A 280,000-nucleotide genomic window follows, 5' to 3' on the forward strand; every position below is an offset into this window, starting at 1 on the left:
GTGGGGGAAAACGGAAAATCCGTACCGTGCGGACGGTACGGACGTCTGCACCGTAGCCAGACTATATATATATATATATATATCTAATCTCAATCAAAGAAGGGTGACGTGGAGAGTCATAAGTTTCTTCCCAGTTTCAACATACCTTTGATCCTCTTTTTATAAAGAAAAAAAAAATACCTTTATACGTACATGACTCCATCATTGAACAACCATGTGTACGGATATTAATTAAACTTGATTAGGTCAATGATAATACCAATTAAAATTTCACACGTACGCATGACCACCGATAAAACACCTCAATCACCAAAATACAGCTCGAAATTAAGGAGATACTATAATCGGATTCTGAGAAAGTATTCACACTTGGTCCTCTAGTCATTGCTATCTATCGATCTTTCTATGCCAATCGTTTCTTCTTTTTCTTTTTCTGATTGATACATATATATACATGGTCAAAGTCTCATATAGGGACGATATATACGCCGCACAGTGTCATTAAAATGAGCTCATTTGTCATTCTAGAAACCCTAGGTGACCTTATCAAAAAGCACCCATCTTTCCCTTTCAAAATTTCAGTGTGTCGAATTTATGTAATGGAAAATACCACCACGTTGCCATATTATCTCTCTGTTATATATATTGGAAATGGATGAATAGGATGAATATATACAGGTAGGAATTATGACTCCCTCGTCCCTCGTGAACCCAAAGGGCCATTTGACTGAGATCTAGCAGAATCTTTTCCAGATTCACTTTTTATCAGCAAATTGATCGAGATAGATGCTCGCAAACATGAACGTACAGTTTGTTACCTACGTGGCATGCTGACCTGTCACTTGGATGTCTGAGGTGGTTGGACCATATAGCACCCACGTTCCAGGGACGATGGTTTATGCACAGCCTTCACGCATTGCTCACACTCCGCACGCGGATATCTTGTGCCCTAATGAAGCTCAACAAGTTGCAACACATTTCCATCGATCTTCTCCCATATTCCCTCTCTATATATAGGGACATTACTCATCCCCCATTCATAGTACTGGTCCCCTTTTTCTTCTACTCCAAGTTAAGAAAACCCAATAAATCCAACTCTTAATTTGCTCTTCGATCACTTCTAGTTCTCCTACTCACCAAGTTATAAAATTAATGTGTTGTATTTCCAACACTAATGTTGCTTTGTGGTGCAACATTAAGCATGTGGATATTGGATGTTATGGCAAGGATGATCGTAATGAATATTATGATCGTTTTTCCCCAGCTATGGTCACTGAAGGGGACGACGATGACGACGATGATGGAGGTTACGATTTCGCTCCTGCTGCATAAGCAGCTTGACTAATACTACTTTGCTACTTGTTAATCAGTTCAATCCTCCATTTTCTTGTGGAACTTTGTTATCAGGGTCAACTTGGCTTACCTCATTTTCGTTTTCTTCACTAAGTTTCATTCAGTGTACGTTGCTAATTTTTGTATGTAGGTTGCTTTGCTTTTTATTTAAAGGGGTCTCGTTTAACCCCTCGTCCCTATTGTATTGACATTCTCTCTTTATAATATATGGACGTCTGCTCCCTTTAATAAAAAAAAATAAAAATAAAAAAATCAGTAGCTTAGTATCACATTGATATCCATTATCCATAAGTCACATATATTGTAATAACCTCATCTTCCACTTACTAGTTATTGAATTTTCTGGTTTTATCACAAATGTATAGTGGCAAATACTTTGTTTAAAAAAATTGAGGTGTGCTCTTTGTGTTTCAAGCATTAAGAGAGGTAGTGCGACACTAGTTGTATTTTACTCTACATGTTGATAGATGGTGGTGTACCAGCTCCAGAAGAAAAGAAAGAAAATCTCTCACTCTCTCCCTCTCTGCCGAAACCAGCAACCAAAACAGAGCATTCCTTCTCCAAGCTTGTTCTCGCTCCACAGGCCTTTGAATCGACCCAGACCACGTTCCACAGCTTCGCCTCTTCCTTTCGCAGCTGCCGGTAACAGCCTTTCGCCGTCTCGTGGGCCGTACACGGCGGTGGAGCACGAGGCCGGTTTACCCCCGTTTTGATTTCAAGCTTGATATCTCAAGTTACCATTCACCACTCCTCACCAAACTCCATCCACAAGCTCACCTCAACGTCCTGAAGCTCCCAGAAGTGGCCTTGCACGGCGGCGCTACTCGTGGTGGCGGCTGGAAGCCAGACCCGATCAAATCGAAAACCAAAGCTTCGATCGACATATCTCGCGCTACAGGATGTTGTTTTGAGTGTTTCTTGAACTGGTGAACTCAGAGTGAGGATCTGAACAACTTTCCAGAAGGTATCGAGGCCTGAAGTTGCAGTTTTTACGTCGAACTAGGAGCTCACCGGTTTCTGGGTTTTTCCGGCCAACCCGACTGGTTTGAGGTAATTTCTATCCCTTCCGGTCATCTTCAGCTTACATGCTAGTTAAGAAAATCATTAGGCATGATGAGACGAAGCGGAGCAGCCTGGCCCCGACACCATTGGCGGTGGTCGGCGGCGGCTCTGTCCCTAACTCCGGCGGCCCTTTCCGGCCACCTCCGGGGGTCAAAAATATGGTTTCTGTACATTTTCAGATTCTATATTTCAATACGATCATTTTGATATATTATACGCAATTTTTGGATATCATATGATTAAGTTATGAATTTTTACGTTTCGATCGATTTCGATCGTTTGATTCATGATATGTGAAGTTAGGACCGTCAGATGGACTTGTAGTTTTGATATGATGATCTTATGACTGTCCCAGCGGCTTTGTGTGGTCATGGGCGAAGATCCGACCGTTGGATCTTCGTATAAATGCAAAACAGTGATTAGGAAGGCGATCCGTGAGGATCCGACCGTTGGATCATCATTTAATTTCAATCCGACCGTTGGATTGTCGTTTGATTATGTTTTTGAGTTATTGGCTAAGTTAAGGTCATGTTTGATTAGGTGATCGACAGTTTGATTTGGTGGACGATTCGTGAAAGTGTATTTTGAGCTGTTAAGAAGACGCAGCGGGAATTTAGAGGTGAGTAAACCTCACGTGGTTCATATTACGAACCGAATAAATTTAATTACCTTATTTTGTCGTAATTGTGTGAAAATATTTATGGAATAAATATTTGTTTTAAAATCATATGGACTTGATCAATTACGGTCCATAGGTAAGTAAAATGATTTTAATTATACAAAATGAATTTCACGATTTTCTTGTGTGAACTATAGTTGGTATTAGTGATTATCCCTGAGCGGATAATTACGTATATATATATTTACGTGATTATATGTGAATGGCGTGACATTGAAGAGTGTGAAATTGAGATGATTAAATTATTATAAATTGACATGTGACTTACCATATTTATATGTGATGAACATGATTGATGAGTTCTTGTTAATATTCATGATTTACATTGGAGGATGTATAGAGTCAGAGAATGTAGGGTTCTGAGGATGAGGTGTCCGAAGTTCGACGGTTAAGGATAACCGGAGTGTTTGTGTACTGAGGACGGGGATGTCCAAGGTGCGACGGTTTATTATTAACCGAAGTTGTGTGCTGAGGACGGGGATGTCCAAAGCGCGACGGTTTATTATTAACCGAAGTATATGGTGCTGAGGACGGGGATGTCCAAAGCGCGACGGTTATAGTGTTAACCGAAGTATTTTTGCCGTTGCTTGACCCTAGGCCAAGGTGTCAGAGGTAACGAGGCAGTTAGAGCTCTAACGTGTTATGGGATGGGACCCAAGTGGTGATAGTGTTGTGAGATAGGACCAAAGTGGTGATATTGAATGGGTTTGACGTTTGCGTCGTGGATGTTGAGATTGTTGGTTGTGTTGTTGAGTTATAAGAATTGTAATTTAAAATCAACAGTTCTTTCTTGTTTACTCATACTGGCTGTAAAAAGCTTACCGGGTTTTGTGTTGTTGCAACTCCCGGTACACTATTCAAATTGTGTAGCGGGAAATCCTACAGGTCAGGAGAACCAGGACGGTGATCGGGCTGCTTAGAGTAGTGTTATGTGAATTACAGCATTATATTGTGAGGTTTGTTATGCTCATTTAGAGCTTTGCAATTTTACTTTGTAAGAGTGAATTGTAATAATTAACTCGAGGTTTTCGAGTTTTTGTGTTGAGTGGCGAGTGGTGTGTTTGTTTGTGAGAAAAAAATTCAGAACGTTATTTGTATTAATTGTTTATTCATGTTTCGGATTTGAATTGGTTATTCAAAATTCGGGGCGTGACAGTTTGGTATCAGAGCGTAAGGTGCATATTTGGTGATGTGTCAATACTTTCCGAGTGATGGCCCGTCTGCAGCGGATCCCCATCGTGTGCTCTTCGGTATTGGCTAAGTCATTGGGTATGTGTGAGTGTTAGGAGTCGTTTAGGCCGCTAAGTAGTCTTAGGAACGTGAATACTTTTCTTGTAGTATCGACTTGGTTAATATGGACTAGTATTGACTTATACTATGTTGAGTGTTATACATGTATTAACCAAACATACTATGCTTCCTAGGTAATGGAAATTCCGAGGGGTGGGCCTAGACGTCGTGGTGGGGGTGTAAGAGAAGGTAGAACTGGTGATAGGGACAGGTTCCGTCCCATAGAGGAGCTTTATGATGATGATGTAGAGTCTTCTATCGGTGTACAACCTACTCCGCCCATGGGTGAAATGGCTGACCCTGGTCGTCTGTTGAGATTGGCTAGAGACATTAATCATCTGGGAGCAGCCAAGTTTCATGGAAGCATGGATTACATGGTGGCTGATCAATGGGTCGAGGATATGGAGAATTATTTCGAGATGATGGACTGTAATGAGATCGAAAAGAGGAAGTTAGCCACTTTCATGCTAAAGGGTGAGGCTAGGGTGTGGTGGAATTGTATGCAAAAGACCATTGATGTGACCACCTTGACTTGGGATGGTTTTGTGAGACTATTCCGAGAGAAGTACTTTCCAGCTTCAGTGAGAGAAAAATTGGAACGGGAGTTCCTCTCACTAACACAAGGGAAGATGACGGTGACAGAGTATGAGGCAGAGTTCTCTAGGCTATATAGGTTTGTGAAATCAATGGATGCTGAGGATTTGGCCAAGAAGTTTCAGCGGGGGTTGAATGCTTCCATTGAGCGTGATGTGGCCATTTTGGAACTGAAGGTCATGAAGGAAATTCTAGCAAAGGCTCTGATCATTGAGCAACAGAACTTGATTCATAAGGAGAAGGAAACAGCTGAGAGGGATTTTCAGGGAAAGGGAAAGGCAGTGGCAGGTAACAGTGGATCCAGAGACTTTAGGGGTGGATACTGGAAGAGACAAAAGACTCAGTTCCACCATCAGGCCCCAGCTAGAGTAGCAGCAGCTCCTCTTCCTCCTATTCGGGCCGTACCTGTCAGACAAGTTGCAGCTGCAGCGCCTGTGAGATGTTATAACTGCGATGAGTTGGGTCATCTCTCTAGGGCTTGCACTAAACCCAGGGCTAAGGGATGCTTTCGTTGCGGACAGACTGGACACCTTGCCAAGGACTGTACTCGACCCCGTGTTGGAGGACAGGGTAATCAGCAAAGGCTCTTACCTCCAGTACCAGCTAGAGTCTTTGCAATCGGTCAGAGAGGCACTGGGGTGGAAGGTACTTTATCTGTTTATAACTATCTTGCTAGAGTATTGTTTGATACGGGAGCCTCCCACTCTTTCATATCTAGTTCAGTAGTGGATGTGTTGGGATTGATTGTCATGCCTCTTACTAGATCATTATGTGTTACATCACCTCTGGGTGTGTCTCTTGAGCTGGATATGTTTTGTGATGATTGCCCTATTGGGATAGGTGGTAGAGAGTTCTCTGCATCATTAATTGTGATTCCGGATCACACATATGATGTGATTTTGGGTATGGATTGGTTGAGCCCGAACCATGCATTGATTGATTGCTTTAGGATGATTGTATCCTTCCGTATTCCTGGACAACCGGTGTTTCATTACCGTTGTCTGAGGTCCGACGTTGCCATGAGGGCAGGGATTTTGGCTCATATTGAGTCAGGGAGTAGTATTTCTGAGATTACAGGGATTCCTGTAGTTTCAGAATATGCTGATGTGTTTAAGGAGATACCAGGGTTACCTCCAAAAAGGGTAATGGACTTCTCCATTGATGTGATACCAGGTACTGCCCCTGTATCGAAAGCACCCTATCGGATGGCTCCAGCTGAACTTCAGGAGTTGAAGGTTCAGATTGATGGATTACTGACTCAAGGGTTCATACAGGCTAGTGTATCTCCTTGGGGTGCACCAGTGTTGTTTGTGAAGAAGAAGGATAATTCACTTCGATTATGTGTGGATTATCGGCAGCTGAACAAGGTGACCATCAAGAACAGGTATCCTTTACCTAGGATTGATGACTTGTTCGATCAGCTTAGAGAGGCTACTGTGTTCTCAAAGATTGATTTGAGATCTGGATATCACCAGTTAAGGGTGAAGGATGAGGATATTCCAAAGACGGCGTTCAGAACTAGGTATGGACATTATGAGTTCCTTGTCATGCCTTTTGGTCTAACTAATGCACCAGCAGCATTCATGGACTTGATGAACCGCACGTTCAGTCCCTACTTGGACCAGTTTGTAGTAGTTTTCGTGGACGACATTTTGATTTATTCAAAGTCGTCTGGTGACCATGAGAAGCATTTGCGAATTGTACTACAGACATTAAGAGAAAAGAAATTGTTTGCCAAACTCGAGAAGTGCGATTTTTGGCAGAAGGAAGTCAAGTTCCTTGGTCACGTAGTTTCGAAGGATGGAGTTTCTGTGGACCCTTCGAAGGTTGAAGCGGTGATGAGTTGGAGTCGCCCCACTACTGTTACAGAGATCCGTAGCTTCCTCGGATTAGCAGGTTACTACAGGCGCTTCATTGAGGGGTTTTCTAGTATCGCTTCAGCTTTGACTAAGTTGACACGGAAGGACACTCAGTTTGTATGGACGGATGAGTGTGAGAAGGCTTTCAACGAGCTGAAAACCCGGTTGACTACGGCACCAGTGTTGACTATTCCTACTAGCAGAGGTGGTTTAGTTATCTACAGTGATGCATCTCATCAGGGTTTGGGGTGTGTGTTGATGCAGAATGGTTGTGTTGTTGCTTATGGCTCTAGACAACTGAAGGTTCATGAGCGGAATTACCCCACTCATGATCTAGAGCTAGCTGCAGTGGTGTTTGCCTTGAAAATTTGGAGACACTATCTGTATGGTGAGAAGTTTGAACTCTTTTCAGATCATAAGAGTCTGAAATATCTATTCTCCCAAAAGGAGTTGAACATGAGGCAGAGGAGATGGATGGAGCTCATCAAAGACTATGATTTCACTTTGGAGTATCATCCTGGAAAGGCCAATGTAGTGGCAGATGCTTTGAGTAGGAAGCCCCGAGTAATCATGGCATCGCTTATGGTACAGGAGTGGCTCATGTTGGAAGCTGCATCCGAATTTGATCTTATGCCCACAAGAGGTGGACATGAAATCTTTCTCGGTAGTATGACCTTACAGTCTACCTTGATTTCCAGGATCATTCAGGGGCAGACACTTGATGAGTTTGCCCAGGCGAGGATTGCAGAGATGACTGCTAATCCTGATGTGGAGGGCCCTTCTGAGTGGGCTACTAGAGCAGATGGGGGGTTGAGATTTCGAGGAAGATTGTATGTTCCAAGTGTTGATAACCTCAAGGAGGAGGTCATGCGGGAAGCTCATAGATCTCGATACACGATACATCCAGGTGGTACTAAAATGTATATGGACCTACGAAGACAATTTTGGTGGTATGGAATGAAGAGGGATGTGGCGGAACATGTGTCGAAGTGTCTTACATGTCAGCGAGTGAAGGCAGAACATCAGAGGCCTGCAGGGATGCTACAACCATTACCGATTCCGGTGTGGAAATGGGAAGATATCTCCATGGACTTTGTGACTGGATTGCCTAGGTCCAGGCAAGGTTATGACTCAATTTGGGTGATTGTGGACCGATTGACGAAGTCTGCACACTTCCTTCCTGTGGCAAAAACTTACTCAGGGGATGCGTTGTGTAAGTTGTACGTGAATGAGATAGTAAGGCTGCATGGTGTGCCTGTTACAATTGTTTCTGATCGGGATGCTCGTTTCACTTCAGAATTTTGGCGTAGATTCCATAAGGCATTGGGCACAGCTTTAGCTATGAGCACCGCATTTCATCCACAGACAGATGGGCAAACTGAGAGAGTGAATCAGGTGATGGAGGATATGCTTAGAGCTTGTGTGATGGACTTTAAGGGAAGTTGGGCGGATCACCTACCATTGATAGAGTTTGCCTACAACAACAGTTATCACGCCAGCATCGGCATGGCCCCGTATGAGGCTCTTTATGGTAGGCCATGTAGAACTCCTATCTGTTGGACAGAAGTAGGGGAGAAGGGACTCTTTGGTCCTGCACTTGTTCTGGAGACTACAGAGAAGATCACTACTATTCGGGATAGGATCCAAATAGCACAAAGTAGACAGAAGAGTTATGCAGACTTAAAGAGAAGACCAGTTGAGTTCAAGACGGGTGATTACGTGTTCTTGAAGGTCTCACCTATGAAAGGCGTAATGAGATTTGGCAAGAAGGGAAAACTCGCACCAAGGTATGTTGGACCCTTTGAGATTCTAGAAAGGGTTGGGAAAGTGGCATATCGTCTTGCCTTACCAGTTAGCATGTCTGGTGTACACAATGTCTTTCATGTGTCTATGCTCAGGAAGTACGTCCGAGATGAGTCCCATGTAATTGATCATGGTACGATTGAGGTAAACACGGATGTAACCTTTGTGGTTGAACCTGTTCGTATCTTAGATAGGTCTACGAAGAAGCTTCGTAGGAAGGAGGTTAATCTTGTGAAGGTGCTGTGGAGTCATCATGACGAGGGCGATGCATCATGGGAGTTAGAGTCTGACATGAGAGTGAAGTATCCACAGCTCTTTGGGGAGTTGAGTACTTGAATTTCGGGACGAAATTCCTTTAAGGGGGGTAGATTGTAATAACCTCATCTTCCACTTACTAGTTATTGAATTTTCTGGTTTTATCACAAATGTATAGTGGCAAATACTTTGTTTAAAAAAATTGAGGTGTGCTCTTTGTGTTTCAAGCATTAAGAGAGGTAGTGCGACACTAGTTGTATTTTACTCTACATGTTGATAGATGGTGGTGTACCAGCTCCAGAAGAAAAGAAAGAAAATCTCTCACTCTCTCCCTCTCTGCCGAAACCAGCAACCAAAACAGAGCATTCCTTCTCCAAGCTTGTTCTCGCTCCACAGGCCTTTGAATCGACCCAGACCACGTTCCACAGCTTCGCCTCTTCCTTTCGCAGCTGCCGGTAACAGCCTTTCGCCGTCTCGTGGGCCGTACACGGCGGTGGAGCACGAGGCCGGTTTACCCCCGTTTTGATTTCAAGCTTGATATCTCAAGTTACCATTCACCACTCCTCACCAAACTCCATCCACAAGCTCACCTCAACGTCCTGAAGCTCCCAGAAGTGGCCTTGCACGGCGGCGCTACTCGTGGTGGCGGCTGGAAGCCAGACCCGATCAAATCGAAAACCAAAGCTTCGATCGACATATCTCGCGCTACAGGATGTTGTTTTGAGTGTTTCTTGAACTGGTGAACTCAGAGTGAGGATCTGAACAACTTTCCAGAAGGTATCGAGGCCTGAAGTTGCAGTTTTTACGTCGAACTAGGAGCTCACCGGTTTCTGGGTTTTTCCGGCCAACCCGACTGGTTTGAGGTAATTTCTATCCCTTCCGGTCATCTTCAGCTTACATGCTAGTTAAGAAAATCATTAGGCATGATGAGACGAAGCGGAGCAGCCTGGCCCCGACACCATTGGCGGTGGTCGGCGGCGGCTCTGTCCCTAACTCCGGCGGCCCTTTCCGGCCACCTCCGGGGGTCAAAAATATGGTTTCTGTACATTTTCAGATTCTATATTTCAATACGATCATTTTGATATATTATACGCAATTTTTGGATATCATATGATTAAGTTATGAATTTTTACGTTTCGATCGATTTCGATCGTTTGATTCATGATATGTGAAGTTAGGACCGTCAGATGGACTTGTAGTTTTGATATGATGATCTTATGACTGTCCCAGCGGCTTTGTGTGGTCATGGGCGAAGATCCGACCGTTGGATCTTCGTATAAATGCAAAACAGTGATTAGGAAGGCGATCCGTGAGGATCCGACCGTTGGATCATCATTTAATTTCAATCCGACCGTTGGATTGTCGTTTGATTATGTTTTTGAGTTATTGGCTAAGTTAAGGTCATGTTTGATTAGGTGATCGACAGTTTGATTTGGTGGACGATTCGTGAAAGTGTATTTTGAGCTGTTAAGAAGACGCAGCGGGAATTTAGAGGTGAGTAAACCTCACGTGGTTCATATTACGAACCGAATAAATTTAATTACCTTATTTTGTCGTAATTGTGTGAAAATATTTATGGAATAAATATTTGTTTTAAAATCATATGGACTTGATCAATTACGGTCCATAGGTAAGTAAAATGATTTTAATTATACAAAATGAATTTCACGATTTTCTTGTGTGAACTATAGTTGGTATTAGTGATTATCCCTGAGCGGATAATTACGTATATATATATTTACGTGATTATATGTGAATGGCGTGACATTGAAGAGTGTGAAATTGAGATGATTAAATTATTATAAATTGACATGTGACTTACCATATTTATATGTGATGAACATGATTGATGAGTTCTTGTTAATATTCATGATTTACATTGGAGGATGTATAGAGTCAGAGAATGTAGGGTTCTGAGGATGAGGTGTCCGAAGTTCGACGGTTAAGGATAACCGGAGTGTTTGTGTACTGAGGACGGGGATGTCCAAGGTGCGACGGTTTATTATTAACCGAAGTTGTGTGCTGAGGACGGGGATGTCCAAAGCGCGACGGTTTATTATTAACCGAAGTATATGGTGCTGAGGACGGGGATGTCCAAAGCGCGACGGTTATAGTGTTAACCGAAGTATTTTTGCCGTTGCTTGACCCTAGGCCAAGGTGTCAGAGGTAACGAGGCAGTTAGAGCTCTAACGTGTTATGGGATGGGACCCAAGTGGTGATAGTGTTGTGAGATAGGACCAAAGTGGTGATATTGAATGGGTTTGACGTTTGCGTCGTGGATGTTGAGATTGTTGGTTGTGTTGTTGAGTTATAAGAATTGTAATTTAAAATCAACAGTTCTTTCTTGTTTACTCATACTGGCTGTAAAAAGCTTACCGGGTTTTGTGTTGTTGCAACTCCCGGTACACTATTCAAATTGTGTAGCGGGAAATCCTACAGGTCAGGAGAACCAGGACGGTGATCGGGCTGCTTAGAGTAGTGTTATGTGAATTACAGCATTATATTGTGAGGTTTGTTATGCTCATTTAGAGCTTTGCAATTTTACTTTGTAAGAGTGAATTGTAATAATTAACTCGAGGTTTTCGAGTTTTTGTGTTGAGTGGCGAGTGGTGTGTTTGTTTGTGAGAAAAAAATTCAGAACGTTATTTGTATTAATTGTTTATTCATGTTTCGGATTTGAATTGGTTATTCAAAATTCGGGGCGTGACATATATCGTACTAGCTATAGCTAGGTTACATATCATCATGCTGAATAAACTGATGGTACCAAGTTAATATTGTGGCTTAGTACGTACGTACCAAATTAGTAGCTCTAATGGCGTAGGCGTCTTTACGGACTGTGATGAGTGATAGAATTACGATGGAATTAATGGAATATTAGAACAATATCATATAACGAAGGAGAAGGCTAGGTCTAGTTTCTCCAAGGATATTGGGTAGTATTACTTATTTATGCATGGACGTCGATCATCTTCATCTACATGTTCATCATCCTGCTGCCAATATGTGTATGTCATCGATGTTAGGTAGCTATAGCTACATAAAATATGTATTGTGTAAGCAGCCAGAAAAATCCATTTATTGCTATAAAAGTCTCCTCCTCTTAATTATAAACTGCAAATCATTAGGTTTCCTTTGTTTTTGTGGGATATGGATCGGTTTTATCCTTGTTGAATGATTCCTCATTCCTATTCCTATTACATTGAGGATTAGTGATCTATAGCATTCGTCCATGTAGTCCGGAGAGACAAGGCATAGGTCACCACTATGTAATTAACCAAGAAATTAACAAACCAAAAGTGATGAACACCCAGTCAAGAATAACAAAGGAATAAGAGATTTGAGATTTTCTGATATGATATTTACCTTCTCCAAGAATGGAGTATTTATACAAGATACTCCAAGACCTATTAGGAAACTAATTACAACAGAAATAATCTTAATAATACACAATATTCACAATCCTAATTATATGGCATGACTCACGCCAACACTCCCCCTCAAGTTGGTGCATACAGATCACGGATGCCCAACTTGTCAAGTGAGTCATAGAAGGCTTTACTCGAGAGAGCCTTTGTAAGAATATCCGCCAACTGTTATTCAATAGGAACGAAGGGAAACATAATGATCTGTCCATCCAGCTTCTCTTTAATGAAGTGTCGATCTACCTCCACATGCTTCGTGCGATCATGCTGAACAGGATTGTGAGCAATTTCAATTGCAGCCTTATTATCACAATAAAGCGGCATAGCCTTTTTCTACTTGAATCTCAAATCCCTCAACAAATTTCTCAACCACAACATCTCACAAAGTCCTCGGGCCATCCCTCTATACTCTGCTTCTGCACTAGAACGAGCCACCACCTTCTGTTTCTTGCTCTTCCAAGTAACCAAGTTACCACCTACAAATGTGAAGTAGCCCGAAGTAGACCTGCGATCTGTAATATTACATGCCCAGTCCGCGTCTGTGTACCCGGAAACATCCAAGTGACTGTGTTTTGAAAAGAGTAATCCCTTCCCTGGAGCAGACTTTAAATACCGCAAAATACGAAATACAGCATCCATATGAGTCTTACTGGGATTATGCATAAACTGACTCACCACACTAACTGCATAGGCTAAATCTGGTCTAGTGTGAGATAAATAAATCAACCGGCCAACTAACCTCTGGTATCTTGCTTTATTCGTAGGTACTTGATCCAAGTACTCTGCTAACCGATGGTTTTGCTCAATAGGAGTATCAACAGGTTGACAGTCAAGCATACCTGATTCTGCCAGCAAGTCAAGAACATATTTCCTCTGACTCAACACAATACAATCCTTCCCACGAGCAACTTCAATTCCCAAGAAATATTTCAAATTACCCAAATCTTTCATCTCAAATTCTAAAGACAACTGACCTTGTAACCATTGAATCTCCTCAAAGTCATCACCTGTCATAACCATGTCATCAACATAAATAATCAAGGCAGTCACTTTACCACATCGATGTTTAAGGAACAAGGTGTGATCTGAATTGCTCTGTCGGTACCTAATTTTCTTCATGAACTTGGTGAACCTGCCAAACCAAGCTCTGGGAGACTGCTTCAAACCATAAAGAGATTTTTTCAATCTGCACACCACCTGCTCTCCAGTAGAAGTACCATATCCAGGAGGCAAATCCATATAAACCTCTTCATGCAGATCACCATGCAAGCATGCATTCTTAACATCAAACTGTTGTAAAGGCCAATCAAGATTAGCAGCTAACGAAAGAAGTACCCGAATTGTGTTAATTTTCGCCACTGGTGCAAATGTCTCATCATAATCCACTCCATACTTCTGAGTATAGCCTTTAGCCACTAGTCTTGCCTTGTACCTGTCCATCGATCCATCTGAATTGTGTTTCACGGTATACACCCACCGACAACCAACTGTCTTCTTCCCGGGTACGTGGTAATGATACTAGCTCCCACGTACAATTCTTCTCAAGAGCATCCATTTCGACTGTCATTGCTTGCATCCACTTCTCATCCCTCATTGCATCCTGCACTTTACTAGGGAGAGACACAGAAGATAATTGATTCACAAAGGCTACATACGGTTTAGACAGCCTATGGGTCGACACATAATTAGCAACGGGGTATTTAGCTTTTGCACTTAGAGTAGGTTCATAGTGCTTCGGGGTTGACCACGGGTGGAACGACTAGGCAGAGTTTTGGTGGGAACAATATCTGACACAGAAGAAGGAACACTAGCTGACACAGAAGGACTAGGCAGAGTTTTGGTGGGAACAATATCTGACACAGAAGATGGAACACTAGCTGACACAGAAGGAGTATTAGATAAAGAAGGATTAGAACATACCTCGGGTGACGACTGAGTAGGTGAGACCACTGAAGGAGAGGGAGAGACAGAAGAACTGTTCAAAACGGCATTGGAGACATCAGGAATTTCATCGGAAACAAAATCGGGAACTTCCTCTCCGGCCAACTGGTCAGATTGATCCGGCAGACTGGTCAGTAGCTGACTACCCAGATTCTCTTCTCCGTTCGGTGGGCTGCTGTCCTCTTTGTCAAGTTCCGTTCCCAAACACTCCAGCCTTGAGAACTCGGATGCCAGTCTCCCATCTTGCCCACAAAACAAATCTTCATAATAACAAGACTTCTCCCCCTGACGAGGAGTCACAGGAGGCAAAAAATAACATGCATCTTCACTGAACGTAACATCCATGGTGACATAAAACTTCTAGGATTGAGGATGATAACATTTGTAACCTTTCTGATGAGAACCATACCCCACAAACACACACTTAAGGGCTCTAGCATCCAACTTTGACCTCTGATTCTTATATAGATGAACATAAGCAATACAACCAAAGACACGAGCAGGAAGAATATTAGAAGATGGAATAGAAACATAGTTAGACAAAACCTCAAGTGGGACACGACCTTGAAGAGGGACAGACGGAAGACGATTGATTAGATGAGAAGCACACAATACGGCCTCTCCCCAAAGATACTTAGGCATGTTAGCACTAAGTAGAAGAGACCGAGCCATGTCCAGAAGATGACGATTTTTCCGTTCAGACACCCCATTTTGCTCAGGTGTTTGTGGGCATGAAGTTTGATGTATTATGCCATGGTGTTGGAAATATTCATGAAAAGAATGATTGACAAACTCACCCCCATTATCGGAACGAAAGACCTTAACATGAGCATCATATTGAGTACGAACAAGCTTATGGAATGCTGTAAAAGCAGAGAAAACAGAATCTTTGGACTTAAGTAAAACCACCCAAGATAATCGAGTAAAGTCATCAATGAATAACACAAAATATCGCATTCCAGAAAGGGTAGAATGTTTAGAAGGACCCCATACATCTGAATGAATTAACTCAAAAGGCATAGTACTAGAATGAAAACTCAAAGGATAACTAGACCTATGACTGTTAGCCAAAGCACAAGTTTCACAATGCAGGTTAGACTCACTAACTCCCAGAAACAATGAAGGCATGGACTTCTTCATAACTCCGAAAGACGGATGACCCAAACGCCTATGCCACAACCATAGCTCACTCAATCTGTCAGAATTCAATGTCAGGGCCAAAGGCTGTTCCGGTGCTTGTGTTGGCTCTACGTACATGCAATCCAAGTGAAACAGCCTCCCCCTCAGGTCTCCCTTACCCATGATCACCTTGGTGCACATATTTTGAAAAATAACATACATTGGATAAAATGTTACAGAGCATGTATTTTGTGACCCCAACTGGGATACAGACAAAAGATGATGAGACAATGAGGGTACATAAAGCACATTATGCAATACAATGGATGGTGTAACCTGAACAGACCCAATACCTAAGACTGGAAAAGATGCACCATTCGCATTAGAAACATGGGATATAGAAGGGGATGACATAGACATAAAGAAGGACTTATCATAGGTCATATGGTCAGACGCACCAGAATCAATTATCCATGTATCACTACCAGTAAAGTCAGAAACATGTAAAGCAACACCAATTTTACCTCGAGTTTCCTTAGTCAAGGAAACATTACCCTGTGAGGGATCTTGCCCTGCAATGCCGTAGAAGTCAGGTTCTGGCACCAATTGGACTGCCACTTTGCCTCTTTGACCACCACCACGTCCTCCACGTCCTCCAGTATTATTGCCTCCTCTCCAACCAGAGTTGGTGCCATCGAGCTTTACACCAAAACTTGAATTATCTGTCACATTCTGAACAATCACAACCTCACGGGCCACAGAGTTCACCCATCCATTCTGAGATCCTCCAGTATTCCCATCGGTAAGAGTCAAATCCACCATTTTTTTTTTCTCAGACCCTACAAATTGTAACAAAAAGAATACCAAAGAACCAGGAAGGATATGGACGGACACAAGAACAAAAAGGATGAACTGATGGACAAAGGATGAAATCAACTTGTAGAAGCAAAAGAACTAATTCACGACTTGCAGAAGCAAAAGAACCAATTCGACAAAAAGAACCAAGGCAAGAGAATCAATCAACTAAAAGAACCAATTCAACCAAATCAAAAAAGGACCGAATCAAAAGAACCCTATATTCGCAGCGGAAAGAACAAACCGAGTCCGAATGGATCTCGGCTCTGATACCAAGTCAAGAAGAACAAAGGAATAAGAGATTTGGGATTCTCTGATATGATATTTACTCCAAGACCTATTAGGAAACTAATTACAACAGAAATAATCTTAACAATACACAATATTCACAATCCTAATTACATGGCATGACTCACGCCAACACACCCGGCCTCAGATAGACGACGTTAGGAAACCACGTACAGTTCATGGGCGACGAGACTCAGCCGTGTAGAACAAAGTGATCGATCATGAGGCCGTAGCCCACACCAATTCCGAACATGCATCTCCACGCCATTAGAAATGCCTGCACATAAATTGTGCATGCAGCTAAGATGGCGTACGTAGCACCGCTCTATTCACCAGCACATGTCTTCTGCTCACTCATGTGCTAGTTTCATGTGACCATCACTTCCAGTCTATATATGAAGTGCCCCAGCTAGCTACCATATATACTAGCTGCGTGCCACACTTTTGTTTTAGACTCACTCAGATATGATACGATTTGTTTGAGATCCACAATTTCTAAGATTTGAGCCACCGGCGGTGGTTATTGCTGGCCCATGCACCCAACCAATTCGTGCTTGAGTGCCCAACTGAGCTCGTGTTCCCAATAGCGGGTGTTGATCTTTTCTTTATTGTTGGGGTTGTTCAGTTTGCAACTGTAACCCAGTAATGCTTCTAGGGTTTCTGCGTCCCCATTCACTACGCCGAGAAAGCCACCGTCATGGTTTTATGCATGGACTGGTGCATTGTACAGACTACAGATTGAGGTTCCATTCGCCGGTGGCGGTGGCGGTGGCGGTGGCGGTGGCGGTAGCGGTAGCGGTCCGCTACCGCCACAACAGCAGCCAATTGGGCCTTATTGTCTCTTTAGATATTTGTTTTAGCTTCTTAGTCGTGCATTTAGTTTCTCTGTTTAATTTATCGGAGTTTCATGATGGCCTCTCCTTTTGTTTTCTTCTGGTCTGAAGATGATGATCATGGCTTGGTTGTTAAGTTGATTGTAGGTTCGAGCTATTTGTCCATTAACCAATACCTTTTGTTTTCTTTTATTTGGAATTAAATTGAATGAAACTTAAATTCGTTAATTAGAACATGAGAACAACACAAGGTTGCTTAATTAACTTTCAAAACCATGTCAGATCAGTGTTCAACTTATAAACAGCACAAGCACTACAAGAAAAATAGTCTACGACAACATCATATCTACAACATGCTATAAATGCTCGTTGTCACTTCTAATCTTCTACAACATGCGCAGAAAGAGCATTGTATTAAATTATTTACCACTACATGCGTCATTTGCATGTTGTTAATTTAGTTATCGACAACTCACTTTGTACGTTGTTGTCTGCAAGTTGTCAATTAATGTATCAACAAGCAGGAGTGCACGTTGTTAAATATTTTTAAAACAACAACGTGCAGTGAACGTTGTCGAAACTTTGAGATAAAAGAAAAAAAATAGCAGACAATTGTGCATTTGTGCTCAACTGTCAAGGCCCTTAAAAAAAAAAAATTGACGAAAAACAAAAGGACCCGTTGACTGAAGTCAGTAAAAACACATCTCAATCTTTCTCGAAAAAAAAAAAAAAAAGGTGATGATCCATCAGAGACCCAAAACATATAAAATCCTGGGCTTGAAGAATTGAGCTCTGGAGCTCTCAACTCTCAAACCCTAAACCACCCGAAACGATCGCTTCCCTCTGTCGTCACTCTCAATTGCATCGACGACTTCTCTATGGAGCAAGACTGCTTATCCGGCGTCGCCACCGTCGAGCACGTCCCGCTCAGCCGACGGTAGGGTCGAGTTTGCCTTTGGTTGTGCTCCTCCAATCCCTCAGTACCTCCCACGCGCCGCCCAGCGTCGGCTACGTCCTTACCAGTTCATCCTCTGCCTCGGCTCCGTCGACCGCGCCACCGACTCCACTCTAGTTGCCGACCTCGGTTGTCAATCTTTGACGCATTTCGACGGCCAAATTTCCGGTGTTACGGCTACGAAGGTACTTCTTTCTTTCTTCATATTAGCTGTTCTACTGTTTCGCACCTTCAATTTCATCATCATATTGTTTAGATTGAAAATTGTTTGAAGAACTCAGGTTTTAGTCTCGCAGATGCAAAATACTGCTATTCATTTGCTTGTTCATGTTTGCTTGTTCTTCCTGATTTGGCATTTTGTCGAACACTTGGCGTGCATTGAAAATAAAGATGATTCATGCTAGATAGTGAATTTTATGTAAAAATTCGATTAAAGGATGTGAGTATGAGACATTGAAGACTTAAAATGGATGTTCATGTGGACAATTGATTCTTGTAATGCATGTATAGCTTAGCGTAGAATTTCGACTACATATGTGTGTGTTTGTATTTGCTGCTGTTGTCAATTAATCATTGAATTTCCACGTGTTGGTAACTTAATTCGGCTAGAGTAGGTTAGGTTTTGTGAGGTTTCGGGTTATTTAGTACTTTTTACTTCCAATGGTTACCAAGTAATTTAGCAATTTGCCATCTGTGCTGTATTGAACTATTGTGTTTGGTTTCTGAAGCTTGTAGTTTGTTCTTTGTTTTCTGATAGGTGGTTTTGGTACGAGAGGATTTCTTTGCGAGGACGTTGACATTGAACAGGCCTCGGCAACTGAATGCCCTTAACTTTGAAATGGTATTGCCCAGTGACACCCATTACTGTACTACTGTACTTTCTTGAACCAATCTCTGGGTTATGGAAATTACAGTTTTTTGTTGCTTTGGTTCTTTTTGTGTCCGTTTTTATAGTTTTTATATTGTGTTCTTTTATACTTGGCTTCACATTATAACTTTCTTGAACTGTATCTATTATCTTGTTCTTGAAGTCTCTGCGTCACCTCCCTAGATGGAGCTCGGAAACTGTATCCACTAATGTCAATTGGGTTGTTGTGGGTCATTCCAGAGTCGTGACTACAGATTTAAGCTACTTTGTGATATCATAAGGCACAACGTTTCAAGTCTCTGTACACAGTGGCAGTGCCAGAATGCCATTGACAATTGCACATAAAATTGCTAGCTTGGAGTCTCTACAAGAGATCCTTATGAGGCATTATACTCGCAACTTCGTCATGAGATGTTTAAGGTACATATTAGAACTTATCTGTTAGGCTTTCTTGAGTGAGTGAGTAAAACTTATCTGCTAGGCAACTTCTTCATGAGATGTACAGCATCTCACTCCAAATGTGTAATCAAATAAGTCATTGAGGTATGTAAATGGTATATCAGTTTGTGGATTAGTCTATTAGATGCAAATGTTTATTTAATTGTTTTCAATATATCGATTTCAAGGGACTCAGAGGTCTTCTTCAACCACCGATCAATGGAGTTGAGAATCATGGTCTTCCTGTTGTGCTCTAAGGTAATTTATTGCTGGGCTGCAGTAATAATAAACTAATTATCTTTGTTTCCTTTTAAATGTCACTCCACAGGTTAATCGATTTAATAACCTAAAACCCACAGATGATTGGTGTTAGTTTCCTGACTGTTGGACAATGCTTTCATGTTTTCAGTATCTATCGCGCAGGCGTAGCTTTAGATATTACAGGTTTCGTTGGCCAAACCAGCTGCTAGGATTCTTGAAGTTGCTGGAAAAACTGCACAGAGCATTAGAACCCGATAGGATCTATTGAACTTCCTCGTAATTTCTGATATTTGTAGTCATAACAATGCTTGTTTTGTCAATTACCAATGATCCACAAAGGATGCAGTACTTTGTCTTGCATTTTTTGTAAGGAATATATGTATGTCTTGCATTTTTTGTAAGGAATATATGTATTAGACAATATGGTACTCTTAATGAAATGTATATTTTTCTTTTACATGGTTAGTCTACTAATATTGGCATGGGAATGTGCTCAGTAATGGTGAATGTTTACAGAATTATCGAGAAAGGTAAAGGAAAGAACCCAGCAAATTGGGTGCAATAGTATATATTGAAACATTATAACAACGTATTCAGTAATATGACAACATACCATGTATGCTGTCGAAAACTAAAGACAACATGCTGAGAGTGTTGTTAAAACTTACAACATGTGCTTAAAACGTTGTCGAAAGTTTATGACAACGTGTAGAGCTCATTGTTGAATAATTACAACAACGTGCTTTGCCTCTTTTTGACAACGTGCAAAGCGCGATGTTAAGGACTTGTGGACTTTTAATGACTCTGGCATCTACAACATGCGCCAAACGTTGTCAAAAGTGATTGACAACGTGAATTGCAAGTTGTTAAACATGTTTTTTCTTGTAGTGAAGGTTGCTTAACTTTTACCAATGGTCAATGGCTTCATGACCATACCATGAACTATTCCTAGCAATCAAGTACATATATCAAACTCTGTTTTCCACAAAGTTTAATACAATCACAACACTTGCAACTATCTCCCTTTGGTTAAATTTTGTTCTGTGCTAAATTGCTAAAGCACATAAAAAAACTTAAAAAGAAGCATTTTACGATTGTCCTTCACACTCATCAATTTCATCCTCAAATCTAGCTCGATTTCTTCTGAGCTTTTCCCTTTTGTTGCCGGCAAGTAGAAGTAAAAGAAAACTGTAACCATCACCATATTCAGGCAAGCACGAAAAAGAAACATGTTTCTTATCTCCCTAAAATTGCTTCGAAATGTCATTGCCACCCCACTCAGTCACCCCCCTATTGCCAATTGCTCGAGCTTTGGGGCCTTATAATCTCATCGGGAAAATCTCCAAACAGTACAACCATGTAATGGGCCCAAGCCCAACAGAGATAAACGAAGCTGCCTCACAGTCTGCCACCACACACAGCACAATACGTCTTCTTCATCGATCTTTCTCTTTTCTGATTGATACACGTGTGTATCATAATACATGTGGTCAAGTTTAAAGTCTCATATACGACGATTCATACGCGGCACAATGTCTTCAATTAATTCTAAGCTAAAGCACGAGCTCATTTATCTTTCTAGCCAGGAACCCTAAATGGCCTCATCACAAAGCAGCACCCATCGATCACTTTCTGCAGTGTTTCCATTATGTAATGGAAAATACCACCACGTTGCCAAATTATTCTCTGATATATATTGAAAACTGACGGATATATACTGGGATAATGACTCCATCCTGCACCAAAGGGCCATTTAACTGAGTTCTAGATCTTTTTCAGATTCACTTTTTATCAGCAAATTGATTGTGATAGATGCTTGCAAACAGTATGCTCATGTTTGTCACCTACGTGGCATGCTGACCTGTCACTTGGATGTCTGATGCGGCTGGACCAAATAGCACCACCTGTGACGCACGATGCTTCATGCACAACCTTCATGCAGTCCTCACACTCCACATGAGGAATCCTTGTGCCCTCATCAAGTTCCACAGCTTTCAACACATTTCCATCGATCTTCTTCCACACTCCATCTCTATATATAAGGATATTACACATCCCTACTTACTCATCCCCCATTCATAGTACTGGTTACTCTTTTTTCTACTTCAGTTAAGACAACCCAAGTAACTAAATCCAACTCTTTTCTCTTCGATCAGTTTAGTTCTCGTAATCACCGAGTTATAAAATGTGTCCCATTTCCAGCACTAATGTTGCTTTGTGGGGCAACATTAAGCACGTGGATATTGAGTGTTATGGCAAGGACGACGGTCGTGATAAATATTATAATCGTTTTTCGCCGGCTGTGATCACTGAAGGGGACGGCGACGACGATGATGATGCAGATTACGATTTCGCTCCCGCTGCATAAGTAGATAGACTAATACTACTTTTCTACTTGTTAATCAGTAGCTTAGTATTGCATTGATATCCATTACGCGTAAGTCACATATAGCGTACTAGCTAGCTAGGTTAATATGATCATGCTGAATAAATTGATGGTACCAAGTTAATAATGCTTGTGGCCATGGCTTAGTACGTACTTACCACATTAGGAGCTCTTAGGATTATTAGCTTAAATACTGTGATGAGTGATGAGTGATATTATATATCGAAAGGAGTGGGTCTAGTTTCTCCAAGGATATTGGGTAGCTAGTGTACGTTTACTTATTTAGTTATTTTATGCATGGACGTCATCTTCATCTACATGTTCATCCTGCTACCAGTGACCTAATTAATATGTGTATGTCATCGAGGGTAGGTAGCTATAGTTTCATAAAATATGTATTGTGTAAGCAGCCAGCAAAATCCAACAATAAATGATATTAATTATTGTTATACATTCTGTTTGATGATGTTAGTTTCAAGTTTTTTGTTTTGCTGTTGATCCAAATTTCATTTGTGATATAAGAATATCAGAACATGTTGATTAATTCAACAGAAACTTACTAAACCTGAGATTTCTGTTTCTATTCCGTAATTCTCTTCTAAATCCACTAATGGCTTTATCAATCTATGCAACATAGAGTATATCTTTTCCGTTTCTGGGTGAGATGAATCACCAACAAGGAACTCATGGACAATGCCATTAATCTCAACCGAACTGCACCCAGGCATCTTTTTGACTCCGAGATCTCTCATTCTCCTCCTCACCTTTGTTACATCTTCCCATCTCTCAGCATCTGCGTAGATGTTGGCCAGAAGCGTGTGAGCACTCGAGCCGCTGGACTCAATATCCGATAGCCTTTTAGCCACTCTTTCACTTAGGCCTGGCAACGGGCGGGTATAGTGCGGGTACGGGTCGGGTTTTTAACGGGCCGGGTTTTTAACGGGCCGACCCGGTAAAAACCCGTTAAGTTAACGGGTTTCGCGGGCTTAACCCGACGGGTTTGCGGGTTTTCCGTTGGAACCCGTTAAGAACCCGTTAACAATTTTTTTTTTTTTAAATTAATTTTTTTTTTATTTAAAAAAAAATTAATTTTTTAAAAAAAAAAAATCCGTTAAGACTTATGTAATTTTTTATTCATTTTTTGATCAACTGTTAGAGAAATATATTCAGATCAATTAATATATACATATGTTGGTTGAGCTAAGCTAGTAAATATAATTAAATATTTCAATAGGTTCGAAATACATATTTAATGTACTAAATAAAATACATTTTTAATGTACTAAATAAAATACGTCTAAGTCATCTTAATTGCGGCTTTCTCCTTCTCCAGATCTATCTTGCAATGTCAAATCAAATACGTCTTCAGTAAGATCCTCCAATTCAGCGCGCTCTTTTTCTAAAGTATAAACAAACAAAAATGAAAAATATTAGAATAACATAAAGATTGATAAAGTGAGAATAGAACCAAGTTGTTTTGAGCTTACCTTTGTTACCAAAAATCCAATCTCGAGTACAAAGCAGAGCTTGAACTGTGTCAGGCAACAGTGAGCTGCGGTATTGATCTAAAACTCTCCCGCCAATGCTAAAGGCCGATTCAGATGCAACGGTAGAAATAGGAATTGTGAGCACATCACGAGCTAGATGAAAAAGAATTGGATATCGAATTTGCTCCATTTTCCACCAAGAAAGTACATCCAACTCTTGCTTTCTTTCTAGCCTTACTTCATCCAAATACTTGCTCAATTCTGTCTTCATACTTGAACTCGAACCAATTTTGTAAGCGTTATCAAAAGCCTGCCAATGACCAACTATCAACACATATATGGCAACAACATAGATATTACTAAAACTCAAATATCAACTTGAATCATTAAGATGGAAACTCAAGTTTTTTTTTAATTTTTTTTTTTACCTCAAGTAAGCTGTGATCGCCTTGTGCTTGAGAAGAACTCTCATCTATCGAGTAATTTGAATCAGCAGCACCAAAACTCTCAAACAATCCCACAGCGTTATAAACTGATACCAAATCGATCAATCATAATCTTACAGTCTAAACTCCCCACAACCAACTCATATTCTAAATCTTTTACAGGGTGAGAGTGAGATAAACTAAAAGTCAAAAAGCAGCCACCCCTACTTGCATTTATAGATCAAAACAAGTTTAAAGATTTTATTCCTAGCATGAGATACTGAGCATTGCATTACCTAGCTCAGTTCACTCATCAATCTAGTACATTGTACATATCATTGAAATTCAGTGGTGTGATGAGTGTTATATGTCAGAAAAAGATACAGAAAATTTTACAAAATCTTAAAGAAATTTTGTGAAAGTAACATTAACAATATCAATTAATATTCCTAATATATGTCTCTACAAACCCCTTTCGATTATCGTCTCTGTTTATGTCTCGATTAAGAAAGATATTGTCATACACTGTGTTAATTGAAAAGGCTAACTATGGCTATCTCGGAAATACCAAAGTTGATCAAGTGCTCACCAAACATATAAACACATCTTGTTGAGCATAACTACAAAATTTTTATACAAGTTCCTTTGTTTAACAGAAACTATAAAACATCAAGAGCGATTTGACAGATTGATCTCATTGGAAACTGCAGAAGAACCAATGCCAGAGAAGAATACCAAGAAAACCCCCACTAACAAGGAATAGCACAACCCAAAAGTTCTCCTCTGAGTTTCCATTATACCAAGGAACTGAAACAGAGAAATACTCCAATAAACACAAAAACCCATGAAAATAGAACAATCCTTAATCCCAAAACTAGACATTTGCATCAGAGCCAATCATAACATAGATGTAATTTCTGGGTTTTAAGGGTATTTGCAAAGTATGGAAGAAAAAAAAATGAACTTGCAGAAAATATATCTACTAATGTTTACAGATTACAACTAATGCTAACCTACTAACTACTGTTTACAAAGTTAGAGTCGTAGATGAAGCACCCTGAGAACCCAAAGACGGAAACTTTCTTTCATTACAGCAAAAACCCATAACCGAAATCACAGTATTGATCGAACCCAGTTGAGATTTGTATGAGAAAACCAAAACCCATGTTGCAAAATGTGCCAAAAGGGACATAAATAGGGTCTCAAAGATTCAGAAACGCGTAGAGAAAAGAAAAGGAAAAAAAAACGGACCTTTTGATTCTGTGCTAAAGGCTCTGCTTAACCAGAAAGCGTGCTCAGATTGGGTGACGGAAATGAATGGGAGGTTGCTGTGCTCAGATTGGGTTGAGTTCGAGAGAGAGAGAGTTGCGTTCTGGACTTCTGGTGAATGACGGAAAGGTCGAAGACTCGAAGTAGGTTTTGTAAACGGGTTCCATGGGTTCCAGTGGGTTTTGCACGCAAGGCCCGTTAATTTACGGGTTTTTTGCGTGCGGGCTTTTTTAGCACGAATTTAATAAATGGACGGGTTCGTGCGGGCTTTTACAGTGCGGGTTTCGGGCGGGTTTACGGGTCACGGGCTCAGATGCCAGGCCTACTTTCACTCATGTCAACATTGCCATGGATTCTGCAAGCACCGAGTAAAGAACTGTGAAGTGGAACTACAATCTTATTGTTTTCACTGGGAATTCTTTCTATCAGCTCCTCTGCCTGGTCTAGGAGTCCAGCCCGACCAAGAAGGTCAATCAGACACCCGTAATGTTCCAGCTTTGGCTCGATCCCATAGTCCTTTCTCATGGAGTTGAACAACTTTCGTCCTTCGTCAACCAATCCTCCATGACTACAAGCACTCAAGACACCAATGAAGGTGATATCATCAGGGTTGATCCTAACCTGCTTCATTTTGGAGAACAACTCGAGTGCTTTGCTTGTTTTGCCATTCATTGCAAGCGCGCAGACTATTGAAGTCCAAGTGGCTGCATCTTTTTCATTCAATGCATTGAAAATCTCCAGAGACTTGTCTATGCACCCACATTTTGCATACATTTCTATAAGAGCAGTACCAACAACTGCATCAATTTTGATTCCATTTTCGTCTATGTATCCGTGAATCCATTTCCCTTGCTCTAATGCTCCCAACTGAGCACAGCCTGTGAGGAGCGCAACAACTGTGAATTTATCCACTTGAACTCTTCTAAATTGCATCTCTTGGAATAGAGCCACTGCCTCATCAAATTGGTTATACTGTACATACCCATTCATCATAGCCGTCCATAGAACAACATCCTTAGTAGGACTCCTATCAAACAACTCTCTAGCCTCATCCAGCATACCACAATTCACATACCCACACACCATACTAGTCCAACACATGACATTTTTCAACGGAATTTCATCGAAAACTTTCCTTGCTTCACTCAAACAACCACACTTGGCATACATATCCAACACCGCATTTCCGATTATACTAGTGAACTTAAGCTCAGCTCTAACATAGTCATGAATTTCTCTACCAAGCTCCACATCTTGCAGTGCTGCGCAAGCCGAAAGCGTGCTCACAACTGTAGCTTCATCCGGCTTCTCATTGCTCTCTTTTCTCATCCGCCGGAACACACTCACTGCCTCCCTAAACCTCATACACCTAACACACCCTGAAATCGTAACATTCCAAGAAACAACATCTCTCTCAGGCATCTCATCAAACACCTGCTTCACATTATCAACTAGACCCAATTCCGCATACATGTCAATGAGTGAGTTACACACATACGAATCGAACTGAAATCCAGTCTTTACCGCAAACCCATGAACCTTCGCACCTTCCTGAGCCTCTCCCAAGCCTCCAATGGCTTTACAAGCAAATGGGTACGTGAAATTATCGGGCCACAAGCCCTCTTCCCTCAACCGCCGAAAGAGCTCAATGACGCTTTTGAATCTTCTCCTTTTGGCTAAAGCCTTGATCATTACATTGTAGATGAACAAACCAGGGGTTTGGATGTGATCGAAGATTTTCTCGGCGTAATGCAAGTCTCCAAGAGTTGGGTCTGTGCACAAGACCATGAGCTTGTTGTGGGTGGCTCTGCATTGGTGTAGTCCAAGAAGGAACATCTGGGTTTGGATCTGTTTGAGCTGCTTCATCTTCATGGATTTGCAGCTCTGGAGGAGTTGGATGCATGATGCTTTGTTTAGCATTGTGAGTGGGTTATATGATGATTGATGAGGGAGATTGGTTTACAAAGAAATTTGGAGGGAAATAAACCTCAAATTCTGAAAGCTTGTTCTTGGGTTGGTTCATATTGGGCCTTGGGCTTTATTAGTGTTGGAAACCAACATATGCAATGGATTGTTCTCTTGCATCTGAAGCCCTGAAGGAGTTTATGAACATTTCTCCAACTAGTTTTTTACATGTGATTTGAATCCTGTTGGTTTCCACATCTAATTGCAGATCATGCCCGTGTCCAGTAAATTGGGTCCGACTCACACATACCCATTAAGTCAAGCTCGAATAACAATTTGAATGAATAGTCCGCTCTAACATTACGTTACATATTTTTTTTCACCAGCTCAAAGAATAGCAAATAGTTGAATATGGCTTATCACAATATGCAATCTCCTCACCAATTTAGATATGATCTACAGTAACATACCACATGGATTTGTTTCATACCAAGTTGATCCATCCATGAACACATGGACATCTTAGACCAATGTCGCAAATTGAGAAGAAGTCCATGTGCTATGTTATGGGATCCCTACTCGCTTGGCTTTTTGGTCTTCCTCACCTTTCAAAGCCACAATATGAGAGGTAAGAAAAATCTATGTTTTGTTTTTCTTTACATTTTCTCATTTGACGGTGGAAGATCATCAAACATAATTTTGGGTCCAACAACAAATACTAGTCATTGATCATATAAATATAAATATAAATATCACACATTGACGCCCGCACGAGTACACGACGTAGTCCAAACCCAAAACGTCCTCAAAACGCTGCCGTCTCACTTCGCTGTTATATCTTCACCAAATCAACGCCAGAGGCAAAGACATTTCAATTCTTCTGCGCATTGCCAAGCCCTTCTCCATTTCGCTTCTCCAAGCTCTCTCTCGGATCTCAACCTCCTCCTCTGCTTCGATTTGGCTTCAAGATCCGAGCTTTTCAACGTGTCGGTGATGTACCATTTCTCTTCTCCAAGTTTTATATACTTAAAGATTCAATTTTTATGACTTAATTCGCTGCCCAATATACTAGATCGGCTTAATCTTCAATACCCACATCTCAGATTTCGCTATGAAGCTATACCCTTTTCATTTTGGTTCATTTACCTTTCTGGGTTTCAGTCCTTTTTCACTGTTTCTATAGCTCTCTGTAATTGTTGAAGATCTTAGTACCACATTTTGGTATTGGATTTTGAATTGGGGGTTGTAGTTAGTCACAATGTCTGCGATTAGGGTCGATGTTAAGCAGTACTACGCCACTAGTAGTCTTCTGATTGGCTATGCACTCTGTTCTAGCTTGTTAGCTGTGATAAACAAGTTTGCCATAACCAAATTCAACTACCCGGGTCTTTTGACCGCTCTGCAATACCTCACTTCTGCTTTGGGGGTTTGGGTTTTGGGAAAGTTGGGGTTTTTGCACCATGATGCATTCACATGGGAAACAGCTAAGAAGTTCTTGCCTGCTGCTTTTGTGTTTTATCTTGCCATTTTCACCAATACTAATCTGCTTCGCCATGCCAATGTGGATACATTTATAGTGTTTCGGTCGTGTACACCCATTTTGGTTGCGCTGGCTGATACGGTGTTTAGGAATCAGAAGTGCCCGTCGAAGCTTACGTTTCTGTCTTTGTTGGTGATTTTGGGGGGAGCTGTTGGGTATGTGGCCACTGATTATGGCTTTACTTTGACTGCTTATTCGTGGGCGTTTGCGTATTTGGTGACCATTACGACTGAGATGGTGTACATTAAGCATATGGTGACGAATCTCGGGTTGAACACTTGGGGTTTTGTGTTGTACAACAATTTGTTGTCATTGATGATGGCTCCGCCGTTCTGGATCATTACAGGAGAGTATGTTGAGGTGTTTGCTGCTTTGGGATCCAAGACTGAGAGTTTCTTTGCACCTGGTGCATTCTTTGCGGTGTCATTGTCGTGTGTGTTTGGCCTGCTCATCAGCTTCTTTGGGTTTGCAGCGAGGAAGGCAGTCTCTGCAACAGCCTTTACAGTGACTGGTGTTGTTAACAAGTTTCTTACGGTTGCTATCAATGTGATGATATGGGATAAGCATGCCAGCCCCTTTGGTTTGTTCTGCCTCCTAATGACAATCATTGGTGGTGTCTTTTATCAGCAATCCGTAACTGGACCTAGCAGTGCCCCATCAAAGAGTGAATCAGCAGTGCCTAAGCAGACTGACAGCGAGAATGATGGTGATGACTTTGACAATGAAAACCAAGGGAAGGCTGTTTCTGCTAAACTTGGGTCTATATGAGAATTCCTTTCTTTGCATGATCATTTTTTAGCTGCTGAAGAGGTATTGTATCTTTGGAGATTATCTTAAAGACTGTAATTTAGGAGATATTCAGTATTTATATGCACAAGTATTATGTTACAATTTGATATCTGAGAGAACTACAGCTACTTTGTCATTACTGATAAATGATAATGCTTTTTTCTTTTCATCTGGCAATTGTTTGGTGTCTTGTTAATTTCAGTTATAACATAGAAGTAATGGTTGCATTCTATCTTGCATAGTGTAAGAATCAACACAAAAACCAAGCACTTTGTATGCCAAAAAATTTCATGTTTTCTCTATCAATTATTTCATCCTGTTACCTTGTTTTTTCTTGAAAAGGTTTGGCATAGCGATCTAGGATAGGATTGATTAGAGGCTTTCCGCTTGGTATAGATTTATACCGAGTCTTTATGATTTGATAAGATAAAGGGTGTATGCTTCTGTTAAACCTCTTCTGTGGATTGCTGCAACTGCTTCAGTGTTGCTAGGAGTAATGGCAAACTCGATTGATGTGGCACCCCGAATTGATTGTCTTTCTATCTGTGTTGGATTTTTTTAATTTAGTGGAAGTGTGGAACTAACGATTCTGAGCACACTGCTTTGCTAGCATATGGCTTCCTTACAGATGCTGATCAATTTTCACTTTAAATAAAGACTTCCCGCAATCTCATTGTTAGAATCTAATATATTTTAGATTAGTTCAGATTCAGAACGTGCACACACAGACGCCCATGGAAGGTGGTATCTTGTCTACGCTTCCTTCCACTTTCTGAAGTTATGTCATCCCACGTAAAACTAACTCTTCTATTAATTTATTGAGTCCTTACATTTGGAGATGCTTTGCATAAACAATACCTCAAAGCTGTGTGAATTTTACTCTGATTGAACAAGAAACTTAAAAGTGTTTTATTAAGTTACTTGTTGTGTATCACCAGAAATCCTTACAAGAACAAGATCCATCCTTAAATTGATGGAAACGATTCCTGTCCCGAACTATTATCTCCCTGTTGTATACTTTGGATATGAGCTTGGTTGCAGTGTGGCAATCACTGCATACACGAAGGTTTTTCACTACTCGAATCGGCGTCCCAGGATTTGTACTTATGAGCCCAAATGCAATTGCTAGTTTTTCACTGTGGAGGCTAAGTGCAGTCTCCTTCTCTTCTTCATCCATATCAAACAACACCTCTGATTTCTGAGGGACATAACCGGCTTTCTTCAATCGACTGATCATGTCTTCCAGCATTTCATAGATGTTTGTGGATTGTGGATGAGATGAATCACCCTTCACAAATTCATGGACAATTCCATCGACCTCAATCAGACTACATCCAGGAGGTTTCTTTATACTCCTTTCTGCCATGAGTTTCCTAATTCTTATTGCTTCTTCCCATTTTTCCATAGAGCTGTATAAGTTTGATAGAAGCACATATGTTCCTTCATCATCCGGATTAAGTTCTAGGAGCTGTTTAGCTGCTCTTTCTGCAGCCTCAAGGTTGCCATGGATTCTGCAGGCACCAAGAAGCCCTCCCAAAACGAAACGATCCGGTTTCATTTGCATCTTTTGAATCAACTCCTCTGCTTCAGCTATGCGACCAGCTCTGCCTAACACATCAACCATACAGCCATAGTGTTCAATGCTAGGCTGAATCCCATACACTTCAGACATTGAGTTAAAATGTGAAAGTCCTTCATCCACTAACCCAGCATGGCTACAAGCAGCCAATACCCCAACAAAGGTTATTGCATCTGGTTTCACTCCACTCATCTGCATCTCATGGAAATGCTCCAAAGCCTTCTTCCCCTGGCCACACATTGCAAAACCAGAAATCAAGGCTGTCCAAGTCATCAAATCCTTCGCAGGCAGTGTCCGGAAAACATCTGATGCAATGTCTATGCTCCCGCACTTGGCGTACATGTCAACAAGAGCCGTCCCGAGGGCAACGTCCACCTCAATTTTCTGCTTTTCAATATAGGCGTGCAGCCACTTTCCAAGCTCTAGAGCTCCCAAATTGCTGCAAGCAAGCAATAAACTCACCATAGTCACCTCATCCCCCTTTTCTCCCTCAAGTTGCATTCTACGAAAGAGTAGGAACGCCTCATCGTAATTACTTTCCTCTACATGTCCATTGATCATGATGTTCCAACAGAACAAGTTCTTCTCAGGCATTCTGTCGAACAATTCTCGCGCAAGCGATACACATCCACATTTGCAATAAACATCCATCAGAGCCGTACTGAGCTTCAAATGCGACCCAAAACCGTACTCCTCAATGCACCGGTGCACCCTTTTCGCAGTTCCCAAATCCCTCGCCATCCCACAAGCAGTCAAAACATTAAGCAAAGTAACCTCATTAGGATCCACATTTTCCCTCTCCATCATATCAAACAGCTTCAAAGCTTCAGCGGATTGATCCCACCGCGCATAAGCGTCGATCATGGTCGCCCAAGACACCACACTCTTGTCACTCATTTTATCAAACACCTTCCTTGCAGAGACCAAACACCCGCAAGTCGAGTACATGTTCATCAGAGTGTTCTGAATGTACGAATCCGAAGCGAAGCCTAGCTTGGTAGATTGACAATGCAGCTGTTTCCCTACACCCAAATCCTTACATGACTTGAACAACGAAGGGAATGTGAACCGGTCAGGTATCCAACCCCGTGCAATCATTTCTCGGTAGAAAGAAATGGCCTCCCGGGCCAAACCCTTGTTCGTATAGCCTCGGATAACAGAATTACAAGTGAAACCATTGGGATTGGGGATTTGGGTGAGGACTGAACGGGAATAAGTGAGGTTTCCGGAGTCTTCTAAAGCCGAAAAGGCGACGATCTTGCTGACGGTGAATGCGTCGAAGAAGAGACCATTCCGGAGGAGCTGGGCGTGGATTTGCTTGAGCTCAGACATGCTGGAGCAGTTGTCTAGTAACGTAAGACATGGGTGTTGTTGAGCTTGGTTAGTTTTGGTAGCCGCCGCGGCCGTGGTAGTTGCGACCGTTATGGCGGTGGGTTTATTTAAGAGGGGATTGTCGGGAAGGAAATGTGGTCTCATGTGGTGGAGGGAAAGCGGAGCAGCCATTGCCGCTACCCTATCCAGTATGACTGGTTAGTTATTACAGTTAAAAATGCTTCTTCAGCAAGTAGTAGTTTTTTTTTTTTTTTTTTCTTTGATCGCGACGCTGAGGAGGCAGTTAATGCCGTTAATTTGGAGACCAACTATGATACCGACATTGGCTGAGAGAATCTGCAACCTTTTTGCCTGTGGGGTTGGTTCGAGATCCTTGCAACTATGTCAACCAAGTAAAACAGTAAAAATAAAAAAATCAACAGTCTAATGACTTAAAACCTATTAGGTGATCTTAGTTCTTGAACTCTGTGCTCTGAATTTCTTCTCTTTTCCTACAGCTTGTAACAATTGCAGAATTGCAATGAAATCTCATAATCCTATCCTTAACATCATGGTTACCCAATAATGGTTGAAGAACGGACCTTTTGCTTTGGTCCCTCCCAGAGTCCCAGCTGTGCCATCCACCATTGTTGTTCCTAAGGTGCTTGAGTACTACTTAGGGTTTGCTGAACAGTGATTGCGTGTGACGAGTACAGTGCGTAACGGTGGTTGTGCTGCTTAGCTGTGTAGATATGATTTGATCGATGCAGGTGAGGTAATCCAAGTAGTACTTTTGTACGAAATCTATGAGTGAAGGTTATGTCTGCCCCTTGATACTGATCACGTCACATGTATCTATTTGACCAATTTAGAAATGCCAACGCAGAGAGAGAGAGAGAGCTAGAGCTCGTGGAACAACAAACCCAGAACGTCAAAAGATAGCAACAGAACTAAGACATACACTAGTACATTTTTGCATCGTTTCTTATGATTAATTCATAAGGTTTAGTTTTTCTTATGCATATATACATGTTTGCTCCGTAAAAGAGTTAAAATTAGGGTTATAATAACGCTGAAGTAAATTATACTGTGCAACTAAATATAATAGTCGATCGTTAAAAGTGTAATTATGTTACGGCCGTGTTACACTCGCAACATGTATAAATAACACGCCGCAACATCGATCTATGGTACTCTATATAACTATTACATACAGCTACTATAATGTTAGAACGTAATAGAGAAGTGATCTATTTTTGTAAACCAAAGAGATTACTTTTTACGGTGCTTGGTTAACATGCCCCAGGACACCCAGATCGATCTAGTTTAATCATGAGGACAAAGATTGAATTCTCTCTCTCTATCACTCACGCACACATACCATCTCTGATATATATCTGCAGAATGATTAAAGATCTTTATTGTTCAGAGGTGAGTGGCTGATGATGAATATCATAACGTGATGGTGTCAGCAAAAACAACGGGAATTGGAGGGGACACAACCCTAGCCCTAGAGAGATGTCTGTCCCATACACAACATGCATGTTCGCTCTGGTCCCAACTCCCTCTCTCTCTTCTTCTTCCTCTCACAGATCACTCTCTCTCTCTCTCTCTCTCCCATCAGAATTAGCAGTAACAGCAACAGCAGTCACAGTCAGTTATCCCTACCACCATGCCACCACCACCTTCTTCACCTTCTGAAATGGCCAATGCCAGCGCAACCAAGCAGAAATAGTTTTCGTGACTCAGTCCCTACGTGTCCACAACCTATTACCTTCCCAATCAAACTTAAACTCTTGGTCCTCTCCTACTCATAGTCCCAGGCTAGTCATCCTCGAGCATTACAATTTAGCATCCCTTTTCACTTAAATTCATGCCCTCGTTTTGGGCTCTGTGAAAAATCAATATATCTATCACCTCTCTGATCTATAATAACAAATATATTGCTCGATCTCTCTGGTCCCATATTCCTTGCAATCTTGCATGCATGTTACCCACTGTACTGGACCACCTTATACGAATCACCAGCTCTTCCTTAATACATGTAACTCTTAATCATTATCCCTCCCTATTATTTAGCTCTAACTTTTTTCCAGTTGTTTTCTACTTCCCTAGTTTCCTTAAAAGAAATTTATCTTCTGTAGATTCCTACGGGTAGGAGATTGTGCTCCCCTTCAAACACAGCGAGCTGCCACTTCATATATGTTAAATTTATGCTCAACGTAGACAAACACCATATATATACATTCATTCACATCTTCGATGTATCGTAAAACTATTTTTTTTAAAAAAATTGATATTTTTATATGAAGATTAAAATTTTGTTTAAAAATGAGAATCTGTCGATCAAACTATCGAAGTCCATCAATCAAAATTTTGAGATTTTCAATCTATTTTTAATTTATTAAGTAAAAATATGTTAATTGACAATGTGGTGAATATGCTCGTTTACCCTATATAAGAATTATTTTTTTTCGCAATTCTTTCATGGTTTCTAGACTCCTAGTCACACATAGAATTATGAAAGAGAATATAATAACAATAATAGAATATGGTCTGTAAACCTTGGGTATAAAAACGCGCGCATTGCAGTGAGACATATACAAATACAGAGACCTTGGTGGCCACAAAGTTCACAGGTCCTAAGAATTGTGAAGAGGCATATCTAGAAAGAATTTGACTCGTTGAGCATTTCAAAGATGGCCTTAATTGGCATATATTCTTAATCTGATTCCCATCTCTGATTACTCGAATTGTAATATTGTACAGGCCGGAGCGTGCGCAGATCTCCAGTACTATTAACATTTTTGATTTATAGCTTAAAGCGCAGAGATCCTCCGATTAGGTAGAATAAAAGAAAATGAGAGAGAGTGTAACCAAAAAAAAAAAAGAAAATGAGAGAGAGGACCATCATTCCATTAATATCTAACAGCAATAACTTAAGCTGCAAATAGAGTATTGGAAATTAGCTAGCTAGGTTACCTTTAAAGTACTTCTTTAGTGGGCAATCCACGTTCTTGTAAAATACAATAATACATATTTGATGGAGTAATATTAGGAACGCTATTGTGGTAAAGGACTTGTACAACTTGACCAAGATTGTAAGTAGTACCAACTTATTCGTTTGTTATGGATTTAAACAAAACAGAACGGAAGTGAAAAGACCGTGACATTTAAGCATGTAGGTCACTTTCCAAGCATGATTAATACAATTATAAATAAAGCTGTTGTTCAAATTATAATATATAATAAGTTTTCCCTCCAAATATATGATATTCCTTTATAATTATCTGAAATTTTATTAGAAAAAGCATATTAATCAATTATGTGTCTGGATATTCTTATCTTTTGGATTTGGTTCAGTTCATGTAGCAAACTAGTAAAATTAAATAAAACAGAGTCTGTGGTTGGCTACTGGCTAGATTAGTACGTAGTAATTAACCAGTAAGTCGATGACATTTTAAATTACTATCCAACAGTGTACTGATTCAAATCCATTTGTTTGTGATTGAAAGCCAGGTGTTATAAAACTGAAGTACAGTCTTCCTTCCATCGATTTTCAATTAAACTATGTTTGTTCGATCGGCTGGTGACTTGGTTCATTAATAAAGTCCCTCCTAATTATAATTAATCTTACTCGTCCTTGTCTTCATAGTACGGTGATATGACATTCAAGTCTTAATTAAGAGCAAGTTGTGGATAACTAAATCAAATATGAATCTTTCTTTGTCTTAATTATGTAAGTAAAGAAAACCCCTTAATCTATTCCTTATCTAATCTGATTTGATTCACATTAACAATGACACCCACGGAGGAAAAAAGATGAACAAAATTAATTAACAATGACACCTAAATAGTGTCTTTACATGACACATGTCTCCTTGATGTGAATATTCGCGCAACGATGACCCTATCTTTTTTTTCTTTTCTTTTTTTATGAAAAGACTATTTCTTGGCACCTAAACAAGTTACTAGGTGCATTTAAACAAGAATGCCTGAAATCAAGAAAACAAGACAAATTTAGAGTTGTCATGAGACCTAGCGGTCTGCTAGGGTTGGGAGAGCGCCGTTCTTGGCCTCTCTGTACCTTACTCTATCAACGATGGAGCAAAATTCAGGCTTCATTCTCGGCACCGAGACCTTGGCGCACGGATCATACCATGTCGCCTGATAGATCGTGGCTCGCAATCTTGCCGGCGACAACTTCTTTTTCTCAGATGCTCTCTGCTCTTGGTTGTTCTTTTCTGAGGAGGAAAGTGGAGGCGGGGTATACCTGGACTGGGATGGCACCGAGCGTTCGTCGTCTTCGTCCAATCCGGGCTCGACTGAAATCGGAGGTAAGTGGTTCCGATCTGGCAGCGCTGACGCTGTGGCAGCAGTTGGTGGGTCGATTGTGGCCTGGGGTACTCTCTTCCCTTCGGATCCATTCTGATCGTGCTCAATGGGGAGAAGCAATGGCGCCGTTGCTTTTTCGGATCAGGATGGCCATGAGAATCGGGCGTCTTCTGTCGTCTCGGGCACGGTTCAAATCGACTGTGAAGGGCCGGATTTCGATCCAGATTCCCAGCGCGTTGGAACGGCGATCGGGGTGGAGCAGCGCCTGGGCTTTGGGCTGGACCTGCGCTACTTTTGGTGGAGGCTGGTGGAGTCACGTTGGTGGGAGCGGGGTGTGCCTGTTCCGACGACGGACGGTGGAGCAGCGGTCAAAGCAGCGATCCAGGTGGGTGCCCAGAGAGGCTTTAGGTGCCCAAAGTAGATCCTGGTGGGCCTGGGCTTCTATTCTGCTGGGTTGCCCAACTAGGGCTTTGGGCTGGGTCCTCCTTATTGGGGCTTGGCAAGTGGTGAATGAGCCCGAAGCTGTTAGGGTTCGCATTTGGGATCCGGGAGATTTCTTTTGGGCCCTACATTTATCTGCATGCTGGAATTACTTATTCAGTTACTTAGGTAGAAGATTGCTCTCTATTCAGCGCATTATTTTGCGTGGAGTAGGCAAGGTCGGTCATACTACCGGCGGTTCTCTTGATAGAAGGTTACCCTCTATTCGACGTATATCTTTGCGTGGAAGTATGGTTGACCATACTATTGGTCCCGTTTTACATAGCCCGGACTTTGTCTGGTGATTCATCAAATGCTTAATTGCATCCCTCCGTACCCTTATTAGGTTTTATTTCCGTTGCTTTGTTACATCTAGTATTTCTTTTGTTATTTTATATTTTGATGTAGTTTCTACATCTATCAGTTGTAATTTCTATTCTGTTTATTATTAATAAATTTGAGTTGACAGTTTCTCAAAAAAAAAAAAAAAAGTTACTAGGTGCATTTTATTTTATGTTTAGGTAAAATCAATGTGATCTCACAAGCTGCTTGATGAGGTGAGGTCCCTTCATTCAGTTCATTGGCATGAACATTTTTTAAAGCAATAGAACGACCATTACAAAGCGAAAATATTGATATATGTGATAATCTTGTCTGGTTTATATAGGTTAATCATTTTCTAGTTTATCAATTGCATATGAATATGCAATATAGATTAGTTTTTTTTTTTTTTTTTGACGAAAGGAGGTCAGCCCATTATATAGATTCAGCAAGCAGTACAAAAACGAAACACCCCTAAGGGGTCGACAGAAAGAATCGTTTCTCAGAGTACCCTGAGACTCCTATTCTAAAACAAGAACAGGAACCCACTATACCCCCAGTACACCCACCTTTTAGACAGTTCACGCACATTAATTCCAAACAAAAATCAGTAATCTCCGAAGCAAGATAAAAAACCCTCAGAGATTATGATATTTGCGATCTAACAAAATTAATTGACAAGTCGAGGTTGTCGTCCTGGATCCCAAATTTTTATAAGAAATCCACCGGGATCCCAAATTCGAATCCAGAATAGAAGAAACCCACACTCTGCAGCCTTAGGCAACCCATGAGGGCCCAAGCCCAAGTCAGAAAAGTAGAGCCAAGCCCAAACCCAATTAGGGTTTGCCATTGTAGTCAATGCAATAGGGACTCTGGTCTTGCCGCCATCGCCGCACCCACCTGCCACCAAGCCTCCGGTCGACTTGCCCCAATGATCCAGACAACTCCCGACTCCAACACCGCCAGATGACAAGTGTGAACCAGTCGATCTAAGCAAACCAACGCCAACACCTTGGAAATAGGACCACCCAAACAGCAGAGCAACGACTACCCCTCTGCATCTTTGCCGCCCGACAAACAGCAGACGCCGAAGAGCCAGGAGATAGCCATGTCTGAGTTGCAGCCAGTCGTAGATAGGAGGCTCAAATAGAATCTGACCCGACCCGAACGAAAACTCCAATCCCCTCCGCCATGATCGAATCAGAACACCCTGCGCTGCCGGTAACGTTCCTCGACCTTTGAGCCTCGCCCGCCGTGGTCTCCTTAAGCCACCACTAACATCAAGAGGCTGAAACTCCGATAGTACACATGTCACTGTGCCTACCAGCCACCATGGCGCAGAAGGAGTCGGCGACGGAGAAGAGACGGTGCAAGCCAATCTTGATTTAGGAACCCCCAGAGGAGACGCCGTAGGTGTACTCCATACAAGATGAAGAAAGGTACAGAGAGGCCAAACCCGAGGGCGGCGCTCTCCCAACCCTAGCAGAGAGTTGCTAGGTCGAAACATTCCAAAGCTCTTTTGAGATATGATATATAGATTAGTGATTTCATAACCTTATAACAACACCCTATAATTGCTCGGGTGACACGGTAATATTAAATTATAGTGTAAATCTAACGTGTTCATATTATATTTTTACTTTTTATACTTTATATAAGACTCATAATTTATCATGATATTAGTTATTAAAGATTAATTGCTAAAATAATATGTTATTAGACATTACAATAAATAAGTCAATCAAACGCGTTTCGAATTTTCAACTGTGAGTCAGGAATTAATCATTTTATCGACTTTGACATGAGAGTTATTTTTTCCTTAATGATATAGTATGAAAACTCTTTTTAATTTTCATTCATAAAAATTCAGATGACAGATAATTAATTGTTTGAAAATGGTACTTTCTTTCTCTCAGGATGGTATTCATGTGGTCCCTGTGATGGGTTTCTTGATGGAGCCAATCGTTAATATAATTATCTTTTTTTTTTTGACGATAATCGTTAATATAATTATCTGCATAACAGCATTACACCGGCGGGCCACTCTCCTTAATCAATAATTCTCTAACTGTACATACAAATATCCTTAAGCTCGAGCTGGTAGTAAATCATGTAACTAATCAAGGTAAAAAGCCATGCATAAAGCTTGTAGTTCAACTCCCAGATTTGGCCAGTCATGATCTTAGAGGATTAAGCAAATAGTAATTAATAAACTCTTAAGCACCCAGTTTAGTTCTTCTTTTACCCATTTTAAGTTAATTAGTAAACTGCAACTGCTTCTATACTTCAGCAGCAAGGTAATTATTAAGTACTGAATGATCAGCTCCAACTTATATTTATTTAAGTGCTTATTCTTACTGGATGCACCTGGCTGCAACAGATTGTTTAGTACTAATCAAGATCAGGGAATCTTGGTTCTTCAGGCTCAGTTATATATATATTCTCGATCCAGAACCAGATATATAATACTTGGATCTAAACCAACGCTGCTTCGAAAACTTCAATTCTGAATTCTGATCCGGTGAACATACCGGATAGAAAGTAAACACGTATACGATTAGGGTTCATCACAGTTAAAAGAGGAGTCGTTAGCATTTCCAATGATGATATAAGTAATAAAAGAAGCACTTAATTATCATCAGCTCTGGTGAACATTGACCGGTTAGTCTTTACCGGCAGATTTCCAGACACGGTAGACTCCAGCTGACGTGGATCACAGGGTTTCTGCCACTCACGGTGTTCCACAAAACCATGCACTAATACTGAACGTGATACCAACTTAATCATTATTTTAAATCAAATATCTTTAGTCCTACGCAGCTGCTACTACAAAATAACAAATAAATAAATAAAATAAACATAAAAGGAAATCACCTGGTGTAATAAAGTTGATTGAGTGGCCTAACATGTAATCTATGTGTCTAATGTTTGAGTCTCAACTTCCACTAATTCGTAATCAGCATGTTTGAGGGTCCTTCGGTGTCTAGAATTCAAGTTTCAACTCTCACCAATTTATGACCAGCATATCTGAGGGGCCAGTCTGATTTTGCTAAAATACTCTCCTGAATCTCAGTCTAAATAATTGAATGAGTGTGTTACTAAGTCAATAACATAAATGAGATGACTTGCTATCTGTATGTTTTTTTAGCCGAGACTTGCTATCTAAATTTTTAATTTTGATAAAAGAAAAAAAAGGAAACTATAGTATATACACTATAGATTAGGTGGGTAGTGGGCCAGTGGAACACATCAGCAATCAGCCCCTTTCTCTATCTATCTCTGTCCCACACTCTTTTTTCCTACTCGGTCTCTCATACCATATCAAAACCCCCCTCTCCCCTGCTCCTTCCCCTATCACTTCATCCATCTCCTTCCTTTCCTTTCCTTTCCTTTCCTCCCACCTTACCTATCTCTTTCCCACTCAAACCTCCTTCACCTTCACCTTCACACACTCAGACTCAATCTCCCTTTTTTTCTGACCATCATGAGATGAGGAGAATCTTCACCATCGGAACTCCCGCTTCTAACTAGTTAATCATCAAACCTAAACCAAACTCATCTCCCCCCTCTCATGGAGCCGTACGGCAATTCCGGTGGCGTCAGCAGCAGCGCCAGCTCCTCTTCCTCCTCCTCCATAACCAAGCCGCATGAGATAGACGGGTATTTGGCCGAGGCCGGGTACAAGGTCCGCTCCTCCGACCTACGACACGTCGCTCAGCGCCTCGAGCGCTTGGAAAACGTCATGGTCAACTCCCCCAACGACCTCGCCCACTTCGCCTCCGACGCCGTCATCTACAACCCCTCCGACCTCGCCTCCTGGGTCGACTCCCTCCTCTCCGCCTCCGACCTCTCCATCTCCGATCTCGACTTCCCTGGCGTCATCATCAACAATCATCCCACCGCCGACACGTGGACCGAAATTCCACCGATCTCCGCCGCCGCCTCCGCGCCGCCGCAGAACCACCACCAGGTAACCGCCGTGATGGAGGAAGACTCCGGGATAAGGCTGGTGCAGCTGCTCGTCACGTGCGCCGAGTCCGTCCAGCGCGGCGATCTCGCATTGGCCGGCTCGATTATCGAGACCATGCAGGCGCTGCTCACACGTGTCAACACGGGTTGCGGCATCGGAAAGGTCGCCGGCTACTTCATCGACGCCCTCAGCCGCCGCGTCTTCACCCCGCAGAGCGTCGGCTCCGACGGCGGCTCGGCTCACGAGAACGAGCTTCTCTACCACTACTTCTACGAAGCCTGCCCCTACCTCAAATTCGCGCATTTCACGGCGAACCAGGCGATCTTGGAGGCCTTCCACGGCCACGATTGCGTCCACGTCATCGACTTCAACCTAATGCACGGACTCCAATGGCCGGCGCTGATTCAGGCTCTGGCTTTACGGCCCGGTGGGCCCCCCTTGCTTCGGCTGACGGGCATTGGACCACCGTCACCTGACGGCCGTGACTCGCTAAGAGAAATCGGGCTCCGGCTCGCGGAGCTGGCTCGCTCCGTTAACGTCCGTTTCGCTTTCCGCGGGGTGGCGGCTTCACGGCTCGAGGACGTTAAGCCGTGGATGCTTCAGGTCAGTCCAAAGGAAGCCGTAGCTGTAAACTCGATCATGCAGCTCCATAGACTTCTCGGATCCGATTCGAACCGGAATTCTCCGATTGAAATGATGTTGGGATGGATCCGAAATCTTAACCCGAAGATTGTCACCGTCGTGGAGCAAGAAGCGGACCACAACAAGGCAGGGTTCTTGGAGCGGTTCACGGAGGCTCTTTACTACTACTCCAATATGTTCGACTCGCTCGAAGCTTGCGGCGCCATGCAGCCGGACAAGACCCTAGCGGAGATGTACATACAAAGAGAGATATGTAACGTGGTATGCTGCGAGGGACTGGCTCGCGTCGAGAGACACGAGCCACTCTCCAAGTGGAGAACCCGGCTAGAACTAGCCGGATTCAGCCCGCTCCACTTGGGGTCGAATGCGTTCAAGCAGGCGAGTATGCTGCTGACGCTGTTCTCGGCGGAAGGTTATCGTGTGGAAGAGAAGGAAGGGTGTCTTACACTCGGCTGGCATAGCCGACCTCTGATTGCGGCTTCGGCTTGGCAGGTTATGCCTTTGCCTGAAGCAACCGCAACAGCGACCAACCCACTTGGGATTGTTAATCATAGTGCCAATCATGTCTAAATTTTTACTCTCTTTTTGAAATTTTTACTACTACTACTCGAGCTTTATGTGGTAAAATCGTGTTGCACCAGATATGAATTAAGGAACTATCCATTAATAACCATGGCGGTTTAGGTTAATTAAAGTTGCAGAAAGAAAAAGGAAAGATTTCCATTTATGGTTCCCGTGCTAGTGAAGGTAATGGCCACTTGAGTTTTTGGTTCACCTTATAAAGGCAGGAAATGTTTGGTAAGTTGTTCACTTATCAAACAATATAAATTTAGTAGCAAGCTCGATCTAAGAGTTTATGAGAGAAAATTGACCTAAAATGTCTACTAGATTATGGTGAGAGAGGACAACAATCAAAAGAATCCAAGTTGGGTTGTTCAAATGTGTTACTTCAAAAGACGTACTAATAAACTAGTCAGAGTATTTCAGGTAATATAAAAGCTCTTCTGAGTTCTGCCTCTTCATGTTGCTTGATTCAACTCATTTAGTCACGCTATTAACTAGTTAAAACTTTCTATGTAGTGTTTCTCATTTTGGGATTAGTTTTGTGGAGAAACCCAGATTCCCAAAATTTCTGGATTGAGATTTGAAATGACAACCGAATCTGTTTGGTATTTGCCATTACGAAAAGAAGAGCGAGCATGGCCCCAGATTCCCAGAAGCAGTCAACCCACGAAGGAAAACAAGTAGTTGTAGGAGGCTGTCTAGCTCAGTCTGCCTCAGTGTCTCTTGGTGACCTCCAAAATTGATTTTGTTGTGAAAAAAATTTAAAGAAATCAAAGAACAGAAAATTGAAAGAGATAGCACACTGGTACTGGAACCTGATGTATTCCATATTGGGAAGAAGGAATCATTTTAAGCGTCCAATCTAGTGACACCCTTTGGGAACCCTATTTGTTCATTAGGGTACTCTAAAACTCTTAGACTGCTACCTTCGACCAAACACTACGCCCTTGGGTTGGTATGTGATGGAACTGGAATTGGAATCCAAATCTGCATTCTCTACCTAAACATTATTACTCTTTGATTTAGTGAATAAACTAATATCAGATATTTTCTTTATTTCTATGATTTATTAATTGAATGCATGCTTCTTTTCTATGTTATTGTGGTCGATCTAAAATAATTTTTCAAGTGTTCTTAGAGGAAAATCAGAAACGAAAATAACAATCCGACCAAGAAACAAAATCTAAAATAAGTTTGTTTATTTTGTAAAAACAACCGCAATTTGTAATTTAATAATCACATGCATAGATGTACATCAATTATTATGCTCGAAAATGGAGACTTCCACCAAATAAAAGAGGATCGACTGTGAAGTGGTGTCATTCATGTACGTACTGTAATTGCTAGGGCCAGAAACAATGGAATCATAATTGATGGAGTTGAGGATCGATCAATCTCGAATAGAAAAGAGGATTCAACTTTTGCAATGTACGAACAGAAATGCAGACACACCCACAGCTTTAGCCTTTAGCTAGCTTTCACCATTGCGTTGTTGGCCTGTATTTGATTCCATGACTGTGATTCTCACCAGTTTTACATGAAAAGAGATTCAATCCCAATTCGAATTCACCATCTCACTTTCACTTTCTTTCAGCAAGAGTGGTTGCCAGCGTAATTAATCATGCAGATAGGTGCATGTGGGTTGGCTAAGAATGGAAAAGAAAGAAGGGAGTACAAAGCTAGCTAACGGGACCCGTCGACGTAATTATGAACATGAATGTGGACTCGACACTGCTTTGCTTCACATGGAGGTAGGAGAGAGCTAGCACCGTCCTCGGGCCACCCTTTGTACCCATAGCTAAGACATATTGCATTTGGGGGGAAATGGATCTAAGCAGGGGCAGATTTCTTAAAGTTTTGTTGTTGCGACTTAGAAGCAACATGAAAAATCTTCTTTATTACCTGTCGATGATTTTGCTTGCTCGATTGTTCATGTCTTAGCTTATTCGAAAGAGTTTTTCTATTGGGACCTCCAGATTTGCTCATTTGACCTCACATGTTCTTTACATCTCCTACTTGCTTTTTAAAAAGTAAAATTTGCTATCTAAACCTGTTTCAGATACCTAACTTAACCTTCCGGTTCTGGAGTTGGGTCAGTAGTGGTGGTGAAAATGTCTGGCTGTGTCATACTAGCATAGACAATCATCATTGGCCTTCTAGTGGGTTGCTCCTTTCTGGTTTCGGTTCGGAGGTGATGGCGATTTGGAGCATTTTTGGATTGCCGGTGTTGACATTAAGGTGGCAATGGTGTTGGGTTTAGTTTAGTCTCAGGTCTGATGGTCCAGCATTTCTTTTGGTCGGGTTCGAAGTCACAACGAGTGTAGACTTGGTCGATCAAAGGCAGGTCAGGAGGACTCTCTGGGTGGCCAGTTAGTGTTGACAAAGTTGTGAGTCTGAGATTCACTGCTCCAGCGCATGTTGTCTTTGCCTTTTAGTTGTTGTGCAAGTTTTAAGTCTGTAGTTGAGTCGAGGTTTTTTCTGTCAGTCAGTCATTTTGGAGTTCTAGTGTGAAGTCCAGTGGCCATTTCTGTGTAAGAGATGTTGCCCAAAACTCATTGTAACCAGTTCATTATTAATGAAGTTTCTTCTTGATCAAAAAAAAAAAAACTTAACCTTACTTATAAATGGAATGTTCCGAGCATTAAAGATGAGTTTCAGTGCTCCCATAATTGTTTGTTTACCAAACAAGGTTATTGAAAAAAAAGTCATAGCTTGGTAACTAATTAAAAAAAATATTACCATAATTGTTTTCAAGCCTAATGTTTCATATTTTATGGTTGCTACCGTTTTGGCTAGGTTACAAAATTAAATTTGCTCATTCTATCGTTTTATTTAGCTTTATCTTATATGCCGCTTCACAGGCTTATTTGGTTTAGTTTACATGATGACTCTCTATCCCTCGTTTCTTGATCTTGTTATACTAATGAGAAAAACCTTTTTCTAATTTTGTTCCAATTGCATCATAGTTTTGTTCTTGTATAATTCACCAAGTAATTTTTAATGCATTTTCTTTTGAATTTTTTTTTTCTTCGAAAGCTTTCACGAACAAAGAAATGAGATTTGAAAATGGAAATGAATAATAAAAGTAACGTGAATTGTGTTTTTATTATTATAAAGCTTTGGAGAGAGAACAAAAATATATACTTTCTTAATATTTTGTTGCCTGTAACCGTCTTTTTATATAAGGACATATAAGTCATTTAATAATTAAAAAATGAGGGAGGTCTAATAAGTAGATTAGGAAGTCTCAATAGAAACTCTCTGTTCGAAATAACCTATCGTACTTTTTAAATAATATTGTTACCTACTTTTATTATTTAAATTGGACATTTGAACCGACATCTTATTCCCGTACAAAATAAAGATCGAATCAAATCACTTTGAAAACGAAAACAACTTAAACCATTAGGTGCATGTATACGTTTTTTCTTTTTAATTTTATAAAACTTCTTGACACTCGAAATAATCGTGTTACAATAAGATTTTTGATTCCAAATCACTTTGAAAACGAAAACAACGACTTAGACCATTAGGTGCAGACGCTTTTTTCGTTTTCATTTTGTGGAATTCCTCGATATTTGAAATAATCGTTTCAGAAGAAGACTTTCGGTTCCAAATTTTAAGGAGTTTAGTAAATCGTGTCACAAAAAGACTTTCGATACCAAATCTTAATGAGTTCATGGGAGTGGCAATCGATGGGATTGGATTGTTAACAATGAATCTCTTTATTGAATGATAATTTCATTCATCACTATTTTTAGTATAATACCACTAGTTCAAGAATTAGGTTTTGATAAGACTGGACAGATGGACGAAACATCGTTGAAACGGCCCGCGGGTCATACCGGAACCGTAAAGGCCCACCGTTTTGGCATTACTTTTTTTCCAAAATTTCACGTGATTTCGTTAAGAATCGTTTTCAGCAAGTTGAATATTTAAAAAAGGACCGCCTTAATAGCAGTTAGCCCAAGCCAGGGGCTGAGAAACTGGGAGAGCATACTCTCCCACGTGTTGAAAACGACATCGTAGTTTTCTATGAGGTCAATTTTATGGTGACGGGGACAACTCTTAAATTAAAGATCCACACAATAATAAGACTAAATATTATGAGCTCGCTATCAACAAGTTGGTCTCACAATGAATTGGCCCTGATGTGGACGCATGATTATTATCATATAATAACATGCAAGAATTTGCCAAATTAGTCTACCATTAAGGACTGCAATGATGATGATGATAATTTTTCAAGTTCGTATCAAATACAGTAATAGCCTAAGGAAAATTGAGTTTCATCATTTTGACCTAAGAGAGGAAAATGGGTTTTTTTTTTTCTTTTTCCTGAAGGTATAAAATTGTAAAAGATTTACAATATTATATTCAACTGAAATCGGAGTTAATCTTTTAATCAGTATTTATTGGTTCGATAGTTTTTTTTCTTCACATGAGTGAATCAGTGCCGAACTCTCATTGCTATTTGATCAAGACCTGTTTTGAAAAACTCGAGGTATTTCGAATTGTTTTGTTCGTTGACATGAACAAGAACGAGCATAGGTCAAAAGAACTTTAGGTAACTTAAAATGAAAAAATGAATTGGTCCAATATTGTATTTGACAAGCGAAACCAGACCTAGACCCAATACTCCAGCCGAAGTCCACTAGTATTGTGTTGCCTCTTTTCTTTTCTTATTTTCCTACTATATGGCCCTGATTTTGTTTAAGTACGAACTCACCGTTGCATTACAGAAGTGCAGCTCTTCCATGTCTTTTTAGTTTTCATTGTGAAAGTACGGTTGCTTCGGTGAAAGTACGGTTACATACATAACCCACCCGATTTTGAATTTAAGCTTTATTCATATTGTTGCCTTTCTTCTTGTACAATCTTTTGATGTTGTAGCTCTACTTCGTGCCTTCGTGGTAAGAACCAACATTTCTTTCTATAGGGTAAATTCTCAAAGTGTTTTTATAGTTTTCAAAGAAAAACAATACGAATTTAGTGCTTATCAATAATATACTGAGTTCCCCATTGGTTAAAATTGAATTCAATATAAAAAAAAAGTTATGATTTGTGAGTGATCGACTATTTTCATATATCGTTGTTGTTAACTTGTTATTTTTTCTAAATAAGTAGTGATATATCAACAAAATAATAACTAACACAATAAAAATAAATGAGTAGATGGACAGGGGCGGAACTACAATCAGGTCCGACTGTTGAAGAAACTAAAAACGATTACAAGTTATTCATTTTTTTTTTTTTTTTTAACAAGGTAGTAGAGATTTCATTTAATTCCAAAGCCAGAACGACACTTACAAATAATAACCATATTCTTGTACCCTATATTAGTGCTCAAGCAGGTAAGAGAAAAAGTGTACAATCCACTAGTTAATTCTCGCTCAAATATTCAAGAGCCTACACAATTACAAATCTCATCTTATGATTGTAGTACTCCAGGAGATTCATTAACTTAGTGTAAAAAAAATTCATAGCAGTGTAGACTTCTGCTCACTAAACTATCCAGCCTAAATTGGGCCGAAACCCACTAGCTTCCCCAAATTCAATGGAGTTATTGGAAGAGTAAAAAACATAATCATAAAAGCAACCTTAGAGCCCAAAAAGAAAGATCCAGCCCAAGATCCCTTGGGCCATCTCAGGCCCAGAATTAGTGCAGATGCACGCACAGCTGCAACACCACGACCACCACCCTTGCTCGCCTCATCAAGAGGGCCGAGCGAAGCTAGGCGTACCAGAAAACGAAATCTGGAGGAACCAAATCCATCCCAAACCACTGTGCCCGCGACCACCATAGTCTCAGAGCTGCGACCTAGAACCCGACGCCGACCCTCCACGGGAACCTCCAAGCCCGATGATCCCAGAGAACTCAATCTTGCAATAGCCATCGATCACCCGTCTGGCAGCAAAGCCCACACCATTAGCATGGCCGAAGGCCATCACCGACGTTGGGGTGCCGCCGAACGAGTGGTAGATTCCCCGGATCGGCTAACCCTTGTGTAAGTTGATTTGTTTTCACCCCTGATTCGTATGTCTGTTATTCATTTTTTCTAATTAATTTGGTCAATACACTAGAAATATAAAATTCACAAAAATGCAAATAATTAAGATCTCATTCACATCTTTACAGGTGAAAGCACCCCAAAACTATTTTAGACCATGGGCTGCACCGCTGCACTATTACATAGACGAGAAAGAATAACTTGAATTTGAGATCTATAATGCATCATATAAGCACTAAAGGAATTGAGAAATATTTGAGCTTATGTTGTCAAACACCTAATGTAAAGAAAAAGATGATCACATAATAAACAAAAGCAAATCACAATTTAACTACTTATCTTTACTTCTTCAAAAGCAATATATTGATTACTAAACGAAGTGCATACTCTACAAACAATAAGAACATACTGAAAGAAGTGTTGTGAAATAGGATTTAACGAACTAATAAATGAGAAACATTATTTTGTGTTTAGAATCCTAAAAAGAAGAGGAAAAAATACTGTCTAAATTTTGTTGTATGTACAGAGGCGATATTAGTAAAAAATAGTAAAAGGTTGGGAGATATAGTAAAAAGATGATCAAAATAAATTTGTTGCTAGATTAAATCAATTGCAGTATGGAAAGAACGACGACAGGCCGGTGATCAAGTGAGAAGCGAGGAAAGAACTCGTATTTGTTATAATTAGTACATGCAGTGGCAGACTCGTAATTAAGTATGTATGAAAGGCTATAAACTAACTCCCTACACGTCCCCGGGTAGGTTCACGTGTCAATCTAAGGGGAGAAGCTAGTAGTAGATGGACGTCATATTTATTTATTGCCAAAAACAGAAGAGAGATGGTTTCATAACCTTTATTAATTGCATTAATTCTTGTCCTTAGAGCAAGTTCACCCGTAGTCAAGAAATGTCAAGGTCGAAAAGTCAAGAATTCGACCAGTCAAGTTACTGTTCACTGCCACTGGACATGGGTTTCCACCCGTTTTTTTTCTTGACCGGTCAACACTGTTCATTTTCCATTGTTTATTTAGTTTTCACTGTTCATTTTTACTGTTCACTTTTTTTTTTTCCTTTTTTTTTTTTTTTGGGCTTTTAAATGGTTAGTGTTTAAGGATATCTCTATTTGTGTTTGGCCCAAACTCTAGGTTACTTGACCTAGTGGTAATAGGGTTAAATTAGAAGGATCTAGATTCCTATTCAATGTACGATTACTTTCCTTGTATGATGGAGATTCTATACATTGTAATCCTCTATATAAAGAGGCCCCTATTATCAATGAGAATACACAGCGATTTCCTCTCAAATATCGTTTCCCTAAAACACGTTATCGGCACGAAGCACTAACCCTGAAACCCTAATTTCGTAGCCCTCAAATTCCAACATCCACCGCCCCACATATTGAAGCCCTAGCCTCAAGGAACCCAGAACCGGCGGCGGAACCGGCCGGAAACCGCCTGAACCGGCAGCCGGAATAGGCTGAACCGCTCGGGTTAGCCTCGCTACCGGAAGAACCTGTGCCTGCCCTCCGCAGATCTACCGAGCCCCTGTCGAGATCTGCCGAGCCCTGCCGAGCATCTGCCGAAGCATCGGCAAGACCTGCCGAGAGCCCTGCGCGCACCTGCCGAGAGCCCTGCGCACCTGCCGAGAAGCTGCCGAGAGCCCTGCGCACCTGCCGACAGCCTTCCGCACACCTGCCGAGCAGCTGCCGAACCCCTGCCGAGAGCCCCTGCAGCAGCCCTCGCAAGCCACCGCAACTGCCCTGCACCGCCCTGCCTAGCTCTGGCCACTTTTCCGGTGACCTCCGACGACCTTTTTCCGGCCATCTTAAACAACTTTTCCGGTCAAGATTCCGGCTATTTTTCAAGGTAAACTTTACTAAAAGTTCCCGTTTTTGAAGTTTTTCATTCTTTTCTTATTTTCTCGGGGACTTGCAAACTCCTTTCTTTTACCCCCCTTTCTTTATCATAGGGGAGACCAAATTAAGCCGAACTGTGGGGGTTCGTGCTCACTCCAAGCTTGGAGCTTGTTGAGATCTCCAAACTTAGAGTTTGTAGAGAATTTATGATCGACCACTTATGTCATTGTTTCGATCTAATCCAATACCTCTTGGAATCGAATTTCTTGGAAGCGACTACGCTCGGAAATTCCTAATTTCTTGGAAGCGACTACGCTCATAAATTTTATATGTTTTCGTGGTAGCTTTTTCCACTCCGAAACTAACCCTTTTTCTTGTTCTCTTTCAGGATGAGTAACCTGAACAGACTGGACTTCGCTCCATTGGGAACAACTGGCTCTGGATATCACAGGTGGGTTCGTGATATCCGCCAGCATCTCAAGGCCGATGGAATCTTTAATATGATTCTCGAGCCTAGCCAGGACGTGCTAACTGTTGAGCAAGCTCAAGCTTTGGAAGCAAATAGAGCCGCCTTAGAGGCAAATAAGGCGAAAGCCATCATCCTAATGACTCGTCATATGGATGATTCGCTCCAGTACGAGTGTATGAATGAAGAAGACACCAGAAGGCTGTGGGTCTCACTCGAAGATAGATTTGGTAACGTCCATGACTCCCTGCTTCCTGACCTAGAAGTGAGATGGCATAGCCTCCACTTATGTGATTTCAAGTCAGTTCTTGACTACAACTCGGAAGCACTTCGCATTAAATCTTTAATGGAATTCTGTGGTAAAGAGATCACACATGCGATGTTGATTGAGAAGACTCTCTCTACTTTCCCCGTCTCTGCATTGATGGTTGCTAAAGAACTATCGAATCGATGTTAATGCAAGACGAATCACAAGGTTTCATGAGCTCATTGGAGCTATGAATGTCGCTGAAAAGCATGACAACACCCTTGTGAAGAACTATAATTCGAGATCCGTGGAAATAGAGCATATTCCGGAATCCAATTATAGTCGCGCCCCTAAGAGAAGGCGCCAAGAGCGAAACCCTAACCTTAGGGATACTTCTGGACGTTCTGGTCCATATAATCGCTCTACTTGGGAAGGTAACCGCCAATATAGGCGAACACGGAACCGAAAAGGTCAACGTGGAAAGAGAGAGGGAGGAAACGCCTCTGGCCATGTTGGTGGCGCCACCAACACTAAGAGCCATCTAAATGACGCTTTCAAAGCGCCTCAATCAATGGAGTTTGAGCAAAGAGATGTATGTTCTCGATGTGGAGTGTCTGATCATTGGGCACACATTTGTAGAGCTCGTGAAGAAATTGTCACCGCCTACAAAGCATATTGTGAAGCAAGAGAAGCTCATTATGTGGAACAAGAAGATCAAGAAGATGATCTAGAATGAAGGGTTGAAGACTACAAATCTGGCTGGGATCGATAGATCGCCAATTCTGTTTAAGTCTTTATTTTTCCAAGAGATGTAATAGGCAATTGCCATATACTTTGTAGTAAATGTCATTGGTTTAGTTTTTCTTCACATAGGCTCATCCAAAATGAGTGTGATGTCTAGGAAGGTTTTGAGATAAGTGGTACTTAAGCGAGCTTTGCTCCACCGACATCTCTCTACTCACCTGGTCATATTTATTTTGGAGTTACCGAAAGAAGTCAAACGACTACCTTTGTTTTGCATTAGCTAGCATTTGGATTAGATTCTCCTAATGGTTAAGAGACAATGATGTACTCCGTTGGCTTATGAATAAAATTCCGAGTTCTTTTCATTATGACTCAATTTTGATTCTGAGCATATTACTTTGTGACTACGATGGCTGGGCCATCAATATTAATTCAAGGACATGGAATAGCCCAAGTTCCCATTGCCAAATGGCACCTTGATTACTGTCACAGAAACTCTCTACGCTCTTTGGGCAAATTGCCCTATGAATAGCCAACAGATTCCATGCGAAAACGCATGTAGAGAACGGAAATGAGTTCCTTTGCAATACCTCTAATGATTGCGAACAAATGCGCATCTTAGAGAAGTTTATGTGTCTCTCTAGTGGACTCTATGTCACTATTCGATCTATAAATCCAATAAAGTTATGAGAGAAGATCTCTTGGATTTAGACACATATTGGCTTTGTCACGACAGGATAGGTCATCCTGGTCATGATATGATGATCCGTCTACTAAAGACTTCACACGGACATCCATCCTTTTGAGCAAAACGAAGCAAGAATCTGATGACGCCATAAAAGGCGCCAACCATGAGCATAACGCCATGGTTGTTCCTCCTAGTGGCCATGACGCCATACATGCTAATTTCCATGGCTCCAACGCCATGATGGGAGATGTAGTCACACATTTTGCTTCTAATAGCACTATAGACGCTCAGGCCCAACCAAAATCCTCATTGGTTGCTTCTAAGGCCTCTCGCTCATTTTGCAAAGCCAGTTCCTTCGGGAAATTAGGACTGAGACCGTCCTACGCAAAGGATATGAAAATACTCATTCTGTTCTTACATCAAATCCATGGGGATTCTATGGACTAATGCAACCAACTTGCGGATGTTTAAATATCTCATGATGTTGGTTGACACGCAAACACGCTGGTCACGTGTTGTGCCATTGTCCAATTGTAATGCTGCTTATGCTACACTCCTAGCACATATCATATGACAACGGGCTCACTCACCGAATCATCATATTCAGTCGATTGGATTTGACTATGCTGGAGAGTTTACATCGAAGACTTTCGATGGTTATTGCATTGGGACTGATGTTGGACATCATATTCCCATGTACACACCCAATTGGTCTCGCGGAAACGACTACGATGATAGTCCGAACATTGGTAATGCGCACCACTCTCCTTATATCCGCTTGAGGTGATGCAATATCGCATGCAGCTATGCTAATTCGTCTACGACCTACCGCCACTCAATGTACCTCGCGTTACAGCTAGTGACTGGGTACAAGTATTTTGTACTTACTGTTTGGCTCCAATTTTGCTGCAGCTGGTCAACAGTCTCTTTTCTTGCGCGGGCGTGCCAGCACCTTTCGGGTGCGGTCGTCGGGGGTGTCCCTTGACCTGACTTCTATCAAGCGATTGTAGACGAGGAGAGCACCAACCTCGTCGTGGGATTCTTTGTGCCTCGTGGTGAGGACTTTGCTGAAGTTTCTTCTTGTTCACAAGTCGATACTCAATATTGCAGATTGAGCAGAGCGAAATCATCGGGAAGTATTGAGATCTTGCTAAAGCGTGACTTTAGCTTGGCTGGGTTGCTAGGGCGTTACCCTTGCTTGGCTGGTTCTGTAACCGTTCTGGTAGCGGCACTACCACCGGCTCCCGAGGAGACTAGGACCGAAGCACGTTGACAGAGGGTTTGGTGGCACTGAAAGTCGGCTTCTGAGAAGACTAGGACTAGGAGTGTGATCACCGGTAAGAGAAAGAGAAGGAGAGGAGTTGCTCTTAGAGAGGTTGCTCTAGAGAGAACTTAGATCATCTTAGAGATGTTTTGATGTTGTGAATGTGTCTTGGTGTCGGTGTTTGGTCGTGGTACTACAATCGGCTCTCGAGGAGACTAGGACCGAAGTACGTTGACAGAGGGTTTAGTGGCACTGAAAGTCAGCTTCTGAGAATACTAGGACTAGGAGTGTGATTACCGGTAAGAGAAAGAGAAGGAGATGAGTTGCTCTTAGAGAGGTTGCTCTAGAGAGAACTTAGATCATCTTAGAGATGTTTTGATGTTGTGAATGTGTGTTGGTGTCGGTGTTTGGTCGTGGTACTACAATCGACTCTCGAGGAGACTAGGACCGAAGTACGTTGACAGAGGGTTTAGTGGCACTGAAAGTCGGCTTCTGAGAAGACTAGGACTAGGAGTGTGATCACCGGTAAGAGAAAGAGAAGGAGAGGAGTTGCTCTTAGAGAGGTTTGCTCTAGAGAGAACTTAGATCATCTTAGAGATGTTTTGATGTTGTGAATGTGAATGTGTGTTTTAGAATGAGAGGAGAAGGTGTTTATATAGGGAAGAAAAAGAAGAGTGAAATGATGAGTGGAAGAAAAATAATGAAAGTGGAGTATGAAAGTGATTTGTAAAATATGGAAAAGATAGAGAAATGATGAAATGAAAGCAAAGCATGAAGGTGTAGAAACATGGAAGTGATGATGATCTATTAAAGAGATTGTAGTAGAAAAATATATCCAAGGAAAAAAAGAAAAGCATCTAGCTTTCTTCATGTGGGTAGGAAACATGAACATGTGAATATTGAGCTGGTTTTAGGTCAGTTTCTGCCCCTTTATTCCTTCAATTATTTCTCCAACAAGACTTCAGAATGAGCCTTCGACTTCTTCATAAAAAATGTTCTACTATGAGTGTAGATAATCCTGACAAATTTTCAGAGCTTTATTCCATGCGGTTGGGCTGGAAATGCTGCTGGACCTCATACAGGTCCAGTTTTCTAGTTTTGCTTCTGCAAAAGATTGGACTGATTGTTTGAAGGCCTTCCACTCAAAAATATCTCTGGCACTCTGCATAAGAAATGATCCTTGGGATGTCTAGATTTAATCTGGACAGTTTTAGCTCATTTCGATTTCATTTGGTTAGTCTTCCGCCCCTCTTTCCTTGTTTAGCTCGGTTTCTCCTAGCCGAAGTAGGAAAATGTGCTAAAGTTGACTTTTCATGTTTCCATGCTTCCATGCTTCCTTAGTAGGCTTTATTTAGCCTCTAAATATATATTTCGAACTTTTCGACAATATATAGCTTGAGCCACTGACATTGGCTCAATTTCTCCAAGACGTGCCTTGTCAGGCCAAAATGCTCATTTTGGGTCCAAACACTTACGCACATTTGAGTGAGCCATTTATGTGCCCATTGCGCTGCCACAGCGCCCTATGATAGGTCATTACAGACGAATGGGCGACTCAGTTGGATTTGAGACTCCAACAATCGTCCGCCACTTAATGCCCTTGCGAGGCGATGTCCTTACCGCTAGGTTTGCGGATGTCACTTTGATGAAACAGTCTTCCCGTCGTTAGGGGGGAGATAAGAACACATATGTTCAACAGGAACGATAGGAATTGTCGTGGTCTGTCCCCACTATGTCTCATCTTGATCCCTATTAAAGTGACGAGATCACACAAATATGCTGCAAACATGCCTGCAAGGAAGAACGTCCCTATGAGAGGACGTAGCGCCACCTTACACGGAGGTAGGTATGGCGCCAACACCAAAGAGAGTGGCACTCTAGCGTTACAGGCCATGGCCCCAATTAGGATGCGTGGGAGGCCCGTGGGTTCGAAGGATACCTTGGCACAAACCAATCCTTGTATCATCGACACTCAAAATCCGTCTCATGAGTATCTTCCGGGTTATGGTTATCGTTGGGGGACGCCTCAACGTCAGAACCTATTCCTGAGAATATAGAGCTCTATGAAACTTACACTAGTGTACATGAGATGTGGGATAGAAACTCCATCATAATTGATGATGTAGTTGCGCATTTCGTTGCGCATGAGTTTGTTGAGTCTGATGATATCGAACCACGCTCCGTTGATGAATGAATGCCAACGTAGAGAAATTTGGCCTAAATGAAAAAGATGCGATCCAGGTTAAGATGGATTCTCTAACGAAGAGGAAGGTTTTCGAGCTAGTGATGCCAACACCTCCTAACATAAAACCTATTGACTAATGGGTCTTCGTTAGAAAGCGTGATGAGAAAAAAGAGATGGCAATCTCGCCTTATGGCGCAAGGCTTCTCACAAAACGCCCTGGAATCGACTACGATGAGACATATTCTCTCGTAATGGATGTCAATGCACTCCACTGCCTTGTCAGTTTGGTAGTTTCCGAATAACTGAACATGCAGCTTACAAATGTGGTCACTACGTATCTCTATGGGGATCTAGATACGGAATATACATGAAGGTTCATGGTGAACTTCATCTACCCAAGTCAAGTGGCTCTAGACCACGGAGCGCGTTTACAATAAGATTGAAACACTCACTAAAGTGACTACTTGATTGGGAAGGGATATGCCCACGCGTTTCCATAACAAGTTTCGGATTCTATCGCGGTTCATGTTGGACATGATCTTCATTAGAAGCCCTTAAAGAGTTAAGGGAAACCGCTGAACACTTGAAATCCGAGTTTGAGATGAAATATTTTTGGGAGAACACGATTATATCTCAGTTTCGAACTTGAGCATCGTGTTGATAGATGCTTAGGCATTTTGACAAGGTCAAGCCTTCAAGCACCCCCATGATCGTTCGTAGTCTTGATCCTGAAAAGGATCCTCTTCGTCTGAAGGATGATGGCGAAGATGTGCTAGAGGCGGAAGTGCCCTACATAAGTACAATAGGCGCATTGTTGTACTTAGCTAAATGCACAAGACCGGACATCTCGTTTACAATGAACTTGTTAGCTAGATATAGCTCTGCGCCAACGCGACGCCATTAGATTGGTGTAAAAGATATCTTTCGATACTTGAAATGTATGATTGATATGGGCTTGCTCTATCCCTACAAAAAGATGATGGATTCGGACCCATCACACACCAGGAATGCCGCCAACCACTATGCCAAAAAACGAATCAGACGACAGTTTTTCACTGTCGTCTGATAGGGTAAATTGCTGTTGTTAATACTCATGCCGTCTGATAGAAGAATTAGACAACAGCAAAAATGCGTCGTCTGATTTGCTTTTGTACGAGAGCAGGCATGTAAATGTCTGTTGTCTGAACACCAGAAAGAACAACAGAACTTGGTGTCATATATGTTGTCCTAAGCAAAGTCTGTCGACATGAGCCTAACGGAAAGCAACTTGTGAAGAGAAGTCAGACAACAAGCCTTGTGCAGAAACTGTTGTCTCTTTCAATCTTCTACATTAGGATTTAACTTAATTATGTTGAGTTTATTTAAGTAAGACAACAGAAAATTGAGAAAACCATTGTCTGTTTATATTTGATATAACAGAATAAGCTATTTTGTTGTTGTGTGTTTTCTAAGTGGGCAATTAAATATGTTTGAAAAGTATTGTAGTTAGGTGGTTTATACAACAGTTTTTGCATTACACTTTTTGATATTCAATTGTTAGACAATAGTTTTTAGTTGGATTTGTCTGAGAGAGAATCATAATACATCCAAAAACACATCCATTGAATCAAAAAAAATAAAAATTCATTCCATCAGCAATATGTTCATCCCAACATTATTAACACATCCTAACCCTCTACATATATACCTAATTGCCAAATACGTAAACTTGTCCATAAATGTGTCAAATGCACATTAACCATCCATGTCTATATATACCTAAAGGCCAAAAACATACTAAATTAAATACCAAAACAGATAAAGGAAAGAAGAGCTCCACAACACTTTGGTTCCCAATTGCATATGCACCTATATTGGCTTCAAACCCTTCTCTTTAGCACCTGCCTGTTCAAACAAACAAAAGAAAAAGTAAGGGTTGCAAGTCAAAAAATGAAGCAAATGAGATAGATTGATTGTTAATAAAGCTGTGTAAGAATGAAAGTAATGCAGCACTTGATCAATAGAATGAAATTGATAATTATCAATTAATAACCCTTTGCACTCACACACGTCTCATATGATATTATCCACATTGTTGAAATGCTGATCATGATTTTAAGAATTAAAACGTAGTTTCCAAAAGCAATAGCAGAGACAATGAAACAAGTAAACACAAAAACAACTACAAACCTTCTAGTTTACACACAACCTTGAGGACTATAGTCTGCACACAAAAGAAAAGAAATAAGTTAATTACCTATATCTTGGTAAATCGAACAACTAACATGTACCTAGTTCAGTGTATAAAAATTTATTCAAACATATTGGCAGTCTCATGATGATTACAAACTCTCAAATTAACCACAACTCTTTTTTATCTCAACACCTAAAGAGAAAACCAGAAGCAGAATTTGGGGTGAATTGATCACAATAAAATCCATTGCAAGTGTTGACCTGTAAAGAAAGCATGGTGAGAATGAATGCTATTTTACAAAACGCCAATGCAATATAAATGAAAAGTGAACAAGAAACTCTTACCACTAAAGGAGCATCTGTGAGAAATTGACAAAAATTGTAACAAGGGGTTTATATAGCAAACTTTCAGTGTCACAAGTTTTATATTATCTAGTACTTTGTCAAAGTTATATAACCATACAAATGAGTCATTAAACATTTACAACAACAAGGAGGCATGCAGAAGAGGCAGATAACCATGGACGTTATTCATCTGAAGAACTTCTTCGGTTGCTTCATCTAACTACAAGCATACAGAGAGTTGCATGTCAAAACAACTCACAAACAATTAACAAAAAATTCACATCGAACTGAATAAAACTCATTGGCTAAATTCCAAATCACTTGTCAACTCAACAAACCACACCCAAGTAAAGCCTATTTCTGCAATAATCGAAATAAGGCTTCCTCCTTGCATATCATAACCGCAAGCATATATTGTAACATTGGGCATATCTAGGGAAGGAAGTTCTCCATATGAGCATTGTTAATCAATTAGTGTCATTTTGATGCTGATAAGAATTATACTATATTGATTTTGTCCTGAAACAGAGGGGTTGGGGATGCATGCTACCATAGCCACAAGTCTAGACATATTAACTACTAAAGCAAGTAATTGGCTATATATACTACAACTTGCAGAGACGGTAGTACAGAAACTTAGGCTCATTGTTATATTTAACTAGCATTTCAATCTCAACATGTGAGGATGGGCAGAACTCAATTCTTCATTTGAAAAACATACTACAAAACAAAGCAGATCTTTCATGTGGAAAAGCCACGTACTGCTACTGAAAGAAATTGCAATTGATAGCATTTTCAACTTATAGATCAATTAAATGGATGAAAGTCAAGCATACCTCATCAATTAGAAAGTAGAGCACAAGTAAACCCTTCAGAAACAAGTTGATTGATTGCGTCTCTGAACTTGTAATAATCATCAACTTTGTTGTAGACTTGATGAGAAATTCGACAATACCCAATTACCGACTCAACCTCCCCATTCTTGGGATTGGGTTTTAGAGGGTGTGAGATTCGCAGAATTTGGGGCTGGAGATGAGAGAGCCAAAGCTTAGAGACGCATATGAAGCGGATGAGTGATCGAGCTGGTAAACGTAGGAGGACCTGTTTCAGGAGGTCTTCGTAGTTACCAACTGTTTCTGCTGCTGCTAAGCTACTCTGCATTTTTTCGTTTCCGTCTTCGAGTCCATCTCCGTCTTCGATATAAAATTCTAGGTCTCCCAATTGAAAACCCCCAAATTACAAAACCCACATCAGAAATCTAGGGTTTGGAGATTTGCTTACATCGGGAATAGAGATCTTCAACCAGTTCGGTGGGCTTCTGTATTGATGGGGCGGCGGCGAGAGAAAGCTAGGGTTTTGCAGAAGGGGGCGGAGAGAAAGAGTAAGAGAAATTTGGGTTTCGATTTCTCAATCATCGTCTATATGGCGCTATATGTTTGATCTTCCCACTTTCTCTTATTTTTGTAAAGGCGAAGGAGAAAGATGGGCGCTGTGAGAAGAGAGAGGTAGTTTTGTTGAGTGGAAGAGAGAGAAAGCTGACAGGGAGAGTGGGAGAGATAGATGGCTGCTCGGGGAGATGAAGAGTGATTTTGAGAGAGGGAAGCGCGAGCTTGGGTTTTGGTCGAATGGTGGGAAGTGAAAAATTGAAAATTTGGTCAAGTGTTAAAGTCAATTAAGAAGGGCGCCAGCATATATATATTGAATCCTAAAACTCAGACAACATCAATTCAAGTACATCGTCTGATGGAGAATGGAACAACAGACAACTAAAAACTGTTGTGTGAATTAACAATCAGACGACATCTATTTCAGCCATTGTCTGAATTAACAATCAGACGACATCTATTTCAACCATTGTGTTAATAGTAATTGCACAACAGAGAAGTAATAACTGTTGTCTGATTAAAACAATCAGACAACATCTTTTCTTAACCATTGTGTTAATCAATCTTGGACAATACCAATGTAATAACTGTTGTCTGAATTGATTGATTCAGTCAACATCAAAAAAATAACCATTGTCTGAATTACAATTGCACAACAGCAATGCAACAACTGTTGTCTGATTCAAAAACTCAGACGACATAATATTTCTTGCTGTCGTCTGATTAAATCAGACGACAGTTAAAATGTTTGCTGTCGTCTGATATGTGTTGTCTGATTCCGAAATTGGTGTAGTGAACGCTGGCCTGCATCCTCTATCCCCATCCCAAAACAATAAGTGTTTTGGAAGGTTTTGCTGATGTTGGGTATCTCTCTGACCTACACAAAGGTCATTCCCAAAATGGTTAAGTGTTCACCATGGGTAAAGACCGTGATATCTTGGAGGTCTACAGAATAGACCCTAGTCGCTATATCTTCGAACAATGCAGAGATCATTGCTCTTCACGAAGTGGTTCGTGAATGTATATGGATAGGATCCATAATTACGCATGTTCGAACAATTGTGGTTTGAAGTCTACCACAGATGAGCCTACGAGCATTTAGGATAATGCTGCTTGTTTTGAACAAATGAGGCAAGGCTACATCAAAAGCGATAACACCAAGCATAATCAGCAACAACAGACTCTCCTCGAGATCAAAGTGAACTAGCTAGGTTCAATCTGAGGACAGTGTGGCAGACTTACTCACTAAGTCATTGCCTAAATTCCACTTTCGAGAGACATGTTGGTAGCATCGTTTGCAGAAGTTACCCGAACTCCCATGACCGTAGTCATCAGGGGGAGATGTCTACACGTTCACCTCGAAACGTGAAGGGTGTGTTGTGCTCTTTTTCCCCTTCGACCGAGGTTATTTTTGTCCCACTGGGTTTTTGTTACTCGGCAAGGTTTTTAACGAGGCAACGAGAGAAGCACCGCGTTTGGACAACACAAGGGGGAGTGTTTAAGGATATCTCTATTTGTGTTTGGCCCAAACTCTAGGTTACTTGACCTAGTGGTAATAGGGTTAAATTAGAAGGATCTAGATTCCTATTCAATGTACGATTACTTTCCTTGTATGATTGAGATTCTATACATTGTAATCCTCTATATAAAGAGGCCCCTATTATCAATGAGAATACACAGCGATTTCCTCTCAAATATCGTTTCCCTAAAACAGTTAGGTATTTATATAGAATTTTTTATAATTTATTTTTGTTACCGTTTATTAACGTTATGTATATATATAGTACAAATATAATTGTTTGCCGTTGGATCCGGAAATTAATTGAAACCAAGGGCTGGGATTTCATGACCTTTGGGATCAGAATTCAAAGCCCTCCAATGGCTCTCTTCCACGTGCTCCTACTTCGGCCCATTCCATGTCGCTACGCGACAAGCGACTGAAGCAACGCGTGTGGGAGTTGCGGCGCCACGTGTCAAGTAGCTGTCCTTCACTTCCGTTGCTGGCGCGTCTCCTTCTCCCCTCATTTGCTGACGTCGCCCACTTTTCCGGGCTGGGCCTTGCTGGCTGATTTCTTGCCTGGGTCATGGATTTAGTCATGGCCATGACTAAATTCTTGGCTTCGGTCAAGAAAGCCAAGTTTTTGGCTGGTCAAAAACAAACCGCTGGAAACCAGATTTGCAGGTTCAAAGTCACCACCTCAGCAAGATCTAGCTCCTAACCGGTCAAAAACAAACCGGTGGACTTGCCTTTAATGTCCAAACTAGGTCATAGTTTTCATGGTTTTTATATTGTAATTGATTTTTTTTTATTAACAGGTGAGTTACTAATATGCACAAATTTCAAATTCCAGCCTCTAATAGCTTAATACAGTATTTATACATAAATTTCTAACTATAATGAGTAATAACTGCATCAATTTCCTGCACCTAATAAGCGTTCTTGAATAACATACCTTGATCTTGAATTTTCCAACTCTAATCTATCTGTTAATATACAATAGTTCGATACTTCAATATATATATTATATATACTAGCCTTCCTGCACGCGCATCGCGCGTGCGGAAGGGCCGCGCTCGCGCGTGCGTATTGTTCGTTCTCTCTTATGCGCGTGCAGTTTGTTATTTTTTCTTTTCTTTTTACTGTATCTTTTTTTTTTTTGGCCTTATTGCACGTGCGCAAGGGCCGCATGCATTTATGCAATATCTTTTTGTATTGTTTTTCTTTAAATTGACATTGTATAATAACCTGTGTGAATTTCTAAATCTTTTTCCTAGTTAGGAACATTCACATAGAAGAGTTGGTCAAAAAAAAGCATTATGGCGTCTGTTTAAACATACTTCTCTCTTCCTCGTCATCTTTCTTTACCAAATTCTACAAATTTACAACTTGAAACAGATGTATTCAACTCTCAAACTTGTAAATAAAAAAAATTTAAATGTGGCCACAAAAAAGCGGTCCTGTGGTTTTTTGATTTCATGCACTACCAAAATCATGTCCTTCATTTCACTACAATTCCCCATCAGCCTTCCTGCTATGGAATAATTGTAGCAACATGCATGCTATAGCTTGCCATTTATGTGAATACATGTTTCTTGAAGTCACTTCAAGGCTTCAAGCTTCCACCAAGATTATGATATCAACAGCCAGTCCTGCATCCAAAGGGAAGGGGGGGCAAAAAAAAAAAAAAAAGGAATAAGGAAACAGAAGATTTGAAACCAATTTACTGAAAAGAAGAAAAGAAAAAAACCAATCTCATTTGGCCTCCCTAGCTCTCTATTATTTACTGATTACAAAGATAACTATATGGTTGACTTAATTTCTTAAAAACTAAACAATATCAGCAAGCATGTAAGAAAAGAAAGCTTACAAAGTATCCCTGCAATCCAACACTGACTATCCATAATCTCTGAAAAGATATTTAAATCATAAACATGACTGATTGCAACTATAACTTGCAAAGTTTTGGATACTACTCATGGTTTGGATAAACTCATCCCAGGATAAATTTATCAGTTATGGCAACAGAACTAACAATCAAAAGGTGGAAATACAAAAACATCTACAACATATATCCAGCCAAATCTCTCCCTCTCCCTCTCCCTCTCCCTCTTCCCCAAGCAACTATTAGGTTACTTGAAAATTGATTAGCATACCTTGCAAGTTGCAACACACAATCTGCAACACACACCAACAAATTTTGATATGAGTATTCAATAGTTACGGGCTAGAGACAAAACAAAGTACCTTTCATAGCAAACCCAACCAATTTTGATGAAACAAACCAAGATGTTCAAAAGATAACTAAAAGTTATATCGATCATGAAGAAGAGAAATATCAAAGATGAGAAACTCACTTAGTCACTGCTGGCCATTGTACTTGTACCCAAACTCATTGTCTCTGCATCAATTCTGGCAACTTATCGAACAAACCAAATTAAACCAAAGATACAGGTCAGAGAAGACTCACTTGGTTTGAACCCCTTATATAAATTCCAAATCTTCCAGACCTAAAAATGAAAATTACTAAACCTTCAATTCAAGGACTCAAACTTTAATTGGCAATCTGCATAAGCATGCCTTACCTTTGTATTTCTCAAAGTCTTCCTCTTTCTGTTTCGGTCATGACAACTGCATCTGAATGGACCCCTGCAAATGCTGATGAACAAAATCATGAAATTAATCCATCATTTTCTCCATTCATAGCAAATCAGTTGCATACTAAACCAAAGTACTAAACAGTATAAAGTAAAAAACTCAACCAAAATGTCTTTACAGTTCATTTGCTCTGCTTATGTTCCATTTTATATCTGTTCATAACTTGATATTATTCAAAGTTACACCACTATTGCGATACAAATTGTCATTCTTAAAATAAAACCAACCCAACCCATTGCCTGCCAAAGAAAGAAAAACATAAAAGCTATTTTAACGACCTGTCCAGATCAATAGAATCTCAATCAAAATCAAAACCAATTTGCTACTTGTTGATAACCCAATAAACAAAACCAAAGAATCCAATTCTTCTGTACCTAACTCAGCAAAGCACATATGCCATTCCCCAGAAACAAAGTTCCCTACTTTCTGATACCCAACAACCTCAATTGCATGTATCTCTAAACTAAGCCCCATCTTTCACCCCTCTGGTAAATAATTATGCACGCCTTAAAATCAATCCCATTAAAAACAATTGACTGGGTAAACAAAATTTGGAAAAGACTAACAAAGTGAAAAGGAATTGAATACGTCTAACAACAATGAGGATTTGAAAACCAGACAAAAACCCAAAACACATTTAAATATGGAAAAGCAAAAGGGCAACAATTGATACAATAACAACATTAAGAGGACTAAAAGCATTATTCAATGCAAGTGCAGAAAGAGTTGTGGGTGAAATCAGTTAATACGCGACTGATAAGAAATATAAGGCACCTAGACTCACCCAGAACTGCAAAATCTTCAAAGAGAACAGGTTTTGATTTCCTCTTTTCCTCGTTTCTTTATTCCACGTTGGTTATCTGGCTTTCTCCGTTTGCTTAAATAAGTGAAAACTTGAAAATAACCCAATGCAGCAATTAACATATGAAACTTCAATCGAAAACGAAAACCCAAATACATGGAATTTGAAATTTGAAAATTACCCAATAACAATATCAAGTCTGACTTCAAGTGAATCTGCAACACTGTCAGCCGAGTTGATAATAATTTTCTCTTATTTGTTTCTTTCTCTTTCTCTTCCTTCTGGGTTTGATTCTGCTCTGCTCTTCTTTCTTTCTCTGTTTTCTATTTTCGTATGAACTGTAAATTGGAAGAAGGATGAGTCCTGATGCATCCATTTGTACACCGATTTTCTCCCACGTCGTCTTGAGCATCCGTCTGTGTTGAGATCGTGGCCCGGCAGTTCTTCTCTGGTCTGGAGATCGTGTGCGATTGCGCCTTTTTTTTTTTTTTTTCTCTCTCTCTCTCCGCCGAATTCTCGGGAAATTTTTTGTTTTTCTTCTGTTCTCTGCCTTCCCGTAATTTTTGTTTGGCTTTTATTGTCAAGATTACCATCATATCCTTTGGACGGTATTTATATATTTGTGGAGTTTTAATAAATCGTGGGCATTACAGGTGTTTGGCTCCAATTTTGTTGCAGCTGGTCAACAGTCTCTTTTCTTGCGCGGGCGTGCCAGCACCGTTCGGGTGCGGTCGTCGGGGATGTCCCTTGACCTGACTTCTTTTCAAGCAATTGTGGACGAGGAGAGCACCAACCTCGTCGTGGGATTCTTTGTGCCTCGTGGCGAGGACTTTTGCTGAGCTTCTTGAAAATCACAATCGATACTCGATGTTGTAGATCGAGCAGAGCGAGAACCACCGGGAAGTGAGGAGAACTTGCTAAAGCGTGACTTTAGCTTGGCTGGGTTGCTAGGGCGTTACCCTTGCTTGGCTGGTTCTGTAACCGTTGTGGTCGCGGCACTACCGTCGGCTCCCGAGGAGACTAGGATCGAAGCATGTTGACAGAGGGTTTGGTGGCACTGAAAGTCGGCTTCTGAGAAGACTAGGACTAGGAGTGTGATCACCGCTAAGAGAAAGAGAAAGAGAAGGAGAGGAGTTGCTCTTAGAGAGGTTTGCTCTAGAGAGAACTTAGATCATCTTAGAGATGTTTTGATGTTGTGTTGTGAATGTGTCATTTAGAATGAGAAGAGAAGGTGTTTATATAGGGAAGAAAAAGAAGAGTGAAATGATGAGTGGAAGAAAAATAATGAAAGTGGAATATGAAAGTGATTTGTAAAATATGGAAAAGATAGAGAAATGATGAAATGAAAGCAAGGCATGAAGGTGCAACAACATGGAAGTGATGATGATCTATTAAAGAGATTGTCTTGAAAAATATATCCAAGGAAAAGAAGAAAAGCATCTAGCTTTCTTCATGTGGGTAGGAAACATGAACATGTGAATATTGAGCTGGTTTTAGGTCAGTTTCTGCCCCTTTATTCCTTCAATTATTTCTCCAACAAGCATTCCGAATTTCACTATGACCTCTTCATAAAAAATGTTCCATTATGAGTGTAGATCACCCTGGCAAAATTTCAGAATTTTTGGTATAGTGGTTGGGCCGAAAACGCTGCTGGACCTCTTACAGGTCCAGTTTTCCAGTTTTGCTTCTGCAAAAGATTGGACTGATTGTTTGAAGGTCTTCCACTCAAAAACATCTCTGGCACTCTTCATAAGAAATGATCCTTGGGCTGTCTAGAATGGATCTGGAAAGTTTCAGCACATTTCGATTTCATTTGGTTAGTCTGCCACCCCTCCTTCCTTGTCTAGCTCGGTTTTTTCCTAGCCGAAGTAGGAAAATATGCTAAAGTTGACTTGTCATACTTCCATAGTAGGCTTTATTTAGCCTCTAAATATATATTTCGAGCTTGTCGACAATATATAGCTTGAGCCACTGACATTGGCTCAATTTCTCCAAGACACGCCTTGTCAGGCCAAAATGTTCATTTTGGGTCCAAACATTGCCCCCCAGACCTCGAAGTCAAAGGTCCTCGTCTTGACTAAAGAGGTCTTGAATCAGCACTCCTCTTATAATGTTGTTGCTCCAAAGCCACTTGTATTGGCTTGACTGTTTCCATATAGGACTCTAAATAGGCCATAAAGCTTGAATGCCACTATTGAATTGCCTTTGTCATGAACTGACGCTTCATTTGCCAACTTTATTGCCCCCCATGGATCTAGCGAAACTTGGGCAGGTTGTAGGCAATCAAAACTTTTGCGTGCCCCCCATGCGAAGGAGACTGCTTTTGATCGCGAATGAGGATCCTTCTCTTCCTTGGTGGTAGCTTCGCCATGTGTATAGCAACAAGTATCTACCTTGTTTGCTGGCGCTCTGTTGAGAATGCAACTGCTGCAAAAGAAGTCCAACTCGATGAACCTTTGGCTGCTTCTGAAGAAATGGGCCGCAACCTGGCCCGTGCCAGAGAATGGGCCACTCAGGCCGAAGCTGGTGCCATTGTGGCGGAACTCTGCGTGGAGGAACTTTGCTTGAGATTGAGATTCGCGGGCCAATCTCTGTAGGCCTCCTCGAAAACCGTTCGGTCTCCTCACATGCTGTTAATCCCTTCTTTTCCGAGATTTAAGGCATTAATCACTCGTTGAAAAACAACGGTCGTGAAAAAATAATCTCGTGAAAAGAACAGTTACTTCCTCGAAAACCGTTCGGTTTCCCCACATGCTATTATTCCTCTAATAATAGCTAACTCCTCAAAAATCGCTCCTCACATGCTGCTAGTTCCTTTTTTCCCGAGATTTGGAATCACTAATCTCGATTTACTGACATCGGTTTTGAAATTGAGCTTCATCCAAGGGTGGGGATTTGCCTGAAGTCCCTATAAATAGTTGTATTTCAGGAAGGGAATACTCACAACAACTTTTCTGAAATATTCGAGAAATGGCCTTTCAATCCTTGCTTCTTTTTCTCCTTCTTCACAAATCTTCCCCTCATGAAATGACCTTTAGCCTCTAAATTTTAGGCTTTATGGCGTAATCTTAAGCCTGGGTTAGGCCTCATGGCGTAATCTTAAGCAACCCCTTGTTTCGTCCTTCTGGAGTTCTGCAACAAAAATGCCAGGCTTCAGATTGGTTTAGAAACACGAGGGGGCTCCAAGTGTGGGATCTCCGGTCATGTAAGATCATTTTTTGAGAAAATCCCATACGCGGAGCGAAACGGGGAGAGGGAGGACGGCCACTCTGAGGTTCATCTTTCCTCCTCTGTTTCCTTTCTTCTGGACCTGGCCCGTGTTGTGCCCTCCAGATGGAAGGAGATTTGGTTCTCACCTCCTTCTCCCCCTTTCTCTTCTTGATAGAATCTTGGAGGGATGAGAAGGGATGGACTCTTTGAAGGAATGGGTTCAAGCTACAGAATGGTTGTTCATGTACTTCACGTCCAGCTAATGGTGGTTACCAAGGCTAGAGGGGGTGCAGAGACTCAAGCTGATATTTGGTTCCTTCACTCTCTGCCCCTCCTTGAGATAATGGCGCGGCTCAACCCGGCGTTGGATTCCATAGCTGCTTCCACTTGAGAAAAGATTTAGAAGATAATCCGAAGATTCATGTTTTGTATTCTAGCCACTTTTGGCTTTGTAATGAATGTACTGCTTTTGGCCGCAAAGCCACTTTATGAATACAATAATATTTTCTTATCCTGATATTCAAATATCCTTGAGAAGCTGTGTCAACGTGTCTCGCAAGGCCCCAAATATAGGCCCCCATAGTTGTATATTGAAAATAATACGAACTTTTAAATATGCTCCGCATCAAAAAGAGCCTCGCGGCGAGGGTTTTGAGAAAATATGTATCTTTTGGATCCACTTGCTGGCTCCCAACTCAAAACTCTTAGCGCCAATAACTCCTTCTTTTCCGAGATTTAAGGCACTAATCACTCGTTGAAAAACAACAGTCGTGAAAAATAATCTCGTGAAAAGAACAGTTACCTCCTTGAAAACCGTTCGGTTTCCCCACATGCTATTATTCCATTCTTTTCCGAGATTTAAGGCACTAATCACTCTTTACTGACATCGGTTTGACTCTTCTTTTCAACCGTCCATCCAAGGGTGGATATTTGCATGCCTATATCTTCCTCCACAATCTCCAATCCCAAAACCATTTCATCAACTCCAATATTACTTGTCACCACCATTCTTCAATTCTCGCATTCTCTCAATCCTTCACCAATGGAACCACAAACCCAGCAACCAACCGAGGATGGAGGAAGTAACAAAGCAGCCGAGAGTAGTGCTAACATGCTTTGTAGGCGGAACAGGTGGAATCCCACTACAGATCAGATAAGAATCCTTAAGGAGCTTTTCTACAATAAGGGAGTTAGGTCCCCAACTTTAGAGCAGATTCAGAGGATCTGTCTCCAGCTGAAATGGTACGGCCAGATCGAGTTCAAGAACGTTTATTTTTGGTTCGTGAACCAAAGGGCTCGGGAGAAGCGGAAGAAGAGGTCCACTTCGGATGTTCATGTGCCCATGCAAAGATCAGGGCTTGTTGGTGATGACAATGGTACCAATTGGAAACCTGAGGATCAGTATATTAACTTCGAATCTTCTGCATCTGCTTCTGCTTCTTCAGCTGGTGTGATTGCTTTTAACGGGCAGAAGGGGAACTATGGTGGTTATGGATCTATGAACATGGAGATTGAAACCCTTCCTCTGTTCCCAATGCATGGTGAGGACATCTTTGGTAACATGAAGACTACTTCCGATGGAGGTGGCGGTCACGGTGGTGGCTCTCACATTTCCCTTGAGCTCAGCCTTTCCTGCGAGGGCAAAGCTGGAAAAAGTTTCTGGAGCCGCTGACTCGGCTTAGTAGCTTTGCGAGTGTAGGAACACTTAGAATTGCCCCTTAAGAGTTGTATTAATGATTTTTTTTATTTATTTTTTTTTATTATTTTTATTTTTTATTTTTTATTTTTTTTATTTATTTATTTTTATTTTTATAAGTAGTTGAATTCAATAAGACAATGTGAATCAAGGTTTAGACATGCGGCCCAAGTATAGTCGCCTAGACACAAATTTTCTTTCAAATCCTTTGGGCAACCTTATTGAAATGGCCAGGTGGGGGAGGGCGAACAAAAGAGGCAGAATCCATTTTGGCATGAGCTACTCCCACATAGTGGTTTAGGCCCATTTGCACGCACTTCTGGATTCAAGAACCTGTCATGAACGTTGTCCCCTTTCTAGACACCATTTCACATAGGCTATACTTACTAAGATGAGAAAGGTCATAAGTGTGAAGACAGTTCAACAAGTGTTAATAAAAGCCGCCCTTAACCTTAAGGGACCTGAACTAGGCACCAATAAGGAGTTTAGGCTAATATTAACAAAAGAGACTTCACCTATTCCGTTATGATTCACAACCCCTTTACCAAATTCAACTTTTTTTTTTTTTTTTTTTTTTTTTTTAATGAAAAGAAAAATAAAAACGAAAAATTAACAAAAAATTAAAAGCAAAGAAAGAAAGAAGCTAGCAACACTATGTTTGGCTAACCTCTAGAAGACCACGGGGGAGGCCATCTATGCTTCATTCCAAGCTCCGATGTATCAAAATTTGTAGGGTAAAAATCCCTCCTATGAGAGCTTGTAGGAAAAGAAAAAAGATACTTCTCATCAAAAACTTGGGAAAAATTTGGCTCGTAGGAGGAGTAATCTTGCCCCCCAAGTATCTTTGTTGGTTGGCGAAACATGATCTTCAATTGCACCTTTGGCGATGAAGATGTTCCAAGATCGGCTTTGTTGCCAACTACCATGTCATAGAACATGGTGTCTTCAGGATTAGCCACAGATTGACCATTATAGACGACCACTTGCTGGTCTGAATTCTCCATATCAAGAGCTTCACTTGCTGGATAATTGTAAACAAGAGTTAACTTGTATTGATGATACTCAAATTTACAGTTGCGAAGGACAACTTGGCCACTAGAATAATTGTTCTGGCCATTCATGCAACGTGGGTTATAGATGTGCCCTCCACATATATCAAAGCCACCGCTTGGCCTTGAAGAATATATGAAGAACTTCAAGTTGAATTGATTAATAAAGCCACAGATTGGCTTCTGTAGGCCACAACTTAATTGATAATTAAGTTGGTCCTGATTTTGATCACCTTCCCCATGACGTCCAGTAGCAGAGTCACAATTAAAATGATCATGAACTTACTTCTTTTGATCAAAGGGATGATCATGGGCCATATCTTGCCCCCCATGCATCTGATCAGTAGCCACGTATTTGGCTTGATCAGTGGAGAAATCAGATATTTGTTCCGAGACAATTTTCTTGTCAGAAGAACAATCTTGTGGACCATCTTCTCCATAAGCAGCCTCTATGTAAGGCTGTGATTCAACAATGGGCAAGCTACTTTCTTCTTCTGCGACGGGCTGGTCGAGAGGAAGGTTTTTGCTTTTAAATTGATCGCCTCTTATAGGCAATTCAATTTTGGTAACACCATCTTCGCGCGTCGCTTCTTGACTTTTCAAGGAGCTCTCTTGCTTTGTGTTGATGGCGTCAACCTCCCCATGTTGCGAATCCACATGAGTTGCAGTCAGATTGGCGTCATTCTTGTGCATGGTCGCGGACTCCGATGAGGTCTGTTTGTGCTGGGTCGCGACGACATTTATCGACTGCTGGTGGTTTTCTTGGGCTGGTTTGGTCACGTCGGCCAGCTGCTCCTAAGTCTGCCACGAATCTTGTTGGGCTGATTGGAAAAGTTCATCCATCCTCTTCTGCTGCACCGCCAGGACCTTTTTCAAATTCGCATAATACGAAGCAGTGTTCTGTTGAAAGATAGCAAGTCGCTCCTCTATGCTCGCATTCTCCGGAATGGGAATGGGCACATAGCCTTCTATCGTCGCCATGACTTCAGGAATTTCTTTTGGTAAAGATTTTCCTCTGGCATCTCAATGATGGTGAACACAAAAAGACTCTGATATAGTCCCACTGGGCGTGCCAAAATGTTTGTTTTGAAGCCCGGTGGTTGAATGTGCTTCAAGAGAAAAGACTCTGATGTTGTCCCACTGGGCGTGCCAAAATGTTTGGCTCCAATTTTGTTGCAGCTGGTCAACAGTCTCTTTTCTTGAGCGGGCGTGCCAGCACCGTTCGGGTGCGGTCGTCGGGGATGTCCCTTGACCTGACTTCTTTTCAAGCAATTGTGGACGAGGAGAGCACCAACCTCGTCGTGGGATTCTTTGTGCCTCGTGGCGAGGACTTTTGCTGAGCTTCTTGAAAATCACAATCGATACTCGATGTTGTAGATCGAGCAGAGCGAGAACCACCGGGAAGTGAGGAGAACTTGCTAAAGCGTGACTTTAGCTTGGCTGGGTTGCTAGGGCGTTACCCTTGCTTGGCTGGTTCTGTAACCGTTGTGGTCGCGGCACTACCGTCGGCTCCCGAGGAGACTAGGATCGAAGCACGTTGACAGAGGGTTTGGTGGCACTGAAAGTCGGCTTCTGAGAAGACTAGGACTAGGAGTGTGATCACCGCTAAGAGAAAGAGAAAGAGAAAGAGAAGGAGAGGAATTGCTCTTAGAGAGGTTTGCTCTAGAGAGAACTTAGATCATCTTAGAGATGTTTTGATGTTGTGTTGTGAATGTGTCATTTAGAATGAGAAGAGAAGGTGTTTATATAGGGAAGAAAAAGAAGAGTGAAATGATGAGTGGAAGAAAAATAATGAAAGTGGAATATGAAAGTGATTTGTAAAATATGGAAAAGATAGAGAAATGATGAAATGAAAGCAAGGCATGAAGGTGCAACAACATGGAAGTGATGATGATCTATTAAAGAGATTGTCTTGAAAAATATATCCAAGGAAAAGAAGAAAAGCATCTAGCTTTCTTCATGTGGGTAGGAAACATGAACATGTGAATATTGAGCTGGTTTTAGGTCAGTTTCTGCCCCTTTATTCCTTCAATTATTTCTCCAACAAGCATTCCGAATTTCACTATGACCTCTTCATAAAAAATGTTCCATTATGAGTGTAGATCACCCTGGAAAAATTTCAGAATTTTTGGTATAGTGGTTGGGCCGAAAACGCTGCTGGACCTCTTACAGGTCCAGTTTTCCAGTTTTGCTTCTGCAAAAGATTGGACTGATTGTTTGAAGGCCTTCCACTCAAAAACATCTCTGGCACTCTTCATAAGAAATGATCCTTGGGCTGTCTAGAATGGATCTGGAAAGTTTCAGCACATTTTGATTTCATTTGGTTAGTCTGCCACCCCTCCTTCCTTGTCTAGCTCGGTTTTTTCCTAGCCGAAGTAGGAAAATATGCTAAAGTTGACTTGTCATACTTTCATAGTAGGCTTTATTTAGCCTCTAAATATATATTTCGAGCTTGTCGACAATATATAGCTTGAGCCACTGACATTGGCTCAATTTCTCCAAGACACGCCTTGTCAGGCCAAAATGTTCATTTTGGGTCCAAACAACAGGTACTTCAAAAATTTAATCATTCTGCATTAATTAATAAAGATATATAATCCTAATATTCCTGATTTGTTATCTCTAATAGATTAATATATATACTAAATTTCCTAACTCTAATAAGTTAATGTGCAAAATTCTTGATTTTCCTTACTAATGTAGGTCAATATTCTTGATTTTTCCTATCTCTAATAGGTTAATATACAGTTCTCACTTGTTGGGATTATGTATAAATAAGGGTAGAGATTGCAACTTCATAGTTCATACACGTAAAACAATACACGAAAAGAGAAGGACTACATCCACAGTATTTTGTAGGTCGACTACATTAAAGTCACCGAGTGGCAACGAATTAATCAGCCACCAACTGCTTGCCCAAAAGAAAGAAGGAAAAAGAGCTGCCTAGCTAGCTAACTCCATCTGCCTGTGAGAAAGGGAGAGACAACTTACAATCTTCAGTCTTCTTCTATCTTGGTTTTCTCAGCAAAAACAAAAATCTTCATTCATCTGATTTTCAAAACACTACAAATCAAGGAACCAGATCTGGGTATGCCGGAGACAGAGACACTCAAGAGGAGCTAGTTGTGGTCGACGTCGGCAGAAACTATAATAGTACTAGTTACAGCTCGAAGCCTCAATCTTCAAGCTTCTGCTTCTTCTTCTGCACTAGTACTTTCTCTGCAAAGTAAACAATAAAACAACATCAACCATTATGGATCGAGGTACGTTTTCTCGCAGAATCTATTTTTGTTTCCATATCATTATCTTTTTCATCTTATCATAACTTTTGGCAGTAGATACTACTACTTATATAATTGCTAGGATTAAGTTTGCTTAGTCTATCTCTCTGTTGTTTGTTTCTTTTTCCAATAATTTTAGTTATCTACATTTATTTGTCAAGATCAGATCGAGGTTCTTTTGTTGTCCATGTTACTAATTAAACATCATATATTTCATCTTTTCAGATTGGGCAAATTTGCCAAAGCATCTTTTGGATTCAGTTGTAGAGACATTAGTGTTACCAACACACTATGTGCGGTTTAGCCTTGTTTGTAAGTCATGGTATTCAGTAGCAAAGGATAACAAAAACAAACATGTTAGGATGACAGCTCCAATGTTGTTGATTTACAGCGGCAAAAAAGACTATTGGAATTTGTACAACATTGATAGTAATAAGGTCCTTGATTTGCAAGTAAGAGTGCCGAATAAGCGGCTTTGTGGGTCTTCAAAAGGGTGGTTAATATTTGTTGACAGGAATGATGTGGACAAGAATTTTGGAGTAACCCTTGTAAATCCATTCTTTAGGGTTAAAGGAAGGAGAGAGAAAGCAAACTCTTTCATTCGCCTAACTCCACTTATGCCTCCAGGTTGGGAAAAATGGTTTAAACGGTGTGAAGAATACGTGTTCAAGGCTACAATTTCAGCTGACCCAATATTAAATCCAGAAGATTGCATTGTTATGGTCATACATTTGGAAAGATTGCAGTTGGCTTTTATTAGACTAGGTAAAGACACAACATGGACGTATATGGATGAAAGGGATAATATTGTTCTAGGGTGCCAGATGATTGAAGAAGTTATCAAGATTGAAGATACATTTCATGCTGTGAGTTACTCGAATAAACTTTATACTTTTGACGTTAATTCTCAGTCATATTCAAACGTACAATTGGTTGTACCTGAAAATAAACCAATTAGGTTAATCAAGAGATATATATTTGAAGGGGAAGGGAAAAGTTTGTTGATGGTTCACAGATACATGGAATATGAAGGTGATGATTACAAACGGGTGACGAAGAAATTTAGAGTATTTGAATTGAATTCACATAAGGGTGAGTGGGTTGAGAAAAGCTCATTGGGTGATATTGCGCTTTTTGTAGGAGATAACTCTTCTATATCTGTGTTGCCTTCAAATATTTCAGGATGTCAATCGAATTGCATATATTTTAATCATGATTGTGATCATATATTCTGCCTTAACGCACCTCATGATTTTGGTATTTATAACGTTGTAGACCAAATCTTCCTAGAAACTTACCCTGCACATGTTAAGAAACTCATGAAGAGGAGCTGGGGGCTACTACCAATTTGGGTCATTCCTACTTTGTATCTTCAGCTGTAAAAGTTTGAACAATGAGTTTTTATATTTGCTTATTTGAAGATCGTTGTATTACAGTATTACTTGTTATTTATTTATTTTCCTTATCTGCGCTTTTAAAATAGTTATTTAGTGTTCACATTTAGGGTGTGTAGCAGACAAGCAGTTGATGAGCCAACCATTTAGAAAAGAGCTTCTTTTTATCTTTTTATTTTTATTTTTTAAGTGAGAGATGCCTTGAAAATGTGAGAGGGTTTGATAAAACCGTAGAGGCATTATTTGGAGAGATCCGTATGAGATTTGAGGTATTCAAAAGACTTGTAAGCTTAATTAATGATTGAATGCATTGAAGCTTAAAATTAAAGATCCACATAATAATAGAACTAAATATTATGAGCTAGAGATCAACAAGTAGGTCTCACAATGAATTGGCCCTGATGTGAATGCATGATTTTTCCACTGAATTATCCTATAATAACATGCAAGAGGAGCTAGTTGTGGTCTACGTCGGAAGAAACTATAATAGCACTAGTATACAGCTCGAAGCCTCAATCTTCAAGCTTCTTCTTCTTCTGCATTAATTTCTCTGCGAAGTAAGCAATTAAACAACATCAACCATTATGGATCGAGGTATATATGTTTTCTCACAGAATCTTTTTTTTTTTTCCATATCATTATCTTTTTCATCTTATCATAACTTTTGACAGTAGATACGTCTACTAATTATATAATTGCTACGGTTAAGTTTGCTTAGTTCACATCTCCGTTGTTTCTTTCTTTTACCTATAGTTTTAGTTTTCTACATTTATTTGTCAAGAAGATCGAGGTTCTTTTGTTGGTCATATTACTAATTAAACATCATATATTTCATCTTTTCAGATAGAATTCAGTTGTAGGGACATTAGTCTTACCATCACATTATGTGCGGTTTAGCCTTGTTTGCAAGTAGTCATGGTATTCAGTAGCAAAGGATAACAAAAACAAACATGTTAGGATGACAGCTCCAATGTTGTTGATTTACAGTGGCAAAAAAGACTTTTGGAATTTATACAACCTTGATAGCAATAAGGTCCTTGATTTGAAAGTAAGAGGCCGGATAAGCGGCTTTGTGGGTCTTCAAAAGGGTGGTTAATATTTGTGGACAGGAATGATGTGCACACAAATTTTGAAGTAACCCTTGTAAATCAAACTCTTTCATTTGCCTACCTGCACTTATGCCTCCAGGTTGGAAAAAATGGTTTGAAAGCTGAGGAATAGGTTGCCAAGGCTACAATTTCAGCTGATCCAATATATCAAATCCAAAAGATTGCATTGTTATGGTTATACATTTGGAAAGATTGCAGTTGGCATGGCTTTTATTAGACTAGGTAAAGACACACATGGACGTTTATGGATGAAAGGGATAATATTAATTGTTCTAGGGTGCCAGATGATTGAAGAAGTTATCAAGATGGAAGATACATTTTATGCTGTGAGTTACTTGAATAAACTTTATACTTTTGACGTTACTTCTCAGTCGTATTCAAACGTACAATTGGTTGTACCTGAAACTGAACCAATTGGGTCAATCAAGAGATATATATTTGAAGGGGAAGGGAAAAAGTTGTTGATGGTTCAAAGATACTTGGACTATGAAGATGGCTGTTACATTCGGGTCATAAAGAAATTTAGAGTATTCGAATTGAATTCACAGAAGGGTCAGTGGGTTGAGAAAAACTGATTGGATGATATTGCTCTTTTTGTAGGAGAGAACTCTTCAATATCTGTGTTGCCTTCAAATATTTCAAGGAGTCAACCGAATTGCATATACTTCATCATGTGTGCGTCATTCCGCACCTCATGATTTTGGTATTTATAACGTTGTAGACCAATGCTTTCTAACAACTTACCCTGCAGATTTTGAGAAACTCATGAAGAGAAGCTGGCGGCGCGCTACTGCCAATTTGGGTCATTCCAAGTTTGTATCTTCAGCTGTAAAAGCTTGCACAATGATCGAGTTCTTATTATTTGCTTATTTGAAGATCGCTGTATTACACTGTTACTTGTAATCTATTTTTTCCCCTTATCTGTGCTTGTAAAATTAGAGTTCAAATGTTCAATTTATGGTGTAGCAGACAAGCAGTTGATAATTAAACCTGCAACTGTTGGAATTTTAGTTGATATTTCAAAATACACTACTATATGGTGGAAGGTATTTGCCTTATTTTCTAAATGCGTCAACTTAACTTTTGAAGTTGTGAATTTTCATTTTGATTGATTTTAATTTTTGAGCGTTTATCGGTGATTATAAACTATTTATAGGCTCATGTTAATAAATATTGAGGAATATTAGCAACTTTTTCCTTCAATCTTTCATTTTCTACCTTCCCCATTCATTGCATGCCATGTATATTCCACTATCTAAAAAGTTCAAATAATTCATTTCAAAAAAAAAAAAAAGTTCAAATAATTAATAAATTGAGAAATATTTGAGCTTGTGCTGTCAGACACCTAATGTAAAGAAAAAGATGATCACATAATAAACAAAAACAAATCACAATCTTACTACTTATCTTTACTTCTTCAAAAGCAATATATTGATTACTAAACAAAGTGCTTTACATTGGATAAAACCCTAGCGAGATTTTCTCTCGACTCTAGCGACTCTCTTCACCCTCTTGTGCCCTAGGCGGCATCTTTGTCACCTCTCAGTGCTTCTCAACGTTCTTCCATCTTCCATGGCTTCCATCGACGCAGTGACTGCTAGCTTTGCTGCTTCTCTGGCACTTGCTGATGGAGGAAAAGCTCCAGATCTGGGAAGGATTGGAGGGGGGCCTGTTCGCAGGCCTTCTCAATCTTTTCTTCTTGGCAAGCCGCTCACCCGGAAACCAGTTGATCCCTCCGCCTTCAAGGCTCACTTTCTCCGGACGTGGCTGGTGGACAAGGAGTTTAGGGTTTAGGAACACGCGGACAGCTGCTTCTTATTCTCTTTTGGATCTGTTCGGGATCGGAACAAGGTTTTGAAGGGTGGTGTGTGGTGTTATGATCGTGCTCCGGTCTGCCTGGAGGAATATGATGGCGTTCTAGCCATTGTGGACGTCCCTCTGAAACATATCAGAATCTGGGTTAGGGTTTCTGGTATCCCTCCCCTCTATGAGGAGCCAGACAACTTCATCCTCGTAGGAAATCTGCTAGGAGACTACCTGGATTATGACAAGAAGGAATTTCGCAAAGGTATCGTCCGAATCCTTTTTTCTCACGATATCTCTAAACCTGTTCTCTTGGAGCGTCGAGTTTTCTTGGCCACAGGTGTTAAACCTACACTGAAATTCCAGTTCGAACACCTTAAGGGTCATTGCTCACAGTGTGGATTGGTTACACACTCTGGTGAAAAATGTGAGGAACCCAATGCCGTGGTTTCTACCCCTAGGGTTTTGCGTTTTGGTGGAGGTCCTCCTATCTCCGGTGAAGGCTTCTCCTTCTCGGCTCAGAATAACATTGATCTGCCTTTGCCTTCCTCTACTCTGCTGAAGAAGAAGAAGCCGGTCATTCGGCGACTGGAGCGATCGCCCTCTGGTCCTGCTACTAAGGAGGCTACCGTGCCCAACACGGCTGCGTTAGAAGGCATGCTTGAATCTGTGTTGCAGGATCAAACTATTGGGGGGGCTTCCGGCACTTCTTCCGAACCTAGTTCTGAGGACCTGATTGTTGCCCCCAAACAAGCTGTGGATAAGCCAACTTTGACCTGTAAGAAGAGAGTTCGTGAGGAAGCGAGTGTACCCTCGTCGAAGAAGTTCAAGACTATTCTTGGTGGCAAGTTACTAACACTACAGGCTGGTGCCCTCGGCCTAGTCGAAGCAGAGGATGATTTTACTCTTGTTCAACTGAAGAAGAAGCTGGGTCGACCACTTGGCAGTAAGAATAAAGGCCCTAGGTCTCAAAAGAAGGCTGGGATAACTCCTTTACGACTCACCTATCCTTCTGCTAAGCCAGTTCCAGAAGCTGGCCCTTCAGGTAAGGGCAAAGGAAAGCCCTAGGCTTTCCTTTCTTTGTGTCTAGCAATTGAGGTATAGTCTGGGGCTATGTAGGTTGACTTCCCTAGTTGTACACCAATTGAGGTCTCTAGGCGACTAGGGTGGTCATGGCAAGAACTTAGATAGTTTGGAGTTTGTTTCTTTGGCTAGGCACTTTATTAATTGTGCACATTTGTTTACAATGAGGGTCACCTGTCATATGTTTGGCGGCTTGTGCCATTCGAATGCTGTTGGTATGAGACAACCTATGATGTACGTGCCTTTTGGCCATGGATAAGTAATGAAATTATCTATTTCTCAAAAACAATAAGAACATACTGAAAGAAGTATTGCGAAATAAGATTTAACGAACTAATAAATGAGAAACAATATTTTGTGTTCAGAATCCTAAAAAGAAGATGGAAAAACACTGTCTAAATTTTATTGTATGTACATAGGCGATATTAGTAAAAAATAGTAAAAGGTTGGGAGATATAGTCAAATTGCAGTAACAATTAGATGATCAAAATAAATTTGCTGCTAGATTAAATCAATTGCAGTATGGCAAGAACGACGACAGAGCGGTGATCAAGTGAGAAGCGAGGAAAGAACTCGTATTTGTTATAATTAGTACATGCAGTGGCAGACTCGTAATTAAGTATGTATGAAAGGCTATAAACTAACTCCCTACACGTCCCCACTCCCCAGGTTGGTTCTGTTTGGCTCCAATTTTGTTGCAGCTGGTCAACAGTCTATTTCTGCGCGGGCGTGCCAGCACCGTTTGGGTGCGGTCGTTGGGGGTGTCCCTTGACCTGACTTCTTTTGAGCGACTGTAGACGAGGAGAGCACCAACCTCGTCGCAGGATTCTTTGTGCCTCGTGCTAGAGGACTTTGTCTTGTGTCACCAAGTCGATACTTAACGTTGTAGGTTAAGCAGAGCGAAATCACCGGGAAGTAGAGAGAAGTACTTGCTAAAGCGTGACTTTAGCTTGGCTGGGTTGCTAGGGCGTTACCCTTGCTTGGCTGGTTCCGTAACCGTTGTGGTCGCGGTACTACAGTCGGCTCCCGAGGAGACTAGGACCGAAGCATTTTGACAGAGGGTTTGGTGGCACTGATAGTCGGCTCCTGAGGAGACTAGGACTTAGAGTGTGATCACCTATAAGAGAAAGAGAAGGAAAGGAGTTGCTCTTAGAGAGGTTTGCTCTAGAGAGAACTTAGATCATCTTAGAGATGTTTTGATGTATGAATGAGTGAATTGTTCTATGTTGTAGCCTCTATTTATAGGCTACCAAGCAACACTATTTGGCATTTAAACAAATCATAATGGAGCACTTATGAGTTTATGGAGCACTTATGAGTTTATGGAATTGTTAGGTTCAAGCACTTAAACAGTAATGGAATGTTAGGTTTAAGTCATTTTCTGCTCCCTTATCCCTCAATTTTTATCTCCACTAAGAACTCAGATTCAACCTTCGATTTCTTCATATGAAATGATCCACCATGAATGTATATTATTGTCGTAAAATTTCAGAATTTATTTCCATGTGGTTGGGCCAGAAATGCTGCTGGACCTCTTACAGGTCCAGTTTCCAAGTTTTGCTTCTGCAGAAAATTGGACTGTTTGTTTGAAGGTTTTCCACTCCGAACGAGCTTTGGCACTCTTCATAAGAAATAATCAATGGGATGTCTAGAATTAATCTGGAAAGTTTCAACTCATTTGGAGTTCGGATGGTTAGTCCGCCATCCCTCATTTCTTGTCTAGCTCGCTTTCTCCTAGCCGAAGTAGGAAAATGTGCTAAAGTTGATTTTTCATTTCCATGTTTGGTAGGCCTTATTTAGCCTCTTAATAATATATTTTTGAACTTATCGAAAATATATATGTAAGCCACTGATATTGGCTCAATTTCTCCAAGACACGCTTTGTCAAACCAAAATGCTCATTTTGGGTCCAAACATTGCCCCCCAGACCTCGAAGTCAAAGGTCTTCGTCTTGACTGAAGAGGTCTTGAATCAGCACTGCTCTTATAACATCGTTGCTCCAAAGCCACTTGTATTGGCTTGACTGATAATACTTGACTGATTCCATATAGGCCTCTAAATAGGCCATAAAGCTTGAATGCCACAATCTGGATTGCCTTTGTTATGAACTGATGCTTCCTTTGCCAACTTTAGTGCCCCCCATGGATCTGGCGAAACTTGGGCAGGTTGTAGGAGATCAGAACTTTAGCGTGCCCCCCATGCGAAGGAGACTGCTTTTGATCGCGAATGAGTATCCTTCTCTTCCTTGGTGGTAGCTTCGCCATGTGTATAGCAACATGTATCTGCCTTGTTTGCGGGCTCTCTGTTGATTTTCTCAAATGTAGGTGTTGAAGCCACTTTCCTGGCTAGATCAAGGCCTATAGTACTTGGCGAAATAAGATGCAAAATAGCAAACTGTTTGCTGTCATTTAATCCTTCGCGAGTCTTATGTCGAAGAGGATGATTAGATCATGGCTATCGACATCATGACGTGTGACCAGGTGAAACCACCGTATCTGCTACAACTTTAGTATCTAAAACCGCATCGGTTTTAATCATGTTTTATTTAAGAGTTAATTACTGTTTACTCCCTATACTTATAGAGTTTCGTCGTTTCAGTCCCTGACCTTCGAATTTCACCTAAAAAGTCCCTGAACTCCCAATTTCCTCCCAATTAGTCCCTGCCGTCAAATTTCAGTCAAAGACCCCGTTATTTTGCTGACGTGTCATTAATTTCAAGCTAAAATGTCTATTATACCCTTATTTACTCTTTTTTAATTTTTTTTTTCTTTTCTCTTTTTTTTTTTTTTTCTTTTTCTTTTTCTTTTTACCTCTTCTTCTTCTAGCTCTCTCTTCTCTTCTTTTTTATCTCCGCCATCACCCAATCTGCCATGGCTAAGCCAGCCACCCAAGTCATCTCCATCTAACGAGCACACTTCGTGCTTGTCGCCGCCAAAAGAGAATCCAGTATGTGTGTCCGATCGGGGTCGATCAATTTGACCCGATCTTAATCCACCCAGATCCAAGATTCCTCTCCTCCACCACCATAGACCCAGAGCCCCCGTCATTGCTCTGATAAATAACAAATGGCGGCTTCCTCATTCGGCCTGCCATAGCCCCAGTTCCGGTCCGAGGTCAAGTCGGTCAGGCTCCGCCGCGACCGAATCGTAGTTGTTCCCAATTCCATGAAACTTCCCTCCTTCTTCTTCAAATTCCTTATCGAGATTTGAGAAATCCCAGTCGTATTGGTAATTCGTCACACCAAATTCTGGAGTCTGGAGTCTGGAACGCGCCTCACGCGCGGGAAAAAAAGAAAGAAAAACCCGGAGGATTGCTTTCTCTCCCGGCAGAGCACCGATGGCTTCTCTGTCGTTGCGTTCCGGTCCGGGAGGGGAGGCCTAGGTGCAGTTGAGGAGGCTTAAGGCAGCGGTGTGGCTCTGGGAGAGAGGATGGGTCTTCGTTTTCTGGTTTGGGCGGATCGATTTCGATCTGCATCTTCCGGATCGAGGGCGACGGCAGCGGAGGTGCAGCGACGGAACTCGGAGTTCCGGCGGTGGTCTCTAACATCACCGACTTTGTTTTTTTGGGCTGTGGCTATTCGGATCTGAATGTGGTGGTGCCGATCCCGGCAGGGATCTGTCTCGATCTCGGTTCTGGATCTGTTTGTGGTCGTCAGTTTGATGCAGGGGCCGTTTTGCGGCGTGACAGATCGGTGCAGCGGCCGGGCCTTTCTCTTGGCTCCTTTCCTCATTGTAAGGTTTGAATTTCGGACAGAGAGAGGCTATGGAGAATTTGGGGTTTGGTGAAGGTGTTTGTTTTGGTTTTGGCCAGTAACTCGACCCGTGGTATGATGCCATGCGGTGGCGCGGCGAGCTCGTGATCTGGGTTTTCAGTTGACGCCAAAGCTCTTGGTTCGATTCAGAGCTTTGGGATATTGTATTTCAATTTATAGATTTGAGATGATTGTTGCTTCATTTACTGGTTTGGTTGCGATTAAATTATAAACGTGAGTTTAGCTTGTTTTTACTTCTCTTGCAGATGGTGGAGGTGGTGGGTGGCGTTGGTGAAGGAGGAGAGGAGGAGATAATGGAGAGGAGGAAGAGGAAGTGGTGGTGTTGGCGTTGGTGAAGGAGGAGAGGAGGAGATAATGGAGAGGAGGAAGAGGAAGTGGTGGTGTTGGCGTTGGTGAAAGAGAGGAGGAAGAGGTGGTGTTTGGTGTTTGGGAGGTGAATGAGGTGGTGGTGGTGGTGTTGCCATTTCCGTTGGTGAAGGAGGAGAGAAGGAAGAGGTGGTGTTTGGGAGGTGAGAGAGGAGGAAGAGGTGGTGGTGGTGTTGGCGTTGGCGTTGTCGTTGGTGAAGGAGGAGAGGAGGAAGAGGTGGTGGTGGTGTTTGGGAGCTGAGAGAGTGCGAGAGAATGGAAGAGGAAGTAAACAAAAAAATAAAAATAAAACAGAAATTTTTTTAACTGAGGGTAAAATAGACATTTCGGCATAAAATGGCTGCCATGTCAGCAACTTAACAGAGAAATTGACGGAAAATTGACGGCAGGGACGAATTGGGAGGAAATTGAGAGTTTAGGGACTTTTTAGGTGAAATTCAAAGGTCGGGGACTGAAACGATGAAACCCTATAAGTATAGGGAGTAAGCAGTATTTAATCCTTTATTTAAAAACTTCAGGCCACTATGTTGGCCCTGCGGTGGTAGGAAAATGTGGAATATCTTCACTGTCGCCTTAGATGCGATTCTCAAGATGGAATAATGATTCATTAATTATTAACTAGGGCCACTCACTGGCCCAGCTAATAAATTAATCTCCAGAAAGATCTGAGCTATAAATCAAAGTGTAATTGAGAAGTATCTCCGCTGTCGCCTTAGATGCGATTCTCAAGATGGAATAATAACTCATTAATTATCAACTAGGGTCACTCACTGGCCCAGCTAATAAATTAATCTCCAGTAATATCTGAGCTATAAATCAAGGTGTAATGGAGAAGTGTTCCTCACAACCCAGAAATGGCATCCAAGAAACCATTCGTTATCGATCAGGCAGATGAAATCACTGAGAAAGCCGCATTCACCTGGCGGACTAACATGAGTGTTCGATGTAGAAGTCGACTGATGGGCTTTGGTGGCGGCGATAGTCAAGCGAGTCTAGGTCCCACACCTCGCGATCGTTTGCCAGATGATGCTATGGCCTATTATGCGCTTCCCATCCGCCGTCCCATAGCGGCTCTTCGGCAGGTGCCTGGTGATTTTAGCAGTTGGGGACCAAGGAGGAAAGTGGGCTTCTGGCCTACCGTCGCTCCCGAGGAAAAGGTTTGGTATCAGGAGGTCCGAGCGAGAGATTTGGCCCGATGGGATGCGGTGGGTATCACCCAAACCATCGATCTATGCTTCTGTCTTCCCCATAATACTAGCCCTGCACCACTAGCCGCCGCTCTTTGCTTCTGGAACACCTCCAGCAATACATTCGACTTCCAGTTTGGGCAGATGAGCATAACTCTGCTGGATGTTCTTACCATCACGGGGTTGCCCATTGACTTTGACCCCTATGTGCATGGTCAGTTTGATGACATTCAATTTTCTTTGAGAATGGATATGGCTGGTCGAGGGCATTACAGCAGATCCTACCCATTCTGGCGCGACTATTACTGTACCCAGCGTGACCATACAGGAGGTATCGCATTCCTGGAATTCTGGCTTTGCAAATTTATCTTTTGCACTTCTTCCAACAAACCTACTGGGCCCTGGAATTCTCTGGCCACTGCTCTCTATAATGGTATTTGCGTTGGCCTTGGGCAACCTGTATTAGGTGCGTTATATCGCTCCCTTTATAGAGCTGTAATGCGCCCCTTCGATACCGAAATTAGTGGTCCCTTCTGGATTCTTGCCTTTTGGCTGCAGATTTATTTCCCTCTCTTCCGTCGCGGTGATATTCCAAAGGAACCTCCAGTTGATTCCCTTTTGGGGAACTGGCTTTGCCGCAACGTAAAGGCTTTGCCGCAACGTAAGGTATCGAGCTCCTCCCTACTCCGAGTGTTTTATTTACTTGTACTTGCTGGGAGAGATGCCGGACCCCTTTAGTGACAAACCTGTTTTGTTTCCCATTCCAACAAATTTGTCACCCATTGGTATGGGTGACAAAATCATTTTGTCTCTAATTTCGTCTCCAATAGTGGGTGACAGATTCTTATTAGTGACAAAAGCTTTATTTTGTCACCCAAAAATAAAGGGGACAAAACATTTTTCGTCTCCTATACAATTATATTTTGTCACCTAAAACATTTCACAATTGACAGAAATTCTATAAATGGAGGGTAATTTAAATAAAATGGCGGGATTGGTGGGAATCGGTGACAAACTAGTTTGTCACCCATACTCTGATTATATTGAAATTAATTAAAAAAAAATTTCATATTTAATTAATTATATAATATTGGAGACAAAATGTCACCTTAACACCCATTCTTGGCAACATAATATTTAATTATCAATTTTATATAACAAATTTCAGCACTGAATGAAACTAAATAAAAATATATTTAATTGCATTAAATAAATGAAAGATAGTATAACTGAGAAAGTGAAGTTTTGCGTTTCTACACTTCTACATAGACAATAGCTAGCGAAAACAAGTTCCCTAGTTTAATAATATAAAACTAAAGTTCCATCGGAAAACATATTAAAGTCCTAATAGCTAGTCTGCACCCTCATCTTCATCCCGATAGATATTCACATCATCATCCCCATTATCATAATCATCTTCATCATTAGAATGATGAATAATATACCCTTTAACAGCAGCAAGTTGCTCTTCTATGTGATTGATATGCCTCAAAAGCTTTTCCACTGTGGCTGTCAGCTCAACCACCTTTTGTTCTGTCACGGAAGTATTTGTAGATTTATCACTCTCAGAATAAAGGACGGGTTCCTTCCGTGGACCATAGCCCAGACCGCGAATGCCTCTACCCTTTGCAACCCCAACGCCATTTGCCAAGATATCTAACTGCATAGAGACAGGAACTTCTATCTCATCAAGTAAGGCAGCCCCAAGGACTTCAGCTAACTTAAATCTTTGTTTGATTCAATTCTGCTAACATTTTATTCTGCTAACCCCTGTTTGTTCAGCTGCTTCGTTGATCCATTGACCATTATGATGTTGATGCATAACGCTCCAATTCTCAACAAAAGACACATTTTTACCTTTCTGTTTGTGCTCAAAATAAAAAGTTATATGATCAGTATGCATATAATACATGTTTGTTATAAATATTCAATTATAACTCAATACCTCCAAACATGCAAATTTATGCCAATAAAGACCATAAACACATGAGCAGACTAATAATTAAACAGACTGCAGGAGCAAGGGCACATGCAGATTTTAGGCTCAAGTAATATTACGACCAAGCAGAAAACCACTCAGAACAGTGAGAATATATCACTTCTTACTTCTTAGTGATTCGTAAAAGTAAATCACAATAAAACCTAACATGACTAAAGCGTACTAACAATTGATTTTCAAACCAAAACATCAAAACAAGGACCAAGGGCATGCCTTTTACTGATACTATGTTCATGTTACAATATATTTTCAATAGGCAGTAGTAACCTCCTTAGCTCTAACCATTTGGTTCAGTTGAAGTGCACCTTGCTGGATGCAATATATGAAACTAGCCTTTCCTAATTCTAGAGAAGTGACAACTTCAATGTTCAAGTTGGACCTTTAAGCTGTCTCATTTGAAACAAATAGAAGAATCAATGACTGTGGAACCTATAGAAAAAGCAATACTAATTATTTGATCAAACAGGATATAATACTTATGAACACATAACAGGTTCGCAGCCCAGTTTAAAACTCATAATTCTGCTTCTCAATATACAAGCAGTGATAAATGTACATAGATACTTAATTTCCAATAATTTTGAAAGAAAAACTGCACATTAACACTAAATTATAAGAATCGAGTCTGACATGAGGTGAAAGAAAAGGCAAATAAACAAAGAACAGGGGAAGAAGTTACTTAATTACCAATAAATTTGAAAGAAAAATTGCACAATCTGCAATCAATCAGTTCAGAATTCAGAGTTGCCTACATGTATGTGTTTATACTAGTTTCTATTATTCTCAAAGAATGAATCAACATCCACACACAAGGTTAAACCAAAAGCTGTACCATCAACAAGCAAGACACCGAACACCATGTCTAGTTACCAACATATTTATTCTAATAAAGACTATAAATAATTCATTACCTTAAGTGCAGCTTCCATATGTTTTTGGTAAGGCCGTGAACCTCCACAGTGATTATACTCTTTCTGATTTCGATTTGCAGCATTAACTTGACTTCGTTTCTGCAATAACAGGACATTAATATACAGTTAGTATAATAAAAGGACTTTAAACAATATCAATAAAGATGAATTCATATACCACATAGGTTTCATCTATGAATTCATATTAGCAAAATAATTCTTATTCAACTAACAAATATGAAAATTCATATACCACATAGGTTTCATCTATGAATTCATATTAGCAAAATAATTCTTATTCAACTAACAAATATGAAATTTAATGAACACTATATATATATATATATATATATATATATATATATATATATATATATATATCCAAAATCATATAATGTCTTTCCTTATTTTTCTATTATATATATCGTGTTTCAAGACTGGTTTTAGATCCCATAAACCATGAAAAAAAAAAAACAGAGGAAGATATTAATAGACTACGTGGAACTTTAGAGCATACCTGGACACGTTTTGTGTAATACTAAAGCTATTTTGGATTGAAGTGAGCTCAACAAAACCTAAAAACAAATCAAGACAATAGCAAAATAAAATTTCAGCTTCTCAAGGCCAAAAGATATGGTCAGTAGAAAATTATGGTCAGTAGAAAATTATTAAAGATAAGTGAGCTGTGATTAAAGGTTGTTAACGCTTTCTCACACAACAAAAATAGATCAGATGCCAAAAGAAATATGAACATAATATGTTCACTTGGGCCTAAGCAACAGCAAACCAATCATACACTTAAAATAGTTTAGAGGTATAAAAGAACTAACTTTGAACAATAAGATCAAAACAAAACAACCAAAAAAAAAAAATGATTAAGAGAACAACTTGTAATCTTAAAATCTTTGGCTACAAGTAAGTGATTATAAGTTCAGTCAAAGGGAATGAAGCACAAATATTAAATGAACCACTAGAGATATAGCGAATATTGATCAAACAGAGAGAAAAAAGAAAATGGAAAAAGAAGATGGAGCGAGTATCGATCAATATCTTGTGTTACGAAAAATAAAAAGAGGAAGATGTAATATACTATATGTGGAGCTTTACAGTATACCTGGACACCTTTATAATACTAGAGCAATTTCTGGGTTGAAGTCTTGCGATCAACAAAACCTGAAATTAAAATAGCCAAACAACTAGTTTAAAGGGTATCCAAATGAACCTGCAAACATTGTTATATTGCTACTGACCCTTCCAAAATAAAATTGAAGACAAAGTTAGAAGTAATCTGACAAAAGCTAGAACAAGAAAAAGTTGCAGATGTAGTAGAATAGACAACAACAAAAAAGGATTAAAGCCTTGTTTATTAGCTGTGGAAGAGATAAGAAGTATTTTGGATCAATGAATTGACAGTGTGATCTTATTTACAGCAATAATTAGTTAGTAAAAGCTGACCACAATTTGTAAGAACTAAAGGCTCTTTTGGCACCAAGCTGACCAAAATAAGACTGAGAAAAAGCACTTCCACAACCATATGCTTCCAACATCCCTCTTCGGTAATTATGCTTCATTGGTTTTCTAATCATGTTTGAATCACATTCTATATCACAAATGACTGTCATTACTCTACATTCTTTATTCTCTTCAATAGTTGATATGCTCAAGAATCTCATTATTCATTCACAACAATATCAAACTCCAAAGTACAAGAACAAAAAACTGACAAAATCACATACCACAAATTTTCATTAAACCTGAAACCGAGAAGCAAAGAAAGAAAAGCCACTGGACATGTCCCAAAGTGCCACATAGTCTTCAGTTCTTCCAATCATACTTCAACTCTTAAGGAATTCCACATTCTACATCTGCAAATGATCTGCGTGCAATAATCATATAAGAATATTTCAAGACAGTAGTTTCCCACATAGAACTTTGTAACTCTTTTCTATTTTCAGTCAAGCATATAATAGGCTTCAAGAACAGAAATTTAACAATTGCAAAAGAACCCAGATGGAAAAATATTAAATTCAAGGATACTGCATCAAAAAATTAACAAAATTAAAGTGCAAAAGAAAGTTTAGGGTTAGACGCTGGAAGCTGTGAGAATGCCAGGACAGCTACGACTGGAGGGTTAGACGGTGTAGGCTGGGTAATCACCGGCAGGAGGCTAGAGGGTGAAGGTTAGAGGCTGAGTAGTCATCGGCTGAAGGTCTCTCTCAAAAAACCAGGATTATCAAACAAAAATGCCTAATCATCACAAACAAGAATTGAAATTGAAATTGAAAAGTCTACCGCAAGCCCCCTTCCTATCTGAAACAATTTCTTACCAGTATAAAACCCATCATCCCAACTAAAATAGTATAATCAAAACACAATTATAATAAAAATCAAAGAAAATTGACAATACTCACTGAAATATCGAATCAAAATATCAAAAGAAAAGAAGCATAAACTAAAACTTACCTGATCAATCAAAAGACGAGAGGAAGGGGTTAGGCGCTGGTGATTCAGGATGATTTTGAGACAGGCTGCTGGGGTAGACAAGTGAAGAGAAGAGATTAGAGAGAACTTGGTTTGAGGAGATGCAGTTGTCGGTCAAATTGAAGGTGGAGTTGCTGGCAGTTTGAGGTTTGAAATCGTGTACGTTTGGGAAACCATGAATTTCGCTGTGGGGAGAATGAAAGAAAAAAAAATAAAGTATCTGTACCTTTATCCTATTTTTCTCAATACTGCGCCGTTTTGGAGATTTGAAGCCTCAATTGTTTTTCCTCCCAAAATTTTAAGATTTTCCCGCTGGCGGAGTGAAGGCAAAACTGCCTAAATGATAAAGTGAATAGGGGACAAAATTATATTTTGTCTCTAATAAAAAGTTGCGACAAAAGCATTTTGTCTCCTTTCTTTATTATTTTGTCACGTAAAAATTAATGCAAATCTAATTTAAGATGACAATTTTTAGGTGACAAACCAAAAAATTATGTCACCCATAATAGTTATTAGAGACGCATATGAGTTGTGTCTCCGATACTTTTGTCTCTAAAGGGGTTTTCTCTTGTAGTACGTCAATCTAAGGGGAGAAGCTAGTAGTAGATGGACGTCATATTTATTTATTGCCAAAAACAGAAGAGAGATGGTTTCATAACCTTTATTAATTGCATTAATTCTTGTCCTTAATGTCCAAACTAGGTCATAGTTTTCATGGTTTTTATATTGTAATTGATTGGAAATTATTCTATGCACCGACGGTGCAAGTGACCCAACCCTTATAAAATAATCTCAACCCTTGATATTTATTATCAACTTTATTTTTAATAAACAAAAAATGTATTTAATGCAATCTAACCATTCATTTATGTTGGTGCAAGTGCACGGCGGTGCTCTGAATAATCTCTCGTAATTGATTTTCTTTTGTTAACAGGTGAGTTACTAATATGCACAAATTTCAAATTCCAGCCTCTAATAGCTTAATACAGTATATATACATAAATTTCTAACTATAATGAGTAATAACTGCATCAATTTCCTGCACCTAATAAGTGTTCTTGAATTTATTCTCAAAAAAAAAAAAAATAAGCGTTCTTGAATAACTTACCTTGGTCTTGAATTTTCCAACTCTAATCTATCTGTTAATATACAATAGTTCTTAAATATATATATATATAATCCTAATATTCCTGATTTGTTATCTCTAATAGATTTAATATATATACTAAATTTCCTAACTCTAATAAGTTAATGTGCATAATTCTTGATTTTCCTGACTAATGTAGGTCAATATTCTTGATTTTTCCTATCTCTAATAGGTTAATATACAATTCTCACTTGTTGGGATTATGTATAAATAAGGGTAGAGATTGCAACTTCATAGTTCATACACGTAGAACAATACACGAAAAGAGAAGGACTACATCCACAGTATTTTGTAGGTCGACCACATTAAAGTCATCGAGTGGCAACGAATTAATCAGCCACCAACTGCTTGCCCAAAAGAAAGAAGGAAAAAGAGCTGCCTATCTAGCTAACTCCATCAGCTGCCTGTGAGAAAGGGAGAGACAACTTACAATCTTCAGTCTTCTTCTATCTTGGTTTTCTCAGCAAAAACAAAAATCTTCATTCATCTGGTTTTCAAAACACTACACATCAAGAAACCAGATCTGTGCATGCCGGAGACAGAGACACTCAAGAGGAGCTAGTTGTGGCCGGTCGACGTCGGCAGAAACTATAATAGTACTAGTTACAGCTCGAAGCCTCAATCTTCAAGCTTCTGCTTCTTCTTCTGCACTAGTACTTTCTCTGCAAAGTAAACAATAAAACAACATCAACCATTATGGATCGAGGTACGTTTTCTCGCAGAATCTATTTTTGTTTCCATATCATTATCTTTTTCATCTTATCATAACTTTTGCAGTAGATACTACTACTTATATAATTGCTAGGATTAAGTTTAATTGCTTAGTCTATCTCTCCGTTGTTTCTTTCTTTTTCCAATAATTTTAGTTTTCTACATTTATTTGTCAAGATCAGATCGAGGTTCTTTTGTTGTCCATGTTACTAATTAAACATCATATATTTCATCTTTTCAGATTGGGCAAATTTGCCAAAGCATCTTTTGGATTCAGTTGTAGAGACATTAGTGTTACCAACACACTATGTGCGGTTTAGCCTTGTTTGTAAGTCATGGTATTCAGTAGCAAAGGATAACAAAAACAAACATGTTAGGATGACAGCTCCAATGTTGTTGATTTACAGCGGCAAAAAAGACTATTGGAATTTGTACAACATTGATAGTAATAAGGTCCTTGATTTGCAAGTAAGAGTGCCGAATAAGCGGCTTTGTGGGTCTTCAAAAGGGTGGTTAATTTTTGTTGATAGGAATGATGTGGACAAGAATTTTGGAGTAACCCTTGTAAATCCATTCTTTAGGGTTAAAGGAAGGAGAGAGAAAGCAAACTCTTTCATTCGCCTACCTCCACTTATGCCTCCAGGTTGGGAAAAATGGTTTAAACGGTGTGAAGATTACGTGTTCAAGGCTACAATTTCAGCTGATCCAATATTAAATCCAGAAGATTGCATTGTTATGGTCATACATTTGGAAAGATTGCAGTTGGCTTTTATTAGACTAGGTAAAGACACAACATGGACATATATGAATGAAAAGGATAATATTGTTCTAGGGTGCCAGATGATTCAAGAAGTTATCAAGATTGAAGATACATTTTATGCTGTGAGTTACTCGAACAAACTTTATACTTTTGACGTTAATTCTCAGTCGTATTCAAACGTACAATTGGTTGTACCTGAAAATGAACCAATTGGGTTAATCAAGAGATACATATTTGAAGGGGAAGGGAAAAGTTTGTTGATGGTTCAGAGATACATGGAATATGAAGGTGATGATTACAAACGGGTGACGAAGAAATTTAGAGTATTTGAATTGAATTCACATAAGGGTGAGTGGGTTGAGAAAAGCTCATTGGGTGATATTGCGCTTTTTGTAGGAGATAACTCTTCTATATCTGTGTTGCCTTCAAATATTTCAGGATGTCAATCGAATTGCATATATTTTAATCATGATTGTGATCATATATTATTCCTTAACGCACCTCATGATTTTGGTATATATAACGTTGTAGACCAAATCTTCCTAGAAACTTACCCTGCACATTTTAAGAAACTCATGAAGAGGAGCTGGGAGCTACTACCAATTTGGGTCATTCCTACTTTGTATCTTCAGCTGTAAAAGTCTGAACAATGAGTTTTTATATTTGCTTATTTGAAGATCGTTGTATTACAATATTACTTGTTATTTATTTTTTTCCTTATCTGCGCTTGTAAAATAGTTATTTAGTGTTCACATTTAGGATGTGTAGCAGACAAGCAGTTGATGAGCCAACCATTTGGAAAAGAGCTTCTCTCTCTTTTTTTTTTTTTTAAGTGAGAGATGCCTTGAAAATGTGAGAGGGTTTGATAAAACCGTAGAGGCATTATTTGGAGAGATCCGTATGAGATTTGAGGTATTCAAAAGACTTGTAAGCTTAATTAATGATTGAATGCATTGAAGCTTAAAATTAAAGATCCACATAATAATAGAACTAAATATTATGAGCTAGAGATCAACAAGTAGGTCTCATAATGAATTGGCCCTGATGTGAATGCATGATTTTTCACAGTAAACAATACAGGAAAAGAGAAGGACTACATCCATTATGAGCTAGAAACCAACCAACTAAACAATACAGGTCTCATAATGAATTGGCCCTGATGTGAATGAATTGCAACTTCATAGTTCATTATGAGCTAGAAACCAACCAACTAAACAATACAGGAAAAGAGAAGGACTACATCCACAGTATTTTGTAGGTCGACCACATTAAAGTCATCGAGTGGCAACGAATTAATCAGCCACCAACTGCTTGCCCAAAAGAAAGAATGAAAAAGAGCTGCCTAGCTAGCTAGCTAACTCCATCTGCCTGTGAGAAAGGGAAAGACAACTTACAATCTTCAGTCTTCTTCTATCTTGGTTTTCTCAGCAAAAACAAAAATCTTCATTCATCTGATTTTCAAAACACTACAAATCAAGAAACCAGATCTGTGCATGCCGGAGACAGAGACACTCAAGAGGAGCTAGTTGTGGTCGACGTCTGCAGAAACTATAATAGTAGTAGTTACAGCTCGAAGCCTCAATCTTCAAGCTTCTGCTTCTTCTTCTGCACTAGTACTTTCTCTGCAAAGTAAACAATAAAACAACATCAACCATTATGGATCGAGGTACGTTTTCTCGCAGAATCTATTTTTGTTTCCATATCATTATCTTTTTCATCTTATCATAACTTTTGCAGTAGATACTACTACTTGTATAATTGCTAGGATTAAGTTTAATTGCTTAGTCTATCTCTCCGTTGTTTCTTTCTTTTTCCAATAATTTTAGTTTTCTACATTTATTTGTCAAGATCAGATCGAGGTTCTTTTGTTGTCCATGTTACTAATTAAACATCATATATTTCATCTTTTCAGATTGGGCAAATTTGCCAAAGCATCTTTTGGATTCAGTTGTAGAGACATTAGTGTTACCAACACACTATGTGCGGTTTAGCCTTGTTTGTAAGTCATGGTATTCAGTAGCAAAGGATAACAAAAACAAACATGTTAGGATGACAGCTCCAATGTTGTTGATTTACAGCGGCAAAAAAGACTATTGGAATTTGTACAACATTGATAGTAATAAGGTCCTTGATTTGCAAGTAAGAGTGCCGAATAAGCGGCTTTGTGGGTCTTCAAAAGGGTGGTTAATATTTGTTGACAGGAATGATGTGGACAAGAATTTTGGAGTAACCCTTGTAAATCCATTCTTTAGGGTTAAAGGAAGGAGAGAGAAAGCAAACTCTTTCATTCGCCTACCTCCACTTATGCCTCCAGGTTGGGAAAAATGGTTTAAACGGTGTGAAGAATACGTGTTCAAGGCTACAATTTCAGCTGATCCAATATTAAATCCAGAAGATTGCATTGTTATGGTCATACATTTGGAAAGATTGCAGTTGGCTTTTATTAGACTAGGTAAAGACACAACATGGACGTATATGGATGAAAGGGAGAGTATTGTTCTAGGGTGCCAGATGATTGAAGAAGTTATCAAGATTGAAGATACATTTCATGCTGTGAGTTACTCGAATAAACTTTATACTTTTGACGTTAATTCTCAGTCGTATTCAAACGTACAATTGGTTGTACCTGAAAATAAACCAATTAGGTTAATCAAGAGATATATATTTGAAGGGGAAGGGAAAAGTTTGTTGATGGTTCACAGATACATGGAATATGAAGGTGATGATTACAAACGGGTGACGAAGAAATTTAGAGTATTTGAATTGAATTCACATAAGGGTGAGTGGGTTGAGAAAAGCTCATTGGGTGATATTGCGCTTTTTGTAGGAGATAACTCTTCTATATCTGTGTTGCCTTCAAATATTTCAGGATGTCAATCGAATTGCATATATTTTAATCATGATTGTGATCATATATTATGCCTTAACGCACCTCATGATTTTGGTATTTATAACGTTGTAGACCAAATCTTCCTAGAAACTTACCCTGCACATGTTAAGAAACTCATGAAGAGGAGCTGGGGGCTACTACCAATTTGGGTCATTCCTACTTTGTATCTTCAGCTGTAAAAGTTTGAACAATGAGTTTTTATATTTGCTTATTTGAAGATCGTTGTATTACAGTATTACAAGGTTGATAAAACCGTAGGGAAAATTCTAGTTAATGTATGTCATACATTAGCTTTTTTGAATATTTTAGACCGTCAGATATAATTAAACTGATAATATATCTAACGGTTCAGAATATTCGATGATGGTAACCTGCTTACCCGTTAGCCTGTATCAACATTTTTTTTTTTTTTTGCAAAATTCTAAATTACATATCAACCGTAAAATTTGAAACTTTCTCATAAAACCCTAAATTGAAAGGGCAGGTAAGAAGTCGTTCAATTTCTTCTGGTACAAATTTTCTGTTTGCTCTGATAAAACCCTAAGTTTTTTTGAGAAAATGAGATAATTTCATTCATTTATCCATGGCTAGAAGGCACGTACATCGAATGTTGTCTTACACCAAAATCATACATGGTATAAGCTACCAGGCAAAGAATAGGTGAACCCTCACTGTTAACACATGCGCTCACTTATTGTGAGCCTACATACAGGAGATCAAATCCTCACTACAAAACCTCTCTTTTGAAAAGTAAACCTGGTCGCCTAGAGACCTCAATTGGTGTACAACTAGAGAGAACTAAGAAGCAAGTAGTAAAGACTCAAAATCAAGTACTAGGCAAGGAGACCCGGGAACCAAAAGCTTCCCATGCCCTTGTCTCGAGAATCCTCCATCGTAACTACTCAAGAGGATTTGCTAGAGGCACGAAAATGCGTAGTTCCCTAACAAAATTAGAGAGTAATACAAACCTAGGGTTCCCAAAGCAAGGAAATATAATAGTAACTAAAAAAATAAAATATAAAATAAAAGATCTTGAACCCCGAGTAAAACCCCAGGCCCAAGATACATCAGGCCCAGACCAGGCCCACCACCGGATTAGGGCCCAAGAGCTCCAGCCATTGAGCCCGGCCCACACAAGTGCTGCACAGACAGCCCAGCCACCACCATCATGCTTCCAAGCCCGTCAGGCCGCTGCTTGCAGATCTCAACCTCCGGCAAAGTCACGTCGTCGATCAGCACCGCAAACCGCCCTCCACTTCAGGCACCGAAGCCAGTCCATCCCTGCTCTTTGTCGTCCTCCGCTGTAAGCACTGAGATCGATCCAAACTCCAACGATTTTAGGGCAAGATCCGAATGGATCAAAACCATAGAAACCACCAGAACAGATACGAAGCCCAGCCACAAACCCAGCGAAAGCGGCGAGATCCGAAACGGATCCTATCAGGCTCCACCATCTGCCGCGAACCCTCTGCCTGTGTCGACACTGCCGCCAGCCAAAGCCATGGCATAAGGAGCCCATACAGCCCCAATCGCCGCTAGCTCACATTGTCAACCCATCTGGCCGCACTCGACGACCGCCGACGAGGCCAGAAGACATCGTCAACGTCGAAGCGCAGCCGGACAAGCACGGTCGGCAACTTTTCTCTCAAAGTTTTCTCTAGGTTACTCGAGGTTAGAGTTAATATGCTGGCCCCCTCCCCCCTCCTTTAAAACCTTGTTATCAAATATATACAAACCCAAACCTATTTGATAAAACCCTAAGTTGAAAAGGAGAAGACTGGAGGAATGAAGAAGTGCGTTAAGGAAGGATAGGTTTCCCAATACTCATAAGTTTTCTGGTACCATATTTGTTTTTACTTCCTGCAGCATGATTAGTTGTAATTCTACGGCCACATTCTCCAGTCCAATCTCCACCACAACGCCTCCTTAGCCTCCACTGTCATCTCTCTCTGCGCCTCTCTCTCTCTCCTCTTCCCCTCGCTACACCCACAATGTCTTCACCTCTTTCCCGAACCCAAATCTCTCTCTCTTCAACCATGCCATATATCAGAGCTTTGGCGAAGACCCCCTCGCTTTATTTCGAGGTCATGATTTCTTGATTATGATTCTTACAATGAGTTCTTGCAGGTTGGACCATCTTGGACTCTTGATTACTTCCAAAGGACTTTTCTTTTCAGGTGTCATCACATACTTTTGAAGTAAGATTCTTGCTTTTCTTGAATCTTGATTCTGTCAAATGCAATTACCTTTTATTGTTTCTTTCATGTCCATAGAATTAGTGTAGATACGGTGAACGGTGTGGCAAGAAAAGTAGAACTATTAAATCAATTTTATATTTAGAAGTTAGAGCGACATTAGTTGGCTAGGTGTCAAGGTTGAAAGTAATTTTAAAGATTGCATCTTAGCAATACTATCAATCTGGTTTAGTATTCCCTTAGTATTAGTTGCTGGAACTAGGTAGGTAGAAGAGCTGGACGTGAAGTGGTGAATGATTAATCATGGTCTTTGATATTTGGCATATAGGAAAAACTTGTTGTTTATATTGTAAATCAGGCGCGAGTCCTTAATTGTATATTAAAGTTTTCTATTTTGTAATTAATACTTTTCTTGTGTAAATCTCATCATCCATGAGATAATTACTCGTTTGACAATGCATTTTACTATAAATTACAACAATTGAGGTATATGTTTGGGCCCAAAATGAGCATTTTGGCCTGACAATGCACGTCTTGGAGAAATTGAGCCAATGTCAGTGGCTCAAGCTATATATTGTCGACAAGTTCGAAATATATATTTAGAGGCTAAATAAAGCCTACTATGGAAGCATGAAAAGTCAACTATAGCACATTTTCCTACTTCGGCTAGGAGAAACCGAGCTAAACAGAAGGAGCGGCCGCCTGACCAAATGAACTCTAAATGAGCTGAAACTCTGCAGATCCATTCTAGACAGCTCAAGGATCATTTCTTATGAAATGTGCCAGAGCTATTTTTGAGTGGAAGGCCTTCAAACAATCAATCCAATTTTCTGCAGAAGCAAAACTGGAAAACTGGACCTGTAAGAGGTCCAGCAGCATTTCCGGCCCAACCACATGAAAATAAATTCTTACCACAATAATCTACATTCATGGTGGATCATTTCATGAGAAGAAATCGAAGGTTGAATCTGAGTTCTTAGTGGAGATAAAAATTGAAGGATAAGGGAGCAGAAAATGACTTAACCCTAACAAATTCCATCAAGTGTTTAATTATTCAAACCTAACATTCCATTAATGTTTTAAGTGCTAAAACCTAACACATTATGAGTTGTTTAAGGCCAAATAGTGTTGCTTGGTAGCCTATATATAGAGGCTACAACAAGTATCACACAGACCAATTCATTCATCAAAACATCTCTAAGATGATCTAAGTTCTCTCTAGAGCAACCTCTCTAAGAGCAACTCCTCTCCTTCTCTTTCTCTTACCGGTGATCACATTCCTAGTCCCAGTCTTCTCAGAAGCCGACCGACTTTCAGTGCCACCAAACCCTCTGTCAACGTGCTTCAGTCCTAGTCTCCTCGGGAGCCGACTATAGTACCGCGACCACAACAGTTACTGAACCAGCCAAGCAAGGGTAACACCCTCGCAAACCAGCCAAGCTAAAGTCATGCTTTAGCAAGTTCTCTCTACTTCCCAGTGGTTCTAGCTCTGCTCGATCTACAACATCGAGTATCGATTGTGATTTTCAAGAAGCTCAACAAAAGTCCTCACCACGAGGCAGAAAGAATCCCACGACGAGGTTAGTGCTCTCCTCGTCCACAATCGCTTGATAGAAGTCAGGTCAAGGGACATCCCCGACGACCGCACCCGAACTGTGCTGGCACGCCCGTGCAAGAAAAGAGACTGTTGACCAGCTCAAGAAAAATTGGAGCCAAACAGTATAAAGTGGTAATTATGGTTGTTTTTATGATAATTACTTCAAATATGATTTCATTTACAAAAAAAAAGGATCACTTTACCAATGCTACAACAAATGTTTTGTTTATATGGTAAATAATCATATTAGACCTAAAACTTTTCAAGTCCTTATTCTTGTAATCCAGTTGTTCTTTTTGTAACTAGAGTCCTTTCTTTTGTAAATTATATCATCTATGAGACATTTTACAACAAACGGTCACATTGGACCTATTTAGTAATAATTATAGTTGTAATCAAAGTAATTACTATATTTATGATCTTCATTACAAGTTTTTGAACGATTTACGTATAAAACAATAAATGAGTACTTAGTATGGTAATTTTTTTTTTTTAAGTACACATGTCAAATTATAAGTGGATAACCTGTTGACCTGTACAACAGGTTTCACCAACTAATTTAATTTAATATATATTTATTAAAAAGTTGATGTATGACAAACATCAACATACCTTAGACTTCCCCAAACCGTAGAGGCATTATTTGGAGAGATCCGTATGAGATTTTAAGACTTGTAAGCTTAATTAATGATTGAATGCATTGAAGCTTAAAATTAAAGATCCACAGAATAATAGAACTAAATATTATGAGCTAGAGATCAACAAGTAGGTCTCACAATGAATTGGCCCTGATGTGAATGCATGATTTTTCCACTGAATTATCCTATAATAACATGCAAGAGGAGCTAGTTGTGGTCTACGTCGGAAGAAACTATAATAGCACTAGTATGCAGCTCGAAACCTCAATCTTCAAGCTTCTCTCTTCTGCATTAATTTCTCTGCAAAGTAAGCAATTAAACAACATCAACCATTATGGATCGAGGTATATATGTTTTCTCACAGAAAATCTTTTTTTTTTTTTTCCATATCATTATCTTTTTCATCTTATCATAACTTTTGACAGTAGATACGACTACTTATATAATTGCTACGGTTAAGTTTGCTTAGTCCACATCTCCGTTGTTTCTTTCTTTTTCCTATAGTTTTAGTTTTCTACATTTGTTTGTCAAGAAGATCGAGGTTCTTTTGTTGGTCATATTACTAATTAAACATCATATATATATTTCATCTTTTTCAGATTGGGCAAATTTGCCTAAGCATCTTTTAGAATTCAGTTGTAGGGACATTAGTGTTACCATCACATTATGTGCGGTTTAGCCTTGTTTGCAAGTAGTCATGGTATTCAGTAGCAAAGGATAACAAAAACAAACATGTTTGTTGTTGATTTACAGTGGCAAAAAAGACTTTTGGAATTTATACAACATTGATAGCAATAAGGTCCTTGATTTGCAAGTAAGAGGCCGAATAAGCGACTTTGTGGGTCTTCAAAAGGGTGGTTAATATTTGTGGACAGGAATGATGTGCACACAAATTTTGGAGTAACCCTTGTAAATCAAACTCTTTCATTTGCCTACCTGCACTTATGCCTCCAGGTTGGAAAAAATGGTTTGAAAGCTGAGGAATAGGTTGCCAAGGCTACAATTTCAGCTGCTCCAATATCAAATCCAAAAGATTGCATTGTTATGGTTATACATTTGGAAAGATTGCAGTTGGCTTTTGTTAGAGTAGGTAAAGACACACATGGACACACATGGACGTATATGGATGAAAGGGATAATATTGTTCTAGGGTGCCAGATGATTGAAGAAGTTATCATGATGGAAGATACATTTTATGCTGTGAGTTACTTGAATAAACTATATACTTTTGACGTTACTTCTCAGTCGTATTCAAACGTACAATTGGTTGTACCTGAAACTGAACCAATTGGGTCAATCAAGAGATATATATTTGAAGGGGAAGGGAAAAAGTTGTTGATTCATGGTTCAAAGATACTTGGACTATGAAGATGGCTGTTACATTCGGGTCATAAAGAAATTTAGAGTATTCGAATTGAATTCACAGAAGGGTCAGTGGGTTGAGAAAAACTGATTGGATGATATATATTGCTCTTTTTGTAGGAGAGAATTCTTCAATATCTGTGTTGCCTTCAAATCTTTCAAGGAGTCAACCGAATTGCATATACTTCAATTATGATTATGATCATGTGTGCGTCATTCCGCACCTCATGATTTTGGTATTTATAACGTTGTAGACCAATGCTTCCTAACAACTTACCCTGCAGATGTTGAGAAAACCATGAAGAGGAGCTGGCGGCTTCTGCCAATTTGGGTCATTCCAACTTTGTATCTTCCGCTGTAAGCCTGTAAAAGCTTGCACAATGATCGAGTTCTTATTCAACTTTGTATCTTCCGTTGTATTACAGTGTTACTTGTTATCTATTTTTTTTTTTTCCCTTATCTGCTTTTGTAAAATTAGAGTTCAATTTAGGGTGTAGCAGAGACAAGCAGTTGATAAAACTTGCAACTAATGATGCAATAATCCAGGATTCAAATTTGCTCACCACTACCTCTTGATTGGTGATACCACCACTAAATAAGAAGCTGCCATGTGTGATGAACCATAAACATGATTAACCATAGTTAATTTAATTATTAGAAATAAAGATTTAATAATAATAAAACTCCTATATTTTAATATTTAGTTATTTATTAATTCAACTAACCAAAAACCCTAATGCTGCCTACTGCCGCACTCCAAAACCAAAACCCTAGTCGCTTGCACATGGCGACTTCCTCCGCCCCATCCGGCACAAAAACCACCATTGATGATGTTACGGCTACGTTCGCTGCCTCCCTTGCTCTGGCTGGGGGAGATGTTGTGGACTTCTCCCACCTGGCGAATGGAACCACCAAGGGAGGGTCTCAAGCTTTCTTACTGGCTTGTCCATTGACGAGGAAACCATGCAGTAGCATGGATCTGCAGCGTCACTTTCAACGCATCTGGGTTCTAGATGGATCGTTCAAGGTTCAGGATCGGACTCCAAACCGATATGTCTTCTCTTTTGATCGTCGTAAGGATCGGAACAAGGTACTCAGAGGGGGGCCTTGGTATTTCAACAAAGCTCCAGTGGTCATCCAAGCCTATGATGGTTTTCTTGCTCCTCAATCGGTACCACTGGAAACCCTATTCTTCTGGGTGAGAATCAGTAATATTCCACCAGCACTGGAAGAATTACCAATGATTATGAATGTCGCCTCTATCGCTGGGACGTATCAGGGGATCGACCAAAAGCTGTTTGCCACTTCTGGCAAAATTAGGGTTCATGTTACACATGACATCTCCAAACCATTCTTTCAGAAAAAAACCCTAAAGCTTGCTCCTGGCGTGGTGGCTGAGATCGAGTTTTTCTTTGAAAACTTGATTGGTAAATGCAAAAGATGCAATCTCATATATCATGACAAAGGAGTTTGTCAGATGGTTTCACCGGACAAGGCTGCTGGGGAGAAGGAACAACACCGCCTCCCATTACCAAACCCTTTCCTGGGCTTTGCGAATAACAGGTTCGTTAATGGTGCTTTTAAATTTCAGGGTATACAAACCCCAATACTACCGCCTGTTGCGCGTAATCTGTTTGGATCTTTTGATGGCCTTAAGCCTCGCAAGCCAGTTGTTATTCGGCAAACAGGTTTGAAGATTCGAACTGCTGAGGCTTGTACTGAAGGTACTAGCAAAGAAGCCCTAGCGCTAGTTCCATTTGAAGGGATGCAATCAGAATTGAAACGCAGCAGGCCAGCTTCCCCTTTCTCTTCCCCTAAGAAGATTAAGTTTCTACTTGGTGAGGCATCAGAGAGCAAATCTATACTCCCCAAGAAGCTGAAAATCCTTGAGTTTCATACTAAATTCACTGCTAAATCACTTGGCTTGGTCGAAGCTCCAGGAGGCATCCTAATTTCTAAGGATAGTTCAACTCCACAAGTGAACACACCGCCAACCAAAAAGAAGCGGGGAAGGCCTTTGGGATCAAAGAACAAGATCCCCTCCAAGACCAAGAAGGTGACTGCTGAAGATGGGCTCAGTGTTCTGTGTCCTGGGAAACCTCCGAGCCCTAGTGTTAAGGGCAAGGAGACTATTTAGTTTTTATGTTTTTTGAACTAGCCTATTTACTTGTCATTGTTACATAGTTCATAGGCTTTCTTGAATAAGTGAGCATGGGTACCGTCAAATGATCGGATCTAATCTATGTATCAATGTGGTATACCACAAACTCTTTATCTACCCAATAATGGTAGAGGGAGGATATGTAATGGTCCTTTCTGGCCTGAGTTAATATATATCGACATGATATTCTTCAAAAAAAAAAAATTAATTCAACTAACCTAAACCTTTTCAGTTTCTAGCTAAATATAGTTTCCCAGATATCATCTCGATCAAATATCACTCGTCCTCATCATTATCTTCTTCTTCTTTTTTCCTCTGGTTCACCCGTTGACAACTTCCTCTGCTCTCTACAGGGGGGAGAGAGAGTTGCAATGGAGCTGAAAGCATAAATCTTTTTCTCAAAGTTTTCAAACCCCAAATACCCCAAGTCGTTAAATTCAATCTCGTTGAAGTCACAGTTATTGGGTTCGTCAATTCTCTGAGTTTGAATCTGGAAGATGGGTTTGTGGCTAATTGCGCAGTTGGTATATACTAATCACGGTAGAAAAGCAGTCGACAGTGTCGGAGATTGTGTCTCCTTCTTCTGCAGTTCTCTCTCCCCTTCTTTTTAATTGTCATCACTATCTCTCTCATGTTAAGACTAAATGATTGAAAAATCATGTGAAATCCATAGTTGTCAAAGTCTTTCCCAGCAGCAGGGCATTCTGTAGTAGAATTCATTCCATGACAGGAATTGATCCACCGACAGCCACTATCTGTTGCTCCAACTACAGTAAGCCAAGGGGGCAATGTCAATAAACAATCAAATAAATGCAGATAAGCTAATTATAATTCGAAACTGAGATTGATAAGGGCAGCATTGAAGAACGGTCTTGCAGATCCAAAGGGATGAATGTGTCAAGGGAAGAACATGAGTAATCTCTCCTAGGTCAGAACTCGATCAGAACCATGGATTATGCCAAGGTTTTCATTAGGCCTGGCAACGGGCGGGTATAGTGCGGGTACGGGTCGGGTTTTTAACGGGCCGGGTTTTTAACGGGCCGACCCGGTAAAAACCCGTTAAGTTAACGGGTTTCGCGGGCTTAACCCGACGGGTTTGCGGGTTTTCCGTTGGAACCCGTTAAGAACCCGTTAACAATTTTTTTTTTTTTAAATTAATTTTTTTTTTATTTAAAAAAAAATTAATTTTTTAAAAAAAAAAAATCCGTTAAGACTTATGTAATTTTTTATTCATTTTTTGATCAACTGTTAGAGAAATATATTCAGATCAATTAATATATACATATGTTGGTTGAGCTAAGCTAGTAAATATAATTAAATATTTCAATAGGTTCGAAATACATATTTAATGTACTAAATAAAATACATTTTTAATGTACTAAATAAAATACGTCTAAGTCATCTTAATTGCGGCTTTCTCCTTCTCCAGATCTATCTTGCAATGTCAAATCAAATACGTCTTCAGTAAGATCCTCCAATTCAGCGCGCTCTTTTTCTAAAGTATAAACAAACAAAAATGAAAAATATTAGAATAACATAAAGATTGATAAAGTGAGAATAGAACCAAGTTGTTTTGAGCTTACCTTTGTTACCAAAAATCCAATCTCGAGTACAAAGCAGAGCTTGAACTGTGTCAGGCAACAGTGAGCTGCGGTATTGATCTAAAACTCTCCCGCCAATGCTAAAGGCCGATTCAGATGCAACGGTAGAAATAGGAATTGTGAGCACATCACGAGCTAGATGAAAAAGAATTGGATATCGAATTTGCTCCATTTTCCACCAAGAAAGTACATCCAACTCTTGCTTTCTTTCTAGCCTTACTTCATCCAAATACTTGCTCAATTCTGTCTTCATACTTGAACTCGAACCAATTTTGTAAGCGTTATCAAAAGCCTGCCAATGACCAACTATCAACACATATATGGCAACAACATAGATATTACTAAAACTCAAATATCAACTTGAATCATTAAGATGGAAACTCAAGTTTTTTTTTAATTTTTTTTTTTACCTCAAGTAAGCTGTGATCGCCTTGTGCTTGAGAAGAACTCTCATCTATCGAGTAATTTGAATCAGCAGCACCAAAACTCTCAAACAATCCCACAGCGTTATAAACTGATACCAAATCGATCAATCATAATCTTACAGTCTAAACTCCCCACAACCAACTCATATTCTAAATCTTTTACAGGGTGAGAGTGAGATAAACTAAAAGTCAAAAAGCAGCCACCCCTACTTGCATTTATAGATCAAAACAAGTTTAAAGATTTTATTCCTAGCATGAGATACTGAGCATTGCATTACCTAGCTCAGTTCACTCATCAATCTAGTACATTGTACATATCATTGAAATTCAGTGGTGTGATGAGTGTTATATGTCAGAAAAAGATACAGAAAATTTTACAAAATCTTAAAGAAATTTTGTGAAAGTAACATTAACAATATCAATTAATATTCCTAATATATGTCTCTACAAACCCCTTTCGATTATCGTCTCTGTTTATGTCTCGATTAAGAAAGATATTGTCATACACTGTGTTAATTGAAAAGGCTAACTATGGCTATCTCGGAAATACCAAAGTTGATCAAGTGCTCACCAAACATATAAACACATCTTGTTGAGCATAACTACAAAATTTTTATACAAGTTCCTTTGTTTAACAGAAACTATAAAACATCAAGAGCGATTTGACAGATTGATCTCATTGGAAACTGCAGAAGAACCAATGCCAGAGAAGAATACCAAGAAAACCCCCACTAACAAGGAATAGCACAACCCAAAAGTTCTCCTCTGAGTTTCCATTATACCAAGGAACTGAAACAGAGAAATACTCCAATAAACACAAAAACCCATGAAAATAGAACAATCCTTAATCCCAAAACTAGACATTTGCATCAGAGCCAATCATAACATAGATGTAATTTCTGGGTTTTAAGGGTATTTGCAAAGTATGGAAGAAAAAAAAATGAACTTGCAGAAAATATATCTACTAATGTTTACAGATTACAACTAATGCTAACCTACTAACTACTGTTTACAAAGTTAGAGTCGTAGATGAAGCACCCTGAGAACCCAAAGACGGAAACTTTCTTTCATTACAGCAAAAACCCATAACCGAAATCACAGTATTGATCGAACCCAGTTGAGATTTGTATGAGAAAACCAAAACCCATGTTGCAAAATGTGCCAAAAGGGACATAAATAGGGTCTCAAAGATTCAGAAACGCGTAGAGAAAAGAAAAGGAAAAAAAAACGGACCTTTTGATTCTGTGCTAAAGGCTCTGCTTAACCAGAAAGCGTGCTCAGATTGGGTGACGGAAATGAATGGGAGGTTGCTGTGCTCAGATTGGGTTGAGTTCGAGAGAGAGAGAGTTGCGTTCTGGACTTCTGGTGAATGACGGAAAGGTCGAAGACTCGAAGTAGGTTTTGTAAACGGGTTCCATGGGTTCCAGTGGGTTTTGCACGCAAGGCCCGTTAATTTACGGGTTTTTTGCGTGCGGGCTTTTTTAGCACGAATTTAATAAATGGACGGGTTCGTGCGGGCTTTTACAGTGCGGGTTTCGGGCGGGTTTACGGGTCACGGGCTCAGATGCCAGGCCTAGTTTTCATATACTCACCCTAAACAAGTTTTCAAGATTGTTCTTTGATGCCAAGCATTCTTGTCGCATTGAGATTTCTGAAATAATGAAACAAATCAAATCCCAAAACCTGAGTTTTTTTATTTATTTCTCTCTCTATTAACCATTAATATTATTAATTTATTTACCTAATTCTAAAATTTAACCATAATTAGATTATAAGACACTTGGCAAATGCTTATGGAGTGGTGGTATCACCATCTAATCAAAGGTGGTGAGCAAATTTGATTCCAATAATCCATTAGGCGCTGGCATATAGTGATTAAACCTTCTGACAACAGAAACAGAAAAAATCAATCCTTGTTGGTTTGAGATGTCTTACTTGTCAAGCCATATCAGTCGTAGGTTCTTAAAATTTTGTGGGAAGCGTAGCTACTGAGATCAATGTAGTGTGTCTCTAAGATTATCCCTATTCTCCCTTGGAAGTAATAAGGTTTCATTGTCTCTTTAGAGAACATCGAATTCCTAATCTTCTTGGGTCTTGAATTAGTTATGAGCCAACTCTTTACAGTGTGTGTTTCTTTATTTTTCTAATAAGCGAGAGATGCCTTGAAAAGGTGAGAGGGTTTGATAAAATCGAGGAGACATAATTTGAAGAGAGCTATATGAGATTTGAGGTATTTAGTGGACTTTTAAGATATTGAATGCAATGAGAATTCTTTTTAAGAATAGGATTCCAAGGAGAGTGATCAATTTTGTATGAGAAAAATAAAAATGTTCTTCAAGTTGCATGTTATCTTCTCAACATTATCACCCAACGCCAAGAAAAATAAATTAGATCTTGCGCACAGAGACCTTTTAGATCTTGCGCAAGATCTAATTTATGACATTTTTCGTTGGGCTAACAACGCCAAGAATGAGTGCATAAAAGGGAAGCCTAATCACCGGATCATGCCATTGAAGAAACTAAAAACGACTACAAGTTATTCGCTTTTTCTTTAGGCATCGTAAACTCAAAATTAATGAGCATGCAAAAACCATTTTCTAATTAATTTTTTTTTTTGAATAAATGAATTAATTTATTCAATAAGCTAGAAATATGAAATTCACAAAAATGTAAACAATCAAGATCTCACTCACATTTTTACAAGTGAAAGCACCCCAAAACTATTTTAGACCATGGGCATGCTGCACTATTACATAGATGAGGGACAAAACGCCAACTGCAGAACTCGAAAGCATTACACTTAAAGCACAAATTTCATCCATTATGAGCCCCTCAACACCGAGATCTTCGTCTACTGATCTCAATGACAAGACCCAAGGCATCCACCTAGCATTTGACCTGCATCATTTCTCACCATGCCTCCCACCCCAAGCTTACCAATTTTCCTAGACATTGCTCCATCAAAGTTTAGTTTTACGTACAGGCCTTGAGCTGGTTTTCACTCTTGCTGCCTTGAACTCGAAATGGGCTAGCTTATGAGGCCTTGCAAAGGTTGTTCCAGGCTTCCAGCTGCTTCAAACTCCTATTGCCATCTGCCAACTAGTATTTACAGGTATTCTTAATCATGGGTTAGATAGGAATATTAAATATGGTAGATGATGAATTTACTACACAGTTAAAGCATGCACCCCTAAGTCTGCTATAAAAAGCTAGGTTTCTCTTGGTCTGTGTTTTGTGTTTGGTCATACGAGCTAGCTGGTTCTCTATCTAGCTCTCTCTCTAGGTCTCTTTCGGGTTTTGAGCATACTAGCTAGCTGGTTCCACCCCCTCTCTCTCCAGGTCTGTGTTTTTATTTGTTTTTGAATATATATACTAGGTGGTTCTCTCTCTCTCTCTCATGTTTGTCTGTGTTCTCATGATTTGCAGATGGAAAAAGGTGTAAAATGTTTCTTTTGTGAGTACGTGAACACTGGGGATCAGAAAGGAGATGTACAGCACTTGCAGAGCCTGCATGATAAGGTCCAGTGTTGTGTCTGCCATAGCTACTATGATTGGAACCACATGGCTCGGTTGGAGCAGCACTTCAAGGATAACCGTGATCACTGCCGCACTTTCATGTTCTGTCACAAGACAAATTGCCTCATTCGTATCTATCCAAAAGGTGCTCACAAGTGCATTAAGCCATTCCAACAGAAGCCAGTGGATGGTGAAGGAGCCAGCGGCACTTCCAACCCGACCAACTGATCAGACAAAACTTTGTTTCCCGGCCCAACTACGTAGGAGCTCCAGATTATCAAACTAGCTAGTTCTGAGTTTATCTAAATGCATTTATGCTTAATGCTAATGCCTCTTAATTATTACTTAAGTCCTTTGCATACATATGTACTGATCGGATCACAGTTTATCTCCTCTTAATTATTAATTAAATCCCAGATCAACATCGCTATCGCTATCAAGTGTTCTTGCTGCCAATAAATGGATGACTGCCCTAAATAGCTAGTTACTTGTAAAAAGCTATACGTTATAAATTTTAGCAGTTACAGATATAGCTAGCTAGCTAGTAATTGAGTACTACCTATATGCATGCTTCTTAATTAAGAGCAATTAAGCCAACCCCACATAAGCTATATATTGGAAGATTATAAAATATTGGCTTTGACCAATCAGGTTAAGAAGCCCATGATGAAGCCTAGGTTAATTAGGATATAACTAGCTAGGATACAAATATTCCTGCAGCAGCCAAACTTTTTGGTGTGAGAGAGTACTAACTAGGGTATTGGTTAATTGGGGTTTTGGGTCACTACTACAAAATGGACTATAGGACACCAATTTTGGGCACTATTCTAAATTGGTGTGTATGTTGAATAGTTTTGCACCGTTTAATTTGATCGGTGAGTTGTTGTGGAGATGCCACTGACATTCGGTGGCCCAATGCTCACATTTGATTAAATTATTCATAATTGGTATTGTTTGGTTACAAGTATTTACGAGTTTTACCCCCAAATTACATGTCTTGTTCAGCAAAAGCATGGGTCTTCGTTTTTGGGTCAGATCAAAAGAATGGGTGATGGCAGGAAAACCAAAATTTGTTCCAAAATTATACTTTGTTTATTGTATTTGAAATTGAAACCCACCCAATATCTACAACACTCGGTCTTAACAAACGATCACTTTACCAAAATTTATGTATGACCTAGCTCTCTCTCTCTCTCTCTCTCTCGAAACGAGATTGAAGGCTGAATCTTCTCAGAGACGTCGTCCATGTTTGGCCTCTGTAATCTCGCTTAGCTTGGATTGCTTCATCTTCTCCTCCATATCTATATGTAGCCTTTCAAGGAGGAGATCAAGGAATTCGATCAATCATCAGATGCTATTGGGGCTTCGATTCGGTTCATTCTCTGACTTCTTGTTGTTGGATTGCACAGGACGCGCCGCCTTAAACGAGCTCTCATCTCAAGACTATGTGAGAATTTCACCTTAATTTTTTTTTTTAATTCTTCTAGCTTCTTCGAATTTCTCCATAAATCTCATTTATCAATGCTCAAGTATGTGTGTCGATCCAGGAACGATTTATGCATGTTTGATTAATCTATGCTTCTGTATATTTCATGCTATCTACTTTACTCTGCTGACCCCATCTAATGAATATCACTAGCATCAGCATATGCATTATCTAAAGTGGGGAAGATAAGGGTTAAACATGAAATTAACTTTGTTTTCCCAGCTTGTCAATTATAAAATGTTTCTCTTTTGGATATTGGAGTTCAGTGGTTGTATTAATTTGTTTATGCTGAAACTAGTGCAGAAAACAATCAAAGAGAAGATAATAGTCGTCCCGCCATTTTGTTCTTTTGCAGAGAATCAAGGCTTTTTTAGTTGCTCAACTTGCAGTATTTTGTTCTTTCCTAGAGAGTCAAGGCTTTTTTAGCTGCACAGCTAGTGGTTAATGTCTATCATTTTATTGTTCTATAGTTTTTGCATTGCTAGTTATACTAATTATGACATTCATCTTCCTACCTTATGTTTTTGCAGGGGAGAATCAGATTTTCAAATTGGGTCATGTAATTGAAAGTGCTAAAGTGGTGGTAGCTGGAGTGTCATGGCAATTCACTGAAGGTACATTCACCATAAATAATCTAGTGCAAACATTTGGTTTATCTCTTGCTTTAAGTAGTGAAATTGACTACTTTCATTTTTCTTTTTTACTAGTAAGGGCTCTATTCTCCATTCTGGGAATTCAGATCAGTTTTCTCATGGAAAAGCATTTCAGTTTAAGCACATTACTTAATTAATATGTGCTTATGAATTATTTAGTTAAACTTGAATGATTTCAACTGCTGTGGTAGCTAGTCATTGCTTGGTTGGGGGGGGGGGTTGATTCTAAGTCGTGCTCTCATTGGACGATTACTCCTAATAAGTTTGATTTATTGGCTCATAACAAAGTCTATTCATACGTACTATCTACACACATAAGGTAATCTTTTGAAATGAAGAAGTCCTTGTTCCTTGACGTCTGTATACTTCAACCTCCCTGCCCAAACTTTGTTTTTTCTATGACAATTAAACTGAGTACAGAATAGTTTGCATGAAGAAAACGTTGTAGAATGCTATAACATGTTTTGTGGCTTGTTCATTTCAGGTAATGTCCAGTCGGCCTTGTTAGAAGGGAATCAATGGATTCTGTTTTGAAAAAGACTCTGACCAGGGAATGAACCTTCACCCAAAAGATTGGAATGAAGCAATCTCAAATTGAAATGTAGGAATGTTAGGCTTTTGATATCCATTTGAAGTGGCATGGAACCAACTGAAGTTTAATGACTTGCTGGGAAACTGAAAGAATTTAAGAGGCTGTACGAATTAACCTGCTGAAGACATTGAGACAATATCATGCAGTTTCCTTCTAGAGTTTATACCATTATATGAAACATCAACTTTGTGGTAGGTTTAAGCTTTGTAAGTTGCAACAAGTTTCTTTATTTCGGATAAGGTAGTGCAATAAGTTGTATTTACACAACTGTAATGATTTTAGATTTTGATCGAATGTGATGGTGTATATGGTTTTATTATTATTATTATTTTTTTTTTAATAATGTGGCATTTGAAGACACCGTTTTAACAGTTGGCTATTAACACTATAATTGGTGTATGGTAGCTGACATGACAGCTGACATGACAACATTCTTTTAAGTTGAAAACAAGGCACCGATTCAATTTTGGTGCTCTATGCTCCAAAGGAAACTGGGGCAATCACCACTGTCATGTTTTTGGTGGCTGCATAGTGGCTAATGAAGGCTTTGGTGGCCTTTGTGAACAATGAACACCCTTATAGGAGGGTGTCCTATAAGCAAAATTGTAGTAGTGGGTAGAAAGATTTTATTTTCAAGCTCTAATTGTATTGTCTCCCATTGATTATAGTGAAATTTCTCGCCGGCTTTGAAAGTGGACATAGCTTAATCACATTGATTGAGTGAACCACTTCAAATCTTTGTGTTCTTGTGTATGCTTTCTTTATTGCTATTTGGTTCCCCACAACAAATTAAAGATCACCAGACTTCCAACCCAGCCAACTAATCTTAACAGAACAACTCGAGCTCAGATTTCCATTGCTGCCAATTCTAAAACTAGCCAAGGTGTCTATAGCCGCAAGAGGAAATTATCTTTATTAGCCATGCATACATATGAGCGTACTTACATGTACTCAATTGATCAGCCGCACTAAATGAGCTCTTAGTACTTAAATCCTTGATCAACATCCATCACCATCACCATCAAGAATAACCTGCTCATAATAAATGAATCACTTCTCCAAATAGCTTGTAACTTGTAAAGCTACCTATATGCTTTAAATGTTGACAGTTTACTTATTTGTAAATCTTGCATTGATCATGTAATGAATTCTTGATCTGCTGCAATTGTGGCCCCTTTGAGCATCAATGAGTTCCATAAAGCTAGTACGTGAGATATCTCACCATATCTTGGTCCTTAAAACAACTGACTACGACTACGACTTAATGAAGTTGCTTGATATTTTAAGTGTAAAGGTTGTCCTAGCTAGATATTGCATACCTACATTTATGATTTATTGATCGAAATCAGACCCCACGTACATATGTGAACGTTAACATTACTAAACATTTCAATTATGACCTTTGATTCTTTCTCTAGAAAGCTTACGATATGTACATTAGTCACGAATCCTATCTTTTTTGAGCTAGACGTGAACCGAACTTCTCAATTCACAAATCGTAAGTTCGTAGTATGCACTACAACGTTCAATTTGGTAGTCATGTTACCAAACTTCTCAATTCACAAATAGTAAGTTCGCAATGATCTTTAATTCTTCCTCTAAAAAACTTATGATGTGTGTATGCGAGTCACGAAATCGTACCTATCTTGTGAGTTAGACATGTTACTGAATTTCTCAATTCACGGATCGTAAGTTCGCAACGTACACTGCAACGTTCCAATTTACTACATTTTTCCACATCGATCACGTCGGTAGTCAATCTCCAAATCTATCATCACATTCTTCACATATATTTCAAAGTGGGTAGAGCTAGAGCTCAGGTTCCAGCTCGGTGATGATCACCAAACGACTTGTCGTTCGCAACCATGAAAATAGATAAGTAAAAAATTAAAATAGACCAAGACCGAAAAAGAAAACAAGTAAAACAGAGCCGAGAGGCGGGAGAGGGAGCTAGTCTGAGATAGAGAGAGAGAGATGACGATCGACGACGAGAGCTCCGTCTACGTCGGCGGCCTTCCGTACGACGCCACGGAGGACAGTGTCCGCCGAGTCTTCGATCTGTACGGCGCCGTCGTCGCCGTTAAGGTCATCCAACTCTCTCGAACTGTTTTTCAATTTTGCTTAATTTTCAGCGTCATAGGGTTTTGAGCAGTTAGGGCTTTGTTTCCGATCAGAGCTTTTCGTTTTGGTTTGCAGATTGTGAATGATAATACGAGCAGAGGAAAATGCTACGGCTTCGTTACGTTTCGGAATCCACGGTCGGCGATCGACGCCATCAACGACATGGACGGCAGGGTGTGTGAGTTCGTTTTCATGAAATTGAATCTGGAATTGTGATTTTGTTTAGTTTTGCTATGAAATTGTTGACAGTTTTTGGATTTGGATTTGGATTTGGGTTTTGGAGCAGACTGTGGATGGGAGAGTTGTGAGAGTGAATGAGGTGAGGACTAGAGGGGGGAGATTAGGTTTTGGGAGAGGGAGAGAGAGGGAGAGTTTCCGACGGGATGTCGAGAGGGGGAGGAACTGGGGGAGGGGTAGGGAGCATGAGATGGAGTATGATGATGTTAGGGAGAGGTATAGGGAGAGGTCTATGGAGCGTGGGGATAGGTACATTGTTCGGTCAAGGGAGCGGCGGTCTGTTGAGTATGAGGGGGAAATAGATGGGGGATACGGTCGTGTACATGGTGATCAGGAGGTAATGAGTGAGCATTTCTCGGATAGAGAACGTGTGAGGGACAGGGATTTGGAAGATATTGAGCAAGGACACAGCAGGAGCCATGAGCGGGGTTGGGGGAGAAGAAATCGTACTGTGGAATCTGATAGAGAGAGGGAGATGGACAGAACGGAGCTTCCAAATGATATTGTTGAGAAGGATAGAGATCAACAGTCAAGGAGGTGGAACGGGTAAGATACGCCTTTCTTGTTATTTCTAATTGTTGCTTACAGTTAAATACCAGTCAGAGGCTAGGGTAGCAACTGGGCTTAATATTTAGATTGCGTAAACATGGTAAATATAAAGCCAAATTCGATAGCTTTGTTAGGCAAATTGTTGCAATTGTTGTCACATGAATATGTAGGTTTATTTATTTATTTTTATGAAATCATTAAGATATTGCATATGTAGCTTACATTTCCAAAATTTAAAGTAAGCACTTCAGCTTTGCTACTTAAATTGATGAGTGTAGTGATTAGCCTTTCATATAATAAAATTGAGAATCGATTGGGGTTTGAAATTGCCTGTTGGTGTTCACTTTTAGAAAAATGCTTCCTATCTTCATGACCAGATGGGAATACTTTTAGGAGTTATATATGTCTTCTGTATGAACAATGCAGCCATCTTCTCCTTATTGTATATTGTCATCAGTTGTGTAGTAATCCTGTTTTTTGAGATGACCAGGAGAAATAAAGATATGAGCAATCACATAAGTTTAGTACGTTGGCATTGGAGTAGAGATTTAATTTCATCATGTTCTGTTGTTTTTGCTGCAGTTCAAATTCTGTTGACCGAAATAGTAGGGAGCTTTTATCCCATTCAAGTGATGATTTCAGTGATCAGGCAAGTACAGCATTTTTAGCATTTCTTGCTGCGGGAGTGTCATGCTTTGCTTTTGTTTTTTGTTTTGTTTTTTCTTTTCTTTTTTTTCTGTCCTCTTAATTACAGTTTTGCTCTGTTTTCTTTTCTTTTTGTCCTGTTAAATATCTCAGGTAAAAGAACAGCTTGAAAGATCCACACTGAGGCTTGAAGAATTGAAAAAAGAGGTTTGTCTTCTCTTGAGAACACTAGTAGTTTAAGTAATGCCTATACCTTAATAGTATCCCTTTTTGATAAAGTCCTAAATTGTGCTATAGATAGGTTTTTTCATATCAATAAAAAAAGTCAGAACTTATGGTGGATGAGCATAAATTCATTCATTTGGCACCTCCAAATCCTAAATCTTGTCCTTAAACCTAATATTTTGTTACCTAGATTTTCTCAGTGGCAGGAGAAACTAAGAATAACAAAGGCCAAAACTGTGCATCCAATAAGGGTTAGCAATAGCAAAGTTTATGGAAGTTGAGAAAGTTATGCAAATGACCTTGAATTGTTCATCTGAAACTATGGCCAATATAAATGCATGAAGATGAAAACCTGCTCACATGCCACACACGTGCATGGACACAACCAAGAGAAACACTTGTGGCATGGAATCACCTTTGAAGTGAAGATAAAATTACAAATCTCCAAAGGTTATCTGTAACATGGCAGTAACTAAATTATATTTTGTTGTCAGACTTCTGAGATGGAAGAGAAGTTAGAAGATGAAGGAAAACTGGTTTTGGATTTACAGAATCAATCTAAGGTACTCCCAAGTTTTTGATTACTTAAAAGTCACTTTTAAGCTCATGCACTTTTTCGCTTTGTATGCTCAGTTTTACTCCAAGTCTTTATTTCACATGCTAAACTTGGTTCTGGTCTCACTGAGACAGAAGCTGGAGGATGCATTGGTAAATGCAAAGAAGAACACTTCACACCAGAAGATGCAGTTGACCAAGGTATTTTCAATCAGATTGTTAGTTATTAGACTCTGCAGAACATTGCCTAAAGTTAATGCATGTTGTTTTATTATCTGCAGCTACATGATTGCTTTATGCAAGTAAAAGATTACAGAGAAAGACTTAAAAGAAGTGAAGATGAACTTCAGGTTGGTGATTTTGTTCTCTTGAGCTTAATGTACAGGAAAAGATCAATTTGAGAGAAAAAACATAGGTACCATGTTAGAAAATGTAATGATGAAGAACAATATTATTTTGTCTATACGAACTGAAGTAAAAACTATTTAGATTTTTAGCCAACTTCTTTTGAACTGGTTTTGAATATGCATTCTGAGATAAAGAAGCAATCAAATACCCATTTGAGTTTGGTATATTAATGCTAATCTTTGGTTTCTTAAATCATGTTTTTCCCTCAATATCTCTTTTAAAAGAACTGTATTAAGTGCAAAATTTGATCTATATCCTAGATTTAATTACCAACCATTTTGCTTGTAGATGCTGGTTGAAGCAGCAACAGGGGAAGATGGCATTGATGATGTTGGCTTGAGGGATAAAATCCTGACTATTGGCAATGCCTGAAGTCACGTTGAGCTATGGAAGAAAACTGTATCTGCAACAAATACTGTAGTGTATTCTTTCTCCTTTATGGGTTGGGTGGTGAGGGTAGGGTGTCATCAGTCCTTTTGATAATGTATGAAGCTTTTGTAGATTTGTACCCCCAAAGTCAGTGAAGGATTAGCTTATTATATCCAAGATGTATATCATGTATCATGCTTTCTTATACGCCAGTGGTTTAGCATCCTTTTGCTATACAATACAACTCTTAAATGGATCAACTAAATATTTAGTTGCTTTAATAGAGGAATTGTTTTCGCCACTAGACTCATTACCTGCATAACTCTTTTGAATTAGAATGCGTGTTTGAAGACGTGAAGTTGTATACACGAGATTCATGTTTCGTTAGCTGGCTCCATGGAACTTGAAAGCATAGAGCTTTTTCAAGTATGGTGTGGGAATATGCAGACCACCTTCAACGCTAAAGATGAAACAGGCTGTGAATGCTTACCACACAAGTATCCTCTTTGCTCTGAGAATTGTTTAAACAGTAATAAGGCAGTATTAAAGCCCCCTTCCCGTGTCTCTGTGAGAACTAAGAGACTAGGGTGGAAAGGAACGGAGCTGAGCTAGGCACACTATCGGTGCCTCTTCTTCCTCCGCGATCAACCTAATCTTCAGATTTCAATTTCGATTTCGTGGAGATTCAAAGCCATCTGAGAATATCTCTAGGCAGCTAACAAGTTAATAGCTTGATTATGGGTTTGGCCTCAGAAAGGGAGGAACAAAATGTTATTTATTACATGGTAAAACACCACAATAATCAGAAACAGAGGTTGATTATTCGTTTAAATAGAATCTCAGTCTAAAGGAAAACAAAACAAACACTCACTTTCTCCTTTATGACCTTTTTACACTCACTAAGTTAACCCTCACTCTCCCAATATATTTCACATTAAATAATGATAAATTTGGAATTAAACATCTTAGTCCTCATTATGGAAGCATACAAAATGGTAACCCTAACCTTACTCCTAAACCCTAACCCTAATCTTAATCAGAACTTGAGTGTGATCTGACTTCCATTGCTTTCCTCACGGTCTTCCGATCTCCGGGCAGCCATGCCTTTCTCACCACTCTCAGTCCCAGCCTTCCAGCTCCCACTCTCAGACTTTCCATCTTCGATGCTCTCAGACCGGTCACCATTTCCTCTCAGGTCAGATTCCGGCGAGCTTTGCGTCCGGGAAGTAGTGCTGGCTCTGTACACGTGGAGCTGGTGGTGGAGCGTGTGGTGGTGCAGCTGGTGGTGACCTGACTGCGGCTGCTGCTGTGCCGTAGTGTAGAAGTCTTGTGGCATTGGGGTTGCACAGTAGTGTGTCGGAGCGTGGGAGGCTGGGCTGTATAGGGCCGTGGGCCCATTGTGACCTGCCGTGGCGTACTCCGGTGGAACCCAGATGCCACCTAGGACCACCAGCTGCGGCGTTGGGCCTCCCGTTGTCTGTGGGCTTGGGCTGGGCCGTCTAGTGTGGAGCCTGTACTTCTGTAAATAAACAAAAAACATATAGTTTAGTACTAGGGTTTGTGTCAGAGGTTCAAAATCATGAGGTTCATGCTAGCCTGCATTGTTTTGGATCAGAGCAGAAAAGACCGGACAGTCTGATCCTGATCAATATGGTCAATACCTGCAGATGACTTTTAACTTCATCATTGGTCAAACCGTCAACTTTCATGAGCTCCCTTATTTGTTTTGGTGTGGCCACTGTGAAAAAGCACAAAGAAACAAATCAGATATTTGACCATATAATAATGATTCTATAATGACTGTTAGGTTTTTCATTATATGATTACCTTGAGAACCACCAAGCATTTGGAGGGCGCTAACGAATCTCCTGTGCAAGTCCGGCGACCAGCACCGCCTGGCCTTCCTGTGACTACTGTTTTGAGTACTTGTGTTGGTGTTGGTGGTGGTGATAGTGCTTGTTTGGCCTTCTATTGCCTTGCCTTGTTGATCTTGAGTGGTACTAACCACACCGCAGTTGATACCATTCTCACCCAACTCGGAGCATTTGTTGTCCTGATCCATATTCTCGCCGGCTTTGTTCTCCGGAGAGCCGAGAGCCAACTCCGGAAGAGTTTGCAGGTTCGGGGATGGACCCGAGTTGCGAATATCTTTCGAAAATGGATGGAAGGCTCCTCCTCCGTAAGATCTTTGCTGCTTGGTGTCTAGGGCTAGCTTGGGGCTGACATTGAACCCCATATCACCTTGTTCTTTTGGTTTGGTTGCATCAGCTTGGCTCCATAGTTGGACAGAGGTCATCCAGTTTGCCTTATCAGAACTGTTTGTTGGTTTCTCTGAGCCTTCAGAATTTGAATGTTTAAGAGGTATGAATTCTTCAAGAACCGGCCTAATTGGTCCTTGATTATTTGCCGACGATGATCTGTAAGCTTGTAGCTGCTGCCTTGATGCCTCCACAGCTATATCAAAATCAATAATGTTATTATTTACAATGCATTGATCATGTATTTTATGTTCAAGTCTTTATCTTTATGTTTGTTTATCCTTCTTTTCCTGGCTTTAAGCACTCTTTGGAAAATATGTTGAGCAAGCTCTAACTTCTATAAATGAAAAAGAGATAAAAGAAAAAGGGTTTCCGAAACTGACTTCAAAGCTTAAAAAAAACAACAACAACATGAATATTCATTGGTGACTTCATGTTTCATAACATGAACATGAACTTTGAATTATAGGTACCCGTAGTGAGGAGCTGCATGGAGAGAGGAAGCTCGCGCTTGAAGGCATCGATCTTGAGACGCTCTTCTTCTAGACGAGAGAGTATCTCTTCGAGCTGCTTCAGGTCATGAGATGGCGTCGTCGTGGCGGCCTGGTGATGATGGTCGCCAAATGATTTAAGGAGCATGGAATAGCTGTGAGGCTTGCACTCAAGGCTTAGTTCAGAAGGTGATGCTGCGCCCATTTTTCAATTAGTTAGTGAAAGTTTTTCGATAGGAATAACAAGATCTCCCTTTGGGGTAAGCTATGAGAAAACAAAAACAGTGTTTTTAGAGGGTATTGTTGATCATGCTGAGCAACAACAACAGGGTATGTGGGAACAAACAAGAGCAAAAGAAGCTGTTTGGCTCTTTCTAAATTTCTAGCAAAAGCTAGAGAGGTTGGAGAGAAGATAAAGAGAGAGAAAGGTAGGGGCTGGTTGTTTCTGAACACAAGGAGGATCGAGGTAGGATCGTCTTCTTTTTAGGTGAGTTCAAGGGAATAAAGTGGCCATGGCTGAGAGAGATAGAGGATCAATTTTAGAGAGAGAGTGAGTGAATAAAAGAAAGCTAGAAAAAAGCAAAGGGATAAAGAAGGATGGTAACTTCTTGCAAAATGCAAAAGAACAAAGGCAGAAATAGGAGGAAAAGCTCAAAATGAGAGAGAAGGAATCAAGGTGTGTCTGACAGTAGAGGGTCATGTGCTTTGAGCGTTGCTTGTTTTATTAGAGATGCATAGACTTTAATGGCTTCTCCGTATCTCTTTGTTTCTGTGTACGAAGAATTCAAAATTCACCAATTTTAAAGATGATTCTTCTTCTCACTGTGTTGGTACTTTTATCCCCTAGCTTTATCTTTTTAATTATTTTCTTAAGCTTTTTTTAAGCCTTTCGAATCGTACTGAGCTACTATGAACCTATTATTCTCATGTATAATTTAGTTTTAAGTTTATACCCTACGAATTCTGGTCAGTACCATTAGTATACTCTACTTTCAATAGCATTAATTTTATTTTGTTAGTGTGGGAAATGGGATTCCTTAGGATATATGGTTAGAGAAATGTAACTGGCTATAATGGAATGATTAGAAGTAGCCAACACTGTATATCCGCATCAAATATAATATCAACAATACAAGTTAGAGAAAACCCTAGGCGGCCTCCTTTGTGCCGCACCAAAACCCAACGCAACAGTCGGCCTTCTTTGCCGGCGCTCTCTACCATTCTTGATTCCTTGCATCACTACATGCAGATCTCACAATGGCTAGTATTGATTCTGTCACCAAAAGCTTTGCTACCTCGCTAGCTATCGTTACCAATGAGGTTGTTGATATCTCCTCCATGGAGAATGGGGGGGGGGGGGGGAGGGGGGGCGTAGCGGAATGCACAGTCCTACCTCTTGGCAAGGCCTCTGACTTCCAAGCCAACAAATGCTTCTGATCTGCGGAGGCATTTTCGTCGAATATGGGTGCTAAACAAGGGTTTCAGTGTTCAGCCGAAAGCTCCGGATAGATTCCTCTTCTCCTTTGATCTCCGGGGAGATAGAAATAAAGTTTTGATGGGTGGTCCGTGGAGTTTCAATCGTGCTTTGGTTGTCATGCAGCCATATGATGGAGTAGCACCTCTGCACTCTGTGGAGATGGAGGACCTTTTCTTTTGGGTTCGCATCACTGACATGCCGCCCGCATATGAGCACAGGAACACTATTGCCAATGTTGCCTCCATTGCGGGTAAATTTCTTCATCTGGATCAAAAGTTATTTGATGCAACTCGGGAAATTATGGTTAGGGTTTCTCATGCAATTTCGAAACCCTTCTTCCTGCACAAAACCCTAAAATTTGGCAAAGGGGTAGAACAAGAGGTTCACTTCTTTTTTGAGAATCTTGTGGGCAAATGCACTATATGCCTTTGTGTGTATCATAAGGGGGCAGCGTGTCAGGCAGCAACTACTGCGCCGGTGGTCCAGGAAGCTCCCACACCGGCGGCACGAAAATTAAATCTCACTCGCCCCTTCTTAGGTTTTCACGAAAATCAGTTCAAGGATGGATTGTTTCGCTTCCATGGAATTTCCACCCCCATTCTCCCACCTGTGGGAAGGTCTCTTTTTGGAGGTGCTGGGACTAGTAAGGTACGCAAACCCATTGTTCTTCGTCATGCAGGAAAGACACATACTAATGACGACAATGAATTGGCTTTGGTACCTGTGGATACCGATCAGCCTACTAAGAGAAATCAGCCCTTTCCATCTCCAAAAAAATTGCAGTTTATGATGTCTGATTTGCTAGAGGGTAAAACAAGCCCTATTGCTCCCTCAAAGAAGGTAAAACTGCCTGAATTCCCTACAAAATTCAATGCAAAATCTCTGGGTTTGATGGAAACACCAGGAGGTATGCTTGTGCCTGCAGAGAGTATGATGCCCAAACCTTTACAACTTGAGCTTCCTAGTGGCAAAAAGAAGAGAGGTCGGCCTTTGGGAGCAAAGAACAGAAATCCACCAAAAGCAAAAAAGGTTCCTGCTGAAGATGTCCTGAGTTTTCTGTATTCAGGCAAGCCTCCAAGCCCTAGCTTCAAGGGCAAGGAGAAGATATAGGGTTTTTCTTTTGTTAAGCCTATAAACTATGTAAATGTCTGGCATAGTTATAGGCTCGCTTAAATAAGTGAGCGATAAGTTCGAATAGAGTAGGTCTATCCTATGTACCACTGTGGCTCCTCCACGAATTCTTGCCTGGCCATTGTTATGTGTCAGCGGATGGGTATGTAATGGCCTTCTTGGCATGAGATATTATAAATGGATTTCCATTATTCAAAAAAAAAAACAATACAAGTTAGAGTTTTCCCAAAAAAATTCAACATATTTTATTATGAGAATAAATCCTACTACTTTCGGTACAGGGGTTTCCACACTTGAAAAAAAAAAAATTGTGAGGCGTATTGCTTAAATCATTGGTCCAATACTGAATGTACCTTTTTCACCCGGCAAGATGCCTGATATTTACAACGCTCTGGTAGTTAAGGGTCGAGATCAACAGTTACTAGAACTTTCAATTTCTATTGTTTCTATTGTATTGCATGCCATATAACGTTTGAATTGTAAGACTCTTCCATAGCTTAGTAAAATTCAATTGAGATTAGTTGCACACGCACATTTCATGCTCAAATGAACCACCAAGACCTATTCATTCATACATTTTGTGATTAACATATTATTAAGGTATAAAAACTCTTAAAAAGCTTTAGTTCACGCGTATTCAACAGTGTAAAACATGTATAAGCATGCAGTGATTGCAGTCCACAGAAAAAGGGTATAAAGGAATAGTTGGATTCCATGGTTGTGATCTTGCGCATCACATCGAAAGTCCAACCCTAGCTCCAAAGTCGAAATTAAGCTTTAACAGCAGATTGTAGCTAGACCAAAAAAAAAAAAAAAAAAGCAGATTGTAGAGATTGGACACGTGTACGGCCAAGTGGTACTTTGGGTTGTCCTTAACAAGCATTCTATCATTCACACAATTATACGTATAAATGATTCTATGATGATTACATATTAAAATGAAAAAAGGGCCTTGGGAAGAGAAGAGCTACCTAAGCATATACTAAAAATCATCCCATGCTTATTAGTTTTTTACCACCAAATTGGAGAGACTTTATCTGTGAGCAAAAAAGAGGACATATTCAAAATGAGATTAGTATCTTTCTAATATATCGAAGCTAATATATGTTCCTCCATATGTATGTAGCATGCAACTTTCCTTTTGGTTTCAAAAGTTGCATAATTGCTGTGAAATTGAGTGCATTCAGAGAGAAGGTGAATAAAATTTTATAGATAGAGAATATCTAATAAAAAGACGAAACATTCATGTTATTTAAGAATAAATATATTAAGCCTCTAAGGGAAGGAATATCTTCCTTCCAATTCTACGACTCTAAATTAAGGGAACAAAACCCACGAAGCTTAAAGGGAATTTAAAGACCATTAGCAACCCCAAAAAAGAATTTAAAGAGAGGGGAATCTTCTTCTGCTACTCACCTTTAATGAAGTGGGTAGGAAGGTAAGAAGATTCTCTGAAAAAATTTGAAGGAATTTTTCTAGGGTTCCGAACCTCCATAACAATTTATCCGGATTCTCTATATTGTGTTTATGGTGTTTGAATTGAGTCCAAGGATTTTCGTAACTATACTTAACTGCTAGTAATGGGTTACAACTCTTGGAAAGTTGATTTAACTTTTAAGTACAAATGAAAAAAAAGAGAGATACGCACTTTGTTTTTCAAGATTAATGGTAGAAACATATAAATCATAAGATCCCCAATAATACGTACACTAGGGAAATAATGCACGACAGACCAACAGAACTTACTAATTTCTTAATCAAAAAGAAAAAATAACCAATAATTTTCATGCCAAGTAGCAAGTGCATGCAACTAATTTATACATTAGGAATTCATCACGTCATGCCTGCATGATATAATTAGTATCCTCCTTGTTTAGTAAACTTGAAGAGCTTAGAATATGATTGATAGAAATGAATAACTTGCGCACATACTACTTGGAAATCAAAGACATATACATCGGTCACAATCAATACATAACAAAAAAATTATAAAGGTTCAAAATCTTATAATTTTGTAATTATGGAAATATCAAATTTTTTGATGAGATACTCTACACTAGAGTCTAGACTCCAATCCTCCGATACTCCTATACCAAATATTATAAATAAACGCCTGGACTAGCACTCTAGCAGTATAGTTATAGTGTTCTACAACTGGTATGTGTGTGTGTGAGTGTGTATGTGTGTGAATATATATATATAGTGTGTGTGTGTATATATAGTCGTTCCCTTTCAATTTTTCATGAATTTTATGATGGGTGTCAGTTAGGTTTGCACCATTTGGAAAGTGATTTTTGCATAATGAAATTTGCCTAATTGGTCACCACATTTCAAGAGGTAACCTCTTGTGAAGTAAAATGACCAAAGTCATATGGTACAATTGAAGAGATACATTATCATTTGAAAGGGCACATGTACTACTATATAAAGGAGTTATTCTGCAAAAATGAAACAGAATCATAAGAGGTTAAGTTAAAACCTTGCCTCACAAAATTCTTCACTCTATTCTATAAAAGCCTCTAGGAACTAAAAGTCTGCAGAATTTTGATTGTAGTAACCTTGAGTCAACTTGTAAACCTTCTTAATTTTGGGTGTTTAGCTCGGTTGGTTTTCTTGAGTGCAAAACGAAGACTAACAACAACATTATATATGCTGGGCCTCATTGTATTCTAAAGGCATATTTGATCACTCCCCTTTGCACACTTGATAGTGGGGCAAATAATGTCATAAAGAAAGCATAGTTGTAGCATAGAACTATAAACTCTCTCATGATTCATACCCACAAATTTGTTCCAGCATTTTCCTTGTTTGTAACTTTGTATCATTGTATGTATATATGCTAGAACCTTCTTAACTAATCTAATGCATCGCTTGGGACATTGGGTTCATCCTGCATGATATCTATATGTGTGTGTGTTGAAGGGGGGGGGGGGGGGGGGGGGGCATGGAACTCATTATCAGCTATCGAGTTATTTTTGCAGCCAAATATATATCTTGAGGAGCTGTATGTATATACACACCCTTTTCTCGTGAAGACGATCACCATGTATATATGCATGGGAAGATTGTAGTTTGCATCGAATTCTCTCTATCCTTTTTCTGTTGCAAAGAGAAAGAGAGTGCTATATAATGATGGTTGGTCACTTTCTGAAACGAAACCAGTCTTCTGGTACAAGCTACCTTCCAACCCACACCTTTTCTCCAGATTCTCTCTATCTATCTATCTATCTCTCGCATAAATTTCTTTGTTTCTGTTTTTGCTGTTTCCAGAGGGAAAGCAAAGCAAAGCAAAGGGAAAGGGAAAGGGAAAGGGAAAGAGATTCTCCTGTGACACGTGTCGTGATATTCCCCCATATCTCGTTCATCTGAATATCCCTTTTGTCTGGCCGGGCACAAAAATAAAGGAATATTCCCACCATCCTCCTCCTTTAGCTTTCCCATTCCACGATGACCATATTCAATCTGTGTTCAAAACAGAAACCGAGGTGAAGAAGCCCTGAAAACTATGTAACACTACAGGACTTGGTGCTAGCTCAAAACCCTGTCTTTGGTTTTGTTGTCTATTCATATCATCGATCATTTATTGATCCTCGACTCAAATCTGCTTAGTTAGAAAGCTAGCTGCAGGGGACTCAACTTCTAGCGCACTTGCTTTCTGCCCTAGCCTGTTTTCGCCCTTCTTACTCGATCTAACAAGTTCTTTAACAACTTATTTATGCATCAAAGTTTCCAATTAGTTTCAGCTCACATGGCCAGAAAGTATGAATCTCCCAATAGCATATATATATATCGTATATTTCTTTTCACAAACCTATGGACAACTACTTTTATGTAAAGCCTTAGCCCATTTGATTAAGGACCACTATTCTTTCCACACAAAATTTCCCTCCAACGTTTAACTTTTCCAAATACAGACTCTCACATTAAAGTTCATAATCCCTTTTCTCCTTCCTCTCTTGTAAGAAGACAGGAAAATTAATACAGAACCTCATATAATTGTTAAGTAATGTATCTACTAATCAAAAAGTGTTCATGCAACCTTTTAAAGAGTAAAGATGGAATAATTGACAGCACATAAGTCTCCAGCCACAATTTTTTCTAATGATCCAAACAGTTTAAGTTTCAATAAAATCATGATCCTAAACAATCATCCAATTTCACTATTTACTCATCACCACGTTTTCTTGAAAAATTGTTATTATTATTTTTTTGTTAATTAGATTTTAATTTGATAGACATATGTGACTAATTTTGATTCGGCATAGTCTTTTTATTTTTTATTTTTTATGATCGAGGCCATTGTGTATTCCTTTCCATTTCACTTTTTAATGAGAGACTTTGAGTGTATTTTTTTAATATTTTTTATGGGAGATTATTTTGAAGAAATTATCTAATATTATATTTATATAACTATATAACTATATATATATATATATATATATATATATATATATATATAAAATCTTTTTATGCTAAGGACCTCCTTATATTTTAAAATCTAAGGATTTCCTTGAATAGACTCACTTTTCTATCGCATATCCACATCTTGACCGTTCAGTTTTTAGGTCTTAATGTATAGATCACTTATGCAAATTTTCAGCCAAATTGATGATCATTAAGGTATCGAACTAGATTAAATCAATGAAAGGACCGAATCTGTCCAACTTAAACCGTTCGTGTTCATAATTATAAATCGCAATCTTGAATGCCTTAATGATTATCAATTTGGCTGAAAATTTGTAGAGAGGATCTACTCATATATACCTAAAAGGCTAAAAACTAAACGGTTAAGATGTGGATATGTGATCGAAAAGTGAGTCTATTCAAGGAAATCATTGGATTTTAAAATCTAAGGAGGTCATATATATATATATATATATATATATATAACTGAAAACTAACATACTACTATATGACATTATTACCTACAAAAAACTACTATATAAAGTTAAACTAAATAAAAAATAAAAGTCTGCATTGCTTGGTATTTGAAAGAAATGTGACAAAGATCAATCAAGATCGAGTCTTTCAATCCTTGGTATGACCAATAACAAAGTTTTGAATAGGAATACGAAATAATATTAGATTCTATTCTACTCTATCGATCATCGAATTTATCTAAATCCACTTTCAGGAAGTGATTGTATATGAAAGTTCAAAGTTGCATCAAGTTGTTTCAAATTGGAGGTTATAATCAGAAGAAACGAATGAGCTTTAGGAAGCATTATATGAAATATTCTTGATCAACTTTGCGGAAAGCCCATGAAAGCTACATTTAGGGGCTGTAAGGTTTGTCAAATAGAATCACGATGAACTAAAAAAAAAATTGATGCATGAGAGAAACGGATTGTTCTGCTAAATTCTCTACTCACTAATTAGGATATATATATTCCTCACTTTGGCATCAGAATTTCATTATTTTATGGATCAATGACTGCAAGCTGTGCTGAGATCTATCATCTGAATTATTTGGATACTTCATACTTATCTTAACCAAAAGTTGTGCTGTGTTGAAAATTAGTTTCTTGAATATTGTACAATGAGAGGAGTACTTGGAGAATTTCTATTTTTTCCTTAAAAGACTGTGCTATGAAATTGGTATTTATATATATTCTCATGCATGATTCAAAATACTTTAGTTGAATGCCAACATCCTATAATAAATTTTTAAGTCTTGACCAAATATTTCAAGAATAAGTGCATGTGGCATCTGAAACAGGAGAGGGTGGAGTATGGAATTAGAATCACTTTGGTCGGCCTCTTAGGAAAAGATATCAACTACTAAGTTATTATCACAAATGAAAAGGCACATTTAAGATAGAGTGTCAATGAAGACACGAGCATGGTATAAGAAAGTCTCAAAGTGTTAAAACTCTGTAAATATCTGAGTCTATGAAGATCAAATTACTTGATCTCAACGTCGGAATCGATGTCTTACTACCGATCCCAAGTTTCACGTTTGATGTAGTACTCATACCGGAAATTATGATCAGGAATTGCTCTATCAACCGCCCTGAAGTATTCTACTTGTATACGAGTTCAACACCTTCCTGCAACTCAATGCATTAGGCAAGATCCTTTTGTTCATAATTACTAATTGCAAATGCACAAAATAAAAAAGAGCCAGTCAATCTTCAGAAACTTTCATCCTAAATGTGAAATACGAAAGCGTAATATCATTTCCAGATCAACACATTTCCAAGTCAGCAGTCCAAGTGGTGGTGGTGTTTCCAAATGGCATAATTGATAATTGTAATGGCTTGTGCCTCTTCTTAGAGATAGCTGTTCATATTTTCATTGTAATTGACTTTTCCTCTATGAGAATTTTCATACTCTCTAACAAACTCCATTTCCTCTCTAGCAAAAGCTTCGATTCCTGAAGATTCTTCTTCTATCTTTGTGATTCGTTTCTATATTTACTTAAGGTCTGAGTAATAACCATAGTCACTTAAGGAATGCCTTAGGAAAATACTGCTACAAATGAAAACCATGAGAAGATATAGAAAAGGCAGTGGTGTTCATCTAACTAAATAATAAACTATGCTCAAGCCTCAATCACCCTTGGATGTAATTTAAGGGTTAAAAACAAAACAACTCAAACTCTCTACCATTGAATATAAATCTAATGATAATTCAGCATAATTTCTTTGGTCAGTTACTTTGATAGAAAATATGTCAGGTAGCTCATAGATCATCTTTGGAAGTTAAAAAATAGCGGCATGTATATCGACCCAAGTTAAAAGCCCAATTGAATGTAGCCCAATACATTTGATTCTAGCCCAAGGCAATTCCCCAGAAAAACGGTTAGTTTGACGATAATGCCCTTCCCGCTTTTTATCTGGGATTAACGAACGAGCGAACGACCAACCAACCATTATCTTGGTCTAGCTTTGCTCTGTTTCTTTCTCTTCACTCATGGCTTCTTTACCTTACAGCACCATTCCAAACACACACCTCTCTTCATCCAAACACTCCATACCCATAGAAAACCAAAAACCATCACAAGCCCATTTCCCAAAGCTTCAAGAAAATGCAACCCAGAATCAAACTCTGTCCAAATCTTACTTCAATCAGATCTCCAAACAGAGCCAAATTCAAGAAGCCGTAGACTTGCTCATCCATATGGACCTCAAGAGCCTCCACATTGGGCCCGAAATCTACGGCGAGCTGCTTCAGGCGTGTGTCTACGAGCGAGCTCTTCAAACCGGAAAGCAAATCCACGCCCGGATTATCAAGAAAGGTGAGCTGTTTTCAACAAATGAGTACATTGAAACTAAACTAGTGATCTTTTACGCAAAATGCGATGATGGGAAAGCTTCGAATCGTTTGTTTAGAAGGGTGAGATTGAAAAATGTGTTTTCTTGGGCTGCAGTTGTTGGATTGAATTGTAGATTGGGTTTTTACAAAGAGGCTTTGCTAGGGTTTATGGAAATGCATGAAGATGGGTTGTTTCCGGATAATTTTGTGGTTCCGAATGTGTTGAAGGCTTGCGGGGCGATGGAGTGGATTGGAGTTGGGAAAGCAGTTCATGGATATGTGGTCAAGATGGGTTGTAATGGGTGTGTGTTTGTTGCTAGTAGTCTTGTAGATATGTATGGAAAATGTGGGGTTGTGGATGATGCGAGGAAGGTGTTTGATGAAATGGTTGGGAGAAATGTGATCACATGGAATTCGATGCTTGTGAGTTATGTGCAAAATGGATTGAATGAGGATGCTATTAGGGTGTTTTGTGATATGAGGGAGGAAGGCGTTGAACCTACTCATGTGACTGTGTCTAGCTTTCTGTCGGCTTCGGCTAATTTAGGTGCGCTAGAAGAAGGTAAGCAAGGGCATGCATTAGCAGTTGTGAGTGGACTTGAACTGAATACCATTTTGGGGAGTTCTATTATAAACTTTTATTCCAAGGTTGGTTTGATTGAGGATGCTGAAATAGTTTTTAGTAGGATGAATGAGAAAGATGTGGTTACATGGAATTTGCTCATATCTGGGTATTTGCAAATTGGGGATGTTGATAAAGGTCTTGATATGTGCCGCATAATGAGACTCGAAAACTTGAGGTTTGACTCGGTGACTCTTGCATCCCTTATGTCTGCTTTTGCAGATACACGAAATTTGAAATTTGGCAAGGAGGCGCACTGTTATTGTATAAGGAACAACCTTGAGGGTGATGTGGTTGTTGCAAGTAGTATAGTAGACCTGTATGCCAAATGTGAGAAAATTGATTATGCAAGACGAGCTTTCGAATCTGCAACAACTGGAGATCTTGTACTGTGGAACACACTTCTGGCTGCTTATGCAGGATTGGGACATAGTGGTGAGGCATTGAAATTGTTCTATCAGATGCAACTGGAAAGTGTGCCTCCAAATGTGATGACTTGGAACTCTCTGATATTTGGTTTTTTGAAAAATGGTCAGGTCAATGAGGCTCAAGATATGTTCTTGCAGATGCAGTCCCTTGGTGTCGAGCCAAACCTGGTCACTTGGACTACTATGATCTCTGGTCTGGCGGAGAATGGGTTTGGCCATGAAGCAATTCAGGCCTTCCATCAGATGCAAGAAGCGGGAATCAAACCCAATGTTGTGAGTATCATTTGTGTACTTAAGGCTTGCATAGAAATGGCATCATTACAGAATGGAAGAGTTATACATGGGTATTTGATTAGGCATTCCCTCTACCTTTCAATCCCAATTGCAACATCTTTAGTGGATATGTATGCTAAATGTGGTAACATAGAAGAAGCAAAGAGAGTGTTTGATATGGTGTCAGACAAGGAGTTACCTATCTATAATGCAATGATCTCCAGTTACGCATTACATGGTCAAGCTGTGGAAGCTCTTGCGCTATACCGGCGTTTAAAGGAAGAAGGCTTACAACCCGACAGTGTAACCTTTACTAATGCCTTATATGCATGTAGCCATGCCAGTCTAGTGAGTGAAGGTTTGGAGCTTTTGGATGACTTGTTATCCAATCAAACTATAAATCCAAGTATTGAGCACTATGGTTGTGTGGTTAATCTTCTTTCTCGGTGTGGCAATGTGGATGAAGCTTTTAGGCTTATTGTCGCAATGCCTTATGAGACTGATGCACAGATATTAGGATCATTACTTGCAGTTTGTAGAGAACAGAATAACATAGAACTAGAGGAGTATCTGTCCGATCAATTACTGAAATTAGAGCCAGAGAATTCTGGAAACTATGTAGCGATTTCAAATGCATATGCAGTTGCAGGAAGATGGGATGAGGTAAAGAAAGTGAGGCAGTTAATGAAAGAAAAGGGCCTGAGAAAGATTCCTGGATGCAGCTGGATTCAAATTGGAGAAGAAATCCATGCGTTTGTTGCTGGTGACAAATCACACCCAGAAACTGAGCAAATCTATATGACATTGGAATTGTTGGAATAGAAATGGGTTTTACTGGATGCTTTCCTTCATTATACTCATAGCTCTCGATGATTTCTGTTCATGAATTATAATTAATAAATGGGCCGTGATCACTTATCCAAATATGGCCCAACATTTCTCCAAATACTCCACCTACTTTTGTTTGTGCCCACTCACCCAAACCATTAGTGACACGACGCATATAGTCTCTGAAAATACCACGAATTACAAAACTGCCACTAACCACTAAATACACGACTCAAATCGTGCCAGTTTTCTCTCTCTCACAAGTCAAATTGGTTTGAAACACTCCGTCCCTCCATATTCTACACTTTCTTTCTCTTTCTCTCTCTCTAACCCCGGGTAAACGACCACGATACTCACCGAAGGCGGTCGAGTAATTTTCTCGGTCCGGTAACGCTTCTTGTTTCTCCGGCTTTGGAATTATAGAAAGAGGTAAAAATTCGATTTCTGACTTGAACCGCTTCACCCTAGGCCTCCCGGGTGGTCTCTTTGCAAGGGGAGGTAGTATAAGGTCAGTAACACATTCAGAAGAAGACATATCAACATTGGTTATTGGCCAGATAGGGAAAATGTAACTCTTCTTGAACATATCAACATGAAAGTACTTATCAATATAATCATAGACATTTTCAGAAGCAGCTTGTATTGCAGCAAGGTCGTGAGGACAAGGAAAACAATTGATCTGCCATTTCACACAAGAACATGAATGCTCGGAAATGTTAACTACGTACGAAAAGTCAGATCGAACCTCATAAACACCAGGGCTAGAGTAATGGATACTAAAACGACGAGATTTATCCATCTGCACCTTCAACTTTTCCTCCATTTTGGGAGTTAGTTCTGTCGTCCAACGTTGTGCCTCATCCCTCCTCTCACCCATCAGCTCCATCTACTTAATTCTGGTCTGATCCAACATACAATATACCGGCATCAAATGCTCAAGTGAAATCCAAGAGTTAAATGATTCTGCAATCCCATTGGCCATTATTCCATATCGGTGGCCTGTATAAAATGCACGGCACCAATGTTCAACTGGAATTTCAGCAAGAAAAGGGTCAATAATCTCGGCACCTCCAACTTCTCTAAGTTTATGCAAATTGAAACGGTATTCCTTCTCGGTAGAGGAATATGCAACCTTAAAAAACTTCTGCTTAACATCTTCTATCAAGACAGAATTACCTTTACCCCTATATTTACCGGCAATGTTAGCCACCAAATGCTTGTAACAAAATAGGTGAGGATGTCCAGCAAATACCTTATCGAAAGCACTCAACAGTCCGGTACCCCGATCACTAATAAATGTGATGACTCTTCGTTGAGGTTCAAGTAAACTCTTCAGATGCTTGAGAAAGAATGTCCAATTTGATTCTGTCTCAGAATCACAAAAACATATGGCTAGAAGGTAGAATCCTGCACAAACCAGAACACAAAAACGTTAGTCTATTAGTACCCAATAAACAAATTATTGGGGGGCAATAAACAATGAAGTTACCTTGATTTCCATTCCTTCCAGTTGCAGAAAGAATCTGACCTTTGTAAATGCTTTTACCAAACGTTCCATCAACATACAACACCGGCAAACAGAATTGGAAGCCTTCAATACAACCTCCATAAGCTACGAAAAGCCTATGAAAAAGATTAGTGGATGGGTCAACTTCCAACACAAAAGAAGAGCCCGGATTACTCTAGCTCCAAAACGGCTTTCTTATACCAAGACAACTTGCTGAATGAATCTGCATCGGAACCATAAATCGCTTCCTTAGCCTTTTGCTTCGCTTTCAAGGCAACCTTGTAGGAAATATCAAAACCATATGATGACTTGAATTTAATCATAATTTCCCTTGGCTTCAATGCAAGATTATAGCTAACATCGGCAGCAATGCAAGTATTCACAACCTTGGATCCCAGAAGCCTGTGCTTTTGAGTCCTAACTACACCCTTACAAGTGTGAATATTATTCAACTCCGTTATATAAAGGCAACCATTTTGAGATGTTGAAAGAGCGCGAAGATGCCAATCACAGCCTTCGGTTCCAACATTTGAACAAACTGCATGAATACGGTCCAAATCGTTTCTCAAAAACACAAACTCGAAACCAACTACAATTGCATACTTCCTGAGTTTCTCACGGAGCTCAGCTGCACCATGAAACTTCTCCCCAACATGATGAATATAGGAACTCCACTCATCAGACAAATACGACTTGTGAACTTCAATCCTAAATGCCTCCCCCAAATAATCGTCCTCATCCACAACTTCGAACGACTATCCACTGAATAGTGTTGCTGCAACTTCCACCAATCTTTAAAACAGAAATCTCAACACATTCTAACTTATGTATTCTAGCACCGCAGAACAGCATCTGGAAATCACGATCGGAACGAAGAAAACATACTTCACAACCCGGTACTGAATACTGAAGCTCAATAACATCACTTGGCAAAAACCGGAACGTACGGAAAACGTCTTCATACAAGTCAGAAAAGCTCATACATTGATTCACAGGAATCATATAACCTTTTCCAGAATAAATGCACCTAGCAACCAGGGAATCAGGGATAATCCTGAAAGAAAATAAAAGAACAAAACTATTATTGCCTCCCAATAAACACATTATTGCCCCCCAATAATTTAAACAGAACTACCAAAACACAACAAAAGCATTAACAAATTACTCTTAAACTGAAGAAACGGATCACTAGACAACCAATAGAGAGACTTTATAACAGTTAAGACACATTACTGCCCCCCACTACGCACATTATTGGGACCCAATAATGTAATAAAAACTACCGAAACTCTTCAGAAAATGTGAGAAATAGCTCTGCACGGAAATGAAAAGATCATTAACCAACAAATTTAGAATCTGAGTAACAATTAGAACACATTACTGGCCCCCAGTAGAAAAATTATTGGACCCCAATAATATAGTCAAAATTACAAAAACACCTTAGAACAAGCTCAAAACTAACACGAATCTCAGATCAGCCAAAAACAGCACAAAGATAACACCGAAATACAAAACTAACAAAATGCACACAAAAAAGGCTTAGAAATTCAGATCATAACTGCAATAAAACTTCACAACCAGTTCAAACTTAACACGAAGCTCAGGTTCAGCAAAATCAGTTAGTAGTTAACAAAGAAAATCGTACACAGAAAAGACCTAGAAATTCAAATCGAGCTAAATATAAAACAATCACAGATAGGAGAAGAAGCTAACCGCAATGGAGGAACAGAAAGATGAGCTCCATCTCGCTCCATGTGATAATCGCAACAGATCTTCTCTCTCTAGGAATCACAGGTCTTCTATCAAAAGAAATCGCAGAGCTTCTCACTCTAGAAAACTCACGACTCCTCTGCAAATCGCACAGCTCCTTTCTCTCTCTAAAATGTGAGAGCTCCAATATTTCAAAACAGGCGAGCTTCTCTCTCTGGAAATTAGCCGATTCTCACTCTGGAAATATAGCCGATCCTCTCTCTCTCTAAAATCAGAGAGCTTATCTCCCTAAATCTCGTTACTGTTATGAATTTGAAAGATGTCAGTTATAAAAGGGCAAAATCGGCAGAAATTTAGAGCAAAACCATGCCCGTTATGAAAAGATGGGTAAATGGGGTTAAAAAGTGTAACTTGTTGTTTAAGTAGCTAATCTCTTATAATGTTTGAGTAATTGGGGTTAATTAGCCCCAAAATTGGGTAAATGATCATTCCCCCTTAATAAATTCTGCGGTGGAACATATATGTTCAAGTTATTCTCTATATAGGAAATGCAATGCTTAAATGTGTATCCCACAAAAGATCAAGCTATTATTCTGGAGGGCTGCTCATAATTTTCTATGACACATAAAATATCCCACATTGGAAAATTGACAAATAAAATATAATTTATAAGTGGGTGGATCTCACCCAATTGTACCGAGACCTTTTGTGATTAAAACCCAACACCTAACAGGTGGTTAAGTTGGGATAGTATCGGTACAATGGTGGGCCACGGGCCACGCTTGTCGCTGTTTAACATGGTATCAGAGCGGGTCCTTCTCCAATTGTGTCTCCACATAGGCACGTATCATGAGCCCAAATTGGGGTTCCCTGTATTGCCATCGAAATTACCAAGTGTCCAATGTGGGCCTTGGATTGTATCGACCAAGTCTCCGATATGAGACTTGTGTCCCAATTTCCAATGTGGAAATTGAATTAATTAATTTCACGTGCAGACCTAGAGTTAGGTTGCATGTGAGGGGGCGTGTTGGAGAGGAAATATCTCACATTGGAAAAGTGACAAATAAAATATAATTTATAAGTGGGTGGATCTCACCCAATTGTACCGAGACCTTTTGTGATTAAAACCCAACACCTAACGGGTGGTTAAGTTGGGACAGTATCGGTACAATGGTGGGCCACGGGCCACGCTTATCGCTGTTTAACATGGTATCAGAGCGGGTCCTTCTCCAATTGTGTCTCCACATAGGCACGTATCATGAGCCCAAATTGGGGTTCCCTGTATTGCCATCGAAATTACCAAGTGTCCAATGTGGGCCTTGGATTGTATCGACCAAGTCTCCGATATGAGACTTGTGTCCCAATTTCCAATGTGGAAATTGAATTAATTAATTTCACGTGCAGACCTAGAGTTAGGTTGCACGTGAGGGGGCGTGTTGGAGAGGAAAGATCCCACATTGGAAAAGTGACAAATAAAATATAATTTATAAGTGGGTGGATCTCACCTAATTGTACCGAGACCTTTTGTGATTAAAACCCAACACCTAACGGGTGGTTAAGTTGGGATAGTATCGGTACAATGGTAGGCCACGGGCCACGCTTGTCGCTGTTTAACATAGTGCTGCCATTGAATTAGCTATTCATGTCTTTTGGGACTGCCTAAGAGCAAAAAGTGTTTGGAAGCTTTCTTTCTTAAGTGACGTATGTAAAACATGGAAAGAACCATCCTTTCTTGAGTTGGAGGCTTTGGAGAAACCGAAATTTAAATAGGCATGGTGATCGAGCGAATGCTGGGACCGAAAGAGCTTGTACAAGCTGCAAGAGATTGGCATTTACAGTGCGCCACATTTGGGCCTGCTAACAGTGCGTTGCCTATAGCTCCTGCTCAAGACGGAATGGATGCTTAGCAACCACCTACTGTGGACTGCCTAAAACTAAATTTTGATGGAGCAACATATACTAAAAATGGGGCTAGTGGTTTGGGAGCTGTGTTCAGAGATCATCAAGGCAAATTGAGAGGTGCCTTGGAGCAACATATACTAAAAATGGGGCTAGTTAAGTCTTTTATAGATTGTAGTTGGCAATTTGTAAAGCGTGATTGCAACAAGATTGCGCACCGCTTAGTAAATGAAGCCTTGAAGTTAAGTCAACATTTTCTTTGTATGGAGTCGGGGACAAATTTGGCTCTATCAATGTGTTAGTATGGACTTTGAGTGAGAAGTCTAAGTGGACATGGTTTTCTTTCCGACTTTGTTGAGGATGTTGGAAAACACTTGTAACTATTCTCATTGTAATCTTCGTCCATTAATGAACTATCTATTTGATAAAAAAAAAAAATTAAAAAAATTGTGTATCCCACGAATTGTTGCTTGACATTCCGAAATTCAAGTTGATTATGTGGGTAGGTAATGTGTAGACTAAAGCCGTGAATTTGGTACTTAGCTTTCGAGTATTGGGAACTGAATCCTAAGCCCGGAATCCCAGGATGATTGTGATACAAAAAATAGAACCATGATCCTTGATCATATGTCTACCAACAGGCAAAACACACAACCAACAAAAAAAAAAAAACAATTCGGCAAAATACCAAACACAGACATATTATATGTATCTGATTGTAGTATTACACATGATAATTCTTGGATTAGTAAGGTAAGACCTTTTCTTTTTCTAGAGGACAATTAAAAAAAGCCGTCTGTGTCACAAAATTAATGAGATAAAAAACAAGTGTGATTAAATTCAACTCTGAGATCATGACTACTGATTTGAATTTCTACCCTAGCTATGAACTAGTTTCTGTCAATTAAGTCTATAGATTAAATGATTAATAGAGCTGGCCTTATCCTAATTATTTTTTCCTTTTTTTGATAAGAAAATCTACAATAGTCAAATACAAAAGTTTTTAGAGCGGCCCGACTCTAATCGGTCAAACAAAAAAGACTTTAGAAGCTTTTACCCTATTCTATTTGTTATGAGTTGAAAATCTGAAATCTTCCTTGACTTGGAGCACCACTACTTCCAAATTCGAAAACTTGCAAGTTACAACCATAGTTTTCAAAATTTCAAAACTTGAACTTAGAAGACAAGAAACTGATCAGAACTGTATATACACAGATACTGGTCAATCATATATACCTTACCATCCAATCCCCACTTCTCCTTTGTCTTTATTTTCATCTTCCCCCCTTGTCGGGGATGAGTAATTGAGTGATGAAATTAGGTTAACAATTGGTTTTTCCTCTCTTACATTAAGGTTTACTGTAATGATATAAGAAAATTATTCAGTTGTCAATGCTGAAATTCTACCAGTGAGTCAACCACTAATATTGTCACGCCCCGAATTTTGAATAATCAATTCAAATCCGAAACATGAATAATAACAAATTACAACTAACATCCTGAATTTTTTTCTCACAAACAACCACACTTCACAACTCTCAAATTTACAATAACCCAAATCCTCAAGTTATTTATTACAGCACACTCCCACCAAATCAAATTGTAAGGCTCAAATGAGCTTAACTCGCCTCACTATTACAATTGCTGTAAAACTATAACCATTGCTCTAACCGCACGATCACCGTCCTGGTTCTCCTGTCCTGTAGGATTACCCGCTACACAATTTGAATAGTGTACCGGGAGTTGCAACAACACAAAACCCGGTAAGCTTTTTACAGCCAGTATGAGTAAACAAGAAAGAACTGTTGATTTATTAAATTACAATTCAAGTAAAATTCAACAGTATTACGTCTGCAAAGAGACATCAACCCACTCATGGAAACCACAAGGAATACATTTTCACAATCCTCAAATCACAATACACCACACTGGTCCTGTAAACACCCAACCCACATAACACCACTCTGGTCCATCCCAATAACACGTTAGAGCTCTAACTGCCTCGTTACCTCTGACACCTTGGCCTAGGGTCAAGCAACGGCAAAATACTTCGGTTAACACTATAACCGTCGCGCTTTGGACATCCCCGTCCTCAGCACCATATACTTCGGTTAATAATAAACCGTCGCACTTTGGACATCCCCGTCCTCAGTACACAACTTCGGTTAATAATAAACCGTCGCACTTTGGACATCCCTGTCCTCAGTACACAAACACTCCGGTTATCCATAACCGTCAAACTTCGGACACCTCGTCCTCAGAATCCTACATTCTCCAACTCTATACATACTCCAATGTAAATCATGAATATTAACAAGAACTCATCAATCATGATCATCACATATAAATATGATAAGTCAAATTTCAATTCATAGTATTTTAATCATCCCAATTTCCACACTCTTCAATGTCACACCATTCCACATATAATCACGTAAATATATATATACGTAATCACCCACTCAGGAATGACCACTAATACCAACTATAGTTCACACAAGAAAATCGTGAAATTCATTTTGTATAATAAAAATCATTTTACTTCCCCATGGACCGTGGTTGATCAAGTCCATATGATTTTAAAACAAATATTTATTTCATAAATATTTTCACGCAATTACGACAAAATAAGGTAATTAAATTTATTCGGTTCGTAATATGAACCACGTGAGGTTTACTCACCTCTAAATTCCCGCTGCGTCTTCTTAACAGCTCAAAAACAACGATCCGAAATCGTTCACCAATCAATCCATCAACCACCTAGTCAAACACGATCTTAACTTAGAAATCATTCATAGACCACACATATACAGAAATCCAACGGTCGGATTCTAATTTAATGATGATCCAACGGTCAGATCAAATTTATATGATGATCCAACGGTCAGATCCTCACGGATCGCCCTTAGGATCATCCTCCAAAATTATCACGAAGATCCAACGGTCAGATCTTCCTGAATCGCCCTTACTAACATCTTCACAAAATTATATGAAAATCCGACGGTCGGATTCTCACGAATCGCCTTCCGAATCACTATTTCTCAAATATACGAAGATCCAACGGTCAGATCTTCGCCCGTGACCTCACAAAGTCACCGGGACAGTCATACGATCAACATATTAAAATTTGAAGTAAAACCGATGGTCTGATCTTCGTAGATCGTAAACCGAAGATAAAACGTAAAAACCGTAAATAGTAACGTAAAAACGTAAATCCACTATTTACCAACTTTTTCTAACATAACCTTGTAATATATCAAAACGCTCGTATGGATGCATAGATCATCGCCCAGATAATGAAAACTCGAAATATGGTCTGATGCGCCGCCACAAGCGGTGGTCAGTGGGCGGTCAACGCGGCGGTCAACGCCGGTCAACCACCTCAGATGGCAAAGTGACCAACTACAAACTGGTTCAAAATGAAAGGGTGGTCGACTTCCATACCTGGAGCTAAGTCTGGTTTGGCCTAGATCGTCCTAGATCAAGCTTGGAAGTCGGATTAATCCTGTGCGTCCGATCAGATTTCAGATTAAATCAGGGACGTCGAAAAAGTCAAACCATGATCTAGCGTTCTATACACAAAATCGTGATGAAAGGCTTACATGGGGATGATCAGCATGAGGAGGAGATCACAAAAATGGGAACGATCGGCCCATGCAACGCCGGAAAAGTGGTTTTCCGGCCGGGTCCGAATCAAGAGTCTGGGTGGCTTCGATCCAGCTTTTGGAGCAGCGTCTGGGCGAAGCGATGGGAGGGGACGGCTGGGCGTGGAGCGGCGATCACGGAGGAGTCCGGGTCCGGGGCTGGAGGAGGCCGGAGGGGAGAGAACCAGCCGGGTCGGGTCGAACACGACCCGCCGGGTCTGAGGGTTTCGATCGAGAGAGAGAGAGAGAATCCGGGGGACTATTCCGCAAAAACAGAAAAGTTTCGTCCTTAATGAAAAAAGTCAACATTTTTTTGATATTTATAGAAAATTCCCAATTTTCAAATATTCATAACTTATTCATACGAACTCCGAATATTGCGTTCCACATATGCACGAGATCGTATCGACGAGCTCTACAACTTTCATGAAGAAAGTTTTCCCAAATTCTGTACGTATAAGAAGTCACTTTTCAAGACCCCCTAAATAACGTTCGTTTTCGAAATAAAATCGTTCGAACTAATTCCACAACTCCTTCAAGCTTCGTATTCGTGCCCACGCCTACGAAATCATTTCCAAAATGTCATCGGACATTAATTTGAATTTTTCGGGTATTACAATCTACCCTCCTTAAAGAAATTTCGTCCCGAAATTTAAGCGTAAGTCAATTCCTCTTGATTAAGGTTGACCTAACCATCGAATCTCCATCCTTCCCAAAACTGTAGTAATCCACAAAGCCACAGCCATTCGTATAAAAATACATTCCTATGGCCACTAAATCCTTTCATCACGATGTAAATTCACAAAACTAGAATTCACAAATGAAATCCTCATTCCCACTTAAGTCATCAACATGACATTCCTTCACCGCATCATTTCTCAAAATTACAACACAACAATTGCTTCAAGCAACCCACACTCAAATCACCACGTGGCATTGCACATATTGTTGTTTTCACACTGATCGTCATCCTGTACTGGCATACAACCACAATAAACACTCCCACAAAGCGTTTCGCTACTCAATTAGCATCACTCAAAACAAATCATTCTCAAAAGCACGCCAATAAAACATGTCACACAGTGATGATGACTTGGGCTTGCTCAATCCTTGGGCTAAGCATTAAGGCTGGCCAATTGGGCCGAAGAAATCGAACCATCCACATTTAAACCGGCCCGAACCAATTTGGGTTTAACATTTGGGCCTACCATTCGGGCCGAACAATTGGGCTTATTATTTGGGCCTACCAATCGGCCGAACAATTGGGCTTACTATTTTGGCCTACAAATCGGGCCGAACAATTGGGCTTACTATTTCCAGCTCGGCTACGGTATGAAATTGTACATACCGTATATACGTATGTATACCGTACAGACCGTATATACGTATGCATACTGTACAACTGTATATACGTATGCATACCGTACAGGCCGTATATACGTATGTATACCGTACATACCGTATATACGTCCGTATAACAAGTATATACGAGATCCAAAAATATTTGTAAGAGGTAAGGTTCGAACTCCCGACCTCGAACACGAAGGTTTTGCTCCCAACCACTGAAGCAAGAGCTGCCTTCATTAATATATGCTCACGTGTTATATTTATTATGTCATAAGTGACATAAATAAAATAACGGGGGAGGCAAGGTTCGAAACCTCAACCTGCCGCACGAAACCTTTGTCCCCCAACCACTGGAGCACAAGCTGTGCTTAATATAATGTGTACAAATGTTATACTTATTATGTCATAAGCGAACATAATAAAAATAAACGAGAGGCAAGGTTCGAACCTCTGACCTCTTGTACAAGAGCCTTGCTCTTCAACCACTAGAGCACCAGCTGCTCTCGTTACTATCCATGCAACTTCTTTTATTTATTCTATCATAAGCGATAGAATAACAACAAACTGTCGGTACACTCCACGTGCCACGACACGTCTCTTCCGTGATTTACGGAAAGCAAATCACTTTCGGCTAAAGCTGTCTGCCACAGCGTCTCGAGGTTCGGCCTGTCCCCTTACACGCTCAACACGCGCCAACAGCTTTTCCGGGTTTCGGGGCGACTTTAATCCAACGCGTGGATTCAAATTCTGAGATCGTTCATCCAACGGTGGAGATCTGTTCACCTTGTTCTATAAATAGGTGCATTCTGGAGAAAAACTGTTCACTCCAAAAGAAAAGAAATTTTCTTCCGAGCTCAAGTCTTTCTCTCTCAACTCTTCAGCCTTTCTCTTCTCAAATCCCCAGTTTTTTTTTTTTTTTTACTCTCAGATCTTCAATCTTTTCCTCCAAATCTTCAATCCTTCTTTCTCAGATCTTTTCTTCCATTTGAAGATTCGATCTCATCTTTCCTCTGAGAATCTCAGATCTCCAATCACCAGTTCAACAACTCCAATCCTTCTAACAAAATCTCCCTCAAACACTAAACCATGTATTCCTCGATTTACACATCCTCTCACCCCATGACCCAAGAGCCACGAACTCTGCAACTAATGGAGCTCCAAACCCCGCAACAAATGGAACCACAACAACAGCAACCAACAGAGGAGGGAGGAAACACCCAAGCAGCTGGAAGTAGTGCCAACATGGATTTCTGGCGAAGCCGTACCAGGTGGATTCCTACTCCAGAACAAATAAGAATCCTCAAGGATCTTTACTATGTCAAGGGATTTAAGTGCCCAACTACAGAGCAGATTCACGAGATCTGTCTCCAGCTGAACCAGTATGGGCATGTTGAGGGTAAGAACATTTACTTTTGGTTCCAGAACGTCAGGGCTCGAGAGAAGCAGATGAATAGGTGTAATCAGGCTGCTCCAGTGCCCATGAGAACTAGTTCTCTTGGTACTGGTAGATCCATTGATCTCAATTTTGGGTCCACTGGTTCTACTGGTGCTGGTGGATCCATCGACATCAATTTTGGGCCAGCTGGTGGATCCATTGACATCAATTTTGGGTCCACTAGTTCTACTGATGATGGTAGATCCATTGATCTCAACTTTGGTTCCACCTATTCTACTGGTAATGAAGGATTTCTTGATTTAAATTCTGTTTCATATTCTTCCTCACACTTCAACACTAATACTAGTACAACTCTTTTGGCACAACAGGAGGACAAACATCCCTGCAACAACGAGGAGGAGATCACCAGGAGGTTCAAACTCTTCCTCTGTTCCCCGTGCACGGCGAGGACGTCTTTGGTAACCTGAAGGCTACTTCCGAGGAAGGTAGCGCTTTTGGTTACTATTCTGGTGGCTCAGGCGGTTACCACAGTGGCTCAAACGTTTCTCTTGAGCTCAGCCTCAACCCATCCGGAGCTGCTGACTAGGCTTAGTATAGCATAGTCCTCGCTTTTTTTTTTCTTTTTTTTTTCTTTTTTTTTTTGTAATATAAACTCAATAAGATGGTGTGCATGTTTTCTTTCCTGTTTGTTTAACCAACAACAACACCAAGGATCGAACCTTGGTCACCCAATACTGTTTTCAAAACCATAAACAACTCTACTGCACACATCTTTCATAATGATGCAATAAAAACAATCACTCAAAAAGAATCCAACAATCAATTAAGTCGCATCGAGGTCTAGCTAGTATCCTCTGAGTCAAACCAAACACAACAATTTCATCGATAGGATTAGGGATTTATAAAGCTAAACACATCCTGAGTTAGCTAGGAAAAACCCACGTTTTTAGAGTTACTCTTACAACTCTTATAGAATCTCGATAATTCCATCTATCAATTGTTTCAACAAAAACTCACCACAATTCAATCCCTAACATTTAGCGATTCAGAAATCAAATCAAACTCCATATCACATAGTAATTCACTTGAACCACTATGGATACCTAACAAAATCACTAAAATCAATATCCGAAATTGCGTTTAACTATAACACCTAAAATCAATCACCAAAGGCACACACTCTCATCCAACATCATTCACAAGAACTGATTCTAACTCTCCCAATTAATTACACCAAAATCAACTCCATTGCAAAACTTTAAGTGTCCCGCCTACTTAAACTTAAAACACACAACAACTTCAAATTCACTGCAGCCCATCTCCATACTACGATCCAAAACTTAAGAAAACTAGTTCACCACACAAAGGCCACAAAATTCAATTTCATTCACTTGAACAAAACTATATTCACAAGTCACGGTCAGGTCATCAACCCATGGTGTTCAAATGAATAAATTTCAAATCCAGTTTTCCTTGTGAATCGTAACGTATCGTTCCAAAATGATGCAAGTAACATCAACCACGTATATAAGACACATCTCGCGAACTCAATTCAAATTCAGAATCACCAAAACTACTACTAATTCCAATTCTACCAACAATCCTGATTCTGAAGGAATTATAGTACTCAACGACAACCCAAAACAATGGTCTCTCCTCTCTAACCATCGAGCACAAAATAAAATTCTTGTCTCGCACCTTAAACCCTGCTTAACAACTTACAAGCACAAGGAAGAAGTAACCGCAATAATTCCTTCCCTAACCGCAACACTACTCACAACTCCACATGAGTCAAGAATCTATTCAAAAACATTAGTATATCCAACTTAAAAAGGCAAAATTACTATCGATTAATACTCGTATCCACATTACAGACGAGCATAGGTCCACACCATGCCTTCAACCAAACACTTCAACAATCAAAAGAACCTCATTTCCATAAAACAATCCTCGTTGACTTAACAGAGTTGAATCAAGAGGTTTCTATTCCTCAAGGATTGTAACTCGCAGCCACTGAACTTATTCCAATACGAACCTACAAGACAACTGTAAGGTTCTAAGTACAACCCCTTCGAATCTCCATCACCTAAGGAGTATAGTATGCTTGGCTAATACATGTATAACACTTAAAACACAGTATAAGTCAAATACAAATTCATATTAACCAAGTCAATACTATAGGGAATGTATTCACGTTCCCTAAACGACCTAGCGGCCTAAACAACTCCCAACACTCACGCATACCCAATGACTTAGCCAATACCAAAGAGCACACGATGGGGATCCGCTGCAGACGGGCCATCACTCGGAAGGTATTGACACATCACCAAATATGCACCTTACGCTCTGATACCAAACTGTCACGCCCCGAATTTTGAATAATCAATTCAAATCCGAAACATGAATAATAACAAATTACAACTAACATCCTGAATTTTTTTCTCACAAACAACCACACTTCACAACTCTCAAATTTACAATAACCCAAATCCTCAAGTTATTTATTACAGCACACTCCCACCAAATCAAATTGTAAGGCTCAAATGAGCTTAACTCGCCTCACTATTACAATTGCTGTAAAACTATAACCATTGCTCTAACCGCACGATCACCGTCCTGGTTCTCCTGTCCTGTAGGATTACCCGCTACACAATTTAAATAGTGTACCGGGAGTTGCAACAACACAAAACCCGGTAAGCTTTTTACAGCCAGTATGAGTAAACAAGAAAGAACTGTTGATTTATTAAATTACAATTCAAGTAAAATTCAACAGTATTACGTCTGCAAAGAGACATCAACCCACTCATGGAAACCACAAGGAATACATTTTCACAATCCTCAAATCACAATACACCACACTGGTCCTGTAAACACCCAACCCACATAACACCACTCTGGTCCATCCCAATAACACGTTAGAGCTCTAACTGCCTCGTTACCTCTGACACCTTGGCCTAGGGTCAAGCAACGGCAAAATACTTCGGTTAACACTATAACCGTCGCGCTTTGGACATCCCCGTCCTCAGCACCATATACTTCGGTTAATAATAAACCGTCGCACTTTGGACATCCCCGTCCTCAGTACACAACTTCGGTTAATAATAAACCGTCGCACTTTGGACATCCCTGTCCTCAGTACACAAACACTCCGGTTATCCATAACCGTCAAACTTCGGACACCTCGTCCTCAGAATCCTACATTCTCCAACTCTATACATACTCCAATGTAAATCATGAATATTAACAAGAACTCATCAATCATGATCATCACATATAAATATGATAAGTCAAATTTCAATTCATAGTATTTTAATCATCCCAATTTCCACACTCTTCAATGTCACACCATTCCACATATAATCACGTAAATATATATATACGTAATCACCCACTCAGGAATGACCACTAATACCAACTATAGTTCACACAAGAAAATCGTGAAATTCATTTTGTATAATAAAAATCATTTTACTTCCCCATGGACCGTGGTTGATCAAGTCCATATGATTTTAAAACAAATATTTATTTCATAAATATTTTCACGCAATTACGACAAAATAAGGTAATTAAATTTATTCGGTTCGTAATATGAACCACGTGAGGTTTACTCACCTCTAAATTCCCGCTGCGTCTTCTTAACAGCTCAAAAACAACGATCCGAAATCGTTCACCAATCAATCCATCAACCACCTAGTCAAACACGATCTTAACTTAGAAATCATTCATAGACCACACATATACAGAAATCCAACGGTCGGATTCTAATTTAATGATGATCCAACGGTCAGATCAAATTTATATGATGATCCAACGGTCAGATCCTCACGGATCGCCCTTAGGATCATCCTCCAAAATTATCACGAAGATCCAACGGTCAGATCTTCCTGAATCGCCCTTACTAACATCTTCACAAAATTATATGAAAATCCGACGGTCGGATTCTCACGAATCGCCTTCCGAATCACTATTTCTCAAATATACGAAGATCCAACGGTCAGATCTTCGCCCGTGACCTCACAAAGTCACCGGGACAGTCATACGATCAACATATTAAAATTTGAAGTAAAACCGATGGTCTGATCTTCGTAGATCGTAAACCGAAGATAAAACGTAAAAACCGTAAATAGTAACGTAAAAACGTAAATCCACTATTTACCAACTTTTTCTAACATAACCTTGTAATATATCAAAACGCTCGTATGGATGCATAGATCATCGCCCAGATAATGAAAACTCGAAATATGGTCTGATGCGCCGCCACAAGCGGTGGTCAGTGGGCGGTCAACGCGGCGGTCAACGCCGGTCAACCACCTCAGATGGCAAAGTGACCAACTACAAACTGGTTCAAAATGAAAGGGTGGTCGACTTCCATACCTGGAGCTAAGTCTGGTTTGGCCTAGATCGTCCTAGATCAAGCTTGGAAGTCGGATTAATCCTGTGCGTCCGATCAGATTTCAGATTAAATCAGGGACGTCGAAAAAGTCAAACCATGATCTAGCGTTCTATACACAAAATCGTGATGAAAGGCTTACATGGGGATGATCAGCATGAGGAGGAGATCACAAAAATGGGAACGATCGGCCCATGCAACGCCGGAAAAGTGGTTTTCCGGCCGGGTCCGAATCAAGAGTCTGGGTGGCTTCGATCCAGCTTTTGGAGCAGCGTCTGGGCGAAGCGATGGGAGGGGACGGCTGGGCGTGGAGCGGCGATCACGGAGGAGTCCGGGTCCGGGGCTGGAGGAGGCCGGAGGGGAGAGAACCAGCCGGGTCGGGTCGAACACGACCCGCCGGGTCTGAGGGTTTCGATCGAGAGAGAGAGAGAGAATCCGGGGGACTATTCCGCAAAAACAGAAAAGTTTCGTCCTTAATGAAAAAAGTCAACATTTTTTTGATATTTATAGAAAATTCCCAATTTTCAAATATTCATAACTTATTCATACGAACTCCGAATATTGCGTTCCACATATGCACGAGATCGTATCGACGAGCTCTACAACTTTCATGAAGAAAGTTTTCCCAAATTCTGTACGTATAAGAAGTCACTTTTCAAGACCCCCTAAATAACGTTCGTTTTCGAAATAAAATCGTTCGAACTAATTCCACAACTCCTTCAAGCTTCGTATTCGTGCCCACGCCTACGAAATCATTTCCAAAATGTCATCGGACATTAATTTGAATTTTTCGGGTATTACAAATATAATTAAGAGAAACCCTAGGGTTTAGGCTCTACTGCTAGTAAGTATTAGGTGAAGAGTTGGAAAGAAATGGAGTAGTACTAAATTGATGAAGTAATATATACATGTTATTTTGTGATTAGGTTAACTATACATGGAAAACTTTGGATAATCACAAGGTTAAGGAAACCCAGCCAAGTGTTACTTGCTTAACTGCAAAGAGAGACAGCTTTATCAAATTGAATGGACTCATGGACCACAGAATAATGTTTGTCCAAGAGGCCATGGACCAAGCTTTTGCAGTGTCACCATTATCATTGATTTTTCAAGTTTCCAATCCTTTTTCTTTTGTGGGATGTGGTGTGAAGGACAATCTTCCTGAAGATTTGAAATAGGGTTAATCACAGTACCCCCAATTTCATTCCATATTAGATTGATCATGTCAAATTTCTATTTGGTACTCAAAAGTTTTAGAAAATAAGTGTCGTGCGGATATAACAAATAAACATAATATCGATACGTTCAGAAGAAAAAAAAAAAAACCATAATATTAATATTCAAATAATGAACAACCATAAAATCAAAATGATATGTGTCTTAACTCTTAACTCTTTTTTTGTTACATAAGTTATCCTCAGATTCCACACCAACACAACTACACAAGCACATAAATCTATGAAGCATCTACATCAAAAGTCTCAACAAGAAAAAAGTGATTAGATTAGTGATGTAAAGTCAATTTCATGGTCCACATTCATACTCAACAATGTGCTATGTTTATAACTCCATATCTACCTACAGACACTAATCCTATACAAATTAGACATCTCTTTTATAAAATCTTCAGAATTTTGACTAGTCTTTTGGTACGAAACCTCTAATTCGTAACTGCAATGTGCTTGCATGACGCACAAGAGAATAAAAATTAGCCCTATTTGTGAAATATCAGGGTTGAAATTGACAAATCCTAAATGCCCCTTGAAATCCAACACTAATCACTATAGTCAAAAACACAATTTCATTAGCATTAACATGAGTCCGATATTTTTAGGTCTAGTAATATCAGTCTTTTATTCGTAAGTAGAAGATTCGAAGTTCAACGGCGAAGATTCTCTTATGCACTGATAATATAAGTAATTCAAAACCTATAAGGTGATCTCAATATTTAATATTTATAATTAATATTTTTTTTAATAATTAAGAAATACACTTAATATTATCTAGCCGTTCATTGAATCTATTTATAATACTAATACGGGATATTAACGTATAGTGAGTGCTTAATATTAAGGGCGCGAAAGGAAGACGTTTCCGGAGGAAGATGAAAAAGACGAAAAGAGATATTTTAAAGAATAAAGTGTGGGGACGGTGGTGGCGTAGATCAACGGCTGACATCACATCTGGGTCAAAGGCTCTCTCTCTTTTCTTTTCTGACGAAAAGAAAACACAGAGCGTAAAAAAGCCGGTCAAGCAATCCAGGCTGTTCCACACCCCACCCTATTATTCCTGCACTTACCCCAATAACGCAAACCGGACAAATCCTCCCCCACGTGGCGGCCTTTTGCTGTTCCAATTAGTTTACCCCCCCCCCACCCACATGTAGACCCAAAACCACCGTATACACCGCCGATCGCGGTGGTGCTTCTCAATCATGTGTACTTCGTGGACCTACGTACGGTGCTCAAATCACAGTCATCAGCACTAAATGCAACTTCGAGACTTTTGAGTGTTGCTCAAGACTCACCATTTGAGGCAATTTTGTTGATTAAGAAAATGTTACCAAATTCGTTCATTTGTTTGATACAGATCAATACTCACTTTTGGGTTTTGAGCATGTTATCGAGAGACGGGATGAGCGAGCTGGTTCAGTAGAGTTAAACCTAAGAATTGTAGTTTTTTTTTTTTTGAGAACCAATGAATGTCATTGTTGAACACCCATTTGGGAGTAAACTAATCAAAAGAACCAATTAAGATGAGAAAACTCACAAGAAAAGCCATGTGTATGAGACACTGATTGTGAGAATTTATAAAGAGAACGAATTAAAAAACCCAATTCCAGCAAATATTGTCAAGTTCCAATCAGTCCATGGAACTCCCCCACCCTCCCAACATCATCAACAAATTAAAAAAACCCCTCCCACCTATAAAAATCATTGCAAAAAATTAAAAAAGAAAAAACCAAAATTAAAACTAAAAAAAAAAAAAAAAACAGATATTGGCACCAACCGAACCCATACCGACCTTCCATTTCCAATCCCTTTACATTTGTCCCTTCTTTTTTAAGACTCTTTTAAGGTGTGGGTGTGACACTTGGTGGGGTCCTGGACCCTTGGGGAGGCGTATGACCGTCTGATCCCTTTGACGGGTCATCCGACGACTGTCGTAACCCGTCGTCGGTTTCGGCCCGGTTCATGTCCTCAATCATACGGACCACCTCCTGCATTGCGGGCCGTTGATCGGGGACCGTGGACACACAAGCCATGGCTATTTGCAAAAGCTGAACCATCTCCTCCTCAATGTTTTGGTACCTCATTAGCTCCACGTCGAACACCTCAGCGGTCCATTCCTCACGGACCACGGACTGGACCCACCTCGGTAGGTCAATTCCCTCTTCTCCCAAGGAAGCCTGATTGGGTGCTTTCCCCGTTAATAGCTCTAACAACAACACCCCAAAGCTGTACACGTCGGACTTGAACGTGACCTTTCGGGTCTCCACCACCTCCGGAGCGCGGTAGCCCGCGACCCGGTTGGGCGGGGTGGAGGTCCCGAACAGTGGGTTCAGCCCGAAGTCTGAAACTGTCGCGTCGTGATCGGGTCGTAGCAGGATGTTGGAAGACTTAATGTTGCCGTGGACCACTTTACCCGCCACGTGGAGGTGCGCTAAGCCTCTCGCGGCACTTAGCGCGATTCTCATCCGGTTGTCCCAGTCCAGTGGGGTGCGACCTGAGCCTCTACTCCCTGCAACCAAAAAAAACCAACAGTTCAGGCCACCATGGTTAGTTTCGTAACTTCACCTTCCTCTCTTTTTGGGCGTGAGAGTCACACTTTCTAAAAAGAACATAGAGCCAAAGTTAAAATGATGTCGGTCACCGGTGACCACCCTGGTGAATCATGGTCACCACCGGTTTTTTTTTTTTTTTTTTTTTTAAGGAACAAAAAAACAATGAAACCGAAAGAGCAGCTTCCACACAAAGAATGTTGGTAAAGAAAACGGCAATGGAAATCAACAAAAATTCATAGTGAAATACATTCCGCCTAATATTCCTCTGGACGAATATATAAATACAGGGTCGGATAATTAAATATAACTATAATTGACAAATTTCAAGGCTGAAAATCTGAAACAGCACAACCTCCACCATCAAAGAATATTAATTATCCCAGAAAAAAAATTAAGGTATGCATTCACAATCAATGACCAAACCCTGAAGCGCATTCATTCTTAAACATAGAATAACATAAAATCAAACCCAGAATTCATTATTTTAATTTCTGCTCTAAATTTTTATATATTGAAAAGAAAAAATAAAATAGGAAGATGAAATTAGAAATCGTACCGTGAAGAAGAACAGACAAGCTACCGGCGGTCATGTAATCGTAGACGAGGAGTTTCTCATCTTTAGAGAAGTAGAATGCCCTCAATGGAACCACATTTTCGTGCTTGATTTTACCCAGAACCTCCATTTGCATATCGAACTCTTTTTTGGTCACCACCACGTCTTTTAGCCTCTTCACCACCACCGTGGTTCCTTCTTCCAGCACCGCCTTGTACGACGTCCCGACGCTTCCTTTGCCCAGAACCTCGGCCGAGGCCCGCAACAAGTCTTCTAAGTCGAAGCTGTAAATCCCGCCGTTGAAGAAGACCAGCTTGTTCCTCTCCGCCTCGGTAGACGCGCCGGTGATGTCGTCCTTGGAGGAAGACGTTCCGGCCTCCGCCGCGGTGACGGAGCGTGCCGCGGTGACGGGAGGTTTGGGAGACTTGGGGGAGTGTTGACGGCGGCGTTTTCTGAGGCAGAGCAGGAGAATCAGAAGTAGAAGGCAGAAACCCAAAATGGAACCCACTACGATGGCGATAATGGCGGCGGTGGAGAGCTTTTTGGACTTGTTGTGGGCTGGGACTATCGGCGGAGTGACGGGCGCCGGTGCGGGTGCTGGGAAAAATGGATTACACGACCGCAATGGGCCGCCGCATAGATCTAAGTTTCCGGTGAATGCGGAACTTGGGAACTTGGCTAGGCTCGTAGGGATCGAGCCATTGAGCTTGTTGTTTGAAACGTTGAAGCTCTGCAATTTACCAGTTGAGATGCTGGGCAAAGCGCCGGAAAACTCATTGTTTTGTAGAAAAAGTCCGGTCAGCTGCGTGAGATTGTTGACCGAAAAAGGGATTGAGCCGGTGAAGTTGTTAGAGCTGAGATCGAGCCGGTTCAGCCTCGCCAAGAGAGTCAACCCGGGCGGAAACTGGCCGGACAACTCATTATCTTGGAGGTAGAGATTCCGAAGCACTGTCAAGTTGGCGAAATCGGGCGGCACTGAACCGGTGAGCTTATTGGATCGAAGACTGAGAACTCGGAGCTGACTCAGCCGGCCGAGGGTGTTGGGTGGAATAGGACCCACAAGCCCAACACCGGGAAGGTGAAGTGATTCCACATACGACTGATTCCCATCGCACCTCACTCCCACCCAGCTGCAGGCCGAGACCGAATTGTTCCACTGTACCCGGTTCGCGTGTGGCGTCTGATTTATGAACGCGAGCAAGGCTTGCTTGTCCTGCGTCGGCTCCGAAGTGACCCGACCCAGGAGCAGAAACGTAGCCAAAAACCCAACCACGCATCTAAATCTTACACTCATCTCTCTCTCTCTCTCTCTCTCTCTAGGCTATAGCTATATCTTCAAAAAAACAAAAAATGTGGGGGTTCTAGGGACTTAATTTTTTTCCCCTATAAAGGGGCGGGCGGGTTTCTCACGGCGGTTTTGGATGAAACAGATGATTTTCCGGCGAAATCCCATGAGAGAGCGATGGGGAGTAGAGAGTGAGGTGGGTGGTGGTGACTTGTGAGGGAGAGAGAGAGTTGAGTGCTTTGTAAGAGACAAGGTATCACGAGGCCAATGGAGAAAAAGTGAGGAAACAATAAAGCTGAGAGAAAACAGAAGCAGTAGTAAGCTGGCAGTAGTGGAAACGTTTACATTAATAATTTATTGTCGTATTTAATTAAAATCAAAGAAATTACAAATATAACGTCCTTTGATTTTGTCTACAAGGACTAGATAAAAGGCGCGTGGGTTGTGCCAGGCTCGCCTTGTGGCAACAACCAGGGAATAATTTGGCCTGCGTGAATCCAAGTCCGGTGGAAGACAGCTCAAACAAGCAGCCTCACCTTTTAATTAATTAAAAAAAGGTTTTTAATTAATTAGTTAGTAATTCGTCGTATAACACATACTGCCGTATATATATATATATTTGTGCTGAATACTTTTGTTATATAATACTTTCAGCTTCATACTCATGAAATTTTTAATATTTTTGAAGCCAAAAATATTATATAAGTACTATATATGATTTTTATATTATTTTCTAGTAATCTACATATATTAGTGAACAGTAATTGATATAAATTAATATTTGAAATTAAAATACTAATTAATTAATTAAAAATATTCTACATAATTTTTTAATAAACTATTTGATAAAATGTCTGAAAATACATGTACATATTTTGTACGTATTATACACCCTCCCATATTTTATTAATTATGACATTTTATTTGTACTTGATAATATGTGTGAATGACTTTTTTTTTGTTTTTTATCATCGAATTAATTGAATAGGTTGGTATAGTGAGAACACCGTAAAATAATATTAAAAGTAAGAGACTCTATTAAGCGAAATACATAGACTTAATTTTACCCCGACCATTCACTCACGTGAATTTTACTCTTGTTAAAGTGTTAAAAAGTTGTGACATTCTACCCTTCATTGACCCTTAAAAGGGAAAGTGGATTCCACGCGCCGCTGAGGAGGCAAAAAGGGTTCATGGGTGGCTATAAGTTGGGTGCGTCTTTCATGTGAGGGAAATGTAGGATTCACATCTTATCTGATGAGGACAATCAAACCATGGGCTCCGGTGATCTGACGGTTTTATCTCTAAATAGATGATTATTTTTCCATCTCTAAATAGTAAGAATTGTGAGGGCTTTTGTTTTTTTGGCTTGTGTTGAGGTTAAATCAAAGTGAGGAACTGAGGATGTAACAAGTCAACCCGAAAATCAAGCTTGTCAGTCCTGCTTTTGACGAGTGTGGAGTTAAGTTAGACTTTGGGTAGGATATATGAGTAAAACACTAAAATTAGCATGTATTTATGTTCGTTGCATATTTAGATTCGATTTCATATTTTTTGTTTGGAATTTACATGTCTCAAATTAGAAACGAGTTTTGAGAGTGATTACAAAAAGTTAATTATTCAAACAACAGAGATAGAGGGTAATATTGACGATGCACGCATTGTGGTGATAGATTGTAGAAATAAAGTCATGCAACGAAAATTGATCGGGCATTCAAATATTGTAAAATTTTAATGTATTGAAACTTAAATGCCAAAATGAAATCTCTCTATTGTTAGTAGAATTGTAATTAGTAAATACTATTGATGTGATCATTTATGATAGGATGTCAAAGTCAAATAGTAACAAATTAAGTTACTAATTAATCAGTCAAACAAAATCATTTATATTTTCATAAACATGCCAAGTTACCAATTCAGAATTAGCTCCTAATTTATTGAAGTTCATAATGGTATCATCTCTTTTTTTTTTTTTTTTTTTTATCTTACAGTATCTTACAAATCAAAAGTTATAAAAGAAAACGAAACGTTAGCGTATATGTTTTTTTTTTTTTTTTCCAATTTCTATCATTCCAATTCAAGTTCATATTAATTCATCGACCCAACTACAACCCTTAATTAAGCATCAAATATATCGTTCTTTTCCTATCTTTTTCGTTCATCCATGAGTACATATTATACTGTTCATCGTAACCTATGTTATGAGTAGCTAGGATTTTTTACATGATTATTCTGTTCTTCCTTGAGAGCATCTTTAGCAGACTCTTTATTGTGACTCTTTAGCTATTTTGGAGAGCATGTTTAGCTTTTTATCTATTTTAGCAGCTGCACCAGACTCCTAAGTGGCTCTCTATTATAACTTTTAGCTATCTCGCTCCTAAATATAGAGAGCGGGATGAGGCTCTCTATAATTTAAAACATTCCTTTTAAGTTATTTTATGTAATTTATAAATACATTTAAACTATTTAATATTTATTTAAAAAATAATATAAATTCAAAACTAGCTAAAATAGAGAGCATTGATGCAGACGTAATTCTAAAGTGGCTAGCTAAAATGACTTTTTAGCTACTTTAACTAAAATTTGACTCAAAAATGGCGTATTGCTAAAGATGCTATGAATTCCTTAAGTTTTTCATCAATTTAATTAGGAGTAGTATCTGTCATCGCACGTATGTTTGGTATGAATGTATGATCCAATAAGTAAATAATTCATTTGAACTGTCAAATCTCACCAACTCGAGTAGGCAACTTTATGCAAATTAAGTACCAACAATTTTTCATTCAATTAATCCCCAAGCAAAATTTTATATAATTTATACCTAATCTGTAGTAATTTGCCTTAAAAACATATGAAATGGGTGGGTAACCAAACTATAATACCTTTTACTGTGTATGGTAAGGAATAATTGGCTTTCTTAATTATTTCCTTTTCGACCTAAAAGAGAAGCAAAGAAAAAACAAAGGTGGTTATGAATTTTTCGTTTTGTAAAAGACAAAGTGAAGTAGTAAACTAAACACCTCTTCAGTTCATCATCTCGGTGTGAATCGAAAACAGCCATCGATGAAGACAAGAAGGTTTCGACGAACCCTAATTGGCCAAAGCAAAAGAGTGATGCAACAACTCTCCAAAAGCTGGGATGTAATATACATGAAAGTCGTTAGAGCTTGCTAGCTGCATGTGCATATATGAAGCTGCATTTTGAGCTAGGGCTGGTGCATAAGACACATTGCTAATAGGGTAAAGTACCCCAAAACCATGCATATGGGTCCTTCAGATAAGGTTTAAACCTTATCTGAAGGACCCATATTTTGCGGGTTTCAGCTGTCTGATAGACTCCACTTTGATGTCCTGATGTTCATGTCTAGGGTCGAACTTAAAAATTACACTTGTTTTCACTATTTACTAACAGATTTTGTGGGTTAAACCGAAATGACCCGCTAATGAATGAATGTTTAGTAGGTTAGCTCATTACCATTATCGAACTAAAACATGTATGTTGACCGAAAACATGTGTTCACTAGCTAACTGCCGTTTTGGAATTTGCAGATTTGGGTCGATTAACGAGTTGCTAACTCTATGCCATGCTTGTTGAGAATCATCATCGTGTTCATGTCAATGTTTGGATTTTTGTTTTTCTATCTGGTGTAATAATAAGCTGTTAAAGGCTAAAAAAGAAGAGGAATAAACCAGCTAGCGTAGATATAGGGCCAGCAATGAATCAATGATCGATATCATTTTGATGATGATGATGGAATTGATGATCGATGAGGACCAAGTCCAGCAAGCAACCGGCAAGGATTGATTCTCGATCATAATGTTAAAAGCCATATGGCAGAAATGATACAGTTTCCCACAGCAAACTGTCCCTACGTGGGTATGATGATTCAAGGAGCGCTTGAGAAAGAACACAAGTAAGAAAGGACTGCAAAGATGCGAAGAAAGAAGATATGTTCGGTGAATTGACTAGGAGAGATTTAAACAATATCAATCGAGCAAACAAAAACAAAAAAACTGTTTACTAGCTCCTTCTTGTGAGTTTATTTTTATTTTATTTTATTTTATTTATAAAAAAACGTCATTTTGCGTGTATATATTATATATATGTTATCATTTTGTTTCTCAAATACTACACTTCTTGATGCATTGTTAGTTTTTTAGACAGATTCCGCACATTAAAAAATATTTAAAAGAACAACAATCCTTGGACTTTAAGAATGCCCAAAAGAAAATTGAAACTCAATATTAATTGAATGTGGCGCTCTACAAATCGTTTGCAATTTAACGATTTTCAGCTTTGAAATTTCAATATTCAAAAACACGGTAAAACTTTAGCTTGAAATCAGCAGATACATTAGTCCCCGGCCCCCTCACCCATATCACACATCCACAGAGAACTGATAATAAATAAAAATCTCAAGTGGTATATATGGTATATCAAGCGAAGACAGGTTAGATGTCTTATGTCTATTAACATATACCAACCAAATGGCGAAGCCAAAGTCCAAAGACATCGATCATGTGACCACGTGTTTCACTCCCAATTCTCACTCTCTTTAATATAAACAAGAAAAACACATTGCATTTTAGTCTTTTTGGTCTACATAGAATTATTGATACAGTACCTGATTGTAGAAAGAATATATAGGTTGATCTTTCTGTGTTTCCTCCATAATTGATTCATTTTCTTTTTATGTATCATGCTCCATTTCTGTTATCTACTGCAAAATATTCATGTTATGGCAGTACTCTCGATCTCTGTCTCCGACAGCTAACAATAACAAGTTTCTAATTACTAATGTAACTTGATAAGCAAACAGAGTGAGGGTAAAGATTCACAAATGCGTTAATAGGGATGAAGTGTTTTGGATAAGCAAAACAAGCTAACGTACATGGATGTTAGCTTTTATGCTAAAAAAGAACAATTCATGAATGTATCACCACCGGAATGCATGGAGCTACCTACATATCCTCGGAAGATAGATGGATTTTCAAGATTAATCAACTTACATCTATATGTCAATTATGAAGTTCAGATTAGTGGATGGAGCCATGAATGCGCTAGCTCATGATGAACTGATCGACACATAAACGTGCTGACGTGCATGCATGTTGTTCCTCGCACAACTGAACAATTGCATTTCCTGGTAGTTAAAGGAATTAAACTCGTCTGGATTCTGGAGGTGTAATCGATTAATTGAACAACCTCTGTGAGTTTAATTCGTATCTTTACTAATCGTCTGGATCAAGTTACGGATTGTGTATTTTTGATAAATCATTAAATCACTTACCTATATATGTATATAGCATATATTAGTATAGCTAGGTAGGTAGTACGTACGACATGCATTGCTGATTGCTCTAGTTTAAATGTGGTCTGTAGCCTCCATCAATATACACCTAGCTACTATAGAAATCCTGGAATCCTTAATCCCAGAAACAAAAAAACGAAAGAGTACCACATAGGAAGCTCTCAAGAAATTAAATTGTTGGTTCTCACTTCTCAGATCTTGATGTGGCACACATGGGGCGATCAATCTGTTGGATATCCCATGATCCTACTAGAAAATGATGTTGCAGTGATGAAGAGTTCTATTAGGAGATGTAATAGTGGAGTTGTTTCTCAGTTGGATTTTCAGTTTTTCTACATGTTTAGACTAAGTGGATGTTTGTGCCCAAAATGCATATTGTTTTGGTATTATATTAAAAGTAGAACAAGAAACTTGATTCTGTATGCAGTTTTATGTGGGATGTTGTGGAACAGATTTGTGGTCGTTGTAGGGCTTCTTTACTCAAATTGTAAGAACAAATGCATTAAAACCAAAGCAGACCCAACAGTCACCACTCACCACTCACCAGAGGCTATCAGAAAATTAAAACTAGTCTGTGCAGAATCAAAGGGACAGAGGAACTTGACACGAGAAAAGGGTAGGCAATTTATGAAGGATTTTACCAGCAAAGTGACAGAAGCACAAAATGAGAAACCAAACAGGCTTTGCATTTATCAAGCTTATCCAGATTTCAGAGTAGTGCTTTGAATTGAAGCATTTATTTTTGAACCAATGGTTTTTGCTGTACTATGTCCTTGTTCTCAGTGAGTATGTTCATTTCAGCTCTTTCTAATTTCTTCATTTATTACTAATTATTTTCATGTTTCGTTTCACCCTTTTTGTGTATATATTGCTCTGTTGGTTTTCTAGGCTTTTATACTTTCATTTTCTTGTTGAGCCTTGCTGTTTCTGGTGCCCAAAGGAGCAAAGCTTATTCAGACCCCAAAAAGAAGAGGTAGCAAAGCTAACTCTATGATGAGTTCTTGCAGCAGAAGAAGAGAGGATGAAGGCTCTGAAAATCCAGGCTTCTACAAGTGTGTTGATTACTCAGTTCTTTCAACAGGGAAGCTTGTATGTTCCCTCAACTTCTTCGTAATCTTCTTTCTTTTAGATAGATTTTCTTCACTTTTGGAAAGCTGAAACCTTTATATGTTTCTCTAAGCAAAAAGATAGAAACTTCACATGCAATTTCACTTTCTTGTGTTCTTTTTGTGTCGTAAAAGTTCTCTGCTTGTAAATCTGTCATTACCGTTTGTGGGGTTTTGGATTTGGCCACTAAATTAGGTTTTTAAATGCAAGCCAAAGAAATAGACAAGATCAAATATTATAGTGGGTATTGTAGTCTTCTCTGGTGCAAGATTTTTGGCTCATCTATGGTGACTGTTGCTTGATATGATCTTTTATTATCTCCTTAGTAAATTAGTCTATATCTTGTATGTTGAACTTAATTGGCTAATTATTGTCATTTTAGGTTATGAAACGCATGCTAGTCCTCTAATGAGTCCTTAAAACCCAACCTCGACTGAATGCAACATAAAATCTAAAGAATCTGTCAACTGGTCAATGTACTTACTTCTTTATGCCTAGTTTGTATCCCACTTTATTCATTATCATTATTGGAGTACAAGTTTCTGCATGTTTGAGATAATCACATAACTATGATCAAAGGAAAAAAGAAAAGAAACAGGAGAGACATATAAGTTGCTTGTGCTTTTCTCAGTGATCAAGATATAAGTTGTTTGCTCTATATTCTGGTCTTAATATAATTTATATATTGAGAATTGATTCAAACACTTTTGTTACAGAAAATCCCCCAAGATTTTTGTGAGAATTTTGAAGTAAAGGTGCCTCATCAGTGCAACCTTGAGACTTTTTCTGGATCTTGGCTTGTTGGTTTGAAAAGGATTAGTGGAGAGTTCTTCTTCAAAAAGGGTTGGAGGGAATTTGTAGATGGAAATTGTTTGAAACTAGGTGAATATATAGTCTTGCAGTACATTGGACATGCAAAGTTCAATGTTGAAATTTATGGGCTCAATCACTGCAATAAGGTGTCAAGGGCTAGGAAAAGTGACAGGCTTCTTGATGATCATGATGTGATTATTGTGGACTCTGATTCAGATTCTGAAATTGAGTTTCCTAGTAAGTTTCTTTATCAACTGACAAACTTAATTTAATCGAAACTTTTCAGAAATCTGCCCTAACTTTTTTAATGTATGCAGGGGAACCGGTTTGTGGGAGAAAATTGTCAAGGAGAGGTAGACCTCGTAATTTAGCCACCGTAAACCGTTCTGGAAATCCCTGCTTCAGTGTCCAGATGTGCCAGACTCATGTGACCAAGGGACCATTGGTATGAAACATGAACTCAACATATTGATGCATATATATATCAAACTTGTTTTTCTGACCAAGTATATCAGTGCTTGTGATTACCAATCCCCAGTATCCTTATATTGATTCAACTTTAAAAACAAAAGAAGAGGCATTGCATTACTTTGAAAAGTTTCATACTTTTTGGTATCAGATTAGATTGATGTACCTTGTTTATCTAACTTTTGCAGCTCACACCAAGGAGCTTCATGAGGAACACACACAAGCCAAAGAAAGTTGAGCTTCAAGTTGGAGACATGGTCTGGGAGGTGAACTGGATCCATCCTTACCAGAAGTCTAGTAGGTTCAGTGGAGGCTGGCTACGTTTCGTGAGCCATAACGGATTGCAAGAGGGAGATTTCTGTGACTTTGAGCTGATATCGAAGACAAATGAGGTTGTGGTGATGAACGTTTCTATTAGGAAAATGTAGTATTTGAGTTCTATTAGGAAAATGTAGTATTTGAGTTATTTTTCAGTTTGGAGACATTAGCTACTAATTTCTTATGCGGTTTAGACTAAATGGGATGTTTGTGTAACAAGGGCACCTTGTTTTGGTACATTCAGAAGAACACAAAACATTGATTCTGTATGCATTATTCTGTAGGATATGGAATGGTATTGTGCTTTTAGATTTGTGTTTGGATTATACCTTTGCCTTTCAACTTCAAGGAGAATATTGGACTCCCTCCATTCTTTTGCTAATATGTATCTAATGATTCTATATAATTGTAGCAAAGACAGAGCAAAACAGAGTCCAATATTCATCAAGAAACTCAAGCAGGACAAATGAAGATAATCCATGCATAGAACAGAAGCAACTAGAGTAGGAAATGGGCTGATTCCTCAAAGTTTCTGGAAAAAAAAAAAAAAGATTCACAGTATGGGTTTTAGACATGTCAGAGGCCCCTTACCAAAGGCCGGTTTTGATAAAATACTAGTTTCATTCTTTCAAGTTTCAACGTTATAGTAACACTTTTGTCTTTTTTTTTTTTTTTTTCTTTTCTTTTTGGACAATTATATGACGAGGAGTTTTAAATACACACCCCTAATTACTTAATACACACTCTTTACTCAATACACATACCATTTAATTTCTCATTCTAATAATTTACTAAATACACAACTCAAATTACCTAAAATATCTTTTAACTAAAAAACCATGAAATACACTATTATTTAACTACATTAAGGCTACTATTTAATTTGATTAATATATATAATTAACCATATTAATTACTTATGTTAGTTATTGAGGAATCCATAAGGATTCATTATTGTTCCCTTCAAATAGATGCTTAGAAATAGGTTTTGTATTATTTGAGTTCTCATTCACCAAACACAGAAACACCCTATTGATCAAGTATAAAATTTTGAGTCGAACATTCAACCAAAACTGTATCAGTAGTTTCTCCACGAGTCCACGATGGCAAAACTACGAAGTTGTCATTAGATGGTCAAATAAATTAACAATTACAAAATTTTATACCTATGATGTTTTATATTAGATAATAAATTGACTAGCTAATCATAACTTTTAGGAAAAAAAAAAAGAACTAAAAAGTGGGAGTAAAGCGATATGTTATAAAAAGACTTAATGCCATTGATTTTGAAATCCTAAATTATATGGTCTCTCACCCCATTTAATTACAATTTATTTAAGGAAAATTTAAATTAAATGATTTCTAACTTTATTTTTATTTTAAATGAGGATGTCATTTACAGAAGTTCATTGTATTTATAATTATAAAATAATATAAGGAATATATGATTATTATTATTTTTCTTCTAATACATAAATGTCTATTTTGGTAATTTAATCTACCTATAAAATATGATTTGAAATATAAAATAATAGAGATATGTATTAAGTAGTTTGGGGTGTGTATTTAAAATTTCTCTTATATGACACCTTGTCAAATTGTTCGTTTTTTTTTTTTTTTGAGAAACAAATTGTTCGTTTCTTACACTCGAACAAATCTTTTTTGTAATTTTTTTGATTTGATTGTTATGTTCATGAGGCCAAAAATGTGTACTTTTGATTCGAAAACTCTGTTTTGTTCCACCATTTTCTGTCAACTCTTTAACACTAAAAGCCGAAAGGCTTTCGTTATCTGCTGGAAAGTTGCACATCAGACATCAGAGTTGTGGGAGCTCCAGGTCTACCGTGTAAATATCTGTCACTTACGTCAGCTGCAAACCAATCAAGCTTGGCTGTCGACTTTCGGATGAGGCTAGATTTCCTTTGACAGATTATAGATATGTGTATCTCATTGGTTTCCACGACCGCCAACAACACAAACCCATTAAGCATTTTGGAGCCAAGCTCCATATGCAAACACTCCAATCTCCTACTTCACTATCCCAAGTTTAAATTCAAACCCCATAACCCCATTACCCTTTTGATCTTTTCCTGTTTATTGAATCCCCTAGTTTGACCTAATGGCTTCCTTGTCTAGATTTGCTCTCAAAGATCTCAAGTTACACACTTGTGAAGCTTACTATAGGCAAAGCTCTTCTTTATCTTCAAGGAGGCTCCCAACCCATCTTGGTATGTTTGACTTCTGTGTTTTTTCCTTTCTGGGATTGTGTTTTCTGTGCTTTTTGGCAATTGGGTTTAGTTTATTTGGTGATTTGGGAGCAAGAGTTTAATTCTTTTCAGTGTTCCCATCATGTGGGAATTGTGACAGTTCATTGTTTACCTCTGTTTCAAGTATTTTACTTTTCGAAAATTGATTGGTTTTCAGATGTAAGAGGTGAAATTTCTGTGCTTGAGAAGGGAAGAAGTTGTGCAATTCAAAGCAAGACATGGAGTCCGATTGTTGCTGCCGGTTCTTCAATAGTTCAAACTTCAAGGTGTGTGATCTAGTGTTGTTTTGATAGTGATTGATAAAATGAGCATATATGTTGATTGTTGATATGATCAAGTATAGCCTTTATTGATTAATATGCTGGTTTGTGGGAACAATAAGTTACCGTAGTTCACTTTTTAAGCAGACCCGAATAAGCTACATTGCTGTTCTTTAGTTAGAGTTGGTATATACCAAAAGGAGAAGACAGAGCTCTTAATTTTTCAGAGAACTTGGCTGAAGCAATTTCGATAGCCCTATAGTTCTTAGTTGCTCTCAGTTTAATATGTTATTTGTTGTCAAATCCAAGTTAACTTATGTTTAGTTAAATCTTCACTCTTACTGTGATCAGGTTTGTATTGCTTTCCTAAATTCTTTTGATTTTTCTTTTTTCTGACCCAACCCACCAGATAGTACTTACCACTAACCAGTAATGCGTCCAAAACGTAAAATGTCTTCATTTAGCAACTAATTACAGAGATGGCTGCTCTTTTCATGCATTTTTAGGACTTCTTTATTTCGATAAGTAATCTGCGCTTCCTGATTAGTTACCAGTCAGTTCTACATTCTTTATATATTACTTGTATTGTAGGAACTCCAAAGTTCTGTGCAAGGCTGCAGCAAATGCATCTGGAGATCTTCCCAATCCTACTGGAATGAGCCAGTATGAGAGAATAATTGAAACTTTGACAACTCTATTTCCTGTATGGGTAGGTATCACATTACACTAATGAATATAATTACTATGATCCTGTTTTCTCTATTCAGACTTTCTTAAGCATACTTCTCTTCTGAACAATGTCGATCTCTGGAAAGACTTGCGAATTTAATTTCTACTTCCATGAAATAGGTCATATTGGGCACCATTGTTGGGATCTACAAACCATCTGCTGTAAGATCTATTTGCATACTCTTTTATCTATGACATATCAACTAGAGTATATCTAGCCTAATGTCGGGGTTCCTACAGGTTACTTGGTTGGAGACAGACCTTTTTACCCTTGGCCTTGGTTTCCTCATGCTTTCTATGGGTTTGACGTTAACTTTTGAGGATTTTAGACGATGCTTGCGTAATCCTTGGACTGTGAGTAGCATCTGCTTTCATTTAAGTCGGTGAACTTTGACAGATAGAATTAGCTAGTTGTAATGGTTATTAAATTTTATGCTGCAGGTTGGTGTAGGATTTCTTGCTCAGTACATGATCAAACCCTTACTAGGCTTTGTCATTGCCCTGGTAAAGATTTATGGCTTTTGTGTAATTTACTCTTGAAATGTAGTTTTCCTATGGAGTTTTTCTTTTATACCATTTGAGATCATATAACAGGTATTAGATTAGTATGTTCTGCAATTATATGTAAATATTTTGCTATTACAGACCTTAGCACACCTGCTCATTCTTACCTCCCTTATTTTATGATCCTCTCTTCCCCTACAAAAAGGGGGAAGGTGGCTGGTTCTTCATATAAACATATTTTGGATGGTACAATGATGAACACGACCTTCTAGTGTATTCAAGACTTTTTCTCTCTTTTCAGACGCTAAAGCTTTCTGCACCTATTGCTACTGGTCTTATTTTGGTCTCCTGCTGTCCTGGGGGTCAGGCATCAAATGTTGCAACTTATATCTCAAAGGGGAATGTTGCACTATCTGTTCTCATGACAACGTAAGTTGCATGCCATATAATTGTCTGAGAAGTTTATAGTTGTCTATCAAACAAAAATCTATAGCTTTTGCTGTATCTGAACATCATGTATTAAATTATTGATTATCTTGTGGACTTTGTGTAGGTGTTCAACAATAGGAGCTATTGTTATGACACCTCTTCTTACCAAGCTGCTTGCTGGCCAGCTTGTTCCAGTTGATGCTGCGGTAAGTTCAAACATGATGGATAATAAGTGCGATACTGATGATCAACCAACATACTTAATCCATCTGTTCTTATGTATATCTGGTCATAGATACCATGTGATTTCAGAACCAATAATGAACAAAAGTTGTTTACGCACTTCTCTTACCCCAACCTATAGGATTCATTTTTCATCAGTTATGGGGCTGCAGTATGATAAAGTATGGTAAAGGGGATTCAACTATATTAGTAACAAAATGAAACATTATTCAATATTATCTAAACTAAAGTAAAAAGATAACGACATTATCTTTATGAAGGCTCGTTTTACTACTTTGCAGTAGGATCGAAGATTCTCAGTACTACTTATACAGAGGTATTGACTTTGATATCTTTGTATTATCCTCTTTGCAGGGCCTAGCACTCAGCACTTTCCAAGTTGTTTTAGTGCCAACGATTATTGGAGGTAACTTTTAGTTATCATCAGAATATAAAAATGCATCTAGACATTTATGATATAATCTTCACTGGAGTACCTGCTTCATGTGACAGTACTGGCAAATGAGTTCTTCCCACAGTTCACTTCAAAAATAAGCTCAGTGACACCTTTGGTTGGAGTAATTCTCACCACTCTTCTCTGTGCGAGCCCGGTAAGTTCGCAAAATATATTGGATTGAGTAATTCACAATGGAAGTTTCAGTGGATATAAGTCTAATGAGGTAACTTTAATTCTTATCATTTTATAGATTGGACAAGTTTCTGCAGTCTTGAAAGCACAAGGACCGCAATTAATACTCCCGGTGGCTGCTCTACATGCTGCTGCATTTGCCATTGGCTATTGGATTTCAAGGATATCTTTTGGTGAATCCACTTCTCGTACCATATCCATAGAGTGTGGGATGCAGGTAAAACATATTCTCTGTCAGTATTTCCTTACTGCTTCCCCGTGGTGTTAGCCAAGGACGAACAAGATCATTGATCATATTTCCTACATGGAAGTACCCTCTAATCTACGGTTTTGGTAATTTCATTTGCAGAGCTCGGCCCTTGGGTTTTTACTAGCTCAAAAGCATTTTACAAACCCCTTAGTTGCTGTCCCTTCTGCTGTCAGTGTTGTTTGCATGGCGGTATGTCTCTTTAAAATCTCTCAAGTTGAGTTATGGGGGGTTTCTCCGAACTACTAACTAAATTTTATTCTCGTAATTGTTCAACTTACAGCTCGGTGGCAGTGGTCTCGCTGTGTTTTGGAGAAACAAAGGCCTTCCGGTTGATGACAAAGATGATTTCAAGGAATGAGAAGTAGCCTCATCTTTTGCTAGTTAGGGATGGTTTTCTTTCATTAATTATAAGGTCATGTTTGCATTATTAGACATCAGTTTTTTTGTGATTTGAAACGGTAAAGGATGAGAGGGAAGGGGTTTTCTTTGTTCTAGATTTTGGAAATAATTGAAGGCTTATTTTTTTGTGTGGCAAATGTCGTGCCACAATCCAGGTTTTCTTGTTTACACTTTACAGTACCAGCAGCTATTGGTGATTAGCATTGAGTGTGACCTGTGACTATGTTTCTGGTATGGTTTTGGTGCTTAATTAGGCACTAAATCATTGATTATCAATCACTCAATCAAGTAATCACCTTGATTATGAAAATGAGGGATTAGAAGGAGAACCATCTAAATCTCAATAAATAAAGGGCATCATGATCTTCCCAAGTCCCAACCACTTTGTCTTTGACTTTCTGTATACTTTGGCCAGTCAAACTTTCTTTTTCCTCTTTTTCTGGGATAGATAAATAAAGACATTTTGACAGACAGGTAAATCAGAGAGACCATTCTCACACTGTTAATGCTTAATAGTGTCAATCTCTAATAAAATAACGAAAAAGAAAAGAAAAAAATAGAGAAAATGTGCCCAACTTTTTCTGATTCATTTTTTTTGAACCTCTATTTTGTTTGTCACTATCAGCCCATTCACCCCAAGATCGTTACAAAAACCATGTGCCAAAACTGCTCATTTTATAAAGTTATTGTGAAATTAAATAAGGATTTTCCTTCTAATTGAGTAATTATTTATTTATTTTTTCCTACAAAACAAGATGAAACATGACTCAATAAATTTGTCTCGACAAAAGAAGACGACGTCAATTTTAATAATCACATAATGATTAGTTGATATGAAATAAGTCAACATCAAGTAAAATCATTCTTTTCAGAGCTAAATATAGGGGTTATCAAATAGTACTTAGAATCAAACACTAAATTTTGAAAAAAAACACTACCTTGTTGAAAAATCACATATTGAAAATTTGAAATTACTCGAATAATACAAATTTGTTATAAGAAGGATGATTTGGTCCCCATAGCCATAGTCCATAGAGGCAATTAAATATGCATACTTTGCCCACCAAGTTTGTGCTAAGTTTTGGATTTTTTGATAAAAAAAAAAAAAAAAACAAAAACCCATAAAGAAATAAATTTAAAAAAAAGAAAGAAGCCAGAATAAAAAAATTCTAGTTTATTATTGACTCAACGAGGAGGCATGGTCTTCAACTTTTATCATACAAACAGAGTGAAGAAGCCAGAAGAAGAAGAAAACGAAACCCAGAGAGCAAAAAAGATAGAGACTTTCAAACTCAGTTTCTTCGCCATTTTCAAAAAGTTATCATCTTGTTGAGGAATTGAAATCATCATCATGGCTCAGGCCAATTGGGAAGCTGATAAAATGTAAGTCTTTGTAATTCTTAGGGTCTTCAATCTCTGGGTTCTTTTTCATTGTCTCTCTTATTATTATTGTCTCACTTGGGCTTTAGGGGTTTTTGATTCTAGGGTTTTGGGGCACCATTTGTTTTTCTTAGTTCTCAATTGGGTATTTGCTTCTTTTTTTTTTTTTTTTTTGCATTTGGGGTTCCCTTTGTGTTGTTGATTGTAGTAATTGATTAAAGGATCAAGCTTTTGTAATTTTTTGCCTGTTTGGACTTGAAGGTTGTTGTTTTATGATCTTATTCTGTAATGGGTATTTAGATTTTTACATGTTTTGGTGATCTTGTTGGTATTTGTTGGCACATTTTGAGATGTAATTCAATGGGTTCTGGGGTCTGTTTGGTTGAATTGAGGGTTGGAGTTTGGAGATTCTATGTATTTGCAGTTATCTCATATTTGTCCTCATCTCCAGAACATAAGCTGGTAAAGAGGAAAGGAGTTTAACTTTCAGTTTCTGTTGTAGTAAGATTGAGAATTTCCTCAACTAAGAACACTAAAGCTTAGTTTTTCTTTTCCAAAAACAAAGAAAGAAAGAAAAAGCTTATTGAGTGGAGCCCAGATCACAGGGAAATTGGAACCCCAGAAAGTTGTTTCTTTCTTCGCAGGGAAATATGGCCTAAAGTCTGCTGATGTTTCGTATGGGTTGTTTTAGTAAATAAACAAATTTGCTCAACCGGGTGTTAAGGTTAATTAGTGAAAGAATTTGATTCAGATTTCAAAAACTAACAAGCTAAATTTTTGGCATTTCAATTCATTTTCTTTGCATTGATTCATGGTTTTAGCATCATGGTAGATATCATGTTTGGTATTTTAAACCCTCTGTGTTTCTCAGAAGTGTAAAGTTGTTTGATTCTGACATGTGGGCATAATACTGTTTGGATCATAGGTTGGATGTGTATATATATGATTACCTTCTGAAGAGAAATTTACATGCTTCTGCAAAGGCATTTCAAGCTGAAGGAAAAGTTTCTACAGATCCTGTAGGTAAGAACATGCTTATAATGCCAAAGTACAGAGATTACAGAGATTTACTGCACATTGCAAGTTCATATCCAAATTGATTTTTCTTTCTTTCTTGGATTGTACAATAATACCAGCTATTGATGCACCCGGTGGCTTTCTTTTCGAATGGTGGTCTGTCTTCTGGGACATATTCATCGCTAGGACGAATGAAAAGCACTCTGAAGCAGCTGCATCTTATATTGAGGTGGTTATTTTGGTTTTCTAATAGTTCCTATCTGTTTCTCAATTTATGTTTGTGGGTTTACTTGATACTTTTGTTTTTGGGAGGTTGCATGGCAAAACTGTTGCATCTTTTATTCGGTGCAACCGGAATGCTGCACTCTTTTGGGAGAACTCTCTTGAAGGATTATAAAGAATGAATATTATGAGATTCATGAATTTTTGACGCAATTATGGAGATCTAATGCCAGTTTTTGTTTGCTGTGTCAGACTCAAGTGAACAAGGCTCGGGAGCTGCAACAGAAGCCTCAGCAGCATCCGCAAATGCAAATGCAGCATCTTTTGCAAAGGCATGCTGCTCAGCAGCAGCAGCAGCAGCATCAACAACAGCAACAACAACAACACCAGCAACAACAACACCCACAACACCACCAGCAGCAGCAGCAGCAAAGACGAGATGGGACCCAACTTCTTAATGGAACTTCCAATGGGCTCGTTGGCACTGATCCTCTTTCGAGGCAGAACTCTGCAACTGCAAATGTCATGGCAACAAAAATGTACGAGGACAGATTAAAGCCTCCCATACAGAGGGATGCTTTGGATGATGCGGCTATGAAGGTAATAAGTTTTACCTAAATTCAGAATGACTTTCGTTTTATCATAGATTCCTTTCATATAGTGAAAATATTCACCATGCAGCAAAGGTTAGGTGACAATATGAATCAGCTTATGGATTCAAATCGTGCATCATTGGTGAAAGTAGCCACAGCAGGTGGCCAGTCTTCCGGGTATTTCTCTCAAATATTTCATATTTATCATGACTTGGTTTTATAATGTAAAACATACTCTTCGCATGGAATTGATTTTTTACACGAAATGAAAGTTGTTGAACTCCTTCCATACAGTCAAATGCTGCATGGTACACCTGGAGGTATGTTGGGGAATCTTCAACAAGCTCACAATCGGAGTCAGCAACTTCCTGGATTGATGCAGGTAATTATCATTGTTGAGTCTGTTTTTTACTTCATTTTATCGTCACAATTCTTGTTTGCTTATTTTGGGACCGTTTTGCATGGTGAAACAGGACATAAAGAGTGAGATGATGAACCCCAGAGCTGCTGGTCCAGAAGGATCATTGATTGGTCTTCATGGTATTGATTTATATGTTTTCTCTACTAGGAATAACCGGATTTGATTTGGATATGAAACTTGTGTAGTATAATCAACTAGTAAAATTCTTTGGCTTAGTGGAGAATTGTTGCTATTCAGTCACACGGCATGTAATTAGTATTGAAATCTGATTGGAGTGCAATTTTGTGTTTATAATTCTGCGCTTTACCAATGAATGATTCATTTGTTCATATTAGGATCAAATGAAGGCAGTAGCAATTTGACTCTGAAGGGGTGGCCTTTAACGGTAGGGCTCAGTGCTGATATTATCTTTTGCATTTCCCTCAATTTTGATTTGTAGTTTGTTATATATCTATCTTTTTCTTGTATTTCAACTGGATTGTCTGATCTTTATTTGCGCCTTTGTCAGTACATGTCTTCTTTTCTAATGAGATTTAACCTTTTTTTCTTTTTTTTGTGTCTTTTAGGTTCGACCTGGAATTCTTCAGCAGCAAAATTCCATGATGCAGTCCTCTCAGCCCTTTAATCAGCTTCAGCTCCAGCAACAACTTATACTTCAGGCACAACAAAATTTAGCTTCCCCATCTACCAATGACTTGGAAACTAGAAGGCTATCGATGCTCCTCAATAGAAATATACCTAACGTTGATGTACCTAACGTTGGATCGCCTGTTCAAGTGGGTTGCCCTGTAATGCCTGGTGCAGATGCAGATATGCTTATGAAGGTATAATTTATGGGTCTGAATTTGGAAAACCTCATGATATAGTTATAATCATTAGACCTTGTGAAACTTTAAGCTTCCAGAACATCATATTGGTTTATATGAATAACCAACTTATCAGTTACAGCAACAGCAGCTGCAAAGCAACAATCAACACCAACAACAGCAACAGTATTCACAGCATCCATTTTCAAGTCAACACCCTCAGAGTTCGAATCAACACATCCAGCAGCAAGAAAAGATCACTGGTGCTGGCACCTTTACAGCTGGTGGTAGCATGTCTAACTCCTTTCAAGGCAATGATCAGGTTTGTTTATATAGCTATAGATCCTTTCAATTATATGTGTCTTTCCTTTTCTTCAACTTGACCTTTTCAGAAAAAGTGTTCTGCAAATTATCTACATGTGCCACAGTTTTTTATGAATGCTAAACTACTGATTCCTTCTTTTTTCATAGTGAGACAATATGGATATTTTCTTTTTTACATGTGTTACCTTTCTATCCTTTATGACATCTATTTTAATTATAAGATTTGAACTTCATCATATTGCCTGGGTAAATTGTTTTTAGTCTGTATTTATTGATGCGGATTTGATTCTCTGATTAGAGCTGAAAATAGATATATTCGGGCTGGTTTTCTCATTTAGTTTTCCATGTTTGTTAAAGGCTCCAAAGAATCAAATGGGGCGAAAGAGGAAGCAGCCAGTGTCATCTTCAGGTCCTGCCAATAGTTCAGGGACTGCTAATACCACTGGACCATCCCCCAGTTCACCTTCAACGCCTTCTACTCACACGGCAGGAGATGCGAACTCTGTGCCAACTTTGGCCCATAATAGCGGTTCATCGAAGTCTCTGCTTATGTTTGCTTCTGATGGTCTAGGTTCAGTTGCCTCGGTGCCAAATAAATTGGTATGAAGCTAGTCATTGTTTCATCAACTTGTTTGCATGAATTGCATTTGGGGTGCTTATTATGTCCCTTCACTGTTCAGTAGCAATTATTGGCATGTACCACAGTGGGTCTAAGTCTGGTTGATATATTGGATGGTGAAATGTTAACCACATTTCTAATTTTCTCCCTATTCCTAGGTCTTGAGTTGTATTCCACCAAGTCACTTGTAGTAGGTGTAACATGCTAGGCTTGCCTCATATTACCTGTTATTGCCCTTTGAGAAAGTACAGACTATTTCGTTGCAGCAAATTGTTCTTAGCGCTTCATTTGCCAGTCATTAACTAGGGCTGTATATTGCAGAATGATATGGACCGATTTGTGGATGATGGATCTTTAGAGGATAATGTTGAATCATTCTTATCACATGATGATGCTGACCCTAGGGATAGAGTTGCTCGGTGTTCAGATGTCAGCAAAGGTACGATCAATGCTGACTTTTGTATTGATCTGTCACTGATACATCACAAGATGTATGGTTTTACTTATGTTATAGTAGAAACATAATAGAATGCTTTTTTTCTTAATGAAACTAGGCTTCACTTTTTCGGAAGTTGGGGCTATTACTGCAAGTTCAAGTAAAGTCGAGTGCTGTCACTTCTCAGCAGATGGGAAAACACTTGCCACTGGTGGGCATGATCGAAAGGTGAGCTAGTTAAATTAAAGTATTTATGTAAGGCTGGGCATGAACAATATATATATTATGTTTTCATTCAAAAAAAAAACAACAACAACATTGCAATGTAATGGAAAAGTTTGAAATACTATTTCAATTGATATAAGGTTTCTGAAAACACAAAATATTCATTATTTCTTGATGGTTTTAATTCGCAGGCTGTATTGTGGTCTACAGAGTCCTTCACTGTAAAGTCTACGCTTGAAGAGCATTCTCAGTGGATAACGGATGTTCGATTCAGTCCTAGTATGTCAAGGCTAGCTACATCTTCCGCTGACAAAACTGTCAGGGTCTGGGATGTTGATAATGTTAGTAAATATACTCCTCTGTTTTCATGGTCAAGGCAATAGTTCTTTTTCATTTATCTCTGACTCAATCAAATATTGATTATGCAGTGCTATTTGCATTGACCTTGACTGTGTCTTTTCATTTTTTAGGTCCACGCCTTTTGTGATTGCTATCATTATACTTGTATATGGGAACAAATTTTTGTTAATAGTAGCCAATCCATAGTTTCAAGTGAAATAAAAGAATTGGTCACTGATAAATTTTATTTGTTAAGTACTGCTCAAACTTGAATACAGAATCAACCAATTTGATTGTGTAAAATCTGACAAATGGTTGTTTGGATATCTTTCATTATCGTACTCTGTTAACTGCTGAACCGTCCATTTGTATTTAATCTAGTGTATTGAATGCTTATTAATTGTGCAGCCTGGCTATTCACTTCGTACTTTTATGGGACATTCTACAACTGTTATGTCACTTGACTTCCACCCTACTAAAGAGGATCTTCTGTGCTCTTGTGATAACAACAGTGAGATAAGATACTGGAGTATCAAGAATGGTAGTTGTATTGGAGTTTCCAAGGTATGACATATGAAATTAATTTATCTCCACTATATAAGGAACTAACATAGTTTGGTACTTTGTTTAGTCAGCTTCAATAATACTTTCTCTATTTTATCAGGGTGGTGCAACTCAGATGAGGTTTCAACCTCGTCTTGGAAGGATGCTTGCTGCTGCAGGTGATACTCTTGTATCCATAATTGATGTAGAGACCGAATGTTGCACGGTTAAATTACAGGTTAGTTGTGAGCTTCCCAATACTATATAACATGCTTGGTATTGACTTTTAACTTGATCACAAACGGGCAATTGAGGTATCCACCACATTCTTGCTTGAATGAGGTGTATATCAGCATAATGCAGTTATTTGCGACTTTTTAATTTGACGACTTGAAGCAATTCATAAAGCTGTTCCTGCAGCTCTCCTGTCTTCTGTGTTTTCTTGGCTCAATAAGAAAATGCCCGATGGAATGCTTTCTGATGTTTATCTTGTGGTATTGTCATCTAGGGTCATAAGAACCTTGTCAATTCTGTGTGCTGGGATTCTTCTGGTGAGTATCTAGCCTCTGTGAGTGATGACTCGGTTAGAGTATGGGCAGTTGGCTCCAGTAGCAAAGGCGAATGCCTTTACGAGTTAAGCTGTTCTGGCAATAAATTTCAGACATGCGTCTTCCATCCTACTTATCCATCATTGTTGGTAATCGGCTGTTATGAGGTGAGTCATAACTGCTCTATCTCTCCCTCACAATTTCATTTAACCAAGCATTGTGTGTAGATTACTTAACTTCTATATTGGGTTGGTTCTCTGATTCACATACTTGGTAAAGTGTAATCCTACTTTAAAGATAAACTTATTATGCGATGACTCGCTCTTATTAGAGCTACTAAATGGTTTTCTGCTTATTGTGAATTTGTGTTTATCCAGACATTGGAACTTTGGAACATGAGCGAGAACAAGACAATGACCTTGCATGCACATGACAACCTAGTATCTTCTTTGGCAGCGTCAAGTTCTACTGGCATGGTAGCTTCAGCTAGCCATGATAAGTTCGTGAAGCTATGGAAGTGATTTAGTCTTTATCTACCATCTGCATCACACATCCTGAAAGAGTCGGCTACAACATGCTTTTGTTAGTTCTCTATATTGGGTTATACTATGTCATAGTAAGTACATAAGAGGGTTTTTAGATCTTAGCAGTCCCAGTTTAACCCATAGAAGAGCTTACTTGCGATGTCAACAACAAATGCTTATAATATATAAAGTATCAAACGACGATGGTTTTGTTAGACAACCTCGAGCAATATGATGTCCCTCTGTGGCTCATGGTGCTTGGGAAACTAAAGCTTATTGGTTATCATTATCCAACTAACTAGTCATTTCGGCTTTCGGGTTTACTATGTGACAAGTGGACAAAGGAAAGAAAAATGCGAGAGTTAAAAGAATGTACGCTAAGAGTAAGTTCACCCGTTGGGTCACCGGATCACCTACTATTCACTGTTTTTTAGTGTATATTTTTATTCTCTGGGTCACGAAATACACTGTGTCCGTGACCCAGGGCACGAAATACATTGTGCAGGTAACCATGGTGATCCAGAACACTGTACAGGGTGACTCAGGGCACGAAATACACTGTGCTCGTGACCCAGAGGGTGAAATTAACACTAAAAAGAAAAACAGTGAATAGTTGGTGATCTGGTGACCCAACGGGTGAACTTGCTCTAAGGCCATCTCCAATCGTGAAGGTCTAAAATAGACCATGGTCTAAAATTTTAGACCTTTGAAATGTACTATTCATCCAAATAGTGAAGTCTATAATTTTTCCAACTCCAATCGTTTGAGGTCTAAATTACTGACTTTAATATATTTTGTATATTTCAAAATTATAAGTGTTTTTAGTTATATTACTAATTCAAGTATACTTAGAATTATTTTTAGAGACAAATATAATTTTAATGATTGAAGAAATCTTACTATTGTTAGATAAGACTTTTCGAGTCCACGTGTCGATTCATACACAACTCTACAAATTACCGATTAGATTTTTATCTGCACAAATTATTTGTTTTTTTTTTTATTGTAATGAATAAAAGTAGTAAAGTATTATTGTAATGGCTCATTTTGTATTATACAATATTAGTTGATGTATCATACCACTAATAAATAATAATAATTATAATAAACTATGTCAAATTTATTTCGTAAAATTAAAGATTACATGACCACTGAAGCTTTCATAAAATTAAAGATTTCATAAAATCAAATTTATTCAAAAAAAAAAAGAAAAAAAAAGGAACTGTTGGCGGGTTGGGAAAGCTTTGGATCAATTATGCAATTATGCAACATGAAGCTTGACCTTTGGTGGTCTATATTTAGACCAAGAAATTGACTTTAGACCTCCATAGAGCTTTTTTGTAATAGACCCAATCCATGATTGGAGATGGGTTTTGCTCAACCATGGTCTAAATTAAGGACTTTGAACCTTCTATTGGAGATAGCCAAAGTAGGCTTTCTATTCATGCATGTATGGTGCTTGGTCCGTGTCATTCCTGATTAGATCAAGTGCCCTGTTGAAATGTGTTCCTTTGATACCAAGGTATTCCTTCCAAGTTACCGGTCGATATAGGGGAGGATGATCTTGGTCGATCAACTTCATCGGCGGTGATATCTTCACGTCGTACGGTGGGCTGTAGAAGTAGGCGATGGAGATGCGGTGATATAGCTCATTGACAACCGCACGATGCACTGCAGCCTTGAACCGGCCGTTGGATAGTATGTGCATCAAATCACCTACATTGACTACAAGTGCACCGGGGATCGGGTGAACCGGCACCCAACCAATCCCATCCTCAAAGACTTGCAGGCCACTTACGTTGCTTTGGTTTAGCACTGTGAAAATTGAGGAGTCTGTGTGAGGAGCCAACCCCATGGCTCGGGTCGGGTCCGGACAAACCGGATACGAGTTCAGTTGCAAGACCTGTGGAAAATTTCTGCCACTCTTTTTGGGCCGGTTCAGCCATTTAACATCTTCATGGTCCAAGCCCAATGATCCAAGCATCAGCCTTATCAATTTTACACATAGGCCCTTCATCTTCTTTTGGTACTCTTCCATTACATTACTGCATGAGTAGGGCATCTTCAGGGTCAAAATGGTCATACACACATAGTAATAGTCGATATATAGTCAATAGTCAAAAGCATGATTTAACTTGACAGGCAGGTCATGCATTTCAAGCTGCGAATACGTACCAGAAGTAGGTTTGGACCGAGTGGTCATCTGGCCAGAGCTGAGCCGCATGTTCAAGCGGAGACCCGATCATCGTGAAACTCTCCGACCACATCAGCTTTGAGAAGTTGGCGGAAATGCGGGCTCGCCCGTAACCGGTTAAGCTCTCCGGTACCGGTGATCGAAGTGCCTGGAGTTTTTGGTCCCTAGACAGCTCAAACAATCCACGGGCTTGTAGCTCCGCTTCTTGGATTAAGTTCATTGGAATGCCGTGGTTGGTGACTTGGAAGACACCCCATTGCTCAGAGGCAAGCTGTATGAGCGAGGCGGCATTCGGGTTGAGTAAGTCTATGATGGGTACGAGTTCTGTGAAGGGGTGGTGGTCCGTGGAGGAGTCCCAAGTGTGGGAGTCGGGTAATGTGTGGATGGAGTTGAAGTCGAGTGGGACGATATGGGAGAGGTTTCGGGTAGTAGTTGAACTCATGACTTTAATCTCAGGATTTAGCTACAATGATGATCAGTAACAATGTTGCAGGCTTGCAGCTAATTAATATGTTGGTTCTTATTTATAACTGCTTTGCTAATTGGGTAGTTATTAGTAGCCCTTGCTCGGCTTCAATTCGTTACCTTGGTACTAGCTAATTTTAGGTAACTCTGAATGCACAGATTTTTTCTTGTTATAGAGTTACACCATGAAAGTCGGTGCCTGAAATTAATGAGGCCGGTGTCTTGTGAAACTGGAAAACGAGTTCTTTTACCGGCCGGTCACCGGCCTTCTTTCGATTTAGATCTTTATCTACATGGGTTATTTCCTCTTTAGAGAAAGCGTATAAGAATGGTGGGGATCGAGGAAGCTAGGAACTTGCGATGTTCACATAGAGCAAGTGGCACCTAGTTATGGCCTTTAATTTTATGCTCTACATGCCTGTCAATTTCTACTTCATTACTCGATTTGGTACACTGTACGAAGTAGGAACCATCCTCAATCGGTTCATACTTTAACGTTTTCTCTGAAACGGAATGATTCCCATGATGAAAAGAAAGACAAAGGAGATGACTTGTAGATTATGAAACTCTCCACAAGGCCACCACTCCGAATTAATACACCGTCAAAAGGTTATTCACCAAAATTATATAACAAATTAATGTTTAGGGAAAATCTATACTATTATTAAGAGAAGAGAGCTTGCCAGTTTTTTTACCAATTTAACCTTTATGTATTAAAAACCCATGAAATATAATAGGGATAATATTGTAAATTGTAAAGTAGAAAATAAAAGAATTAAAAAAAAAAAAAAACAGAAAATGCGGTAGTTGTACGACACCACCATAGTGAATGGACCCTGCTAGTTTTAAGAAATAAAACTATTGATATCACTTTGGAGGTGTCATGCTAGCATTTGTGGGAATGGACCCTGCTAGTTTTAAGAAATAAAACTATTGATATCACTTTGGAGGTGTCATGCTAGCATTTGTGGAATGTCATGACATTGTTAACACTCATTTTTATTGAGATTCTCTCATGCTAAAATCTCATCATTAGTAAATTATGATTTTTTGAATCTATAACAAAGTGATGGTTTGCAAAAATATCGAATTTTTTATTTTTGACCATTAAACTGGAAAAATCATTAAAAAAATTTAAATTTTTTTAAAAATTTAATATTTTGAAGTACGGTCGCTTGGAACATATTCTAAAAACATGCATAAACTATGATGAAATTATGATAGGAAAATTTTACATAAAAAATGGTCTTGAAATGGTTTGGCACTCATGGTAAGCCATGCATATCAAACCTTGTCAACACCTATTTTTATTAATATTCTCTAGTGACATAATCTCACCAATAATAGATCATGATTTCTAGGACATTTTTTATTTTTTTTTTGAATCAAGGAACGTACTATTATTTGAAAAAGTCCTCAAGGGAGGTGATTACAGTCATGGGCCATAACATCTCGAATACATTCAGGGGTATGATCTAACCACACAGGCACGGAACCAGGAATTAAATTTGAGGTGGGCTAAATTTTTAGGGATCAATAGATTTAATTACTTACATCAAGAAATCGATAAATACTCAAATTCTAACATAAATTACATTCTAATTTCGTCAAAAATTTCATTATAGAAGAGAAGTTAACGTGTAATACCTTCGCAAGGTTGAGAGAATGAGAATGAGAATGAGTGCATGAAATAAGAGAGCCGACCCCTATAATAATGATGTGTAAAGAGAATTAGAGAAGTGAGAGTTGAGTATGAGAAATGCAAAATCGGGTAGTGAGAGGAGGAGACATAAAACTGAAAAAGAGGAGAGAAAGAGGAGAAAAGTTTTTTTTGTCTAGTTGTCTACTTGTTATTTGTAGGCTACAACATATCTTAATCATACATATATATAACAATTTTTTTCCCACCAAAATGTTGGGGTGTGCTGCAGCACACCTCAGCCCACCCCTACATCCGTGCCTGTAACCACACCACATGGTGGGTGGCTTCGAAGCCTATTCCCGCTAGTCTATGGCCAACTAGGTTGCATGATCGAGGGGTATGACACAGCTGCACTTGACAGATCGAAGCCATAGCATGTTTGATATCATCAATTAGCCCTTCGTTGCCAAGGAGACTATGATCTACACACGAAACTTCTGTAATTGCCTCAGTACAATCACTTTCGATAATAACAGCTTGCTTCCTTAGAGTGTTCACCAGATCAAGGCCAGCTCTTATGGCATATAGTTCACTCTGCTTTGGGGAGGCGGCATGAGGGATGGGGCCAGCAAATGCTGCTATAACCTGGCCAGTGCTATTGCGCAAAACACCCCCAACTCCCCCTCGAGTTTGGTTCGGTAGGTGTGAGGCATCCACATTCAATTTAAGGATTCCAGACGCAGGTGGGTTCCAAAACTGTCTTCGTTGTGCCACTTTCTGTGTAGCTGGGACCTGCGCTTTCTGAAATTCATGTAACCAAGCAAAGCTGCTTAAAAGGATATCTTGAGCAGTTTGTTGTGTACCATTCCACAAGAAGTTATTCCTGTTTTTCCAAATAGCCCACAAGATCATCATAAGTTTCTCAAAAACCTCACCACTCAACGTAAGGGCCCTGTCTAGCATCCAATCTTTGAAGCTGGCCGCTAAAGACAGTTCCGACTGTAGGTTAAAAGGTGGAGCAGAGAGGATCGTCGATGCCAAGGGATCGACATTTGCAGAATAAGTGAGAGGTGTCTTCCATACTATGTGGACACAAGAGACAATGTAGCTCCCCATTGTAACCTTTGGTTAGTAGTCTGTCTCTTGTAGCAAGCAGATTATTGCATGCTCTCCACACACAGATACTAACTTTGCCCGGAACTTTAGCTTTCCAGATGGTGCGCCACAGCTCTTTATAGGGGTCTCCAGACGAAGAAGATACTAGAACATTCTGCATGACCTCCATTCGAGCAATCCAATAGGCACTTTTTACCGAGTAGTAGCCCTTTTTTTCCGGACTCCATACTAGCCTGTCTGAGCTAGGGTTTCTACCAAGAAGAATGCAAAGAATTTTCTCTGCAATAAAATGGGGAAATAAACCATAAATAACATCAGATTTCCATTGCCTGGTTGATGTATCAATGAGATCTGCCACTTTCCGGAAGTTAGTGTTGGATGGTCTAGTTATGGGACTTTGTATAGATAATGGCAGCCATTTATATTGCCATATATCTACCTGAGTACCATCCCCAATCTTCCATTGGACTCCTGCTTGTAGTACTTTCCTTCCTTGTAAAATACTTCTCCAAGAGAAGGAGGGTGCGTCTCCAATGTCGGCGTCCCAAAACGTCCCAAAAAGAGCAATGGGGAAAATATCTTGCTTTGTAGAGTTTGGCAATGAGAGAATCCGGGTTTGAAAGAATTCTCCAGCCCTGTTTAGCAAGCATAGCAATATTATACGCATAAAGATTTTTGAAACCCATACCTCCCTCATGTTTAGTAAGGCATAGCTTCTCCCAACTTCTCCAATGAATTCTTTTCTTCTCATCAGTGTCTCCCCAGAAGAAAGATGCACACAGTTGGTGGATGTCATCACAAAGAGCCTTAGGTAGCAAGTAACAGTTCATGGCATATAGAGGCATTGTTTGAGCTACTGCCTTGATGAGAATCTCCTTTCCAGTGCAGCTAAGAATTTTAGCCTTCCAACTGATCAATTTTTTCGACAATTTCTCCTTGGTGTAGGCAAACTTTGCAGTTTTAGATTTACCAACCCTCAATGGCAGGCCAAGGTATTTGTCATGTTCATCTACTCTTTGAACCCCTAGGATAGAGGCTAGCTAGGTCATGTTGGAGCTCCATGTTGACATTCCGGCTAAACACCACGCTACTCTTTTGAAAATTTACTCTTTGTCCAAAGGCCTTTTCATATATCCAGAGAATGTGTTTAAATGCAGCACATTCCATTATGGTGGCCGTACCAAATAGTAGGCTATCATCAGCAAAAAATAAATGATGAAGTGTGGGAGCTTGGGGGCACATGGTGAGACCAGTGACAAGGTTGGACTGAACTGCATGAGTAATAAGCGCAGAGAGACCCTCGGCACAAAGAATGAATAAGTATGGGGACAATGGGTCTCCTTGGCGAATCCCTCTGGAAGGTGAAATAGGAGGAGTTGGTTCTCCCTGTTGCAGGATAGAGTAGGTCACAGACATGACATTTTTCATCACCATATTTATCCAACGTGGGTGAAAACCCAGTTTAGTCAGAATTGCTTGGAGGTATGGCCACTCAAGGCGATCATAAGCCTTACTAATATCTAACTTTAGCGAGAAGAAGCCAGAGTCTTGATGTCGCAATTTGTGCATGAAATGTGCCGCTTCATTCGCGACCAAAGTGTTGTCTGAGATGATACGTCCTGGAACATAAGCACTTTGATGGGGAGAAATAATATTAGGAAGCCAAAGTTTGAGTCTATTAGCCACTGCCTTTGACGCAATACGACAAATGACATTGCTAAGAGCTATTGGCCTGAACTGTGCCGCTTCCTAAGGGGCTTTTGTTTTTGGGATTAAACACAAGTAGGTAAAGTTGATATTATCATATGATTCTTCTGCCTCAAGAAAGCTACGAACTGCCAGGCACACATCCTGTCCAACAATGTTCCAATATTTTTGAAAGAAAAAGGGAGACATACCATCTGGTCCTGGGCTTTTCGAGGGATGCATTTGAAAGAGCGCAATTTTGATTTCCTCTTCCGTGTAGGGCTGCAAGAGATTCTCATTCATCTCTGACGTTACTTTAACAGGTGTTGCCTCTACTACTTGCGCAATTGCTTCCACATCACATCCCTCAGTCAAAAAGACTTGTGAGAAGTACGAAAGCAAAAGTCTCTGAATTTCTTTGGGTTCAGTCTGCCACTGGTTGTGTTCATCCTTGAGGCCCCGGATCAAATTCTTACTCCGACGATCACTAGCCCAACGGTGAAAGTATGCCGAGTTTCTGTCCCCATCCTTAAGCCAAATAGCCCTAGATCTTTGCCTCCAATATTTTTCTTGTTGAGCTAATAATTGACTGTGCTGCACATGTAAGACCCTCTGCTCTTCGTATTGCGCTGAGGAGTAGGGAAAACGCATGAGATCATTTAGTTTTTCTTGAATAATTCGGAGTTCCGCTTTTTTGATTGTCAAACACAGTCTTGTGCCACTGCATCAACTGATTGCCTGTATCTGTTAACTTTCGTACGACCTGCATTAATGCGTCTCCAGTTGAGGGTCTGCTCCATGACTGTTTAATTATGTTTCCACAGGACTGATGCTCATGCCAACACTCCTCAAAACGAAAGAGCTTTGGTGTTTTCCTCCATTGGAGCTTCGTCGAACTAACGATAATAAGAAGAGGGTTATGGTCTTACTCACTAGGGTTTAGAGTAATAACCCTACTGTAGGGGAAAAGAGCCCTCCATTGAGGTGTTTGGAAACCATGGTCAAGCCTCTCCTTTGTAAACTTATTGCTCCAGGTAAAACGACTTCCCACAAAGCCCATATCAAGGAGATCACAGTCCGCCATCGTTCCTCTAAACATGGCCATAGGAGCTGCTGCTCTTGGTCTACCTCCAGACTTGTCATGGTTCGACATAATTTCATTGAAATCTCCTGCAACAAGCCATGGCAGAGAGCATTGTTCAGAAGCAAGTGATCGGATAAGAGACCACGTTCTGTGTCTCCCACCTCTTGCAACTACTCCATAGATACCTGTAAAACGCCATTTGAGTGTGTCGTCTACCTTGCCAATAGTGACATCAATGTGATTTGGTGATCTAGATCTGAGTTTGGCGTGTGTATCATCGTTCCAGATTAAGGCAACGCCCTGCGACTCCCTTGCTTGTGGGTAGCAGATGTTGTCTTTAAAGCCAAGCTTTCGAGTTAGGGCATTGATGTGGTCCTTGTGAGCTAGGGTTTCTGCCAAAAAGATTATGCTTGGTTTACGGGCTTGTACGATATCAATCAAAGCTCTTTGCGATTCAAAGTTTACTATTCCACGACAGTTCCATACTAGGATATTGCCCTGGAGCATGGTCGGACAGCGATTGTTGCAGTATGCTTGGCGGCGGCACAGTAGGTGACGCTTAGGTTTTTCAGCAACAAATTTTCTTGGAACTTATTTCATAACTAACGTTTTTATGATTTCTAGGACATGTTTTTAAGTGACAGTTGGTAAAATGTTAATTTTTTTTATTTTTTTATGATTTTTTAAATTTTTTATTTAAAATGTTAAATACACACCCCTAATTACTTAATACACCACCCATTTAATTTCTCATTCTAATATTTTACTAAATACACAACCCAAAGTACCCAAAATATCCTTAATCTAAAAAATCATGAAATATCCTACTTTTTTACTATATTAGGATTACTATTTAATACGATTAGTATATTCTATTATATTGACGTTTTGTAAATGACAATATTGATTTTTTTTTTTTTGAATAAACATCATCATAGAGATTTTCATTAATAAAAGGTCAGGCCAAAGCAGCCATTACATACCCTCCCGCTGCCATCTATAGACAGACAGAGAGTTGTGAAGGTAACACGGTGGTACATAGGATAGGTCTACTCATTCGACATGTCTTGCTCACTTATTCCAAGCAAACCTATTCAACTATGAACTAGTACTGCATAGTAATAGGCTAATTAAACAAAAACTAGCTAAAACAGGGGTATAGAAACCCACTAGTCATTTTGGACCCATGTGATCCAAGTCCAACATCCATCGTCAATGCACAAGGCCCGGCCAGCAGCCCAAAAAGTCCACCAACGACAAACCCTAGGAGCCACCCCGAGCTAGCCGTCATCAGGATTGACGTCGACCGGGAACCCAGCCAGGAGAAAATCCAAGGCAACCTCGCCGCCTTCCTCACCAGAGTCACCGAGAGCAGAGCTCGGATTTGAGCCCAAAATGATTTGGACACCCAGTTCCCGCCACGCACCCGAGCCCGCATAAACCCATCGCTGACCACTATCGTCGCCGCCATGCTCAGCATCGTGACACCCGCGATTGTGTCATCCCGTACCAATAGCACAACGCCACCGTCTGTGACGCTAATCTTCGAATCAAACCCTTCAAAATCCTGTGACTGAATGGCACCACTATCCCAGGGATACCGGTGCAGTCTCCCTGGACTCTGATTAAGATCTGGCCACCACCAAGGTGTGGAAGAAGCGACGAAATCCCGCCGTGTCCGGAGAGGATGAGATGGAAAGGACCCAGCCCAAGGGGGCGGTCTAACCATTGCAGGATCTACAATACCATGATTTGAGTCAAGAGGTAGGGGCAGACCGAGAGGTCCACCAATTGAGTTGCCGGAGCCGTCGATTTCGTCGCCGCATAGGAGCAGCACTAGGAGCAGCGCAGGAGAGAACGTTGTTAGGGAGAGGCTAGGGTTCACCATGTTTCTCAATTCTCGTGCTTTTAAGTACTTTTGAATTTTTTAAATGACAATATTGATTACTTGTGTTTGTTATTGAGAAATTCATAAAGATTTATTATTGTTCCCTTTAAATAGATGCATATAAATAGGTTTTGTGTTATTTGAGCTCACATCCACCAAACACCATGTTAATCAAGTATAAAATTATGAGTTGAACATTCAACCAAAACTATATCAGTAGTTTCTTACTTTCTCCACAGTAGTGGAACTAAAAAGTTATCATTAGAGGGATCAAACAAATTAACAGTTACAAAGTTTTTTCACATGTGATGTTTTATATTAGAAAATAAATTGATTAATCATAACTCTTAGAACAAAAAAGGAAATTAACTAAAAAATGGGAGTAAAGTGATATGTTTTAAAAATATTTAATGTCATTGATTTTGAAATTCTAAATATTATGGTTTCTAACCTCATTTAATTACAATTTATTTAAAGAAAAATTAAATTAGATAGTTTCTAACTTTATTCTTGTATTAAATTGTGTGTATAGAAATTTTTTGTGTTTATCTAACTATTTATACATAAATATTTAAATAGAATAATATAAGGAAAATATGACAATTTTTTTTCTTTTAGAATGCATAAATGTCTGTTTTTGTCATTTAACCTACCTACAAAATCTAATTTGAAATATAAAATAATAGGGATGTGTATTAAGTGATTAGGGATGTGTATTTAAAATTTCTCTTTTTTAAAGTTGGCGAACTGGAAAAATCATAAAAAATAGTTCAATATTTTTGAGTTTTGTCATTTATAGAATTGCTTAAAAATCATGATTAAGGAAGGAAAAAGTTTGGTGTGAAAATAAAAGGGTCCTTGACCAAAAGCCCCAAAATGAACTAAAGTTGTCCCACTTACCCCAACAACAGATTTTTATTCTCACTAACCCAAATTAGAGTATAATGATCAGTCTACCCTCAACCTAATTAAATAACTACATCAATGCCACTCTCTCTCATCTCTCGATCACACACACACACACACACACTCTCTCTCTCTCTCTCTCTCTCTCTCTCTCTCTCTCTCTCTCTCTCACGATCTGGCCACATCCCCGTCGGCGGGTGATAGGCTATTTCTATCCACCTAAATAGATGCACAAAAATTCCTATAACTTAACCCTACAAGAATGTCGAAAATAGTATAGGTAAGTAGGGATCGTTCCCGCAAGAATAGACCACTAATCACTAATCTAAAGACTCAATACAAAATAAATCCTAAACTGTTCAGTTAGAAAGATCTGACTGGAAGACGACTCTAAACTACTCTAAATGTCACGAAAATTTACAGACAGACTCTAAACATGTTAAACTAACTACTGACAAAGTTTGATAATTTTTGAAGGTGTTTTGGTTGACGAACTAATTAAATAAAAACGAAACACTAAATGACTCCGAAAATAAAAAGACTTGATTCAGGGTTATGAAAATCAAAGATAAAACAAGTTAGAGGAATTGCATCCACCACCAATCAATCAAGTAAACTAATCATGTTCAACCTAATTACATCTATCTATGGATGAAGATGCTCAGGTTAACCCAACGCCTGAATTAACCTATTGTTTTTCCTTACTTGTATGCTAGGTGAGAGACGCTTTACACCTAACCTATTTTCTAAAGTGCAACCTAGGTTGACGCAACTCTAGATTTAACATAAAGAAATCATTACGCAATAGAAAAACGAGACATCACAAGGCATCTTGAGTACGACGCGTCTCAATTAACCTAGGAACCTAATCACTTGCCTTATAGACAATTTACTACTCTAGAACTCTCAACGGAACCCTCGAAGCAAGGCACAGGCAATGATTATTCTTAGAAATAGAACCCTAAACATGCAATCTAAGTTGCGCACCAAAGAAAACATGTAAAGGAATCATCAATGTGAAGATAGAAATTAGGTTCTCATCCAATAAATAAACAAAACTAATTGAAAGTCATAATAAGTTTACAATCATGATTTGGGGCTTCAACAACCCCTAACTAATAAAAACTAGTTAAACATAGAAGAAAACAAAACAAGGAAGAGGAGGAAGAGAGAAGAGAAGAGAAGAGCTGCTGCAGATTGATCCCCTTTTATATGCTTAGAGGTTGCCTTCATCTTTCTTGTTGTGTAGGAAATCCAAAACCTAAAAGAATTAGGGTTCACGTGCTTAGGTAGAGTTTTCCTATTGGCTCTTGAACTTGATGACTTATTCCAACCATTAATATTGTGCCGTTTATCCATCATAAGTCGGAATATGAAGTACAAAATCGTCCTTGGGCTTCTCAGTGTGATTTGGGCTTCGAAACATAAATTCCCGTCCAACCTCAGATTCGCGAGCAGTATGACCTTCTTGTACTAAATCGGCCATAACTTCTTCTAGAAAAATGATATTGAAGAGCCGTAAAAATATCTGGAAACTAGACATCCAAGGCTTTCCGACAATATAAATATCATCCTCTGAATCGTTCTGAGCTGGTCTCAGTGGTCTGTCGAAGTTGACTGATCTGCACAGGCAGATTTGCCGATTTTGCCTTTCAGTCCCTCTTTTACTTCTTTTCTCCTTCTTTGCTCAAAATACCTATAAAATAAGTAAACAACGTAAATAACGAGAAAATACACTAAACTAACAAAGAAAGCATAGAGATTAACGTTATCAATATCGCATAATTATGCTCCTATCAGCGGGGTCGCCGGTCGTCCGAAACAAAGACAACAGTGAGATCGTGCAGAAGTCCCAGCAGAAGTTCGAAATGGATCTTCAAATTTCGTTGACGAAGAAGGCGAGTCGAGATCGACCTCCTCGGCGGTCCAAAACGACCTCACCGGAGAAGAAGGTTTCCATCCCCTTGGGTCCTTGCCCTCCAGCCACCAGCTAGTCTGACATTAACAGGAGCAGTTGACTCAGACTCCGGTTGAAATCGAGCTACATCACCGGTCAAACTCAGTCTCGAATCGGCGCAGCCTCGAATCGACTGACATCATCAACGGCGCGTATCCTCTAGTGCTCGATCTCCGGTGCTCGACGCAAGTTGTGGCAGAGAACTTCCTCGAGCATTCCTTCGTCTTAAGCTCCGTCAGAGTCGCCGACGATGTTCTCATCGAGCAGTAGCCCACAAAGTCCGACGCCGGCAGGTTTGTCGCCTGAGGGTGCTTTGGTCTTGGGTGCCCAAATCATTTTTTCTTTTTTTTGTAAACTGTGGGAAGAAATCCGAGAAGGAAAGGAAAAAAAAAAAGAAAAAAAAGTTGTATTGGGGGGCAAATCAAAATGGTGCTACTTCTGTTTTGCAACAGAAGGCCCGAAAGGAAAGAAAACAGGAAAAATAGACGTATATTGCTCCCCAATAGACGTCTATTAATATACGTCTATTGGGGGGCAATATACGTCTATTGGGGAGCAATAGACATTTGAATTGATGTAATCTACTCGTTTTTTTGCTTAATCAAAATTTTATGTATCTAATTTTACAAAGATTAGTTTTTATTCTGGCTATCGAAAATTCTATTGGGGGGCAATAGACGGCTATTGGGGGGCAATAGACATTTTGAATTGATGTAATCTCCTTGTTTTTTTTTTCTGTAATCAAAGTTTTATTTGTCTAAATTTAGGGAGATTAGTTCCCATTCTGGCAATTGAAAGTCCTATTGGGAGGCAATAGGCTTCTATTGGGGGGGCAATACATGACATATAGTCGTCTATTGGGGGGCAATAGACGTCTATTGGGAGGCAATAGAGGTCTATTGCCCATCTATTAGGGGCAAAAAAAACTTTCCGGTGAGATTTTCAGCAAATTCCAGTCACCGGCCGCCGGTGACCGGAATCCGGCGACCGGTGACCGGATTCCGGCGAAGTCTCCTATGGTTTCTCTCTCTTCCATTTTCTCTATCTCTCTCTCTAAGTAACAAAGGGGTGAGGGGTAAAATGGTATTAAAAAAAAATTAAAAACAAAAAAAAAATCTTAATGGGGTATTAGGGAAGACTCCCTTAGAGTGTATTGGGTAAGAGAGAATTAAAAAAACTTAATGGGGTAAGTGGGAAAAAAATCCCTAGAAATGGGGTAAATGGACAAAACCCCAAAATAAGAACATGCGATTTTGACCAAAAAACTGTGTGCTGTAGTCCAAGATTTTGGTGACAAATGATGGTTTATAATTTGTCATTTTTGAGGTTTGTTTCCATGAGGTTAGAAAAGAATACAATATCTTTGGCGTGTTGTTCACTTGCATGGACACCATTAGCCTCCTTTCCATGAATTGAGAGCGGACGCTATTAACCTTATCATCAGAAAATTCTATATTCTCAATATGCACTAAGAATTGATTAGAAGAAATCTTCACATACTAAAACATTCAACTTTTTTACAAAACTTATATTCTGTAACACAAAACAACAAATACCAAAATCATGAATACCGTTTACACATAAGAATTTCCAGCTACCCAGTAGCTGTTATTTGCATACTCTAAAAACAACAGTTAATTTGTTCTCTACCTGTAGCTATACACACTTCATCAATAGTTCATTAGAAGCTCATGTGGTTTTCATACAATGAAATGAACTAATCACACGTATAATAAATAAAGATGATGTTTACTTGTCATCATCTCCTCTGGAAGTTGAATGATTTTATTGCATAGGCAAAAATTATTGCGAAAAGTATGCAGAAACCGACGACCATAATTCCGGCTACACCTAGGAAATCATGCCTGTACCCAAAACCAACTTTGAGGAACTGCCTTACCGGCATTGTTCTTTCTCCATCTGCTAGCGTCAAAAGACTGTCATCGTCACCGTACTGCGAAACAAACAGGCCATACAGACTCCAGGCTACAGGGTTTGCCCAGTAATACCATCTCCACCATACGGGAATTCTCTGAATTAAGCATTATATATACCAAGAAGTTATTGTGTTAGAGAGACTATATCAATGATGTTCTAATTTAAAGCACAAAGAAAGAAAGCAGGGCAGTAATTTCTATTACCTTGTGAGGAATCATGAAGCCGCTGAAAAGATTCCATAGCATGTAAAATGGAGCAGCAATTATGGCAGCTACGTTATGATTTGGTGTGACCGCTGTTGTCATCATTCCGTAAAAGGTGAAGTATAGCATTGTGAAATACATGAAGAATAAGTACCAAACAAACTTTAAAAGTGTCCAGTCAAATGCAGCCGTGGAGTAGAAAATTGTGCAGTAGATGACCGCTTGCGCAAACACATAAGGGAACTCTATTGCAACCTGCAGAAGATCGATACATGATTACATAACCTTTAGGAGTATCAGGTATTATGCCTTAACAAAGTGGAAGAAGGTAAACCTGAGCAAATGCAAATGGTAACGCCGAGTACATCCCAGCAGCTCTCTCTCGATATGAGACAAATCTTTCTATAGAAACAACAGGTTGAACAGCAGTGGCATTGGTGACTCCACTAAATAGGATTGCTGCATACAAGGATCCCATGGCATTTAATAAGTCCTGCTGGGTCTCCCTGTGAACAATGAAGTTGTAAATGATATGATTAATTCCATTGTGAGGTTACAATAAGTCAATAGATAGGTACAGAAAAAGAAAGAAACCTCTTAGCCCCGAATCTCCAACAAATTGTTCCTAGCATCAAGGAGATGATGACAGTGTAAAAGAAACGAACTGCAGTGTACTGAGGGTTTCGCCAATAAGACAGATTTTGCTTCCATAGACAAGTGAGAAATTGTTCAAATGATGTCTGACAGTATTTGGTTGGAAAGTTTAATTCTTTGGAATTAGTACTCGGCTTGCTTAGGTTTTCAACCAAGTCTTTGTTTTGTCTGGAAAAAAGGAAAGGCGGTATTATTAGATGAAGAAACACATAAAAGCTAACCAGCAATAATTCATGGAGAAGTGTTCGTACTGAAACAAATTTGATCTTCTGTAAATATCTGCAAAATCCACCCCCAGACGGATTTCTTCAGTTGAAGAAGTAACATCAAGCATCCATGCAGCAGGATTATATCCAGGCCTGATCTTTTGCACTCCTTCAATTGCCTGCAGATATAGATATGCATATGTCACGTTTGTAATCATTAAACACGTGAAAGTGTACATATTCTAACATATATCCTGGCATGCATTATCTGACCTCAAAGTACTTGATGAGTTCACAAGAGTTGGGTCCAAGTGGACCAGCATATATGAGCTGACCGCCACGCTTCAAAAACAGAAGCTGCAATGACAGATGATATTATTAGGGGATCAATCAAATATTAACGCAATATAAATTGATTAGATAATATGCACTCTGTAAGGAAGTCCTGTTTTTTTTTTTTTTTTTCAGATAGGAAGCTGTACTAGCCATAACAGATATAGGAAACGTAATACAAAACATGGATAGACCATGAGAGAATACCTCATCAAAGGATTCAAAAATGTCTATGCTAGGCTGGTGGATTGTGCATACGATAGTACGTCCAGTATTGACTATATTCCTCACAGTCCTCATCACAATGGCTGCAGACCTTGCATCTAACCCAGATGTGGGTTCATCCATGAATACTATGGATGGGTTAGCGACCAGCTCCACTGCTATAGTTAGCCTTTTTCGTTGTTCTGTTGACAAGCCATTCACCCCCGGTAAACCAACCAGTGCCCCACTTAATGGAGTGAGCTCCACAAGTTCCATCACCTCCTCTACAAAAGCCTACAATTTTTTTCTCTCAATATTTTAGATACTGGAATGATCTTATGATGAAGACATACAAATAGAGTAAAGCATTTTACATGAATACCTTCCGTGTATCCAAGTCAACATCTGATGGCAAGCGAAGCCAAACAGAGAACAGAAGCGATTCAACAACAGTCAAGCACGGGGAGTGAATATCAGATTGCTCGCAGTAACCCGAAATTCTTGCAAAAGTTTCTTGTCTTTTTGGATGACCAGATATATGTATGCTTCCTTCTATAACCCCACCAGTTTTTCGACCAGCCAATACGTCCATGAGGGTGGTTTTACCAGCACCACTTACTCCAACCAATGCTGTAAGCACCCCCGGCCTAAATGCTCCAGTGACATCAACCAAGAGCTGCAATCTCTCTTCTTGAATTCCCTGCTGCTTCAATTCCTGTAGTTGTACTTGGATCAGAAAAGATATAGTCAACATGTTTCCGAGAATAGGTGGTGCAAATGAATGCTGTTAAACACTCACCAGAGGGACATCAACATAGTAATTGATATTGCTGAAAGACATGGAAAGTGGCTGAAATGGGAGGACCATTCCTCTCTGCTTAAAGTATTTTCCTGCATAGAAGATCACCAAGAATGAGGACACTAATTAAGACTAATGCGTATTTAACTGAACAGGACTATATAAAAACAAATTCAATCTTCAAATTAGTTTACAAACCATTAAGTGACTGTGAATGATTCAAGTACTGTCTCAGCTCAATAGCAACACTTTCCCCTTTTCTTCTCCTTTCTCTCTCTTCCAGCTCTTCCTTAGACACAACAGCTTGTTGCTTCCCCAAGGCTTTAGTATATGTTGAACATCAATTTTATTAGGCTCTATCAAATTTGTTTGGCTATATGCAATGCCAGAAGTAAACTGAAGATTAAATAGCATTTATGAGCAGAAGTGACTTACGGTTGAGGTAAGCAAGGAAGAATGTGAATAGTAAATTGAATAAAACTGTATAGCCAAGCAAAGCACCAGCACCAATCCAATACCAGTATCTCTCTGGAAACAAACTGCGTGCTTTTAGTAATGACTGACCTAATGAAAGACCGGTCTCATACCCATGTCCCTACATAAATAACACAATAAGCAAATACTTATGTTCTGAATAGACTCTTAGAAACTAACTCGACATATAGATGAAGTGAAATGAATCTTCATATTGGCTCTTGCCTATGCATATCCAGCTTTTTTAAAAAGTTTGTGCAATGAAGCAAAACTAATCACAATTTAAGTGAATATTCTCTTGTGGCACAGCACAATAATAGAAGATGGCAATGGTTTGGTTAAGAAGTAAGAACTCATATAAGGAAAACCAAATGCAATGAAAGGATAACATATCCCACTTTATAACTCTCATATATATATATATATATATATATATATATATATATATTACTGGTATATTTACCAGTACAGCCACCATGTCTCTCCTATGACTAGCAAAATAATTTTTATAATTTCTTTGGTCCAAATAATGAACGGATAAATGAAATGTGAAGTTACCGTGTTCCAGGAGTGTCCAAGGAATTCATTTACAGAAGCAGCATTTTGAGCATACATCAAAGGAGAAAACCAGAAACCCCAAATCCACCATTTTGGTATATGATCTGTCACAATTGAATAGAGAAATGAATAAAAATGTGAGATCACATTGGAAAGACACAGAAATTGACAAAATGTTATTTTTACCTCTAGAGATGATGAATCCTCCAAGAGCCATTACAACCAACATGGCAAAAGATCCAAAGGTGTTGGCTACTATCATATTTCGACCCAAGGATCCCATAAGACGAAAGAGAGCTGTGGACATCTGGTGCAGAAGGAAATATACCAAGAACTGCCCAAAAAATCTGCAGATTCAACAAGTAACCTAAGAATCTCATCCCATCACTAACTTTCACAGTTCATGCCAAGTACCAAGGAAACATATGATTTACCTAGAAATTGCGGGATCATATCCAATGACATAGTATGTGATTGCCACCCAAAGTCCAGACTCTATGAGTGAATTTGGAATACTCAAGAGCCAGGAAGGAAGAGTATAGACCCAACTTGGGTAGAAGTGTAAGTCCCTATGCTTGTAAAGCACTGGAAGCTTGGCCACCAACATTGGCACCTCCGTAAAGCCATTAAAAAGAATAATAACCATGGAAAAGTATAGTGCCCCGAGATATAAGCCTCCATCATCAATTGTATCATGGTGCATTTTTGTCCGGCAGAAGACACTCATTGTGATCAAAGCAACCAAAAGAAGCTGGAAGACAGAACATGGTACTTGTAAAATCAGCAACAGATAACATTTAACCTTTCAAATGATTAAGCTGGCTAAATAATGCCTTTTGAAGAAACAAATAATTGAACAATTACCTGAACAAATTTGAAAATATAAATAAATGCATTCCGCTTCATCAGTAGTACTTGCCAGTTAAAGCTTGTCTTGAGAAGCTCCTTCCTCTTCATGCCATAGAGAGAAGTCGCCAAAGCTGCAGGGTGGTTATAGCGTTTATCAAAAGGAACTTTCAACTCTTCAGACAAATTCTTCCCATCTTGAAATGAAGGAAAAGCTTCAACAAACTTTGCTGGTGGTATATAGCGGTATGGAAGATCAGGATTGGACCAGTACTGCTCTTGGTCCTTCTTTGATATAACCTGTGTACAAGGGAAAGAACAATATATCAAACACTATAAAAGAGGAAAGAAGTTTTAAAACTCGAGTAGTTCACAACTTACTTCTTGCAAGAAGTCTGCCACATTCTTTCGGCAGGGACATCTAAACCCCATGTATGAAAAGAAATCAAGTGCAGCTTCCCGGGGTCCCTGAAACACTATCTGGCCCTCACACAAAAGTATAACATCATCAAACAACTCGTAGGTCTCAGGAGCAGGTTGAAGCAGAGATATAACAGTGGTGGAATCAAGTGCACAAGTTGAATGCCTAAGATACTTGATGATTTGATAAGTAGTGGAACTATCGAGCCCAGTTGATATTTCATCCATGAACAACACTCTTGCTGGACCTACTAGTAATTCACCTGAAAATCACATAGTTGCTTTATCAGCAAATAGCTTTACCTCACTAGCACAAAAGAAATAGCACCCAAAATTGAAACACCAAGTATGCACCTGTAGTAAGCCGCTTCTTTTGGCCCCCTGATATACCTTTAAGCATTTCATCTCCTACCAACGTATCAGCGCATATGTCCAACCCTAAAATCTTTGTCAGAAATATGTTAGTACTAGAAAGAGAATGAAACAAGAAATCTTGATACAACATAGTAGGAACTTCAATAACTGGAATCGAGAAAATACCTTCATGATGTACTCTACCACAAGGCTTGTCTCTTGCTCTCCAAGAGCTAATGACTGGAAAACAACATTGCGTCAGTAATCACTACATAGTACATATTCAAAAGAATCAACATCTGTAGCAAGAACAAGTACCTTCATGAATATATCAAGATCACCATCGGGTTTTATCCCCGCAATCTTTTCTCTTCTTGCTAGTTCTACTAGCATATCTGTCACCAAACATTCATGTCAACACTTTATCAAACACAAACCATGCACAAATAAGTACACATTTCCCAAACCTTAGGCCATCTCCAATCGTGGAGGTCTAAAATAGACCATGGTCTAAAATTTTAGACCTTTGAATGGTACTATTCATTCAAATAGTGAGGTCTATAATTTTTCCAACTCCAATCGTTCGAGGTCTAAATTATAGACTTTAATATATTTTATTATTTTTATTTTGTATACTTCAAAATTATAAGTGTTTTCAGTTATATTACTAATTCAAGTATACTTAGAATTATTTTTAGAGACAAAAATATAATTTTAATGATTGAAGAAATCTTACTATATTGTTAGATAAGACTTTTCGAGTCCACGTGTCGATTCATATACAACTCTACAGATTACCGATTAGATTTTTATCTGCACAAATCATTTTTTATCTTTATCGAATCTTATTAAATTTTTGGATAGGATATTACATGCCACGTGTCATTTCGTAACTAGTTATATAGATTTCAGATTAGATTTTATTTCGACATGGCACTTCTTATCTTCAGCCTCAAATCTCAATAAAAAGGGTACTTCGGGTTGCATTTTTCAATTATTGTAATGAATAAATGCAGTAAAGTATTATTGTAACGGCTCATTTTGTATTATACTTCATAATTATATTTAGTTGATGTATCATACCACTAATAAATAATAATAATAATAATAATTATAATAAACTATTAGGTCAAATTTATTTCATAAAATTAAAGATTTCATAAAATCAAATTTATTCAAAAAAAAAATTTGGATTAATTATGCAATCATGCAACTTGAAGCTTGAAGTGGGCCAACTTTGGTGGTCTAAATGGTGGTCTATATTTAGACCAACATATAGACTTTAGACCACCATGGAACATTTTTGTAATAGACCTAATCCATGATTGGAGATGATTTTTGCTCAACCATGGTCTAAAATATAGACTTTGAACCTTCCATTGGAGATAGCCTTACCATATTTGAATCCAACACCTTGACACCGTCCTGCAAAGTCAAGAGTCTCCCTTACAGTCATCTCCGCCGCAAACCAGTCCTGTTGACTGACATAAGCCGACGTCCTCTGCGGCACAAACTCGTTTAAGCCATGGCCATTGTATGTTGTGCTACCTGACATCTTCAAAGTGATCAAACATAAACAAATGAGTACTAATTGAAGCTGAAGTCACAAAATCAGCAACTATCATAAAACTCATGAGTATGCAAGATACACAAGTTAAACCACTACCTGAAGACCGGTTCCAAGGCGTCCGGCGAGAGCCAATAGTAGCGTCGTCTTGCCGGAGCTCGGTGGACCCAATAACAACGTCAATCTGAAACACAGCACCAAAAATCTTATTAAAGTTCACTGGACTGAAAATTCAGCAACTCGGTACTAGTCGAAGCTTAGATAAGAAAGTACCTTGAAGGTCTTATAATCCCACTAATGTTGTCTAAAATCGTTAATTTGCTTCTCTTGCTCCTTAATAGCCGTAATTGCCTCAAAAGTGCCTAAAATCACATTCAGAAAAATATAAAAGCCTAATCTTTAATTCCAACCGTTATATGGGTAACGAAGATTGAATCAGAATTAAAGAGAGTACAAATCTACCTCGGTCATATTGAATACGAAATTCGGAATAGTTGGCAGTGCTCTGCTTCCCACATGGACGAAAGCTTCAACGTTCAAATTCTGAAACCGCACCTCGATCTTCGGAAACTCCAAATCTACTCTGTACACCCGAATTTGATCCAAATTTTAAGAATCAAAACCACCAAATAACAAATTAAAAACATTAAAGTTGCATAATTTAGAAAGAAAACTCTGTTTGATTGCAGTGAAAGCAGAGACTTGTTTTCTTCAATTTCTCGATCAGCAACCAAACAGACTCGAGTAACCACCAAAATATTACGAAAGACGCTTACGCGTTAAATCTGAGTCGCATTTTCTCAAAGAAGTGCTCGGGGTCATCTTCAGCCGAGTTAACAAGCCGATCGAGCAGTAGCTTCAGCTCCTGAGCCTCCAGCTCGCTGACGTCAACCTCCTTGGTATCTCCCACGATGTTCTTGAAAATGCCACGTCGGACTCTGGAGTACGTCGGCAGCCTCTCCAGCGCCGCCCACCGCAGCGCCTCCTCGTCCTCCCCCTCCACCCGAAACGACGCCGTCCTCGCAAACGCGTTCTCCGCCGAGTTCCACATTATTATTTCTCCGGATCTTGAGATACTCAGAATCTCATCATAGCTAGCTAGTGTGTAGTGTGTAGAGAGAAAAATGAAGATGAGGGAGGGGATGGACTAGTGTCGTCTCTGATCAGCTGAAAATGGTGGTTGGGGTCTCTGCGCGCGCATTTAATACCCTCTTGGTTTCTCTCTCTAAAGGGTCTTGGTTTTTCACTTTTTTGGTTTGGTTCTTCTTCTTCTTCTCTCTCTCTCTCTAACGAGCACGTTAAAGCGTTTCACAGTTTTTGCAGGGACAGGGTAAACAGAGAGGGTCGCATTTAATAGCCGCGGGAAAGATGCAAAAGGGCACGAGGCGTCTTCGAAACGCCCCAGCCCCACTCGCGCGGTGTCTCCATTCGCTCCGGAAATGGACAGTCTTATTCATCCGACGGCTGGAAGTGGCGCGTGAGTTGGCGCCGCCTGGCGCGTAGGGTCTTAAGTGGGGGATGATTTTGAATGAAACGGCGGGGAAGCCAGGTGGGATTACTGGGGTTTAATTTTTTTTTAACGGTAAGTTAAAAAAAAACGGCGGGTAGGAGGGTGTCGGCCGTTTAGGGTTAAAAGTTTCAGAATTATTGGCAGAAAAAGGTTGGTGTTTCACCTTTTAACCCCAAAAATGGGTTTCCTCCTAGAGTATGGAAAAAGGTATACTGTTTTCTCGCCTAACCTAGCTACTAAACTTTTTCAATTATTGCATGTTATAATGTAGCTATCAAACTAGGATTGAGATTTAAGGTCTAACGATACTGATCGTAATATTAATTGTTTTTTTTTTTTTGTTACTGTTTACATGAGTGAAGTACCTAACTAAAACCACACACTTATTGCATGCTAATAATTGAAGCTGCCCACCAATGGAGCCATCAAGTCACCTGAAGATTATATATGATATATTGATATTAGAGCAAGTTCACCCGTAGTCAAGAAATGTCAAGGTCAAAAAGTCAAGAATTCGACCAGTTAAGTTACTGTTCACTGTCACTGGACATGGGTTAGCACCCGTTTTTTTTCTTGACCGGTCAAGACTGTTCATTATTTTATTTTTTCACTGTTCATTGATTTTTTACAGTTTTATTTCACTGTTCATTGTGTAACTATGAAATATAATTTTTTTTGGGTGAGATGTAAAATAAATGGTAGGTATTTATAGAGAAATGTTTAGAGTTTTTAACAATATTTTCTCTTACCGTTTTGTTACCGTTACAACACTATATATACATATAATTGCACCACCGTTGGATCTGAACATTAATTGAAAACAACGGCCCAGATTAAGGCCATAACGTCTGTCTCTTTAATTGGCCGCTGACGTCACCCATGTGGCCTGATGGACTGAGTTGTCTTGCTTCTTTGCCTGGGCAAGCAATATGACAAGGCCATGACATTTTTCTTGGCCTGGGTCAAAAAAGGCAATCTTTTGTCCAGTCAAAAAGGGACCGGTGGAAGGAGAAAAATCATGCTCATAATCAACACCTCAGCAATCTGAGCTGGTGACCGGTCAAGACATGCACCGCTGCACTTGCTCTTAGAGCTCTTGCGCGCTAAATCTTTGTCTGTTATAACTTTTAAACTTTTTTTTTTTTAAAGGGAACCTTTAAACATATTTTTAGGGAGGCAAATTTTGTAGCAGATGTCATGGCTAATCTAGGGCATAATCTCAATATATACCAGTGCTTCTTGGACCAATACGGTTCCGACTTCCGAGAGAGGCCTCAAATGCCTTGTTGTTTGATAGTGTTAATTGTGGTTGCGCCATGGGCTTCCAAATTAATGAGTAATCTTTTCGTATAAAAAAAAAATGAAGCTGCCCGTGAATCTGTGATGGATAGGTAATGATACTTGGGATGAGTCCATTGCTTTTGAGATCTTCATTACACCATTATGGCAATTGGCCAAAAAAAAAAAATTACACCATTATGGCATGGCTGTTCTTACCATAAAACGAAAGTATATTTTGAAGTATTACCAAAAGAGAAACTGAGAAAAGTTGACTTTTGTATAGCATTTGTTTGTCTGTGGTATTGTATGTGAAACTCCAAATAACCCCAGCTAGCTATGATCTCAGCAAGTCCTATTATATGTGATCATAAACCAGTAAATTTAATTGCCAATCAAGCTTACTACAATTCTAACCAAATAATATTCATTCCACATATTATATATACCATGTCAATTCAATGATATACAGGGCCTTAATATTAATTACATGAATACTAATCTGGTATGTTGATGCATGCAGTGCATGATGCATCATATATGGTTTTCCTATTTACAAGATATAATAAGTGAGGGAATGTGGTTGCTAGCTAGCTTACTCATTCTAAGCCTCTAAGCTAGGTCAGGATTAAATCTTCATATATGCATTCAATTTTTGCGCGCATCCATCTATTTGTCATCTCAATTAGAAACTGGTCAAGAAAAGGGTTTTGCTTCCTGCCAAGTGCCAACTGCATTCTGCATGCATTTTATTCCATTCGCAGCTAGCTAATTGTAGTTGGCAAAGAGGTTGAGATATTAATGGTAATTAAATGCTTGAGGACCCGCATGCATTGAAATATGTAACAGTAGCTAGCTAGAACTAACTACAAACTAATAATACTGCATAAATTATATATATCCAGCAAAATATATGATCAATTAATATATACATGTGTGTATGAATCAGCGGAAAGAAAAAAGAGGAAAAACCCATGTGAATACAGTATGTGATTTCCAAGATCGAAAGAAAATTCAAGCATGTGATCTAACTTCTGGTGGTGGAATTTATTGCTCTGTGAGTTCGATCATGATCGCTGTGCAGAACTTAATTTGACGAAAAATTGGTCTGAAATTTCAATGTTATTGACTATTATCTCCAAGAACAACATAAATGGCGATCAAAGAAGTTTTCATGAATCCATCTTCATATATCTGCTGCAAGAATATTCTTGCAATATATGAAGATCGAGCTAGGGTTTATATATATATATATATATAACGCATAACATTTTTTCTTGGGATCGGAGCAGCTTGGATTTTTTCATTATTTTGATCCAATCGAATTTGTACGTCCATGGCATGGCTTTAATTTGGTTAGGCATTTTGCTCCGCCAATTTAGACAGGAAGGCATGATCCAACGTTAGTAATCCATCAGTCAATGCATTGCTCTATGGCACGTACATGCATATATCATATATGTGTATGTGTACTTTAGTCTATCTGATCGGATGTGACTACTTCAATTTCTCATTATCTGGTCTCGTTCGGATGGCTGTACACCCGCAATTGCGGTTCAGTTAGGATGAAGCTTGCACGTCCGAACTTTGCACAAGGGTAAAATAAAAATAATACCGTCCAAACAGTCTCATTTTTCTCATTCATGATCGGTAAATCTAAAGATATATAAGCATAAAAGACTTGTATACATATGCGTACGTGTCTGCGAAATTGAGAAGACAAATTAATTAACCTCGTTATTGATCTTAACCATCGTCTACTGCTCTAGCAAAACATGTAGTGAAGAAATTGAAGAAAAGAAAAGTCTATTGGTTGGTGAGAGTGGTTCGATCACAAAATCACACTTGTCCTCTCGTACACCATGAACTGAACCGGTACACTTAACTATATGATAGCAACAGTACCATATTTAATGTATATATATGTTTCCTAATCTATATTCAGTGAGAGCATACTTAAATCCTATTCAAGAACGTATTTGGATTCTACAGGCCGGAGGAACAAAATTTTGGTCATCCACAACGTATCTGCCTCCATCTACTTCCAATTCCACGTAAACTTCAGTGGGATCATATAATTGAAGCAAACAAAGACATTTGCAATGCTCGGTTGCTGTACAATTTGGGCCAGATCGGGACCTTAAATGCTCTCTATTCTATAAAATGGGCCCGACCATGAGTGAGGCGTGGACGGGCCCATTTTCTACTTTCCTTTGCTTTTGAATTTTGAATCATCACCAACCTGTTCTTCATATTTAACACTACGTACAGAATTCCAATTACTCTTTTCACTAACCTAGCAAAGTAACAGAGAGAGTAGTAACTCACCACTCTCACCAGCAACCACTCCCTTAATTATTAATTTGTTTGGTTGGAGCTAGTGGCGTTGGGTTTATTAATTTGTTTTTACTCCAACATCTTCCGATCCCCATCTTCTTCGATCTCTCTCTCTCTCGATGTCCACCCCTTTGCTTGGTAATCTTTGCAGCGATGGACTTCCAAGTCCTCCGGTGGATTTTTCAGTCAGGTCCGAATCGATGCTGATGATTGAGTTGGCATATTTATACGTTAATTTGCATGTGGATCAATCATTTCAACCATGCTAGCTAAACATTAAGTGCCTGACTTCTTTCGTATTTTGTATATGTTTTGATATCTCGTCTGAAGAGTTTTTTCTTAAACTGAGTTCTCGAAATTAAAGAAACACATGTTTCATGTTTATAAATACAGTGGCATTTTCTACGTACTCGATCAGATGCTGACGTTTTGGTTCCTAATTAAACTGCAGGTATTGGTATATATGAGGGTTGAAGCTCTAATGAGCGAAGAAAAGATTGAGTAGGATTTGGTACCGATATATTTTTCAGCAAATCTGCCTAAAAGACAACAGATAGTAGGAGATCGAGATAGGCTGTGTCCATAGCAGACAAATTAAAACTAGATTAGTGGTTTCTAGCTACTTCTTTTTTGTTAGTCATTTTCCCTTATGCATGTAAATCTTGTAAACACTGAGGAACTCAAAACTGCTATAGGTTCTTCATCTTGATCATGTACAGTGATTGATCCAGCCTCAATCTACAAGTCACCATTCATGACGTACCAACCAATGTCGTTCATCGTTGCATGCTATAGATTTATCTACAATATCAAAAGATTAAAGTTCACATCTAATGGAGAATTGCATGATCACTTGGTATTTAGAAAATGCATATCAACAAAGGGGACAAGCTATGGTACTGTGATGTTTATCATACACTCATTTTACATCTATTTGGACAAAAATTACAACATTGAGAACAAAGTTACCATATTCATTTACACTATTTACATATAATTAAACAAAAATTACAACATTGACAATGAATTTGTTCAAAACATGTAACAAAGTCATAGGTGATGTACGTAATTACTACTAATAAAACTAAGATTATACAAAATAGGACTCAACTTTACCACTCTGAGAACAAATTTGTTGTCACATTTATAAATCTGTGTATGACATACGGGTATGTATTAGAGAATTTTCCATCAAGAAAGTACAACAAGATGCTCTGTTGGTTATGATTTAACCTCCTTGTAAATTTACGACATACAATACTTCAAGACTGCAACCCCATCTCTCAGGGGATGCCAAAATTCATCAAACGCAGTGGAGGCAATGTTGTACAAGTCACCTGGTATAGTTCGTCACAATTTTTTTTTTGTTAAATGAGTTTTCTTCTTTTGTGACTTTGAAAAATCATAAAAAATAATTGCGCCAAAATTTTTGAGTTTCGTAAGTTCAATAAATGCTTTAAAATCATGATTGGAGGATAGAAAAATTTTAGTGAAAAAATAAAAACATACAATTTTAGACAAAAAACCGTGTATTATAATCCACAATTTGAGTGAAAAATCAAGATTTCGGACAAAATTTAGTTTGTGTCTGAAAACTTATGTAGTTTGTGTCTGGTACCCTATCTGTATTTCCTCGTTCGGCCCTTAAATGTTTGCTACCCAATACATAATCCGCTCCACGGGTGTGGCCCGGCCCAACTTACACTTCTCAGAACGCTGTCGTTTAATCCTGCCATTTACCTCTGCTCGTCGCAAAAACAGAACGAAGAAAATACGGCGCGCTAAAAAATGGAGGAAAGCTCCGGCGCTCTCTCCGACGCCGCAATCGAAACCCTAAGAAGCCGAGGATGGTGCTTCGGCGGCGACTTGGAGCAAGTCCAAGCGATGATCCTGATCCACTCCGCCTTGGCCGACGACACCCGAACGGTGGTGAACTCAGTCGAATCGGAGCTCCTCAACATGGATCTCAAATCCGTCGGAGCCAAGTCGTTGCCCGACCCGGCCGCTCTTCGCAAGTCATCTCATCTTGTCGGTCCCAAAGTTCTCCAGGCAAAAATACACCTTCATCGAATATTCGAATTGTTATGCTTAGGCTGTGTTTGGCTGCTTAGAAATTTATGATTTTTGTTTGTTTGTTTTGATCAGATAGCTTGGGTTAGAGACATTACGAGTAGTAATGTTGACGATTTTGCGAGGAATTCTAGTCGGCGGCTTTTGAAACTTGGTCTCAGTGATGGACATGGTGAGGTAGCAGCTATAGAGTACTTCCATATCCCTTCATTCTCCGACGACGTCGTTCCGGGCACTAAGGTAGTGTGTGGATTCATGCTTGATTTTTAAGTATAGGCTGCAGTGTTTGATTCAATTCTTATGGATTTAGCTTTTAGCATGATGAAGTGAGAATTGAGAAGCGCTGGGATGATACCAAATTAAGAAAACTTATCGAAAAATTAAGTAGTTCTTTGTTTCGCTTTGTTTGTCGTGGAAATCCTGATAGAAACATGCTTGAGCTGAAGACTCTTAATGGAAGAACCCAAGAAATTTGTATATTTGACAATTATTTGATGGAGTGTACCATTATTTGCCACACGTAAGAGCTTTTTCGTACATATATAGGGAGAAACTTGCAACTATACTTCATCATTCCCTACTTACTGTGTTTATTGGATATTGCTGGTGGTGTAAACCTCAATATGAATTTTATGACATGTTTTTAGTGTCTGAACCCTAACCCCAGTTTCTTAAGTTACTTATGTAAAGTAAGCTGAGGGCATATATGAAGCCTGTATCTGAAATCATTACTTAACGTTTGTTTATGTGTCACTGCCTTCTGATTTGCAGGTCCGCCTGGAAAATAAAGCTATTATACGAAATGGGATGGTATGTTTGACTCCTAAAGTCTTGACCGTGTTAGGAGGTGTTGTTCAGTCCCTTTATGAAGAATGGCAGATGAATAAAAAATATTCAGGTTTTTCGCGTTCAACTTTAAGGCTTTCAAAGGAAAGCGATGGTAATGGCCCTCCTCCATTTGAGAAGTTGCAAGTTGGGGCACCCAAAACTCAGTTTCCTCGGCAGGACAAGTCTTGTCAGTATTCTTGAGCTATTGATTATATAAGATTTTATAAGTTATTATTTGTAATCTTCAGCCACTCATTATTAGTAATGCATGCGTAACTCATAGGCAGCATGTGATGATTTGCAGATCAGTCTGATGTTAACACTAAGAGCAGCGATCCTACTATCAGATCTTCTGAGATAAGACCATCTGGAAAGCAACAGCAGAACCTTCTTTCAAAGTCAAATGGTATTGATAACCCTAATAAGAAAAATGACGTGGATGTCAATCTAAAGACGGATTCTGTTAATGAAAGAACTGAAGATAAACCTAGTAGCTCTGCAACAAGGCCAAAAGAAGGTGGAGCTTCATATGTCCAGCCTGCAACTTTTTCTTATTAATGTCACCAGTATCACTACTTATCACAAATTAACTACATGCAGTAGATTTAATTATTGCACTAGTATCATGACATACTAATGTATCCATGGCTTCTACAGTTGTTGAAGCTGTCCCTGTTCAAAACCAAGCAGCAGCACAGAAACTCCTCCAGAAAATGAGTCATCAAAACCAGGATAGTAGGCATTCAAGAGGTAGAAAATTTAGAGGCAAGGGTAGGGAGGAAGAGTCGGAGGTATTCACTTTGGAAGAATGGGAAAAGAGGAAAGCTGGGGCAAAGCCTTCCATAACCGCCACTTCTGCAGTTGTTCATCGTGATGAGGAACTTGCTTGGCAGCTTCAAAATCAGTTTGATTTAGAAGATTCTCATGTTAGTTTTCTCGCACCATTGAGTCTCATTTTGTTATTGTTCTTCTTGTTGTCTTCCAAGGTTTTGAACTTTTAATGTCATTATGCTGTGATTTCAGGCACAAATGGGTCCTCAAAATGTGGAGGCAGAGGATATTAAATTGAGCATGTTTAAGTATGAGAAGAATGACGACTGGGGTAGTGGAATGGGAAATGAGAGGAGAGGGAGAGGGAGAGGGAGAGGGAGAGGGAGAGGAAGGGGAAGAGGATGGGAAGATGACGACGGTGGTTATGGATCGGAACATGGAAGGAGCGGAACAGGGAGAGGATGGGGAAGAAGGGATGATGGTGGTGGTGGTGGTGGTTATGGAATGGAACAGGGAAGGAGCGGAAGTGGGAGAGGATGGGGAAGAAGGGATGATGATGGTGGGGGTTATGGAATGGAACATGGAAGGAGCGGAAGTGGGAGAGGATGGGGAAGAAGGGATGATGATGGTGGGGGTTATGGAATGGAACACGGAAGGAGCGGAAGTGGGAGAGGAAGGGGAAGGGGGAGGGGGAGTAGAGGGAGATGAAGTGGAACATTTGATTGAATTTTTGTACCTCCTATCTGATTTTCCAATCTTTTTTGTTTTGTGTCAGGTAGATTTTGTTCTTGATACATGGTCGTGGTGAAATCTCATTTCCTAGTGTATTTTTCCGGTTTTGCTTCATTTGTTCTCATTACTCGACAGAGTTTTGTCTCCCGTTTCTTTATGTCATAGTCTCTTTGCTGAATTGAGTTGTTCTGTTGTTCACGTACGAGTGTAGGTTAGCAATACCATGGAAAAGAATGGAAAGAACTATGGATCCATGGCTACCTAACCTTCGTTAGCCTTATCTTTTAAAGCTTAAATGGGTGTCATTAATCCTAATTGTTTGCGAGTTAAACATGCCCAAATCTCAATTAACCAAGCATTTAAAAGAAGCATATGACATATCGATCGGACCATTTTGGTAGGGTAGTTTGTCGTGTACGCCACATGTATAATTATTTCGGCAAAATTAGAACATGTTCGTCTAGTTCACCTGATCAATACGTTGTTTTGTTTTGTTTTTCACGGTTAGATTTACTAACATAATTTTCTTAATCAGTTTTGCACGTTCGTCCATTAAAGTGAACGTGTTCCGTCCACTTTTCACTCTCTACTTGCTATAGAGTCCTACTCTGGACCAATGAAAACTAACTCCGCCCCTGTTCCTAACTACTACTAACTTATTTGAGTGTTCCCAGCTTCCAATTTTAAATTGTTATAAAGCTTTCAGCTTTAACTAGTCGAAGAAGCGTGTCCAACTCTGCTCCGATTACCATGGATTCACATCTAATCCAGCCGTTGATCGCGTTCCTAATCTCGACCTTCGTGGCCGCCCGAGCCTACCGCCGGAAATCACTCGACTTTTCCGGCGCAATCGCCGGCCTCGCGGTTATGACTCTTCACATTGCAGTGGGATACAGGTCAGCCCAGATTCTCCTCTGCTCATTTCTATTATAACCCATTAGACGCAGAAACCACTAAAGTTTTGCTCCGTGCAGGTACGGAGCTGTGTTGCTCGTCTTCTTTTTCACCTCGTCCAAGCTCACCAAGGTTGGTGAAGACAAGAAGCGTAGAGTTGACCCTGAATTCAAAGAAGGCGGTCAACGGAATTGGTACTTGGGTTTTCTCTACCTTAATTTTGTTGTTTGTTTCTGTGTTTTATTGAAAGGTGGTTGCTTTTTTTTTTTTTTTTTCGTTTCTTTCAGGATACAGGTTCTATCGAATGCAGGGATTTCCTCTGTTTTGGTTGTGGTGCTTTGGACGCTGACGGGTTTGGAAGACAAATGCTTGGACTCGAAGGAATCGGTACTTGTTACTGCACTGATGGGTGGGGTTATAGGACACTACGCTTGCTGCAATGGAGACACTTGGTCTTCTGAGCTTGGAATTCTTAGTGATGATCAGCCTCGGCTAATCACAACCTTCAAGGTTGGTGTCTTTACTTTTCATTATGTTTCTGATAGAATGCTTACGTCTTGCATCCAATTGATTGCCTGCTGTGTCTCTCGTTGCAAATGTTTGACCTCTTGAAGTTGCTTAGTTTCGGTATTTTTCGCTTTGTGTTTTTGGTTGCACCGTGTCTTCTGATTTGGTTTATCTTTTTGGTAGAAGGAAGTTACAGTTCTCGGTTTAAGCTTTATTTCAAAAAAAAAGTTACGATTTTTACTATCTTGTTCTGCCTTGCTGCATAAGCATACCCCGTTTGTGCCTGAACGTTGTTGAAGTTATGCTTATGTGCCAATGATTTTCATGAATTTGTGGACACATATCTACCAGCTTTGTCACTTTAACTCAATGGTTGTGTTATAGACATGTGTGTACGTGTGCACACCCATTTGTCTCACGTATTCTTTTAGAAGCCTAGTTTAATATCTCTTATTCTTTAGCTGTTACAAGATGACCAGTATAGTGGTAGTTGCCCTAAGTTTCGGAGGTGGGATGTGGGTTCATCCAATCGTGATTGGGGTCATGAATTATGGATTTATGGGAAAAATATTTGGAAGGCTAGAAGGAAACAAATTAGTTGGCCACTTGGATATGTAGTAGACTACACATGCTAATTTAGCTACGCATTGTTGGCAGCCTGTGCGGAAAGGTACCAATGGCGGAGTTACTAAAGCAGGATTACTGGCAGCTGCTGCAGCAGGCTCTGTTATCGGACTGGCGTTTGTGCTTGTTGGCTTTCTCACTACAAAATGTACATATGATGTAGCACTGAAGCAGCTGTTTGTAATACCTCTTTCTACTATTGCTGGACTTTTTGGTAGTGTCATTGATTCTCTTTTGGGAGCAACACTGCAATTCAGTGGATTCTGCACTGTTCGTAACAAGGTATGTTAAGACAAATGTGATTCAGTTGTTATTAAGGCCAGAGTTGTATCTGCTGAGCTCAGTTTATTTCATCGAGTTTATTCTTCAATATGATGCTGAAGCAAGCTCTTTCTAACTGTTTTTTGTAGGTTGTTGGGAAACCAGGACCTACTGTCAAGAAGATATCGGGTCTCAATTTTCTTGACAACAATGCTGTGAATGCTGTATCAATCCTGATAACAACAATCATCACTTCCATTGCCTGCATTTACGTCTTTTGAGACTGACTGGTTCAACTCACTGTTATGAGTTGTTCAGACACTGTTGATGCACTGCACTACGGATCCATGTACTAGCACCACAGTGTGTATCTTTGCCCATCTGAAAGAGAGTGTTTCTAGGCTAACCCTAAACCCTAACTACTGAAAAGTGGGGTTCACAGTGTTCTGCAAGCTGATTTTCTTAGATTCATGAATTGACATAATTTACATGAAAGGATCTTTGTTAAGCATAAGCTATCAGATAATGGTCGTTACCTAGCTCAGTCAATATTTAGAATACAGAAAGTGTGCATGTACTTTGATTCCTTTTCCCTTTCCATCATGCATTATCTTCTTGTTACTGAAAGTGATGTAAAATTCTTGCCTGGAAGACTAGTTCATGACTGCCAATAAGGTGTTAAAGGTCATTGACTTTCAGAAAGATAAGTTTTTGCTTGGCCTTGGGATCACTAGTGTTTTGAAGAAATTGCTCTCTACTTGGTGTGCTTAGTGGATAAGGCAAGTGAGGTTGAGCATAGCAAGTGAGGCAAATGGTGGGCATGTTCGTGCCTGTATAAGAGGGGCTAAAGATGCCCATGTCTACTGAGGCTAATAGCGTTGTAGCCATTTCTTTAGACTGACAACCTTCATTTCATTTTCCTCTCCCAAATCTCATTTAGGACGTACCGTTGGAAAATTGAGCTCGATAATTTTATCCATTTCTTAAAATGATAAAAATATTTGTTGGGTAAAGATCGTTCACAAGTGCTTCTCTTTAATGTTTTTATGCTAGATTAAACCACACAACATACTTCCGGAGCTTGTAAATCATGCCCTGTGATTCTTGAGGCTGCACAGAAAGTTACTGCAGTTAAACAAACTGGACTGGATGAACTTGTTCTCATCTATCGTGGGATCCATCATATAATCTTTTAGGTATGGACATGAGAGTTAGCCATCCAAACTTTTTGTAACGCATCGTCAACAATATACGGCTCCCTCTCATCACTTTCATGATTACTTTTTCATGAGCTTCAGGTGAGACTCATGGACTCAGTGATGCTCTTTGGATTCTAATCCGGTACCCTCCAAACGAAGATAGAAGTCAATGGCAGCAAGCAACACCAACTCTCTCTCTCTCTCTCTCTCTTTTATTATTTTCATACAGCTGTATGATTCCATTTCAACACGGATTGTAGATGAAGATGAATTGAATTATCATATGGGTGCAGCATTTGGTTCAGAACAGAACAGCAAGCAAAACCAGATTAAATAACACGCAGATCAAATGTACATTCAGATTTGAGCAAGCGTCAATTTCATGGTAACAACATTCGGATTTATGTCCTAATCTCAACTCCGCACCCAGCTAAAAAATACGGTTCATAAATTTAACAGAAGATGTTCAAAAGGGAAAAGAACAACAAATTTAGCTATACATCGATCTTCTATTGGCATTCGAAAGCCAATGGCTTAATATTCATAAGCATGATCACCATCTACTTGAAACGAAAAAGGCAGAATACAACTTCCAAAAGAGGTGTCAATAAACACGACGGCAAGCAAAAGGGTCGGTCTGTTACGAGCTTCAGCACAGCAGGATCACCATCCACAAAATTCAAAACAACATCCAGGCGCACTAATACTAATGCAACTCATTGTTATCCCAAACTTTGTCCATCCAACTCACAACCGATTCCTGGTACTCGATCAGAATTGTCACAATCCTGTTGCTTAGGAAATTAGCAGACAACAGGACAAGTGGAAGGCTTGATGGGAGCTACAAAGTTACAAGCTACAACAGGTTGGACGCCAGCAGCAGTTTCCAAGCGTTCCCATGTTAACCTTCGCTTCTCGGCTGCAGAATTTGACTTTATATGTTCCTCCTCCAACTTACATTGGCAGGCAAGTACCAGCTCCTCATCCATCTCGCAAAACATCTTCCTCACATTCATTGTCAGGTTGAGCACTGCTTGATTCCAGTGGTTTTGGGTGTTTCGCTCAATAGCTGGGAAGACAAGTGGCAAAATCACCTGGCGGTTATGCCCGATAAGGTTAAGGATGTGCTCATTGTTCCATAGCAAGTGAGCTCGCTCAGCCACCTGAAAAGGAAATGTGTCATAAAGCAAAAAAACCAAAGGAAAGGGGATGAAAATGGTACGAGTAACAGCTTCATCAATCGAATGATCCCTAAAATGTAATGCTACTAAATATCTACAAACATGGTGAAAAATCTAGAAAACCAAGTGCTATGATGGCAATACGGGTATCAAGTTGGTAATAATTACCTGGTAATGGGAACTATTGAGGCAGCATCTAATTCTTCGGAACAAAGGGACCATGATCTTTTGGAACTCGTCCATACTAGTCATTTCCAAAACCTCTTCTAACTCACTTAGAAACATCAACTCCTTCTGGCTATTTGTTACTGGCCAGTACTTCAACAATCCCTTTATAACAGTGCTAGCCAACTTCGGGTCCTTCTCTATAAACTGTACAACGCAATATGTCAATTGCTGATGATAAATTCCCACTGACTTTGGTTTGTGTAGAGGAATCAGAGCCCTCCACAAAAATATCTTGTGCTCCTCCTTCAATGGCAAAGCAAACCCGCTAATTACACTTCCAAAAATCTCCAACAGCTCAGACATACCATTATGCCTTTCAGTTTCAAAAACAAAACGATAGATGATATTGCTGACAGCTTTTCGTATAAAAGGTCTATGCACCATGAATTTTCCATAGATTCTATGCAGAATAGTTTTCAAGCAGTCTCTTTCTCTTGGGTCCTCGGAATCAAAGAGGTCAAGTAATCGTACGATAAAAGAATGATCTACATGCTTTTTCGCCACCTTTATGTCAAGTGAATTGTAACTGATAAACCGAACCAGTAGATCATACACAATTTGCAGATGTGACCAAGCAGGATCAAACATTGGTTCTTCATCTTCGGTTTCACCACCAGTAAAATTAGATCGGTACTTAGGTGGGAAAACTCTAAACAAGTTGGTTGCACACATTTTACACATCGCAGATATTGCTGGTTCATTAAACTTTGCAGATCCAGAAGAAACAAAATCAACAAGTTCAATCAACGTTTCACGCTTAAGATCTTGCTTAGCTGGATCGCTAGAATCAATGATCTCGCAGCAAACATTCAACTTACTGATAAACAGATTCTGCTTCTGTGGATTTGAAACCTCTTTGAAAGACAGATGAGGCTCCACTACCTCTGCTCCAGCTGAAATGCTTGCTGGGAAAACAGCTGAAGACACTCGTTTGACAACATTTAATTTGCTTGTAAGAGAACTCCCACCAATTGTACATTGGAAACCACTGCCCAAATTGGGACTATTGTTGCCAGAATCACTCCCGGTGGAATCTAGTGACTCTGATTTTGGCTTGCGAGGGAATTTGCTCAGGATTTGCTTAAGCATGGTGGAGTCCTGCAGAATCAGCAAACATTTAACATGGATCAATGTTATAGGCGCAATCAAGTGAACACATTAATGAGAAGAAGAGAAAAGATCAGCTTTAAAATTGCGAATTACAACAGGATTTCAGGCTATTGTACGTTATCTACAGCTTTCCATAACATTAACCTCTATATCTATTAGATATATCAGCTAGGAAATAATCCATATATGTGGAGTGGAGTCTAAACACAGTAGCTATCATGTCCAACCAAATGATGTAAAACTAAGATTGTTAAAACCAATATAAAGTCTTCAACTGCAGAAGTAGTCAAGGAGCAAGAAGAAGACCACTTAACAAGGCTAAGATTATAGGTCATTATGACTTATGAAGCTAAAGGCAGAAAACCAGTGTGATGAAACTGAAACTGAAACTGAAACTGAGCCGTACACAACGATTTCTCAAGGCATTTGACTAAACAACTTCAGTGAGCTCATGGACTGTAAATATATTTAAAGTAAATCTTTAAACCAGAATCGGGACAGGATCATCTATCTGAATGACCACATTTCTTTGGTAAACCAGAACTAAAGCCTATGCGAGTAATGAACATTTTCCAGCAATGCTAAATTCAGATCAAACTCAAAGCAAAATTCAAAACATGAATCATCTTTGGCCAACAAAATCCTCATAAACAGTCTCATGAAAAACAAGCTACAAATACCAGACTCCTTTTGGCAATAAAGTTTTAAAATAACAAATGCAAGAAAAGTTGTTAGATTTTGGTACAGCAACAACTGAAATCCAGATCTGGAACAAGAATATGAGAACCAAAGAAACAGAGTGAACTCCAAAATGGATCTACACCACAGTACATGTGATAAGCCAAGCACCAACCCCAGATCATACTTATCCCAAAACCCTCTTAAAAACCAAGACCAGGCCTTGATCTATACAATGCATACACTAAAGTTCATGTTTTTAAAGAAAAAACTGAACTTGGGTCTATGAAGTTAGCTACAATGAACATCAAGAAAAGAAAGAAACCTGTATTTTGAGCTTCTGGGTATGAACGTAAGAGTGAAGAAACAGCGGAGAGAGACCCTTTTTTAGCAAAGCAGAGAAGCAAAGGAGGAGCTCATGATAGCCTCAAAACCACCCAAAATGTAATCTTGGGTGAGAAAGCAAATGACTACTTTACTTTAAAACGAAAACAAACCTACACAGAGAAAGGCCGTGTTTGGCTGTGAAAGCTTTCACCTTTTGAAATGATATCGATCTATAATGATACCCTTTTGAAGTTGGACTGAGCTTTCTCAACTCTCACCTCCATGGAAGATCAATAAGAGGTCCTCCTCGATTGAAGAGAAGAGACGGTGTGGCATTTTCTGAGAAAATTGCAGGCACCAGTCTCCCCCAACACACACAAGAGGTAAAGAAATAGTTTAATGGGATCAGTATATAAAATATAAAAGCTTGAAACTTTGGCTTCTGTTGGTAGGAAGAGGAAATAGAAATTGACAATATTCTCAAGCTATGTTTGGCTGAGATGAATAAGATCTGAAATGGATTTTCATTTGGTAAAGCTTTTGCTATTATTGCACGAAGTGGGGTACCCAATGCAGCCTTATTTGTACCAGGTAGCACCGACCCTGTTTGTTTTCCATGGATTTACTCATCCTTGATTAACCCCAAAAAAATAGGGATTACATTTAGATAGGGAAAATTACGAGAAAGTTAATTTTACGGAAGTTGGTTACTTAGAGTAGTAACAATTCCTGGAAATTATTCTATGCACCGACGGTGCAAGTGACCCAACCCTTATAAAATAATCTCAACCCTTGATATTTACTATCAACTTTATTTTTAATAAACAAAAAGTGTATTTAATGCAATCTAACCATTCATTTATGTTGGTGCAAGTGCACGGCGGTGCTAATTCCAACTATAATCTAAATGGGACTTCAAGAAGATAGAACCTGAGTTAAAACCATATGATTAGTACGTAATTGGTGTGGTTGAGGTTTTTGAGGATCTTTAACACCTCAAGGAAGGACGTTCGTGGATTGAAAATGCCGAAGTTTGCCCAAAATGGAGAAAATAACCTTATAATTTTTGCTCTCCAGCCACAAAATGGGATACACTGGAGGAAGTTTTGGGATTTGCAGCTACCGGTCAATACCTAAACAATTTATTGTTTTGATCAAACACTGTTTATTTTAGTTTTTTTTTTTTTTAATACACATCCCTATTTGTTAAATACACATCCAAGTTTTTTGTACAATTTTAAATCCTCAGTTTACCCTTTTCCCAACTAATAAGAACAAAAACACCGACAGACGATCATGCTTTATCAGGCTTGCTGGATGATAAGAGGTAACAATGGTTATAATATTGTATTGTATATATAGTTAGGGTTCTGCTTGCTGTGACATCCATTGGCATTGCCAAAATTCACACGTCATGGTTGGCAAAGATGAATTTTGAGAATTTAAATATCAAAGTATTAGCATCTAATAGAAATTCAAAAGATTTTTGCTAGTTTCCCATATGCAATGCAACAATATCTATCTTGAAGAGTTGAATATGGTGTTGTCTTATTTATCAACAAACTTCAACTACAGCTCAAACCCTAAAAACTTTTTCTATTACAGGACGTACAAGAACAAACTCTTTTTATTCATCATGTCATTTGGAATAGTGTCAAATAAACAAAAACCATGCACCGGGGACTTGAGCATTGCAAGAACTTTAGATCAAACGACCAAAATAAAAAAATTGAATCATAAGAAATTTCGTAATCAATCATATATATATATATATATATAAACCACTAGGGATAGTGGGGTGGTAGAAGGTACCAGTCTGGAACCCCCAGGTATGGCTTTCGAATCCCCATGAGGCCTTGGTGGCCAGCTAATAAATGTTTATTGCCCCGTGGCGTTTGGAAGGGATTAGTCCGACTCTGCTGGGATATCCCCCGAAGGGTGTGTGTGTGTTGCTAACTTTCTAACGCTAACCTCCCCCAATCAAAAAATAATAATAATAATATATATATATAAACAGAAAATAGCGCTGGATTAGATTTAGAAAAACAAAAACAAAAAAACAGGAAGACAGTAGGTTGTTGTAGTAGCTATTGTATCCCGATTTAAGAAAGGGATTGCAGTTGTGTATAGAGAAAGAGGAAGAGAAAGGGTAAAAGAGGAAAAATAAGAGAAAAGGTGGCAAAAAAATGTCAAGGGGTGTGTATTAAGAAAAGAGGGATGTGTATATATATAATTACTCTTTATTTTATCTTAAGAGAAATATAATTTTGCAAAAAAACATATACCATGTGGAAATCATAGGGTGATGATATGGCATGTGCCATGTCATTTGGGATCCTATTGTGATATAAATTTTTGGGATCTCTAACATTTTTCGGTTACTTATTGCAAGACAGTAGAGTTTGTTATTAACGACCCTGTCAGGTTTTAATTTTGATTTATTTAGTTCTAAATGTCTAATACGCTTTTTGTGTCTCGTTTTGTAATAAAGAAAATAGTCAGTCTAAAAAAATCCTCACTCTACTTTAGTAAATTCTTTAGCATAAGTCGTATACTTACGGAACTCTAAAGATTTGAACCATTACATTATTGACTATTTAAGCATGCTACATACATTGAATTAATCTAACGACATATAAATAAACAACTCAATTATTGCGTCTTTAACCAATGGGGTATATTTTGTTTGATCAAAACTCTAGTCTTCAATTCCAAACAAAGAAAAAGACAACCATAATGATACTTTGCTTCATCATTATGGGCAATCCATGGTGCTGGGACTTTAGGCTCAGAAAATTTAAGTAAAGTGTTAGTCTTTGATTAACATGTTCAGAAAAACAATGAATCAATGATGGGATCAACATGATAGCTAAATGACAAAAACAAAGAGACTGCAGTGAGTCCCCTACTGCTTGTTGTACCTAGACCCACAGGGTTGTCCCTTCATAAGTTGGTAAAGGGGGAAAACACAATTGAATATACAAAGCAAAGATCAAATTGATTAAATACAGAAAAAAGGGGTTGAACCAAGATTATTGGCTTCAGAGAAGCAGAGAAGAGAAGGATCAAAATTTCCTTGTGAATTCTTATGAAAAATTTGCAGCTAAAGTTGGATTTGAGCCTTCAAGTCTTTAACAATACAACAGATAGCACTGTAGCAGGGGTTTGGTTTTTTCAATTGGGCCGGTAACTGCCCATTGGCCATCCCGTCTAGTATTCTTCTTGTATTAATTAATTTATGTAGGAATTGCTCTGAGTCATGAATACAGCATATTCATCAAATGAATAAATAAATAATTTTGTTTTGTTGAGTAAAACTAGCTTTGGTTAATATAATGGCCAGGTAATTTTTATTTTGAAAAAAAAAAAGGGTACATCTTTGACAGAGGGAACAATTCGTAGTACTTGGCGCAGCAATAATTGCATATATGAATTCAAATGTATCTGCTTTTATGAGAAAAATGTTTGTTACAGTAAATAAAGGCCAAAACACTGAAACAGAGTAAAATCATGTGAATATGTGAGTTCTCAATGTTGTAGTCTTTACCTTAATATATATTAAACTTTTAGTTTGAAATTTTGAATAAATATTTCAATCTTTTGGACCTATGTTAATACGAGTTTAGTTGTTACATTCATGAATCAAAAATTGGGCCATGGGGCTGGTGGACTCATTTTTTAAGAATTAATTGAGCATATGAAAATTGGATTTTGTAAAACTAAGGAAAGTAAATCTTTCATGAAGAACAAGTACTATAGTAAGACATTGTGACACAAATAGTCGAACTTTGAAGTATAATTAAAACGATAACAACAATATTGACAAACTCGTAAAATGAGGTTCACACCTTTACAATTTCACTTTTAGACAAAATCACTATCATTCATACCTTCGGGCGTGTTTTAAGTAAATCATACTCCTAAGCAATCACTGAATCAGTCGTGTATTTACAAAAATATAGATGCACTACTGCAAAAACATAATTAAAAAAGTACAATGATGATCATCATATTCTCGACTTAGCACAGAAAAAATACTGAAAGTAGGGACGTCTCTGGTCTCTTATATATCTACATATATATCACCGATCACCATATATGATGGATCCTGTACGTGTGATCGATGATCAACTGGAATCTTTAGTACTTGGATCGATCATATCAATTTCTGACCGCAGCTCCTGAACTTTTCATCAACCGGATACGCTTGCACGAATCTTTAAACATTCTGCAGCCAATACTATAACTCAGTTTTTGGATCTTAATCATCAACTAAATTTACATGCATGTTATGCAAGAAATATATGCACTATAGCTTACTTCCAAGGAACGTCTCCAACTAACATCCAGTCATTATCCTTATCTTCATATGTCAGCACATATTGATTATATTCCACTGTTCCATTCACTACTCCATGCTCCATAAAAAGCATCTGTTGCTTCCTATCATCCTCCATGTACTTACCTATATTAAGCATGAAGTACCACTAATTAAGTATTAACGATTAATCCATATATGTACTTTATGCAATGAGCAGTTTATATGTGCTAGCTAGCTAACCGTTTATGGTGAAGGAAGTGAAAATTTTCTCCAAGGCTGTTAATAGCTCCTCGTAACTTTTATACATCTCTAAATCTACTTTCCGCAGGTAAGGAGCTCCATCAGCACCCACTTTCACATATTTACTGCTGCTGTTGTTCTTCAAGTTCTTCGAGGCCAAGGCCTTATTTCTCGTCGATCTCACCGGCGGCCACCCAACTACTTGACCCCTTCAATCCCCCAAACACACACATATATACATACACATTACACAAACACCATGGTTAAGAACTAATAATAACACAGAAAAAATAAAACACATAGAATTTATACGTACTTTGCAGTTGGGGCTTTCACGGCAGTAGTACTGGTACTACTGGAAGAGTACTTAGCTGCTTCCATCGACGGCCCATCATCCAATTTAGCTTGGCCACGAGGCTCGCCATTAGAGCTTTCCAGGTCAAGGTTGTTGAGATCATCATCGGTATCCATGAACCCACGTTTCATCGAGCTCTTCATCAACTCTCCGAAGACCACTACACCTGTTGAACAACCACGGCTTCCACCACCAGGTAATCCCAAGGTCAGCTCAGTGTCCTTGTAATTCATCGTCATATTCCACAAGTTCACGTCAGCTTTCCGGCGAGCCCAGTACGTGTAAGTACGGCGTAGGATTTGTTCCTTGTTCTTAACTGGTACGTACGTATCAGATCCAAACCCGCGCGCAACTCTGCTACCTGCACATTTTAGACATAAATAGAGCATAAGCTTAGAGGTGGGGGTAAGGAAAAGCCAATGCAGGGAGGGCACGTGTGGCCGGTAAGGCACCAATCCTTACGGTTGCTTGAATCTTTTTGGCAGCAGCAGATTAGAAGTTTGTGCCGTCTGTCGGTACATTCAATCGGTATCCGTTCCTGTCACTCTCGGCCGTTTTATATAAACAGTCATACTAGCTACTATATTTACAGAGGCCGGAACTGTCTTTGTTTAGTTATATAAGGAATTTTCACATGAGCCGTACCCCCATATACATCTATATGCATTGCACTGGAATCAAATGCATGTGTCAAGGATATTCAAATGCATGTTCAAGGATATTCTATCTTTTAATATCATATATATTACAACTATTGCGTAGTGAAGATTCATTCGATTCAAGCAAGAAACGCAATTGACGCAATTTTGCAGAAAAGCTAGGGCTAGGCCAAGAAAGGTTTCAATTTTCGCCTTTGATGTTATTTTTCCATGTAGTAAGTGGTTGTTTTAAGACTGAACCTTCTCTGACTAACAAATTTTTATATATATAAAGAAAATGATTTTCCAATAGAGTAGCTTATGCACTATTCGCTAATTGGTGCATATTAGAATACACAAGTCTAGTGGAGACTCCTGTTATTGAACAATTCTTAGTTTCACTCCTTGGGTGAATGAGCATATTCACATCTCTTGCAATTAACACATAATAACTTTGTAATTTTCTAATCCAACTATCCATGTTGTATAACGTAATACAAAGATTTAGTTCTATAAAAAATCAATCAAATTGAAGACCTTTTAGTTATTTTTTTTTCTATGAAATATATGGACGGTTCATCATAATAGTAGTAAGTGTTTGTTAAAACCATCCATTTGTTTGATTCAATTAGATAACTAAACGATTTCGGACTCGATTGATTTTTTACAGAGATGATCTTTAAAGGCTAATTTAAGATATGGACCGTTGGATTATAAATTTATTAAGTGAAACTATGTTAATCGACAATGGGGGTGAATATGTTCGTTCACCCTATGGGTGATTCTAAGAATTGTCCCCTATGAACTATTATTCGGGATGTTCTCTTAATATTTATTGTAACTTGGGGTTTAGGCACCATGTCACCCCCCCTCCCACCACAAAAAAAAAATTGTATTCTGCAGTTTCATTAATGAAGACTTGAGGACAGCCGCACGGGCCCCTATTTAAAAAAAAAATGTTATTAATGCTTAATAATCACATGTCCAAGATAAATTGACGATATATATCAAATTAGTAACAAACATGTTAAGTAACTTGGATCCCCATATCAACGTACAGAAACTGAAGTTGCCAAGCAGCTAACCTAAGACCTCGTTTGGTTCACGGAAGGGAAATCAATTCCCTTGTCTTTCCCGTTGGGAAAGGAAACTAAAGTTCCTGTCAGATTTCCTTTCCTGTGTTTGGTAATGCAGGGAAAGCATCCAGGAAAGACCGTTTGATTTCTCTTCCGATGTTTGGTTGGTGCAGGAAAGGAAAGTAAAAATATATCAATGTTTCAATAATACCCTTCTATTTTAAAATAAAAACAACCTAGAATGAATTTTCAACACTACCAAGGGTACTCAAGCAATTAATGCTGGGGTATTCTTGTCCAAAATTATTGCAATTAATGCTGGGAAATGGGATGGGAAACTCAATCCCATGAAGTTTGAGTGGAATGAGTTTACCCCCAACTTTCCCCTATGTCAGGAAAGCAATTCCGGACTTTGTAGTTACCAAACAAATGAAAGGAATAACTTTCATTTCCCAAGTCCTCAAATCCGCGAAACAAACGAGGCCTAAAAGTGATTCTAAGTTTCCAAATCAAAATTAGGAAGAAGTAGCAGGGCGACAAGCATGTGACAAATGTTGGATTGTCGGCAATTCGTTGCTTTTCCATTATTTCATTCTCATGGGAGTAGTGTGAATAGTGAAGATACTTGTGATCGATCACTAGTAAAACCAGCAAGCGGCACACAGCTTTAGCATTTTATGTAACAGTTTTAACTACTTTATTAGATTAGTTGGATGTTAATTATATGTATTCCTGTTAAACAAACCATGGCCTAACTAGGTCTCGGGGTAAGAGAATGGTTGGGTTCATTGGATTAGACGTCTATCAATTAATAATCATATCCCAAAATTCTAATCTAGAGTAAGTTTAGATTAGTTAACTGGATTGATGTGAATGCTAACCAAGATAGTGGTTAATTATGCGCTGTTTAGCTCCTATTGATCGAGCACTAATTGGGATTGTCATGCAAGAATATTTGAAATTTCACCGTTTTATATACCACATCGCCAATTTCTGCGAGATTAGCGTATTTAAAATTACCGAGTTAGGTTTTAGTGTGTCATGTCATGTGATCCAGATCTAATCTAATTATTAGGGACAGACGCTAAGAGCCACCGAGGATTTATTTTACCCCCACCTTTTTTTCTTCCCCTGGAAACCTCAAACAAAAAAAAAGTCTTTCATTTCTAACTTCTCAAATCCGCGAACCAAAAAAGACCTGCTTGGAGGTCGTCGGCTTATCAGAGCAGCGGGCCTTCAATCCATTACTATTTTTGTTTTATCCATCGGCTCAGTGTAATTCTAAGCAACAGAAGCCCAAAATGAAGAAAGCATCGTTCTATTTGGATTTAGACCCTTAACAGTATAACAGTTAGGCAGGCTTTTAAGTTTCTCAATTGGGCAGGTAATGGCCCATTTTCCTGCAGAATTCTTTCAATTTATATTAATTTTCAAGCGAATTTACATACATCACCATACAAGCACGCTGATATATGATCCTCATGATCAGCTGGATCCTTTAGTACGTACTTGGTTCATATCAATCATCCTCTAGCTAGTTCATGCATTCTGGAATGGATCGACAGTCCCCATAACTGCAATAATTGTTTGTCTCAAAATCGTCTCGGCCGAAATGAGGGTCGAGGGACTTGTGGTTGAATCGTCATTCTTCTTTTGTGGGCGTGCCAACTCGCGGCAGAATGGCCAAGCGAGGTTCTGATCTAATTTGCACTTGTATCTGACTGTTTTCAAGAGATTGTAGGCCGAGGAATGAACCATCTCGGCCGTTAGGTTCTAATGCCTGTATTGCAAGGACTTCGGCTAGGCGTCAACCCCTACCGGGATGTGATCGCTTCCTGAGTAAACTCAAAGGTTCGGGTGACAAGCGATAGATCTATCGGGTGAATGTACTCGCAAATCATAGTGAAGACGAAGGTGAAGTGGATTCGGTTGTCAAAACGTCGTGAGATGATGTGTGTGTGAATAGCGAATCGCATCGATCCAATCCGGACCGGCCGAAAGAGATCAATGGACGAGAATTCTACGCTATGAACTACTCCTAAGTGCGATAAGTAAAGTGCATATAAAATAAATAGAAAATTACACACAAGTGTTATTTTGAAACTTTAATTAGCCATAAGGCCATCTAATTTTTCTTATACACAAAAGGCCACTTGCATTATCAAATTTCTTTGTCCTTCACGATTTTACCCTTCTATCTAAGAAAACTAACTGCTTCCTATTATATTAATCATTCTCTCTCCACTCTCTTCCCCCGACGAAACTCTCTCTTCCCTTTCTCTCTTGCCGACGAAATACTTCATCTCTCTCTCGCCGGCAAAGTACTCACTCTCTCCACCATCACGACGGCAACCGGAACTAGAATTGAATCGCCGACGCATGACGCCGTTTCTGGACTGGATCTCCGACGCACGACGCCGACTTGAACTGGATCTCTGACTCTCTCCTCTTCCTCTCAATTCCACCGACCACATCTCCATCTCAGGCTCCTCGATGACTCCCTCCCTCCACGGTTTCGTCGTCCAAGGCGAGCAAATTTTGAGCCTGACCCGAAACATTTGGTTCTCCACAACCGGGTTAACCTTCCGATCTTGGATCTCGACTTCTGCTGATGACGGGAATGAGGTCTGTTCTACTTTTGACGAACACAATCGAACGCCAGCGAGTCCAAAGAGCAGCGCCGCCGCAGTCGAGAAGCCTCAGCAAGTTGAGGTCGTGGATCCGAATGATGATGTTCGACTGCCAGAATCCTGGAACCTCCGGTCTCTGCGAGAAGTTTCGTCTCTGACCTTTTCAATTTCTAATCAAACATTTCTGAAGCTCAATCTATTTCATTCTCTTACTCTGCTTGTAATTTGATTCGGTGAATTCTCACATTGTTATCCTTGAGCTCGTGTTAACAAATCATCAGATTAGTTCATTTGATTGAAATTGTTTCAGTTTGATCTATATTCGATCAAATGATTATCGCTTGTTGCCTATGTATCGTTGTAGATCCATTGTGGTTTTCTAATTGGATAACATTATAAAATGAGAATTGCTGAAGTTATTGTTAAGAAGGATCGTAGTTTTGTTATGGTTTACATGGATGAATGTGATGATTACTTTATTAAGTTCTTGAGTTCTGTTTGGTTGAAGTTGAAATCGGAGTAATTTGATTCTAGTATTTGAGATTTTCAATCTATAGTTGTTTTGATATTTTGGAGTACCTTTTGTATTGCTTGGTAATAGCTTTCATAGTTGTTGGGAGTAGCTTTATTAGTCTCGACTTTAGGGAATAACTTTTGTTTTACTTAGTAGTAGTTTTTGTTGGTGGTAAGAGTAGTTTTTGTTGTCGGTGACAGTAGCTTTTAGTGTTGGTTACAGTAATTTTTCTTACCTCGTCGGAAATCCCACTGGAGTAGCTTTTATTGCTGGTGAGAGTAGTTTTTGTTGTTGGTGATAGTAATTTTTCTTACCTCGTCAGGAATCTCATTGGAGTAGCTTTTATTGCTAGTAAGATTAGCTTTTGGTTGTGGGGATAGTAGCTTTTGTTGGTGGGAATAGTAGCTTTTGGTTTTGAGGTAGCTTTTGTTGGTGGTGGGGACCGTAGCTTTTGTTGGTGATAATAGCTTTTATTGCTGGTGACAGTAGCTTTTGTGACCTCGCCGGAAATCTCACCATAGTAGCTTTTGTTGCTAGTGACAGTAGCTTTTGTGGTCGCCGGAAACCTTGCCGAAAGTCACCGGAGTTCTCTGAAGGTCGGCCGGAGACCCGCCGGAGAAGGGAGAGAGAATGATTATTGACTTTTTACTCTAGTGGCATTTACGTAAATATGGTAGTTTTTATATCTAAAATTTAACACCAATTTTAATCTAGTGGCCTTATGAGGGAAAAAATAGTTGGTGACCCTATGGCAAAAAAAACATTCAAAAATGGCCTTATATGTAATTGGCCCTAAAATAAATGAAGAAGAAAGTAAAGTGCTTAAATGTAAAGTATTGAATTGAAATAAGAAACTAGAAATGAAACAAGTTATGAAAGTTGAATCGAATGTAAAGTACCTATAAAATAGCGAGAGAAAAGTCTGTGAGTAAAAGTTGTATATTGATTTGTTTGTGTGGTGCAAGACCCTTTACAATGAGTTTAAAGCTCCTATATATACAGATCGAAACCTAGGCTAACTTGCTCTCTAAGACGTGGAATTCAAGTAGGATTCATATTCCTTTTTTGGGTTGATTCATCCATAAATGTTATGATTCGGCTGATATCTAGAATCTTCACAATTGAAATTCTTAATTGATTTGAACTCTTTCCTTGTGAGGATTCCTTCCTTGAACGGACTCTTCGGCCGATGTTTGTCAGTTGGGCTTGACCGAGCATATCTAAGCTCCTTCTTGGCCCATCTGCGTAGTCACTCATTTAAACTTGGATTTTCCAACCATGTAACCGTGTGATCCACTTCATCATCTTTTGGGTTGTTCGACCCAAAATCTCAAATCTCGGCTGAGTGATTGAACAATTTCTTTATCTCAGACTCAAAACTCTAATCTCGGTCGAGTGACCGAACAATGCCTAGTCATATGACTCAAAACTATAATCTCAATCGAGTGACTGAGAAACTCTGATTTCGGTCAACACCTTCATTTCGGCCGTATATTCTCGGTCGACCTCATGCTTATTTGACTAATTTCCTCATCTAAGTTGAATGGCCAATTAAATTGCAAGTGACTTCATTCTTGACCCTTACTTAATCTCAGCCAAAATTCTCTCTCATCCAACAGTGAGAGCTTAGTAGGTCGACGTGCAAAAAACAGGTGCAACCGTGCAAACAATAATCGACATCGATCAGCATCGGACAGTCTTATAGTACATATTACTTATACTAATTAAGCATGCATATACTGTAATAGGCAATGAATTAAGTAGCTAGCTAGCTAGTAATACCTAGATATGATCGGACGTAATGCATGAACTTTGTATTAACCTGATACGCTTGCATGATTCCTTAAGCATTCTGCACCCATGCATTAGTTCAATTATAATCGGAAAAATTAATAAGTCAAGTAACATAATTATATGCTCTAATACTGTAATACATGAAGTAGCAGTAGCTAGATATATAGCTTACTTCCAAGGAACCTCTCCAACTAACATCCAGTCGCCATCCTTATCTTCATATGTCACTACTACATAATGCTTATACTCCTCCACTGTTCCATTCACTACTGCATGTTTCATAAGAAGCACCTGTTCCTCCATATACCCACCTGAACTAAGTGCTATATATGCACATACAGACCGTCATAAACATTTATATATACTTATGAATTTAATTAACCAATTCATAACTATAGCAAGTATATATGGCAGTGCTGCTCACAGCTTACGGTGAAGGTAGTGAACATGTTCTGTAAGGTTTTGAGTAGCTCCTCATAACTTCCATACATCTCCAAGTCTACTTTCCTCAGGTAAGGATCGAGCTCCATCAGCACCAACTTTTACATATTTCCTGCTGCTCTTCTCCAACTCTAAAGTCTTCTTTCTCATCGATCTCACCCGCGGCCACCCAACTACTTGACTCCTTCAATACCCCAAACATGCACACAGTAGATATATAAATACACGTATAGTACACAAACACCATGGTTAAGGACTAATGATAACGTACGCGTACAGATTAAAACAAATATAATTATGCATACTTTGCAGTTGGGGATTTCACGGCAGTAATAGCATACTGCAGGAGGAGTATCTAGCTGCTTTCAACTTCACATCATCCACTTTAATCTAGGCCATGAGTCTCTCTGCAGGTTGAGCTTTCCAGGTCAAGGTCAAGGTCTCCATGAACCGACGTTTCATCGAGCTCTTCATCAACTCTCCGAAGACTACTACACCTGTGGAATAACCACGTCTTTTCCCACCAGGTAATCCCAAGGTCAGCTCAGTGTCCTTATAATTCATCGTCATCTTACACACGTCCACTTCCGGCGAGTCCGTCTGATTGAAACTTACTTAGGGTTTGTTGTTGCTACTTTACCAAATCCAAACCCGCAACGCTTTCATCTATATGCATGGAACGTGTGGTTGTATGTTAATTTGCTCCTTTTGCTGCCGTGCATGAACATTTTACGTACATAAATAGAGGAGCTAAGGTAGCTAGCTGGTAGAAGATTCAAACACGATCAAGTGACGAAGCCAATTGGGGAGGAATGTGTGGCTGGTGATCAGGATACCACTCCTTGCTGTTGCTTTGAATCTTCTTGGCAGCAGCGGATCAGAAGTTTGAGCCGTCCGTCGGTACATTCAATCCGATCAGTTTCTGTCACTCTCGGCTAGTCGATCATAGTATACTATATTGCAAGGCTGGATTAATTCTCTTTGTCTAGTTATACATATGAATGAATATAGGTGACAAGGATATTCTATGTTTTAATTTGTATCGTATATTACAACTATTGCATCCTGAAGATTCATTCGATTCGAGCAGGGAATCAAATTACCGCAATTTAATTTGCAGAGAAGCTAGGGGTAGGTCAAGAAAATTGAAGGGTTTCAAGTGGACGTACGATGTATATCAAATTAGTAACAGCTTCATAATGAGTGCCAATTGTAGTATACTGACATGTTTGTTAATTTGGATCCCTAAAGTGTGGACTTAGACAAACTCAAGTGGCCAAGTATCTAACTTGGATGTACGTTCCACTCAATCGTCTCAACGCTCCAAATTAAACCAGGAAGAAGTAGGGCGACAAGCATGTGACAATCAATGTCGGATAACATTATGTGAGTAATGTGAATAGTGAAGATAGTTGTGAACTTGTGATCACGATAAAGAGTTCCTCATAAAACAATCAACTCCTAAATGCATTATTACAACTATATCGACCCGCAACAGCGGGCGGGAACTCTTTCTAGTTCAATTCTAATCTAGAGTAAGTTTAGATTAGTTAGCTGGCATGTGATGTGGGATTGTCATGCATATAAATATAAAAGTGTCAATTTATGCGAAATTAGCGTACTTGATATTACCAAGTCTTAGGGTTTAGCACACCGAGTTTTGTCACAGAAGCTTGTGACCCAAATGTGTTTGGGCCAATAAAAGTGTTTCTGTGTCCTGAGCTCTGTGGCCTGTTAGTGCGGCGGGTCTTCATACCACAAATTGTTTGGGCCTCGAGTCCGAAGGCACTAGCCAAAAGCCCAAAGAAAAGCTCATAATTAAAGCAATCGATTGAAATAGTCCTTAGTTTCTGGTTACATGATCTTGTATAACCATTAGGGGAAATGATCATTTACCTAATTTCAGCTTAAAAATTGCCCACTTGCTCCACTAAGAGTTTTTTAACCCCATTTATCCAAAACAATCTAAGAGATTATTTCCCTATTACCCAATTTTTTTTTTTTAATTCTTTTTATTTATTTTTGGGACTTTTTTGCCCTCTCCTTCTTTCTCACTTAGAGAGAGAAGTCATTGGATACCTTGCCGGACTCCGGTGACTAGTGGCTGGCCGCGGAATCCGGCGACCGGTGACGGGAATTCGGCGACCGGTGATGGGAATCCTGCGATCGGTCCCTAATAATACCCAATAACCATATTATTGCCCCCCAGTAATCATATTATTGCCCCCCAATAATCATATTATTGCCTCCCAAAAATCATATTATTGCCGTCCAGTGAATTGTATGAACTCCCAAAACCAAAATGAATACACTACATGCACAATTGATCAATTTATAATCATATTATTGACTCCCAATAATCATATTATTGCATCCTAATAATCATATTATTGCTCCAATAATCATATTATTACCTTCCAATAATCATATTATTGCCCTCAAGTGAACCAAAATGAATACATTACAGATACCATCTCCACTGACCATCTCCATTGTTCATCATCATCTTCTACTTTGGTCAACTTCAGTTCAATTCCATCCACATCATCTTCTACCCAGTACCCAGTTAGCCTCAAAACCTTTGAATTCGTTGAAAACAATCAAAACCCCTATTTGGTTATTTACCAAACAACGTTTTTCTCAAATGGGTCACTGAAAACTCCTCCTCCGTGGAGCTCAAGTCGGTCCTGAACGCAACAAGAACTGCCGCTCACCTAGTACGATTGGAACGAGGCGGAGCCGAAGCGCATCGGAGGTGCAGGATCGAGGGTGGCCGAGCGACGTCGTAGGCCTGGATTAATCGGATCGGACTGATCCGATCTGGACTGGGTTTCACAGATGCCTCGCTGTACTCATCGGCGGAATGGCTTGAAGGTGCAGGTTCGAGTTTTGCCGGGCGACGTCGAATCTGTGGTGGCCTGGATCGCATCGGATCGGACTGATCCGATCTGGACTGGGTTCACAGATCCAAGCTGGGGATCAATTTGCTTGGAGGTGGCGGCACTTTTATTTGGCGCGACGGGGATGGCGGAATGACGGCGTTGCCGGATTCGGGGGATGGAGGAGAGAATCGGTTGGGGGGGGGGAGAGAGAGAGATAGATAAGTGTAATTCATTAATTAAAATGAGGGCAATATTATCAATAGATGTTAGATTGAGTAAATGGGGTAAAAAAAACTTTTAGTAGAGCAAGTGGACAATTTTTAAGTTGAAATTGAGTAAGTGATCACGGCCCCTAACCATTATTCAAAAAATTGCTTAAAATACTTTGCCATCTTACTTTTCCTTGTACCATACAGGAAAGTTTGCATAGTTAGTACGCTTAATATCCCTAGATCGCAGGCGTCACTACGCCGAGCTCTGTCACCGGAGCTTGTGACCTCGACGTGTTAATGACCTCGATGTGTCAGAGCAGCGAGCATACAGTCCAAAGGCATTAAATTTTGTGCCCTTGATACGCAAAAATTCTATAGTATTTCAAAATACGGCGTACTCTGAAACTGATTATGTGGAATAAAAAGTGGCTTGCACTGGGATTGCTGCTTTAATCAAGTGAGGTCTCCTGCTGGGGGTTGCAACTAATTTCTAATTATTCATGTGCAAAGCTGTGAAAATGATTTCTTGGTGGCAGCGCGTAGGTAAAGCTAACTTCCAATATACAAGAACCAAGTCATCCAACTGTGAACCAATGAATTAATTTTTCCATATCTAACTAGAAAAAATTCCAAAGATATACATGTCTTGCCCAGTTAACCAAGGCAATTAACCTGGAGTTGTCTCCCCATACAGCTAGGGTTCCAAGTGGCACAAATTCAATACATTTGGATTTTAAGGAGGCGCAAACCAACTACTCAACTAGGCCAAGCTGCAAAGCATAAACGAGACTATTTCGAACAGGGAGGGAGATAAGGAGAGAAGAGTGCACAAGGGCTAATTACAATGGGCTACATTTTATCCTTTTTCTGCATGTATAGATGACAGATGGGATGAATATATATATAGAAAAAGAAAAAACATATATGAATCCAAGAAACATGAGCAGAACTCTACACAAGCAATCGGCAAGGCAAATGGCGAGCTAGAAGAGGAGACTACTGCGTCATTCATTCATTCCAGCTTTACTTTCAGGACTATGCGTTTACTGCTGGAAGCCCACCCATAATCCCGATATTGTTGGGTTTTTTGGGCCTCCAACCAGTCCTTCCCCTCACAATCTCAGACCCGCCCTCGAGTCGAAGCAAGTGCTGGCACTCAACTTTGCCAGTACTTGCCAAATGCCCAATCTCAGCACCAGACACTGCAGTCAGGGACTGAAGCACACTGTCCCTTCCACACTCCCTCCTATACTCCAGAGTCAAAGAAGAAAGCTCATGGCTCTCCAAGATTGGCAAGGGAGCACTCTGCAGCAACAACAAGTCTTTCAATTAGAGCGTTTAAAATTTGGGGCACAAAATAGATGGTTTTCAGAATCAGCAACCTACCTCAAGGATCCAGCCAATGTACTTCACATTGTTAACATGCTGGTTGATATCCAGATCACTCCACCTAGGCTGCAAATAAGAATATCGTTCGTGATGAGAAAGCGGCAAAAGGGATAGACCAAGAATTCTGAGCAAAGATGATCAACTTACAGTTAAACCAGTACGGACAAAGTCCGCAGTATTGTCGTCAAGTTTCTGCAGTTTCCTGCCATCCTCCTCCACAACAGGAGCAGAATTCATAAAGTAAGGCTCTATTTCACTCCGAACCTCATCGGGTATTTTGGATAACCTCCTAGTCAGTTTATTCATCATCACCCACACACTGCAAAAACATCAGAACCCTAATCAATAAACATTTAAAATACCATTTAACTTTGCAACCATACTAGCTAACTGAATCGTCAAAAACTCTGTTGCATCTGCAACATGTGCCATAGAAAAACATTTCTTAAATTTATTTTGGCAAAGAAAAGAGGAGCAAATAAGTACCTGGAGGCTCTTGTTAAAATTTGTCCTGTTTTGCAATCATGGATGATCCAATCACGCCGCATACCATTCTTCCCGGAGGCACTAACCCAAGTGTCAACTTGAACAACATCACCCCTGTAACATAGATTTTACTAAAGTCCATCAGGGTAAGTGTCTGATGAAACTAATAAGTAACAATCTCTTATTGTTTATACAAAGGTCATCGACTAGAATAGATGCTACACAATTTGTCTACAGTGGTTAATCTAGTTGGCTGCAGAAATTGTAAGTTAGTTATGGTCCAAAAGTAGTTTAAACCTGAACAGTTATTCTTCAACTCAATAGAGCCAGAATGCAAATGCGTATAAATCATGGAGCAAGCAACCAATAAAGCTCATGAGACATAAAGCTCTGTGCTCGTCTTTGTTGTTAGTACCAATTTCAAATATTACATTTTAAAGTGTCCCCCAGCTCCTCAAAGAATTAGCTCAGATTTCCAATGATGCCTCAGACGTGTTTCCAATTCCCCAAACTTTATATATAAACTCGGATAACAAATATCCACAGCATGACCAAAAGACACTAAAAACACCATTTATTCCAAAACATTGCATAATTTCCAAAGCCAGGCCAAAAATAAATAGTGACCATACAAAATATAAACTGTAACTTTACTGGTAGAAGTGCAAGATACATGCATGCAATTTTTACTTACCAAGTAGGATAGCGGTCTACCTTAACCTGCATTTTGGTTACCACCCATATAAGGTTCCTTATGGACATCTCTGGAGTTGAACCAAAGCCGTCCCCTAAGAGGCCAGCAGTCTTAACATGATTAAGCGCTGTTTCCTGCAGGCAGAAGAGAAAGTAATGAATGATAAAGCTTGTAAAGGAAGAGGACGCATTCAAGTTCAATAACATGAAAACTGAAGAGCACGTTCTGACTACAACTTTATCAAACAAATACATCTTCAAATACTGTTGAAAAGAAATTGAATGTTTCAAGTACCTGTAAATGATTCATTAACGTCTCTATTGAAGCCGTTCGATCAGCACCTATTTCATACGATCTAATGGAGAAGTTCTGGCGGAATACAAGACCATCCTGAACAATTCTTCCCAAACCAAAAGGGTCAATTAGCATATCAGGCCGCTTGGGTTTCCAATCAAGCATCATCCATTGCTTTTCTGCTGCCAAGAAGATTGTGGTTATAGCAGCAAGAAGCATACTCCAATCAGGTAATTGGTTAATGAAAGTCCGTGCAGGAGGGGACTGAGCAAGTCCGTGCATGTCATCCCCATTCTTTCCACTTTCGACAGTGGCCAAACCAACGCTAGTGCCATTTATTTTTGGAGGTGCTTGAGCATTGGCCTTTACCTGCAAACCAGCCGCGGCAGATTTTGATTTGAGTCCTAACTTGGCATTCCCATTTCCAAGCTTGGAATTCTTAGCACCAGAGTCGGGAGAAGGAACCGGAAAGAACGATGAAGTAGCAGCAGTGGCGACCATGATGACAATTTAATCAGAGTCACGAATCAGAACACTGTAAAAGAAAAAATCCCAGCTGGTCAGTATAGTTTCAAAAGTAGAGGATGCAAAGTTAATTAAACCTGCAGAAAACGCCAACCAAATCACCAACAAGCAAGTCTAAGTTGTCTAACAATTTACAGCAAAACCACCCTCAACATAATCCAACAAAAAACTGACAATATCTTCCACCTTACAAATTTACACAGGCAACCATACGGTATTCTATTTCGAAAGCCATTGAAAAGACCAAAGAATATTTTGTTCTGCAGTAGAGCACATATTTTTTGTTTGTTTGGGAAGAAACTTGTCAGGAGAGTACAGCCCATACAGAAACTCCAAAAATATTACACCTATATATTCAACATTCAATAGAATTTCTCCAACAATCGCATGTAAAAGAACAAAATAGTCTGAAACTTTCGGCACATAAATTCCAGCTTCAATCATTGTTTACTACCCAAAACGAACCCCAAAAAAGTAAAGTAGCTGCGAAGCCCAAAATCATCGGAGAAAAAAATAATGGCTAAAGCGAACAAAATTTAATTGCCTGTAAAATAGTCACACCATCATTACTCTCTCTATCAAAAGGCCCGAAAATCAAAGCAGATCTGAGCTAAGCTCTCACACACATACCAAACGAGAAGAAATCACACAAATTTCATTTCCACGAAACCAAAAATCCTCAAATGTTACAAACACCACAGCTTTTCGCTGCGTCTAATTGACTAGAGAATGCAGAAGCAAATCACAGTAAATTCAAATTCAAATTTTTGAAATTTAAAAAAAAAAAAAAAAAAAAAATCATAAACAGATCTCCGGTTTTTTCAAAGCCGAGAAACACCGGAGCAACGCATTCTCTCATTTCATTCAATATACCTCACACTTTCTCAACAAAAACCACACACCGGCTCAGATCAGGACATGAAAGATTGAAAAAAACGCGTACGTCGTCGTCGGCGCTTACCTGTTTTAACAAAAGCTCCAACGGATACGAGAGTTGTGGAAGGGGCTATTGCGTCATTCCGGATCGGCAAACCGGTGCTTCTGCCTCTGCTTCTGGTAGTTTCTAGGGTTCGCGATCAAAGTTTAACTTTGAGCTTTTTTTTTTTTTTTTTGAAAAGGAACCAAAATTTTTTGAGAGAGAGGAAGAAGAAGAAGAAGAAGAAGAAGGGGATTTACTGATTTAGGGCCAGCGGTATTGTGGGTGGTGGGGAATTGGCGTCCAGCGACTTAATATATACTATCCACCTGGCCTCCTCAATCCCGCCTCATGTTCAACTTCCAAAGCCGCGTATTTACGCTTCTGCCCCTCCTCCTTTCTCTATTTTCACTTCATTAATTTGCCAACTATTGTTGTTGAGGGACCGACGTTTTAACTCTAAAAGTTTCTAAACAAAGAAAATAATACTTTTGTTCAGAAACTGTTTTTTTTTTTTTTATACAAATATTAATCTTATACATCATTTATTATAGTTTGGAGTTTTCATGTAACAACAAAGCAAGTTGCAAATGTTTTTTTATATATTAGAATTAGTAATAACTAATGGTTTACAAGAGAGTTTGCTTTTCACTTAATATGTTCGTATCATAGTCGATTTTAATTTTATCTTCTTTTTTTTCCTACATTTTTTTATTATTAGTCTAGTCTTACTCATGTGGTGATATAGTAACTGGTCATATGCCAACATATCGGTCGTTGAGTAGGGTATTGTCCATATTCCTAGAAAAAATAAGTCTCGCAAGTAAACGATTGTGATTTGGTTCGATTGTCTTATAAGTGACAAGATAAGACATCGCTGCTTAAATTTTTATAAAATTATATTTAGCCATCCCATGTATATACATGACTAGAACTCTACATGTCGTCATGTCCTTTTCTATTGTTAAAAACAAAACACAAAGTAAACTTGTTGTCCCCATCAATCTTGTAGCTTGCAAAAGTTAACAAGAAAATTGTAAGCATCCCATAAGAACCCTAAAAAGAAATATAAAAACTACTACAATGTGATTCGATATAGTTGGTTAAACTGCTTCAATTTAGTATTATATTATATTGCTCTCAAATACATGAATTTTGAAAATGATTTTGGTACTTCATCATATGGGTATTGTATGTGTGTTGATCTCTACCCACATGCAGTCCATACATCGCGTATTGTAATTTGGTTAGATTGTCTTAAGCCTCGCAAGTAAACGATTGTAATTTGGTTAGATTGTCTTATATGCAACGCGACAAGACATCGCTGCTTAAATTTTTATAAAATTATATTTAGTCATCCCATATATATACAAGTCGTCATGTCCTTTTCTATTGTTAAAAACAAAACACAAAGTAAACTTGTTGTCCCTCTCAATCTTGTAGCTTGCAAAAGTTAACAAGAAAATTGTAACCATCCCATAAGAACCCTAAAAAAATACCAAAAAATACGCATAGAATTGTTTCAAACACAACAAATGGTTGACCTACGTATTATCTCGATGGGTGGCAAAGTATTTGAATTTGAAATTGATCTCCAGAAATGATGGGGAAAGTAGCTCAACCATATCTGCACTTCGTATTTGAATTACCAGCTCAAAAAAGCTTCCACACACTCATGCATATGAACACGATAATTCCTATAATAATAATGGGGTTTTGCACTTTTGATCTGTTCTTTTCGATAGCCATCAAATAATTAAAACTAATTTGGTCTTTGAAAAGACCATTCAATTCTCCAATCTGCCATCCCCTCACCCAACTCTTATTATATGTCATCACAATATCCACGAAACCTTTTGATTTATAAACACATTTAGATGACTCTAATCGGTACTTTGAGGTTGTTAATTTTTTGTTGTTGTTCGGTGACGAGGAAAGATCTGCTTTGACGAGCGCAGTATGAACCTGGTTTTGGCTCTTCAATTTTGACTCTTCAATCTTTGTTGGCTTAGCTTAGCCAAAAACAAATTCTTTGTTGGCTTAGTGCTTCCATGGATCGAGCATCTTCTTGTTTATAGTCTTCACAAGTCAATTTCAGCTGCATTCCTAATTATGCACACATTCAATTTATGATTGATAATGATAGCTCGCTTTTAATTAAACTTAAATATATACAATCAGGTATAATTAGATTTAACAATTTATGAGTGCCTTCATTGAAATTAGTTTGTATTGTGTCCTAAATATATAAGGGAAAATGTCTATTTATAATTTGAAAGGTTTTTTAAGTTTTAACATTAACCATCCATGTTTTCAAATATAAATTTTATTATCATGTTCATTGATGTTTTTGTTCCAATTATGAATTTTTTCATAATAACTAGCCTCGCTTCGAATACCAATATATCCGTTCATTTACACCACTCAACCTACATATAAGATGTTCAACTCTTTATTCAAAAAAAAAAAAAGATGTTCAACTCATGAAAAAGACCCACGAAACTAAAGACTTGTGTGATTATGATAACGAGGTAATTCTTAACATAGAACTAGTTAGACAAGTAACTAATTAAGATACGTGTTGTGAACGTACTTCTATTGTTGGTATATTCATGTAGCTAATTAATTAGGAAACCAAGAAAGAAAATGAGTAGGCAAACTAATAGTTTCAAATTTCTTTATGTCCAGCATTGTTACGTTTCCTTGTGAAGCTTCGCTAGCGAAATCCATATCCGGGACGTTTCTTTGACGAGGATGAACGACATGAAGCTAGCTAAGCAGCAAGAGTGGCAAACTCGTTATTTCGAGTGCGCGGAAGGGTAGCACGGGAACTATTGTTTGAATAGCCGTTAACTAATAAGTAATAACCAGGCCCTTTAAATGTGTGGGTCCCCGAAACGTTCACTTTCTCCACAACGAGGCAACCATCAAAATTTAGGAGGGATACAACCTGGAAATATAACAATTAAATATTTATACTTTTTTCCAAACTAATTATATTTTTTTGGTATTTTATTTGATATTGACCCAAAATTAGAATGATTGAGGAATGGGGTTAACATAATAATGTTGGTGTTTGTATGAAATTATTTTTAATATATGGTTTTCATTAGCGTTACAAGGAGAGTGATTGAAATAGTGTCCATCCAAAGAGCCATGTGAGATTGGATAAGGTGGGGTTGCCAAATCATTAGTACTAATTACTATAATAATTCCAGACCGATTAAGAAAATTAGCGAATGTAATGTATTTTCGATACGATGTATGTGAAGTGTGATGAAGTCTAATAAGATTAAATGTTTAAAGACGATGATTAATATGTGATTTATTACACAAATACTCGACTAATGAAGTTTTTGATGAGTTGATCGAGTATATTGTACGATCTTTTCATTCTCGTGATTGAATGAGTTTAGTAATAAGAAAATAAATTCTTGAATTATTAGGGTACTTGTGTGGTGTCGGGTTGGACCGTTCGATGATCAAATCATGAAGATATATATTCAAAAATAGCTCTTATGTTAATATTATTGTACAATAATATAGGGTATAGTGTAATTTAGGGTTCTTGTAAAGTTGGAGTCGTTAAGTCATAATGGGTTAATGACTATAGATTTTTGAAAATTAACTAAAACCTAATCAAACACACAAGGTTTGTAGAACAACACTTAGGCACAAAATTAAAGGCCAGGGGCTGGCTAAAGTTGCACCCTATCTCATTTATGTGGAAAAATTATTTTGAATACAAAATAGTTAGTAGGGTGGTAATAGCCGCACTCTCATATAAATAAAACCAAAAATTTCCTCATATCTTCCCGTTCTAGCCTGTCATACCCACTATCTGGTTTTAATTTCTGTCCAACTTAGTCATTAATTAAGAAAAGGAAAAAATTCACCAACGGTGTCTGGACACTTAGGGGACTTTCAAAATGATACCTGAACTTACAAAGTTATCAATGTGATACCTAGACTCATTTTTTCGTATCAATATCGTACCTATGACCAATTTCCGTCACGGAGCCGTTACGGAAATTGGTCATAGGTACGATGTTGATACGAAAAAATGAGTTCAGGTATCACATTGATAACTTTGTAAGTTCAGGTATCATTCTGAAAGTCCCCTAAGTGTCCAGACACCGTTGGTGAATTTTTCCCTTAAGAAAATGACTCTAAATATAAAATCTTTCCTTAAATTTTAGTAGCATTGTTCACTCAATTAATTTGAAGGTGCAACCCACCTGGTTTTTCATTTATGATCTCGTCCCTAACAACACTTGACATGAAACTCAGAAATAACGTGCTAGTCAAATATGAGAAAGTTTCCATGAGTTGTAATTTTTATTTTTATTTTTTTAGGGTGGTTCTAGTTAGACATCTAAATTTGATATTTGAACCTCCAATTTTTTTCAATTATTAATAGACTATGTCAAGTCATATGAAAAGACAAATAAGGATAATGAGAGAAAAATGGAAAAAATATATATATACTCTTCATACCTCCCACAAATATAACATTCAATTATTATTATTTTTCCGGAATTTCCTTATATTACCTATATTGTTTTATAATTTACCTAAAACAATTAGGTAAAAATAATAATTTCTATACATGGCCCATAATAAATAATAATTTCTATACATGGCCCATCATTTAATACAAAAGTAAATTCAAAACAATCTGATTTGAAATTTCCTTAACTAAACTCATTGAATATTATTATAATATAGTTATTACTCCATATTCCAACCCAAAACCCTTGAAATCCTTCTTTTAGCAAATTCAAAGGGATTCCAGGAACATGTCAAGATTGAGAACTAACCTTTGATTAATTTTGGTGGAGGAGAGACCTACTCATAAGAGAGCAATATTATTTCATTTCGATTCATTATTCTTCTCGTGGTTCAAGATAGATATAAAAAGTAGAGTAACATATTGTTGTATCTCATGTTTAAGAACCCACCCCACATTTACATATGTCAGTGAGAATCGAACCTATGAAATTTACAATTTTGAAATTATAACTTACCAACAAGTCACAACTCATCGGCATGTTTTTTTTTTTTTTTGATCATATCAACAACTAGTCTTTTGTGAGTCGAACTCACAACCTCCCACTTACAAAGGGGAGACTTATGCCACTAGACCAAATGGTACTGGGCCATCGGCATGTTTCTCATATGAACGATCTTCATATATCATGAAATAGCAGTACTTGAATTCATCAAAATGTACATATTTACGTTTTGATAAAGTAATATAGACATCACCGCGTAAGTTCTCTTGTCATAAATAACGTATAAATAAATAAATAAAAATTTAGGAATGAATAGAGCGTGGATATGAACACTTGTTCCTGGTGTACTTGGTTATTCTCAATTACACTTCAGTTTTGTTCTATTGGAAATTCCCCTTTTTTTTTTTAAAGGAAGACGACAAACTATATTAAGTGAAAATTGAGGATTACATGGAGTGATGCATAAAACATCAAAAGAAAGCAATAAAACATAACAAGATGCACAAACGCATCTGTAATGAAGAAAAAACAATAAAGCATAATTAGATGCACAATCGCATCGAGAATAAAAAGTAACCAGGTAACCATGTGACTTGATGCCGTAAGGCATTGCTGCACTGCATATGTCACTGAAGCAGTGTAAATAGAAGAGTAACCGTAACTGTAACCGATGATATGACCACCTAGGAGAGGCGATTCGCTCACCAAGAGATCGAAAGCGACCAAGGGTGTCAGAACCTCGGATTTAGGCAGACGAACTCTGAAGAACTAGAACCAATACCAGAACAATATGAGCAGCTATTTCGGACCCAAGATCCGAAATAGAATACGACCTGGATCCAAATGCGGATCCAAATCCGGCCTGAGTCCAAAGTCAAATCTGCCAAAGCAGACTCGACAAAAGCCCAAGCCCATCTGAAGCTGATTTGGACACCCAAGTACATGGGCACCCTATTAGACCTTCTCTGGGCACCCGCACATCTACTCTCCCACTGCAGCCGTCGAATGCCACCAGTGGAAGGACCCACGGCGCCGCCTCCACCATCCACGCACAGCCCCAGAACGCCTCGTCCTGCTCCGCCGCGCCACACCAGAGCGCCTCGTCCTGCTCCGCCGCGCCGCCAATCCTTGAGAAGATCCGATCTTAGAACCACGAGCCCATGCCGGAAAAGGCCCAACCCCAACCACTGAACCTCCGTCCCACAGTAATCAGATCCCGATTGATGCAGAGCCGAACGAGAATCCTCATAATTCAGGCGTGCAGCCAAGTGCCCCCGCCACCCAACCTCACGGCCAAAATTCCAAGAAATCTTCAAAGTCCCTGGATCCCAGATCCGGATCCGGCCGAACAACTCTGAATTCCCAGCAAAAGGTCGGCGACCACTTGCCCAAGTCGAGCGCAGCCTTGAATCCCAGGCTGTAAAGACCCAAGAGAAAGAGAACAGATCACGATCCGCCACCGCTGGAGGAGTTGTAGACCACTCCTTTGAAAAGCAAACCGGAAGAAAAGAGGAGACGGTATTCACCGCACTCGAGGTATACGACACCAATGGATGTGCCGACATTGATCTCCATCGGAGATGGAGAAAGTTGCAGAAGCGTCCACCCATCGAGGCGGCGTTCTCTCAAACCCAAAACGTTCTTATTGGAAATTCCCCTTTGTTCTATCTCATCGTTTAAATTTGACTATTTGTATATGGAGAAATTAAGTAGCAATTTACTTTGACGTAGCTAACTAACTACTTAATTAATGAACAAAGTTTCGTTTTCCTTACGGTTTGGATATAGGGGGACCGTAATTATATGGCTTTAATTAGTTATGAAAAAGCCGCATAAATTAAGTTCAAAGTTATTCTCCTCCCTACATAAAACTCCAACAAGAAAAGAGGGTTTTAAATTGTGCATGGCTTTTCTTCTGGACTGATGCTGTGTCTTTATGAAAATGGTGAATATAATGTGACAGCAGTAGTCACGGCACATCACATTTCATAATTGCAGAAGAAAAGAAGAGAAAGAAGAACGAAATAAAAAAAACCCTAAAAGAGAAGAATGAAAAAGACTTGTCATGCGCTCAAGGTCACATGAAGATTCTAGGAATCTAGTGCTAGACAAGGATGTTTCCTGTTTACTACATAATTAGATTATCTAATTATATCTGTATTATATGGCAATACATGTCGAGCACGTAGTATAAGTGCTCAATAAACAAAACTCGACTCTACGGAGTTCTTTCTAATGCGGGATTTAACAAATAAAATTTTATTAGTCGAGTTTTGTTTGTAGAATCTCGCATTTCATAGTCTTATTTATCAAATTTCGTAGTTATGTATAGAACAAAAACGCTCTTTTAAATTTGTTTTTTGGATCGGGATTATCATCTATCCGAATATATCATTCTAGCTACTAGCTAGGCTGCTTTGGCTTTAAGTCGATTCTTTTAGCAATCTATTGCATATATATTTGGATAACCATATCAACCGACGCGTGTATTATGTACTGACTCAATAATGTTCAGCACCGACTAATTATGAATTTATAGCTGTGAGTATATATCAATCACGAATCAATCAATTGATCACCATACACGCCATGAAGCCCCGGGTACATTTCACTATTTCAGATCAATAATATTGCTCATCAACTATGTTTGTGTGTGTCTATATATATATATATATATATATACACATACATACATAGTTATACACACACACACAGCTTGCTTGTGAATGTTCTCTCATGTCATGCACGTGGGTGCGATTCGATCACTTTGTGTGTTAACTAGAACTATATGTATGACATAATCTAGTGATCTTAGTTGTGTGTATTTTTCAAGTACGTCATGTAACGATGTAAGAATCTCCTCGCGAGTAGTAATTGCTCAAATTTAAAATATGTAATTTTTTTAGAGCATCTCCAACAGTGATAGTTATCTTCAAAACTAAAAGTAGCTAAAATTGAAATATAACTAGTTACTTTTTGAGTTATGCTCCAGCAGAATACCTAAATTTCAAATTAAATTTAAGTTTTAGTTAAAATCTCTCTCCTCTTTAGCTAAATATAACTAGATTTTTTAGCTAAAGTTAAATTTAACTTTTATTTAGCTAATCTGTTCGAGATCAAATTTAGTCTAAGATTAGTTAAATTTCAAAAAAAAAATTTAAAATAAATATCATGTTGGAGATGCCAACTTGTACAGATAAAACAATTTGTCGAAGGATAACAAAAGTGCTCGTATAGAAATTTTCTTGTTTTAACCGATGTTTTCATAATTACGGCAACATTTCGTCATAAAGAAATTTGAATGACAAACGATTCAAAATTTTGAATTATATGTTGTCATCTAGTGCACACGTCTTCTCTAAACCAATCCTATATATTGAAGTTTCCGGAGCTTGTTTTAATTAAGAGGAACAAGGCAGCAGGCTCCACAAATAAATTGATTTTACGAAAACATATGTAGTTTGAATCCACACTAAATCTTACAATTTTGCAGAGGCTCAATTTTCTTTCTAATTGCCTATCTCTTCTTCCTAAAACCCTAGCTGATTTTTGGCTTTCAAACGTAGCTTGTTTGGTGATGGTCGGCGTCAGTGTTGACCTAGTAGTGCTGCTGTCGTTTGTTACTGTCGGACGGGTAGTTTTTTAAGGCTTGGGTCTTGGGATGGGTTTATTCGATGGTTGCATGATGTAGTTTTGTTCTGGTTGAGACAACGTTGTGGCTGGCTCGTGAAAACAGACGACTAAGACGACGTAAACTGAGTGGTTCCAGGCGGCGGCGGGAACGAAAGCTTCATTGATGGGGTTAGGTAGTAGCGTGGATGTAGGGAATCCTAACTCGGTTTTGGTTTTTGGGTCTGGATGCTCTTTTAGAGTTTCAATGTTTTATTTTGTTCTCTAGGCGGTAGAGGCTGCGCTGCAAGTCATGGTGGCGGTGTGAGACGGGTTGCACAGCTGTGGAGATTGGAATGAAGCTGGACCTCGATGTTGGGTCTAGGGAACCAAACCCATTTGGGCCTCTAGTTTAGTTTAGTTTAGTTTTTTCTTTTTTTCTTCTTCTTCTAATAATTTCCTACTTATCTAGAGAGCTATACTTGTTAATGAGCGCTAATGAGTGTGCTACTTGGTCTACTTGCTATGTCTTAGTGTTATTGTTTGGCTCCAATTTTGTTGCAGCTGGTCAACAATCTCTTTTTTGCGCGGGCGTACCAGCACCGTTCGGGTGCGGTCGTCGGGGGTGTCCCTTGACCTGACTTCTTTCAAGCAATTGTAGACGAGGAGAGCACCAACCTCGTCGTGGGATTCTTTATGCCTCGTGGTGAGGACTTTTGCTAATCTTCTTGAAAATCACAATCGATACTCGATGTTGTAGATCGAGCAGAGCGAGAACCACTGGGAAGTAGAGAGAACTTGCTAAAGCGTGACTTTAGCTTGGCTGGTTTCCAAGGGCGTTACCCTTTCTTGGCTGGTTCCATAACCGTTGTGGTCGTGGTACTACAATAGGCTCTCGAGGAGACTAGGACCGAAGTACGTTGACAGAGGGTTTGGTGGCACTGAAAGTCGGCTTCTGAGAAGACTAGGACTAGGAGTGTGATCACCGGTAAGAGAAAGAGAAGGAGATGAGTTGCTCTTAGAGAGGTTTGCTCTAGAGAGACTTAGATCATCTTAGAGATGTATTGATGAGTGAATTGTGTTGTCTAAGTGTTTCATTGTAACCTCTATTTATAGGCTACCATGCCAAGGTATATTGATGAGTGAATTGTGTTGTCTAAGTGTTTCATTGTAACCTCTATTTATAGGCTACCATGCCAAGGTGTTTAGCATTAAACAAATGATAGTGGAGCATTAATTGGAGATAAGAAATGATGAATTTTGGAGATAAGGAAGCATAATTGGAGATAAAGCATGATGAATTTCGGAGATAAGGAAGCACTTTCTGCTCATTTATTCCTTCAATTTTATCTCCATCAAGCACTCAGATTTTGACCATGACTTCTTCATAAGAAATGTTTCACTATGAGTGTAGATCACTCTGGTAAAATTTCAGAGCTTTTGATATAGTGGTTGGGCCGAAAACGCTGCTGGACCTCTTACAGGTCCAGTTTTCCAAGCCTCTCTAGACAATGAAATTGGACTGATTGTTTGAAGGTCTTCCACTTAAAACTAGCTCTGGCACTCTTCATAATAAATTATCCTTGGGCTTTCTAGATTTATTCTGGAAAGTTTCAGCTCATTTTAATTTCGTTTGGTTAGTCTGCCGCCCCTCATTCCTTGTTTAGCTCGGTTTCTCCTAGCCGAAGTAGGAAAATGTGTTAAAGTTGACCTTCCATGCTTCCATGCTTCCATAGTAGGCTTTATTTAGCCTCTAAATATATATTTCGAACTTGTCGACAATATATAGCTTGAGCCACTGACATTGGCTCAATTTCTCCAAGACGTGCTTTGTCAGGCCAAAATGCTCATTTTGGGTCCAAACAGTTATCATAGTTTTTTTTTTTTTGAAGTGATCAATGATGCTTAATGTGTGGTCTACTATTACCACCATGGTACCATCACAACTTCTTATCTGTCTATAAATAGTAATTGAAAAGTATGTAATGGTTATTCTGACTCAATATTGATATGATATATGGTCTATGACCTCATTAAAAAAAAAAAAAAATCTTACCATTTATCATTTCTTTCTATTATAATTGATGAAAGACATAATCGATGGAACGTGCACGGTGCACGGTGCACGTTCGGGCATGATTGCATATAAATTGGCCCAGCAAAAGAGAGATAAATTTAATGAATAAAAGGAGAAATATGGGGGAGTTTAATTATGGTTGCAATATTAATTTATGGTGCCAAAAACAGTTGAGAGTTTCACAATAAATGGAGAAGATGATGATCATGTGGTACATACATAGCCCAGAGAGATGTCAAACCTGCACAACTATACAGCAGCTACATATATAATTGAAATATAATACATGAATTAAGGGAGTCAATTCAATTTTTGAAGAAAGAAAAGGAATTCCAGACGTGTTGGAAGATGGGATGTTGATAGATCCCGTGCTTAAAGGGGGGGTTAATGTGGTTAGGTTAGAGTTGTTGAACCAGCAGTACGCTAGAGTACCTATGTGGTATAGGGTACATATACACAACAGGTAATAATGTGGTATACATAACATCCACCGTGAAGCTACGTACGTATAGCCAAATTTCATTACTCATTAGCTAGCTAGGGGGCTTAAGTGTACCTTGTTGATACATATATTACACATTTCTTGATCAATTAATTAGATTTCTCTTAAAAAATTATCTCTGCGAATATATATAACTTTTTTAATCAATTAATCATATAAATTTTAAATTATATAAATAAATTGTGCCTAAACGTCGTTACTTGCGTCTTTGCGTATCTGTTGAAGATGAAATCATACATGCCACATATATTCCACCACAGAGATTTCATATCACCTGCATTATAGGGGAAGAACTATGTGTTGGCCACACTAAATAGACAGGCAAAAAATCATAAATTCAAGGGACAAACCTAATATTTTGTTTTTTCTCTAAAAATGGAAAAGGAGACACAAATGAAGAAGGTCGGGCAAAATTAAAATTCCACGTTCTACAGTTTGGTTTATAACAGTACAATTAGATTATGACACAGATGGAACACCACTTAATTGGTAAGACAGGCCCGCAAATTCAATGATGTAAAAAAATCGTTAGAATTAGTGGATGGTATTGGAACCAGTAGCTAGGCAGTAGCACACGATCGAACCCGAAGCATATATGCATGTTCATTCTTATCGTTGCAGATATATATAGATCTACAAGTTCGGCACAATTAATCAGTATGGTGTAAAACAATCGCTAGCTGGATGTTGATTTCGATCGGTTATGAATTGATGGTGACATGCATTGAATACAACAATTAAAGAAAGGCTTCGAGCTTAGATGAAAGTGATGGATCGGAGGTGTTTGTTTATACAGTAAGCTAGCAACAATGGCCATGATGTAGCATGTGAGCTAACCTAAATGTCTAGCTCTTTAATTAGGGCGTGTTTGCTTGTGATGCAAGAAATGCTCATTACCAGTTATTTTCAGGACGTTATAGAAGTCAATCAATCTGCTTATTGCTATAGCAAGTTCTAGATCGAACTTGAAATGTATAGGATTTTGCTGTCAATTTTATTGTTGCTACCAAATCGTTATTATATATGATCTTTGTGAAAAACAGGCTGCTACAAACCAGCTGATCAACCACAATGTGGAAAACAAGCAAATCATTGATAATGCAGTAGCTAGCTATGACTATCTGTAGGGATCGAAGCAAGCCTCAAATGAACATCCATGCCACGAAAACCAACATCATGAGCGAAATTCCCACATCAGCGGGTATGTTCAATCTTGCTCCATTGTTAGCTGTGCTACTGGTTGGAGTTGTTTTTTTTTTTTAGTCTGACTTTGAATCGGAGGGTGATGCAGTTGAAGCAGATAATGAACCAGAAGCGGAGGATGGAGTCGTAGTGGCTGGAGAGTCAGTTGTTGGGGATGTAGTTGCAGATGTAAAACCATAATTACATGCTCACAATCATATGCACAACAATCACAAAAGAACTAAAGCTTACCTTCAGCAATCATTGTCATGGATTCCATCTTATGCAGCTGCTAAACACGATCACTGAATATGGTCTTCTGTTACTTATCAACTTGCTTCTCAATGGACAGAACTTATGCAATAGTCGTTGTAGTAATCAGGGACCAATTCATATGTATATATATGAGACTTAAACCTCAAGAAGCTTCCCATTAAAGCATTCCTTGTCGGTTTAGGTTTCACTGTTAGATTCCTAATGTATCACAACTTGTAGCCTTTCTTGTAGACTAAGCAATGGATTACTATCCTTAATGAATTGATACACTACTTCATTAAGTCACTAGTATCGATTCACTGTTTGTATCCATGTTAAACTAGGATTGATATTAAGCTAATCATCAATTACTTTATGATGATATGTGTTATGTCCATATTTGATCTTACAATCTCCCCCTTGGACTCACACATATCATGCTCGATGATTTGCACCAGAGAACATCAAAACCTACTTAACTTACTGAAGTGCGCGCCAGATAACAAACTCAAATCGAAAATCCATTCCAACATGGTCAGATCACAGTTACTTATGTAGAGCAAGAAACAGTATACATTTTAACAAAAATGCAGAGTTTCAAAACCACTAACTGCAGAAGCTTGTATCCACATATGTTCAACCAGAAGTGATACAATATATGTTAATGTGTATCAACAAGTAAACATATATTAGGTCCTACTTTATGTTTCTAAAACCAGAAACTCAAGCAAATTCACTGAACATTGATGGCTTAAAAATATTGCTTGAACCTTATCATCATGCTTCACATGATTTAAGCCATATGATAGCAAGTATAACTTTAAACACAAAATCGATAATTTTCAGAACATTCAACAAAAAACTGCAGCAATAACCAAAATATGAAAAAACCTCAAAATTTATTAATAATAAAATCTGTCATTACAAATAAGTTGTGATAAATAAAGTCAAAAGATCACAACTAAAAATACAAGAACTCAAAAACCTTAGAAATTTAAATTGCTCCAACTGGATTAACTCTCTACTGAACCTAAGCATCTAGATTAGCTAAAACTCCAATGTTGGTTGTATGCTTCTGGAATGCTGCTACTGACAAGGCCTTGGTGAAGGGGTATGGTAGCTGTGAATTCGTGTCAATGCTCAAAACAACTATCTCACCATGCTTAACCCTTTCTCTAACACTGTAATACTTTAAATCAATATGCTTAGAATTATTTGATCTTTTACTGTTCTTGCTAAAGAAAACTGCTGCTTCATTATCGCAATAAATCACAAGTGTGTCTGCCACAATGTGACTTAACACTTTGGTCTGCATCAAGAAATTCCTGATCCAAAGTCCTTCACACACAGTTTCATATACTGCAATAAATTCAGCTTGCATGGTGGAGGTTGAAACTAGAGTTTGCTTCATGGTTTTCCAAGCAACTGCACCTCCTGCTAGCATGTACACGTATCCACAAGTTGACTTCTTGGAGTCTGGATAATTCCCTGCGAAATCAGAATCTGAAAATCCAACAAGTTTCAGATCCTCCACTTGCCTATAAACTAGCATATGACTTTTAGTTTTCTGCAGGTATCTCAACACTTTCTTCCCAGCTACCCAATGTTCATGGCCTAGATTAGACTGGAATCTCGATAAAATTCCTACTGCAAAAGACAAGTCTGGCCTAGTGCAGACTTGTGCATACATGAGACTTCCTACAAGTCTAGCATAAGGCTTTGACTCCATAATTTCTTTCTCAACATCACTATTAGGACTCTGCTTCTTGGTTAACTTATCACCTTTGGACATGGGAACTTTTCCAGCTGCACTCTTTTCCATACCAAATCTCTTTAAAACTTTGGTAATATAATTATGTTGAGACAAATCAAATAATCTCTGTGCTCTATCTCTTTTAATCTCAATACCTAGTACATAGGATGCTTCTCCTAAGTCTTTCATGTCAAAATTATTTGACAGAAAGCTCTTAGTGTCTTTAAGCAGTTTGATGTTACTGCTAGCCAAAAGTATATCATCCACATAGAGTACCAGAAAAATAAAATTGTTCCCAACTGTCTTCAAATAAACATACTCATCAACAAGATTCTCTGTAAATCCAAAAGTAGAAATCACAGAATCAAATTTCTTGTACCACTGTCTAGAAGCTTGTTTAAGGCCATAAATTGATTTTCTTAACCTGCATACTAAGTTTTCACTTCCAGCTTGCACAAAACCTTCTGGCTGCTTCATATAAATCACTTCATCTAGTTCACCATTCAAAAAGGCTGTCTTAACATCCATTTGGTGTAGCTCCATATCAAAGTGAGCAACTAAAGTCATGATTATTCTAAACGAGTCTTTTGTAGAAACTGGAGAAAAAGTCTCAGTAAAGTCAATGCCCTCCTTCTGTGTAAAACCCTTGGCAACTAATCTTGCTTTATGTCTCTCTACATTGCCATTTGCATCTCTTTTGGTTTTGAAAACCCATTTACAACCTATAGGTTTCTGATTAGGGTCAGGTTCAACTAATTCCCAAACTGCATTTTGACTCATGGAATTAATTTCTGCTTCCATTGCTAGCTGCCATTGATGAGATTCACTACTTTCAATGGCCTGATTAAATGTAGTTGGATCATTGTCCTCTGCACAGTCCATTTCAATTTCTGCTTCTTGCAGATAAACAATGTAGTCACTCTCTTCCCCCCCCCCCCATAAGTTGGTTTTCTTGCTCTCTGTGATCTTCTAGGCTGAGGGTTGACATGGACTTGGTCAGTTACTTGGTTAGTTACTTGACCAGTGACATGGTCAGTTACTTGTGTAGCGACAGTTACTTGGTCAGTGACTGGACCAGTGACAGGTACTTGACCAGTTACATGGTTAGTTACATGACCAGGTACAGTTACTTGGTCAATTACATGGTCAGTGACATGACCAGTTACTTGATCAGGGACAGTTACGTGGTCAGTTACTCGACCAGTTACTCGATCAGTTACATCTTGTTCTAAAGGCAATACAACACTTATATTCTCATCCGACACAATTTCCTCAAAATCTGAGGATAAATCCTCAAGGTTTGTATTGTGAACTTTTTCACTTAGAAACTTTACTTGATGTGTTTCAAAAATTCTATGTGAATGATAAAGGCAATACAACACTTATATTCTCATCCGACACAATTTCCTCAAAATCTGAGGATAAATCCTCAAGGTTTGTATTGTGAACTTTTTCACTTAGAAACTTTACTTGATGTGTTTCAAAAATTCTATGTGAATGATAAGCAGAATATAATTTATAGCCTTTAGATTTATCTGGATAACCTATAAAATAGCAACTAACTGTCTTAGGATCAAGTTTATTCAAGCTTGGATTATAAATCCTAGCTTCTGCATGACATCCCCAAACATGGCAGTGATGAAGACTAGGTTTCCTGCCACACCAAAGCTCAAAAGCAGTCTTTTCTATGGCTTTGCTAGGTGTCCTGTTGCAAATATAATTTGCAGTTTTTAAAGCCTCACCCCACAAAAATTTAGGCAAACTTGTTGTACACATCATACATCTAACCATGTTCAAAAGAGTCCTATTCTTTCTCTCTGCAACACCATTCTGTTGTGGGTTATAGGGTGTTGTATATTGAGCTTTAATTCCATTGTCTTGTAAAAACAAGGCAAATGGACCCTTTGTTGGCTGGATTCAGTGTACTTGCCATAGAACTCACCTCCTCTATCTGATCTTACTATTTTGATTTTCTTTTCTAGTTGATTTTCTACTTCAGACTTAAAGATTTGAAAGGCTTTCAATGCTTGTGCCTTTTCTGAAAGTAGATAAATATAACTGTATCTAGAAAAGTCATCAATGAATGTGATAAAATACACATTCCCACAGATAGTTTGATGCCTAAATGGTCCACATATATCAGTGTGTATGAGTTCTAATAAATTTTGGCTTCTATATGCAGTCTTCTTTCTAATATTAGTTATTTTTCCCTTAAAGCATTCAACACAGTCTGTTAGATCAGAAAAATCAAGTTCATTTAGGATGTTGTTTTTCACCAAAATTTTCAGTCTCTCTTTTGAAACATGGCCGAGTCTTCTATGCCATAAAAATGCAGACTTTTCATTTAGTTTGGTTCTTTTAACACCTGTTAAAGTGCTAGTACTGTTGGTGTTATTTTCATCAAGTAAAATTTCTTGTTGAGCCATTGAACAATTTAACTGTAAATAATCATTCGAGATAACACCAGAACCAATTTGAACAAAATTTTTAGAAATAAGAATTCCATTACTATCCATAACAAGTCTACAACCAAAATTTACTAAAAGAGAAACTGAAACCAAATTCCTTCTCATGGAAGGTACATAAAAAACATTGTCCAGAACTAATAATTTTCCTAATCCTAAATCGAGCTTTAAGGTTCCAATAGCCTTGACTGCCACTCTCATGCCATTGCCTACACACAGGTTCACTTCATCACTTTTTGGGATTCTCCTCCTTATGAATCCCTGCAAAGAATTAGTAATATGAATAGGTGAGCATGAATCTATCCACCAAGATTGTGGTTCAACATTTATAAGATTAATTTCTAAGGAAAAAACTGTATTAGAAAAAATCTTACCCTTTTTGGCTAACTAGTTCTTATAGCCAGTGCAGTCCTTTTTCATGTGTCCTACTCTTTTGCAAAAAGTAGCACTTGAACCTGAATGACCTGTTTTCCTTGGCCACTGCAGCTGTTGAACTCTTAGTTATGGCTTTGGTAGGCTTGAGCTTATTCTGGGGCTTTTTGCTTTTAGGCTTCTCAATGAGGTTAATGGTTGTAGCATGTTCCTTTTCTTCATTGATCCTAGATTCCTCATCCACACAGATGGATATAAGTTCATCTAGAATCCAGTTTCCCTTTTGAGAGTTGTAACTGGTCCTAAGATGACTAAAACTGTTAGGCAAGGAATGTAGTGCATAATGCACTACCTGCTCATCCCTAACCCTCATCAAGAGCTCTCTGAGTCTGCCATTTATATTGATCATCTTCATAATATGCTCTCTAACTCCCCCTGAACCCATGTACTTTAGATCATGAAACTAATTGGTTAGCCTAGCTGCTTATGCTTTTTCACTTTCTTTAAACTTAGCACCTATGAGCTCCAAAAAATCTGATGCTAGCTCAAGCTCTTCTATACTTTCCCTGACAGTCTTAGACATAGATGTTCGGATGAGGAGTCAAAATATAACAAGAAACAAGAGACAATTTTGGCTGAATAATTCTATATCCATTCACCTTACAAGAAGGAATTATATACAAATTACAATTGTGCTTAATAAGACAAGTACTATTTCTAAGGTAAGTAGTAAATCAAATAATACTACAGATATTACAGAATATTACAGATCACAGAATATTACAGAATATCTACATAAATAAGGTAAGTATGACTCACGCCAACACTCCCCCTCAAGTTGGCGCATACAGATCACGAATGCCCAACTTGTCAAGTGAGTCATGAAATGCCTTACTCGATACTGCCTTAGTGAGAACATCAGCCAACTGTTCTTCTGAGTAGACAAATGGAAAAGAGATAAGCTTAGCATCAAGCTTCTCTTTAATGAAATGTCTGTCAACCTCAACATGCTTAGTTCTATCATGTTGTACTGGGTTGTGAGCAATATCCACCGCTGCCTTATTATCACAATACAAATCCATGGCTCGTTTGGGTTTAAATCCCAAATCACGAAGTAAATTTCTCAACCACAGTAACTCACAAACTCCATGAGCCATACCTCTATACTCTGCTTCAGCACTCGACCTAGCCACAACCTTTTGTTTCTTACTTCTCCAAGTAACAAGATTACCACCTACAAAAGTGAAGTAACCAGAAGTGGATTTTCTATCCGTAATACAACCTGCCCAGTCTGCATCTGTATAACCACTAACATCCAGATGATTATGCTTTGAAAACATCAAGCCTTTTCCAGGTGCAGACTTTAAATACCTCAGAATATGGATCACAGCTTCCATATGAGTTTCACTTGGATTATGCATGAATTGACTCACAACACTAACTGCATATGCAATATCTGGCCGAGTATGTGAGAGATAGATTAATCTGCCAACTAACCTCTGATAGCGAGCCTTATCTGTAAGAGTTTGATTAGGGTACTCAGCCAGTTTATGATTCTGCTCAATAGGAGTACCAGCAGGTCTACAACCTAGCATTCCTGTCTCTGTCAACAAGTCAAGCACATATTTTCTCTGACACAAGAAAATTCCTGAACTCCCCCTGGCGACCTCAATCCCCAAAAAATATTTAAGAGCACCAAGATCTTTCATTTCAAACTCTGATGCAAGCAGGTCTTTTAATATTTCAACCTCCTCGGAATTATCACCAGTAATTATCATATCATCAACATAAATAATCAAGGCAGTTAATTTACCTTCACGGCGTTTCAGAAACAATGTATGGTCAGAATTACTCTGTTTGTACCCAAAACGACGCATAGCTTGAGAGAATCTACCAAACCAAGCTCGTGGTGATTGTTTGAGTCCATACAAGGACTTATTCAACTTACACACAAATCTTCCTCTTGTGCTTGCCTCATATCCTGGTGGTAGATCCATGTAGACTTCTTCAGATAGTTCTCCATGTAAAAAGGCATTCTTCACATCAAACTGTTGCAAAGGCCAATCTAGATTAGCTGCTAGAGACATCAACACTCGAACAGTATTAATCTTTGCTACTGGAGCAAAGGTCTCCTCATAATCCACGCCATATGTTTGAGTATATCCCTTTGCAACAAGTCTTGCTTTATATCTGTTCACTGAGCCATCTGCATTGTGTTTGATAGTGAACACCCATCTACATCCAACAACTCTCTTTCCTTGTGGAGGTGGCACCAACTCCCAAGTATTATTCTTCTCCAATGCCTCCATCTCTTCATTCATCGCTTGACACCATTTGGGATCCTTGAGAGCATCCTGCACTTTACTGGGAACACATACAGAGGATATTTGATTCACAAATGAAGCATGGGATTTGGATAACCGATGGGTGGATACAAAGTTAGCTATGGCATACTTAGACTTAACATCTAAACTTGGTTCATATTGACGAGGTGGTTTACCACGGGTAGACCTAGGAGGCAAAACATACACACTATCACTATTATTAGAGTTAGAAGAAACACCACTAACCTCAAGATTGGGACGCTCCTCAGGGATTGGTTGACAAGGGTTATCTGTATCTGAGAGTATAAATTGTAAACATTATGATGCCTTCTGGATCACAGTCGAAAAGGCCATACACTGGAAGTCCAAAATTGTCCGACAATAGCTTTAAAAATCTTCTGGTCGCCACCTCAGGCATTCCCATTCCGGTGATGATTATACATGGATAATCATTGTAAAACTTATCTTGCATCAATGTATTGAAAGCGGATTTCTTTTCCACCACCAATATGAACTTGGCTCCACGATTCTTCATTTTAATATCTAAATTCAGCGGGATGGGTACCCCATCATCCCGGCTCGTACAAAAGGTTTCGTGCCCTCCAAGCTCGAAAGAAAGCAGACCTGCAACAACGCCTCTTACACTAGCATCTACGTAGAGACTTGAACTGCTGCACCCTATAGTGCAACAGATGTCATCAAGAATTTCGTACTCATCTTTTTGTCGGAACAATGAACTGGTATTATTCCCTAAGTAAAACACCCCACGATGTGTTTCCCGCTTGTTTGCTTGGAAGAACTTGAGAATAAGATCAACCATCAAACGGATTTCATCTCCTGGTTTAGAGCGTTTATTTATATCCTTCACTGTAAGACGTTTGACGCCATCGCTACACTCAACATAGGTCACGTTGGACTTGTCTCGTGAAATGCAACTAAAGCTCCCATCATCTAATTTTTTCTTGAGAGCTTCTAGTTTCTCCTGTACTTCCTCTATAGAGAGGTCTTTGACCTCGTAACGATTGGGATCTTCTATTGGAGCGTTCTCATAAGCCATCAGTCTGGTGTACATTGCGCTGTGTAGGTTCATTAATAGGCGGACCTCTTCTCTTTTTGGTATTGGCCAGATTGGTTTGCGTTCATCAAAACAAGAAGCCATAATAGTTGAAGCTTGTGAGTTAAACCCTAGAAGATTGTAAGTTTTGATTGTCGAGTTGAGAATTGAGGTGCGGGGAAGCTCCTTATATAGAGTCTAATTGGTTACCATCCGGGATAGTCTATTCCTACAATAAGTTGGTTCTTTCCAATTGCGAGTTGGTTTACTTAAATATATCAGGATTCAAAGATCACAAAATTTATCCTTGAAGGTAAAGGGTTATAATTACCCTTTATGACTCTAAATCCTATTGTAAATGCAAGAACTTCTATTCTTTTCAATAATTTTTCAATAATACTAGAAGAAGAAGAAGAAGAAGAACAACAACAACCACCACTGCTACCATCACAGGTGATTGAGTTGATAAGAGCCTCACCTAGATGCAACCCTCACACCCGGATTCAAATCCCACGACGCTGAATAAAGTTAAATCTCAATCTAATTTTAGTGGCCAGGGGGGAGAAAGTGTCATGACAGTTGTATCCTTTAACTAATGTCATGTAGGCTTGTCCTTAAATTGAGAGACTTGTATTGAAGGTCTGCATACATATATACTTTTTTTCGGTAAAATCATACGTATATACTTTTTTGGGTTAATGTCTTCTATTCATGACACTACAAATTTTGAAGTATAGTATTAACTGGAATGAAAAACTTCAATTTTTCTGTGGGATTGATAAAGAATGCATGCTAATAGCCCTCTGGTTCTTGTTTGCCTTTGTGCAGTTGGATTTCCGGACATACGACGAAATAACAGTAGGCAAAGCTTCCAAACCTGCCCATCATAGCATCAAGGTGGTAGAAATAGTTTGGTTATCGCGGCTGCACGTGTAGTGTGTACTTGGTTCAGAATGCTGTTGCACTGGAGAAAATTATAATTGATCCTGTTCGGCGTTGGATTTGGAACCCTAGGGGGACTAAAGTAGTTGATGAGGAAGTAAACGCTCTTAGCATGCTAAGCAACACCTTGAAGAAAAAGGTCCTTCTACTATAGAATTTGTATGCTTATAGTATTTGCAGTGCTTGAATTCTGAAGAGATTGTGTAGGAATTTATCAATTAGTTGCCATGACATAGGCTCAACACATAAATGCAAATTACAACCTCAGCTTTAGTCCAAACATCTCGAGAGAATGTAGTAATCAAAAGAAAAGTGAGAAAAACAAACAATTTCTTCCGAAAACAGATTAAAATTGACATTAAATTACACAAAGTTCCTAGGGGAGCAAATCAGAAACTAACTCGACCCGATATACAAGTGGGGAACCCCTCTTTACAGGGAAAAAGGTATAACTCTTTGTCCCTCACCAATCTTTGAGAAAATTGCAAAAGCTACCAGTTGTCTACACTCAGCGAGTTTGAGTATACAGGATTAAAGTGATAAAACTGTACAGTGTGCTATACAGAGATGTATGAGTCTTTTGCGTATATCTTCAAAACACTATGATAGCTGATCATATCTTCCATTTGATTCAAATGTAGTTGACGCAGGAGGTCTCGATGTAGAGGGTTGTGGTGGAGGAGCTGTAATGGCATAAGTGAGTCTTGATGATGAATTTTCTATTAGCCCAGCAATTCCAGCGGCAGCAGATTGAGCACTTGAAGGAAGGAAAAGATCATGTTTCTGATCTTTATAAGCACTCCAAACCTGAAGAATGAGCATTTTTTTTTATAACCGTAAGTGTTTCATTCTCACTAAAACAATCAAGGATTTTGATCCAGATTTAACACAAGAAAAACACAAGGTAGCAAATCATCTTATAGTATGCCCCAAATACATGAAACGGGTTAGCAATGATTCACAACAGGAGAAATCTTTAGAATTTTGATTTCAAATTCTAACTTTTTAAGGAACCAGTATTATAGCCTAAAGTGACAACATTTCAGATGAGTTCGTCAATTTAAGTTGATACCAAACTGATAATTATTGGATTGAGCAGCTTTAAATCCAAATCAATCCAATTTTAGTAACAAAACCACACATAACCCATCGGCTAGGTAATTGCGTTGTCTAATAGCAAGCAGCAACAAAGTGCATTGAATGTAGATATGCATATGGACTTACATCTGAGGAATTCAATAAGTCCCGCACTTTAGTACAGTGGGCCCCCTCCGTCGCGAATGCATGCAAAACCTGGATCAAAAGATAAACAACATTTAAATATGCTCAGTTAAAAAGAAAGACGGACAACTCGAGGAAGAATTTAAACATGCTAATTCAACCCTGAAAAACACTCCGACAAAAGAGTTCTCATCTGTGATTTCATTATGAATACTACTAGTCAAAACATTTACAACATATTTTTTTCTTGCTTGTTATCATATTGCAGACAACAATTATCTAGGACAAAGTGTCCTCCAATTTTGAGCAAATTATCACTGAATGGGACTCAAATGCCGAGATCTTTGTAATATCTAAGTGAAGTGAACTGAAATATAGTATCTCTTAATGGCAACAAAATATTGGTACGAAGGCAATGACAAATAAGACAATTAACTGCATCTTTTTATGCAAATGTTCTAACCTCAATTGCTAGCACTCTGCCAATAGATGCTTCAGATTCATTCCACTTCATCTGAGAGCAAAGTCCATTCCTTCCCCCAGCTCTCCAATCAAGAAGGCCAAGAAGTACTTCAACAAGACCAACCCTACATTATTACCGAAACACATATTAATACAAGAATTGACAGGCATGCATTTGCCTCAAAACCAGTTGATCAACTCTTCCAAATTTGAGCCTAGCCTACAAAACACATCATTGTCATCGAGTGTGTGTGTGCTTGTGCATGGTTAGCCTAAGTTACCATTGGAAAGTCATCAGGTTTGTAAGGTGCAGAACATGCAACTCTTATTACTACAAGAATTGACAGGCATATGTGTGCCTTAATCAGTTAAATAAATTCTTCCAAATTTGAGCCTAGCCTACAAAACACATCACTGTCATCGAGTCTGTGTGTGCTTGTGCATGGTTAGCCTAAGTTGGCATTGGAAAGTCATCAGGTTTGTAAGGTGCAGAACAAGCAACTCATATTAAGACAAGAATTGACAGGCATATGTGTGCCTTAATCAGTTAAATAAATTCTTCCCAATTTGAGCTTGGCCTACAAAACACATCATTGTCATTGAGTCTGTGTATGCTTGTGCATTGTTAGCGTAGGTTGGCATCGGAAAGTCATCAGGTTTGTAGGGTGCAGAACATGCAACCATATCATGGAAAGATAAAGTATCCAATGCATCTAGAATATGATCAATAAGTACTATTTCCACTTACTTAAGTCCTTGTGCAACGAGTGCATCCCTAGCTCGGTTTCCAGCAACAACAACACGCTTTAGGGTCTCCAGAGCTAGTATGCTTCCACCTTGCCATCCTATAGCTTTCATTAGAAGAGGAACGACCTGCGTAACAGAGAATTGAAAAATGAGTCAACAGCACCATAAAGGACACCAATGACACACTAATTCTAGTAAAAACTTCGAATCCATTAAGAAAAAGCCAAAGATAACTATCCAATCGATACAATTCTGAATTGAGTATGCAAACTTCATACTTTAAATAACCTTTAAATCAGTGCACGCAATTATTGGATACCCGAGTAAAATAATAAATAGTATGTCCATGGGAACAAAATAAGCTACGCACCTGAGGTGTTCCTACACTAGTTGCTGCCATAGCTTCAGCACATGTGGTGCTAGCTGCCAATTGATGTAGAACACGCAGACAACTGAGGCGCACACGTTCTTGGGGAGTTTGGGCAGGCTGTGTATCATCAGACTCCTCTGCTCTGTCCACATAGTTTCCATTGTTCACCTCCCCCGATGCCATTGTTTCTCGTCTTCCTTCATAAGCCACAGCAGCCACTAGTTTGGGCACATATCCAAGGTATCCAACATGATCTGCAAGGGCAGGATGTACTCGCAATAATGAAACCAAAGCAGCAGACAGGAGCAAAGGAAGTTCAGGGTCGACAGCTTGTGTTTCATAATGTGTGGCGGCAATGGATGTCAAATACTGATCTAGCAGTCCTTCCAAGAACCTCTTTGGATTTCTGAGAGGGAATTTAGGATCTTTTAAGAATAACCTAATATATATTCCACCAACCTGCATGAGATTGAAACTGTGAGTTTTTCAAACAAAAAGATATACTTAAAATGTACATATTGCATAATCATGTGCTACCTGCGGCTCATCTCTCATTTCTTGCTGCCCAGATGCCTGCTCAGGTACGTCCCAGTCAACAACACGGCCTTTCATTTGTTCTTGGTATAGATCTGCTGCCATCGTCGCGATTTGTGCAGACAGAGAAGTAGCCATCGCTGGTGTCCATACAAGTTCTGGAGTCTCAGTAGTCTGTTCAAGGGCAATTACAACAGCTTCACCAGGTCCATCCCTAATAACTGATACCAAGCCATCAGGAAGAAACCTTGCTAGCGTTATAGCAACTCTTGGCCCATGCATTGGCTGCCCAACAAGCTTCCCCAATAAAGAGGCTGCAGCTGCTCTTTGCTGCAAGGAAATTTCTTCTGCAAATAATGATTTATACCATCAACTCTCAATATTCCAAAACAAACTTTAAGCAACAAGTAAGATAAGTAAATCTATTTACCCTGCAAAGGCAAGAGAAGCTCAAGAATGTAGACCACTCCTCCATGCTTGGCAGCTGCCCAAGCAAGCTCTGGTGTGCTTGCCAGAGCATATAGAACATGAAGAACCCCCTCACGACAACTTGGGGCTGAGTGAAGCATTTGCAATAAAAGGAGAAGGCTAGATCCATCTGCAACCATAGCCTCCAAGCAGGGAGCATATGTTGTCAAGAGTGACAACACACTCAGGCAAAGTTGAGGTATGTTACTTTCTGGTGCAACAGGCACAGAGAAGCATTCAAAAAGAGGTAAAAGCTTGTCTTTAGTAGAAAAAATTGACGCCAAATTTGGACTGCTTGTCAGTATGTTCTACAAGAAAAAAAGATCATCAAAAAAATGGTCAGATACATGGGTTGAATAGTCTGTTTGTGAATCAGCATGCAGAAGTGAGTAAGATACCTTGAGTGAATTCAATGCAAACTTAAGGTTTTTGACCACTTTAGATTCTTCTTTGTCTGCCACTTTGCCGTTGGATACTGTCAAATCTTCAACTGGAGCACTAAGTTCATCCACTGATCTAATAGCCATATCATTAGGATGCTCAGATGTTTCAAGGGATGAGCCATCCTGATTTGGCTCATCGTGAACTTCTGAATCTTGAGAACATTGATTGTGTACTAGATATGATATAAAATCAATTAAAGCGACACAGAAAGCCTCTGGTTCACTAATATCAAAATCGGGCTGATTGTTATACACCCTCAAGTAAACATTGCCAACATAAAGTTCTTTTGACAGTGCCTTGTACACAAACATATGCGAATCTTTCAGGTCATATGAGCCGTCTGGACCCTGACTTGCACGTTGCTGATCCACAAACTTCAGTAGTTCTGCTCGGGTGGAAGAGTTCCAGATAATCTAGAACCAAATAGATTTTAAAATCAACCTTAAGGAGATATAACACTGAAGCAAAACCAAATGAACTACATAGTAACATAGCGTACTATGTGACCATATGACCGCTTATTCCACAAAAAAAAGGTGCAACATCAAGAAACAAAATATTATTACCTCTGGAGACTCCAAGTTATTGTTTAATTTTGACAGTAGGTCTTTAGGAGCTTGATCTTTTAACATACTGGCAAGTTTTGGAGTCAACAAAGCTCTGAGAGCATCAGCTGCAGTCTGATTATAAGGTGTTGAACTCTCATTACTACACAAACCACTAAGCCTTGATAGCGCCTGTGATGCACGTATAGCATGCATATTTTTGGCAATCTGTACGCTAGCACCAACACCATGTGATTCTGTTGTATCAGATTCCTCTGCAGTAGAGTCATACTGAAGCAGCACGGGCAAAAGGTACCTAGCACAATCCATTTATAGAAGTTGACAACTAATCATTGATAAAATAACAGACTATCCCAATCAGGTTCAAGTATCACTAACAAACAGGCACCAAGAAATAACAAGCATTTCTACTCTTCCTGTATAAACCTTAGAAGTCCTTAATCATGTTGAGGGCTCTGAATTTTAGGAAGGTCCATAATTAAAACTAGTGTGTCAGAGGGCAAAATTTGTTCTAAAGAACATGGTTAAATGATTCTCGTCGCAAACCTGATGTTGGAAGCAGGGATCTCATAAAGAAATATTACAATTACTTTTCTTGCACCTCTATCAGGAACCTAAACCCACTTGTTGAGCAACAGTTAACTGGTTGGAAATGATTTTTCAAACAATCCTCTAGCCAAGAGACGGTCCTTTCTACACCCACTTGAAACAGGCATGTCAGCTAATGCAGAAGCACATATCCAGCACTAGTTATATTGCAGCAGGTTATTGCTAGAATAGTTCGAATTTTTATCTACATTATGATTAAAGTCTTCTTTCCAGTTATATATTTACGCTTTTTTGTTTGGTCCGAAATTTTTACACATATAATGGAGAAGAATGTAGATAAAATTTATAGTGGAAATGCCAAACCACTAATAGATTTATCTAAGCAATGAAACAATCTGGCCAAAAAAAAAAAAAAAAACCTGAAAAGCTGATCAAGTTTATGAGCTGGCTTACCATAAGACACCAGCCTTAAGCAAGGCATCTTGCAATTGAGTAGACACAGAAACATGGGCAATAGTCTGGAGGGCAGCATCTACAGCAGCAGGTACAAGCTCCAGCTCAGTGCAGTGCACAATATCATCAACTAGTCCAGAATATTCAAGTATCTCTGCCCAGGCACTCTCAAATTGACTCAAAACACAGAAGGTGCGCATAACATTTGTAACAATTATGGCAGATGGTTCACTTGCAGGAGTAGTTGGCTGAACTACACACATGCAACGGGAAAGAAGATTTCCAAGAAGTTGTATGCCACCATCCCTCACAAGCTCTTCACCATTCAATGAAGAAGATGCACACCTAAATATTTTAAGAAAAGAACACATTTTAAGAAAAGAACTTGTATCACCTCTATTTATCAAAATTCAATTCGAATAATAGAAATCTGGAATAAGGGGTACTTACGTAAGCCAAATAAGCTCTGATGCTGCAACAAGGAGAGGTGCTCTCTCTAAGGAAAGAAAATTGTTATCATCCTTGTCCACAGTAACTGCACTGAGCAACATCGGATACCCAGCATATTTAAACGGTTCCAATATATCTCCATATCTTCTGTACAAGATGCATTGCCCTTTCAATAAAAGCAACAACCGCCAAGCCTGAGGGCCTTGCAAGCCTTGCATAGTGGCCTACAAACATTATCAGCATTCTTAGCAAACTCAAAACAGAAAAAAGAAACTAAAAATTGAGTTTTCAAATATCTTGACATAGTGAAGATTGTTACTTGCTGTCGACACAGGACAGTATATACATAAAGATTCCTATGATTACGTCACAATAAAGACCAAAAACAAGTGTGCAAAACAAGTGTGCACATGTAATTGTATCTGCACCAAGGTATGTCCCCATGGCAAACATAAACATATATACAGATAGGGGCGAGCAGCAAGAAACCCCCATACAGGTAAGACGGTCTTTCTAGAGATTCTCAGCAAGATGAAATTATAGACTTCTGATTATAACCACAATTGTAAGCATGCTCATATAAACGAATACCAAATAAGCAGTTTTGTAGGCACATTTTTACCTGCAGGCGCTCATAAGCTTTCTGTACAGCAAGAAACTTATCCCTTCCTTCAGGATTTTTGTCTGGATGGTATCTCATGGCAAGTTTTCTATATTGTCGCTTGAGCTTTTCTTCATCAATATTCTCAATCTGCTTGGATATGCTAGACGTATCCTCAACCATCTCAACAGAACGTTTCATATTGGCATCATCACTTGACACATCTTCCAAGGAAATCTCTAATATTTTGCAAGCTTCTTCCTCAGAAAGATCCATCGGTCTTCTTGTAAGTTCCTCACGCCACATTACCAGTAATGACTGTAGAAACTCAACATGTTCAACAATTGGCCAATTTGGAAATCTAATCTCATCACATAAGTTGCGGAGGTAATAACGGTGACACCACATTTCATCTCTTAGCTCTGGGTATGTCACTGGCGGCATAGGAGCATACTCATATAGACAATGGCAGTGCTGTGACAATTTCTGGGGAAAGTCACCAAGATGCTGCAAAACCTGGTGGAAAGGAAAAGAGTTTGAGTTCATTAATATCCTGTAAGCAAACAAAACACATAAGATTTGGAAGTATCCAAATACCTGACGTATCAGATTATCTGCTCGCATCTTGTGAGTCCATATAATCTCTGGAGTATCAGAATCAGATACCATTGCAGCTGCAAATGCACCTGGACCACTACGCTCTAATACATACAGCAAAGATTCAGGAAGAAGCCCACCCAATACACTGCGTTTCGCCAGAGGTAAGGAAGAGGAAACTGCAGCATCTTCGCCACCATGAAATGCTTGGTGAACATGAGTCACTGAAAAGAGTTGGGCAATTGAAAGGAGATTTGATCCAGGATATGCCAGGGAAAAATAAAATGCGCCTGTGCTGTATAGACGAATCATGGCCTTCGGATTTCTGGTAACAACAGCCTTCAGTAATGCAGCAGCACTCTCTACAATACTTGGTTCTCCAGAAAGCATGGCCTATATAAATTTGGACAATAAAATAGTGATATCAATATTCTATCGAGCATTTTTCTTCACATCGGCAACATAAGCAAATTGAAAAGAAAACAAGCTAGAATTACCTGAGCAATATGCGGAAGACAACGCGGACTTGACAATATCCTTTTTACTCTAGGAGTTGGGGTAACTATTTCTCCAGCATCATCTAAATCAGAATGTGCAGATACCATGCTATGCAATATGGACAATGCCGCCTCCCCAACCTGAATACAAAAGCAAGTCAAGAAAAAGAATCGAAACAGGAAAGACAAGAATAAAAGAGTTCTTCCAAAAAAAAAAAAATTTCACCCAAAATGAGAAAGCATATGCCGATAACATATTTATCTTCTCATGCTTTCAATCAAACTGAACTAAAAATTTAGATATAAACGGGCTAATAGAATCAATGAAAATCTTCCAACTGAACTACGAGTCAAGAACTTGAGCATTAACATATCTATACAATGTTTATATAAAACTGATTAATTTATCCAAAACTTTCACAAAGTCCAATTATTCAAAACCAAGATCTGTGGAGAAAAACCACAGCTAGAAACAACAGCAAATGAAAAATCAATTACAAAATAGATGAGGTTTAAGTTCTATATATATTATAACTAGACCTGAGCTGGCGTGAGAACAGGAACCCGAACAGCTAGCGCCCAACGAAGTTCACGAATATCACGTAACCTCTTCCAGTCTAGCATCCCAGAAGCCCAGCACTTTGTTGTCCAATCAATTGCCTTCTTGGACCAGAATCTTCTTATTGCATCCTTTTCAACAGGTCCAACTTGTGCTCCTTCCTTGTCAAAAAACATCCATTCCTTGAGCGGTTCCATGAAGGCAGTAGCAGCAATCAAGTTGGATTGCAAAGGAATAGCCGTCCTTTCAGAAGCTTCATGAACAGCTGTCAGCATGTCAACACCTAGCACACATCCTCCAACCAAGACGCAAGCCTCCACATTTGATAACACCTTCATTAAAGCCTTCACAAATGGTAAAATGTACATGAGTTACAATTGAAAGGCCATTGTCAGCTTATTTATCTGACTATCTGGTTCATTTAATGAAACACTTAACTATTACATTATATTAAGGATCTATCAGTCAGCTTAATGCTGAACATACAATACAAGACTAAATGGTGGCAGAACTTATTGTATGATACTAAAAAAAAAAAAAAAATTGTGAATGTAGAGGCTTTCCAGTGAACACCAAGGCAGTTAGTCACGCGGATGCACTAAAAAGAGTAAAATGCTGAGCATATAAAATTATAATACATGTGTAAACCAAAAATAAGGTAGAACCCATGTGTTGTTTGATGTTATTCTTAATTACAAAATGCAAAGATGCAAATGATGATTAGAAGGACCGTAAAAGTCTTAACACATAGATGTGCTTCACCTAGCAGCTCCCACAAAGAATAAAAAGTACCATCAAGGGGATTCATGTCAAGATAATAAAAGAATGTGTACCTTCAAAAGCAACAGAAGGCGGTGCCTCAAAGCCCTATCATCTGTCCTGTCCAACAGAACTGTAATGTGAGCAGTACCCTCAAAGGGACCTACTGTTTTGTAATGCTGTTCATATACAATTGTCATTGCTCTTGCACAAAGCTCCCTAACTGAAAATCCCCCTCCACCTCCAAAACCATCTAGTCTTCCCATGTCGCACCAATCATCAGATGCACCCATTTCATCCGGAACAGCACCATCTACTGTAAGCCCTATGTCTGCATCACATAAGAAACGATGATAGAGTGCTCTAAAGAAGGCAACAGGATCACGCAGTGGAAATTCTTGTGCCCTGCCACCACTGCCACTCTCAAGCAGCAAGCGGAGATAATACTGACCCACACAAACTTCTTTAGACAAACTAGGATATCCGACAGAGAACTCAGAGTAGTTCCAAGATATCTGCGGCACACTATCTTGCCCAGCCATCTCTACTGTAGAACCTCTTGGAACAATATCTTCTGTACGCTCCTTCTCAACATCTAACTTATGAACCTCAGCCTGCAAGGCCTCCCTTAACTCTTGCCTGGTACGCTCATTCCAGATCAAATCTGCACGATTATGATCAAGGCTAAATGCTCGCCAGAATTCAGGCCAATTACACAGAAGCCTACCGGATCCCACAGGAGTGTTTTCCACAACAACCTGAGCAGGGGCAGGGAGACCCGTATTATGGAAACCAGCAACATTGGAGTCAGAATCTGTTGAGATTGCAGTATTTGCTGCCAATGAAGCATGAACACCTGTTGATGGAGCATCAGCTGAAGCCACAATAGATGTATTATTGCTTTGCGGAGCCCCAGTAGAGGATACTTCACCAGTCAAGTTTTCACCGGTTTGAGCACCAGAAGATTGAATGGTCGGAGCCTGTCCAGAATTTGGATCCATTGCAGATCTTTGATAGTTATTTGACACTTTCGAGACATCACCACTTGTCTGTGTCATGGGGTCATTCACATCATAATTGTTTACAGAAGGCAAGGAATGCTCCTGGGATGTTGCTCCTCTTCCGGTACGGCCTCTCCTCTGTTGAAGTAAGCGTCTCTGTCTTCTACTGGTCAAGGAAACTTCTTGATTAGACTCTTCTGATAGAACTCCATCAGATTTTGTGTGCAAATAAGCAACAAGTCCAGGAGGCAGAACTCTAGACAATAAATCCAGAGCGGGTTGATACGAATCTGCCCAAAGAGCAACAAGCTGTCGACTAACCTCACGTCGCTCACCAGCCGGAAGGAAGAACGCATGCAATAAATGCCTCAACAAAGCACCATCACGCAATGCAGCATCGCGCATGGACTCTGCTGCAATTGCATCTTCTTCAGCAATTGTACGCATAATCACAGCCACTGTTTCCCGAACACTTTCAGCAGGATGTCCAAACAATGCAAACAAACGACGTTTCAAACCAGCTACTTGGCGTAATAGTTCAACAAACACTGGGTACTGTGTTGTCTCACCATGTGGATCACATATCATTGCCTCAAGAACCTCAACAACGGCCATTGATAATAGTGGTGATACAGACATAGGCTTCAGTCTATTGGCAAGTATAATGACATAACCTTGTTGCGCAAACAACACTGACTTTGTGTGCATGATTGTGGCATAATGCTCACCTTTAGAATCTGTCAATATATTTGTATCCCCAGGACCACCACCAATAAGAACTGCAATAAGGCCTGCAGCTTCAGCGGCTACACCCTCTGAACCATTTCTGAGTAAGCCCATTATTCTTCCAACAGCAGCAGGAAAAGACATGACATGTGAAGCTGCAGTTCTTGAAGCCAACAATCTACGTAAACATGCAATAAAGCCCATGACTGTTGCAGCTGCTTTAGGTGAAGGGGGTGGCAAGGAAGGGGACTCTGGAGGAAGATTTGGCGTAGCTGGAAGCATTGTTATTAAAGCCATCAAAGTCACCTCAGGTAATTCTATGTTAGGAGGGACTCCAGTATATGGTATGCATGCATTGAACTCTCTTATTCTGCGCCAGAGCTTAGCTCTTGATCCAGGAATGGAACCACCTTCAGAAACTGCATCTTTGGCAGCTGCTGCTAAGTGCTTCAAATGCATGGATGCACTCTCCATATCTGCAATAGGCCGTTGTAGTCCAAATTGTAAATTAACTCTACCGCAAGGTGGATCAATGCGATGGCCAGGCATCGTCAGTCTTGGTAACACAGCCAAAGCACATTGACCCTGCAGAAATTATAGCCAGAGGTCAGCCAAACAACATAAAGTGGAAAGATTATGGCAAAAAGTCCTGGGTAAACCCTTTCAATACCCACAAGAGAACACATCTACTTACTTCTGTTTGCAACAGATCACGAACTGCCGCAAGTAAGCTATCACGAGAGGTGCTTGCATATACCTACAAGATACATCACAAACATCAGAAGCATGACCCCGAAAGGAACCACAAGTTAAAGGTAAGGGTAACAATTGCTCACATGGATGGGGCATCCATCATTGAACTCAATTGCAAACATCTGAGGCTCCTCAGTAAATCGAACAAGGGCATTTACTGCAGATAAAGGTCGAACGATGACAGCCTGCACACATCTAGTGACTATTCTCAACATTTGATACAATTCCACAAAATATGACTCAGATTTATGCAGAAGTAAAACCACAAGGGGACTTTAAGGAAGATTTAAGCTTTACTCTTTTTTATTGACCGATTGTTCTGCATGCATAGTCATTACACGTCTAAACATGCAAATAGAACTAAGTTGATTAGACGAACAACATTCACAAAATATGACCCAATTCCAAGATTCCTGCCCAATGCTCCAATCTATGGTACATGCATAAAATTGGACATGTTTGGCATTATGGAGGTTTTGATATAAGCCAATGATATATATTTTAGTAAGTTCATCAGCTTACTTCATAGTTCTCTGGGCGTCTTTCAACAAGTGAAACTTTTGTGAGAATCAATTGACGAGATACAGCATCACCATGCTCCCCAAGTCCACCTTTTGGGCCAACGCTCAAATTCAATCCTGGAACATTTAGAGTTCCACGAGCAGCAGAGCGCAATCTTGTCACAGACCAACCTCCGCATGGAGTTTCATCTGCTCCAACTGCTTCTTTTGCTGCATTATCCATAACATTAATAAATGAATAGCTAGATAGACCACTTTACAAGAGCAAAAGGAAGTGTCTATAATGTGCTACCTCTTCGCTTTATATACTCTGCTATAGTGAGAGACTGAGAAGTTTCCACATTTAGTGACACCCCGACCATAGATTTTGCTGTTTTAGTCTGCATAAAAATGTATAATAACATAAGTGCCGATCCATAAAAGCGTGTAAAAAAGTCAGAAATTGAACATTACAAAGTCAGCCATACCAAATTAGCAATGATAGCAGAATTTGTTGTTCCAGAAGCAGCTTGAAAAGCTTTCGATTTTCTTCCATATGAAGGACAAAGAATAAAACCTCCTTCAATGCCTTTCTTCCCATAAGCATCGAAAAGGGAAATAATGGCAGGGGAATGAAAATCTCTAAAATCCAAGCACCAGCGGAGGTCTCCGCATTTTAAATCAATAAGTTCAACCCCAACATAAGTAACTTTTAGTTTCTGCACAGAAATCAATTGTTGAAGAAAATCAGTTTGACAGTTGCAAAGCGTGAAATAAACATATACCATTCGAATAAAGATTATTAGCACTGATAGCAGGTTGATAAATTCAATAATGTATAAGCTCAAGAATGACTATTAGTAACTTAGTTTTATCATCTTGTTTCACCAGGCTTTAATTTGTTCAAAGTAGGTAAATGTTCCCATTAAGTGCTAAATAAAAAGAAATGCAAAACATTGCATTAAGATAATAGGTCAACATTGCCTGATACGAAATCAAAAACAGCAAAGAATCCAGATTTCATGATGGATTAACAGATTGTACCCAATCAACAACAAAATGCAGGTTCCCAACCTTGTAAAGATGAGTTATATTCGTCTACCTCAAAACAATTCAAATAAAACTTTCCAGCATCTCATAACTGTTTCCTATAGATGGTTTTTATTCCGCAGAGAAATATTCAGGTACAAAATATAGATGCATAATGTTCGACGTTTTATACTTAAAAACACATGTGTGTCCCTTTAGAATCTGGCAAACATTCTTCAATTCCACTTTTTCTTTTATCCATGCAATAACTACCACTAGCAGCAACCCCACTCCCTATCTATTCTCTCAACTCCATAATTCCCATACTAAAAGCTTATTAGGTAAAGAAAACACACGTCTCTATTTCCTCTATAGCTCCAATCCATAACTTGGCAATCTTGTGTGTTTTCTATCCATTGAGCAACTAACCCGTAATTATTAGTCAAGCTATCAAATTCTTAGTCACTTGATCTTCTACTCCTACTGACTTTAGCAGTTGCCTATTGAACAGTAAAGTAACACATTGCACAAAGCTAAACTTGCAAAAGAGGAGTCAAACTTACAAAAGGAACCCACTCGCCAGTCCGTCGCCGGAGATGAAGCACTGGAAATTCCGCTACTACCCCCAGCCGGTTGCCCCTAATCCTATGCAGCTCGGTCAGTATGCTCGCCCTATACCTGGACGAGAACTTCACCGACTTGAACTTCCCCCTGCCGTCAGTCCGAACACTCAAATTGAACTCACTGGAGCTCTCGTCGCGGCCGATGATCGGCGCGGCGGTGTCGAAATCCGACGCGACGACGTACGAGTTCGTGACGGCGAGGGTGGACGGGTCCAAGGTGACGATGGAGGCGCTCGAGAGGCAGAGAATCCGCTTGTAGCGGCCGCGCCACGAGTGCTTGACGACTAAGTAGCGCGCGAGGTACTCCGGCTCTTCGACAGGGGCAGAACGGGAAGAAGTGGAGGTGTTAGGCTGGTCCATGCGTGGCTGAGTCGGCGGCGGAGGAGGAGGGCGGTGATCGGAGACGTGGTGGCGGGAGACGGAATCTACGTGCGGGAGGTAGTGGAGGGTGTGAGGGCGAGGCGCATTGTTGCGGCGGAGGAAGAAGAGCCAGGGAGGAAGGGGAGAAGGAGCCGCGGCCGGAGCCCGAGAACGAGAGTGATTCGCCCCCAGCTCTGACGGATATTTACGGGCGGTGCCACTCTGCAAGAGGTTTGATCTTGATCGAGCTGCCCTAAGTGGGAGGTGGTTGGATCATCTGGATTTTGGGGTTTGATTTGGGATCGGAGTAATTTGGATTGAAAGGAAAGAGAGAAAGGACAGCTGGGAGGAGAAAAGGTAGTGCTGTGCTTCGCTGTTTCGGGTTTACCCTACTGTCAATCCGGTTGCGCGTTATAAGAGTTACCGTCACACGGGAGAGAAAGAGAGAGACGGTGACTACTCTTCGATGACGTGGCAGGTGATTCTATTCTCTAAAAAATTCTTCAAAACTGTTTTATCATTTCTTAAGATTTATCGGCACTGGTTCATTTACTATAGTATATTCATATATGTAGATTGGTTTCTTTGTCACAAAAAAAAAAAAAAAAAAAAAAGTAGAATAGTTCGATTTAAAAGTAAATTAGCTCATTGCCGTGGTAGACTAGATTTGATATAGAGGTACACTAACTTCATGTATAAGTAAATTAGTTTTACTTGATCTCAAATTAGTGTATCTCTATATTGAAGTAGTCTACTTGATGTATTAATACCGTAGACAAATCCAACTAAGAAAATTCTATTTTCATATCGAATTAATTTAATTAATGTATCGATATATTAATGTACCGTAAAACTTCTCTTTACGTTGTTGTATTTGTATCACATCCCCTTTGGTGCCACCGCATAACAAGTCACTACCCAAATAATTTCACATTCAACTACAATTTGTACCACATTTTGAAAACAAGAGGTACAGAATTTGAAGCTTTGTTCTTGAGATGATTCAGACCCACCGAATCAAAAACAACAGTATGCAGAACAAGTTTTTGGACCAAGCTTATGAAATGTAATTTTTGTGCTTATTAAGCTGTGTTTATGTCTTGTATAGTGTATACTAATGATTTTTCCTTTATACTTCCATTTCCCCCCATCTAATAAGAAAATGTCCTGACCTCTTTTACCTCAAAAAAAAAAAAATGTCAATACATTCGTTTATAGCTAGTACAAAGAACAGAAGAATTTTATTGTTGAAGAATTCATGGTTTCATACTCAACACTTCGATCATCTCAGTTCTCGGCACATAGTGAACAACAAATTTCAGGTTCTACGTAGTAGTATTGACATGATTTAGATCACCGGAATGTGTAAGAGACAGAAGTTCTGTGAAGCTATGAGTAGCAGATTCAGGCAAGCAAATGCAAACGAGCATTGTCCCACTAGGATGATCAGCCTCAGCTTCCGGCAGAAAAACACAGACTTGTGGTGTTGGAGTGAGATCGATCGGACCAGCATATATAGGCCTTCCCCATCCAAAATCAGCAGAATCATACATTGGAAATCTAGTCCACTGAGTTATTGTCAATTTGCCTCCAAATTCCAGTTTTCGTGGTCTGTCTACTTCAACATAGTCCACCGTTGATCTTAAGTACTCTTCGGAGATACCAAGCCGGGCTTCACGAACCAAGTGAGTAATCTCCGAGAGCCTCCCATGAACAAGCTTTGTCACAGTGCTTGTGACACAAGCTAGACACACTGCATTGCCATAAAACCCGTCTTTTAGTGGCTGGTTTTTGAGTTTATTGCGGGCATTGGCAGAGAAGGTTAGCCTAAGCCCATAGTTCAATGGTTTTACATCAAGTGCTTTCACCCATGATCTCCATACATGAGCTGCCATGGCATCAAAAGCGCTGCATGCAACATTAGACATGTTATCTTTCGGTTGAGCCAGAGTTTTCAGCAAGGTTTGGAACTCGCGGCTTATCCGGTAGCACTTTTGAACCGGTTTGGTTTGCCATAGACTCATTGTGAGGCTTGAGCCATCTTCTACTCTCATGAATTCAATGTGTGGGAATTTCACGAGTGGTGGGTTGCGAGGTCTGAAAAACTCTCTGTCCCAACATGGCTCAGGGTTAGCGATCAATGTGCCTGCTCTTGCTGTTGCAGCCCATGAGGTGAGGAATTGCATAGCACCAAGACCGTCACAGATGCAATGGCAGATTCTCAAGCCAATGCTAAACCCACCACAGCTGAAATTAGTGACCTGAGCTATCACCAATGGCATGTCAAGGACTTTGTATGGTTCTTCGTTTGGGAACCTAAAGATCAGTGGTGTCCATGCTGGGTTTGGTACTTTGAGGTCTCCTAGATCAGCCAAGGCCATTTCAGAGTGTGCCTCCACCAACAATGCTCCCTGTTCTTGCCCAAAAAACACTTCTAGTTTCCCATTTCTGGCCTCCCTTAGCCTACCCGATAAAGGGTAGTAAGGGACTAACACACTTGCAAGAGCATCGTGTAGTATTTTCATAACAGGTCTTCGGTCATATGACGAGTAGAAATATACTGTCGGAGTGAAAACACGAGCTCCGATCATGTCATCTAGGTTCGAAAGGTATAGAGTTTGGCCAGGAGCTACCGGAATAGGCCCTGAGGGTATGACTGGAGTCATGTGGTCGATAGTGATGGGGATGTGCAGGTGAGGAAAATGGAGCTCTTGAACCCATGGAGGAGCCATGAGAGGTATTGCTGGAGATACAAGCCATGAATGCAGAGTAGCTGCATTTGTAGAAGGTAACTTTTCTCTTCGACATGCAAAGATTGGGCTAAATAGATGAGGATTTTAAAGTTGCAGGTATGGTACAGTTGGAAGTGATATCGTTCATGATCCAAAAAGAATACATGTAGTCTTCATTGAATTAGTCGGCATGAGAATCTCTTCTATTTTTGGATAATTTCAGCAGGCAAAGAAAGACGAATGGAAAATGCATGAAGAACATCCAACAAAAGGCTATTAATCAAAACCCAAGTTGGCTCCTGCGGTGCATTAAATCCTACTTGCCCCCACCCCAAAAAAAAAAAAAAAACAAAAACAAAAACAAAAACTGATTTCACTTTAGAAATTGTTATAATCTGTTTGGGATGTATCCTAAAAGCTGGCTCAAGGGTTAAAACCCCAAACTTTTATCATACATATTTCAATATTTCGCAGTGAATTGGAAGTTTAAACAGTTACATATTCATGGCACCTTAAGCCTCTGTCACATACTACGAGCTAACACATGGATATATTATCTTACATGACTGTGTGTCATACCTGCATAAAAAACCTACAAGTCCACCAAAATTTTGCTGATGAGAATCTTAAATAAATCTGCTAGTTCGAAGTTTTCTTTACCTTTCCCGTTAAGTGCTCTATTCCGAACTGCCTACCATTTTTAGTTCATTTGCGACCCAATGTGCTTCCACTTCCAGCAGCAAAACACTTTTCTCATATTAAAAGGCACCTCTATTCTTGTGGAAGGAGCGCTATCTCAATCTCTTGGAGCGATTTTCCCTTGGTTTCCACCACATTTCGTTTCACAAAAACCACAGCCATCATGCAAACGGTACCAAACATAGAATACAGAAGCCTTGGGCCAAGGTTTTCTAGTAGTTGCAAGAAGAGCAAACCCACGAAGAAATTTATCACCTGAAAACACCAATCGCAATATCTGTAAATTATAGATATCCACAAGTATCATTTATAAAATCCATTTCTTAATCCAGAATCCTCATAGGGCAAGATGTCAAATTAGAAAACTCATGGCCTGCTGAACCAGCAAGATACCAAATCAGAAAACTCATGGACTGCTGAAGCAGCATAACTACTAGGAACTCTTGAGTCTTGAGTCTTGACATAGTGCTACGGTGATCCAGTCACCAGAAAGCCTTTCAAAGTAACAGTCATGCATTAAAGAAGACGACGATTATTCAGAGAGAGGAAAGATAGTTACCCAATGCACTGACATACAGACAGCCATTGCTTTTGCCCTGATGCGGCCGGGAAATATTTCTGGTAAAAGGAGACCTGGAACTGGGCCTGCTCCTAGAGCAAATGTTAAGACAAACCTGCACAAATAGTTATACAAAACTTGTGAATGCTTCTTCAGAAAGTACTAATTGAGTTTTAATACCCAACTTATCTCGTAAATTAGTCGTGTACGTGTCATCTAGCATTTAGCATACGGTTAATCTTCAAGATAAAAATTTAGAATTTAGTACTCACATCAGCATTCCACCAACAGATAGGTACAGTGACCCAGAGCCTGTTGAATAAGAACTTGCTGCAACAACTTGAACAGCCATTGCCATTGCCTGAGTGGATAAAATGTATTACAGAAAGACCAGGCTAGTAAGAACATAAGCTCTATATGTTTGTTCAAAACCAACATAGAATTACATACTCATAATAGCAGTTGAGTCGTGCATGTATTGAGGTAAATTTGAAAAGCTAATATTATTACAGCAAAACATAATACAAGATCATTTAGTTTCCCAAGCCTCTATCAGATTTTACACTACTCTTTATATTGCAACATTAGAGCCCATTTTCTGCAGCTTCTTTTCCCATGTTATGTGTGATTTTTAACAAGTTTTTCAGTCTAATCTATATGGCAGTTCAGCTTGAATCAATTATGGTATAAAAATTCTATTTACCATGCCAAAGAAGCTCCATAACAGTAGCGCCTTCCTTCCTACTTTATCCATCAAAGCCATTGCGACAACAGATCCTGGAAATTTTAAGAATCCATCCAGTCAAGAGAAGATGCAATAGATATAGATAGGAGAGTATTCTACTGCCAATCAGAGTTACCTGATATATTTGCAATTCCTATGAAGGTATTTGCAAGGCCTGATGGTACTCCGGCACTTTTGAATACAGTTGAGGAAAAATAAAAGACGGCATTTATACCAGATAGCTGTTGTAAAGCAAATAGGGTTGACCCAATAAAAACAACTGCAAAAGGAATATGTGAAATTGTGAATAACAGGGTACTTCCGGAAAGCTGAAAGATCACGAGAAAGAGGAAAGGAATACACCATAGATGGATGGAGAGATGGCCCAACTATAAGCAAAACCCATAGGAAATGCCAAAAAGTATCATATCTACCTCTGAAATGGCGGCCATAGAACAACTCTGAAAGGCTTACAGCATCTGTCTCATCTCCACTGTCCACCTTGGTTAATTGTACCATTGCAGTTTTGACATGTGATCCACCAAGGAGTTTCTCAAATGCAGCTTCTGCCTCGTAAGTTCTTCCTTGCTATATCACATGATAGACATGGTTCACATTTGTATTAATAAAAGTGGAAGACTGTAACAGTTCACAAAATTAGAGGCTTATTATATCCCTAAACAGTAATACTGGGGAACAACCCATCTTCAGAAATTTTGTTACAAACAATTGACACAGACCAGCAGGCTATACTTTACATCTGTTTCACACAAAGTGACAGAACATAATGCTCAGATTATTCTTCTTCTTCTTCTTCTTTTTTCAAAATCAACACCATTAATTTGTTCTAATTAATGCTCAAGAAGTTTAAGAAAAGGACAGTATAGAACAAAAGTGCAAAAAAAAAAAAAAAAAAAAAAAAAAGTTCCCAGAAATCATTTGTCGTATCATTACTGGCACGACTCGAATCTGAGTTTCCAAAGGACTTAAGTCATCCGAGCAAAAGGTAATTGTGTATAGAGGACACCAACCTTATGTAGCCAATGTGGACTCTCTGCACAGAATACCATGGCTAAAGCAAGTATTGCAGCTGGAATTGTAGATACCCAAAAACAAACACGCCACCTGACACATAAATTTAGATAGTAAATTTGAAAGGTTAATTACAAATTAGAGATATTGTGAAGCTTATCATGTTTTTTTACCAGCCCGCAATTTCTTTCACAGGGATTCCAACAAGAAGAGCCCCCATAAGTCCAAGGCATGTTGCAATCTGGATGAAACTACCGTAAGTACCCCTCACAAAAGAAGGAGAAACCTGCTCACACAAATGAGGAAACATTAGATAAGACAAGACACAAGACATACATGGTATAATACAAATTGAAAAAGGTTTATGCTGATTACCTCTGTTACATAAAGAGAAGCAACAGGAGGGCCCAGACCCATACCAGTCCCAACAAAAAACCTTCCTATAAGCATACCAGCAAGAGTTTTGGCTGTTGCACTGAAATTGCAGGTAGAAACTTTAGCCACAAATCTTTCAACTTGTATTATTAGAGAACAAGGAGATTGGTGTATGTGAGTTTTGTGGAGCATTTTAACTAATAGTAGAATATAAATGCAAGCAAACACAGAGACCAACAGACCATACTTGGGGAAAGTAAAGCCTAACTTAGCTACAATATTACAGGAGTATGAGGATCCACAAAATCAATAATGTATATGAAAAAGGATTCTAACTCCAAAATATATCACAACTCACAAGATATACCAGGAATCTAACTTCTAGACCAAAGGGATGCATTATATGAAGATACAATCAATCTAGCGAAATAAAACTCCATGTCGTGCTTAATTAGAATGGTAAGGATTGTGAGACGACTGCTATTCAGAGTATACATATCACCTCATAACAGCACCAATAATCATGGGCAATGCACACAGTTGAAATGCCCTACGACGTCCAACTCCATCAGCTATCCATCCACTAAATAAAGATCCAAGAAAGGCACCTCCCAAGCATGTACTCACCACCAGACCTTCATTTCATAAAAAAATTATAAAACCCATGAGAACAAATAGCTTGATGCTAAAATCAGAAATTAGATAGGAACAAATTACAAAAAAAAAAATTAAAAAAAAAAAATCAATATCCACTTCATGTCACCTTCAGCCAAGGCATTCCCCTTGAAACCAAGATCTGCAGAAATGCTTTCAAGTGGTTCATTGACTACTCTGTCCAAAGAAAGATCCAAAAGTACAGTGTAACTAATTACTTTAATGCTTCAACATAAAAGTAATACGAGAGAGACAGAGAGGTAGAGAGAGGTGGGAGAGGAAAGGAAGTGTCTTGCACTAACCCGAGATGGTACCCAAACAAGAATGAAGATATAGTTGCCACTAGTACATGGGGTAAGGAAAGCCTCCATGAGGGGTTTGAAAGTTCTGGAACCATACTTTTCTGCAAAAGAGCTAAGATGCAAACCAGAACTTAGATCTTTTCACTGAATTATACATATTTTAAGTTCCTTAACCATATTCTTGATCAAGAAAACTTAAGTTGACTCTACTCATTATTTCCCCTTTTTATTTCTATTAAACACATATACACCAAAAAAACGATTTTCAAAAAGGCAGAAAAATACTCTAACACATGCCATGTTCTCATTAACTGTAATTTGGACAAATCATGGGAACAAAACCCTCAACATGGAAGGACTCTAACCATGGTACATAAATCTTGATGTTTATATAAGTACAGATGATCCATAAATAGTTACCTGAGTTGTCTTCCATGTCAAGAGTATCTACAAACTCTTTTGATTCCATATCAGTGGTATTCATATAATCTCTCGATGACGCACGCTTGTACATCGAGTATGGTTCACGTTGGCGGACCCACATAAGAAGCTGCAACCAGCCATTTTCACAAATCAGAGGAAACTAGAATGAAACTTCCGTCGCATTGACATCAGATACAAACAAAAAGAAATTTTGTAAAGCATTCGAAGTGTTTTAGTGATTAAAATATATAGATCATATCTAACGCATTTCCAGTTCAGTTTTGTAATTACACTAACAAAGGCACCAAAGGTTATGCCTCAAATTGAAGTTGCATTCTTTTCTCGACCCTTCTCAAATTAAAACTGCTAACTGAAGAACAGAGATCACTGATTGGAAACTACTTGATCATGAATCCATCGTTTTCATTACAAAACAAGCACAAACATGAATTCGAAGCAAGAAAAATAATTCAGATTCAACTAAAATGCACTGAAACTTACAAAATTAACAAAATGATCAATCCAATCGAAACTTAAAAGGCTCCAAGCTGCGATTCAAAGAAATTCACATTCATAGAAACGTAGTACGAAGCCTAATACCTTCTCTGCGCTCCGATCATTCAATGGATCTGAATTGTTAATCAAATCAAAGCCACGTGAAAATTTGAAGTCGGTGAGTCTCGAACTCTCACTCCAAGTTCTTCACGTCTCCGAACTCCACCGAACTTCGCGAACAAAGCTCTCGCCTCTGACCAGCTTCTTGACGCGAGAGAGATGTTGGCCGCGTAGAATTGTAGGTCTGGTGCGGTGGTTCTGGTAATGAAAATGACGAGTGAAAGAGATGAAGTTTGTGTTAATTATGGAGAAAGCAAACAGAGTAGTAACCCTTTTTTCTTCTGTTTTTCTTTTCTCTCGACGGACAGAAATATAGCTGCGACAAATAAAAATATTATTAATTATCTAATGTGACAAGGTCAGTGAAGCGGTCTAACATGAAATCTCATATCTAGCGTTCGATTGTTAGAAGTTAACAGTTTAGTTTAAGAGGTTTCGGGTTGATGCGTCTACTGCAGAAGATTAGTTTGATTTTTCTAAAATACTCTCGTGAACCTCAGTTCGGATGCTAACTCAAAAGTGTGTTACTAACTTGCTAAGAGCAACTCCAACAGCTTCCCCATATTTTAGTTTTTCTCTATTTTAGGGAAAACGAGCCTCTTTTGCTCCAACAGATTCCCTATAACTTTCTCTAAAAGTGAGGAGAGAGAAAACAAAATTCCCTAAATTTACAGCAATCTCTAAAATTTTAAAGAAGAATTTGGAGATTTTAGAGATTGCTGTAAACTAGGGAATCTGTTGGAGTTGAAGAAGAAAAATTGCTTAAAACTTTGACTTTTGCTTCCCTATAATACAAAAATTATAGAGAAGCTGTTGGAGTTGCTCTAATGTAAATGAGGTGACTTGTTAGAGCATCTCCAACAGCTTCCCTATAATTTCTCTATTAATAGGGAAGCAAAAATTAAAATCTCCAAAAAAAATTCTGCTCCAACTCCAACAAATTCTCTATTTTACAGTTTTCATAATTCTTCCCTAAAATTTTACAGATTTGCTGTAAATATAGGGAATTTTGTTTTCTCTCTCATCACTATCTCCATTTTAGGGATAATTATAGGGAATCTGTTGGAGCAAAACAGCCAAATTTTTCCCTAAAATTGAGAAAAATCAAGATATGAGAAAGCTGTTGGAGTTGCTCTTACTTCATTCTCGATATAAAAATATAATTAATTAGTAAAATAAACCCAGACTAAGATCCAGTGCGGTCTGGATGTTTTAAAAGAGGAGAGGTGTCACCGCTTAGGGGTCGTCAACGGGCCGGGCCGGGCCTTGCTATATTTTTAAATAATTGCGGGCCGGGCCGGGCCGGGCTTTATTAAAAATCAAATGATCCAAGCCCGTCCATATAAAGCGGGCCTTGCGGGCTTTTTCGGGCCGGGCCGGGCTTAGCCTTGCGGGCTTTTTTGGGCCGGGCCTTGCGGGCTTTATTTATAAATAAATATTTAAAGACACAAGTATTTTTTTTTTTTAATCAAGCTTTGGAAATTCAATGGATAATGATCAAATACAACCAAAGATAACAATCTATATAACTATATTGTACCAAAAAAAATCTATATTTATATATAGATACTAATTTGTTGATAAATAAATTTTTAAAGACACTAATTTTTTATAAATCTATATTTATACATCATACACTCCAAAGAGCTACATATAGCAATTCAAAGAAAATGAGAAACTGACCGTTGGATGAGTTTATTACAATAAATTATGAGTGTGGTAAAAAATTTAGCCAATTTAACCATATTTTTGAATCCGATCGGATTGGTCAACCGTAGTCACTTATATGTTTTATTGGTTGACCGATGGCGTGGCAACCGCGAAACGTGCTTATTTTTTCACATCACGTTTGTATATATTCCATCGATGGATGTGCGTGGACATAAGATAAAAAAAAATTAATTTTAATTACAAACACATTGGACTATACCAATTTTATTCCTAAAGTTATATGACTTATACATTGCATTTAAATTGTTTAAGTTCATTCTAAAGCAACCATGAAGTGGAAAATGAATTCGGAGAAACCAACCGCTTGATGGAGAGATTGTAATGTTTTATGGTGGTTGTAGAAAATCCAGCCAATTTGGTTCACGTTTCGAATTCGATCAACTAGGTCAAACGTAGTTACTCTTATAAACCTATCATACACTCCAAAGAGCAACCCCTATCAATTCAAAGAAAATAGAAAAACCGACCGTTGGATGAGTTTATTACAATAAATTATGAGTGTGGTAAAAAATTTAGCCAATTTCACCATATTTTCGAATCCGATCGGATTGGTCAACCGTAGTCACTTATATGTTTTATTGGTTGACCGATGCCGTGACAACCGCGAAACGTGTTTATTTTTTCACATCACGTTTGTATATATTCCATCAATGGATGTGCGTGGACATAAGATAAAAAAAATTAATTTTAATTACAAACACATTGGTCTATACCAATTTTATTCCTAAAGTTGTATAACTTATACATTGCATTTAAATTGTTTAGGTTCATTCTAAAGCAACCATGAAGTAGAAAATGAATTCGGAGAAACCAACCGCTCGATGGAGAGATTGTAATGTTTTATGGTGGTTGTAGAAAATCCAGCCAATTTGGTTATCGTTTCGAATTCGATCAACTAGATCAAACGTAGTTACTCATATAAATCTATATTTATATATCATACACTCCAAAGAGCAACCCCTATCAATTCAAAGAAAATGGAAAAACCGACCGTTGGATGAGTTTATTACAATAAATTATGAGTGTGGTAAAAAATTTAGCCAATTTCACCATATTTTCGAATCCGATCGGATTGGTCAACCGTAGTCACTTATATGTTTTATTGGTTGACCGATGCCGTGACAACTGCGAAACGTGCTTATTTTTTCACATCACGTTTATATATATTCTATCAATGGATGTGCGTGGATATAAGATAAAAAAAATTAATTTTAATTACAAACACATTGGTCTATACCAATTTTATTCCTATAGTTGTATGACTTATACATTGCATTTAAATTGTTTAGGTTCATTCTAAAGCAACCATGAAGTAGAAAATGAATTCGGAGAAACCAACCGCTCGATGGAGAGATTGTAATGTTTTATGGTGGTTGTAGAAAATTCAGCCAATTTGGTTCTCGTTTCGAATTCGATCAACTAGGTCAAACGTAGTTACTCTTATAAACCTATATTTATATATCATACACTCCAAAGAGCAACCCCTATCAATTCAAAGAAAATGGAAAAAC

At 39.1% G+C, this 280,000-nt stretch overlaps 26 protein-coding genes, 6 long non-coding RNA genes and 1 pseudogene across 45 annotated transcripts; 16 read left to right on the plus strand and 17 right to left on the minus strand.

Annotated features, from left to right (window-relative positions):
* Nucleotides 1-2,398: 2,398 nt before the first annotated feature.
* LOC133710903 (uncharacterized) lies at nucleotides 2,399-11,602 on the plus strand. The gene is made up of 3 exons (XM_062137044.1): nucleotides 2,399-3,034; nucleotides 3,965-5,623; nucleotides 11,320-11,602. The coding sequence occupies exons 2-3, from the start codon at nucleotides 4,522-4,524 to the stop codon at nucleotides 11,367-11,369; spliced, it is 1,152 nt and encodes a 383-aa protein (XP_061993028.1). The 5' UTR covers nucleotides 2,399-3,034; nucleotides 3,965-4,521; the 3' UTR covers nucleotides 11,370-11,602.
* A 6,071-nt stretch (nucleotides 11,603-17,673) lies between these two features.
* On the plus strand, nucleotides 17,674-20,335 carry LOC133726980 (uncharacterized). Of its 3 annotated transcripts, none has more exons than XR_009854961.1 (5): nucleotides 17,674-18,496; nucleotides 19,069-19,152; nucleotides 19,343-19,599; nucleotides 19,806-19,875; nucleotides 20,027-20,335. It is a non-coding gene; the product is annotated as an uncharacterized LOC133726980 (long non-coding RNA). The 3 variants fall into 3 exon arrangements; XR_009854962.1 differs by having other exon boundaries at nucleotides 19,420-19,599; XR_009854960.1 differs by having other exon boundaries at nucleotides 19,069-19,599.
* A 1,652-nt stretch (nucleotides 20,336-21,987) lies between these two features.
* On the minus strand, nucleotides 21,988-27,404 carry LOC133727333 (pentatricopeptide repeat-containing protein At1g31430; the record flags this gene model as incomplete). The annotated part of the gene is made up of 2 exons (XM_062154953.1): nucleotides 21,988-23,144; nucleotides 25,778-27,404. Coding segments are annotated over 2 exons (1,962 nt in total), but the record flags the coding sequence as incomplete, so codon positions are not given.
* On the minus strand, nucleotides 23,460-25,743 carry LOC133710921 (uncharacterized). Its single transcript, XR_009846960.1, has 4 exons — nucleotides 25,428-25,743; nucleotides 24,180-24,983; nucleotides 23,752-24,061; nucleotides 23,460-23,663 (listed from the first exon to the last, which is right to left on the minus strand). It is a non-coding gene; the product is annotated as an uncharacterized LOC133710921 (long non-coding RNA).
* Nucleotides 27,405-28,137: 733 nt separating the features above from the next.
* On the plus strand, nucleotides 28,138-29,848 carry LOC133710912 (GDP-fucose transporter 1). Its single transcript, XM_062137056.1, has one exon. The coding sequence runs from the start codon at nucleotides 28,609-28,611 to the stop codon at nucleotides 29,656-29,658; it is 1,050 nt and encodes a 349-aa protein (XP_061993040.1). The 5' UTR covers nucleotides 28,138-28,608; the 3' UTR covers nucleotides 29,659-29,848.
* Nucleotides 29,849-30,564: 716 nt separating this feature from the next.
* LOC133726981 (pentatricopeptide repeat-containing protein At1g08070, chloroplastic-like) lies at nucleotides 30,565-32,779 on the minus strand. The gene has a single exon (XM_062154611.1). It carries the CDS (start codon nucleotides 32,759-32,761, stop codon nucleotides 30,611-30,613), a length of 2,151 nt encoding a protein of 716 aa, XP_062010595.1. The 5' UTR covers nucleotides 32,762-32,779; the 3' UTR covers nucleotides 30,565-30,610.
* Nucleotides 32,780-41,050: 8,271 nt separating this feature from the next.
* LOC133710924 (protein SLENDER RICE1-LIKE 1-like) lies at nucleotides 41,051-42,920 on the plus strand. Its single transcript, XM_062137078.1, has one exon. It carries the CDS (start codon nucleotides 41,277-41,279, stop codon nucleotides 42,885-42,887), a length of 1,611 nt encoding a protein of 536 aa, XP_061993062.1. The 5' UTR covers nucleotides 41,051-41,276; the 3' UTR covers nucleotides 42,888-42,920.
* A 20,077-nt stretch (nucleotides 42,921-62,997) lies between these two features.
* On the minus strand, nucleotides 62,998-66,346 carry LOC133710931 (uncharacterized). 6 transcript variants are annotated; one of them, XR_009846968.1, is made up of 7 exons: nucleotides 65,382-66,309; nucleotides 65,183-65,291; nucleotides 64,326-64,398; nucleotides 64,098-64,250; nucleotides 63,897-63,918; nucleotides 63,611-63,649; nucleotides 62,998-63,392 (listed from the first exon to the last, which is right to left on the minus strand). It is a non-coding gene; the product is annotated as an uncharacterized LOC133710931 (long non-coding RNA). The 6 variants fall into 6 exon arrangements; XR_009846963.1 differs by having other exon boundaries at nucleotides 63,611-63,918; nucleotides 65,382-66,346; XR_009846967.1 differs by lacking the exon at nucleotides 63,611-63,649 and having other exon boundaries at nucleotides 65,382-65,783.
* Nucleotides 66,347-74,045: 7,699 nt separating this feature from the next.
* Nucleotides 74,046-75,894, plus strand: LOC133727296 (F-box protein SKIP23-like). The gene is made up of 2 exons (XM_062154891.1): nucleotides 74,046-74,418; nucleotides 74,662-75,894. The coding sequence occupies exons 1-2, from the start codon at nucleotides 74,409-74,411 to the stop codon at nucleotides 75,816-75,818; spliced, it is 1,167 nt and encodes a 388-aa protein (XP_062010875.1). The 5' UTR covers nucleotides 74,046-74,408; the 3' UTR covers nucleotides 75,819-75,894.
* Nucleotides 75,895-86,325: 10,431 nt separating this feature from the next.
* Nucleotides 86,326-90,750, minus strand: LOC133710952 (uncharacterized). 2 transcript variants are annotated; one of them, XR_009846982.1, is made up of 6 exons: nucleotides 90,524-90,750; nucleotides 89,797-89,936; nucleotides 89,175-89,660; nucleotides 88,578-88,635; nucleotides 88,061-88,159; nucleotides 86,326-87,011 (listed from the first exon to the last, which is right to left on the minus strand). It is a non-coding gene; the product is annotated as an uncharacterized LOC133710952 (long non-coding RNA). The 2 variants fall into 2 exon arrangements; XR_009846974.1 differs by having other exon boundaries at nucleotides 89,175-89,233; nucleotides 90,524-90,740.
* A 1,303-nt stretch (nucleotides 90,751-92,053) lies between these two features.
* LOC133727475 (F-box protein SKIP23-like) lies at nucleotides 92,054-93,813 on the plus strand. The gene is made up of 2 exons (XM_062155052.1): nucleotides 92,054-92,394; nucleotides 92,641-93,813. The coding sequence occupies exons 1-2, from the start codon at nucleotides 92,385-92,387 to the stop codon at nucleotides 93,795-93,797; spliced, it is 1,167 nt and encodes a 388-aa protein (XP_062011036.1). The 5' UTR covers nucleotides 92,054-92,384; the 3' UTR covers nucleotides 93,798-93,813.
* A 728-nt stretch (nucleotides 93,814-94,541) lies between these two features.
* On the plus strand, nucleotides 94,542-96,228 carry LOC133727418 (F-box protein SKIP23-like). Its single transcript, XM_062155028.1, has 2 exons — nucleotides 94,542-94,825; nucleotides 95,072-96,228. Exons 1-2 carry the CDS (start codon nucleotides 94,816-94,818, stop codon nucleotides 96,226-96,228), a joined length of 1,167 nt encoding a protein of 388 aa, XP_062011012.1. The 5' UTR covers nucleotides 94,542-94,815.
* Nucleotides 96,229-110,402: 14,174 nt separating this feature from the next.
* Nucleotides 110,403-112,516, plus strand: LOC133743050 (uncharacterized). The gene is made up of 3 exons (XR_009862914.1): nucleotides 110,403-110,991; nucleotides 111,561-111,644; nucleotides 112,168-112,516. It is a non-coding gene; the product is annotated as an uncharacterized LOC133743050 (long non-coding RNA).
* A 1,648-nt stretch (nucleotides 112,517-114,164) lies between these two features.
* Nucleotides 114,165-117,685, plus strand: LOC133726982 (zinc finger CCCH domain-containing protein 25). Of its 2 annotated transcripts, none has more exons than XM_062154612.1 (9): nucleotides 114,165-114,360; nucleotides 114,472-114,570; nucleotides 114,683-115,179; nucleotides 115,765-115,831; nucleotides 115,981-116,034; nucleotides 116,547-116,615; nucleotides 116,686-116,808; nucleotides 116,889-116,957; nucleotides 117,304-117,685. In XM_062154612.1, the coding sequence occupies exons 1-9, from the start codon at nucleotides 114,250-114,252 to the stop codon at nucleotides 117,385-117,387; spliced, it is 1,173 nt and encodes a 390-aa protein (XP_062010596.1). In that variant the 5' UTR covers nucleotides 114,165-114,249; the 3' UTR covers nucleotides 117,388-117,685. The 2 variants fall into 2 exon arrangements, with proteins under 2 accessions (XP_062010596.1, XP_062010597.1); XM_062154613.1 differs by having other exon boundaries at nucleotides 116,743-116,808.
* Nucleotides 117,686-118,230: 545 nt separating this feature from the next.
* Nucleotides 118,231-120,644, minus strand: LOC133726983 (myb family transcription factor EFM). Its single transcript, XM_062154614.1, has 4 exons — nucleotides 120,116-120,644; nucleotides 119,212-119,838; nucleotides 119,046-119,122; nucleotides 118,231-118,903 (listed from the first exon to the last, which is right to left on the minus strand). Exons 1-4 carry the CDS (start codon nucleotides 120,336-120,338, stop codon nucleotides 118,421-118,423), a joined length of 1,410 nt encoding a protein of 469 aa, XP_062010598.1. The 5' UTR covers nucleotides 120,339-120,644; the 3' UTR covers nucleotides 118,231-118,420.
* Nucleotides 120,645-129,152: 8,508 nt separating this feature from the next.
* LOC133710961 (pentatricopeptide repeat-containing protein At5g55740, chloroplastic) lies at nucleotides 129,153-132,177 on the plus strand. 2 transcript variants are annotated; one of them, XM_062137123.1, is made up of 2 exons: nucleotides 129,153-129,981; nucleotides 130,114-132,177. In XM_062137123.1, exons 1-2 carry the CDS (start codon nucleotides 129,657-129,659, stop codon nucleotides 132,141-132,143), a joined length of 2,355 nt encoding a protein of 784 aa, XP_061993107.1. In that variant the 5' UTR covers nucleotides 129,153-129,656; the 3' UTR covers nucleotides 132,144-132,177. The 2 variants fall into 2 exon arrangements, with proteins under 2 accessions (XP_061993107.1, XP_061993101.1); XM_062137117.1 differs by having other exon boundaries at nucleotides 129,163-132,177.
* An 18,649-nt stretch (nucleotides 132,178-150,826) lies between these two features.
* On the minus strand, nucleotides 150,827-153,972 carry LOC133710975 (probable inactive receptor kinase At2g26730). The gene is made up of 2 exons (XM_062137132.1): nucleotides 152,383-153,972; nucleotides 150,827-151,783 (listed from the first exon to the last, which is right to left on the minus strand). The coding sequence occupies exons 1-2, from the start codon at nucleotides 153,671-153,673 to the stop codon at nucleotides 151,116-151,118; spliced, it is 1,959 nt and encodes a 652-aa protein (XP_061993116.1). The 5' UTR covers nucleotides 153,674-153,972; the 3' UTR covers nucleotides 150,827-151,115.
* Nucleotides 153,973-159,855: 5,883 nt separating this feature from the next.
* On the plus strand, nucleotides 159,856-161,168 carry LOC133727602 (B3 domain-containing transcription factor VRN1-like). The gene is made up of 2 exons (XM_062155157.1): nucleotides 159,856-160,065; nucleotides 160,800-161,168. The coding sequence occupies exons 1-2, from the start codon at nucleotides 159,967-159,969 to the stop codon at nucleotides 161,166-161,168; spliced, it is 468 nt and encodes a 155-aa protein (XP_062011141.1). The 5' UTR covers nucleotides 159,856-159,966.
* A 2,303-nt stretch (nucleotides 161,169-163,471) lies between these two features.
* LOC133726985 (sodium/pyruvate cotransporter BASS2, chloroplastic) lies at nucleotides 163,472-167,604 on the plus strand. The gene is made up of 13 exons (XM_062154615.1): nucleotides 163,472-163,910; nucleotides 164,107-164,215; nucleotides 164,801-164,918; nucleotides 165,059-165,100; nucleotides 165,179-165,292; nucleotides 165,380-165,442; nucleotides 165,744-165,871; nucleotides 165,996-166,077; nucleotides 166,469-166,520; nucleotides 166,607-166,704; nucleotides 166,801-166,959; nucleotides 167,092-167,181; nucleotides 167,273-167,604. Exons 1-13 carry the CDS (start codon nucleotides 163,802-163,804, stop codon nucleotides 167,348-167,350), a joined length of 1,242 nt encoding a protein of 413 aa, XP_062010599.1. The 5' UTR covers nucleotides 163,472-163,801; the 3' UTR covers nucleotides 167,351-167,604.
* Nucleotides 167,605-168,588: 984 nt separating this feature from the next.
* Nucleotides 168,589-175,703, plus strand: LOC133710984 (transcriptional corepressor LEUNIG-like). Of its 3 annotated transcripts, none has more exons than XM_062137144.1 (18): nucleotides 168,589-168,774; nucleotides 169,697-169,794; nucleotides 169,908-170,017; nucleotides 170,263-170,610; nucleotides 170,692-170,780; nucleotides 170,898-170,985; nucleotides 171,077-171,143; nucleotides 171,360-171,409; nucleotides 171,591-171,848; nucleotides 171,967-172,152; nucleotides 172,512-172,754; nucleotides 173,095-173,212; nucleotides 173,328-173,437; nucleotides 173,626-173,775; nucleotides 174,182-174,337; nucleotides 174,438-174,554; nucleotides 174,825-175,031; nucleotides 175,242-175,703. In XM_062137144.1, exons 1-18 carry the CDS (start codon nucleotides 168,743-168,745, stop codon nucleotides 175,383-175,385), a joined length of 2,571 nt encoding a protein of 856 aa, XP_061993128.1. In that variant the 5' UTR covers nucleotides 168,589-168,742; the 3' UTR covers nucleotides 175,386-175,703. The 3 variants fall into 3 exon arrangements, with proteins under 3 accessions (XP_061993128.1, XP_061993140.1, XP_061993133.1); XM_062137156.1 differs by having other exon boundaries at nucleotides 171,979-172,152; XM_062137149.1 differs by having other exon boundaries at nucleotides 168,590-168,774; nucleotides 171,973-172,152.
* Nucleotides 175,704-176,652: 949 nt separating this feature from the next.
* On the minus strand, nucleotides 176,653-178,044 carry LOC133728790 (gibberellin 3-beta-dioxygenase 3). The gene is made up of 2 exons (XM_062156504.1): nucleotides 177,564-178,044; nucleotides 176,653-177,433 (listed from the first exon to the last, which is right to left on the minus strand). Exons 1-2 carry the CDS (start codon nucleotides 178,022-178,024, stop codon nucleotides 176,827-176,829), a joined length of 1,068 nt encoding a protein of 355 aa, XP_062012488.1. The 5' UTR covers nucleotides 178,025-178,044; the 3' UTR covers nucleotides 176,653-176,826.
* An 11,835-nt stretch (nucleotides 178,045-189,879) lies between these two features.
* On the minus strand, nucleotides 189,880-198,189 carry LOC133711001 (ABC transporter G family member 32). The gene is made up of 24 exons (XM_062137163.1): nucleotides 197,659-198,189; nucleotides 197,345-197,465; nucleotides 197,156-197,244; nucleotides 196,982-197,066; nucleotides 196,711-196,870; nucleotides 195,634-195,710; nucleotides 195,502-195,555; nucleotides 195,316-195,406; nucleotides 194,923-195,224; nucleotides 194,560-194,841; nucleotides 194,130-194,446; nucleotides 193,882-194,042; nucleotides 193,696-193,799; nucleotides 193,099-193,258; nucleotides 192,862-192,984; nucleotides 192,664-192,755; nucleotides 192,247-192,579; nucleotides 191,868-192,158; nucleotides 191,601-191,684; nucleotides 191,373-191,506; nucleotides 191,062-191,289; nucleotides 190,802-190,973; nucleotides 190,468-190,722; nucleotides 189,880-190,358 (listed from the first exon to the last, which is right to left on the minus strand). Exons 1-24 carry the CDS (start codon nucleotides 197,931-197,933, stop codon nucleotides 190,086-190,088), a joined length of 4,263 nt encoding a protein of 1,420 aa, XP_061993147.1. The 5' UTR covers nucleotides 197,934-198,189; the 3' UTR covers nucleotides 189,880-190,085.
* Nucleotides 198,190-203,742: 5,553 nt separating this feature from the next.
* LOC133711009 (uncharacterized) lies at nucleotides 203,743-206,586 on the plus strand. Its single transcript, XM_062137171.1, has 6 exons — nucleotides 203,743-204,056; nucleotides 204,153-204,317; nucleotides 204,849-205,092; nucleotides 205,210-205,422; nucleotides 205,563-205,831; nucleotides 205,929-206,586. Exons 1-6 carry the CDS (start codon nucleotides 203,796-203,798, stop codon nucleotides 206,382-206,384), a joined length of 1,608 nt encoding a protein of 535 aa, XP_061993155.1. The 5' UTR covers nucleotides 203,743-203,795; the 3' UTR covers nucleotides 206,385-206,586.
* Nucleotides 206,587-206,739: 153 nt separating this feature from the next.
* LOC133711019 (protein PGR) lies at nucleotides 206,740-209,281 on the plus strand. The gene is made up of 5 exons (XM_062137180.1): nucleotides 206,740-207,304; nucleotides 207,383-207,496; nucleotides 207,590-207,812; nucleotides 208,467-208,715; nucleotides 208,844-209,281. The coding sequence occupies exons 1-5, from the start codon at nucleotides 207,159-207,161 to the stop codon at nucleotides 208,973-208,975; spliced, it is 864 nt and encodes a 287-aa protein (XP_061993164.1). The 5' UTR covers nucleotides 206,740-207,158; the 3' UTR covers nucleotides 208,976-209,281.
* A 926-nt stretch (nucleotides 209,282-210,207) lies between these two features.
* Nucleotides 210,208-213,933, minus strand: LOC133711025 (serine/threonine protein phosphatase 2A 57 kDa regulatory subunit B' kappa isoform-like). The gene is made up of 3 exons (XM_062137191.1): nucleotides 213,416-213,933; nucleotides 211,243-212,400; nucleotides 210,208-211,056 (listed from the first exon to the last, which is right to left on the minus strand). The coding sequence occupies exons 2-3, from the start codon at nucleotides 212,389-212,391 to the stop codon at nucleotides 210,697-210,699; spliced, it is 1,509 nt and encodes a 502-aa protein (XP_061993175.1). The 5' UTR covers nucleotides 212,392-212,400; nucleotides 213,416-213,933; the 3' UTR covers nucleotides 210,208-210,696.
* A 3,283-nt stretch (nucleotides 213,934-217,216) lies between these two features.
* Nucleotides 217,217-218,908, minus strand: LOC133726986 (auxin-responsive protein IAA1-like). The gene is made up of 5 exons (XM_062154616.1): nucleotides 218,796-218,908; nucleotides 218,295-218,694; nucleotides 217,979-218,187; nucleotides 217,738-217,882; nucleotides 217,217-217,645 (listed from the first exon to the last, which is right to left on the minus strand). The coding sequence occupies exons 2-5, from the start codon at nucleotides 218,570-218,572 to the stop codon at nucleotides 217,579-217,581; spliced, it is 699 nt and encodes a 232-aa protein (XP_062010600.1). The 5' UTR covers nucleotides 218,573-218,694; nucleotides 218,796-218,908; the 3' UTR covers nucleotides 217,217-217,578.
* Nucleotides 218,909-224,973: 6,065 nt separating this feature from the next.
* LOC133727840 (auxin-responsive protein IAA17-like) lies at nucleotides 224,974-225,996 on the minus strand (annotated as a pseudogene).
* Nucleotides 225,997-229,104: 3,108 nt separating this feature from the next.
* LOC133711032 (palmitoyl-acyl carrier protein thioesterase, chloroplastic) lies at nucleotides 229,105-233,112 on the minus strand. Its single transcript, XM_062137197.1, has 7 exons — nucleotides 232,870-233,112; nucleotides 231,384-231,918; nucleotides 231,090-231,223; nucleotides 230,396-230,509; nucleotides 230,057-230,228; nucleotides 229,907-229,975; nucleotides 229,105-229,825 (listed from the first exon to the last, which is right to left on the minus strand). Exons 2-7 carry the CDS (start codon nucleotides 231,882-231,884, stop codon nucleotides 229,556-229,558), a joined length of 1,260 nt encoding a protein of 419 aa, XP_061993181.1. The 5' UTR covers nucleotides 231,885-231,918; nucleotides 232,870-233,112; the 3' UTR covers nucleotides 229,105-229,555.
* Nucleotides 233,113-244,606: 11,494 nt separating this feature from the next.
* LOC133726987 (uncharacterized) lies at nucleotides 244,607-245,861 on the plus strand. Its single transcript, XR_009854963.1, has 2 exons — nucleotides 244,607-245,228; nucleotides 245,319-245,861. It is a non-coding gene; the product is annotated as an uncharacterized LOC133726987 (long non-coding RNA).
* Nucleotides 245,862-252,664: 6,803 nt separating this feature from the next.
* On the minus strand, nucleotides 252,665-253,450 carry LOC133727918 (DNA topoisomerase 6 subunit A-like). Its single transcript, XM_062155354.1, has one exon. The coding sequence runs from the start codon at nucleotides 253,448-253,450 to the stop codon at nucleotides 252,665-252,667; it is 786 nt and encodes a 261-aa protein (XP_062011338.1).
* Nucleotides 253,451-254,687: 1,237 nt separating this feature from the next.
* LOC133711046 (dnaJ homolog subfamily C GRV2) lies at nucleotides 254,688-269,037 on the minus strand. 2 transcript variants are annotated; one of them, XM_062137221.1, is made up of 22 exons: nucleotides 268,224-269,037; nucleotides 267,120-267,350; nucleotides 266,945-267,032; nucleotides 266,654-266,862; nucleotides 266,215-266,316; nucleotides 266,073-266,135; nucleotides 263,726-265,963; nucleotides 262,874-263,236; nucleotides 262,334-262,474; nucleotides 261,837-262,229; nucleotides 261,261-261,755; nucleotides 260,639-260,862; nucleotides 260,189-260,533; nucleotides 259,187-259,481; nucleotides 258,575-259,033; nucleotides 258,139-258,484; nucleotides 257,712-258,055; nucleotides 257,175-257,633; nucleotides 256,806-256,930; nucleotides 256,059-256,182; nucleotides 255,599-255,667; nucleotides 254,688-255,181 (listed from the first exon to the last, which is right to left on the minus strand). In XM_062137221.1, the coding sequence occupies exons 1-22, from the start codon at nucleotides 268,641-268,643 to the stop codon at nucleotides 254,975-254,977; spliced, it is 7,740 nt and encodes a 2,579-aa protein (XP_061993205.1). In that variant the 5' UTR covers nucleotides 268,644-269,037; the 3' UTR covers nucleotides 254,688-254,974. The 2 variants fall into 2 exon arrangements, with proteins under 2 accessions (XP_061993205.1, XP_061993210.1); XM_062137226.1 differs by lacking the exons at nucleotides 266,945-267,032; nucleotides 267,120-267,350; nucleotides 268,224-269,037 and having other exon boundaries at nucleotides 266,215-266,326; nucleotides 266,654-266,794.
* Nucleotides 269,038-269,858: 821 nt separating this feature from the next.
* LOC133711066 (omega-hydroxypalmitate O-feruloyl transferase) lies at nucleotides 269,859-271,595 on the minus strand. The gene has a single exon (XM_062137246.1). The coding sequence runs from the start codon at nucleotides 271,373-271,375 to the stop codon at nucleotides 269,969-269,971; it is 1,407 nt and encodes a 468-aa protein (XP_061993230.1). The 5' UTR covers nucleotides 271,376-271,595; the 3' UTR covers nucleotides 269,859-269,968.
* Nucleotides 271,596-271,732: 137 nt separating this feature from the next.
* LOC133711057 (probable plastidic glucose transporter 2) lies at nucleotides 271,733-277,052 on the minus strand. Its single transcript, XM_062137236.1, has 14 exons — nucleotides 276,744-277,052; nucleotides 276,141-276,270; nucleotides 275,721-275,832; nucleotides 275,528-275,595; nucleotides 275,267-275,399; nucleotides 274,765-274,864; nucleotides 274,563-274,675; nucleotides 274,389-274,482; nucleotides 273,792-273,945; nucleotides 273,494-273,637; nucleotides 273,337-273,410; nucleotides 272,906-272,994; nucleotides 272,634-272,748; nucleotides 271,733-272,329 (listed from the first exon to the last, which is right to left on the minus strand). The coding sequence occupies exons 2-14, from the start codon at nucleotides 276,262-276,264 to the stop codon at nucleotides 272,147-272,149; spliced, it is 1,503 nt and encodes a 500-aa protein (XP_061993220.1). The 5' UTR covers nucleotides 276,265-276,270; nucleotides 276,744-277,052; the 3' UTR covers nucleotides 271,733-272,146.
* Nucleotides 277,053-280,000: the final 2,948 nt, after the last annotated feature.

This window comes from Rosa rugosa, chromosome 1 (assembly GCF_958449725.1).
Source record: "Rosa rugosa chromosome 1, drRosRugo1.1, whole genome shotgun sequence".
NCBI lineage: Eukaryota > Viridiplantae > Streptophyta > Magnoliopsida > Rosales > Rosaceae > Rosa > Rosa rugosa.

What these genes read in the sequence shown, in the direction of transcription:
- LOC133710903 (XM_062137044.1), top strand. Translation starts at nt 4,522, where the DNA reads ATGGAAATTCCGAGGGGTGGGCCTAGACGTCGTGGTGGGGGTGTAAGA. An exon ending in GAGAGGCACTGGGGTGGAAG is followed by an intron (nt 5,624 to 11,319) that starts GTACTTTATCTG and finishes CAAATTGTGTAG; the next exon opens with CGGGAAATCCTACAGGTCAG.
- LOC133726986 (XM_062154616.1), bottom strand. Translation starts at nt 218,572, where the DNA reads ATGACGATGAATTACAAGGACACTGAGCTGACCTTGGGATTACCTGGT. An exon ending in GTGAAAGCCCCAACTGCAAA is followed by an intron (nt 218,188 to 218,294) that starts GTACGTATAAAT and finishes GGGGGATTGAAG; the next exon opens with GGGTCAAGTAGTTGGGTGGC. An exon ending in CACTTCCTTCACCATAAACG is followed by an intron (nt 217,883 to 217,978) that starts GTTAGCTAGCTA and finishes TGCTTAATATAG; the next exon opens with GTAAGTACATGGAGGATGAT.
- LOC133710924 (XM_062137078.1), top strand. Translation starts at nt 41,277, where the DNA reads ATGGAGCCGTACGGCAATTCCGGTGGCGTCAGCAGCAGCGCCAGCTCC.
- LOC133726981 (XM_062154611.1), bottom strand. Translation starts at nt 32,761, where the DNA reads ATGGCTGCTCCGCTTTCCCTCCACCACATGAGACCACATTTCCTTCCC.
- LOC133711057 (XM_062137236.1), bottom strand. Translation starts at nt 276,264, where the DNA reads ATGTGGGTCCGCCAACGTGAACCATACTCGATGTACAAGCGTGCGTCA. An exon ending in CTTCTCTTTATGTAACAGAG is followed by an intron (nt 274,676 to 274,764) that starts GTAATCAGCATA and finishes TTGTGTGAGCAG; the next exon opens with GTTTCTCCTTCTTTTGTGAG. An exon ending in GTCCACATTGGCTACATAAG is followed by an intron (nt 273,946 to 274,388) that starts GTTGGTGTCCTC and finishes CATGTGATATAG; the next exon opens with CAAGGAAGAACTTACGAGGC.
- LOC133728790 (XM_062156504.1), bottom strand. Translation starts at nt 178,024, where the DNA reads ATGAGTTCAACTACTACCCGAAACCTCTCCCATATCGTCCCACTCGAC. An exon ending in TCGGTCCAAACCTACTTCTG is followed by an intron (nt 177,434 to 177,563) that starts GTACGTATTCGC and finishes CTACTCATGCAG; the next exon opens with TAATGTAATGGAAGAGTACC.
- LOC133711032 (XM_062137197.1), bottom strand. Translation starts at nt 231,884, where the DNA reads ATGGTCGCCACTGCTGCTACTTCATCGTTCTTTCCGGTTCCTTCTCCC. An exon ending in TTGTCCGTACTGGTTTAACT is followed by an intron (nt 229,976 to 230,056) that starts GTAAGTTGATCA and finishes TCTTATTTGCAG; the next exon opens with CCTAGGTGGAGTGATCTGGA. An exon ending in ACATTGGCTGGATCCTTGAG is followed by an intron (nt 229,826 to 229,906) that starts GTAGGTTGCTGA and finishes TTGTTGCTGCAG; the next exon opens with AGTGCTCCCTTGCCAATCTT.
- LOC133711025 (XM_062137191.1), bottom strand. Translation starts at nt 212,391, where the DNA reads ATGCTTAAGCAAATCCTGAGCAAATTCCCTCGCAAGCCAAAATCAGAG. An exon ending in TCAATAGTTCCCATTACCAG is followed by an intron (nt 211,057 to 211,242) that starts GTAATTATTACC and finishes TTTCCTTTTCAG; the next exon opens with GTGGCTGAGCGAGCTCACTT.
- LOC133711001 (XM_062137163.1), bottom strand. Translation starts at nt 197,933, where the DNA reads ATGTGGAACTCGGCGGAGAACGCGTTTGCGAGGACGGCGTCGTTTCGG. An exon ending in ATCTTGATATATTCATGAAG is followed by an intron (nt 195,556 to 195,633) that starts GTACTTGTTCTT and finishes GTTGTTTTCCAG; the next exon opens with TCATTAGCTCTTGGAGAGCA. An exon ending in ACTATGTTGATGTCCCTCTG is followed by an intron (nt 192,580 to 192,663) that starts GTGAGTGTTTAA and finishes GTACAACTACAG; the next exon opens with GAATTGAAGCAGCAGGGAAT.
- LOC133710912 (XM_062137056.1), top strand. Translation starts at nt 28,609, where the DNA reads ATGTCTGCGATTAGGGTCGATGTTAAGCAGTACTACGCCACTAGTAGT.
- LOC133727602 (XM_062155157.1), top strand. Translation starts at nt 159,967, where the DNA reads ATGATGAGTTCTTGCAGCAGAAGAAGAGAGGATGAAGGCTCTGAAAAT. An exon ending in TTCTTTCAACAGGGAAGCTT is followed by an intron (nt 160,066 to 160,799) that starts GTATGTTCCCTC and finishes CTTTTGTTACAG; the next exon opens with AAAATCCCCCAAGATTTTTG.
- LOC133726985 (XM_062154615.1), top strand. Translation starts at nt 163,802, where the DNA reads ATGGCTTCCTTGTCTAGATTTGCTCTCAAAGATCTCAAGTTACACACT. An exon ending in TTGTTCCAGTTGATGCTGCG is followed by an intron (nt 166,078 to 166,468) that starts GTAAGTTCAAAC and finishes TCCTCTTTGCAG; the next exon opens with GGCCTAGCACTCAGCACTTT. An exon ending in CTCTTCTCTGTGCGAGCCCG is followed by an intron (nt 166,705 to 166,800) that starts GTAAGTTCGCAA and finishes ATCATTTTATAG; the next exon opens with ATTGGACAAGTTTCTGCAGT.
- LOC133711046 (XM_062137221.1), bottom strand. Translation starts at nt 268,643, where the DNA reads ATGGACCAGCCTAACACCTCCACTTCTTCCCGTTCTGCCCCTGTCGAA. An exon ending in ATGATGGATGCCCCATCCAT is followed by an intron (nt 266,136 to 266,214) that starts GTGAGCAATTGT and finishes TGTATCTTGTAG; the next exon opens with GTATATGCAAGCACCTCTCG. An exon ending in AAGCTTATGAGCGCCTGCAG is followed by an intron (nt 260,863 to 261,260) that starts GTAAAAATGTGC and finishes TAATGTTTGTAG; the next exon opens with GCCACTATGCAAGGCTTGCA.
- LOC133726982 (XM_062154612.1), top strand. Translation starts at nt 114,250, where the DNA reads ATGACGATCGACGACGAGAGCTCCGTCTACGTCGGCGGCCTTCCGTAC. An exon ending in GTGATGATTTCAGTGATCAG is followed by an intron (nt 115,832 to 115,980) that starts GCAAGTACAGCA and finishes TAAATATCTCAG; the next exon opens with GTAAAAGAACAGCTTGAAAG. An exon ending in TTGAAGAATTGAAAAAAGAG is followed by an intron (nt 116,035 to 116,546) that starts GTTTGTCTTCTC and finishes TTTTGTTGTCAG; the next exon opens with ACTTCTGAGATGGAAGAGAA.
- LOC133711009 (XM_062137171.1), top strand. Translation starts at nt 203,796, where the DNA reads ATGGAGGAAAGCTCCGGCGCTCTCTCCGACGCCGCAATCGAAACCCTA. An exon ending in TCGGTCCCAAAGTTCTCCAG is followed by an intron (nt 204,057 to 204,152) that starts GCAAAAATACAC and finishes TGTTTTGATCAG; the next exon opens with ATAGCTTGGGTTAGAGACAT. An exon ending in TTGATTTAGAAGATTCTCAT is followed by an intron (nt 205,832 to 205,928) that starts GTTAGTTTTCTC and finishes CTGTGATTTCAG; the next exon opens with GCACAAATGGGTCCTCAAAA.
- LOC133711019 (XM_062137180.1), top strand. Translation starts at nt 207,159, where the DNA reads ATGGATTCACATCTAATCCAGCCGTTGATCGCGTTCCTAATCTCGACC. An exon ending in CACATTGCAGTGGGATACAG is followed by an intron (nt 207,305 to 207,382) that starts GTCAGCCCAGAT and finishes TGCTCCGTGCAG; the next exon opens with GTACGGAGCTGTGTTGCTCG. An exon ending in GGCTAATCACAACCTTCAAG is followed by an intron (nt 207,813 to 208,466) that starts GTTGGTGTCTTT and finishes CATTGTTGGCAG; the next exon opens with CCTGTGCGGAAAGGTACCAA.
- LOC133726983 (XM_062154614.1), bottom strand. Translation starts at nt 120,338, where the DNA reads ATGGGCGCAGCATCACCTTCTGAACTAAGCCTTGAGTGCAAGCCTCAC. An exon ending in CATGCAGCTCCTCACTACGG is followed by an intron (nt 119,839 to 120,115) that starts GTACCTATAATT and finishes ATTTTGATATAG; the next exon opens with CTGTGGAGGCATCAAGGCAG. An exon ending in AATGCTTGGTGGTTCTCAAG is followed by an intron (nt 119,123 to 119,211) that starts GTAATCATATAA and finishes GCTTTTTCACAG; the next exon opens with TGGCCACACCAAAACAAATA.
- LOC133710975 (XM_062137132.1), bottom strand. Translation starts at nt 153,673, where the DNA reads ATGAGTGTAAGATTTAGATGCGTGGTTGGGTTTTTGGCTACGTTTCTG. An exon ending in CTTGTCTGTTCTTCTTCACG is followed by an intron (nt 151,784 to 152,382) that starts GTACGATTTCTA and finishes TTTTGGTTGCAG; the next exon opens with GGAGTAGAGGCTCAGGTCGC.
- LOC133710984 (XM_062137144.1), top strand. Translation starts at nt 168,743, where the DNA reads ATGGCTCAGGCCAATTGGGAAGCTGATAAAAT. An exon ending in GTGTTCAGATGTCAGCAAAG is followed by an intron (nt 173,213 to 173,327) that starts GTACGATCAATG and finishes TAATGAAACTAG; the next exon opens with GCTTCACTTTTTCGGAAGTT. An exon ending in CTGGTGGGCATGATCGAAAG is followed by an intron (nt 173,438 to 173,625) that starts GTGAGCTAGTTA and finishes TTTAATTCGCAG; the next exon opens with GCTGTATTGTGGTCTACAGA.
- LOC133711066 (XM_062137246.1), bottom strand. Translation starts at nt 271,375, where the DNA reads ATGGCTCCTCCATGGGTTCAAGAGCTCCATTTTCCTCACCTGCACATC.
- LOC133710961 (XM_062137117.1), top strand. Translation starts at nt 129,657, where the DNA reads ATGGCTTCTTTACCTTACAGCACCATTCCAAACACACACCTCTCTTCA.
- LOC133727918 (XM_062155354.1), bottom strand. Translation starts at nt 253,450, where the DNA reads ATGTACACCAGACTGATGGCTTATGAGAACGCTCCAATAGAAGATCCC.